The sequence below is a fragment of the Camelus dromedarius genome, chromosome X, assembly GCF_036321535.1.
Source record: "Camelus dromedarius isolate mCamDro1 chromosome X, mCamDro1.pat, whole genome shotgun sequence".
In the NCBI taxonomy this organism is placed as follows: Eukaryota; Metazoa; Chordata; class Mammalia; order Artiodactyla; family Camelidae; genus Camelus; species Camelus dromedarius.
In genome coordinates this window covers 75060833-75349190 of record NC_087472.1, presented here as the reverse complement: position 1 = coordinate 75349190, position 288358 = coordinate 75060833, and the positions used below count along the sequence as shown (strand labels likewise).

The window sequence follows — 288358 nt, the reverse complement described above, 5'->3', positions numbered from 1 at the left end:
TAAGAACCCCAGTTCAGCTTCACTTCAGATAGTTTACTGGTCTTAAGGTGATGCACATTAGCTGGACAAAGCCTTTAACTTGTATTTGAATCACAGTAGGTGTATTTTTTCCTAACAAATTCTACCAGTAATTTGACCCAAATTTTCTAGCAGCTTTGGTTATAGGATTACTTGCATGAACTACAGTCACCATTGGATCAAAACAAACCATTTTCTCAAGGGATGTACCGGTGTTCCTGGTAATGAGATTCAAGGGAAATCTGTCCCTACAACTGTCATAGGGTTAATATATAGACATCCTTAGCAGTGATCTCTCTAAGCAGCAGTGTTCTTTCTCATCTGTTAAATGCAGATAATTAGAGTAATCTACCTGATAAGGTTTCTGTCATAAATGAGACTCCAGTACATACAAAGGACTTAGCACAGTGCCTGACACATAGTATATACTCAATAAATCTTGGCCACATGATTTTGTAACAGATCAGAGCACAAGCTCTGGAATCATCATTTTAGGAGGAATAAAGAATTTCCCTACATCCTTACAATGCAAAGGTTGTCTGTGCCAAAACAATACAACCTAATATGTTATTAGGACACAAATATAGGAAAAACTATGACTTGCTGTTTGGAAATAGATATCTGATGGAAAATGGATTAATTGGGGGAAAAAAGGCTCAAATTTATATAGATTTTGGTTTTCAGTGTTGTAGCAGTCCGTGCACTTATTTAACTAGTTAGCACACAGTCTATTTAATAAGTGAGCAAAAATACATTAGCTTTAAAAAAGATAAAAGTTTCTCTTTCAAATAATCTTTTCCTTAAGACCAGGGCCGGTATAATAGCTTGACAGTGCTGGGGACATAAGCTTAGAGATTACATCCTCCCTTTCATGTCTGGGAGACTGAGCACACAAGAAATCTTAGAGATCATGTAGGCCAGTGAATTCCAAAATCTTTGGTAAAATAAAATAAGCCTTTCCTGGAAAAAAAATTCCAATTCCATGAAAGAAAAAAGAGGCATTACTGTACTGGGAACATGGGCTCTCTCACCACACCTTTCCTGGATGCCCATCCATGTTTAAATTAACCACTAACTTAGCCAGACACCTTTTCTTAAAAATAAGGAAACACCAAACCTAAAGAAGCAAAGGGATTCAGAAAGTAAAGTAAGTAAGCCTAGTAGAGGTGGAACTGGAAGCAAAGTTCTCTTGAACCCTGGCCCAAGGCCTTCCAGGAAGAAAAAAATTAGTGAAGAAACTTCATGTCCAAACAAATGACAACATTATGGTAAAGAAGTTGTTAGCATAAATTAATTCTCATAATTTGTGTGTAATACTCTTTAAAATGAAACTTTTTTTGGTAAGAAATATGTGACTTCATTTCAGTGAGGGATGACAAATCAGCATCAGAAGTATTAGCCAGACTTGGGACGAGAAGGACCACCACAATCAGATCAGGCTTACTTCCGACATACTGCTTACTGTCCAATGACTAGGTTCCTAATTCAACCCATGTTGGCAATTCAGCCCCTAAATTCATATTTAGGGTACATTACATGACCCAAATCAATAATCCAAAGCACCATGCTTTTAACCGCTGCCCCAAATAACCTTAGGACACATTCCAAAGTCTGGTTGGAGACAGGGTCCTTCTGGAAAAACACCCAGTATATTGACAACTGATGAAAACACAGAGTAACAATAAAGAAACACCATCTCTACCAAGGCAATTCTGTACTACAGATTATTCACCTAAACCTCACTAGTAAGTATGGAATGAAGCTAACAGCCTTGAAACTGTAAAGACCTGGGCTGTGTCCCAACTCTGTCACCAAGATAAGTGTCTTTCAGTAAGTCAACTGACCTGGCTGAGGTCAGAAAAAACTGACTTTTAAAAAATGTTAATGATATAGCCAAATTCTCACTGGAAAAGGACAAATGAAAAATCAGGTAGAAAACTAATGCTATATTATAACTGAGGGTAGATAAACATTGATTTTATTTTTTTTTAATGACCAGAACAGTAACATTTAAAAAAATCTAACAATATTTATTGAGCACCCACTAAGTGCAAGGTACCGAGATGAAAAACAAAAGACCACAATCCCTGACTTCATAAACCTGTAGTGTAGTGGTTGCCTGCAAATCATAGGTAACTTATATTGTGAACTCAAGATTTGCAAAAACTCAACATTTTAGAGTATGTCTTTATTATTTCTCAGTAAAACAACTAAGAATATGAAAATGTTTTTAAAATATACAACTGACTTTAAGACGGAGGTTGAAGTAATGATGCAAAAAGGAAGCCCGGTATACTTGAAATACACATTTTGAAGACAAACCTCTCAGGAAATTTATCACAAAGTACTAATAATGATCATCAGTTGCAACTGGGAGTCTTATTTACTATATTGTATCTGTCCTCCAAATTTTCTGCACTGAGGATGAGTGACTGGCCTAACTGAAGAATACAGTAATAAAGGTCCATAAACTGAAAGCAACTTGGGGAAAACCAACGACAAGGCCTTTCAGAAAAGCAAAACTACAACTTGCTAAGGAACCTAGTCAGCCCCTTAAAAGAAAGAAAAGCCAAACTGAAAAGAAAAAGGCTTTAGTCTCCAGGCAGACAGTTTTCAGAAGGGTCCCCACTGAGGGGCACAGATCCAGTCTTAACCGGCCGGCCGGCACAGGCGCAGAAGGAAGTCGCCAACTCTTCTGGAAAAGGTTCCCTGGAGTTTTTTCAAGCGCGAAGGGCGGGGGAGAAAAGAGCGGAGGAGTTACACGGCGCAACACTGCCACCTGCAGGCGCGAGAAACAGCGCTACAAGCCAGAGGAAAACAAATCCACCTTTTCCGCTCCCTTTCCAGGCAGAGTGCTGGAGAGCGTGGATGCGGAAGGTAGGAGGCATGCCTACGAGGACCACAGGATGAAAGGGAACCGGCCGAACCGTCCCCATCACCGCAGCCTCACCTAGCCCCGCCCCGGAACCATAGCAACAGCAGCCGGAAGTCCGGGCGCACAGGACTTCCCGGAGGCTACGCTCCGATTGACGGGCTCTGGGCCTGCGCACAGGAGCGCAGTGAGGTCCGTGCCAGGCTCCCTGCCCGGGTCCGCTAGAGGTTTCCTCGGAACCGTGCTGTGAACTGTGGGCTGAGAGAGCAGATCGGTGATGTCCTGTCGCCGACTGTCCCAGCCGCCCGGACCAATCCCCTGGTCATTCTTCTCCGACCGGCCCCGGGCCTGTGAAGGCGCTCGCCGGGGGAACGCCGTGCTCCTCTCAGCCCTCACTCTTCGGATCCGTCCTGGCGGTCCCGGTGCCCACTCACAGGGTCAACCAGGGGCCTCTCTGTCCTCAGCGGTGTTCTCCTCCCCAGCCGAGCATCCCCCTGCCCACCGTCACCCCCTGGGCATCAGGAAAGCCCCGCCCCTCCATGATGTCCTTTTTCTAGCAGTGCAGTCTCCTCACCCGCAACACCAAGTCCTGCTCATCCAGCTACCTCCCTCTAATGCCCCTGCGTCGACAGCCTCACCCTCCTGGAAACGTCCAGTCCACGGACCCCACAGCCTTCCACCAGGCCCCTTTTTACTCAGCTTACCCAGGGCTGTAAGCTCTCTCCCACAAACACACGTCTTGTGCTCCTTGCTCCCTCCTCCCTAATCGTTCCCTGCCTGTCTGAGCACCTAAGCATTGATGACAAAACGTTAAAAGCTCACGGAATTGTTTTTTATCTTACATCCATGACCAGGAGGGAATCGCCTTTCACCTACCTGACCTACTACACCTACCTAAATACTCTCACATACCTAAACTCACCTACCTAAACTATCACCCACTAGTAACCCTCCTCCATTCTACTGACCCCACCCCCCAGTAACTCCTGGAGAAGACAGAAGCAGTCCCGTGGGACTTTCTCAGAGCTTTTCTGCCCTGGCACTCTGCCGCCCCTCTGCACACATGCTCCTGACTGCACCCAGCCCCTCACCTCTGCCCAGGATCCCATGCCTTTCACCTCCTCGGGGACTTTGCTCCTGCAAAGGTCACTCCTCTCTCCTGAACCATCACCTGCTCCTTCACACGGGAGCACTGCACAACAAAGGGGAAAACGCATCCCCTTCACCAGGCCATTCTGCGGCTACTGGCACATTATCTGCTGCCCTCCAGAGCACAACTGCTTCAACTTATGCTGACACCATTCTCTCCTCGACCCCCTTCAGTGGAACTTTTGTCGCTATCACTCCATCGAAACTGGTCTTGTCAAGGCCGTCATTAGTAGCCATATTTCCTGATCCCAAAGACACTCTTCACTGCTCGTCTTACCCAGCATCTCAGGCACCTTTGGCACTGTGACCCTTCTGTTATTTATCCCTTTGTTTCTTTGTATATTGGGGGGGTGGAGGCTTGTGTGACTACATATTTTAAAACGTGCCCCTCCTGAACTGCATAGTATGGGAAGTCCCAGGTCAAATGAATGACAAGCCAAAGAAAAGAACGTCCGTCCCAGTCACAGTGAGGAACGGCCCAGAGAGGCAGTGAATGGCAGGCAGAGGGGAGATCGCTCAGACAAGGAAGGTGTGCCAGGAAATAAAGGGGAGCACCAAGGACAGGAGGATTCACCCCATCACACGTGGGGCTCATGGGAGCACACTCTGCACCAACAGCCTCTTCAGGGAGAGGGATGGCTGGAGTTCAGGAACAGAGTTTTCTGGAGCTGCTTGTGGTTCCTGCTGTGGCGGAGGTGAGATCCCAGGGGTCTCGCTCCCGGAGGGAGGAATGTGCACGGTGGCTGGGTCTTGAGGAAGCTGGAGCAGGCAGGGGGCTAGGTGACCCTGCAGCTGAGACTGTGGGGTGGACAGCCTTGCCCAGGGTGGGATGGACGATGAGACCCAGATGCAGAGAGGGTCAGCAGATGCCAGCAGAGTGGCTGAGGCTGAGTCAGCCAGGGAGCACGGGCTCCCCACCAAGAGCAGAGAGACAGGAGTGCAACTTTGCCCAGCCTCCCCCATGGGCGGTGCAGGTCAGCATCACCATCTGGACCCAGGAGACGAGAGTCATCCTTCCCTCAGGGACCCCCGAGGCCACTGTGAGCAACATAGGTATCCCCCTTGCACGTCACTGCCAGACTTATGACACATACCCCTTGCCCATCATGGAAAGAAGTGGTGTGGAGGTGGGTTGGAAACGGGAGACCGAGTTATTCACCCAAACAGACTGAGCATTTGTGTTATGTGGACCATTCACGTGACTGCATCCGACCACACTTACCAGATTAGGAGTAAATTCTAACCTAGGGTTTTCTTTGCCCTTACTAACCAGTTTGGAGGGTGGGCATTCGTGATGAAGCTCAGGTCAGTCAGGGAGAATAAATAAACCAGAGCGCCCGTGTGGTCTGAGTAACATGAGTGAGCCTGTGCTGCCAGCATCCCATCCCGACCGGCTCCTGCTCTGACCATGGGTCACAGAGTCTGGAGTGGGGCCCAGAGGGAGATGATGGCAATCTGCCTGCAACTCCACTGCTGCTTTGAAACCACTCCCCACCCCCATCCCACCCCCCGCCACCCTCAACTTGAAGAAACACCTGTGAGGCTCATCCCAACTCTCCACTCTCATCTATTCAACAGTCCTCAGAGTTGTGAGGAATTTCTGGAACCTGCATCCTGGTTTTCCCCCTCTTTGGGGGGACAGACTATTACAAACCCCGAAAGCACTTCTGCTTCTACTACCCTCTGCTTCTTTTGTTCCTCTCAAGCCAAGCCTCTTGGAAGTGTAGACGCCAGTAGCATCCTTGCTTGGTTACCTCTTGTTTCCTGCTCAGTGTCCTCCCATCCGTGGACATCCCCTGCCTAACGTCTCCAAAGAGCTCCATTTGTCAAGCCGTCGTATCCAGTGCCGTCTTGGCCACAGTGACATTCCTTTTTCAAAATTCTTCCCTTTGTCAGAATCTGTGACAGGAGTCCATCCTGGTTTCCTCCTACCTCTCAGTCCACGACTTCTAAGTCTCCTTGTTGGTCCATTTGCTTTGATCTCCTCCTACATCTGGGTTGTTTCCCCCTGGCTTCCAACCCCTGCCCTCCTCTTCTCCTCTACACGATCCCTGGGTGGCCAGTTCCCCCCGCCCCCGAGCTTTTACCCACCTGGCTTGTTTTCATCTCTATCCCCTTGTATGCTTTTCATCTCTATCCCCTTTCCCATTATCAGGTCTACCAAAGTAGGTTTAACTGGGCCCCAGAGTCCCCGGAGGCAGAGACTTAAGGGGTATCTGCACTCGGATCTGCCACAAGCCCTGCGAATCTGCTGGTGGCCCCAAACCAGTGTTTCTCCTCTCATGGATGGACACGGTCACCCACCCAGATCCCTAAACCAAACTCCCGGGATGCTGCTGGGTGTGATCGGCATCAGGCCACGACTGCCGTGGGCCGGCTCTGGAAAAGGCTAAACCACGATCTTCACGTTGCCACGGATGGGGGTGAGTTTCCTTGTGAGGCCTTGTTCTTGGAAGACACACTGAATGAGCCCTGAGCACCGGCCCAGGCCCTGCTTTGGGTGCGCGCCTCAACAGGCTCTCTGAGGAGGGGAACCTGGGCTTGTAACATGCCCGAGAGAGTGAAAGCCTTGCGCTTTGCAAGAACTCGACACACAATGTGTAACCCCGGTGAGTCAGGACGCAGCAGTGTAAGCCCACCATCTGGGAACGTGCAGATGAGGATGCGGAAGAGACCCCTGAGAGAGAGAGTTTGGGCAGGTGGGTGTCCGTGGGTGTGCACGAAACAAGGGATTGCGCGATTTTATTTTTCACAAGAAATATGCTGGTGCTGTTTGGCCTTATCTGAGCACGGGAGTTAATTCGATGACATAAATTATACCAAAAAGTAAAGAAATGCAACTCAGCACATTCAGCAGATGAGCCGACAGCTGATCCTTCTACAGCAACGGTAAGATTCTTGCTCATCTTTCATTTTAAAGGAACCAGTCTGCTCTGTCCCGTGCTGTTACCTCTACCACGTTTTACGAATGTTTTGAAGTAACGAAGCATAAGGGATCCTGACAAGAACTCAAAGTACTAAGTTTGATGAGCAAATGCAGGGCTTTAAGTGCAAAATTTTGCTTTCAGGAACATGGAGAAGAGTAAGTCCAGGGTCAGGTGTAAGGTACCCATTTACTGGACATGTTCTCCCTTTCCTCAGCCCAAGATATCTGCCAAGCATAGCGGATCATGATGAAAACTTGCTTCCCTTATAAACAGGAGCCTCGAAGTCTGATTTCAGAATTCCTCCTATAAGGATGGTTCTGTTTCCACAGCCGCAATCCCGGCTTTCATCAGGGAAGTTTTCAAATCATGCTCACGTCTGGGCCACATTCCAGACCTGCTCCTTCAGACTCCCTGGGGATGGTGCGCCAGCCCCTGTTCTTCTAAGGTGTCCCCAGGGGAGATCTGAGGCCCAGCTGAGGTGGAGAAGCATCATCACATGCTGCTTCGTCGTCCTGCCTTTAAAGAGAATCTTGGACTTCCAAGCCATAGTTGTTAGTCATGAAAATTTTTGAAATTTCATTGTGTCTTCTCATTCCAGAGCCGTTTTTGACATATTTAGACAATTTCAGGGACTCAGGAGGGTGTCAATGCCCCCGAGTCTCCTTTTTTTTACCACACAGCCAGGCAGGTGAAGGGGAGGGAACGGGCCTCGGTCCTGGGGGAAGAAGGAGGCTGGAGTTCCGTTGTCTTGGTTACCGCTCTGCTGAGCATCCTCCCTGGTCGCTGAGCTCACGCAGGGGGCCGTGTGTGTGGACGGGGGCGAGGGGGAACAAGCCTCTCCCCGCGCTACAAGTATTTCTGCAACCAGGTACTGGAGCTGACGGCTGAGATCGGTTACCAGGGAAACAGAAGCCTGGTCCCTGGGATCTGAGAAGAATGGAAAATCACCTCAGTATACGATGTCAAACGCAGGGTGGATTACAGGAGGCTGTCCGGAGCCACTGAATTGTGCTCGCACAGAGGGCACCTGTGCGTGAAGACACACAGACACACAATTCTGTCCTACGTGCACAGTGACCCTGTCTGGCGGGAGCATCTTGGACCCATGGAGGACGCAGGACCCCAGGACATGGAAATAGAGGGGCGGGGTCCTTATGTTACAACAGCAACAGCATATCCTTCCCTGCATGACTTACCAGGGCGTTTGCATTATCTTTTCTAAACTGCTTCACTGAGGTATAATTTATACACCAGAAGATTCGCCCATATAATGGGGCCAATGCAGTGACTTTTAGTAAATTTACACAGCTGTGCAACCGTCACCACAATCCAGTTCTGGAACGCTGCCAGCACCCCAGTAAGGTTCCTTGTTCCCACCGGCTGTCTATCCCCATTAGTACCCACAGGCCCAGGCGTCCTCTAATCTCATGTCTGTGTCTGTAGATCTGCCCTTTCTGGGCATTTCATATAAACTGACTCAGGTACTAAGGGGCATTCTGCCTGGGTCCTGTTACTCATCAGAATGCTTCCGAGGCTCGCCCATGTCTTAGCAGAAATCAGAAGTCCGTCCCGTTCCATCCATCACTGGCATTCTACCGTATGAGTATTGCACCTTCTGTTTATCCGTCACCAGCTGACAGACTTTTAGACCGTTCCCACTTTTCTGAGATTACGAATAATGCTGCCGTGAACACCAAAGTACGGGTCCTTGCGTGGACACAGGTTTCATTTCCAGTGTCTCCATATTTCATTTCTTGCCCTGCATGATGCACAGACTAGGACCTTCAGTCCGTGCTGGACACCCGTGGCTGGAGCAGGCATCCCTGTCTTGGTCTGGAGCCCCAGGGGACAGCCTTCATTCTCACCCTCTGAAATATGACGTGACGGGAGCTGGATATTTCCCGGGAGAGATTTTCATCAGAATGAGGCTGCTCCCTCCTATCTCGAGTTGGCTGAGCATCTTTATCATCAGCAGCTCTTGAATTTTGTCCAGTGCTTCTTCGTTGTCTTTCTAGATGACAGGTGGTTTCCGTCCTTTCTTACATCAAGGTGGTGGTTACCTTAACGGAAGTTGAACGTTAAACCAATATTGCAATCCTGGGATAGAGCTCGACTGATTATGTTGCATAGCCCTTTGTAAATGTTGCTGGATTTGGTTTGCTAACCTTTCGTTGAGGATTTATCTCTCGCTATCCATGACCAAGACTGGTCTGTTCTTTCTTTGTGATGTCACGTCTGGCATTGGCAGCAGGGTAATGTTGTTCTAGGACGAGTTAGGAAACGGTCCCTCCTCTAGTCTGGAAGAGTCTGTGGAGGATGCGTATTGTTTCTTCCTTAACCATTTGACAGAGCTCACCAACGAAGCCAGGGCTTCCTTTTGTGGGGAGGTTCTGAGTTGAACGATTGGATCTCTTTTCTTGCTACAGGTACATTCAGATTTGCTATTTGGCCCTTGTACTTTACGCTGACTCCATACCAATATTTCTTGTCTCTCGGTGCCTGTGGCTCGGTCTCTGGCCTAGAATTTGACATGGGGCACGTCTCTGGACCTCACTGGATTCCGGCTCCTACTCTGTAAATTGGGATAGTGTGCTGCCTCAGACGTGACCCTCAGATCTCCTACACCTCACACACGGGCATGGGGACAAAGACCTTGAGGTGGGGATGGGGTGGTACCGCTGAGTCCCTCAGACACCTGCCCACGCATTCTCCCTGCGCCCTCCTGTAGGCCGTGGGGAATCCTGCAGTTAGGACCGGCCTCCGCAAATAACCCCCCTACCCTGGTGTTGTCCACTTCCTCCCACCCTGATCCTCTCACTCGTCTCGTCTGCTGGCAACCCAGCCTCACAGGGACTCGATGACATGCTCTCCACCACATCTACGGGTGTCACATCTCTCTCTGATTAAAGACTCGACTCCCGAGGGCAGGGACTGGTTCTGCAACTCCTCCTCACGTTCCCACCTCAACGGCCAGCCTAGCACAGAGTACGGGGTGTCAAGGATACAGTGGAACCTTCACGACTGGCTGAAGGGTTAGCTGTGGTTGGCAGGATTGCCCCGGGTTGGCTGTTGGAGGGAGCCCACCACGTCACCACCCGGGAGAACCCGTGCCAGGCGGGGAGGGTCATCCCTGCCCCAGTGCACTGTGGGCAGGGCTGATGATGTATCTCACCCAGACTTGGTGCCACCAGCTCTGAACACACAGCGATGTCACCGGCTCGTTGCATGTCACCCCAGCCTGTACGGAGGTTACAGTTGGTGGCGGCTAACGCTGTGGGCTCTGACAAATCAGTCTGCACTTATGTGGTCAACTGATCTACAACAAAGGAGCCGAGAATATACAGTAGGGAAAAGACAGTCTCTTCAAACAATGGTGCAGAGATAACTCTGAAAACAGTATGGGGTTTCCTCAAAAACTTAAAACTAGAACTATCACATGAAGCAGCAATTCCAGTCCTGGGCTTTTGTCTGAAGGAAAGCAGCACACAAATCAGGAAAGATGCATGCCCCCCAATGCTCAGTGCAGCGTTATTTACCATAACCAAGGTACAGAAGCAACCTAGGTCCCCATCGACAGATGAATGCATAAAGGAGTGGTGTAGACATACAATGGAACACTACTCAGCCTTAGAGAAGAATGAAATCTTGTCATTTGCGACAAGATTGAGGGATCAAGAGGGCGTTACGCTAACTGAAATACGTCAAAGACAAATGCAGTATGATTTCACTTATACGCGGAACCTAGAAAGAAAAGAAGCGCACACAGAAACAGACCCAGAGATACAGCGAGCAGCCTGGTCGTCGGCAGAGGGGAAGAGGGTGGGAGGAGGAGAGAAATAAATAGGTGAAAGGGATTAAGAGGTACAAACTTCCAGTTTTACGACAAATAAGCCCCGGGGGTGTAACGTACACACACGGAAAATAGTCAGTAATACTGCAAGAAGTCTGCATGGCGACAAGATGGTAACCAAACTTATCGTGGTATTCATTTCCTAACGTGTAAACATATCACATCACTTTGTTGTGCAACTGAAACGAATATACTATCGTAGGTCAATTTTAATTTAAAAAAAAAGAAAGCGTGTAGGTCTGAGTCCAGGATGCCTAGGTCGTGTGTCACTCCTCCACTCATGGCCCGTGTGACCTTGAGCAAGTCTCCTTACATCTCTGTTCTCTGCTTTCCCACGTCATCAGGTGGGATTGAAATCTTGCTAAGTGATGGGCCGGCAGGAGGGGATTAAAGAAGGTGATATGTACAAATGACAGAATATTGCCTGATACCTACTATGATCAGGATCGATGAAAGGGAAATGCCACGTTACCCCTGCTAAACACACCCCAAATGACCGTCTGAATTCAGGCCTCGGAGGTTCTGGAAGAAAAGCCCTACTTGCCTTACCTTCTCCCCTCGAGCTGGGAGGAAAGCCTGGCCGGTCGCTTGAGCTCCCAAGCTCTCTGATGAGATCACAAGTTCAGAGTCCAATACTGGTACCTGTCTTCCGCCACTTCAGTCAGGGAAAGTCTCCTAGGTTTCAGCAGTAATACAGCTCTGGGGATACCTAGAAGCACAGTGACGGAGAGTAGAACTTATTTTCAGGTCAGAAGAATTGCATGGGCACTTGCCAGGTACACATCCTTGGCCTCTGAGTGTGGGAAGCAAGTCGACTTCATTATTCCTGCCTCCTGAAATGAAGGGGCACATGTCTAACTCCCAAGACGACCCTTGAATCACTCAGTGACGAGCTCTCTGGTTCTCACACAGCAGGCAGGAAACGGCTACGCACACGCTCTGACTCAGGGTCGCCAGGCCCAGGCGCCGAGGACTGTCCCGTGGAGCCCCTAAGCCACGGCCCCCAGCAGCTCCTGCAGGACCACCTGCTGTGGACAGCGGGCCCTGCTTCCAAGACTCCGCGGGCCGGAGGACTCCCTCCGTCCTCTCCATCTGGATGATGTGAAGGCTGGTCCTGCTGCAGGGCCACAAACTGACTGGATTGTGTTCTCTGGAGCCCCCTGCCCTCCCGTTCCATATCTGCACAGTGAGAGCGCCTCATGATTAACTCAGATCTGATGCTCTGGGATTTACAGGTACTGATCTCAGAGCTGACAGAGAACAAAACAATCTGGATGAACAAACCTGAATTCTGAAGCTAGTTTCCTTCTATACGCATATTTACTTGCTGTGGACAATGATGCAACCCGTCAGAACTTCTTTCAAGGGGCAATACTCAATGTTTGGGAGCAGGAGAGCATTTACCTACATGTAGCTCATCAGGTCACAGTAGCCGACACAAAAATTACAATACAATCATGATTCCCAGAGTTCCAGGTCTGCATCACTTCTCCACACTGTGTGTGGCCTCAGATCCTCAAAGCAGGGCCTCAGTTTAGCACGCATGCATTCCACCAGACCCGGTGCTCTTCCCGGGGGCAGCCAGCCAATAACATGGCACAGAAGCACATGGACACCAACAAGGCATTCACGCTACAGAGACACTGCATATCTCACCAATAACAAGGTAGGGAGAAGAGACAGACATCAGGGTGTGAGAGTAACCACATGCATCACGGGAGCCGTTACACAGGAGATAAGGACAGCGATCCACCGTCTCCCTGGCCATGGAATGCCCAGGAACGATGCAGAGATTCCAGGCAGGAAAGATTAGGAGAGAAGTCCCGATGTCCCTCACCTCTGTTCTTGAAGGAACAGAAATTTAAGCAGAGGCTTTTCGGTGTCTGCTCACTGACAATATATGTTTTCCGTTGAGAAACAGCTGCTATAACAGCCGTGTGCTCTGCTAAGGGGGACCAGGGGCTGTTGCACTGGTACGAGAAGCTTCTTCACAGTGTGGAGACAAAGGAAACCACCCGCCTGGATCAACAGAAATTGAAGCCGAGAGATGTGTTCTAGCCACTCATTTCCAATATTTCGTTTCCAACAAACATATTGGTGGCATCACGGCAGATACGCTACTCTGTGCGAGCACCTCGCCCCATCATCACTCACAGGATTTATCGGGTTCTGAGCGCCTGCGGGGCACCAGGCTCCAGGACCTGGGCTTTGGCAGACTTTGTGCACACAGGAATGTTCCCTGCAGGAAAACGGTCCTCAGAGAGCTCGCAGTCCAGTGGGCAGGGAGCCCTCCTGAAGACAGTGGTGACACAAGCGTGAGGAGAGTTGTGGCGGGCGTGAGCCAGGGGATGCTGGGACACAGAGCAGAGCCCGGAGCGCAGCTGGTCAGGAACAGCTTCGCCTGGGGCTGGAATATTATCTAGTATTATTGTCCCCATTAGCAGATGAGATAACTGAGGATCAGAGAGGGTAAGCAAGTCACTCAAGGTGACACAGCCAGGTGGTGGTGGTGACCATTTTTTACATACGTCTGCTAAAACACAAAGTTCTCTGCACTATTCATTACGCCAATCTCCCCCTCTTAATGTTGTCACACTTTAAAAAGAATTGTTTCATCTATTGTCCTGGGGGAGGGGGAGGTATTTAAGTTTGCATATTTGGTTTTCGAGGGGATACTGTGGATTGAACCCAGGACCTTGTACATGCTAAGCAGGCGCTCTAGCTCTTGAGCTACTCCCTCCCTCCTTGTTGTCACCCCTTTTTATCTGCATTCATCACCTTATACATGACCTTGGCTTGCCTTCCTCCTTAAATTCATAAATAATCTGCTGACCAAAGGATAGATTACCTTTTAGCACATCAGACCTCTCCGCTGTATAAACAGAGCTTTTCCTTGCCATGCACATGGGCCCCGCCCAAACTGAACATTTACCTTGAGTTAGTATTGCACCCACGTGCTGGGTACAGGAAATGGATCTCTCCAGTCTCCAGTTTTACTTATGTACTTCACGCAATCTCAAGTACAGTTTTAAGTGCAGCCAATATCCAACTAAAAACAGTAGAACCGTTGCTTCCCTAAAACAACCATTCATAAAACACGTCACTGAGTGACAAGACCTTCTAGGTAGGAGACACGGCCCCTTTGGTAGGGAGTTGTTGACGCCGTGCTCCTTAAATTGTGGAAATCCTTTCTTTTAATCCTTTTTCTCTATTGCTGGTGCCCTAAGAGACTCAGGCAAGCAAAGCCCTTCCTTCTCTATTTTTGAAAAAAAAAAAAAATTAGCAACACATCCACCCCCAAAACACGTATCTAATACATCCAATAGGGGTATGTCCATATAAGCAAGTCTTATTGGAAATGCAAATGGAAACCCCTAACTAACTAATCACGAACCCAAATTTCTGATCACAGCAGATGTCTGCTTTCTAGGGCCGGCTGTACTCCTGCAAACTGGACAGGCAAACATGCCTTCCTTTTCTAATTATTCTTCACTGCTGCTGTTCGGCTATGTGATACAAGTTGTCAAAATAATTGCACACCAGAGCAGGAACCACGGAGCCTCTTACAAGCAAGTCTATTCCTACGACACAGCAAGACCTCTCCCTCACACGTTCTCTAGAAAGAATTTCTCGTGCGATTTCAATACAGGAAACAGTTTTCCTTGAAAACACTTCAATTATGTCGTCTAATGTCCTGAGGTGGGAGATGAGGTGGGGAGGGAGGGGGTGCCAAGGTAACAGACTATTTTTGAACCCGCTGAACACTGATTCTAGTCCAGTTATCTTGGGGGTCGACCAAGGTCCACAGGAAGTTTCAATATCATCACTCTCGGCTTAAAAATGGGAACCCCTAACCGAGAGATAACACTGTACACAGACTGTCAGAGAACAATTCTGATGCTGAAGAGAATAACAGTGGCTCTCAGCTAGAGTGCAGGACGGATCACCCCTGACCGGAGGATTTTGGTCCTGTGACACTAAGGCGCACTTGCCCTGTCCTAGGGAGACCTCTCTCTCTCGGTGTGTGCGTTGGTGTCTCTCTCTGTCCCTGGAACGTTCTTTCTCAGGTTCAGGTTCCTGACATCCCTCCGCCAGTTCATGGCCTCCCATCCTTAGCGTTGGCAGTAAAGTGTAGTTTCCGGGAATAGAAGGGCTAAGACCACTGAGAGGAGTGTCCTCCGGGGTCCTAGAGAGGTTACCCACCCCCTCACCCCCACCCCCCCCATCCCCTCCAGGCCTCAGGGTAGGAGGAGTCTGCGGGCCTGCACCCCTTGTCACAGGAATAGACACCTCCTATAGAGGCAGGTTCTTCTCTGGCAGCCCCTGGGCTGCAGTGGACAGCAAGGAAGCCTGGAGGGGCCTGACGGGGAGTGGCTTACTCCCCAGGGGCAGGGGTAGCTGGGTTGCAGGTGCTGGGTTGGAATCCTCTCCAAGAAGCCTTCCCCTCAAGGCCTTGCACCAGGGCGCGGCTCCCAGAACCTCAGGACTGGAAGACAGGATCCCTTCTGGAGTCACAGGGAGTTTCTGGGTGGCCGAAGTGACCGTCAAAGAAGGTGCACATGGGCGCGGGGTACAGGGATGGAAAAGAGAGGCTCCTCCCTGACTGCCTGACCATTTGCGTGTTACTGCCTGCCCACGTGAGCAGCAGGTACTTTACTGGACTTTTTCCTGACAGGTCCAGGTACTTTACTGGACTTTTTCCTGACATCACAGTCGGAAAGACAAAAGACAAGAAACAAACCAATAAAGAGGCTGACTATAGTTCCTGGTGCAATCCAGAGAGCACCCCAGATCTGAACAGCGGACGGTGGCAGCAGGGCGGTTTTGCCTTGTACTGCACCGGGAACAGCAGACAAGGTACACCGGGGGCATCTGTAGGTGGGGACGCGTCAGGGGAAGTCTCAGTCAGCTGAACAGGACACGTTTATCTTTGTGTCTGGCTAGTTTCAGGAGGACTGACTTTTCCTGTCACTTACCGTTCATGAGACAAAAAACAGGGAGCTGCAGGGTCTGTGTCCAACCTTTCAGGAAAAGGAGAAAGTCCTTGCCCCACAGCTGGTAAGCTCAGGAGTCACCCGCCTGACTGTTGGGAAGCCTTATCTAAATCATGAGGAGAAGGGTGGTCCTTTGCGGTAAGCCATTTCGGGAACACATCAACAGACGTTTCTTTACTGTGGCTTTTTTAGGGCTCAGGTGAAGTTCAACCTTGTTAGCGTTGTAAAAATGAGCCAGGCATCATTCATGCCTGTCCAAGCAGGGGAGTCTATGAGCAGAGATTCCCTTCTGGACCTGGATGACTATGTGGAGCTGGCTGGAGCTCTCTAAAGTCACACTGAAGACCATAAAACACCCTCACTCCTGGGCTCTCTGAATGCCTGGAGCTGACTGGCATCCTTAACCCCCACTCCCCACTTCAGGACCCTCTGCGTACCTGCACTTGCATAAGATAAAAACATCTTCCTTGATGCGTGTTTGCCCTAACTAAACTAACGGCTGCCAGGAAATGGCTAATCTCCCAGTACCTTAGCTGGACAGGCCTCACTGCAGAGTCCTAAATCCCGTTATTCAGATTTGCCCATGGCAAGTCTCACCTCACTGACAACCAGTCGGGTACCTGTGCATGAACTGATCGTACAGCCCTCTACCCTTTGTGTTCACAGCCCCTTGCCCCCAGTAAAAGATCCTGCACGTTCACCCTGGGCGCTCCCCAAGGCACCTCTCATCTGTGTGGCCCACTGTTGTTACAGCAGCGAATCTACTCAACTTTCCTTGTCTTGGAAACTTTTCTTTGTCTTTGGTGAATTCTTTTGCCACCTGCCACACTGGCCCGCCTTTCCCCCCAACCTGCTGACACTTGAGCAGCACTTCCTAGGTATAAAAAGGCAATATTTTCATGATCTAAATGAAGGAGGCAAAAATGAGTCATTCACCCAGAATAGGATCATCATTCGCATCTTACAGTTGAGGAAACTGAGCTGCAGAGAGGTTAAGTAACCTGCCCAGAGTCACAGATGGAATGAGCGGTGGGGCCTTGATGCAAATCTAGGAATCTGTGCCCTCATCCCCTCCCTGCTAGGCAGCTACACTGATGGTTTCCAGAAACACATATCCACCCCAATCCCCTCCTGAAATACAGCCTTCCCCAGTCGCATGACAGGCCCGCAGGGAGACTGCACTCATCAAGTGCTGGACAACCTCTGGGACACCAGAGATGACTTCACAAGGAAGACAAGTGTTAGAAAACCTTGCTCCCCAGGGCCCGATGCCTACACCCTGCAGGGAGTGAGGGGCTACAGGAGAGAGCCTGGGGGGTCTGAAGGGGGCTGTTTCTCTGGTAGCCACGCTGATGGATTGCCATACTGCATGCACGTGATAATAAACACTTGCTATTTGAATTTATTTATGGTTCCTTTAGTGCTGGCGATACACGCAGCAAGGTGAAAAGACACAAAGCAGATACGTAAAACCAGGCAGTCATGTGGAGAAGTGGAGAAGTCTGCTTTTGCCGAGGGAGTGCCTGACAGTAAAACGGCACTCTGCTGTGGGAAAGGAGAACATTCTCCTAGACTAAAGAAATGAAACAGAAAGTAGTCATTTTCCTTAATGATCGGTATCATTCCCCCATCACTGAGGAGGTGTTTTGGGCACAGAGAGGATAGGTCAGGTCCTCTAGGTCATTCAGCTAATACGCGTTTCAGTCCCACAGAAAGAAATTCTCACCATGTCCAAAGTAACTCATTCCCCCCAATTGCTCCCTCCCCCCATCTGCACCTCCTCTACTGTTGCCTAAGTCAGTGAAAGGCAGCCTTGTCCCCAGCTGCTTAGGCTAGAGATCCTGAAAGCCATCCTTGATCACTGCCTCTGTCTCACCAGCTGCTCAATCACGGAGCCCCTCCTTTCCGCCTCCTAGGTCTTCCTATGGAAGATCTTGACACTTCTCTCTGTCACAACAGTGAATGCCCTGGTCCAGCTGACCCTCCTCTCCCTCCTAGGGGAGCACCAGCAATCCGGGTCCTTTGTCGCCCATTCTCTAGCCCACAGCGTGAGGAACGTTTCTTAAGTCCCAACCTGGGGAGGCCACCCCTGCTCAAAACTCGGTGGGGGCTGCCTGCTGCTCTTAGGAAGACTTGCAGCCTCCCAGACTGGGCACAGCAAGCCTTGCCTGTCCCCAAAGGCCTGATCTTCACCAGACTCCCTCCTTCTGCTCCAACTCCTACCTGATACTCCCGCCACCCAGAATCTCTGTGCTCATCATGTGGCCGGGGTGTTCACACTCGCCCTCCCTCCCCCAGCCACCCCACGCCCAGCTGCAGATTTCACAACCTCGCACGTGGTCTTCCCTCCATCTGGCATGCCCCTCCTCCCTCCTCATCTGCGTGGTTCCTTCTTGGGTTCCACTGTCCGGTTAGGTAGAGAATTTCCGTTTTACCTGGGGAGGCCGTGGAGGAAAAGCCACAGTTAACAGATTTATACTTTTACCGAGTGGAACGTGATGGAGATTTCATTATTCATTTCCCAGACGGACACTCGTTTTACTCCGGTTCACAATGAGCTGGTTTGAAATGCAATCTGATGGCCGAGTGTTTCTGGGAAAGGCTTCCTTGCTAAGAACAGGCAGATACAGACAGCAAAGCTCTCCCCTCATTTTAGATGGGCCCACCGTTGCATTTGAATATGGAGTTTGGAACTGGGCTGCAGTTTTCAAAAAAAAAACTGCATAAAGGGATCCAGGGAGACCACCTGCTTCACAGTGAGGAGGGAATCAGCCCAAAGCTGGGGAAAAGTCTGTAACTTTATGGTGTCTGTGACTCTGTAAATGGAACAGGCCTTCAACTGCCCTACCCATGGGACTGTCATTATTCTCCACTATAGTTGATAGCCTGAGTATTCTGTTAGGACAATATATTAAATGCTTGTCCCTTTGCAAGGGTTTTTTGTTTTTCTGTTTTTGGACAGGGAGAGGTAATTAGGTTTATTTATTTTTAGAGGAGGCACTGGGGATTGAACTCAGGACCTCGTGCAACGCTAAGCACATGCTCTTACCATTTGAGCTGTACCCTCCTCCCCCGCAAGGGGTCTGATGTCCTGGTCCCTGTGGTCATCAAAGAGACAAGGCTCAGCTGCCTCTTCAGTATGGGGGACCCTCTAAGGGAATGGGACAGTGCCTTCGGGCTACTCCTTAGATGTCCCCGCCAGGGGCCGTCAACCCCTGGAGGAAACAGCCCGCTCCTATCAGATCCGGTGGAGAGAGTGCACCCACAGCTGGCTGTACCCGCTACAGACTCAACAGTGATGATTCACTTCGTTCACTACGACTCCTCTGAGCAGAGCACATCCAAGTATGAAATGAAGTCTGTGCCTTTGGGCTGTAAAGACAACAAAAAGGATGGGAACGGCACCAGCTCCACCAGCACTACCCCACCGCCTACCCCAGGCAGAGGGCGGAGTAGACTCCCAGGGCCCCTGGCATGCTTCCCTCCCTCCACACTACTATGTCCCTAACACGGGTCACAGGGTCAACGGCTCTGCCTGGAGCCTAGGTATTGAGCTCATGTCAGCTGGGCATATATGGCTTCATTTCCCCAAATCCCAGACAGGTAAGTGTCAGCGCCCAGTTTCTGTGGACAAGGGAAGAAGCTGAAAGAGGTTAGGTCGCTGGTGCAGTAAAGGGTGGATCTGGGAGTCACGCCTCGGTTCTGCCTGACTCCAAAGCCAGGCTTCTTTGCTGTCACAACACACTTGGCTTGTGTTTCAGTTGCCGAGATGCTGATACTGTTCCAGGACGGGAGGGTCATCGCTGTCCCAATACCACATCCACCTGTGAAATGCAGGCACCCAGCAGGGTAAAGCCACCCTGAAAGGTTCTAAGACCATCTGTATCTGCCTTCAGAGGAGCTGCCCTGAAGCCAAAAACCGGAGACCACTGGCAGGAAAGCCTTGCCTCAGAGCCAACAGCCAGGCAGGACTTGAACTTCCCCTGCGGGAGGCACTTTGCCATATGGGATAGGCTTTTGCAATCACCCCCGACCCCTGGGTATGTCGCCCCCAGTCTCGGCCTGTTTCCCAGATATTAGGGGTCCAGAGGCGAGCAGGAGCAGAGGAAGTGCTTTGGGGCGGCAATGAGAACTCTGGACATGACCCAGCTGCCGGGTGGTCTGCAGCCCCACAGACTGGGAACAGAAGTCTGCCTCTACCCGTCTTCGTGTCTGCGTCCTGCAGCTTGTGTGCCTGTAAAATGCGGACAAACGTCCTACCTCAAGAACCTCCCCATCCCTGAGAAGGGTGTCCTGACCAAACCTCCACACTTCCTCCCCCGCGAGTCCCCATCACACTTTGGGAGGAGTCACCTGCGCTCTGCTGTGCTCCTAGGGTCTATGACTTAAATCCTGCCATAGCTCTCCTCACACAGCAGGTGGCGTCCCGCTGCTTGCGGGTTCCAGCCCACATCATCCCTGCATCCCCAGGCTGGCCACAGTACCTGAGTACGTGTAGTGTCCGGGTGGAGCTTAAAACATGTTTCTTCAATGATCTGAGGACCTTGACCCTAGGTATTTGGTCAATAAACGGTTGCTCTTCTTGGAACAGTTATCTCTGTGTTAAAGACGACAGAGGACAGCGGCATAAATAAGACATCTGGGGAGTAAGATTCTCTACCCTCAGAGGGGTGGAGGGCTGCATCTTTCATACCGTCCCTAATTCCGGAAAGTCCTAATAAAAGAGGCGGCAACGTTCATCACACACACGTGGGTCACTCCGTTGCCCCATCAGCCGCAGTTCTGGCCTCACAGTGCACCTTGGGCCCAGACACCTGGAGCACCAGTCAGTACACCGAACATTTACCAAGTACCAAGTGGCCGGAGTCCAATCGATGGACTGTTGAATGAACTCAGCCTGCTACTGAGGTGTGTGATGCTGTGCCCAGGGCACAGGTGTCCATGGAGACGGGGCCGTGAATGCACGTAGGGAGGGCATGTGGCGTCCAGGTGAGGCCGTCAGCCTCACTCGTAGCTGCCCCTCTGCTGCCCTCCGAGCTCCTCGCTTACCCTGCCTCAACGCCGCCTGCTCTTCCCCGTGTCCCTCCTCTGCCTCCCTCCGCAGCCTGGCACAGGCCTGTCCTTCAGCATCTGTGACCCCTGGTGGTCCTTTCCGGTCAGCCGACCAAGCAGATGCAGGATCTCATCCCCGCATTCCGTTTGCCTCTCACTCCCTGTCTTCAGCTGCCCGGCCTCCTGGTGGAGTCTGCACTGTCTGGCAGCCTCTGCCTGTGGCACTTTCCCCAACTGTCCCCTCTGTCTGCAACGTCCTGACCTCAGCCGTCTGCTTTGCTCACTCCTTTCCCCTTCACGTCTTTGTCAAAATGTCACCTCCTCCATGAAGCCTACCCTGGTGGCTCTGGTCAGCGGTCTAACCTGCAGCTCTCCCGCTAGCTCCTCACATTACCAGGCCCCGTCCCAGGGTTTACATTGTTTTCTGGTCACAGCAGCATCACCTTCTAAGGCACTGTACAACTTCCTCAGTTGTTACGATGAGGGTTTACGCCTGCCGCCTACCCCTTCCCCTTCAGGGACCGTAAAGTCCGGGGCGGGGATTTCTGTTGTTTGGGTCCCACGTGGGGAGCAGTGCTTGGCACGCAGAAAGCCCTCGATGAATATTTGCTGCCTGCAGCAACAGGGGTGCCTCCCCCACTAGGCTGTGAGTCCCGTGCGGGTCGGGTCGTGTCTCCTCTCCCTTGGGACAGGGCCTCACACTGGGCCCGCGTCCATCTCCACCACGCCTCCTGCCCGGCAGCTCCGTGATCTGGGACTCAGGAGTCACCTGGCTTTATTTCAACTTTCAAACACCGAACTTGAAAGGAAGTTAGACATTTTCAACGTTGAGGCTTTACTTTAGACCTGAATTTGATTCTCGACATGCTAATGAAAAATAAATCATTGCTGTTTATGAAACACTTACAAGTTCACAATTTTCGATTAATTTGGGTGTGCTAGTGTGAAAGGCTTCGGTTTCAGCAGCTGCAGTACTTCTTTCTCCTCTTACTTTCACTTGTCAGGCTTTTCTTTATGTTTGCAAAGCAAGGGGAAGTTTTACATCCCTTCCCCCAACATTCAGGTGACTTGCCCCAGGTGTGTTCCATGTCCTCCTGATGGGAGTGGCAGTGGACGAGTCCACAGTCAACTCAACTCAGATCAATCAACCTCTCCCTTTCCTTCTGGGAAACTGTCGCACTGAAACATCAGGAAGAGGTCGCAACACCTCACGTCGGAACTCTGGCAAATGACAGTCTCTCAATCGGCATAAAACACCCCAGGGACTCAGAGGTTTCAACCTCTGGAACATAGAACCAAAGACAGAGCAGACCTCACTCTGGGACCCCAGTCTCCCGCCAGCTCTGCAGCATCATACTCTGAATACAGACTCACAAATACCCCAGGGGCTGCACACACTGAGTCACAAAACCCCAAAGACATCAATGACATGCTAAACTCAGTTACAGACCCACAGAACAGCAGCGAGGGGACCTCACTCCATTGGACACACACCACCAAACAATCCAGTGAACTGAAACTCCTACGGGCTCGATCGATGAGGCCAGAGACACAAAATCAGCTCAGACATGACAGGTCTACATGCATTTTAGCAACTTCATAACCTGCAATGCAGAAACCCAATAGCTCCCAGGCCTCACAGCCTGGACACAGAAGCCACACAATCACAGAGCTCACACCCCCGGGCACAGACACACACAAACAGCTCAGAGCACTGGTGCCGTGGAGGTGGAGAGCTCGCTCACAACGTTACGTGCAGCCAGCATCGAAGAGACCTCAGACTGTGGTACCCCAAATCCCACCAAGCCCAGCGTTCACAGCCTGAGACACCATAAACTCCCAAAGTTCCAGCAGCCTCAATCCCTGGCACACAGACTTACAGCCAGGTCAGAGATGACACACTCAGTAGGCAGAGCCACCAAAGGGTCAGACACCTGCCATCCTGTGTCAAATAAACTTTGTCATCTCACAACTGAGGGTGTGAGATGCCGCCGAGAAGCTCACTTCCTCGCATGCCCATCATTCCAGCTGCAGACCTGAAGCTCTTTAGAGTCCAGCCACCTGCCTAGAGCCGTCACCACACGAATGGCACTGGGTGCCAGCAAAGGGACATTCATTCCCCTGCCCCACTGAGGCAAGTGTGAGTTCGGAAAGCACCTTTGCACGGCTCTGTGGCAGCATCCATCAAAATTTAAACTCCATCCTGCACCCACCCTCAGCTTCATGAAGAGGGACACGTGTCAGTCGTATTCTGCAATGTCCCTCCACATTTAGAATAGTGTGAGGCACACAGTCGGGACTCGAGAGATGTCTGTTTAGCCAAAGGATTTTTTGGACCAGCAGTTCCACTGCTATAGTGTCTTAAAGAAATATTCACACCTGCAGAGAGCTGTGTGTACAGTGACAGCAGCAAATTTCTGGGGGTGGGGGGAGTGCTAAATGTCCAGTAATAGGCACTGACCAGTGGAAGGGTAAGTGAGAGATGATGTGTTCGTATTATACCACGGAGCACCACTAGCTGTGAAAGACAACGAGGGGAACCACTCTGACTGGCCAGAGAAGTTTTTAAATGAGGAGCGAGAAGTACTCCTACTCACCAGCGTCTGGGTGCGTGAGTCTACGTGATGTTTTTCCATGCAGAAAACACAGAATAGAGGGAAACACCTAAACTGACTCCAGTGGTCGCATCTGGTGATCAAACTGATGGAGGCAAGATCTGGAGTGCTTACTGCTCCTTCTGGTGTGGCTGACTCTATTTCCCACAATGGCCCAAAGCATATCCCAAGGTACATCCCTTTCTTTAAAAAAAATTTTTATTCAACTGTCATGCAAGTAGCATACTCACCCTCTGAATGGTTTTTACCATATTGACCATGCTGTGCAACCAACCCCAATACATAATCGCAGAACGTGAGCAGTCTCTCCGCAACGTCCCCTCCCACCGGCCCCTGGCACTCACTAACCTGCTTTCGTCTTTATGGAGATGCCTACTGTGGACATGTCATAAAAACAGAATCTTGCACTAGGCGGCCTTGTGTGTCTGCCTTCTTTCACTTTGCTTCATGTGTTCAAGATTCATCCATGTTGTAGCATGTATCAGTCCTCTGTTCTTTTTGATGGCTGAATAATATTCTATTATACGGATATACCACTGTATTTCAAACTGTATTCATTAGTTGGTTGGCGTTTGGGCTGCTTGCACTCTTTGATTGTTGATTGATGCTGCCAGGAACATCTGTATGCAAAAGTTTTTATGTGAATTTATGTTTTCACACAATTTGGGACATACTTAGGCATAGAATGGCTGAGTCACATGGCAACTCTGTGTGTAACTTTGAGGAACTGTCAACCTGTTTTCCACAGCAGCTGCAACATTCTGCATTTCCACCAGCAGTGTCTAAGAATTAAAAAAATTTTTATGGCACTTCTGGTAATTGAATCCAGAACCTCGTCCATGCTAAGTAAGCATGCACTCTACCACTGAGCTATACACCCTGCCACTGAGGATTTAAACTTTCCCACATCTTCCCAGACACTTGTTACTTACATTCTAAAAATTATATCCTTACTAGCGGGTATCATGTTGTAATTCATTGTTTTCCATCTTGGCTTCCCTATGACTAATATTTTCAAGCATCTTTTCATGTCCTTACTGAACATCTGTGTATGTTTTATAGAAACGTCTATTCAGCTGCTGAGTGCATTGTTAATTGGGTTCTTGGTCTTTTATTATTAGCTTCTAAGAGTCCTTTATACTTTCTGGGTCGTGGTTCCTACCAGAAATATGAATTACGAATATTTTCCCGCATTCTCTGAGTTGTGTTTTCACTTTAGGATGGTACCCTGTAAAGCACATTTCTTGCTGAAGTCTCTTTTACCTAAGTTTTCCTTTATTACCTGTGCTTTTAGTGTCACATCAAAATCCACTGCCTAAACCAAAGTCATAAAGATTGACTCCTATACTCTCTTCCAGGAGCTTTATTGTGTTAGCACTTCCATTTGGATTCTGATCCACTTTGACTAATTGTGTCTGCAGTATGAGGCTGGAAGGCAAATTCAGTCTCTTGCATGTGGATATCCAGTTGTCCTGGTACCATTTGCTAAAAAGACTGTTTTATTTTTTTAAGTTGAGTTATAGTCAGTTTACACTGTTGTGTCAATTTCCAGTATAGACTGCAAGTTTTCAGTTATACATGTACATACATATATTCATTGTCGCATTCTTTTTCGCCATGAGCTACCACAAGATCTTGTATACATTTCCCTGTGCTATACAGTACAGTCTTGTTTATCTATTCTACATGTGCCTGTCAGTATCTACAAATTTCAAACTCCCAGTCTATCCCTTCCCACGCCACTCCGACATGGCAACCACAAGTTTGTATTCTATGTGCATGAGTCTGTTTCTGGTTTGTATTTATGTTCTTTTTTTTTTTTTTTTTTTAAGATTCCAGATATGAGCGATCTCATATGGTATTTTTCTTTCTCTTTCTGGCTTACTAAAGACTGTTCTTTCCCATTCAGTTCTTTTGGCACTGTTGTCAAAAAGTCACTCATCACAGATACATGGATTGAGTCCTTGACTCTCGATTCTATTCCACTGATCTACATGTCTACCTTCACGCCAGTACCACACTGTCTTGTTAAGCAGAGCTTTGCTATACGTTTTGAGATTGGACTGTATGAGTCCTGCAACTTTGGTTTTCATTTGTAAGATTGTTTAAGCTATTCTGGGTCCCTGGAATTTCTATATGAACTTCAGGATCAGCCTCTCAACGTCTAAAAAAAGGCAGGTAGAATATTAATAGGGATTGTGCTGAATGTCTGGATCAGTTTGGGGAACACTGCCATCTTAACAGTTCATGAACACAGAATGTCTTCTCATTTACTTCTGCTTTAATTTCTACTAACTGTGTTTTGTAATTTTCAGTGTACAACTCCTACACCTCTTTGGTTCAATTAACTCCTAAGTATATGTTCTTTCGATCATATTACAACTGGAATTGTTTTCTTCATCACTGATTTGGAGTGTTCACTGCTAGCGTACAGAAATACAACGCAGTTTCGTCTATTAATGGTGGTGACGATTTCACAGGTGTATACATATTCCCAAACTCATGGAGAAGTACCTATGCAATATGTACGGCTTTTTACGTGTCAAGCATACCACAAGTAAGTGGTTTAAAGGAACAGAAATGAAAGCAAAATAAAGGCATTCCCAGAAAAACAAAAAGTGAGGAATTATGTTCCTAGCAGAACTGGCTCACAAGGAGAACTCAAGAAGTTCCTCAGGCTGCAGTAAGTGACTCCAGATGTTAATTCGCATCCCCATGAAAAACCAAAGAGCACAGGTGAAGGTAATTATACAAGTGCAAATGACTTTATGAATACACATTTTTACTCTTTTCGTCCCGTATGTAAAAAGCAGTTGTACATCACCAATTGTCAGGGAAATGCAAATCAAAACTACAGTGAGATACTACCTCACACCAGTCAGAATGGCCATTATTAAAATGTCCACAAGTGATAAATGCTGGAGAGGCTGTGGAGAAAAGGGAACCCTCCTACACTGTTGGTGGGAATGCAGTCTGGTGCAGCCATTGTGGAAAACAGTGTGGAGATTTCCTTTAAAAACTAAAATTAGACTTACCGCATGATCCAGCAATCCCACTCCTGGGCATATATCCAGAAGAAAACATAATTTGAAAAGACACATGCATCCTGATATTCACAGCACCACGATTTACAATAGCCAAGACATGGAAATAACCTAAAACTCCATGGACAGATGACTGGATAAAGAAGTTGTGGTGTATTTATACAATGGAATACTACTCAGCCATGAAAAAGAATAAAATAATGCCATTTGCAGCAACATGGATGGACCTGGAGAATGTCATACTAAGTGAAGACAGAAAGAGAAATAAGAATACCATGTAATATGGCTTATATGTGGAATCTAAAAAAAAAAAAAAAGGACACAAATGAACTTACCTACAAAACCGAAACAGACTCACAAACATAGAGAACAAACTTATGGTCACCAGAGGGTAAAGGGTGTGGGAAGTGATAAATGGAGAATTTGAAATTTTCACTTGTTGGGGAGTGATGGCAGTGTTCGCTATCTTGGCTGTGATGGTGGGTTCTTTGGTTTATACATCTATCAAACTTCATCACATTGTATATCTGAAGTATGTGTACTTTACTCTACAGGAACCATACCACAAGAACGGCGTTAAAAAGTGAAATAAAAAGTAAATAATAAAATAAGGAAAATAAAAAGCACTTGTATAAAACAACATCATATAATTGACTGTTGTCACAATACCATATATAATGTAATATATTTGCCAATAACGGCACAGAGGCGGTGGTTGGGAGCAAAACTGTATGAGGTAAGGAAACAAATCTGGATGGTGACTCAAATCCACAAGAACAAATGAAAAGAAGCTGAAATAGTGACAAAGAAGGTTAATATAACAGAAGTTAGAAATATACTTGATATTCTGTCTTATACCAGCTTTCTAAAGATGTAACATTCGGTATAATGTAATAATGATAAGAATATTAATGGGATGTACCCGTTATAGATGTACTATATGTAACAATACGAGGAAAAGAGGGAAATGGGAAGAGACCAACATAGGAGTAATGTTTCTCTATCTCATTAGAATTCGTATACATCTGAAGCTGACTGTGATCAATTAAAATGCTTATGGTAGCCCTGGAACAGCTAAGGCAATAACCTAAAAAACAGTGAAAAAATCAGTAAAGAAGTTAAAATGCTACATTAGAAACTATCCATCTAATGCAAAAGAAAGCAGTAAATGAACCAGAGAACAAAAACACACGAGACACACGGGGAAAAATGTGTAACAGCAGGCTTCAGCCTGCATCAACATGAAACGTGAACAGATAAAAGAACCCAATCACAAGGCAGACGTTGACATCCTGGATGAAAGAAAAAAAAAAAGATCCAACTGTCTGTTGTCTCCAGAGGACACAGTTTAGATTCAAAGATACGTAAATTTACCATACAACCTAGGAATTCTATTCCTAGACAATTCTACCCAAGAGGGATGAAAGCAAGTCAAAATACCCATACTCAAACACTCCGCACTTTTATTCATATGAAGCAAACCTAGACACAACCCAAATACTCAACAACTGGTAAATGGATGAAACAAAAACAGGGACACCCACACACAGCAATACTACACGGTAATAAAAAAGGAAGTACTGATGCATGCAGCAGCATGGATGCATGCCGAGCATGCCAAGCCAGAACAGCCGGTTTAGAAGCCTACCGCATTATATGACTTCACGTGAATGGAATTCTAGAAAAGACAGAACTTCAGGCACAGAAATCTATCAGTGGTTTCCAGGCTATGGGAGTGGAGGAAGGAGTCTGATGGCACATGGCACAAGGGAATATTTTTCTGTATTTTTATTGTGGAGGTGGTTACACAACTGTATATGCTTGTCAAAACTCTACAAACTGTGTCCTTTAAAAGGTTCACTTTTATTGTATGAAATTTTATCTCAATACCTCTGACTTTTTTTTAAAAAGGAAAAGGAACTTTTAGGTAAAATATTTAAATATTGGTTACCGTATCCACCTACACCGTGATTTCATAAATACATCTTATTTCGGAATTCTTTACAGACTGGGCCGTCTGCTAGTATTCCCCATGTCAATGGACAACTCCATCGTACTCCTATGAGTAAACACAGAAACTTAGTCATAACCATTTTTGCAACTCCCTCTCCTTCACCTCAAGTCCAAATCCTTGCTGAGTTCTGCCCATTTTACTTCCCAAATACTTGATGTTTCCACTTTTTCCTGTGCCCACCCCATCAGCTCTAGTCCAAAGCCTCCCTCCTTCTGACTGTGAAACCTCCCTTCTAAGTCGCCTCTCACATCCGCTCAGTGTGTCGGTCTCTGTCGCCCTCTCCCCTCCCTCTCTTCCTGTTGCAGAGCTGTCCCTGACTTTACATAAAGACTACACTCCTACACAAGGACGCCGAGGCGTGGTCTAGCCCCTGCCCACCTCTTTAGCCATATGGAAAGCAGAGCTTCCTCTTGTCTCTCTTATTGGGCTTCTTTCACACCCTCCAATTTTCCAAACTTCACTTAGACTGTCCCCTCTTCCTGAAGCCTCTTGATTAGTTAACTCCTGGGCATCATTCACATTTCAACACAAGTCATGTCTCTTCAGGGAAGACTTCCCTAAAGATCTGGCTAAGGGCATTTCCTCCGAAGCCCTGGGGTGTGCCTGTCTGCTCTCACCAATCACAGCAGCAGTTTTCACGTTTATTTGCGTGATTGTTAGATTCACTATTGTCTCATGATTTCACATAAACTCCATGAAGGCACTGATGTGTCTTTTTCTTTTTTTTGTATCCCCCAGACACCCAGCATAGTGCCCTGACCACAGCTGGAGCTTGGTGAACCATTAAATAAACAGATCATATTCATTACACACACACACACACACACACACACACACACCCGCTACCACCAGGCACATCCAGATCAGTATGTAGTGTCTGGGCAGCCTCCCTGAGCTGGTTCAGGAGGCTGAGGAAGCACTGGTGGTTTTGCTACAGGGCACCTTTGAGCTTCCCTGAGGTGCCACAGCAGTACCTTCAGCAGGCCTAAGAAGCTCTCTGTGTCTGTCGGTGGTAAAGGCTGACTCCTTCCTGGCTTCACATGCTCAGCACCCCCTAGTTAGGGCTGATGGCGGGTCCTCAGAATGCTCATCACCAAGTGCAGTGAGGCCCTGCCAGCGCTCAGAGCAGGGAGCCCTCTCCCAACAATAATGGAGCACCCTATCCTCGTACTAGAAATGGGAACTGTAGCTGTTCACCCCTCTTAATGTGTTTTCCCCCCTTTGCATTCACTTCCACGTTTCCTCCTTGAGTCACCCAATCCAGCTCTGCTCCTTCCCAACTGATGACTGCACCTGCATCTCACTCTCTGCGTATGGATTTACTGGGGGAGGGCTGGACCTACCTACCGCACTATGAATCTTCTTCCTCTCTTCCCTTCTGAATCTGCAGGCTCCCAGACATCAAGAAAAGTGCTCCGGATGGCCCACAAATGGGGCGGTGCTGCAGGGGAGGGTGCGACCCTCACCCACAGCCTGGCTCAAAGCAGGACTTCCTTGTAAGTATTGCGTGTTGCCCCACCGAGCCACGGGAGCCAAAAAAGAGCGAAGGCCTAAGAAGTCCTAATACGGATACTTATGCGGATAGAACACCACTCTCTCTGTAGGGAAGTGCCAGGTGTGATTTGGGTTTGGCCTCTATCCTGTGTGGCCTCGTTTACACTTGCAGACTTACCTAACCTTCTATCAGGACCTCTCTGCTCCCCTCCCCGCCGCTCCCCACCTACTGTACAAAAGATCATTCTCCCGCTTTCAATGCGCTGTCTGGTTTTTCACCTGGCAAAGATATAAAAACATTTTTTTTTAATTAAATCCTGAAACGTCAAGATACCTAAGAGAATGGGTCTTCAGAAGGACTACTTTTAAATTAGAATAGAAAAATTGGCTATGGAATAATGAAGTACAGAAAATAAAAAGTGAATAATAAATGTTATTTGGAAATTTCCTAGAACTTCACATTTAAGAGAAAAACACTTAATATGTGGTCTCTTGTCTTCCAGGTTTCTTTCTATGCATTTTTAAAAACGATGAGGTGGGTGGGGAGGTAATGCCTTCATAATGTTGTATCTACTGCTCCGTTTATCATTATACTATGGATACGCTACTTTCCATAAGGATGAGGATGATGACTGACATCAGCAGGAGCAAAGATAAGGATAGACCTTCACACCTACGGGGAACCGTCCTCTGTGACGTGTGCATATGGAGATGACACCCCAGTCTTTCATGCACTGAACAGACGTCACCTTCAATCCATACAGAGACCCAGCGTGATCTGATTCATGCTGCTGGACACAGTCACCTGCCTTTTGATCCAGGGGACACCGGACGCTGCAGTGTGTTCCAGAGTTTGGTGCCGACACCACGTCTCTGTTTCTCTCTGGCCTGGGTACCAATGTGACTCAGCCCTTGCTGGCTGGGTGACTCTGGGTAAGTTCCTTCACCTGTAAACCTCTACGTGTCTCAGCCTCGTCATCTGTAAAAAGGGACGATAACATGGAAAACGCTTACCTCACAGTGTTGCTGTGGGTAACCGATGACCCTCATATTACACATGTGCATAAAGACATGGCTAAACACAGTCCAGGAGCCCGAGCTTTTCCTCTTGTGTCTCTTCACTTCTGTTTCTGCTTCTACCGTATCCTTCCCCAGCCCCACACTCTCACCTTCCCCACCCCCACTCCACCCTCTCTCCCTTCTGCCCCTTTCCTCAGACTCTCCATCTGAAAACACTATTGGCCATCTCCTCACGATTCGGCTCAGAAAAAATTACTACCGTCAGCCTTTTGTTAGGTCAATCACAGACATTAGCGGTAGAAACACTGAACACAATAAAACTGGCAGTGTGAAAACTACACGAGAAATAAAGTGTTACTAGGAAAGCTGGACTATTAACACTTCTCGCATCTTCATCAGATTCAGATCTTCAGAATTTAATGAAGGAGAATTACTTCACCTGACAAAACTAATAGCAGAAAGAAAAAAAGCCATATGATGAGGTTCTTAGGCATTTAAATTTCACCTGAAATGTTTTTAAACATTTATATACTCATCACCTCACACCAGTCAGAATAGCCATCATACAAAAGTTCACAGATGATAAATGCTGGAGAGGGTGTGGAGAAAAGGGAACCCTCCTACACTGTTGGTGGCAATGCAGTTTGGTGCAGCCATTGTGGAAAACAGTATGGAGATTCCTCAAAAGACTAGGAATAGACTTACCATAGGACCCAGTAATCCTACTCCTGGGCATACATCCAGAGGGAACCCTAATTCAAAAAGACACCTGCACCCCAATGTTCACAGCAGCACTATTTACAACAGACAAGACATGGAAACAGCCTAAATGTCCATCGACAGATGACTGGATAAAGAAGTGGTGGTATATTTATACCGTGGAATACTATTCAGCCATAAAAATGACAACATAATGCCATTTGCAGCAACATGGATGTCCCTGGAGAAGTGAAGTAAGAGAAAGAGAGAGAAAAATACCATATGATATCACTTATAGGCGGAATCTAAAAAAAAGAAAGAGCAATGAACCTAAATATAAAACAGAAACCGACTCACAGACAAAGAATACAAACTTGTGGTTGCCAGCGGGGAGGTGGGTGGGAAGGGACAGACTGGGAGTTTGAGATTGGTAGATACTGACAGGCATATATAGAATAGATAAACAAGTTTAGACTGTATAACACAGGGAAATAGATAGAAGATCTTGCGGTACCTCACGGGGAACAAGAATATGAAAATGAAGACATGTATATTCATGTATGACTGAAAAATAGTGCTGTATGCCAGAAACTGACACAGCCTTGTAAAGCGACTATCACTCAATAAAAAATTATATACTCATGTTCTATAATCATCCAGTGACAACTTAATTTCCCATCATTATACAAATCCTACGAAGAGGTCATTAGAGCTCTAATTTCCCAGAGAAATCTGCACCAAGTCAGACAGAGCTGAAAGAGCTGAAACAAGTCTACAAACAGTAGCTGGACTCTCTCAGTAATATACTGAACATAGCAATATACTGAACATATACTGAAAACAGAAAGCAAATTCGAATGCATAAATGAACTGAATGACCATGAACTAACTGGATGTTCTGACAAGCACAGAACCCTCCACATAACAAGGCAGACTATACTACATTCTTTTCAATGCCATGTGGAAGTTTACCCAAAGTACACTATATCCTGGGTCATAAAACAAATCTTATCAAATGCAAAATAGTTGAAATCATATAAAGAATGTTGTCTGACCAAAAGAGAAAAACTACCAATAAGTAAGAAAAAATTAAGAGGAAAATCTCCAAACACAAGAAAAATTAAACCGTACACTTCTGAATAGTCCATGGACCAAAGGGCAAGTATCAAGGGAAGTTAGAAACGATCTTGAACAAAATGAAAATGAGAAAACAACCTACCAAAATCTGCAGGATGCAGCTGCAGCAGTGCCAGCATTAAATGTACAGCAGCAAATGCTTGTAGTAGAAAGACTACAGAACCCAAATCAGTAATGAAAGCTTCTACTTGAGAAACTAGAAAAAAAAAAACAAAAAACTCAAAATCAATTGAAACCAAGGAGAATAAGAGAAATAGAGGTTGGAACAGAAATGAGAAAAAGAATAGAGATAATGAAACCCAAAGCTGATTGTTTGAAAAGGTCGATAACATTACATCAACTTCTACACAGACAGACCAAAAAAAAAAAAAAAAAAAAAAAGACAAGTAAAGACACAGCTTACCAACATCAGGCATGAAACAGGCTACATACAGACCCCACAGAAATGACAAGAATCCTATGAATGACTCTATATACCTACATTTGGCAATTTAGGTGAAATGGAACAAATTATCAAAGCTCATTCAAAACTAAACAGATCATTTGAATAGACGTGAATCTATCTAAAAATCAAATTTGTAGTTGAAAAACTTACAGGAAAGAAATCTCCAGGCCCAGATGGTATCCCTGGAAAATCCTACCAAACGTGTAAGAAGAAACACCAGCAACCCTACACGGTCTCTTCAAGGAAGTAGAAGAGAAGGAACACTTGTTGAATCAGTTTATCAGATTAGCATTACCTTGATACCAGAATCAAACAGAGACAGTAATAGCAAATCAAATTCAATATATTAAAAGAATAATACATCATGATCTACTGGGGTTTATCCCAGAAATGCAAAGCTGGTGCAGCATTCAAAAATCCATCAATCAATCCACCATATCAGCATACCAAAGAAAAAGAACTCCATGATCATATCAACTGATGCAGAGAAAGCATCCGACAAAATTCAACAGCCATTCATGAAGAAAACACTCAGCCAACCAGGAGTAGAAGGGAGCTTTTAAAACCTGATATAGAGCACCTACAACAATACCTGCACCTTCCGTCCTACTTCATGGAGAAAGACTAAATGTTTTCTCCCTAAGATCAGGAACAAGGCCAGGAGGATAGCCACTCTTACCTCGGCTAGAATTCAACATTGTACTAGAAGTCTTAGCCACTCTAGTAAGGAAAGAAAGGAAAGGAAGTGGTTTAGACTGGGAAGGAGGACATCAAACTGCTGCAATTCACAGATGACAAGATTCCCTACATAGAAAATCCCATGAAATCTATTAACAAAAACTCCTGTAACTAATAAGCAACTTTAACAATGTTGCAGGATACAAGCTCAACACACACACACAAAAAATCAGGTGTATTTCTCTGTACCAGCAATAAACAATTACAAAACAAAACTTCTTAAAAAGACTCACACGTACCATTTATAATAGCTTCTTCCCCCCTCCCGAAACCTAGAGAAACAGAAGCAAGACCTCCATGTTCAAAATTACAAAATGCTGAAGAAATATAAGACTTATCAAAATGGAGACACATACTGTGTTCATGGGTTGATAAATTCAATATAATTAGGATGTCACTACACCCCAAATAGATCCATCAATTTCATACAATTCCAATAAAAATCCCAGCAGGATTTTTTGGTACATACAGACTAACTTATTATAAAATTGCTGTGGAAAGGCAAAGGAACTACAATAGCCAAGTAATTCTGAAAAACAAAACTGGAGGAGTAACAGCAACTTTTAAGATTTACTATGCAGCTTCAACCAACATATATAAACAATCTAAGTGTCCCCAGAGGGATGAATGGATAAAGAAAATGTGGTGACATATACAATGGAATATTATTCAGCCATAAGACAGAAATTCTGCCTTTTGCAACAACATGAATGGACCTTGAGGGCTTTATGCTAAGTGAAATAAGCCAGAGAGAGAAAGACAAATATTCTATGTTCTCCCCTATAAGTGAAATCTAAAAAAGTCAAACTCACAGGAATAGTTTAGAAGGGTGGTTGCCAGGGGCTGGGGGAAATGCTGGTCAAAGGGTACAAACTTCCAGCTACAAGATGCATAAGATATGAGGATCCAGTGTACAGCATGGTGACTGTAATTACTAATACTGTGTTACCTATTGAGAGGTAAGAGGGTAGATCTGAAATGCTATCAAAATAAAAAAATTTTTTTCAGGTAATGATGTGAGGGGATAATGTTAACAAACCTTAATCTGGTAATCATTTTGCAACATATACGTGTATCAAATCATCACAGTTGTATACCTTAAACTTACATGTAACATGTCAATAATAGCTCAATAAAGCTAGAGATATAAAAGAGTCCCCAGTTTTTCCACTGGGAGTGCCTTCAAGCTGGATCTGTGTCCCTCTGACACCTTCCCATCATTCCTTGAACTTTCCCTTATTACTACATGACAAGTTGAGGCAGGCTCATCTATCCTTACCCTCCTCCAGCTTGGGAACCCATCATTTTGTGGAGAATGGTATTTAGAAGCTAGGGGGAGGTATACTTATTGCCACTGGGATGTTGCTGTTTCCAGAAATTTAGGGATATATGTGTGTACACATACACGCATACATCTGTATCTACCAATCGACCCACATATGCACACATCTTGATTGAAACCCAAGAATTCTCATGGAGAACTTTAATTTCAGTACCGTAACAGCTCGGGATTTGTTCTTGTTTACTTCCTTTCCGTATTTGAAATTCCCTTTTCCAAAAGTGACAGGCGTGGCCCCCACCATCCTTATACATTTACCGAGTTGATGAATCCCGATGCATACAAGCCATCCCTCCTCCACATAGAGGCCCTCCTCACACGCTGGGCTGAACCATCCCCCGCCCTTGACTTCCACACTCCGCTCCAGCTTGAGTCCCTGGGCCAGTCAGCCCTTTCCCCACCCAACCTCCAGGGATATCCTCCTTCCGCTCTGACTCCCCAAGCTGGGAGGCCTCCACATGCATACACTTGCCTTGCCTTGCCTTGCAGCACCTAGTCGCTTTAGGACTGAACTGCTCAAGCAGAAACCAAAAGGGAAAAGGTGAATATATCTTAATATAATCAGTTTATGAAGGTGAAGTGGGCCAAATCCAAGCAATATGATGAAGCCAGAGTGTTTTTGCTCACAGTCCTACAGATCCGCAAACAGCTCAGATACTTTACACCTTAACACAAACATCCCCCTGCACCCCGCCCAAAAGAAGCTGAGAGACATCACAACTTGGGATCCAGAATCACAAACAGCTCAGAGACCTCATACTCTGGACTGCAGATACCTAGAGATCTCACAACCAGGGACTCAAATTTCCAAAAGCTCAGAAGATGCACACCCAGGCATACAGGCACACAATGCCTAAGAGGCTTTCTACCGTGGCTCACAAAATCCACACAGATAAAATATCCCATTCACCCACAATCTCTGCAAAGGCTGAGAGATCAGAGAGCTGAAAGGCACCCAAACAGCATCTGTGATGTCATACCTAGCGGTACACACCCCCAAATGGCATGACATACTTTACTTCCCCGGGAGAGACACTAAGAAAGCTCAGAGACCTCGACCCCGACATTAACCGCACGCATCTGTCCGACTGACAGTGCGCTGCCACACGCGCCCAGGGAGACTCGTGACTGAGCCAGGGCTCAACAAGGCTGAGAGAGCTCACAGGAAGACAGCGCCGTCACCCTGCACGGCAGCCACTGCGCCCAGCCTCGCCACTGACCCGGACAGCCATTCAGCCCCCACGGAAGGGTTAGCTGTGGAGTCGTCGAACTCCGAATAATCTACACTCCCAAAAGGCCCGCGCGCGGTCGCACGCACGCACACGCACACGCACACGCACGCGACCTCTCACCCTAAGCTCCCGCTTGACGACCACAGCGTCCATCCCAGAGGCGGCCAATGGGAACTGGGCAAGCGAGGAGAGAGGGCGGGAGTAGCGGGACTTCCGGCGCCGCTAGAACGTCCGAAAGAGCTTATTCCGGCAATCTCGCCGTGACCAATCACCGCCCTGAACAGTCCTTGACTGCGTCCCCCGCACCCGGCAGCCAATCTCTCGCCTCGTTTCCACCCCGAGCTGGATGTGACCATGTGAAAACGTAGGGATGGAGTTGGAGAAGTAACAAAGAAGGCTGCCACCTCAGACCCGGGATCCGCCCGGGCTCGAATGCGCCGGGAAGATGGAGTGGTGCCAATGGAGATGGACCCGGCGGTGCCATGAGTGCCTCCTCTGGGAAATGTGGTTGATGCGTGACGCGGTGAACGGGGACCCTCAATGTTGTCACACACGCGATGGATTATTCCAGTACCGATGCCCCCTTCCCAGTGGTACCTTCCCGAGTGGACGGTGCTCCCTCTGCGCCCCGCAGTGGTACGTCCCAGAACAGAACTATGCCATCTCGTGCGCCCCTTGGTGGTAGGCTTGGGGAACGGCAGATGGAGATGCCAGGGTTGTTCCCCAAAGGGAGGGGAGGGCAAAGGCAGGATGAAAACCCCACAGATCGCTGCAGTCTTGGATTCGGGAAAAAGTCTTCGTATACTGAAGACTACTTCCCTGTCGTGGCCACCACTATAACAAGGAGCATTACAAAGCGTTGTCTCTGTGCTGGGCATTGTGCTTGCTCGTGCCTCCTTGCGTAATACAGAAGAGGTCTAGTGGGAGAAGGGAGCCAAAGTCCCCCAGGAGGCCAGGAGGGTTAAAACTCCCAACTGGGGCCAGAAAGCCTAATGTGGGGCAGGTCTCTGTCACTGACTGTGAGTAATAGGTGGAAAGGACAGCAGGGCCTTCGGTTGTTTTAGGAAAGGGGCCATCTCCCAGGAGCCCCAAGGACACTGAGTCGGTGAGATAGAGACCACGGGCTTCATCACTATCCTGTCATCTCTGTACATGTTCCCTAGCAGAATCCTCGGCCTGTCTGGCTATGCCTCTCTCCACAACTTTGCACTTGCTTATTCATTCTGTCATTCACTCATTCATTCATTCATTCTCTCCAAAGCATGTGTCAGGCACAATTATGGGTGTTAGGAAAGAGAAAAAAAAAAAAAAACCCTTACCCTGATGGAGCTTACCTTCTGTTGGGATCATACAGCCTCCAAAATGTAAGTAATTTGTCACGTGTTGGTAACTTCTATGATTAAAATAAAATTGCAATAAAGAAATAGAGGGGGAGCATATCCACAAAGAGTGGTCAGGGAAGGCCTTTCTAAGATTGTGACATGTGAGCAGAAACGAGAGGAGAAGAATATCTGCGAGAAAAGCATCCCAGAGAGAGTTAAGGGCCAGTGCAAAAGTGCAGGAATGGAACTCAGTCCGGCGTGCATGGGCACAGTGTGGAGGCCAATGTGTGGCTGGCACAGCAGATGACAGGAGAGGTAGGGGATCCCCTGAGAGAGGTAATGAGGACCAGGTCATGCAGGGCCTTCTGGGCCATGGTGAGGACTTCAACTTGAACTATGGGAGGGTTTTTGGCAGGAAGCCCCCATGCCTCTTTCAGAGGCCATAAGCCCAGGTCACCCAGTATATGCGGAGGAGCTCCCAGTTTGCTCCCAGGGAGTACCCCTCCCCCACCCCTCTGCAGCTAATTTACCTTTCCTGAACAATCTCTTAGATCACGGGGAGTCCCCCCAGCTGCTCCCCATGAACGTCATGTCCCCGTGTCAAAGGATGATACCTTCAGAAGAGGCTGAGCAAGGGCCCTCATGGTGTGAGTGAGGTCACACCCAGTCCCGTACAGGGCACATGAGGGACAGTGTCAGAGGCACAGAGAAGACAGAGAGAAAGAGCATTAGAGAGACAGGGGCAGAGAGACCATTTCTGGCAACACAGTGTCCCCACTTGATTAGCACCCACCTATGGGCCCCGATTTCTGCTGTGCACGACGTGCCTGTCTCTGCAGGGGCCAAGAAGCCCTCCCCAGGGACGGTCTCTAGGTAATGACTCAGCTGCCCGAGGCCTGGGCCGCAGTCACACTGCCTTGACACCCATCGGGGCCCTCTGCCCATCAGGACGAGGGCACATTCCCGTTATGGGGAGGCTCCTGCTGTACAGTGTCCCCCACAGCCCCTCCAGCCCTTGTCAGCCCTCCTGCTGACCTCAGTGCCAAAAAAAATGCTTTAGGCAGGGGAGGGGAAGCCGGTATCTCTATATTTGTGGTGGGGGTTTGTGCAAATTGATCAACTGAGGCATTTCCTCTGCCGCTTGGAGGCTCACCTCTGTACCTGCCACCAGCACCTGCAGAGGGAATGTGGGCATTACATCCCGTACATCGAGTACCAAGCAGGTGTGTGATGGAGGGACACGGAGACAAATCCTGACGATGAGTCAGTCACAGGGTCCTTATGGCCCTGGGCAAAACGTGCCCTCCCCGCAACCTGGCCTGAATGGTGCTTGAGGAGGCTTCCTTGCCTCCCCCAAGGAGCCCAAATTTACATCTACTTCCTCCCCTCCTCCTGAGCCTAGAAGTCCCATCCACACTGCATCTCAGCCGCCCCCCCCCCCATCTGCAAAAGGTGCCCTTCTCGTTGGGAGTTGGTCAGATAGCTGAGTGAATATGTATACGTGGGTTTTATCACAGGACACCTAGCAAGGTTAGTGGTGATGTCAGGAAACATTGTTCGTGTCCATATTATTGCCATGGGCTTCCATAACCTGTACACGACACAGGACTTATCCTCCCTGAGAATGGGGACCCTAAGCTTTCATCTCCATGGTACCAGGGCAGGCATGGGAGAAATCACAGCAAAAGTGAAATCACACGCCTACTTCTAAGGCCTGTGAGAGTAAGGTCCAGCCTGCCTTCCTGTCAGGAACATTCTCACATGCAGATACGTGAACAGCTCAGAGACCCAACCCTCTGGACAAACACCATCCCCCAAATACTTTGGAGACCTCGTGCCCTGGGGCAGAGACCTACAAACAGTTCAGAGACCTCTCATCCTAAACATTAACCACAAACAGCTCAAACATGTCACACCTGAGACACAGACCCCAGCCAGCTCAGATAATTCCTACTGGAGATGCAGAAAATTTCGGATCATTATTGCTGGCCACCCAGTTCTACAAAAGTTGAGTGGTTACCACCGAGGTTGCTGACCGCCAGTGCACTCTGAAGGAATTCAGGGTGAAAAACACGATGAGACCTTCTGTGCTTTGGACAAACAGGCCCTTATTTAGTTAGATGCATACCTCATGAAGAAGTTCAATGACCCGAGCTCCTTGCATCTTTCCGTACACAGAAAAGCATGGAAATCATTAACTTGAGCTATCTGATCTTTGTGGTTAACACTAATCTTGTACCAATATGTATGCTTGACCGCATGGATGTCCTAGGCAAAAATCTCTAAGCTGGCTTCTCCCCTGCCTCTTCAGGGCCGTTTCCTCAGAGCTGAGTGGCTATCTCCCCGGCTACAGTCCTCAGCAAGACCCTGAATAAAAGCTAAACTCACAATTCTTAAGTTGTGTGCTTTTCTTTAAGTTGACACTACTCAGGCCACAGCTGCCCTTCAGCTCAGAGGCCTCACACACCTCCCAATAGAGCCTAGAGTGTGCACCCTGGAACACAGAGCCACACATCTTCAGCTCTGGGCTGCTGTGTGGGCAGTGACGGTGACTCTCTGGTCCAGCAACCCCCAGGGCGAGAGGCCTCAGGTGTGCCGATCCTTGTTGTGTGCAGTCACCACCATGTCATCGTGAGGAAGGCAGGTTCACTCCAGGGATGGGGAGCACCCTGGAGCAGAGGGGTCCTGAGAGTGACCTCTCATGTGTGGGTCCTGGGAATGGCCACCATCTGGCCAACCCTGGTCACCTCTGTACATGGTGACTTTTGCATCCTGCCCCACGGGGAGTTTAGGGTGAATCCCACATCCCCCGGAGGAGGAATGTGGACCCGGTCATCTCTGGGGTCTCTCAGGACCCACTGTGGGGTACTGGATCCTGGAGCTATGAGAGGTCTTCACAGTGCCCTTGGCAACTATGTTAAATCCATCTGATCGCCCCTGTCATTTCCCAAACTCCCTCTCCTAGTGACAGCTGCCACCACTCCTCTCTCTCCCCCGTCTGCCCCCTTAGCCCACTACCAGGCCTCCCCTTCCACCCCTGGGGCCTCTTTAGCCCCTCCCCCAGCCCTAGTCACAGGGCCTCAGTTACACCCCCATCCCAGTTCCCTTCCTCTCACCCAGCACCCAGCGCTGCCTCAGAGCATCCCCTCAGGACCCTCCCTGCTCCCTGCAAGGACAGAACATTCTGCAGGACACCTGTCTCCTGCCCACACACAGGGGTCGCGCATAAGGTCCCCGTTGGGGCACATCTGGAAATCTCTACAGGATCCAGATGAAACTCCAGACCCAGACCAGGAGTCCAGGGCAGTTCCCCCAGGGCTGCGGGGATGGGAGATGGCTTCTGAGGGGAGGAGCTGCGGTGAGTGTCCCCCAAGAGTTGGGATGACGGTGCAGGGCTGGGTCTGTGAGGACAGGGAGCGGACCCTGAGGGGCCTGGGGCTGTGTGAACGCCAGGACTGCCCCAGCTCCTGTCCTTACGTTCGACCCAGCCAGTTGCCTGCCTTCTCTGGGCCCGAGTGTCCATACCGGTGACAGGGGCAATAGGGTTTTCTCCCAAGGGGTCTAGTGAGATTTAAGTGAGAAGGCACCGAACCAGTGCTAAGGACACTGCAGATCAGATCAGGGGTTCCCTAAAACGCAGAGCCCCGCAGGAGAGCGCCAGCGGACTCCCTCAGTGACCTCACTCAACTGGCCACTGACCAGGTAAGTGTCTCCAGCCTATCAAGAGGACAGGGGCCCCTCCTGGAGGCTGGGTTCTCCAGGTCCTCCAGCGCTTAGGGCCGAGCCCACCATTTGCGAATCCCAGTCGCAACCTCAGGGCCCGTGTGTGCAAGTGCGAGTGTGGGGACGGACTTTGGGGGTCGGCCCTTGTCCCGCAGAGAAGCCAGAGCCGACGGCCTCTGGGTGGGCGGCTAAGAGAGGTCCTGGTTCCTTGCCTCCAACGCCCCACAACCAATCAGGGGCCCCAACGCTGGCTCCTGGTTTCTTCGAAACTGCTGGAGATGGTCGTGGTCAAAATGGGGCTGGAGCAGCCTCCCGGACTGAGAAAGGGGGTCCCTCCAAGCCAGATTGGGGTTTGGGTGCCAAGACAGCATCCTCGCCTTCTCTATCCAAAGCTGGGGCTTTCTCCCTGGGGTGCGGCGGACTTTTTATCTTCCCTGCATACATGGAATTTGCATTGTTATCCTGTAGACCCCCCTCCCATGTGGTACCTCCTGTAGTGGTGCCTCCCATCTCTGCACCCACAATGGTACGTTCCAGTAGCAGAAGGTTCCATCCTCATACCTCCTCCCCAGACACCTCCAGGACGTGAGACCCCAGTGGGGGCTGCTTCTGACTTCAGTCCTGTGAGTTATTCTGGTGGATCTAACGCGAGTGTGAAACTTAGTGTGCATCCGAGTCACCTGGAGGGCTTGTTAAAATGCTGATTGCTGCCCCTCGCTGTTTCTGATTCGATGGGGCCCAGGTGGGGCCCGAGAATTTGCATTTCTGACCAGGCTCAGCCTCTCTCCCACACAACGAAGTGGACTCTTTGATTCCTACCTCCCTCCACCAGGTTGCTAGTGAGCGGTTCCTTCTCTTTCTCCCTCCCTGCTCGCCCCCCAACACACCCAAATGAACAGTCTTGTCACCAGACCCTGAAGATCTTGAAGGGAACAAAAGTCTAAGCTCCCTGTTCACTGCAGCAAACCGTCTGCCCCAAAAATGGTGTGAGGGTGTCAGCAAAAGTGATTTTTCTCTCTTGCATCACTGATGGACAGCATTGTGGTAGCATCTATCAAAGTGAAAAATCCTTCCACTGCTAGGTCGGTGAGGGCAGGGATGCGGTGTTTAGGTCCAGTGTGGTCACTGTCTCCAGTGCCCAGTACATAGTAAGTGCTCACTGGATGATCGGTGAATGACTGCGTTTGACCCAGCAATTCCGCTTTAAATATGTATAATAAGCACACACATTCACAGCGCTGTGTGTACAGGGAAGGTAGCAGCCAACGACCATGAACCACCTCTAGATGTCCGTTAATAGTCAATGATCATTAGATGGTAAATGAACGGTGATGGGTTCGTATGACACCAGGGAGCACACACTGGCCATGGAACAGAATGAGGGGACCAGTCTGTACTGATCCGAGAGAACTTCTTCAGGACATGCTGTTTATGTGGGGGCGGGGAAGCAAATGGGAGATGCTCATAGTTGGATCTGGTGTGTGTGCGTGTTGTTTAAATACAGAGAAATATGTTTGAAAGGAACAAGGAAACACTCATAACTAACCCCACCGGTAGGCCCAGAGTAGAGAACGTGGAGGAATGATCTGACCTGTGTGGTCCGTGTACTGATGTAGTAATGGAATCTTTTACACCAGCCCCATGTTCACGGATTATTTGAGTAACCGTTTATAAACAAAGTCATGGAATGAAAACAATACCTGCAGCCCAGAGCATTTGTAAGTGAGAGCGTCTGGAGGGTGTCCAGGAACAGAGTTCTGAAACGTACATGCCCCAGGGCCAGGCAGTTAACATGCATAAGTGAACCAGCTCCTGTGAGGGTAAGGAAGAGAAGCAGATGGCTGTGTAAACGTTGCCCGCCTGTACCCACCTCCCAGGGTGTGTACAGTAGAGGTGATGGGGCTGGTGCAGACCCCAGACCCACCCAACTTCCTCATCATCACACAGAGTGGTAATTGTCAGCATAGCAACAGCCGTTACATCTTCACACTGACAGAAACTCGGGAGTTTCCCTCAACGTCTTCATTACAGGACACACACACACACACACACACACCTGTCATATGAGAAGGCTAACCGATCCTCTTAACCCAGCATACAGGGACTAATTCAGACTGACTTAGGAATAGGTTCTGCCTGTGATGAATTAACAGTTATCCTCCCACTTTAAATAACTAAAAAAATTGGAAATGACCTTTTGGGTATGGTACAACAGGCATGCAGGAAGTTGATACCTGAGAGAAGGGGGAAAATGAGGCAAGCACTACAGTTTCTCTCAGGTTACTTCCTGGAGAGGGTTTGCAGGCTTCAGTGCAGGTAGAGGGAACCCAAACAGAGGCCAGCATTCTCCCAGAGTTGAGGAAACAGCATTCAGCATGCAGGGAGACCATGGCATCCAGAATTCCTAGAGCCGAGAAATAGAGAAAAAGGTGTTTCCTGGAGTTGGGAAGGAGAGAGAGAGAGAGAGAGAGGGAGAGAGAGAGAGAGAAAGAGTGTGAGAGATTTGAAGAGGGCTCCCTGGAGTCTCCTGCTGAATTCTAATCAGAGCATGTGTGTGAGGAAACTACCCAAGGCCAGTAAAAGAACCACCAAAGAGGAGTGGGTGGAGCAACTTCAGAGCTCTCAGAAGGATGGAAATATTTCATCTTCTCACCTGCCATGGGTTAGAAAACCTCAAAATATTCAGGGTACTGGATAGATTTCTCACCTTTTTTAACCCCAGTAGTCAGGAAAATTCACCCTAAAGACTGTTCTGGTCCCATCTTTATAATGCTTGAAAGCAAGCCTCAAAAGGATGAAACTGTTTCAAAGTAACTCAACTGCATCCCACGATGGAGCTCAAAATCACTTAAAGGAATTATTACTATTGTTATTATAAAATTCAGAAGCCAACAAAATAAAATATTCACAATGTCTGGCATCAATAAAAATTTATTAGACATTCACAAAAGCAGAAAATGTAACCAGTAATGAGGAGAAAAATCAATCAACGAAAACACCCAGAAATAACACAGGTGATAAAGTTAACTGACAAAGACATTAAACAGCTATTACAAAAGTATTCTACATGTTGAAGTAGATAGAGGAAAAATTAAGTATGTTTATAGGAGACATGAAGTTACTTTAAGAAGACCCAAATTAAACTTAAAGAGATGAATAACACATGGTCTGAGATAAAAAAAAATACACTGGATGAGATTAAGTGCAAATTAGACATCTCAGAAGAAAAGACTAGTGAACTTGAAACATAATGAGACTTTAAAACATCCCAAATGAAGCACAAGAGGAAAAATAAAGCTTTGTAAAAAAAATGAGTAGAGCAGCAGAGAAATGCAGGACAACTTCAAGTAGTGTATATATTAGAAGTTACTGAAAGAAGGTGGATACAAAAATACTTACAGAAATAATAGCTGAAAATTTTCCAAGTGTAATGCAAACCATAAACCCACATCCAAGAAGCTCAATGAATCCCAATCACATGAAAAATAAAGAAAACTACACCAAGGCACATTATAATAAAAAAATTTTTTAAGCTACAAAAAAGCTTAAAAGCATCCAGGGAGGAAAAAGGTGGAACAAGGATACAACAGCACATTTCTCCTCAGAAACTATGGGAACCAGAAAATAGTGAAGTAACATCATTAATGTAATGAAAGAAAAGAACTGTCAAACTGAAATTGAAAACCAAGATGATTTTCAATTATGAAGACAAAATAATGACTTTTTAAGAGATATAAATGCTCAAAGAACTCATCAGCAAACTGCACAATAAAAAAAAAAGTTTAAAAAGTTCTTCAAGTAGAATGAAGATGATATCAGATGGAAATTAGGACCTTGCACAAAGAAAGAAAAAGCACCAGAAGTGATAATTATGTGTGTAAATATAAACTGCCTGATTTCTTATTTTTAAAACTTTTTAAAAATTGATGGTTTAAGGCAGAAAAATAATATATTGTGGGGTTTATAACATAAGCAAAAGTAAAATGTATTCCAACAAAAAGGCTGGAAGAAGTGAAATGGAATTATACAGTTGTAAAATTCTTATACTATAATGATCCAAATTGGAAGAGAAGAGGAAAAATTGTCATTATATGTGGATGACATGATACTGTATATAGAAAACCCTAAAGACTCCACACAAAAACTCCTAGAGCTAATAAAAGAACTCCACAAGGTAGCAAGGTACAAGATTAACATATAGAAATCAGTGGCATTTCTTTACCCTAACAATGAAATATCAGAAAAGAAACAATCCCTTTTAAAATTGCATCCAAAAAAATAAAATACTTAGGAATAAATCTGACCAAGGAAGTGAAAGACTTATATGAGGAGAACTACAAAATATTGACTAAGGAAATTAAAGATGACTTAAAGAAATGGAAAGATATCCCATGTTCTTGGATTGGAAGAATCAATATTGGTAAAATGGCCATACTACCCAAAGCAATCTACAGATTTAATGTGATCCCTATCAAATTACCCAGGACATTATTCATAGAATTAGAAATCCAAAAGACAGATAACAACAAATGTTAGTAAGGATATGGAGGATTGGAAGGTTCATATACTGCTGAAAATGTAAAATAGTGCAGCTGCTTTAGGAAACAATCTGACAATTCCTTAAAGATTATATATACAGTTACCATATGATCCAGCAATTTCACTCCTGAGTATATACCCAAGAGAATCAAAAACATATGTCCACACAAAAACTGGTACACAAATGTTCAAAGCACCATTAGGCATAATAGCAAAAATGTGGAACAACAGTAATGTCTATCAACTGATGAATGGATGAATAATATGTAGCCCATCCATGCAATGGAATATTATTCAGCAATAAAAAATGAAGTACTGAGACATGCCACAACGTGGATGAACCTGAAAACATTATCCTAAATGAAAGAAGCCAGTCACAAAAGATCACATATTGTACAATTCCATTATATGAAACTCCAGAATAGGCAAATAGATAGAGACGGAAAGTAGATTAGTGATTGCTTAGGGCTGGAGCGGAGGGGGAAGGGGTGCGAGTGCTAATGTGCATAGGGTTTTTGGGGGGGGTAGGTAATTAGGTTTTTTTTTTTTTTTAATGGAGGTACTGGGAATTGAACCCATGACCTTGTGCATGCTAAGCACACACTCTACCACTGTGCATGCACTCTACCACCTTCCCCCAACCAACAGGGTTTTTTTTTCCTTTGGAGAGGTGATGAAAATGTTCAAAAATTGTAGTGATTGCTGCATAATTCTGTGAATATAATGAAAGAATTTAATTGTATCTTTAAAAGGGTAAAATGTGAATTAAATCTCAATAAAGCTGTTACATAAGAAAGGAAATGATAGGACTTTGGGGGGTGATAGAAATGTTTTCTATCTTGTGATGGTTGTTACATGAGTATATATGTTTGTTGGTCAAAACTCATTAAATGTACATCTAAAATGAGTGCATTTTATGGAATGTAAATTGTACCTCAATAAAGTTGTTTCTAAAGAAAAAAAGTTTAAAAATGGAGAAAGATGTTCCATGAAAATACTAATATAAAGAAAGCTGGAGTTGCTATGTTAATGTCAGAAAACAGTAAAAAAGTATTTCAGAGTAAAGGATGTTACCAGGGATGAAAAGGGCCATTTTATAATAATAAAGGGGTCATCAGGAGGATATAACAATTCTGAACATCTATGCACCTAATAATAGAGCTTCAATATACATGTAGCAAATACTGATAGAACTGAAAGTTGAATTGAAAATTTCATAATTATAGTTGAAGAATTCAACACATCTCTCTCCATAATCTTTAGACCAAGTAGATAAAAAATTAATTAGAATATAAGAGTTGAACAACATGATCAACCAAATTTGCCTAACTGACATTTATAGAACACACTATCCAACAACAGAATAGACATTCTTTTCAAGTACACATAGGACAGTTACCAAGATAGGCCATTGTACTGGGTTTAATAATGGCCTTCAAATAGTTATGTCTAAGTCCTAATCTCCAGAACCTGTGAATGTAACCTTATTTGAAAAGAGAGTTTTTGAAGATGTAATTAAGTTAAAGATCTCAAGATGAGATCATGCTGAATTTAGGGTGGACCCTATATCCAATGACAGTCATCCTTATAAAAGAAAGGCAAAGGGAGACTTGAGACACAGAGAGGAAGGCAATGTGAAGACAGAGGAAGAGATTGGAGTGATGTATCTACACTTCAAGTTATGCCAAGGATTGCAGGCAGCCACCAGAAGCTGGTAAGGAGAGGCATGGAACTGATTCTCCCCGAGTCTCCAGAAAGAACCAACCTTGCCTACATCTTGATTTTAGACTTCTGCCCTACATTATGTGAGAGAATACACTTCTGTTGTTTTAAGCCATCAAGTTGGTGGTAATTTGTTACGGCAGCCTCAGGAAACTAATACAACCATATTCTGGACCATAAAATAAATCTCCATAAGCTTAAACAATTCAAATCAAACAAAGTATTTTCTCTCAACACAATGGAATTAAATTAGAGATAAATTTTCAAAATATATTTGAAAAACATGCAAATATTTTGAAGCAAAATAATACTTCTAAATGTTGTGTCAAAGAAGAAATTGAAAGGTGGAATAGAAAACTTTTCAGCTTTATTGAGGTATAATTGACAAATGAAATTGTAATATATTTAAAGTGTACAACATGATAATTTGATATGTGTACATTATGAAAGCATTCCCACCATCACATCCATCACCTCACATATTAACTTTTTTTGTTATTTGGGTTTTTTGTTTTTGGTGAGAACATTTAGGTTCTACTCTTAGCAAATTTCAATTATACAGTACAGTATTATCAACTATAGTCACCATATTACACATTAGAACCTCAGACTTTGTCTTATAACTGAAAGTTTGTACCCTTTTACCAGCCTTTCTCTATTTTCCCCACCCCTGAGCCCCTGGCTATCACCATTCTACTCACTGTCTCTGAGTTCAGATTTTTTTAGATTCCACATATAAGTGATACCATGCATAATGCCTTCCATGTTCATCCCTGACGTCACAAACGGCAGGATTTCCTTCTTTTTTAGGCTGAATAATATTCCATTTTATATGGGTGTGTGTGTGTGTGTGTGTGTGTGTGTGTGTGTATGCACCACATTTTCTTTATCCATTCACCTCTTGACAGACACTTAGGTTGTTTCTATAACTTGGCTATTGTGAATAATACTGCAATGAACATGGTCATACAGATTACCTCTTTGAGATAGTGATTTAATTTCCTTTGGATACATATCCAAAAGCAGGATCATATAGTTCTATTTTTAATTTCTTGAGGAACCTCCATAGTGTTTTCCATAGTGGCAACACTAGTTTACATTCCCATCAACAGTGTACAAATGTTCCCCTTTTGCCACATCATTGCCAGCATGTGTTACATCTTTCCTTTTTTATAATAGACATCCTAGCAGGTGTCAGGTGATATCTCTTTGTAGTTTTGATTTGCATTTTCCTGATGATTTGCAATGTTGAGCATCTTTGAAAAACCTACAGCTAACATCATACTCTATGGAGGAAAAACTGCATGCTTTCTCTTTAAGACCAGCAACAAAGCAAGAATGTCTGATTCCACTTCTATTCAATATTGTAGTGGAGGTTCTAGCCCTTGCAGCATGGTAAGAAAAAGAAATAAAAGCTATGCAGATTATAAAAAATAGAAGTAAATCTGTCTTTTTTGCATATAGCATTATTGTCTATAGAAAACAAACATGGTTACCAGGGAAAAAGAGGTGGGGAGAATAAATTGGGAGTTCTGAATTTGTAGATACACACTACTATATATAAAATAGATAAACAACAATACCTCCTGTATAGCACAGGGAACTATATTCAATACCTTGTAATGGCCTATAATGAAAAAGAATATGAAAAGGAATATATATATGTTTAAATGACACACTATGCTGCATAGCACTGTAAATCGACTATACTTCAATATAAATAAATAAATAACATTATTGTCTATAGAAAATCCTAAGAAATATACCAAAAAGCTGCTAAAGGAGTTTAGCAAGGTTGCAGGATAAGATGTTAATATTCAAAACCAGCTGTATTTCTATATACTAGCAATTAACAATTGGAATTTGAAATAAAAATACCATTTATAATAGCAACACAAAATATAAAATACTTAGGGATAAATGTGACAAAAGATGTACAAGCCCTGTACACTGAAAATTACAAAATATTACTAAGAGCAATAAAAGATCTAAATAAATGGAAAGATATCCTATGTTCACAGACTGGAAGATTCAATATTAATATGCATAAATTGACAAGCCAATTTCATGATTTATATGGAATTGCAAAGGACTTAGAATAGCCAGAATAATTTTTTAAAAAGAATAAAGAGGATTTACACTACCTGATTTCAAGCTACCATAATCAAGACGATGTGGTATTAAAGATCAGTGAAAAAGAAGAGAGTCAAGAAATAGGCCCATACATATACGGTTAATTGATTTTCAACAAAGGTGTAAGTGAAATTCAGTGAGGGAAAGGATAATGTTTTCAGTAAGTGGTGCTGGAACAACTAAATAGCCATATGAAAAAAATTTTGAACTTTGATCATTACCTCAAAACACGTACAAAAATTTATGCAAAATGGATCATTGATATAAATGTAAAAATGAAAACTATGAAAATTTATTAAAGACAACTTGGAAGGAAATCTTAGTCATCTTTGGGTTGGTGAATATTTCCTACTTAGGACTCAGAAGGGATATAAAAGAAGCATTGATAACTTGGACTTTATCAAAATTAGAAATTTTTTTCTTTTTCTTTTCTTTTTTTCAAAAAGAGATTTGTGAAGATAGAAAGGCAAGCCACAGACTGGGAGGAAAATTTTTGCAAAGAATACATCTAATAAAGAAATTGTATCTGGAAAATGTAAAGAACTCTGAAAACTCAGTAATAAGAAATCAAGCAACCCAATTTTTTAAATGGGCAAAAGATCTGAACAGACACTTCACTAAATAAAATATAAAGTTGACAAAAAAGCAAATGAAAACATGCTCAATATCTTTGGTCGTTAGGGAAATGTAAACTAAAACCATGATTAGGCACTATTGTACACTTATTAAATGGCTAAAATTTTAAAAACTGACCATATCACGTTTTGGCAAGGAAATGAAGACACTGGAACTCTCATCCCACTGCTGGTGGGAATGAAATGGTACAACTACTTTGGAAAACAGGTTAGCAGTTTCTACAAAGTTAAATGTACACCTGCTATACTATCCAGACTTCCCATGTCTGTGTATTTACCCAAAAGAAATGAAAGCATATGTCCATACAAAGATGTGTGCGCAAATGTTCATAGCAGCTTTATTTATAACAGGCAAAAACTGAAAACAAATCAAATATACATCAACAAGTGAATGGATAAAGAAATTGTGGTATATAAATAAAATGGAATACTACTCAGAACTAAAAACAATGAATCATATGTTACCATATGATCCAGTAATCCCACTCCTGGGCAGATACATATACAGAGAAAACTCTAATTTGAAAAAACACCTGCATCCCAATGTTCACAGCAGCACTATTTACAATAGCCAAGATGTGGACACAACTTAAATGTCCATCAACAGATGAATGGATAAAGAAGATATGGTGTATTTATACAATGGAATATTACTCAGCCATAAAAAGAATGAAATAATGCCATTTGCAGCAAGATGGATGCGCCTAGAGATTATCATATTAAGTGAAGTAAGTCAGACAGAGAAAGACAAATATCATATGATGTCGCTTATATGTGGAATCTTAAAAAAAAAGACACAAATTTTATTTACAAACCAGAAATAGACTCACAGACATAGAAAACAAACTCTGCTTACCAGGGGGGAAAGAGGGGTAGGAGGGATACATTAGGAGTTTGGGATTAACAGATATACATTACTATATATAAAATAGATAAACAAGGACCTACTTATAGCACAGGGAACTATATTCAATATCTTATAATGAGCTATGATGGAAAATAATCTGAATGTATATATATATACAACTGGATCCCTTTGCTGCACACCTGAAACTAATATTGTAAATCGACTACGCTTCAATGAAAATTAAGAATTAAGAAAAAAGAAGTTATGGTATATAAATAAAATGGACTACTACTCAGGACTAAAAGGAATGAACTATTGACACACAACTGCAAGGATGAATCTCAAACTAATTATGCTGAGTGAAAGAAGCCAGACAAAAAAAGAAAACATACTATATGATTCCATTTATATGAAATCTAGGAAGTGCAAATGAATAGAGTGGTAGACATCAGGATGTGGGGTATGAAAGAGAGGGAGGCTTGAAGAATAACTCTAAGAATGTGGCCTGAGCAACCAGAAGGATGGAATTGCCAACATAAGAGAAAGACTGCTGAAGGAGTTGGTTTGAGGGGTAAGGTCAGGAATTCAGTTTTGGTTGTGTTGAGTCTGAGAATGCCTATTAGACATTCAAGTGGGGATGTTGAGTAGGAAGTTGGATATGAGAGTCTGGAGTTCAGAAAAGACAGCTAGGCTGAAGAAAATTTGGAAGCCTGACTCCAGGAATTTCAGGTACACCAACCAATATGTATCATTTCTTGAATGCTGCTGTAGCTTCCTCACAGGTCTCCCTGCCTCCTGCTCTTACCCATCCAGTCTGTCTTCCCTGCCCACTGCTAGAAGAATCCTTCTAAACTGCAAAATAGGCCATATGATGCCCCTGCTTAAAAAATAGAGGAGAAAAAATGGAGAAAGAGGAGAAGGAAAAGAGAAAAAATTTCGGTAGTATCCCAATCTCCTAAAGGATAAAGTCTCATTTTCTTAACCCAGCACCCTAGGACTTCTGTGGCATGTTCTTTGCCTCATCAACCTACCCTACAACCTCATTTCTCCCCTCCACCTCTAAACGCAGCTCTCTCTGACCCAGCCTTCCCAAAATCGTAGCAATTCCTAGATTCTCATCATGTTCTTTCCCTGCCCTGAATCTCTCTCTGTCTCTCTCTTTCCTTGTCTGTCTCTCTCTTCCCTTCTCTCTCCCGCTCCCACAACCTACATCCTCTTAGAGAGATCCTGTCTTTTCATCCTTCAAAACTTACCTCAAACATCTTTGGGAGGGTATAGCTCAGTGGTAGAGTGTGTGCCTAGGATGCACGAAGTCCTAGGTTCAATCCCGGACCTCCACTAATGATAAGTTAATGATTAATTAATTAATTAAACCTAGTTCCCCCCTAAAAAAACTTATCTCAACCATCTCAAAATCCATCTATCCATAACTCCATATGTATAACTCTCATGGAGAGCTTATACTGTGACTCCCTCACCTGTCTGTCTCACCTGCGGGGCTGTGATCTTCAGGGTATTTTTCTTTTACAAGCTATGTGTATACAACTCAAGTTCCCAACAATGCCAGTGAAACAGATTTTTGAAATTGTGGCATATTCATACAATGGGATGCCATTCAGCAATAAAAATGAATTACTTGCTCAGTCAACAGAGTGGCTAAATCTCACAAGCATAATTAAGTAAAAGAAGCAGTTACTCTATTAGTTTTCCATTTATATAAAGTGCAAAACTAAATTATGCCCTTAGAAATCAAAATAGTGGTTACCTTGAGGTAGAAAATGACTATAAGGGGGCACAGGTGGGGCTTCTGGTGTGTTGGTCATAATCTGTTTCTTGACTTGGGTATGTTTGCTTTGTAAAAACTCATCAAGTTTTCCATAATTTTTTTGCACTTTTGTGTATGTGTTAAACTTGAGTAAAGGCAAAACTAAAGTGATTAACCATAAAGAAAAGCAAGGAAGCACATACCATAAAATTCAGGATGAGAGAGAGGGAGCTATGATTGATAAAAGTCACCTAGAGGACGTCTAGGGTGTTGGCAATGTTCTATTTCTTAATCTATGTGGTGTTTATGCAGATGTTTGAATTATAATTATTCTTTAAAAATGAATATATGTTTTATGAACTTTTCTGTATGTATATTATATTTTACCATTAAAAAGGTTTTTATAAGTACATACATTTTCAGACTATATTTTGTAAACCAAATAGTGCAAAAGAAAAGCAAAGTGCAATAGAGTATCTATAGTATGCTATCTTTTATGCAAGAGAAAAGTAGAAATGAAAAAATATATTGTTAATTTGTGCAAAAGAAACACAGTTTTAAGTGTAAACCAGAAACTAGTGGGATTTATTACCCACAAGGGATGAGTGGGAATAGGGTGAAAAGGATGGGAGAATAGGAATGGAGTACAGGGGAGGTGGGGAGTGACACTTTTCTGAGTATAATTTTTGTATGGTTTTGACTTTTAAAATCATGCTATTGTTTTATGTAATCATAAAATCATTTTTCTTCCCAAAGATGGGAAGAAAACAAACAGAAACAAATGAGTCTATTTCAAATTAATAACATTACATTGAAGGGAAGAAAAAAAACCTGTAAGCAAATATTAAACCCTAGTTAGTAGCTTTATTTTTCACAATGGTGGGTTAGCAGTTCTGAAGCTACTATATGTATATCCTAGGATTGAACAAATAAGTACACACATTGTGGGTAATGAGAACCAGATTTCTCACTGTCAGAGAGGGGAGATAGAAATATGGAAAAGGGGAAAGGCTAAAATGAATCTTGTGTTTTGAGATTAGAATTGGAGTACCAGTATGAATTCATGATTTTAAGATGATATAGAGATTACATAGATAGATAGAAAGATAGATAGATAGATAGATAGATAGATAGATAGATAGATAGATAGATAGATACATAGATAGATACATAGATACATAGATAGATACATAGATAGATACATAGATAGATAGATAGATAGATAGATAGATAGATAGATAGATAGATAGATAGATAGATAGATAATGTGTGTGTGTGTTTATGAATATATACATACACACCAGCTCTGTCCAATGAGATGAATTAGAAGCAGTAATCCCTAGTTACAGCAAGGAGCGCACTTAATACACAAATCTTGGTGTCTCTACCAAAAGGAACCAAGGCTGGATTCTTGGAGAAATGGCTGATTCCAGAGGTGGGGCATGAAAAATACAAGATGAGCCTGGGACACCTGATGTTCCAGAAAGTAAGGACGTGCTTAAAGAATGATGGGCATATCAAAAGGACACAAAAGAAAGCTTGTATAGTCTTCCTTTGTCAAATCCCGGGACAATTTGGGCAGCACACAAAAAATGAATGTAGCAGTTTATGATGCATTGAATAAAATAGGAATCCACAAATGCATATAACTAAAGGAAGGAAGGAAGAGAGGGAGGAAGGAAGGAGAGAGAAGGAGTTCATCCTTATTGTAGAATGTGAACTCTAAATGTAGAAGGAATAATAGAGTTAGAAAAATCACCATTTGGCAACCACCATAGGAATAATTGTTTCAGCCAAGTGCAGTGGCATTGGGTGAGAGTGATGGCAAACCATGGCTTGTTATTCCATACACTTCTGTGTTGTTTGAGCTTCTCACAGTGTGCATGTTCTCATGCATCACTTGTGTAATTAAAAATGTGTTTATTCTTTTGACATGCTGAGGGACAACTGTTTGTCACTGTCAGTGCTTGCTGCAAGATAATGGGAGATAAATAAGTCACACTGAGGTGGCACCCAGGAGCACTGTCTTCTGAGAGACAGAGATAAGAGCAGCAGCTCTAATTAACTGTAATACCGAAAAATACACTAGAACATGGTGATAAGTGGGATCTCTCTTGCCTGAGTACCTCAGCAAGGTGCTGGGAATATAATGAGCACTCAATACATGCTTGCAGAAGGTGTAAAACAGTATATTCAGTCACTACCTTTGTGTTAGAAAGGGGAGAATGCAATGTATAATTATGATATGAGTCTATATAGTTAGACATATATAAGCATATAGGTAGATACTTGTATTTTCAAAGAGAAACATGGGAAGGATAACCCCAAAACAAATTTTTAGAAAGTAAAGGAGAGGGTGACACAGGGTGTAGGGACAGGATGGAAGTTATGTAGTTTAATTAAATTCTTCTTTTGGGGGGAAATAATTAGGTATATTTATTTACTTATTTAATGGAGGCACTGGGGATTGAACCCAGGACCGCGGGCATGCTAAGCACACACTCTACCACTGAGCTATACCCTCCCCGCCTGAAGTTATACAGTTTAGAATATACATTGGAAATATAAAAATGTTTTACATATTCAAAAATTGAAATTCGATTAAAAATTTAAAAACCAATCCCTAAAAATTGAAAACAAATTGGAATGTAAAACCCAATTATATCACATTTATGACATAGCTTCCAAAGATAATATTACTCCCAGCAACTTTAGAACACTGTGTTTTGAATGCATACCCTTAATGGAATATATTCCACGGACAAATAGAGCTGCTAAGAAATCTTAGATTTCTTTCAGGAGTCTAATTGTTGGTAGAAATATTGGTTTTGTTGCTTTATTGCAAAGAAGCCATTATATAAATGTTATTAGGAACCAAGATTTTCAGTGTAAAAGTGCCACTTTTGAAGTATAAAATTTTAAAATTGCACAAACACCTTAGAATATTAATTTTGAATTGGAAATATCATGTGATCCAATGACTTTTTTGTTTCTCTCAAAGAAAAAACATTCTTGCTCTGTTCATTGAAAATACCTAGAAGCAGTAACACCCACTATCAGTGCACACCTTTAGCACCCTTATCTTGTTATCCAAATACATCTCAGCTAAAAAGAACCAGGACTCCTTGGAGAAATGGCTGATTTCAGATCTGGAGCAGGAAATGTCTCATATGAGCCTGGAACATCTTTTCATACTTGAAATCATGAAAACTTTCAAAGTTTTACTAGTGTCATGTCAAAAAAGTACAGGAGAAAACTTGAAAGGGTTCCCACTGGCCAAATGAGGGACAATTGAATCATCAAATAGAATAATAACTACAATGGATCAAAACACACTAAATATTTTTTAAATTTTTTATTGAAGTATAGTTGGTTTACAATGTTGTGTTAATTTCTGGTGTACAGCATAGTGATTCAGATAGATAGACAGACAGACAGATCTTTTCATAGTCTTTTCCATTATAGGCCACCACAAGATATTGAATATAGTTCCCTGAACTATACAGCAGGACCTAAAAATATGGAACACTTTACGAATTTGTGTGTCATCCTTGCACAGGGGCCATGATAATCTTATCTGTGTTGTTCCAATTTTAGTGTATGTGCTGCCAAAGCAAGCACACTAAATGTATTTTTTTAAAGAAGACAAAAACCATGAGTTCATAATGACACTAAAAACAAGAAGCAAAAGAAAAAGTTTAAACAAAAACCTCATTTGAACCATTGGAACCATAGGGCATCAATTCCTTACTCTAATGTTGGCATTTGTAATGACAGAATTATATCTTTATCTTGTCTTTTCTGTATTAACTGCATCTTGAGTTGATGAAGGAAAGTTTTTACTTACATAAAAATGCCAGTTAATAAATGTACAAAAGTGATAGAATTTTTTAAAAATTACCACTCTGCAAGTTACTGATTCAGGCAACACTCATCAGTAGATGAAATCATGAAATGAAAGGTTGATGGGAAATTTTCCATGGAGGGATCAGGCTATTACCACCTTAACCCACTGATGAATTTTAACATCATTAAAGCAGGACCACCAGATATTATATGCCTCCTGGTATGAAATAGGAATCTCATAGCACCATCTATGGAGTATTCTTGCAAATAATGATAATGATGATGATGATGATGATAATAATAATAATAATAATAATAATAATAATAATAATAATAATAATAATTACCTGAATGCAACAGAATCCTTAGAGCTAACTTCCATCTCCAGGAAAAGTGGGGAGTAAAGAACGTGTTAAATGACACCACAAGGGAGCAAACAGAAATTCAGATGTCCTTCTACAGCACAACTGCTGTCAAGGGCATGACACAAAAAGTGGGAAGAGAAGACTTGCTCTAAATTAAGGGACCCTCAAGAGACGTATCAAACAATGCAAGATGTTCTAATTAGAACAAGCCCACTGTAAAAAGACATTTGATTATGAAGATAATTGAGTAATTGTGGACTTTACAAGGAACTATTTCTATAAGTGGAATAGTGGAATTGTGGTTTTATAAAATTATGTCCTTTCTTAGAAATGCATACTGAAGTATATAGGGATATGATTCAATACCTGTGATTTGCTTTTAAATATGTTGACAAAAGAAAAAAATGGAAGAGATGAAAGAAATATGGCAGAATCTTATTCATTGTCCAGTCTTGGTGGGGTGTCTGTGTGTGTTCATGCTACTACTCTCTGCTCATATGTTTGAAATGTTCATAATAAAAAAGTTAAAGTTTGTTGAGAGAATGAAAGGGGGCCCAGACTAAGGAAAATTCCAGCAGGGAGGGTATAGCTCAAGTGGTAGAGTGTGTGCTTAGCATGCATGAGGTCTTGGGTTCAACCCCCAGTAACTCCATTTGAAAAAAAAGAAAGAAAAATTTCAAAATAAGTTGGAAAGAAGCATTTTTATTCAAGCCTGGGGTAAAAGCCTTGTTTAGATTCAATAACTAGGACAGTGAAACACGAGTGAGAAATGTACCAAACCATTCCCAACTGTATAGACACCAAGTGGACCATTCCTATGATAAGAATGTGGGGTTTTTTTAAACAAAAGAATCATTAATGCTAGGGGCTTCTGGATACCATTAATATTCTATTTCTTGAGCTGAGCAGTGGTTACATGGGTTTTCACCTTACAGCTACTTGTTAATCTGTATGTATAACACTTATGCACATTTCTGTCTCTTGCATTTCACATTTTAAGGTGTTAAATTTTTAAAAGCATAATTGAATGGTAAAACATGGCACTCTTTCTCCCAATTCACTGCAGCCTGAACTTGTTAAGCAGACCACAGCAACTCCACTAAGGTGCTTTTGCCCACCTGGTAGTGGAGTACTGTTATTTTAGAGAAAAGAATAGGAGGAAATGAAGAACTTTTGACATTTTCTAAAATGTGCTTATCTCCCCACCTGCTTGGGGCGGGGTGGGTGGTAAACAGAAGAGCACAGGCAGAAGGGAACCAGGGCTCTCCCATCAGTAGAATGTTGGAGTTGATTAAAAATGAAGCACTGTGGCTATAAGCGTATGACTCGGTTTCCCCTATTCCCCACCCCCTACAGCTCTGCCTGTTGGATCTTAAGTGCTTATCTCATAGAGACATGCCTTTTTGGAGAACTCTTTCTTCCCCTTGCAAAGGGAGGAAGGCTGCTTCAGGGTGGATCGTAGGGTGGGGAGCTTGAGTCCAGCTGGCCTCTCCCACCCTCATTTGCAAGTTCTTCTTTCCTCATTGCTGTTCCTTGCCATATCCAATGACCTCACCAGAACAATCATTTCTCCTGAGGGCCTAAGAAGAACATGGGTTGGAAGCTAAACTGAGGGCAAATCAAGATGGCAGGAGTCCAGGTCAATATCTCTGTGTTCAAGAGAAAGTCTTAGGTTAGCCTGGCATTCAGGTCTGGCCCATGCCAGAGGAGCATCCCTCACCCAGGCCACAACAGATTGCCCCCACCGTGCTCCAAATGCACCTTGCCCTCTGGGACCCCCAAGCCTTTCAACAGGCTGTTTCACTCCCCTAGGCACCATTTTTTATTTAATTAAGACATGCATGGTCCTAATTATATGTCTTGACTTTATTATGAACACTTTACAATTATTACCTCATTTATCTTCACAACCCTATGCTGTAAGCACTATTATTACCTCATTTAACAGATAAGGAACTTGAGGTATGAGAAAAGTAAGAGGCATGGATTTAAACCCAAACAGCCTTGGAGCCAGAGTCAGTGCTCTTAGCCACTATATTATATATTAGCCACTACACTACATGTGTATGTGTATATACATATATACACACACTATATATATTAGCCACTACACTATGTTGCCTCTTAAACATCTTCCAACTCACTTCCACTTCTTCCACACTTATCTTGGGTATCAACACCTCTTCCCACACCACCCCTGACATCTTCCAGCTGCCACAGCAACCAATTCCCACCTTTGCTTCCCATGATGATGAAACATTCTGACGGCTTGTTTTACTTTTTTCATTTTTTAAAACTTTTAATTGAAATATAGTCAGTTTACAATGTTGTGTCAATTTATGGGTTACAGCATGTTTCGCTCATCCATATACATACATATACTCCTTTTCATATTCTTTTTCATTATAAGCTACTACAAGATATTGAATATAGTTCCCTGTGCTATACAGTAAAAAATTGTTGTTTATCTATTTTATACATATTAGTTAGTATCAGCAAATCTTGAACTCCCAATTTATCCCTTCCCACCCCTTTTCCCTGCTGATAACATTAAGTTTGTTTTCTATGTCTGTGAATCTGTTTCTGTCTTACAAAAAAGTTCATTTGTGTCTTTTTTTTTAGAGTCTAGTTATAAGTGATACAATATGGTAGGTTTTTTTTCTCTTTCTGGCTTATTTCACTTGGAATGACGATCTCCAAGTCCATCCCTGTTGCTGAAAATGGCATTATTTTATTCTTTTTTATAGCTGAGCAGTATTCCATTGTACATATATATATACACACACATATATATACACACACACACATATATATATACATACCGCAACTTCTTTTTTAACATTTTTTATTGAGTTATAGTCATTTTACAATGTTGTGTCCAGTGTAGAGCACAATTTTTCAGTTATACATGAACCTACATATGTTCATTGTCACATTCTTTTTCACTGTGAGCTACCACAAGATCCTGTATACAGTTCCCGTGCTATACAGTATACTCTTGTTTACCTATTCTGCATATGCCTGTCAGTATCTACAAATTTTGAAATCCCAGTCTCTCCCTTCCCAACCCCACCACCTTGGCAACCACAAGTTTGTATTCTATGTCTATGAGTCTGTTTCTGTTTTGTATTTATGCTTTGTTTGTTTTTTTAGATTCCACATATGAGCGATTTCATATGGTATTTTTCTTTCTCTTTCTGGCTTACTTCACTTAGAATGACATTCTCCAGGGACATCCATGTTGCTGCAAATGGCCTTATGTTGTCATTTTTATGGCTGAATAGTATTCCATTGTATAAATATACCACAGCTTCTTTATCCAGTCGTTTGTCGATGGACATTTAGGCTGCTTCCATGTCTTGGCTATTGTAAATAGTGCCGCTATGAACATTGGGGTGCAGGTGTCTTTTTGAAGTAGGGTTCCTTCTGGATATATGCCCATGAGTGGGATTATTGGATCATATGGTAAGTCTATTCCTAGTCTTTTAAGAATCTCCATACTGTTTTCCACTGTGGCTGCACCAAACTGCATTCCCACCATCAGTGCAGGAGGGTCATATCACAACTTCTTTATCAGTTGATGGACATTTAGATTGTTTCCATGTCTTGGCTATTGTAAATAGTTTAAAACCCTTTTATTGAAATATAACACATATTAAGAAATGTACAAGAGGCATAAAATGTACAGCTCTCAATGGATTATTACTAAGTAACCACCCAAGTAATCAGCACGAATATCAAGAAACAGAACATTCCCAGCGCTCCGGAAAGTCTCCTGGGGCTTCCTACTCAGACTCCAAAGGCAATCAAGATTCTGACTTCTATCACCATAGATTAGCTTCACTTGTATTAGACCTTTAAATAAATGAAACCATATAGTATGTGCTCTTCTATGTCTGGTTTATTCTCCTCAGCATAATGTTTGCGGAATCCATCCATATTGTTGAACATGGTTGTGGGGCATTTATTCTCACCAATGTGTAGTATCAAATTGTGTGAATAGGCTACAATTTATTTTTCATTCTCCTGTTAATGGCATTTGAATTGTTTCCAGTTCAGACGATTACAAATAGTGCTTTTATGAAATGAACATTATTGTATATGCCTTTTGGTAAGCATATATAAGCATTTCTGTTGGGCATATATCTAGGAGTAGAATTGCTGGGTTATGGGGTGTGCATATAGTCACCCTTAGTAGATATTGCTAAGCAATTTCCAAAGTGATTATATTAATTTATTCTCTCATCAGCATTGTTTGAGAATTTGTCACTTCAGTTCTCATATTCAGCATTGTCTTATTCTTTTTAGTCATTCTAGTGAGTGCGGTTTTATTTCATATTTTCTTGACTACTAATGAAGTTGTATGTTTATATCTTCCTTTCTAATCCTTATGTCTTTTATTTTTCTTGCTTTAGTGCACTAGCCAGGACCTCTAGTACAATTTGAATAGAAGTGGTTATAGTGAGCATTCTTGTTTCATTCCCAATGTTAGAGGGAAGGCATTCAACATTTCCCAAAGAGGTGTGATGTTTACTATAGGTTTTCTGCAGATAATGTATATTAAGTTAAGGAATTTCCCTTATATTCTTAGCAAACTAAGTTTGCTAAGTTTTTTTGTTATGATGATTTTTTTCATCTATGGAATTGATCATATAATTTTTCTTCAATACTTCGGAAAATTTTGTGTAAAATTAGAAAATTGGGGAGTTTGCCTTAAATATTTTGTAGAACTCCCCATTGACAGTTTCTAGGTCTGGAGGCTTCTTTGTGGAAAGCTTTTTAATTATAAATTCAATGATATAATAGTTATAGGATTATTCAGATTAAAATTTTTTGTCAAAGTTTTAATAAATTGTATTTTTCCAGGAAAGTCCCCATTTTATTAAAATTTTCAAATGTATTGGTGTAAAGTTCCTTATAATACTGCCTCATTATATTTTAATGTACCTCTGACCCATATTGTAGTGCCCCCTTTTGCTCCTGATACTAGTTATGTGCCTTCTATATATTTTTCTGGATTTATGATTTTTCTAGTTTTTTTTTCCAAAGAGCCAGCTTTTAGCTTTCTTGATTCTCTCTGTTTTAGTTCTCGTTTTTTATTTCATTCATTTCTGCTCTTATCTCTGTTATTTCTTTCCTACTTTCTTTAAGTTTAACTTGCTTTTTCTAACTTCTTGAGATGGAGGTTTTTTTTAAAAACAGGTTTAAGGCTATAAATTTCTCTCTAAGCAAACATAGCCTTAGCAGCATCCCACAGGATTTCAGATATAATATTTTCATTATCAGTCGGTTCAAAATATTTTCTAATTTCTATTGTGAGTTTATCTTTGACTCATGAGTTTTTCTCCCTCTCCAAAGCATGGTGCCCAAACTTCAGTGGGCATAACAATAACCACTTCAGGGTCTCGTCAAAATACAGTTTCATCTCAAACCTCCTAAAATAGTATTTCTGGGAGGTTGGCCTGGGGATCCACGTTTCACAAACTCTGCCAGGATTCAGAGGCAGGTGGCTTGCAGGACCACAGTTTGGTAGTAGAGCAAGGGTTTCCTAAGGGCAGAGAGCAAGTCCAATTCACCTGTATTGCCAGTGTTAGCATGCAGCCATGTTTAAGAAATGAGCGAACCAATGGATGAGGGAAGAAAGGAAATTTTTTAAATTGCTTATATCAAGAGAATTGAAATTATTGAATGCTATAAATTAGGGGAACCACTATGACACCATTTGGTCCCAATTTAATCTAGTCAGGACAGAAATATTTTTTCTTTGCCTCCGGAACCTCTGCCTGCAAGGCTTTCTCCTCACCTGTCCCATTCTGCTGTCCTGGAACACAGCCTTAAGTCTGGATGCGTTCTTATCTACTGGCCCAGAGAAAGTAGGGGTGGCACGCGAGGTGATGTCCTGTGAAGGGCTGTTCAGAGATGGGCAGCGCTCCCTGTCCCGTCCCACCTCACTCCCACCCCTGCCTTGCTCCAGGCATTGCTGTGGAAATGCCCAGAGAGCCCATTCTAAATAAGGCTGTCCAGTCTACCTCTCAGAGGCTTAAGCATCCGTCCCATGCCAAAGCTTTTGAGAAACTTTTACAGGACCTTTCTGCCCTGACCCCGACCACAGATCCCCCTACCCCTGCTTCTTCTGCACTTTTAGCCCACGTGAACTGCTCTGTCAGCAGCCTCTTGGCCACTTCTCCCCACCTCCACGCAAGCCTCTCTCCAGCATCTCAGAAAGGCCAGAGTCTGAATTCCCCAGCCAGCTATTGTCCTGGCAGCACAGCCGCCACGCCAGCATCCCCACCCAGTCGGCCAGCCAGCCAGCCGGCTGCTCCCCAGCCTCGCCAGCACCCCCCCCTCCCCATCCCTGCCCCGCCCCAGGGAGGACCAGGCTGGCAGCTGGGAGTCTCCCTGCCTGCTCAGCCTCCCTCTTTCCCTCCCTCTCCCTCTCTGCCTCCCTCCCACCTCCACCCGCCCCTGAGGCAGGGACTGTGCAAATCGAGGAGAGGGGGGACGGACAGGCCGGATGGGGTCCAGCTTAGCGCCCTGGGCTCCTCGCTGATGTCTTATCCAAGCTGGGTGTCCCCGGATTCTTGGGACCTAAATTTGTGTGAGCTGGGGTGGTTCCCAGGCCTAGAGGGTCCCTCCGGCAGGCCCACGGTGCCCCGGTTTTGCATCAGGACCCCCCCCCCCGGATGCTCTGAGCCACCCTCCTCAACCCGGATCTAAAACCCGGGACACAGCTATCAGGCCAGCCTCTCTCTCCACCCCACCCCCTCTTTCTGGCGTCCATCCCCTCCCCAACTCCACCTCTGCTGCTGCCTCTGGCTGTGGACCTGCACCTCTTCCTCATCTCCGCCAGGCCTGGGGAGCAGTGTGAGCCTGGATGAGAGCTCCCCCAACCTGGGGCTCTCCCAGGCCATGGCCCGTGTGCTCCCAGGGAGGAGCCCCGGACCCTGAGCATCTGCTAGAGGCTTGGCAGAGGCCCCGCGGGGACCGTGTCTTCTGAGGACAAAAGGCGGCGGCCAGCAGGCAGACAGGGAGGGGGGAGGGGGGGACCGGCAGCCAGGCGGGCAGACGGGTAGCAGGGGCCAGTGCTGGCCCCCCTCCCAGCTTGGCGGTGGCATGAAGATGGGGGTGGTAGTGTGTAGTTGGGGAAGCACCTGCCGGGACCCCCACCTGCCAGCTAGCTGGGCACCCCAAAGCTGTGTGCTGCCCACCTGGGGTTCCCCAACGCCCCCAGCCCTGTCCAGTGCACCCCTCTGGTGCCTATATCCCCTGATGTCTGCGATGTAGACCAGCCCGGCTGTATCCACGGCAACAGAAGCAGGAGTGTCACTGGCTGCCAGATCACTGAGGGTCCCACAATGTGGCCTGGGCTGTCATTTATCCTGGGTGAGACAGCTTGAGCCCCTCCCTGGATTCCAAGACAGCCCGGCTGAGAGAGCCCAGGTAAGTAGTCAGCATCCCTCCACCGAGGATGAGGGGCTGGTACTTCTGTCTCCCCACACATATCTCACAGTCTCCATCACTGCCATGCTCTCTGTCTCTCTCTGACTCTGTTAAACAGTCTCTCTCTCTCTCGTTCTGCTCCATCACAAGGGCTACTTGGGCACCCAAGCCTAGAGAGTCCTCTAGCCATCTCCATCTTCCCCAATCCCAAATGTCCCAGGAAAAAGGGAACCACCACCTGTTTCCCCCGCACAGGGTCTGTTTTTATCACTATGGTCGCGTTTGAGCACGAGGCTGGGGTAATATTTCCTTGTGTGCTATCTGTGGAAGGCATGCCCGGCCGTGCTCCCCTCATGATGTCTGCACCCTGGGCAGGCTCAGCCTCCTGCAGCTGCCTCCTCTCCCTCCTCCTCCACTCTCCTCCAGGTTCCTTGGCTGGCATGCATGGTGCGTGTGTCTGTCTGCCCGTGTGTGTGAGCAGGCAGGTGGGTAGACATTACAGAGAAGCTGCTCCCAGCCCAGACTACCCCCTATTCCTTTTTTCCTTTCCTTCCTTCCTTCCTTCCTTCCTTCCTTCCTTCCTTCCTTCCTTCCTTCCTTCTTTCCTTCTTTCTTTCTTTCCTTCCTTCCCCGTCTCTCCCCACAGGTAGCACAGACTTTTGCTCACTCACCACGGAAGATGTTGCTGTGATTCCCAGCTAGGGGGAGGAAGCCACTGTAGGGCTAAAGGGAAGGTGAGGTGGGGGTGGATAGCATTTTCAGGCCTTTAGACTGCCTGATGCCTCTGTCCGGGCAAGGACCACGCCACCCAGCAACCTGCAGGGACCAGACACAACATGGCTGTCCCCACAGTGTGAGCCCCAGCCTCTATTCAAGGTTCTCCATCTCTGTTTCAGACACCCATGTTGTGTCTGGGACCCCTCCGCCCCACATATTATGGCCTTGTGCACAGTGGCCAGTGGTCCCTATGTCTGGAGGGGCAGGAAAGCCTAGTACATGGAGAACATGGATTCTCCAGGGACACTTCCCTCAAAAACTAGGTCTGCAACTTTTGTGAAAGTGTGCTGCTTATTGAACCTCGGTTTTCTTGTCTGTCGAAGAGACTGGTAACCCTTCCTTCACAGGTATGTGTAGTGACTAAATGAGTTGGTGCATGTAAGTAAAGGATGTGCATAGAAGTGGTCCCGGAGCAATGTTGCCAAAGCTCATGATCAATATTGTTGCTGATTATTCATGATTAATATTATTATTCTTACTGTTGGTGATTGATTATTTGGTGGGGGGACTGGCCCCTCTTCTCCAAGGTCTTGGCGTAGATCTGTGGAGGGCAGCAGGTAGGTAAATGGGAGAGGAGGAGTGGAGGGGAGGCAGGAGCAACTCTATGGTGTTACTCTTTGTTTGTAAGGAGGAATAAATGTTGGCTGTGGGTAGAGCCTCTCACCCCCACCCTACTCCAAGCTCCTTCCCTGCACTTGCCCCTGTCTGTACACACACACACATGCGCACGCACACATACACACACACACACACACACACAGAAGCTTGAGGCCCTGTGAGTTAACAGAGACCTGGCTTACAGCCTACAGCATTCCTGGCCCTGGTAACGTATGCGTCTCCTTGTTGAGGGGAGACTTGGCAAGAGTTTGGCTTGTGGTCAGTGGTTGGCAGGGCCTGGAGACAAGGCTGAAGCTCCTGAGATCACAGGGCTTCAGCTAGAGCTGGGGTGTGGCCCATGCAGCAGCCAGACCTGTGGGGGACGGGTCCCAGGGAGTTACTAACAGAGCTTGGGCTGGAGGGAGAGTTGGATCTGCTGACTGACTTCTGGGTGTGGAGCTGTGGTGGAACACTGAGTGAGGGGTCAGTGGCTAGAGAGGAGTCCTCAAGGCCTGGAGAGGAGTTGGAGGAGGGGAAAGATTGAGGCCCAGAAGACCTCCTCTGTCGGAGGCAGGGATGGGTGGGGTTTGGAAGTATAGAGTAGACTTTTATGCAGAAGTGTTTGGTACAGAAAGGTGAACCCAGCCTGTGGTCTGGAGGCATCTGGGCCTGAGTGTGGGTGTATATGTGCAACTGACAATGTATGGCTGTGTTCATTGTGTGTGTGTGTGTGTCTGTCTATCTGTCTGTTCGTGGGCACTATGGCTGTGGATGAGTCTCTGTGTGTGTGTGCAAGTCACATGATGGAGTGCAAGTCTGTGGGTGTCTGGGTAGAATTGTGTATGTTCAAGGGAGTGAGTATGACTTTGCATGTCTGTCTGGGTGAGCAAATGGACATGTCTGATCCTGAGCCTGAGTGAGGGTGTGTTTCTTTGATCCAATAGGCCTGTTGAATGTCTGGCTGTATATGTGTGTGGCATCAATTTGGTTTTGGGTGTATATGTCAGATTGTATGTGTCTGTGTGTGAGGGTTTCAGAATGCCTGGGTATGCATGTCCAACTAGGTGATTGCCTAGGTGTATCTTATTGTATATATTTGTGTGTGTGCATATAAGTACATCTAAGTAGTATGTTTGTAAGTGTAAGGGTGTGAGTGTATGTATGGGATGTATGTGTATGTGAACATGCTTCTGTGTGGGTGTGTCTGTCATGCAGATGTATGAGTACGCCTGTGTGTGAATGTCTCTGTGAATTCTCTTGACTGAATTATATACATGCCTGTGTATGCACATTTGAGTACATGCTGTCTGTAGACAGACCTGTGGGTCCACATCTGATTGGGGAAGTGTTAGTGTAGATGGTCACAATAGTATAAAGAGAACTAGTTGTGTGGGTAGGGGAGTGTGTGAATACATGTTTTGTGCATGGAAGTGTATCTTGTGGGTTTGCCTATGCGTGCACGTTTGATTATCTATATAGGTATGGCTCTGGGTGTGTATCCCTTTAAATATATGCACAAAAGGCTGTGTGCATAGGTAAATGGATGCATTTGTGTATATGTCTTATTGTGTTTGTGGGTACACTGTTGTGCGTGAGTGCATGTCTGAGTGTAACTACAGCTCTTCATACTTGGATGCACACGTCTCATTGTGTATTTTGTTTGAATTTCTGAATGTGAGGGTGGAAATGCCTGTGAGTGGCTGAGTGTGTGTGTGTGTGTGTGTGTGTGTGCTAGTATGTGTGAACATCTGGCTGTGTGTGCATTTGAGTGAACAGGTCCGTATATTTGCCTGTGTGTTCACACACATCTGAGGTGACGTGTGTGACTACATCTGTGGGTGCGCCTGTCTGAATGTACAGGTGTCTGAACTGTACCAGTTTGTACAGTTCGAATTATTTGCATATGTGTGTTTGTGTTTATCTACCATTGTTTGTTCTGGAGCATATGTTGTAGAACAGTGTGAGTGAGTGTATATGCATGCTGCTCTTGGCCTGTAAGTGCATTGAGTGTGTGTGTGTGAGGATGTCTTTGCATGTGTGTGTCTGTGATTAGTATTATTAGTCCTACTTGTGCAGATGCACAAGGACGTGAGAATACATGACTATTCTCCCATGTGTGCATGAGTCTTCTTTTGTTTGCATAGTTTCTCATGTGGATGTATGTATGAACGTGTATCAGCATACATGGTGTGCCTAACTGTGTGAGTGTGTTTTGTAAGTATGTTTGTGTCTCCATGTCTGATGTTGTGCACGCATGAATGAATGATGTACAAGTCTATGTATCTGTGAATATGTTTATATATACACGTGCCCAGTTGTGTGTATAAGTCTCTTTGTGTTAGAATGTCTGTATATGAGTACACCATCTGATTGACGAGCACATCTGGGTGTTTGTGTGTGTGAGTACACCTGTGTGTGAGTGTGTGTGAATCTGCTTATGTGGCCATGTCTAGGGATGCATGTGTATATATTTAGGAGCTCACCTCTGTGTGTCATGTTTCTTTACTGTCTCGTTGGGTGTGATACAGATTCTGCCTATCAGTGGACATATGTAAGTATGCCTGTATGTACACTTGTGTTTGTGAGTGAACATATTCCTTCGTGGGCACTATGTCATGTGAATGCATGCTCTGCATATATGTCTGTGTTTGAGAATAAATGGATGCACGTACATGGGGCCAAGTGCAGTGAGAGTGTGCACTGCTGTGAGTGTGCCTGTGTGTGGGGATGAGTGTCGGTATTTGTGCATTGGCTGTGTCTCATGGTATGCATGTGAGAGAGAGAGAGATTTCGCCTTGGGCCTGTGTAGATGGGCCTTATCACTGAGGAGGTGATAAGGAAGGGTGCTTGTGAGTCTGTGTGATGCTATGTGTACCCCAGCATGTATTTATGTGCAGGCCTGAGAGTCATTGGTACCCTGCTAGACCATGTCTGGTTCTGTGTGGACATCCTACAGGATGGCAAGCCATAACTCGTGAGCCATCTATGACCCCCTTCTGGGGTTTCTCTAGCCTTGACCATGTGCTGGGCTTTTGTGAGGATCTCAGGATAATTCCTGTCATCACTCACACTCAAGAAGTGAGAACCAACTCAGCCATAAAAAGAATGAATTAATGCCATTTGCAGCAACATGGATGGATCCAGAGATTATCATATGAAGCAAAGTAAGTCAGACAGAGGAAGACAACTGTCATAGAATATCACTTATATGTGGAATCTAAAAAAATGATACAAATTATATTTACAAACCAAAACAGACATAGAAAACAAACTGTGGTTACCAAAGGGGAAAGGGCAGGGAGGGATAAATTAGGGGTTGGGGATTAACAAACACAGATTACTATATATAAAACAGGTAAACAACAAGGTCCTACTGTATAGCTCAGGGAACTATATTCAATTTCTTGTAATAACATATAATGGAAAAGAATCTGAAAAGAAAAAATATATATGTATGTATATGTATAACTGAATCATTCTGCTATATACTTGAAATTAACACTGTAAATCAACTACACTTCGATAAAAAATTTTTAAGAAAGAAATAAGAACCAATCATGACTGATAGCCTACTAGGGAAGGGGGCCTGTGACCTCTTTAGAAAAACATTTCTCGAAACACAGAGACTTCTTTCCCATCCTATCCCGCACCATCAGAGGACCAGTACAGACTGGCATTGTATGGTATCTGGGGTCAGTAAGTGGTTTTCACACACAGCACTCAAATTATGCCATCCAGGCAGAAATCTTTCACTTATACATCCAGGTATAAGTGAAAAGTGAAGGTATATCCAGGTAGAGTGGCATATGGGTGTGTGTGGAGGGGGTGCTATATTTAGTAAGAGAGAGAGATTGAGAGAGAGAAGGGGGCTGGGTTGTCTGTTTGTAAGAGAGAGCCTGAGTGTTTCTGGGTAGGGTGTGTATGTGAGACATGTGGGTGTATTTGGGAGGGATGAGTGTGAATGTGGGTGTATGTAAATGGTGCAATATGAGACCATTGGCCTATTTGGGTGGAGGATGGTATGAGTGACACTTTGGGTGTGGCTGTGTGGGAATATGTGTGAGGATGTGTATATTTGAGGAGTATGTGGGTATAAGTATATCAAGATGGTGCAAGAGAGAGTGGTGAGTTATCTGGATGATGTATTTCACAGTGTGGATGTATCTGTGTTGTGTGTATAAGAGAGATTGTGGGTATTTCTGAGTAGAGGGAGTGTATGAAGGAGTATGGATATGATGTGTTGGGATGGGGGGGTTCAAGTGTGGGTATATCTGGATGATGTGTAGGTGGGTGAGTGCACAAGTGTATGTAGGTGATGGAAGTGTGTGATGAAATATATCTAGATGATGTGTGTGTGTGTGTGTGTGTGTGTAAAAGAGAATTTGAGGACATGTAAGTGAGGGTGGGGGTGTATGTGAATATGTATATAATTGGAAGTATCTATGGATAGTGTAGGGGGTGTATGTGGGTGAGATGTGTGTGTGGTGTGTGTGAGAGAGTATGGGTGTATCTGCATGGTGTGTGTGGAGTGTGGGTATTCTGGATGATAGTGATTTAAGAGGAGGGAGCTGGACTGTATGTGTGTGTAAGAGAGTGTGTAGGTGTTTCTGAGTGTGGTAGGGATGTGGGAGCATGAATGTATCCAGCAGGAGGAGTATGTAGGTGTATCTGGATGGGGTATAAGTGTTTAGGTTTAATTGGATCAGGGAGTGAATGTGGGCGTATTGGGGGCGTGAGTGGGTGTATCTGGATGATGTGTATGTGAGGTGTGGCTGTATCTGGATGGTGTATGAGAGAGTGTGTGGGTGTATTGGAGGTGAAATGTGTTTGAATGTGAGTGTATCTGGATGGTGAGTGGATGAGAGCACAGGTCTATTTGGGTGGTGGAGTATGTATTAGGGTATATCTGGATGGTGTGTTGTTAGAGCATTAGTTGTGTACTTGGGTATGTGTGAGTGTGTGTGTATAACTAAATGGGGTGTATGAAAGAGAGAGTTTGGGGGGCATTCTGGGTGAGAAGTGTGAGTTTGGAATGTGGGTGCATCTGGGTGGTGTGGAGAGGATGAGGCCATTGGATGTATCTGATCAGTGGAGTTTGGAGAGGTGCACCTGGATAGCACTGGAAAGTGTGGGATCTGTGTGTGAATGCAAATATATCTAGGTGGTAGTGGAGTGTATCTAGATGATGTATGTGGGTGTGAGTGTATCTTAGTGGTCCACATGGGATGAAACTGGATGTTGTGTGTATGTATGAAAGGGTGGATGTATCTGGCTGAGGTTGTGTGAGTGGGCCTGTGTTTGTGTTCATGAGAGAGAGAGAGAGACACAGAGATAGACAGAAAGAGACTGAGAAAGAACACGAGAAAGTGTGGGTGTGTGTGGATAGGATTTGTGTGTGAGTGGGTATCTCTGGATTATGTATAAGTGGGTATCTGTGCATGTGGATGCATTTGAGTTGGGTGAGTGTATCTGGGTGGGGTGTATGTAAGTGTAGTGTCTTTGAATAGAGTGTGGTTCATTGTGGTTGTGTCTTGATACCATGTGTGAGAGAGACTGTAGGTGTGTCTGGGTTGGGTATGAGGGTTCTGGGCTGGGAGTGTGTGTGAATTTCAGTGGATCTGAATGTTGTATTTGAGAGTGTGGGTGTACTGAGTTGGGAGTTTACATAAGTGTGGCTGTATCTAGGTGGAGCACCTGTGAGTGTAGGCGTCTTTGAGGTATGTTTGTATGAGGATGGGTGTGTTTAGATGGGATGTGTGTGAGAGAGTGTGGCTGTATCAGTATTGGGGGTGTGTGAGAGTGGGTGGATCTGAATAATGTGTGTGAGAAAGAGAATGTGCACCTACCTGGATTGGGGTGTGTGAGAGTGGGTATATCTAAGCAGGATGTGTGGGATTCTCTCTGGATGGTGTGAGAGAAAAGGTATATCCGGGTGGTGTGTGTGAGGTAAGTATATGTGGATGGTGTGTGTGAGCATTTTGGTACATCTGGGTGGGGAGTGTATCTGAGAATGTGGGTGCATCTGTATTGGAGTGTGGATTTACCTAGATGGTGTGTAGATGTTATATCTGGGTATTTTGTGTGTTTGATAGTGTGGGTGTATGATTCTGGGCATGTTTATGAATGTGTACATCTTTCCTGGGGCAAGATATACCTTAGCTGGAGTGTCTGTAAATGTGAGCGTGTCCATGTTTGTGTATGTGTGACTGTTTCACCCCAGCGTGTCAGGAAATGGTTTGTGTGTGCACATGCTTGTGCTAGAGTAGTGTGTATCTGTATATGTGTATGAAGTGAGTGTGTTGCTACATGTCAGTAAGTTGGATCTGCAAGCTCTCCAGCCAGACTCTGGGTTTGCATCTCAGTTCTGCCTTATTAGCTCAACTAAGCCCTCGTTTCTTATTGGTAAAGTAGGGGTAATAATACTCCCTATTCCATAGGGAGAGGATTGGATGAGTTAATATTTGAAAAGTGCTTCGGACAGTGCCAGGCACATAATGAGTCATCTGTGCCATGTAAGGTGTTACCCAGTATTATAATTACCATGTGTGCCCATGCGTAGGTGACAGTCTGTGTCTATCTGCAGGTGTGAACAGGGTCGTTTCTATGTGCATATTTGCCACGTTATCAGCATCTGCACGTATGTGTGAGAGAATGAGCAGATTCTGTGTGTAAGAGTGTGTCTGTACATACAAGTGGGTTTGTAGTATATGCCCATTGTCCCAGTGTGTATGTAAAACCATGGGTGCATGAGAATGGAAGTGTGTGTCTAGGAGGTTGATGGAGAAGGTTTGGCCCTGTGTGTGCGTTTCCCAGCATACACACAACTGGGTATATGAGTACATATACCTATATCTGGGTAATGTGCAGTGTGTTTTTATCTGAATATGTAAACAGGTTGTAGTGGTCAGGCTGGGAGTGTCTGTAAATATAAGAAGGTTGGTATTCAGGTTTATATGTGATGCTGTGAGTAGATGTGTGTGTGTGTGTGTAAAGGCTTTATGCCTGCATGGCCATGGACTAGGATGTGTGTATCTGTGTCACGTGACTGTATGTGTAGATATGAATGAGTGTGTGCACCTGAGGGTTTGTGTCCATCTGTGTTTATAAGCAGCAATAGCTATGTGGGTGTGTATGCGTGAGTCTGCATCACTTCACATGCCTGCCTACCTCTGGGTGGGTAGCAATGAGCCTGAGCCCTGTACCTGTATTGCTAGCATGTCTGTACTGCGTGTACATGTATGTGTGCCAAGGCAGGGCTTGTGTAAGACAGTAGGTTTTAATCTCTTAATGTAAGAGCCTCGGGTGGAGAAGGGCCTGGATCTGTAGGATGTGAGAAGGACTTGCCCTGTGTCTGAATGTCAGTTCTTACATCTGTGCATGCATGACTGTGTCTGAAAGCATACAGGTACATACGATTTGGTTTGTAGGTGTATGTGTCTGCATGTGCCCATATGAATGGCGATTGTGTCGGTACTTAGGCCTGCATTTCTATAGATGGGTGTGTGTGTGTTGTATAAATCTTTGCATGATTTGCTGGTAGCTGGGCACCTACACACATACCTAACTGTGTAGAAGAGGAGGTGTGTGTGTGTGTGTGTGTGTGTGTGTGTGTGATCAGCTGGGATAAGTCTGGATGTGAGTGCAAATTTGAATCTCCATATACACACGTGCCTGTGTGCAGGTATCTGTTCGTGTGTGCAGGTGTGTCTATGCAATATGACTAGATGTGAATGTGGTCAGCACACAGAGAAGGTGAAATATTAAGAAGAGTTAAGGATACTGGGGCTTGGTGGAAAGAAATTCCTTACATTTTCTTTATATTATAAAAATTGTGCTAAGAAAAACAAAAATGCCAAGTTTTAGGAGAATTCTTAAATACTGAATTTGTACACAGCTTTCAAATGAAATCTCTGCATTTTTCATAGCACACTTGAGCTCACGTCTGTAAACATAACTTTTTAATTCACTCGTGCAAATTTGTAGCGGTCAACATTCGTGCCCACTTCTTCTGAGCCTTTGGTCATGACTGTTGAGTTATTTTATGGTCACTTTCATCATGATTTGGTAGATCACTTGGTGCTCTTGGTAAAAAGCCAAACAAAGCAAATGAAGAAACCATTGATACTTTATTTATTTGTTTTTTTGGGGGGGCTAATTAGGCTTACTTGTTTATTTATTTAAGGGGAGGTGCTGGGAATTGAACCCAGGACCTCTTGCATGCTAGGCGTGCACTCTACCACTGAGCTAAACCCTCCCACCCAACCATTGGTACTTTTGACACTAATATAAACTTCCATCGGTGCCTGCCACTTCTTGACCTTGGAAGGCATGTTATTGAAGGTAAGACCCATTCCATAGAGGTTGTTTAGGCACAGTTTGCCCCAATGTTCTCATAATTAGCTTGAATGTGTGGAATGTAGGGGCACAGTTCTGCAGGTCAGCAGAGCTCACCTCAAAAGCACAAGCTTTGGGGTCATCAGGTACCATCTTGGTGTCTCTGAAGCATCAGGTGCAGTTTTTAGTGTTGCATATGGCTGGTGCTTTCACACCATGCCAACCTTAAGAAATGGAGTGACTGCTCGTTCATGCCTCCCTTTTTCACTTCCCTTTTATAACTTGTTCTTGCCATGACGAGGCAGAGATCCAGGTTTTATGTTCGAAACAGCTACATGATCTCTTCTATCTCTTGGTGTTCACCATCAACAGAAAACCCCTTGCATAAGTAAGTGGCAGCAAATGGTCGAAGGGTATTTTCTCGCTGATTAAAACTCCTTTCTCATCAATAATCAGAACTTGGATGATTCTTAGTCTTGAGTTTTGTGCTTCAAAGGTGGGAGCCTTCTTTCAGTCTAACTCCTCTTTTTCTTTCAATCAAATGTGATGTCGAAATTTCTTGTGACAAATGCTCACGAATTTTGAATCCAACAGAAAATCTTTATTTTGAGTATTTTTTAAAGTGCTCTTTTCTCCTAAGTAGACCTTGTTCTACTCATCCTAGTAAGTCTTCTTTAGTATTCAACTAACTAAACATCACTCAGGGAACCATACTTGACCTGACTTCTTCTAAGCTCAAGTTTGGCTTCAAATCCATAAACCTTGTCAGTATACTTTCATATATATCTTTGAGTATGAAATTTTTGATGTCATTTTATTCATGTGCTCAAAGAGCCATTTGTTGAAGCCAGTAAGCATCAAATCTGCAAAGTGAGAATCCTTCACAAAGGAATGCTGAAAATTTTCCTTTAGCGCATAAATCCTTTACAAAATCCTTACACACTTAGGCTTAAAACAATAGAGAAGGGTGTACTGATTCCAGTGCTGCACAGAGAGCTGACAAGTGCCTTGAATCTAATTATATTCATCTGGCACCATTTACTGTGGCAATTAGAACTTCAGGCAAACTTTTATAGGTGAGGGCTCCTCACTGAATGATTCCTGGCATTTTCAGAACAAATTCCAGCTGTAAACTTCCTACTGTCACAACAGCAGCAGCAGTCCAACATAAAATGAAAACCCTTGTGATCCAACGATCTTGTGGGTTAGTGTCATCTCAGTGTCCTTTGACCTGTCATCAATGTGTCTCCTAACAGCAATAATTGAAAGTGATCCCTTCCCCATTTCTTTTACTTCATTGGCCTCAAATATAGTGTGGACAATTTGCCAGCAGACTACTAACATATGAGATTCTACTGAGCAAGCATCTTAGTTACTTTTTTTTTTACTGGGCAGGCATACAACTTACAATTGCTTGTTAATTGTATTACCCCATCGCTAGCTGGTTGAACGCCATCTAAGAATGTTCTAACTCATCTCATGAAAGAGCCCAGTTTCTTAATTTGCTCTTCCAGATGCTTCAAAAAAATCCAAATCTTTCTCTGCATGATAGAGTGTGTTGTGGTCATTGACCAACCTAGCCTACTGGGAAACGAAGATTCTTTTGGTAACTTTTCCACACAGATCAGACATTTAGTCTGAGGAAAAGAAGGCTAATTGGGCAGCTGAATCCAAATTTGAGACAATCCTTATTAAATTGCTTAAATTAGGGACATCCTAGATTTTTTTTTGGAGGGGCGACTACTGTGTTTGTCTTGTGAGACTCCTGAGGTTCTAGCTTTAATCAAAAAGTCCAATTTGATGGGAAAAGAAATATCTTAAACATTCAATCTACTTGAATATAAAGTATTGAAGGACGTAACATTGTAAACTGACTATAATTCAATAAAAAATAAATAAAGTATTGAAGGGGTCAGCAGACCTTTGTTCCTTCTGAAAACTGATTTTTTTCTAAAAACACAGTTTAGATCTTCTGCATTTTCAAGCAGCACTCTGAGACAAAGCCAGAAAGCCCTAGAATTCCCTTTAATGAATCAATTCAATTCAAATGTAGGCAGGCTCCACTCCTTTATTGACAAATATTTTTATCTAAAAACAAAACAAGAGATAATAATTAATTATGAAATCCCACCAAGGATCAAATTTGCCTAATTTTAAATACTAGAAGCCAGTAGCAAGTAAATCAATAAATAAGCAAGGAAATAATAAAAATGATATCGTTGTATTTAAAAGAGTCCTTATCTTTTAGGAATACTTACTGAAATACAGCTGAAATGGTATAATAGCTATGCTTCAGAATACTTTGAAAGTAGGGGAAGTGGGTGAGGTTGCAGGCGAAACAAGACCCTATGAGTTGATCATTGGTGAATCTGGATGATGGTTGCACTGAAGTTCATTACAGGATTCTTCCAACTTTTTTATGTTTGAAATGTTCTAGAAGAAAAAGAGTTGTGTTTTTTTTTTTTAAATAAAGAAGTAACCATCAAGGAAATTAACAAAATAGTTATAGTCTCTTTAGGAACACCTAATATTGTGTAACAGTAGTAGCAGCAACAATGATACAACCCTTCTATTTTTGTAGGAAAAAAGAAGTTGTGGAAAAATAGTCATGAGAGCAAATTAAAAGAAAACAAAACATTGTGCACAGATGGGCAAACCCAAAAAACCTCACTGATGAACGGTGGCAAAGTAATAATCTGATAGTCTGAAATGTTTCAACAGGAAGCAATCCAAACATTTACAACCTCGCTTCTCAACACGGCTCGAGCCCCCTCTTGCTCCAGCCCCCTGCTGTGGCAGGCACCCACCAGCTGGGCAGCTCTGCTAATGTTTCCACCTGTGTGTTCAGAAGTTGGCTGCTTTGTACACTTGCATGGGTTTAATCTCTGGGTGTATACCTGCTGCAGGATGTATATGTCAAGTAAATGTATCTATGAGTTGTGAACAAGTTTGTGTGTATAAACACTGTGTGCAAGAGTGTATCTGTATACATGAGTGGCCTTTCTCTTTGGGTTTGCTTGTGCTTGTATGTTGCTAAAGGGTGTGTGTGTGTGTGTTGGAGCTGGTCTACTTTTCTGTATGTCCGTGTATGTCCTAGCACTTGTCCCATGTGTAAATATGCTAGGGTGTACATATCCATGTTGGTGAGTGTGCCTAATCTATGTGAGAGGTTTTGGATCAGTTAGTCTCTGTGTATTAAAGTGGGTTAGAATATGCACATGTGTATGTATGTGAGCAGTTGTTCGCTTGTCTATTTTTTTCTGCATGCCAACAAATCTGTGGGTATCTGAGGGGCATTCTGTGTATACATAGGTGTGTGCGTATGCATGTGGTGGGATTCAAGTGCTTGTGAGCATGCTGGCGTACGTAACTGACTGAATCCAAGTGTTAAGTGTGTATGTTTGTATATGTGATGATCTAGGTATGTTACTGTTTACATACCTCTATGGCAAGAGATTGTTTGAATTTGTGAGAGCATTTGAATAATCAGGTATATTGGGACAAAGGGTATGTATGAGTCTATGTGTGATTTGACAGTGAGTAGTTTTGTGTGTGTGTATCTGTCAGGATTTGAGAGTTTGTATGTGTTTTTTAGGGGAGTTATAAATGTAGGTTTATAGGCCATAGCACATGTATGTGTGTGTGTCTGGGTGTATCTGTGCACATGAGCGATTCTCAGTCTTCTCATACCCAACACCCTCTTTTATGTAACATATTTTATAACACCCCTTTACTATCTGGATATGAAGTTCTTAGAGGATATAATCTCTGCATATATAATTCAAAAGACAATCCATGTAGCATTTTATACAGTATCCATATTGTATTAATTCTAATATAAATAAATAAGAAATAAAAGTGATTTATAAGAAAATAATCTGTATTTAAACGTGGAAATGTTTGGGCATGACACTCCCTGGGAGATTCAGTGAATCAGAGGCTTGTAACATAATGAGTAAACATGTATTTAAGAGAAGGGGAAAAATTAGAAGTTGCCCCTTGTACAAAGTGCAGGAAAATGACAGGCAAAGGCCTAGGAGTGAGGTTTTCCGAAACAGTGAACAACTAAAAGGAAAGTGCTCCACAAAACAAAGTACAGTCTCCTCTAGATTTACGTGACAGCCACATTCCTGGATAATTCAGAGTCTATCCAATCAAGGTAACAACTGTGTTTATCTGTGAAACAGAGTCAGATTCTAGGTTAAGTACATTACAAGTCCAAATCCTACGAGATGCCAGACATATGTTAGCTGTGTGGGACTGCCCTGCCAATCACTGGATGGCGGGCATCCTCTCCCAGGACCCTTAAATGTTAGAAGGACGCACCCAGCATGGTGGCAACCAAAAATGCTCCTATAAATTTCCAAAATGTCCCCTAGGGGGCAGTAACACCTGTGCTGAGGACCAAGCACTGGTATTTAGGCCTGGTACCCTGTGCCTGTGTGAACGAGGCGATATACCTTCTGTGTGTGTGTGTGTGTGTGTGTGTGTGTGTATGTGTACATGTACGTGCACCACCCGTGCACGCCCTGTGTGTGAGCTGGTTGCTGTCCATGGGTCTGCATTGGAATAACCCATGTGTTTGTGTGAGTGTGTATGTAGATAGATGTCTGTATCTCTGTTTAAGGGCATCTGGGCACGAGCAGGTATGTATGTGTGTGTATGCACACACATCCTTAGCCTCGGATGGTCCCAGGCTGCGGCTGCCAGTCTGTGCTCAGAAGAACCCTCTCCTCACTTTTTATACAATCGCCCCAGCTTTCCAGGCAACACCAGAGTTTTGTTTGTTTGCTGCTATTGTTTTATGGTTTTTGTTTTGTTTTATTTGTTTTGTTTTTGTTTGTTTTGGTTTTCACTGAGACTCTGGGCTACACATTATCCACCTTCTCAGTCTTAGTGTGTCTGCGTCTCCCTCTCTCTATTTTCATCTTTATTCCTGCCTCTTTCTCTGTCTCTGCCTGTCTCCATCCCATCTCTATATACGTCTCTCACTCCCCGCCCCCATCTATTTCTCTACATCTTTCTGTCTTTCTTTCCTGGCATTCTCTCTCTCCCTCTATCTCTCTGTCTCTCCCTCCCTCCTTCTTTCTCTCCCTCTGTCTATTTTTTTCTATCTCTCTCTATCTCTGTCTCTCTCGCTCCCTCTCACTTTTTTCTATTTCTTTCCTTTCTCTGTCTCACGCTGTCTCTGTTTCTGTGTGTGTGCATGTCTGTCCCTTTCTTCTCACTTTCTCTCTTCTTCCTCTTTCTGTCTCTATTTCTATCTCCTCCTCTCTGTGTGTAAAGCTCGCTCTCTTTTCTGTTTATCTCCCCCACCGCCTCCCTCCCTCACTCCTCTGTCTCCATCTGTCTCTCTCTCTCTGCTCCTCTCTCCTTCTCGGTCACTCGTGTGTCTCTCTGACTCTCTCTTACATTCAGCCTCTGTCTCTGTCTCTGTCACCTCTCCTCAAGGCTAAGGAGTGTGTGTGTGTGTGTGTGTGTGTGTATGTGTGTGTGTGTGTGTGTGCGTGCGCGCGTGCATATTTACACACACCCAGCTTGCACCAGGTCCACAGTTCTGTGGGAGCTCACCCCGCTTCTCCTAAGCCCCTGTCCCGGCACCTTCTCGTGGCCCACTGGCACTGGCTCTGAGACTTTGGGGTGCCATAAAAAAAAAGCCTGGCCCCAGGTGGCCGTGGCAGGCCAGGCTGGATTGAGCTGGGAGACAGTGCAGAGGACAGATGTTTTCCTGGGAGGGAGGGATAGAAAGACATCCACCCAAGCCCCACCTCCTCCAACCTCAAGCCCAGCCCAGCCCCAATGGGAATTCTGAGCTTCTCCAGCTTCTGCCTTGTAGCCACTCCTTGGGGACCTGCCCTACTACCTTATCACACCCCACACCTCCTACCCTCAGCCCGCACACACCAGCACTCCTGCCTCTCCCCCAGCTTTGTCTGTGCCCTCCCATTCATGCACTGCCCAGACTGCTCTCTCAGCGAATCCTACCTGGACACCTCCAGGCAGCCCTCCCTGAGCCCCCAGCCCATCCAGTCCCTCAACCAATTAATTTGACAGCTTTTGACCGAGGGCGTCCTGTGGGCTGTGCTCTCCTCTTCAAGAGGAGAGGGTGTGAGTCGATTATCCCTACCCTTTTGGAGCTTTCCTTCTAATAGGGAGAGGCAGGCAATAAACCAAAATGTAAAAGTCAATATTTTATAATAACTGTAAATGGAATATAACCTTTAAAAATTGTGTATCACTATTTAAATCAACTATACTTCAATAAAAACACTTGTTTAAATTGGGAATCATGATAGTGTACACATGTAACTTATATAATACTGTACATCAGCTATACGACAATGAAAATAAATAAATCAACAAAAACAACTCTAAAAACGGGAAATTATACAGTGCATTCGAAGAGAGAGATTCTAGGAAGAGAAATAAAGCAGGGCAAGGGGCACGGGGGTACTGTTACTTCTCCACTGGATTACTTCAGGGGCCTCCTAAATTGTCCCTCTCCTTCCACCTTTGTCTCACTTGGTCCCTCTCCTCCTTACACTCAATCTTGAGTTGTATCACATCTCGCTTCAGTTCAAAACCCTCCTGTGGCTCCCATCTCGCTCAGAGTGAAAGTCACAGTCTTCACCATGGCCTATGTGATCTGGCCTCGCCACCTTTCTGACCTCACCTCCAACCGCTCTCCCCTCACTCACTCTGTTCCACCCACAGTGGCCTCCTTGTTCTCCCTGAAATGCCCGACGTGCCATTCCACCTCAGGGCCTTTGCACTGGCTGTTCCCTCAGCCTGGACTTCTCTTCCTGCAGATAGCCACCTGGCTCACTCGCTCACCTCCTTCACGTCTTTGCTCGAATAACACCTCCTCCATGAAGCCTTTCCTGTCCACCTCATATAAAACTGTACTTCCCCCACCCCTCACACTTCCTATCCCCCTTCCCTCCTTTATTTTTATTTTTAGGAACTTACCATCATTTGACCTACTATACTTTACCTATGTATCTTCTTTATTATCTAGAATGTCAGCTTCACAAGGGCAAGATCTTTGTCTATCTGCTTCACAGCTGTATCCCCAGTGCCTGGCACGTACTAGATGCTCAATAAATAGTTTTTCAATGAGTGAATACAAATAAAATTTTTTAATCAAAAAATATAATGAAGAGAAAAAATTTCTTTTAATTTTTAAAAGGTGGGGAGGGTATAGCTCAGTGGTAGAGTGCATGCCTAGCATGCACAAGGTCCTGGGCTCAATCTCCAGTACCTCCATTAAAAAAAATAAACCTAATTACCTCCTCCCCACAAATAATTTTTTTTAATTTTAAATAAAAATATTATATTTCTCTTCATTATGAAGAGGGAAAAAAATGAATGAATACACACAAACATACCTACATCTTTATAGTCACACATACTCCCTACCTCACTTAAAATAAAAACCCAAGTCTTTGTCACAACCCTACATGATCCGGCCCCAGACACCTCTGTCAATTCCCCTTCCACTGTCTCCCTCGCCCACTCTGTTCCAACCACATTGGTCTTCCCACTGTTCCTCGAGCGTGCTAAGCACATTCTTGATTATAATTAAATTTATTTAATGAGTGGCTACCAGCATTAACAACAACAACAACAAAAACCCATGAAATAGAATAGAAACGAATGAGGTACATTACACATAGGATCGGTACTGTTTTGTGCAACTTTTGGCTCAGCTATATGTGCACATGCATGTATGTGTACCAGGCTGTGATGGAAAGTGTATTTCTTATTATGGGCGGCAGTCAAAAAAAGTGTGAAGCACGCAACCTTTGGGCTTTGCAAAGGGAGAGAAGAGCTGCACCAACATCCCCACCCCACAGACCCACCAATGGAGGAAACAGGTAACTCAGGACATCCAGAGAGATGAAGCACCCTCACCCAGCAAGGAGCGGGTAGGAGCAGCAGTGGGCCAGGGGCAGGGCCTGACACCAGCCAGGGAGTAAGTGGGGAAGCCGCATAGACACACTAACACTGCCCTTTCTGTTTCTTCCTCACCTTTCCTTTCCACCTGTCTCTCACTGTCTCTTTTTCTTGTGTTTCTCTCTGTCTCTTTCTCTCTCTTTCTCTCTCCCTCCCTCCCCCTCTCTCCCCCTCTCTTCTTGTCTCTCTCGTTCTGTCTCTCTATCTCCTCTCACTCCTTCTCATCCCCTACATTTCTGTCTCAATCTGTATCCATTTTCTTTTTGTTCCGTCCTTTCTCACTACGTCTCTGTGCCTCTATGTGTTTTTCTCTGTCTCTCTCCTGCCCTCATATCTCTGTCTCTCTGTGTCTGTGCCTCCCCCATTATCCTCATTTGCAGGTGCAGCCCAGAAGGACAACTGATGGAGTCCCCCAGGGCCCATCGAGGACCGGACTGGCTGACCCCATAGGGTTGGGAGCAGCCCCTGCCCCTCAGTATGGCCAACACCACTGGAGAGCCCGAGGAGGTGAGCGGCGCACTGTCTCCACCATCGGCATCGGCTTACGTTAAGCTGGTGCTGCTGGGACTGATCATGTGCGTGAGCCTGGCGGGCAATGCCATCTTGTCCCTGCTGGTGCTCAAGGAGCGTGCCCTGCACAAGGCTCCTTACTACTTTCTGCTGGACCTGTGCCTGGCTGACGGCATACGCTCTGCCGTCTGCTTCCCCTTTGTGCTGGCTTCTGTGCGCCACGGCTCCTCCTGGACCTTCAGTGCGCTCAGCTGCAAGATTGTGGCCTTTATGGCCGTGCTCTTTTGCTTCCATGCGGCCTTCATGCTGTTCTGCATCAGCGTCACCCGCTACATGGCCATCGCCCACCACCGCTTCTACGCCAAGCGCATGACACTCTGGACATGCGCAGCTGTCATCTGCATGGCCTGGACCCTGTCTGTGGCCATGGCCTTCCCACCTGTCTTCGATGTGGGCACCTACAAGTTTATCCGTGAGGAGGACCAGTGCATCTTTGAGCATCGCTACTTCAAGGCCAATGACACGCTGGGCTTCATGCTTATGTTGGCTGTGCTCATGGCAGCCACACACGCTGTCTATGGAAAGCTGCTCCTCTTCGAGTATCGTCACCGCAAGATGAAGCCTGTGCAGATGGTGCCAGCCATCAGCCAGAACTGGACATTCCATGGCCCTGGGGCCACCGGCCAGGCTGCTGCCAACTGGATCGCCGGCTTTGGCCGTGGGCCCATGCCACCAACCCTGCTGGGTATCCGGCAGAATGGGCATGCAGCCAGCCGGCGGCTGCTGGGCATGGACGAGGTCAAGGGTGAAAAGCAGCTGGGCCGTATGTTCTACGCGATCACACTGCTCTTCCTGCTCCTCTGGTCACCTTACATTGTGGCCTGCTACTGGCGAGTGTTTGTGAAAGCCTGCACCGTGCCCCACCGTTACCTGGCCACCGCTGTTTGGATGAGCTTCGCCCAGGCTGCCGTCAACCCGATCGTCTGCTTCCTGCTCAACAAGGACCTCAAGAAGTGCCTGAGGACTCACGCCCCCTGCTGGAGCACAGGAGGTGCCCCGGCTCCTAGAGAACCCTACTGTGTCATGTGAAGCAGGCTGGTAGGCAGACAGGCAGGGAGGAGGTCATAGCCACCAGGCTGGGGCCAACAGAGGGGAGAGGTGGGGCCTCATACTGGAGCCTTTCTTTCTGAGCTCCAGCCCCAACTCCTCGAACCACCTGGAATCTAGGCACCATTGCCAATACCTCCCCAGGGTTGGGGACTGGGTGGGGGACTGGGAAAGAGGCATTTCTAGTCCTGTGGGGCCTGTCTCCGCCACCTCCTTCTCCACTTCTACAATCTCTCTCTCTCCTCTCTCTCTCTCTCTCTCTCACTCTCCCCCTCTCAGATGTGACAATTCAGAAAAAGAAAACAAAACTGAAAATGCAGGTTTTTTTCTACTAACAGCTGAGGAGACAGGCTTTCTTGCTTTAATGTCTCTCCTGACATTGTCCAGAAGGGGGAAATTTGTCCTGTAAAATAGATTTCCAGAGCTCTTATTGTTCCCTCTGCTCCCACACACCTTCCCCTTCCAAGTCCTTTAGCAAGGACTGGATGTTTAGGGAGAAACTGATCTGCTGACAAAAGGGACCGAAGAAGGTGCTGGGTCCCCAGGGAGCAAGGGCTGTTTAGTTGCTATGTTGTGTGCAATGTTGTTTTAAGCAAACTCTGGTCCCAAGCCCTGTCTCCTCTCCCTCCCCACACTGTCCTGACCTCCCAAGTGTTTCCTGAACATATGTTTGAGAAGCCAGGAGGGGAGGGAGAAGGGCCTCTGTGATGGGCCCAGGTTAGGTGAAGAGCAGGATGTGAGCTACACACCTTGAGCTGAAGAGACCCCAGCTTGGCTGCACTCTCTTGAGCTGCCTCCTGGATCTCCATCCCCCAACTCTTCTTCCTGAGGATGGAAATCCACCCCAACCCCACCGGGGTCGATGTGGGTGCCATAGGGGCAGGAGCAACCCCCACATAAACACATGAGGAAGTGTAGGGAGAATGTCAAACTTTCCAGAGTGGCTGAAACCCAAAGCCTGGGGTCAGAGTGAAATTCAACCCCAGAATTGCCTCCTGGGTTCATGCTACTTTCCTGAAGATGAAAATTCTTTGAGGGCCTTGGTAAGTCATAGTGGTATAAGCTCCAAGGCACTGTGGACTTGAGTCCATTCCTCTCTGACGTTTTTTTTTTGTTGTTGTTGTTTTGTTGGTTTTTTTTTTTTTTTTGTCCCCTTCAAGTCTCAGGGGTCTCAAGACTCTCTGTGGTAGCCCTTGGCCTTCTGGGCCCTCAGCCCCCAACTTCCTTGTCCTGCACAGCCCTTCCCCTCTTTCCTCCCTCCACCATTCCTCCCACCCAAAGTGCAGCAGACTGCAGCCAGTTTCCCCAGATAGAAGATGCCAAATCTTCTTCCCAGGGCAGAGTCCACTCTGGGCTCACATCAAGGCCAGTTCTTAAGAACTGGTAAGCCAAGCTGGCACTCCTTTGCCTGGTCTTGCCCAAGTTCTCGGTCCCCCTCTCATTTTCTGGGGGAGGGCGAGATCTGTATTTATCCACCCCCTTTCCCTTCCCTGTAGAAGCCCTTGTTCTAAGCTCCCTCCCTATCCCAAGACAGCCCAGAACTGGGCAAGCCTTGACCCGAGAGGAATGGGGAAGGCACTCTAGGCAGGAGAGACATTAATGAGCCTGGTGTGGAGTGACCCTGGAAAGGCAGACCAGAGTGGCTGAGAGGCTGGGGGTTGGGGGGTACCTGTTCTCTCAGTGATAGTGATGGGGGTGCCTTTTCCCAGGGGGTGGGGTGGGAGGACCACAGGGGTGGGCGTAGATAGGGTACATTCAGGAGGGCTTTCCTCCATTTCTTTTTTCTAACTGCCTGGATTCACCATTGGATTTTGTAAATGGAAAACTGAAATGAACAATGCTATATTGGATGTTTTCTCTTTCTCTCTCTCTGTGTGTGTGTGTGTGTGTGTGTGTGTGTGTGTGTGTGTGTGTCCGTCCTGTCTGCCTGACCACATGTGGGGAGGTATGGTCAAGTGAGATAGTATGTGTCTGTGTGACTTTGTTGGAGGGGCACCCCTGCTTGGTGCACAAATGTGAACAAATGCCTGTATGTGGAGACATATTCGGTGCATGCGCGCACATGCACACATATGCACCTAATTGAGAGGAGACAAAATAAGAGTATGTGCCTGCAGCAGGAAGTAGAATGGTTGGAGAGATGGAACTTGAAAATGGTATGTATGTATTTAGCAAGAGAATAGTCTCCCATCTCATAAAATCTTCCTCCCTTGGCCTAGGCTATGAGCATGGGGCACAGGACACTTGAGAACTCCATCTATTCCCAAAGCCTGGAGCCCCCAGGTACCACTCCCAACTCCTGTACCAATCTGCTCTCTAAAACCCAGATAAGGTGTTCCTGAAACTGGACCACCATGGAGAATGGGGACTGGGAGTTGGGGGTCAAATTTTGGGGGGGCTGTTGGGGTTAGGAAATGCCCCCCCATGCACAAAGTAATGGCTCCTGGAGGAGCTCAGTCTGGGCTAGGAGCCCTTCTGAAAGGTCTATTGTACATAGCTGGGATTTTGGTAAGCTTTGACTAAATTCAGAGGGAGGGATGTCACAGGGGAGAAAAAAAAAAAAGCCTGGGAGTCTACCCAGTCAGCCAGTTCCCTGGGGGCTCAATTACTTTACTATTTATTTACTTAATCTCTCAGGTGCACAGAATTGAGTGGACCATACTCCTCAGTTCTTGGCACATTATATCATCATTGGTCCACGTGAGGCCCTTCTATTCTTTGTTTTGTTTTGCCCCCTTCATCACCCATCCCTGATCCCATCCCCCCTCCCACATAGGCACCCACTCTCGTGTATTTATCGTACATCCTTCCAGTCCACCGTTCATGTGTTTATTTACATATATGTGTATCTGTGAAAAATGTATGGTATTGTTATGTGTTTTAATTTGCATAAACAGTATTGTACTATAAATCTTGTTCTGTTTCTTTTTTCACTCAACATTCTGTTTTTGAGAGATCCAGCCATGTTGCCGTATGTAAATCGAATTCATCCTAGTGGTCCATCGTATACATATACCACATTTTTCTTATCCATTCCTCTGGGTGATGGGTCTCTGGGTTGCCTCCAATTCCCTGCTACACCAACAGGGCTACAGTGGGCAGTTTCCTACCAGTCTCTTTAGGGGCGCCTAATTTAGAGGAGAGGAAACAAGCTTGGAGAGAGGCAGTGATTTGGTTAGGGTTAAGGGTTAAAAAGTGAGGAACAGTCCCGTGACGCAAATCCCAGAGTCAAACCAGAACCCCATCACCATGCCTCACGAGAGACCATCCAGCTGGCTCCCCTAAATCATTAAAACACAAGTATAAACAGCATACATTGAAGAGAGGGAGAGGAAAGGATAGGAAGAAGTAGTGCGTCGATGAGGAGATAGAAAGTCCTAGAAAGATCTAGCAGATGAACTGAATCACAATCATTTTAATGACGCAGAGGAAGTTACTTTTTTGGTGCGATTATTATTTCTATAGCCATTTTGCAGAAATGGGAAACGCCACGTCAAAACCTGTCCCCAAGCCAAAGACCCTAGGTCTCTAAACCCCTGGCTCGGTGAGGGTCCCCCCAGCCCCGAGGGGCCACCTCTGAATTCGCCGCCGCAGGGGCGAAAGCTGGGGCGCGGCGAAGGGGCAGATTTAAGAAGTGCGTAGTCGCTAAGGGGAGGGGAGAGGAGGGGGAAGACGACAGCGAGGCTCCCCGCGTCTATCTGAGCACCTCCTGCTCACTGCCTGCGTTTGTTTTTTGTTTTTGCGTTTGGGTCTTCAGAACCACTGGTACTTTTCCCATTGGATAAAGCATTGGAAGGGTGAGGGCGAGGGGCTTCTTCGTCTCAGCTCTCCTGGCGGCCAATCGCCCTGCCCAGTCCCTCCAGTCGCTGAGGGAGCCGGGCCGCTGATTGGCGGGCCCGGGGTGGGGAGCCAATGGGAAAGTGATGAGGTGCGGTGTTGGCAAGCAGATTGCGGGCGAGCGGGCGGGGGTCCGGGGGAGTGCGAGCGCCGCCGCGGCGGCTGGCAGCCAGTGGCTAGGCAGGACAGCCCCTGGCGTCGGCAGGGGGCGGTGCCAGGCGCTTGGCGCGGAGGGAGTAGGGCAGGCGCTGTGGAAGGGAGGGCCAGAGCGAGGCAGCGCCAGAGCGAGGCTGAGAGCGGAGCTGGTCGCGTGAGGCGCGGCGGCTCCGCTTCAGGTGTGACGGGCAGCGGCGGCCGGGCTGAGAGCGAAGGGGCAAGCGCAAGACCCGAGCTGTGCGAACGCGGTCACCATGGACCGCCCGGATGAGGGGCCCCCGGCCAAGGCCCGCCGCCTCAGTAGCTCCGAGCCCCCTCTGGACGAGCTGCCGCCACCGCCGCCGCCGCCGCCGCCGCCGCCTCCGCCGCCTCTCCTGCGCCTGCCCCTGCCTCCACCTCAGCAGCGCCCGAGGCTCCGGGAGGAAACCGAGGCGGCACAGGTGCTGGCTGACATGAGGGGGGTGGGACTGGGCCCCGCTCTGCCCCCGCCGCCGCCCTATGTCATTCTGGAGGAGGGGGGTATCCGCGCGTACTTCACCCTGGGGGCTGGGGGTCCCGGCTGGGAGCCCGCGATCGAGTCAGGATACGGGGGGGCGCCCCCTCCCACGGAGAGCCTGGAAACTCTCTCTCCCTCGGAGGTTTCGGGGGGAAGCCTGGAGATTGACTTCCAGGTGACGGAGCCCAGCAGCTTTGCAGGAGAGAAGGCCCTAGAAACCTGTGGCGCAGGGGGGCGGGGGTACCAGAGGTTAACCGGTCTGAGAGTGAGGGAAGAGACCGTCATCATCGTGGAAGACGACGACGAAGATGAAAAGGAAAGTGTGAGGAAGAGGAGGAGGAGGAGGAGGAGGAAGCCCAGGAAGGTGAAGAAGGAAAGCAGAGAGAAGAATGCCGAGAAGATAGAGTGCATCCTGCAGGCGCTGGAAAACATTCAGCTGGACCTGGAGGCGGTGAATATCAAGGCGGGCAAGGCCTTCCTCCGTCTCAAGCGCAAGTTCATCCAGATGCGAAGACCCTTCTTGGAGCGCAGAGATCTCATCATCCAGCATATCCCGGGCTTCTGGGTCAAAGCAGTATCCTTGTCATCTATACTCATGGGCCAGGAGCCCATGACAGAAATGGGGGGCGGTGAGGGAGGGACAGGGTGGGTGAAAGGGTGTGGGGGCGGGCCCCCACTGGAAGAATGACGAGGTCTGGTGGAGGAGGGATGGAAGGAGTGTGGCAAAACATCAGAGAAGCTGGATTGGAGATGGTGAAGGGGGGAGGGGGACACGCAACATAAAAACTGGACCACAGATGGGGAAGTGGGGGAGAGGAGGGGCATAACATAAAAAAATGGATCACAGACGGTGAAAGGGGGAGGATAGTAGAGGGGCACACAACAGAAAAATTGGACTAGAGATGGTGAAAGGAGGAAAGGAGGGGCACACAGAGGATAAACTGAGTCAGAGACAGTGAGGAGGGAGGGTGAGGAAGGGCACACAGCAGAGAAATGGCCCAGAAAGGGTGCCTAAGTCACACGTGGTTGTGCAAGCCTAGCTCCTCTGCTTAGAGACTAGGGAGACCCCAATGCCTTGGTGGCAGGGGAGCTAGAAAGGGGCTGGAGCCCTTGAAGGATCAGGAGGAGTACCTGGGAATGGAGATCAAAGAGTTAAATGAAGGAAATGGAAGAATTAAAAAAATCCCATTCACTATTGGTGATAAGCTTATCTCTGGGGGACATGCATACACGCATCAGGTTAGGAACACATGGGTTTAACATCCTCAGAATTACATGGATACAGAGGGGAGGGTATAGCTCAGTGGTAGAGTGCATGCTTAGCATGCACGAGGTCCTGGGTTCAATCCCCAGTACCTCCATTAAAAAATAAATAAAATAAATAAATAAAATAAGAATTACATGGCTACAGGCCCTTGGCACTCTCATACAAAGTATCACATGATCACAGGCCCTCAGCACCCAGGCACAGTATTAGGTGGCCATAGGTTCTCAGAACACAGCATCACCTGGACACAGATTCAGACATACAACATCATGTTGACACAGACCCATAACACCCAAATATATAACATCATATGATGACAGGCCCTCAGTAACCAGATACCACATCATTTGGACACAAGCCTTCAGCCCCCAGACACACAATGTCTTGTGAACACAAGACCTCAGCACCCAGAGACACAACATCATCACATGGACATAGACTCTCAGCACCCAAACACACGACAAATGTGAAGCATGGCAAGGCCACCTAATCCAGAGGTTTGACATTCTATAAACATAGGCTCTCAGCACATAGACAGTATTGTGGTAGTAAAATTATGGGCCATGTCCCATGACCCACTTGCTTCACACACATCACATTAACACGGAAGGAATTCTCCTGCCCCAGCCTCTCTTTTGTTCTGCCCTGCCTGGCCCTTTCTGGCCTTCCTTCCCTCCTTCTCATTGAACAGTCACTCCTTGACCTAAACTGCTCCCTCCATCAGTTCCTCAACCACCCCAAAATTTCAATCTTGATCAACCAACGTGATGAAGACATTTTCCGCTACTTGACCAATCTGCAGGTCAGGCCAAAGAGATATCTTTTCTACTAGGACCAGGCAAGGAGTCTGGTCCTTGGAGGTGAGGGGGGGTTGGGTGGGAGGGGTCTCGGTGTGGTGGGGATTCCACCATTACCCCCACCCTGAGCAGGTACAGGATCTCAGACATATCTCCATGGGCTACAAAATGAAGCTGTACTTCCAGACAAACCCTTACTTCACAAATATGGTGATTGTCAAGGAGTTCCAGCGCAACCACTCTGGTAAGAGGCTGTCCCAGGGCAAATTCATGCCCCCCCACCACCACTATCTATCCTTGTCTGGTGCCCTCTCCATAGCTTCCTTTTCCCCCAGGCCGGCTAGTGTCTCACTCCACCCCAATTCGCTGGCACCGGGGCCAGGAACCCCAGGTCCACAGGCACAGGAACCGGGACGCCAGCCACAGCTTCTTCAGCTGGTTCTCAAACCATAGCCTCCCAGAGGCCGACAGGATTGCTGAGGTGAGGCTCCTCCTGGCATTTCCAGGGGAGGCCTTGCTAGGTTTGCTCCTGGGTGCCTGGGGGATCAGGAGTAGGCTCTAGGGCTTGTACTCATATTCATATCTCTGTTCTCCCTTCCCCTGTTTATTTCAACAGATTATCAAGAATGACCTGTGGGTTAACCCTGTGCGTTACTACATGATGGGAGAAGGGGGCTACAGGGCAAGCAGAAAGAAGCAAGAAAAGGAAGAAAGGTGATGGGGGTGGGTGGCTGAGAGGTGGTTTGTTAGGGATGGGGCAAAGACTAGGCTAGTGTCACACAGGATTTGTAGAGCCAAGAGGGACTTTTGAGATAATCCAGTCCAGTATGTTTTACAAGTGGGGAATGATGCCCAGAAATGGGGTGTGATTGGCCTGAGATTATGCAGTCAGGGGCAGAAATGGGATTCTCCTTACCTAGCCTTGTCCCTGAGAACCCTTGTAGCCTACTGCCTCCCCAGTTACTTACCACCTTTCAGTATCTGCCCTGTGTACACCACTTCCCACCCACCCTATACTCAACCCCAGGCTTCCCTACAGTAAAAACATGGATGAATGTGAGGTGGTGATCGTGGAAGACTCCGATGACTGTCACATCATGGAAGACATCATTGGCGACACCTCAGACAGTGATGGTATCACCGACAATGAGACTATTCATGACATCAAGATCTCTGACTTCATGGAGACCACTGACTGCTTCGAGACCACTGACAACGAGATAACTGACATCAGCGAGAGCCTCTGTGACAGTGAGTGCCCTGACCACAATGAGAGCCTTGACAATGAGACCACCGACAACAATGAGAGCCCTGATGACAATGAAACCACTGATAACAATGAGAGCGCTGATGACAATGAGACCACTGACAACAATGAGAGTACTGATGACAACCATGAGAATCCTGATGACAACGAGAACCCTTATGACAACAGTGAGAACCCTGAAGACAACACCGATGACAATGAAGAGAACCCTGAAGACAACGAAGAGAACATTGATGACAATGAGGAGAGCGCTGATGGTGATGAGAATCCCAACGGTGATGATGAGAACCCCAAAGGGGGCAACCACAGCAGCAACAGCAACAACCAGGACAGCAGCGACAGTGATAATGAAGGGGACAATGAGGGCAGTGATATTGAAGACAACGATGGCAACGAAGGTGACAATGAAGGTAGTGATGATGACGGCAACGAAGGTGACAATGAAGGCAGTGATGATGATGACAGAGACATTGAATACTACGAAAATGACATTGAAGACTTTGGCAGGGATCACCGTAACAGCACCAACCTGGATGACTATGAAGACGAGGTAGAGAACATCTCCGAATCAGAATCATCAGTGGAGGAAGAAGAAGAGGAGGGCAGTGAGGAAGGTGAGCTAGACCCACCTCTTGTCTTACCTCTTTTCTCTCCTCTTAGAGAAAAGCTGCCCAGGGTAAGAGTGTCAGGGCATGAATACAATCTGCTCTTGTGGAGAAAAGGAAAAAGAATTATGTGTAAGTTTTTAAACAAAGCAAGGCCAGAGAACATTTAACTTGCAAATGTAACAAAACCAAAGAAACAAATCTCAGTTCTTGGTGATGGGTGGATAGGTTGTAACAGAGCAAAAGACAAATGAAGCAGAGAGAAGAGATAGAAGATAGTGGGTGGAAAACAAGACAGGTTCACACAGAGAGAGGGGGAAAGTGGCAAATATGTTGCGATTCAGCACACTCTGTACCCAGCCCTGGCCTTCTGGGAACTCCCAGTCTTGTTTGAGGAGCTGGGCGTGAAGTGTGCTCGGTGAGCCCAGAGGAGGGAGGAGCTAATTCTGTCTCCAGAATCAGGAAGAGGAGAACTAGAGAAAGAAAGTGACATTTGAATTGGAGGCTGCCTTCATATTAAGGAGAATTATGGGCCATTCTTAGTGGAAAGGATTGCATGGGAAAGGACCTGGAAGGGTGAAAATGCACCGTATGTTGGGCAGGGTTTCCCAAATTTTCTTCGGAGGATCCTTTACCAGTTCCAAAAGCTGCTCACAAAAAGGATGTTAGGGAAATACTGCATACAATAATATCCTCATGTAGAATCACATGTACATTGGCACCTTAAAGGCTCTGATAAGTCCTGCTCTAAGAAATCTATTTAAACATTGTGGAAGCCAGCATTTCCCAAACATCTTGATCACAGAAGCCATTGTTCCCTGCCCACCAAAGAATGCATTTTTGGGAAATGCTAAGGAAGGGTTGCACGTGAGGGGTAGAGGGAGAAGGTAGTATTTAAGGTGACTGCTGGTTTTGGTTCTGGCCTGGATGACGAGCCAAAGGAGGCTACATTTCCTGGGATGAGAAAGGGTGTGGTGGTGGGATTGATGGGCTGCAGGGAGGAACATGGAGTTGGAAGGGCTTGTTGGACACAAGGTACAGATGGCCCAGAGGCAGGTGGTTGGTGATATGTCTGGGAAGTCGAACTTGTAAAGAAAGGGGATAATAAGCCAGAGCAAAATCCTAGCTCTGGATTCTGGGGTCAGTTAGCATTAATGAAATATTTACTATGTGCCAGGCACTATTCTAAGTGATTTTCTTGCTTTAACTCATTTAATCCTCACAGCAACTCTTATGAGGTCGTTACTATTATTCTCCTTTTATAGATGAGGAAACTGAGGCTCTGAGAGTGTAGAGTTAGGAAGAGAACCAGGTCGTGGAACGTTCTAAGAAGGAGGGTATTGTCAGCAGTGTCCAGTGCTGCTTGAAAGGTCAAGTAAAATGGGGACTGGGATGTGTCCATTGGATTGGGAACTGAATAGATCATCTGTGACCCTAGGAAGAGTAGTTTTAAAGAATTGGTGTGGGCAGATCCAGACCACAGTAGGGAAGGGGTGGGAATGAGCAGGGAATGAGGTAATAGAGTCAAACCTTGGCTAGGAAGGGGATGGCAGAGGGAGGGCAAGGGATATGTTTGAGCCTGGCTGCAGGCATGCAGAGGAAGAAGAAGCAACCCCCTGGGGGCTTTGGCCATAGGATCCCTGGCAAACTTCTATTGAGGGCCCCAAGGAAGGAGGAATTGAATGAGTGAGTAGACTCAAACTAGACATATTTTTCAGATAGGGAAACTAAGGGAATTGCCAGCCTCATCCCCTCCTACCAGTGGCATCTCTTCTTTCAGAGAAGGGGAGTCAGAGTTATCTGCTCAACTCTTGGGTCGGAGTGGGGGTGGGGAATTGGGCTGAAGAAGACAGACTGAGGCCTATTTGGATCAGACTGGGGAGAAGGAGTGAGGGAGCTGTCTCTGCATGAATAAAAGGTTTATTCAGTTGAGGTCGGAGCTCAGGAAGAGAAACAAATTGCATACAGGGCGAGAAAAAGCTACTTTTAGGACAGAGGCAGCCGACCCTGCCTTACACACACACCCACACCCACCCACACACACACCCTACACCTGCTTGTTCCAAGGTGGTCTCAGGTCCCTGTTAAGAGTGACATCTATTTGCCCACCTAACCACCCTTCTCCATTTTCCCCTCTTTGCTTCTCTCCGCTTCTCTTTGTGCAGGCAGCGAGCAAGAAGGTGAGTACAGCGAGGACGAGGAAGGAATCGAGGAGGAGGAAGGAATAGAAGACTCAGAAGGAGGGGAAGACTCGGAAGATTCGGACATGGAGGAGGTGCTTCAGGTCCAAAACCCTTGGGCCAACCTGGGGAAGAGGGGCAAAACAGGATAAATGTCTTACCCTTACGGGGGCTGCTTCTCTCTATCCCGCTACCCCTGCCCCACTTGCCCTCCCTATCAGCTAGGGCCAAGCGGCCCCACATTGCACTTCTGGGGGGTGACTGACTTCGTACACGGGTTTAAAGTTTATTTTTATGGTTTAGTAATTGCAGAGTTCTTATTTTGGGGGGGAGGGAAAGGGGGATTCCTCCTTCCCTTTGGCCCTCTTCCCCTGCAGGCTTCTGTGTGCTGCTAAACGTATTTATTGTGATGCCTTGGTCAGGGCCCCTCTATCCCCCTCCTCGTGCTGTGTGGAGTGGACACCCTTGATCCCAAAGCGGGGAGGGCCGCTGTGGCCTTGCGGGGGCTCTGCTGCCACCCTGTTCTCCAAGTCTCTCTTCCTCCATCCCTCGACTTTCTCCCGCTGTGCCCGCTAGCCCGCCTCGGTGTCTATGCAAGGCCGCTTTGCCATTGCGGTATTCCTGTCCCCTTCCCCCAGAAGTCCCGCCTTGTTCCCTGTGAACCCTGGTAATCCTAATAAAATTCTGAGCAAATTCAAAATGCTGCTTCGAGTCTTTTGTCCGGCCCAGTGCGCGGTCCCCAGCAGCCAGTGTCCGTTCCCAAAGGCCCCTAAGTAGCCACCCCATCTATGCAGTGGCCTGCAAGATCGTAGTTGCTGGGGGTTGGGGTAGCTGGCTGGGGGCGGGGGTGGCTGGCTGGGGGCGGGGGTGGCTGGCTGGGGGCGAGCTGCGCGGGCCGCAGAGGTGTTGCGTCAGGCCAATGCGGACCATCCTGGCCAATGGCAGGGCGAGGCTAGGGAAGCCCCTCCCTCTCCCGGCGGCCGCAGTAGACCTAGGCAGGTAGCAAACAGCTTCCCACGCCATCCCCTCTCGCGCACGCGCACAGAATCGCCCTGCGCCCTAGAACATCCATTAATTCGGTGATTCATCTTTTTATTTATCGTGCGTCAAACCTTTCCTCGGGCCTAGTGTGAGCTGGGCGTGGGGGTGCCAGAGGAATCCATTTTTCTTGATCGCATGTAGTAAAATAAAAATGATATCGGTCGGGACTTCACAACCCAATAATGCAGGAGTGCTCTTTCGTCTTAGGAAGAGGGTGCAGGATTACTGGAACTGGGCATGGGAAAGAAGGCAAGACAGCCCGGGCCAAGTAGTTTTCACGAGTAGTTTGCACAGAGATAAGGGAAAAGCAAAGGAAAATTACTCTGCAGCTATATGACGGGGGTGGTCAGGAGCTGAGTGTCTGAAAGGCAGGCTTTACCTGGGAGATCTTGGAAAGGCTGAGTTGCTTTAAATTTTGGATACAGTAATTTTATTTCCACGGATATCAGAAAAACCTCCCAGATTCTTTCGGAATCATAACGATAACATACAGATATCCGGGTCTGTCTTCTGCAGTATACCTCCCGAAATTTCCATCCAACGCCCTTATTTTGCTGGAAGGCTTCAGATACGGTCAGATTTGCGTTTTAGAGAATGCCCTCTGCTGGCTGCCAGGAGAATGGATTGCAGGGAGGGAGAGCCATGAGGAAGTTGACGCTATACCTAAAGTGAGAGTGGAGTGATGGGGGCGGATATGGGAGGTTTTTTGAAATAATTTTTTTTCTTTTAGAAGTTTTAGGTTTACAGAATTATTGAGAAGATGATACAGGAGGTCCCATATACCCCACTGCCAGTTTCCCCTATTGTTAACATCTTACATTACTGTGGTACATCTGTCATAGTTAATGAACAAATATCAATACATTATTATTAACTGAAGTCCATATTTTGTTCAGATTTCCTTCGTTTTTACCTAATGTCTTTTTTTCTGTTCCAGGATACCATCCAGAACACATTACATTTAGTCATCACGTCTCCATAGATGACTCTTGGCTTTGACAGTTTCTTGGACTTCCCTTGTTTTTGATGACGTAGAGTAATCAACATTTGAGGAATACTGGTCAGGTATTTTCCAGAATTTCCCTCAGTTGAGATTTGTCTGATATTTTCCTCATGATTAGACTGAGGTTATGGGTTTGGGAAAGGAAGACCACAGAAATAAAGTACCATTCTCTTTAAATAATATCAAGGGTACACGCTATCAATATGCCTTATCACTATTGGTGTTAACTTGATCACCTGGCTGAGGTAGTATATGTCAGGTTTCTCCACTGTAAAATTACTCCATCACCACCACCACCCTACCCCTCCATGCATACCGTACTTTTTAGGAAGCCACTAAGTGTAGCTCATGCTTAGGGAGTGGGGAGTTATGCTCCAACTCCTTGAGGAGGAAGTATCTACATAAATTAATTGGGATTCTCCAGCACAAGAAATGTGTCTATTCTATGAGTACTTTTAAGATGGTGGAATCAACAGGCTTTAGGTATGGGAAAAGAGGGGTTGAGAGAAGTCTGGGATGACTGACTGCCAGGTTGTTGTGGGACCTTCTCTGTGAAATGGTTGGAATACCAGATCTTGGACATACTCCACATCCTGATAAATGTTTTGGGGAGAGCATGGAAGCTTGGATGCCTCTGGTTCTGACCTGGGACCACACTATCAGAAGTGGGTAGAGGAGACTGGCCCAGAAAGGGGAACATCTTGCCCCAGGGCCAGAGCTGAGCATACAGGATGCTGAGTCAAGGCATCTCGTGCAGAGGGAAGAGATACCTATGGGCAGGATCTGGAGCCAGTCCCAATGAGCATGTGGTGAAGTGGAGGGGAGAGGAGAGCCAGCAGGGGCAAAGGGCCTGGAATAAGTCAGAAAGAGGTCAGCCTGGCAAGAGGATCCCAGGCAGTCTGAGAGCTAGGTAGCCTTCCCTCAGTCTGCTCTGGCTCACGACATGACTCCCTCACCCTCCCTAGAGGGTCTCAGTTTTCTCTATCTGCAGACTTAGGCTAATCATTGCTGGGGGATCAGCCCAGGAGAAGCAATCCACCTCATCCCAAGATGGAATCTAGCCTTGAAGCAGACCTCTGAAGCCTGGCCTTAATCATGCTCTGTCCCTCTAATCAAATCCCTAGCCCCTCATCCTGGCATTTGAGGCTCCTCTTCACCTACCCTATCAGAGAGAGCCCCTGACTTCAGGGACACTGTTAGAAGCCAGTTATGGGATTCTAATATAGTTGGGTAGAGTGCTCACGTCTTGGACTGAGGCATGGTAGGAGACAATGTTCTTTGCCTAGGGTGGCATCTTGTTCCCTGTGCCCTAACTCCTCAGTGTGTGGTGTGGATTCAGGTCCTGCCCAGTCTGGTCCTCCAAAAGGGAAGACTGTTCTAGAATGTCCTTAAGGTCACATCCAACTCCAAATTATAGTCTTTGCTGAAGACCAGTGAAGTCAAGCCCATTTGCTGGGACTCCAAACAGAAACCAGGAGGAGGATGAGGAGTCATGAACCCAATGCGCCCCAGGGCCTGTTCCCATGCTGAAGCTACTTGTCTTTGTGTCCTTCACAACTCACCCCACTCTCCTGCAGTAGAGGGCCCTGCTCCTGAGGATGAGGTTCACAGGATCTCCTGGGGCCAGACCTTTAAAGTACCACCCACTTCTGTGAACAAAAGCAGATTGGCAGGGACAAAACTAGATTCTGGAGACTAGATTCCTCCTTCTTTGGTGAACAAAAAGGCCAGCACTGGCTCCCTCAGTTGGGGCTGTGGAGGATGGTTAGGGAGGCATCCTATTTTTCATTCAGTAAACATTTATTGAGCACCTGCTGTGTGCCTGATAGAAACTTGGTGATAGGGATAAAACAAGGAAACATGTTAGAACAAGTCTTTGTCCTCTTAGAGCCCAGGGTTGAAGACAAGTGTTCTCAACATGCTTTGGTGCCATGGACCTGTTCAGTGATCTGGTGGAGCCTATGGACCTTTTCTCAGGAAACAATATCTTTAAATGCATGAAATAAAATACTTAGAGCTACAAACTGTTGACTATATTGAAATATAGTTCTAAAATATGGAAAGGCAAATATGTGCCATAGTAATATATGTGCTTCTTGTTAATTCATTAAATCACAAGATCTAATGGAGGGTCCAATGATGATCATGATTTTAAGATAGAGATGATATTACATGATATTTCAAGAAATGTACAACATGTGGTATGAAAATCTCTGTGATTTCTACTAGTGATAGAGTCACAGGTGTTACTACTACCATTGTTAGGTACACTTTTTACTGAAAAGATGCTCAATTTCAATTAGAGGAGAGTGAAAACAATGATGTAATTTTTTCCCCATCCAGATACATGGACCCCTTCAAGCCCTGTCCCTGTACTGGATTGGAGGTCTGTAATCCCAAATTAAGAACCTCTAGTAATAGGGAGGTCCTTCCTGCCTCTCCTTCCTTCTTACACAGCTTTCGTTTGGAGGACAGAAGCCTGGGTTTTGTGCTGAGTCTTATTGCTGTGTGACATCAAGCCAATTAGTTTGACTCTCTGGGCCATAGTTCCCTCAGACTGAAATAATGACAAAGACAAGAATCAGGCAGTGGGGAGAGAGGAGAGACCATAATTATTTATTCTCCAAGCAATTATTTTATGTTCTATCATTGATTCCACCGAGTGAGTGGCATTGTCAGGAAAGATTGTTTTAAGTCATCTTCCTATCTCACAGATGGTTAAACTGAGGCTCTGAGCGAGGATGTCACTTGACCAATGTCTTAATCAGTAAGGAGCAGGAGCTGGTGGGTGACTGGCCAGACCCCTATAACCACCTTATCCTCCAGGGAAGAAATTACGAGCTAGGCTCACTTTGAGCGAGAGAAACTTGGCTCAGAAATCCCTGCAGGTGGGGGTAAGCTATGGGAAACTGGGGGCAGAGTCGTGTCTCTTAGCGGAGCGGTGGCTTGCAGAAAATGAGACGTCAAGAAGCAGCGGTCTCCAATTGTCAAGTGAGTCGCGCCAGGCCTCACTTTGGGCTTCGCGCTTGCGTGCTCCTAACTAATCTCCCAAAGCCCTGTCGAATGGACTGGCAAACAGCGATGACGAGTCGATCTCCTGGCCAATCCTAGTAAAGGATGGGCTTGGCTCATAAGCCAATCAAGACCACCAAAGGGGCGGGTTTTCTTCGGCCTGGATCCGGGCTTGGAGGGTAAAAATAAAGTGTTTCCCTCTGCAGCCAATCCCAGGGAAGGCAGGAGGGCGCTTCTCCAGTGGGAGCCTGGAGCCGTCCGTAGCGGTGGCTGCCTGCGACCCCCCTCGCGCTCCGGCAGACGGGAGGGACGCGTCCAGTGCATTTCGCGACATCCAGCTGTTGGCGCTTGGAATCTGCTTGCGCGCGGCAGCGGCAGCGCCGACGGCCAGAGGTGCCCGGTGAGGCGCTGTAAAGACCGGGGTGGGGGGCGCGGGGGGAAAGACGCCGGGCCGGAGCGCGTGAGGGGTGGGACCTGGGCGAGTTTTTACCTGGGCGGCCTCTCAACCCTAGGTCAGCGGGTTGCGGAGGATCGTGCGGGTAGCAAAGGGAGGGCGAGTGCTCCAGGAGCCCCAGAAGACAACCAGGTGAGTACCTTGCGGAGCTCGGCGCCCATGCCCGCTCTACGCGCCCCCCCTTCCTTGTCTCTTGGGAAACGGTGCTGTGCAGGTCTGCAGCTCACGTAATCGTCTGCTTGCGTGCCTCTTAAGTCTCCATCTCTCCCTCCCTCCCCCCCCCCCCCTTTCCTCTGTCTCTATCTCCATCTTTCTGTCTATTTGTCTCTGTTTTCCTGTCTGGCTCCCTCTCTGAGACACAGTAGACAGCCCAGACCTAGAAGGGTGAATCCTGACCCTACCACTTAAAACGAGCCGTGAGACCTTGAGTCTCACCCAGCTGGGCCTCAGTTTCTTCATCTGTCAATTGGGAATCTAATCTCCACCTGAGACAATACGTCTGCGTCACTTTGCCCAGCACCTGGCCCCTAGAAAACTTTAAGTAAATAATGACTGTCATGATTGAAAAGAATATAATCTCTCTTGGCCTTTGGTTTTATTTTCTCCCTGTCTGTCTCTGATCCTCTCCCCCTACCCCAATTGATTCTGCTTTGTGAATGTTTCTGTCTTTCTCTGTTATTGTTTTTCCTCTTTCTGTCTCTCTTTCCCATCCCTAAACAGGTTAGAGGTTCATTGTTTATAGCAATGAGCTTGGCTTGAGAGTACTTCTGAGCTTAGCCTGGGGCTCTGGACTGTTCTGTGGGTAAAAAAAAAAAAAAAAAAAAAAAAATGGAGCCTGGCCTTAGGCTCCTTCTGGCTTCTTTGAGGAGAGAACCCTCTTTGTTCCCCACCCTACTGCAATAAACAGGTAAGACCCCCTCAGGGTGGGGAACAACTTAGCTGCAAAAGTGGATCAGGCCCTTATCCTGTAACATGTTAGTCACACATTAGGAAGACCAGGGGTCTCCTAGTTACATTCCAATACAGCCCAGGATGCCCTCTCTTCTGTCCCTATCCTGAAAACCTTTGACCAGGCCTCTGGAACTCACCTTCAGTCATCAGCAAAATCCCCTTTATTCTCACCCCGGTTTCTGAATAGTCCTGTTGTTTTCTTGCCATACCTTAGTGGTTCTCATACCTTTTGGACGCAGCACCCCATTTTCATAATGTATATTTGAAGCAGCCCCTTCACTGTTCTGCAATGAAGTGCATAGATAATAGAATCTTTCTACACACATAATTTCCCCCAAGCCAATATAGTGCCCTAATTGAATATAAGGGAGAAATGAAGGAAGAATAATTTATAATAAAACAAGATGTATTTCAGTAGGTAAAGGCTGGGATATAATTCCACCATAAGACATAGTGAAATGGTCTTGCACATAATAATACTTGTACCTGGGAGTGTGACAGCTCCACTGTGACTCAGAAACCATGGATAGGGTGATGCAGTTTTCCTAGATAATAAACAATTCTTCATAAAGTTCCAAACAAAACAAAGTGCAGTTTTCCCTCGATTTATAAGGTTGTTGAATTTCTGGAAAGGTCATTATATATTAAACTTCTTTCTGACCTTATCTCCTACCTCTCTCCCTGCTTGCTCCCTCTATTCCACCCATCCTGGCCTCCTCTAGGCTACTTGAACATATTAGGCACACATCCACCTCAGGGCTTGGTACTGGGCTATCCCTTGTACCTGGAATGCTTTACCCACAAATATCCACAAGGCTCGTGCCCTCACTTCCTTCAGGTATCTACTCAGATGTCACTTTCTCAGTGAGGCCTACCTTGACCATCCTATTTAAAATCGCACCTATCCCCTAGCACACGCCCTGCTCCACTTTTCCCATAGTGCTCCTCACCTCTTACATAATATATAATTACATCCTTATTATTTTTATTGTTTATTGTCTGACTCTCCCACTCAGTTGTAAGCTCTAGAAGAGCAGAGATTTTTGGCTTTTTCATGCCCTGATGTAGCCCTATTACCTAAACCAGTGCTTGTACATAGTAGGCTCGCTCCATAAGTGTTTGTTGAATGAATGAATGAGCGAATGAATAGGTTTTCCACCTGCATGATGGTCTGGTGGAGCATTCTAAAGTTGTATGGGATGCAGTACAATTCTTTGCAGTGTGCAGCTGTCCCGTGCACTGCAGGATGCTGAGCAACCACGGTCCATGCCCACTAAATGTCACTAGTAATCTCGAATTATTGTGACAATGAAAAATGCCCCCAAACACTGCCTTGACTGTCCATCCCCCTACACTGAGAACCACTGCTTGAATAGAAATCTGACTTTCCCCTGAGCATTCTGCTCCCCCAGCAGCCTCCTTACACCCCTCTTACCAGGTGGCCAGGACACAGAGGTAGGTGTCCTCACTGTACTAAATGTCCTTCCCAGACATTTTCTCTCCCTCCTCCTTAAACACTCTTTGTTTTTTTTTTTTTTACAATTAAATTAAAAAAATAATTTCAGGCTTTTAACAAAGTTAGAAAAATAGTACAAAGAATTCCCATATAGCCTTCGCTCAGATTCCCCAAATGTTATACAACTACATATAGTTCAATGATCAAAAGTAGGAAATTAAGAAAAAGTAGGAAATTAACATTAGTACAATACTCTTAATGAAAATACAGAACCTACTGGAGTTTCATCAGTTTTTCCACTAATAAGATTTTTCTCTTCCAGGATCTAATTCAGGATCCCACATTGCATTTAGTTGTCATATCTCTTTCAGCTCTTCCAGTCTGGGACAGTTCTTTAGTTTTTCTTTGTCTTTCATGACTTTGATACTTTTGAAGAGTCCTGGCCAGCTGTTTTCTAGAATTTGGGTTTGTCTGATGTTTCCTTACGATTGTAGTTAAGTTACATAATTTTGGCCAGAATACCATGGGAGAGATGTGTCTTCAGTGCTTTGTATTAGGAGGCACATGATGTCAGTATCCCAATACTGGTTTTGTTCACTTTGACTGTTTGTTTAAGGTGGTGTCTCCCGGTTTCTCCATTATAGTTACTCGTTTTTTCTTTGTAATTCATAAGTGATTTGTGGAGAGATACAGTAAGATTATGTAAACTTCAGCTACCTTGTTTTAAATCTCAAAATCATCAGACTAAATATACCGTCACCTACCTGGCCCCCTCATGCCTCATTCCTAGAGTTTAGCTACTAGCTCACTGTCACTCTCTGTAACACTAACCCAGTCCTACTTCTTGGTGACTTTAATATCCTCAGAGATGCCCTTCCAATGTTCTTGTCTCTCAGTTCTGTGGTCTGCTCTTCTGCAGGGTGCTTGCCTTTCAGCCCCACCCACCCCGATAGTCTTCCCCTTCTTCCCCTTCTTACCAGTACCTGTGATTGTATCACCTCCATAATCTCAGTTTCAGGCATCCTGCTATCCAACCAGTACCTGTCCTTCTAGTTCCCTCCCTCTAGCACCTCAATTCCAACAGTCCTTCAACGCCACTGGACTGAACGTTTTCACTACCCTTTACTTCCTCCATGTTCCCATGTCCTTCCTTTACTCAGCTTAGATTCCACAGTCCATCCTAATAATCATTCCCTTGCACACATCCTTACTTCCCTTGCCCCCTGTCCCTTCAGCATACTTATCAGGCAAGACCGCAGCCCTGCTTAAATCCAACTCTGCCAGCTCCACAGTCCTTCCCTAGGCCACTCACTGTCTTACGCTCCCAGGTGATGATAATTTCATACCTTCTCTCACCTCAAATCCCCAACACCTCCTCTCCCATCCTAGACTCAGGCTGCCTACTTGACTGAAAATTTTAAACCAGCAGAAGAAAACCTCCACAGATTCCTGCTACCACATCCAACCACCAGACAGCATCTGTACTCACTCTGCCCTCTTTTCTGTTATTATGGATAAACTGTCCCCACTGTCATCAAAATCCTGTCCCTCCACTTTGACACTATATCCCATCCTCACTTACCTACTTGAGTACATTCCTCCAGCAATTTTTATTCTCTCTCCTGCCTCAGTTTCCCCCTCCACAAGATCATTCCCATCAGCACACAGACATTTCTGTTATTGCTTCCATCTTTTTGTTACAGGTTTCTTGAGATATATGTCACATACCATAAAATTCACCCTTTTTTTTTTTTTTTTTTACTGTTTTTTTCCCCCTTGACAGAGGCATTGGGGATTGAACCCAGGCCCTTGTGCATGCCAAGCACATGCTCTGCCACTGAGCTATACCCCTCACCTTTTTTTTTTACATGGAGGTACTGGGGGTTGAGCCCAGGACCCTTTGCATGCCAAGCATGCACTCTACCACTCTGAGCTATACCCTCCCCCACAAATTCACCTTTTTCCCCTCCTTATGTGTGTGCATGTGTGTGCATATATATATATATATATTTTATTGAAGTATAGTCAGTTTACAATGTTGTATCAATTTCTGGTGTACAGCATAATGCTTCAGTCAATAAAGTCACCCTTTTAAAGGGTACTAGTCAGTGGTCTTTAGTATGTTCACAGACTTGTGCAACCATCACCACAATCAATTTTAGAATATTTTTAATCCTCCCCCCAAAAGAAGCTTCATACCCGTTAGCAGTTATTCCCCATGACCCCCAGCCCTAGGCAATCAGCTAATCCACTTTCTGTCTCTATTGATTTGTCTTATTTAGACATCTCATATAAATGGGATTATACAATATATTGACTTTCATGAGTGGCTTTTTCAGTTAGCATAATGGTTTTGAGGTTCATCCGTGTTGCATGTAGCATTCCCTTTTATTGCCAAATGATATTCTATTGTATGGATATACTACATTTTGTTTATTCACTTGCCAGTTGATAGATAATTTCAGTTTTCTCATGTTTGGCTATGACAAATAATGTTGCTCTGAACATTTGTGTACAAGTTTTTTTTGTGGATGTGTGTGTTTTTTTTTTCTCTTGGGTGGATACCTAGGAGTGGGATTGCTCAGTCATATGGCAACTCTATGTTTAACTTTTTGAGGAACTACCAAACTGCGAAAGTGGCTGCACTGATTTACATTCTCAGCCATGTATGAGGGTTCCAATTTCTCCATGTCCTCATCTACCCTTTTTATTGTCTGTCTTTTTTATTACAGACATCCTAATGAGTACGAAGTGGCATCTCATTGTGGGTTTTATTTGCATTTCCCTAAAAACTAATGATGTTGAACATCTTTTCATGTGTTTATTGGCTGTTTATATTTTTTTTCAGAGAAATGTCTGTTCAAATCCTTAGCCCTTTTAAAATTAATTACTTGTCTTTTTCTTGTTGAGTTGTAAGAATTCTTTATATATTTTAAATACAAGCCTCTTGTCAGATACATGAATTGCAAATTTTTTCTCCCATCCTGTAGGTTGTTTTTTCACTTTCTTGATGGTGTCCTTTGATGCACAAAAGTTTTTAATTTTGATGAAGTTCAATTTATCTGTTTCTCTTGTAACTTGAACTTTTTGTGTCGTATCCAAGAATCCATTCCATAATCCAAAGTCACAAACATTTTTCCCTTTGTTTTCTTCCAGGAATTGTATGATTTTAGCTCTTATATTTAGGTTGAGGCTCCATTTTGAGTTAATTTTTGTACATGGTATGAGGTAGGGGTCCAAATGTCATTCTTCCTTGTGGATATCTTGTTGTCCCAACACCTTTTGTTGAAGAGTATTCCTTCTCTCATTGAATTGTCTTGACGACCTAGTGAAAAGTAAGTTGACTGTAAATCATAAATGTAAAGATTAATTTTTGGACTCTCAATTCTATTCCATTGATCTATATGTTTGTCACTGTGCCAGACCACACTGTCTTGATTACATTAGCTGTGTAGTAAATTTTGAAATCAGGAAATGTGAGTCCTCCAACTTTGTTCTTCTTTTTCAAGATTGCTTTGGCTATTCTAAGTCCTTTGCATTTCCATATGAATTTTAGGCTCATCTTGTCAACTTCTGCAGAAAATCAGCTGAAATTTTTATAAGGGATTGTGTTGAATCTATGTATCAATTTGGGAAGTATTGCCGTTTAACAATATTAAGCCATGTGATCCATGGACATGAGAAGTTTTTCCACTTAGACCTTATTTGAATTTTTTCAGAAGTGTTTTGTAGTTTTCAGCATACAAGTCTTGCACTTCTTTTGTTAAATTTATTCCCAAGTATTTTATTCTTTATGCTGCTATTACAGATGGGATTGTTTTCTTAATTTCACTTGCTGACTGTCAATGCTAGTGCATAGAAATACAACTGATTTCTGTTCATTGAACTCCTATCCTGTCACATTGCTGAACTTGTTTTTTAGTTCAAATAGTTTTTAGTGGATCCCTTAGGATTTGCTATATATAAGATCATATCATCTACAAATAGAGATAGTTTTACTTTTGTTTTTCAACCTGGATGCCTTTTATTTGTTTTTCTTGACCAATTGCTCTGGCTAGACCTACAATGTTGACTGGAAGCAACAAGAGCAGACATCCTTGTCTTTTTCCTGATCTTAGGGGGAATGTATTGAGTTTTTCTCCATTAAGTGTGGTGTTAGCTGTGGGTTTTAGATAGATAGCCTTTATCAAGTTAAGGAAGTTTACTTCTAGTTCTCTGAGGGTTTTTGTGATGAATGGGTGTTGGATTTTGTCAAATGCTTTGTCTGCATCTGAGATGATCATGTAGAGTTTATATTCGTTCTATTAATATGGTATATTACACTGATTAATTTTCATAAACCTTGCATTCCTGAAATAAATCCTAATTGGTCATGTTATATAATACTTTTTATATGTTGCTGGACTTGGTTTGCTAGTATTTTGTTGAGGATTTTTACATCTATATTCATAAGGGTCTGTAGTTTTCTTGTGATATCTCTGTCTGATTTTGGTATCAGGGTAATACTGGCTGCATAAAATGAATGGGGAAATGTTTCCTCTAGTTTTTGGAAAGGCTTTGTGAGAGATTGGTATTTTCTTTGTGTATGTCTTATGTCTTTACTGTCCCTTAGTTCTTCATTTCCTCTCTTTTTACGTATCAAGTTGATGCTTTCTACTATAATTTTTTAATTTCCTTGTTAATTATATATTTTTGAGTTAAGTTCTTAGTGGTTGCCCTGGGGATGACAACTAACATCTTAACTTGAAACAATCTACTTTGGATTAATTCTAACTTAATTTCAATAGTATATAAAAACTTTGATCTAGAATGCCTCTGTTCCCTCTCCCCCCTTCATAATATTATTATCATACAAATTACCTCTTTATACATTATAAGCCTGCCAACACAGTTTTATTATTATTGCTTTATGTAGTTGTCTTTTAAGACAGATAGGAGAATAAACAAACAAAAATACTTTCATAATATGTATGTAGTTACCTTCAAGTTACCATTTAGTATTCTTTAATTTCAGCTTAAAATTAGGGTTCTTGTAGGATAGGTCTAATAACAACAGATTTTTTCAGTTTTTATTTATTTTAACTTCTCTTTCATGTCTGAAGGACAATTTAGCTAGATGAAGAATTCTCCATCTTTTACTTTCAACATTTTGGGAGATGTCATCACATTGTCTTCTGGCCTCTGTGGTTTCTGATAATAAATCAGCTGTTAGTCTTATTGAGGATCCCTTATATGCAATAAATCATTTTTCTCTTGCTGCAGTCAAGATATTGTCTTTGGCTTTCATCAGTTTCACTATGTGTCTGGGTGTGGATCTCTTCAAGTTTATTCTACTTGAGCTTCTTGAATGTATAGATTAATGGTTTTCATCAAATTTGTGATGTTTTGGTCCCTTTCTCATCCTCTTGTCCTTCTGAGACTCCTGTTATGTATGTGTTGCTACACTTGATGGTGTCCCGCAGGGCTGTAGGCTGTTTTTTTTTTTTTTTCACTCCTTTTTTCTTCCTGCTTTTTAGAATGGATAATCTCTATTTGACCTATCATCAAATTTACCCTTTCTCTCTTCTGCCAGCTCAGATGTATTGTTGAGCCCCTCTAAGTGAATTTTTCATTTCAGTTATTATACCTTTCAACTCTAGATTTTCTTTTTTTTTTTATTTGTATCTTTTGCTATTTATTTATTTATTTTTACTTATTGAAGTATAGTCAGTTATAATGTGTCAATTTCTGGTGTACAGCACAATGTCCCAGTCATGCTTACATATACATATATTTGTTTTCATATTCTTTTTCATTAAAGTTATTACAAGATATTGAATATAGTTCCCTGTGCTATACAGAAGAAATTTGTTTTTTTATCTATTTTTGTATATAGTGGTTAACATTTGCAAATCTCAAACTCCCAGATTTATCCCTTCCCACCCCCTTTCCCCAGGAACCATAAGATAGTTTACTATGTCTGAGAGTCTGTTTCTGTTTTGTAGATGAGTTCATTTAGATTTTCTATTTGATTTTTCTTTAAATGATTTGTAGCTCTTTATTGATATTCTCTATTTGGCGAGACATTGTTCTCATAACTTTCCTTTAATTCTTTAGATGTGGTTTCCTTTAGTTCTTTGAAAATATTTATAATAGCTAATTTAAAGCCTTTATCTTTTAAGTCTCAAACGTTGGCCCTTTCAGAGAAATGGTCTTTCGGCTAATTTTTTCCCCTGTATATGTAGCATACTTTACTGTTACTTTCTATGTTTCATAACTTTCTGTCAAAAATTGGACATTTTAGATACTCTTAACAACTCTAGTATCAAACTCTTCCACTCTCAAGATTTGTTGTTCTGGTTGTGTGTGTGTGTGTGTGTGTGTGTGTGTGTTGTGTGGTTGTTGTTACTGTTATTTTTCTTGTCATTTATTTGTTTAGTAACTTTTCTTGACTAATTCTGTCGATTCTATATTCCCTGCATTATGTGGCCTCTGAGTTCTCTGCTAGCTTTCTTTCAAAAAAAGAAAAGATCTTATTTTTATTTTAAGCCTGGATTTCTAAGGGTCACACCTGGTAAGTATAATTTGGTGGTCAGCCAGTGATTGGTCAGATTGCCTTAAATTCCTTGTCTGTATGTCTTCCACTCTCTGCCAAGAGGATCTGTGTGAGAAGGCATGCCTTCAGACTTCAGCCAGTTTGCAAGGCAGCCTTAGCTTTCCCTTTTGGCTTGCACAGGGCCTCACAGTCAGCCAGGAATAGTGACCTGGGCCGTCTCCTTTTCCAGCTCTTTCTTGGGCACGCACATAACCCTGTGCACAGCCCTTTAGGTTCCCAGGGATATGTCAGAGCTTTTCAAGGTTCCCTATAGTTGTCTCATTCTCCAGGATTTCCTTTTAATTTCCCAGCCAAAGCATCTCTCTGTTTTCTGGAATTTAGTCAGCTTTTGGCTACTAAACCACTAAGCTGGAGAGGGAAGGAGAATGAGAATAGCCACAAGTTAAAATGCCACACACAAAAAAGTCAGAGAACCCGCTGCCTTGCCAAGACTTGATGTTTTCTCTTGGATCAATGATTTTCACTTCACTCTATGCCTGTGTTAATTGCCAGAGTTTTGAACTGGGTTGATTTTAGTTGGTTTGCCCACATTTTCATTGTTTTAAAGGGATAGCTGGTTCACCAAAGTCCTCACTTGGCCATCCCATCTATTTCCTGTTGCTCCCACCTTTAAAAATTTGAAACTCTCTTCATCCCACATCCCCTTGCAAATATGACTTTATTTATTCCCCTGACAACAAAACTCTTCAAAACTGTTGTCATTCCTCACTTCTTCCTACTCTTCTCCCATTCCCTGTTTGTTCATATAAAATATATTAGATATATAATAAAATAATATATACTTTATGTGCATGAATTATAAAGATAATAATGATAATGAAACCCAAGAACTCACAACCTTACCCAAGAACAACATTAACGATGGCATCTATCCCTGTGTCATTTTCTGTCCCACTCCTCACCTCCCTGCCAGAAATGACCACTCTCCTAAGTCTTGTGTTATTCCATTGCTCCTTTTAATATCTTTTTTTCATATTTGTGGAGATGTTTAACCAATACATCGTGTGTTTGGCTTGGCTGTAAAAAATAGTATCATACAGTATGTGGTCTTCTGTGGCTTATTTTTTTTTCACTTAATGTTGTGTTTCCAAGATTCACCTATGTTTCGCATGTACCTGTAGCTTGTTCATTCTCAGTGCTGTATAATATTTTGTTGGCCAACCATAAAACAAATTATTCATCCATTTACCTGTTGAGGGACATTTCGGTCATTTCCAGCTTTTTGCTCTTATAAAAAGTGCTGTTAGGAACATTCTTGTACATGTCTCCTGGGACACGTGCACACCCATTTTTCTAAGGTATACACCTAGGAATGGAATTGCTGGTTGATAGGACACGTAAACATTCAGGTTGACGGGATTATGCCAAAATGTATTTTAAACTGTTGGTACTGATTTGCATACCTTTCAGCAGTTGATGAGGGGTCCCATAGATTCCTACCCTGTCAATACTTGGTATTGTCCCGCTCTTTAACTTTTGTCATTATACTGAGTCATTGTGGACTTAATTAGCATTTTTCAAATTACTGATGTGGTTGAGCATCTTTTCTTGTTTATGAGCCACACGTGTCTCTTCTGTGCAATGACTATTAATATCTTTTGCCCATTTTAAAATCGGTATTTTAATCATTTTTAATTGATTTGCAGAAGTTATTTTATTAGTTGGATACTCATCATTTGTCAGTCACATGTGTTGAATATCTTCTCTCAGTTTGTGGATTTTTTTTTTCTTTATGGTGTCTTTGCATGAGTGGAAATTACTAATTTTAATTGAGTTGGTCAATTGATTCATTTTTTTCTCTCTAGCCAGCACTTTTTGTGTGTTGTCTTCCCTAACCTATGGTCATAAAGATAGTCTTTATTTTTTTCTAATAAAAGTTTAAAGGTTTACCTTTCACTTTTAAGTCCTTACTCCAACTGGAATTGATTTTTGTGTGGTATAAGTTATAAAGTAGTGAGCCAGGTGTGTTATTTTCCACATGGATAGCCTACTGATCTGACCAGTTCTGTCATACATCAAAGTTTCATATCTGTATAGGTCTGTTTCTGGGATCTCTGCTATTGGCCGACTTTTGCCACTGAACCAGTACCGCACTATCTTAATTACTTTAGCTTCATAAAGAATCTTGATATTTGATAAATCAAAATCTTCCCATCTTATTTTTCTTCAAGAGTAGCATATATTCTTGGCCCCTTGTTATTTCAAACACATTTCAGAATTAGCTTGTCATTTTCTACAAAAATATTGGAATTGCAATAAATCTATAGAAGAGTTTGAAGAGAATTGATATGTTTATGATGTTGAGTCTTCCCAGCTATAAACATGATATATCCTTTCATTTAAAATAAATTCTCGAATGTCTTTTGGTAGAGCTTTATAATTTTCTGTATAAGGTCTTGCATATCTTGTGTTAGATTTATTCTTTGGTACTTACAGCTTTTATTGCTATTATGAATGAGATCTTGTTATTTAATGTGTTTTATCTCTTTTGCAGGTATATAGAAATGAAGTTGATTTTTATGTTGGTATTATAGCCATTCACCTTGCTGAACTTTTATTATCTTTAAGCAAACTTTTAATTTTAGAGTAATTTTAGTTATAGAAAAATAAAGAGGTAGTGGGGAAAGTTCCCATATACACTTCACTGTGGTATTTTTGTCAAAACCAAGAAAACAACATTGGTATATTACTATTAACTAAACTTCAGACTTTATATGGATTTATCCATTTTCCCACAAATGTACTTTTTCTGTTCTAGGATCCAATTCCAAATACCACACTGCATTTGAGTTGTCATGTCTCTTTAGTGTCCTCTGGTCTATGACAGTTTCTCAGTCTTTCCTTGTTTTTTTTTAATAACCCTAACAGTTTTGAGATGTCCTATAGAACGTCCATCAATTTGAATTTGTCTGAAGTTTTCCTCCAAATTAGACTGGGGTTGTTTTTGGAAAGAATGCCACAGAGTTGAAGTGCCCTTTTCATCACATCGTATCGGGGTATGTGATATCCCTATGACACCCCTAGTGATGTTGACCTTCCCCGCTTAGTTAAGGTGGTGTTTGTCAGGTTTCTCCACTGTAAAGTTGCTGTGTTTCCCTTTTCATTCTCTGTTCTTTGGAAGAATCCAGCCCACCCTCAAGGAGGAGAGGAATTAAGCTCTACCTCTGGAAGGGGGTATATTTACATATGTTATTTGGGATTCTTCTGTTAAAAAAAAGATTTGTTTCTTCTCTATTTTTTTACTTATTTATTCAGTTACTTGTTTATATCAGTATGAACTCATGCATATTTATTTAATAATTTGAGTTATAAATCCAATACTGTTATTTGTCTTGTGGCTCAGATTGTTCCAGCTTTGGCCACTGGGGGCTCTTTTAGGTTGGCTTCTGTCACCCTTTGACCTGGCCCCATCCTTTTGTGTTTTGAGTACGTCCTTACTTGCTAGCAGGACAAGATGCTTCTTACTCATCTTTTATCTTCCTGCCCCAACCCCAGAATCAACCATTTCTCAAGGAGCCCCGGTTCCTTTTAAGTTGTCTGTATATTCTTTGTTTTCTTTGTTGACATCTATATCAGATTTAAATAATGACAGTTTCATTTTTTTTCTTTCCAATCATTATACTTTTAATTTATTTTTCTTGTGTTACTGTGATGGCCAGGACCTCCAATACAATGTTGAATAGAAAAGGTGGCAGTGGACACCCTTGTGTTGTTGGATATCTTCAAGGAAATGCCACTAACATTTCCCTAAGAATGATATTTGCTGTAGATTTCTATAGGTTTTATCAGATTAAGCAAGTTCCATCCTGTTCCTCTATGCTAAGAAGTTTTTGTTACTGTTTTTTAATGCCGAGAAGTTTTTATCATTGTTTTTAAATCATGAAAGGATGTTAAATTTTACAAATACATTTTCTGTTTCTTAGGATGATTATGGTTTTTTCCTCCAGTAATCTGATAATGTGGTAAATGATTAGAGATTTTCCTCATGTTAGACCACCTTTGCATTTCTGGCACAAACACAAATTGATCATGATCTTTCCCTTTTTATACAGTACTAGAATCAGTTTGTTAATATTTTGTCTAGGATTTCTGTGTCTTTGTCCATGAGTAAAATTGGCCTTTAATTTTCCTTCCTCATACTGTCCTTATTTGCTTTTGGCATGAAGTTCTGGTATCATAGAATGTCAGTGTTACCTCATTTATAATGTTTTAGAAGATGCTCTATAACTTTGGAATGATCTGTTTGGTAGAATTCTCCTGTAAAACCACTTTGGCCTGATATTTTCCTTTTTAATATTAAATTAATATTAAACTTCTAAATAAAATATTTTCAGAATTTTAAATGAGAAACTTGAAATCTGCTTCCATAACATGTTTTATATCAAGTTTTATGCTTGAAATGGCTACATGCAAATCCTGATCAAGACTTTCTAATGATGTGTTCTTCAAATTCTTAACAGTCACCATCAGTAAAAAAAAAAAAAAAAAAACTTTCTTTGTACAATTAGGTGATAAAGTATTTAAAAACCAATTTATAAATTGTTCAAAAATGTTTAACACATGAAATTACATCTAACAGCTTTTCTTTGTGTTTCACCGACAAATATATGTTAAAATTTCTTGTGATAATGTGATTAGATTTCAAATCCAATTGAACTCGTTCATATTAACTATTTCAAAATAATGATGAAGCTCTTATTTGCAGAACATGCATCATTGTTAGAACCATCACCCTGCAGCTAGCTTGGACACCATTAAAAGGGCTCATCAGCTGCAAACGGATAGAAGTATCTGATATTCGTGAAGACAGAATTTCAGGGCTTCTACCTGGAGCTACGCTCTCCAGAAGCCCCTGCTTGGCCTCCCTGCACCCAATCCTACCCCAGCCAGTTACAGCTTGGGTCGTATGTGGTGTTTCTTGGCAACTGGAACACAGACTCTCCAGCAGCTCCACAGGCCCCTTGTCCTCAGTGAGCAGAAGACTACAGAAGCTGGCTACTGAAGAGGCTGTCCAAATGATAGAGCTCCTCCTTGGCCCTGCTTAGCACTTTTACTGCAGAGCAGTAACTGAGTGCTGGATGTTACTCATTCATGCTCACCGCCTGCAGGGACTGCAGAGAGATTTGTCAGATCCCATCTCATTAAGAGTCACCCTCTAAGGATCTCCACGGGAGGCTGCCCATAGAGAGAGGTGGCCTGCCTAGGGTCTCTACTGCCTTAGGTCCTGCGTGGACACTTCCAGGGCTAAGGGGATTACTATCTCTTCACCTACCTGTAATCCGCGTATCGACTGTAAACTTCTGCCTCCTGCTGTTTTTTGTTCTTTTGTTTGTTTTTTGGTAGGAAGAATTTTAAGTACTGCTTCAATTCCTTTAGTAGAGGACAAGTCAGGATTTCATTTTCTTCTTGAGTCAGTTTTGGTAATAGAGTTTTCTAGGAATTGATAGGTCCATTTTGTCTGCCTTCTCAAATTTTTTGGCATAAAGTTCCCGTATTTTTTTATTCTCTGCTGTATACAGTCTGCAGTTATGTCTCCTTTTTCATTGCTGATATTGGTTATTTGTGCCTTCTCACTTTTTTTCTTGATCAATCTCAGCAGAGGTTTGTCTATTTTATTAGTTTTTTCAAAGAACCAACTTCTGGCTCTGTTGCTCCTCTCTATTGTGTCTTTGTTTTCTATTTCTTTAATTTCTGCTCTTATCTTTTTTGATCTCCTTCCTTCCACATTTTTTGGATTTATTCTGTTGTTCTTTTTCTAATTTCTTAAATTGGACACAGAGCTCATTAATTTTCGGTCTTTCTTGTTTTCTAATTTGTGCATTTAAGGACATAACTTTCCCTCTAACTACTGCTTTTCTTCAAGTTCACACATATCATATTTCATTATTGTTCTGTTCAAGTACTTAAGCATTTCCATCATGGTTACTTCTTTGACCTGCGAGTTATATAGAAGTGTGTTTCTAAATGTTTGGAGACTTTAAAATTTATCTCTCTGTTATTGAAATCTATCTTAATTGCATTATGGTCAGAGGATGTGATCTGTGTGATAAAAACTCTGAAATTTATTGAGACTTGTTTTATGGCTTAGTACGTGATCAATATTTTTGAATGTTTCCTATGTGCTTTATAAGAATGTATGTTCTCTGATTGTTGAATATAGAGTTCCACATATGTCTATTATCAAGTTTGTTAATTGTATTGTTCACATTTTCTATATCTATACTGATTTTGGGGGAGTTATAATATGCCAACAATTGTAAGGTGTGTTACTATTCAATTATGATGGTGGATTTGTCTATTTCTCCTTGTAGTTTTTTTCTTTACATATTTCAAGGGTATTTTATTAGGAATATTCAAATTAAGAATTGTTATATATTCCTGGTGAACATGTAATGACCCTTTGTAGTCCCCATAATGCATTTTTCCTTGACATCTATTTTATCTTGCATTAATATAGCAACACAAACTTTTCTTCTTGTTAGGATTTGTGTGGTGTATAATTTTCCATCCTTTTATTTTTCAACATTTTCATGCCTTTGTGCTTTAATTATATCTCTTGGGAATGGCATATAGCTGGACCTTTAAAAAAATCTAATCTAATGATCTTTGTCTTTCAATGGGCAAGGTTAGTCTGTTTACACTTATTGTGATATACTTGGACTTGTTTCTACCATCATACGTTTTTGTTTTTATTTCCTACTACCACCTTTTTGATGCTTCTTTTCTCTCTGTTTTTGCCTGCATTTTTAGTTTTGAAGTTTGTTTGTTTGCTTTCTTACTCAATTTTTTTCCTCCCTATTGTTTGGAATTTATCTATTCTTTTCCCATTCTTTCTGTTGCTATCCTTGAGTTTTAAACAGTATTTTAACCTTCCTCTTGAAGAATGCAAGAACCTTAGAAACCTTCAACTTTAGTCATTCCCCTCTTGACCACGTTTTTTTTTTTTTTTGGCATTTTAGTTTGTTCCTTTTTTCCCCTCTAACCTCACAAATTATATACCATCATTAGTATTATTTTATATAGATGGTGTGTGTTTGGATTTACATTCATACATTTTTGCATCTCAGACTATCATTTTGGGGTCATTTTCCTTCATTATGAATACAACGTTTGGATACTCTTTTAGAACATATCTTTTGGTGTTAAATTCCCCCAGTCTTTGTTATATGTAATGTCTTTAATTTTTCTTCAATCTTTACAGATAGATTGTCATAGGTGATATTAGAAGTCCACTGTCAATCTTACTGCTGTTTCTGTAGGTGTTTTTGTTTTATATTCTGGCTAATTTTAAGGTCTTTTTTTTCCTCTCTTTTTTTTGTTGAGAGGGAGGGGAATGTTCAGGAGGTTCTGCAGTTTCATTCTATCAATGTTTAGGTATGTATTTCTTTTTTATTCTATTTTGGAAATGTGCTTCATGCCTCCAGATTCATGTTTTTCATAATTTCTGGGAAATTCTCAGCCATTATCTCTTCAAATATTGCCTTTCTTCCATTCTTTCTATATTTTCTCTCTTGGAATTCAATTAGTCATATTTTGGACCTCCTCATTCTATCTTCCATATCTTATAATATCTTACTGATATTTTCTGTCTTCTCTTCCTGCACTTCATTCTAGGTAGTTTCTTCAGATATATCTTTCAGCTTATTGATTCTCTCTTCAGCTGTATCTGATCTGTTTTATCTGTCCAATGAGTTTTTATTTCAAGAACTGCATTTTTCATTTGTACAAGCTTCATATATTCACTTTCTAATCTGCCTCATCATCCCTAGTAGTCTCTTGTTGCTTGCTCGTCTTTGTGGTTGCATCTATTATTTCTTTAAACATTTTGTACAGTTTCGTTCAACCAGTAATCACTGTTTGCCTGAGTATGGCCTTGTAAACATTGTTCATATCCAAACCACATAGTACAGTCCAATTACATATCCTTTGTTGTATGCCTTTTTGTTTTCCTAGTAGTTGTCTGTTTTTTGTTTTCTTTTGCCTAGTATTCTAATACCATTACTAGTTCTTCTCTGAAATTCTTTTTAAAATCTTTATCAGATTTTATGTTCCTCCTCTGCTCAAAATTTCCCCATGGCTCCCAGCTTCTTCAGAGTAAAAGCCAAAGCCTGCACCATGACCCGAAAGTCTGTACACAATCAGGTCCCAGCCACCTCTCTGACCTTGCCTCCTATCTCTCTCCCCATCACTCACTCTTCTTCAGCTCTATTAACCTCCTTGCTGTTCCATAAACATGTCAGGTATCCCCCCGCTTTTCAGAGCCTTTGTACTTGCTATTCTCACTGTCTGGAACACTATTCTTCCCAGATACTCTGATGACTTGCCCACCCACTTCCAGTATGTTCAGATGTCACCTCCCTGGAGAAGCATTCCCTGGCCAACATATCTAAAATAGCCCCATTCACCAGCACTTTCTATCCCCTTATCCTAATTTATCGCCTGTGTTTTTCTGCAAAGCACTGATCACCTGATATATTACATTTATTTATTGTGATTAGTGTTTGTCTCTCCCCAGTAGACTGTAAGCTCCACAAAGCAGGGACTCTTGTTTTGTTCACTACTGTATTCCCAGTGCCAAGAACAGTACGTAGTGCTATTATTTAGTAGACACTCAATAAATATTTGTGGAATAAACTGAATGAATGAATGAATTAATATGGAAGATAGAGGGAGAGATGCATTGAGAACTAGGCTAGGCATGAAACCTTTTCATGCCATGCAATGGAGCTTGGGTGTCATTGTTCAGAAGGGTGGGGGGCTGTAAAGAAGCAGTGAATATAGCTTCTGGGTTCTTTTGAGAAGCAAATTCACAGTTGGTGGGGTGGTGACAAAGCCCCATGTTTGTGACTGGTTCTATACCCTGGGCTTCTGAAGGTGGACCTGTCTCTTTCTCAAGCAGCCCTCAACAGGCCTGTGTTGTCCGGCCTGCCTGTGACGTGGTGAAAACCAAAGCTCCAGCTCTCATTAGGCCTTCTGATCCTATCTGGGATCCCCCTTTCTCCTGCCTTGTGAGAAATTATGTCCTGGTCCCCAGACCAAGCAGATTACCCCCATTAGACTTTCTCTGTAGTATCTGGATGGGGTTGAGGGAATGGTACAGAAGCTGGTACAAAGCCTGGCACATAGTAAGTGCTGTCATAATGGTGGACACCACAGTGGGGTAAGTTTCAGCTCAGAAAAAAAGTTTTTCCATTGTCAAGGCTGGAGCAGTATATGCTAATCCTGACTTTTCCCCTAATCTCCCCTTGGGGGCCAGTGTGACTCCAGTGTTTCTGTCTGCCCATGACTATTTGTATACTAGTTTGTTGTCTAAGGTGTGGCCTACTCCCCTGGTTTTATGTTACCTGCCAATTTCCTCAGAATGCCATCAATACACACAGATCCCTGTGGCACGCCCCTAGAGACCTCCTCTCCAGGCCAACATCAGTCCATTAATCATTATCACCCTAGGTTTAACCAACCAACTAGTTATAAGTTCAGTTGAGCAAAGTTGACTTGACCACCTACTATGTGTCAGGCCTCCTGTTCTGCACTAAGGACGCAGAGATGAACAAGATGTGTTTTCAGACCCAGAACCAGAATTTCAGAGCAGTGTGGGCAATGCAGTAACAGTGATGGGTACTAGGGACTGTGAGAGCCCCTGAAGAACACACAGTCCAGCTCAGGGGACAGGGAGGTTTCTTAGAAGAGATGGTATGTGAACTGAATCTGAAAAGATGAGTAGGAATCTTCTAGATGGCTAACAAGGGGAGAGGAGAGCAGTCCAGGCAAATGGGACAGCATGGGCAAAGTCCCAAAAATGGGAAGCAGTATGGTGTGCACCAACCTGACTGTGTTCACCGTTCACCTGTCTTTCTACAAGATCATTCTAGGAGACTCTGGCACATACCGAAACGCTGACATGAGGAGTTTGTGACCTCCCTGGACAGGCTAATCTGTTAACTCTTCGGAAGGATAATGAAAAGTTGGTTGGGCATTGGACAGCACTGTCCATGAGCTTGTCCATACCTGCTTCCAGTGTCTCTGGCTTCCTTATCTAGACGACGGGGCTTATGTTACCTGCTTCCTTTATACCTCCCCTGGGGTTGGGGTCATTCCCACTGTCCTGGAGGTTATGGAGTTTCCCTCAGTGCCACGTGTGGAGATCTCACTGTGGAGAGGGATTTTTCTGACTCCTGACACCAGCCATGGCATAAAAGACCATCATCTTTTAGGGAATGGACTGGGCCTACCTGTCTTGTCCTCAGACGTGAGGGTTCAGCTCCTCTGGGATTCATTCCTACCTGTAATTAACAAGGACAGTTTGGTTGTGGAGTCTGGTAAGCCCAGTTTCAAAGTATGGAGCTCCCATGTCTTGGTTGTGTGACCTTAGCCATGTCACCTGTCCTCTCTAAGTGTCAGTTTCTTCATCAGTCAAATGGCCACCTTGGACAGCGGTTGTGGGTATCAGAGCACATGTAAGGTACCTGGCACCTGGCTACCATTTATTGAATACCTACTACTATCAGTATTAAAGGGAGAATAGCATGGTGGTTAAGAACATGGGCTATAGGTCCAGGCCAACCTGGATTTGAATTGCAGCTCAACTGCTTACTAGCGTTGGGACCTTGGTCAAGTTTCCCAACCTTTTTTAGCCTTAGTTTTAACACTTGTGAAATGAATCTACTGTACCAATCGCAGAGTTATTGTGTGTGTTATTCTAGCAGGGTGTATATGCGAGGTGGGGACCTTCACAGACCTGCCTTCTCAAGAGACCCCACCTCCCCGAGGGACTTAACCTCCCCCCTCTAAGGCTAACAAAGAGGACTGAGCTGCCACCTTAGAGTCACAGGGCCACCTTGTTATGGGAGCTTTCTAATGTTAAAGCATTCTTGCCTTTCTGGAATAAACCCAACATTTTCATCTTCTGTGAAATCTTTTTTTACTTTTTTTTTTTTTTTTTTTTTTTTTTACTGGATTTGGTTTGCTAATAAATGGTTCAGGAGTTTTGCACCTTTGGTCCTGTATTTGTCTGGTCGAGGTTATTAGTGGGCTCATCCAATAAATAAATTAGTTGGTCCAGATCGTCTAAGTTTTCAGATTAATGATATCCTCTTATAATTGCTGCTTTGTCTTTTATGTTGTTCATATTATTTATTTGTGCCTTTTCTCTTTGTTTCTTGATTAGTTCCCTACAGAGATTTTTTTTAGTGGTTAGTCTTGAAAACTTACCTTACTTATTTAACCTGAAGTCTAGTGTTAAACATTATCATAATCCCCCACCCAAACAATATAAGGACATTATAAAATATGAATGTCTCCCAATTTGTATGTTATGGTTGTCTAATATTTTGGTTCTTTCTTTTCTAAGGAAGATATTAACATATATACTAAATGGACATTGACATATTATTTCATGCAGACAGCATTTGTTTAAATATTTGTTTACTGTTTTATTTGCTCCCCTTGTATATACCTCAGACCTACTTTTTGGGGATGATTTTCTTTCTTGAAATATATACTTTTGAAGATCCTTTAGTGCCAATCTCTTAACAGGAAACTGTCTGAATCTGTATTTATCTGTAAATGCCCTTATTTTGCTTTATTCTTCTTGAAAGATAGGTTTGCTAGGTACCCAATTCTGAATTACCTTTTTTTCTCTTAACACTTAGACAATATTATGGCAGTGTCTTCTGGTTTCCACTGTTGCCCTTGGGGAGTCTGCTGTCAGTCTAATTGTTTTCTTCAAGTGTTCTTTTTCTCTGGCTGCTTTGAAGGTCCGTCTTTCATTGTTGCTTGACTCTAAGGGCTTTTTGTTGTTGTTGTTGTTGTTGTTGTTGTTGTTGTTCTCTGAATGTTCCTCTGTATAGCTTCCTGATCTTGCTTCATGAGTGCAATTTTTTTTTGTCACTCTAAGGACATTAAATAATAGTGTAAGTGTTCTTTTCCTGGCATAGTTTTTGTTTCCAAATATGTATATTTTGGTGGCAGTGGCAGTGAGAAACTCTCACTGATACCAAATTTGGCCAAAGGCATCCCAGATACCAAAGACATACATATTCTGAAGCCCTAGAGAGAGTTTCTATAGATGGGCCAGGGTGGGGAAGGGGCCCTACTAGGGTGCAGGCATGAGTCAGTGCCACAGTTGTCACTTGACAGCATGGCAGTGCAGTGGACTCTGGAGCCAAGCTGCCTGGGGTCAAATACTAGGTGTACCATGTCATAACTGGGCAAGTCATTTCACCTCTATATTCTTTAGTTTCATCTTCTGTAAAAATGGGGGTGGTAATAGTACTTACTTCATAGGGTTATTGAAGGTATTAAATGAGTAAATATATCTATTTACTATTTACTATTTAGAAATAGTGTCTGGCAGATAGTAAGCACTCTGTATGCATTTGCTGTTGTTACCGTTACTACTTTTGTGCTGAGGGGCTCAAAGGGAGAAGAGCTTTATGGTGCAATGAGGAAAGCACAGAGTATATCTTGCCCTGTGTGTTCCCCCAGTATCTTAGAAACAGAAGCCATTCACAGGAAACACGAAGTCAGGAATTTGGGGGAGTTATCTGGGTATTTTAGGGTGTGTGACATCAAGTGCATTACGTAGTCAGAATGGGATAGGATTCTTCAGTGGGAAAACAGGAAGCAGTGTTGAAAGGTAGGCCCTCCTTGAGAGGTGACCATGTTGGCTGTTTCCTTGTTGGAGCAGAACAATACCAAATGGAGGAGCAGCAACAGCAAGGGTTAGTCTAGGGGAAGGGATTCCCTAAGCACGTAATGATGCTTTTCTCTTTGGAACTAACCTGTCAGGTAGCGAGAGGCTTTAAAGGGTGTGATGGCTCCTCAGGTTGGGGACATGAGTCTGTTGAAGGCAAGTTGGCTGCCAGTTGATTCACACTCTCAGAGGTAGGACTGTCCACCTCAAAAATGCTTTCAGTCTTTGTTCTAAATTCTCCTGGGCCTTCTCTGAGTCTGAGAAAATTCCCAGCCTTGGTAACCATCCCTTGCAATTCCGCAAGAATTTGAGGACTGACTGGCATTTCCACATTTCTGCAAAAAGGCTGTTAGAATTTTGAGAGGAACTGTCCTGAATCATTAGGATTGCTTTGGGTAGTGCTGACATCTTAATGTAAAATCTTCCAATCCATGAACACAGGATGTCTTCCCATTTACTTAGGTCCCCCTTAATTTCTTTCAGCTGTGGTTTATAATTGTCACTACATGTCTCACCTCCTTGGTTAACTTTATTCCTAGGTATTTTAGATACTATTAGATACTGTTTATATACTATTGGTCTCTTAATTTCCTTTTAAAACATAACTGATTTTTATGTGTTGATCTTGTACCTTGCAAGCTAGCATACTGAATTTATTAGTTCTGTGCCTTTCCTGCATCTGAAATCCCTTTCCTGTATAAATTGAGATGATCACGTAGGTTTCTTTTTTCCTTTGTTCTCTTAATATGATGTATAACCTTGATTAATTCTCTGATATTGAACTGTGCTCGCATCCCTGGGATAAAGCCCACTTGATCATGGTGTATAATCCTTTTAATATGCTGTTGGATTTGGTTTGCTAGTACTTTGTTGAGGATTTTTACGTCTGTATTCGTAAGGGATATTGATCTGTAATTTTCTTGTGACGTCTTTATCTGGTTTTGGTAGGGCCAAACTTTTCAGTGTGGGTGCACTGATCAGCATTCCTGGATGTGCTGTGTTAGCTGAAGCATCTAGGAGTAGTTCTAAGATTTGTCCTATTGATTGATTGAAACCTGGACTCAACTGTAGCCTATGTTAATGAAGTTAAGATGCCAGATGTATAATGTAGAGGGAGGAACCCAAATGTTAATGGTATTGGTGGTATAGTGGTGAGCATAGCTGCCTTCCAAATATTATGGCAATAAGAATGTTGGAATCAATTCAACATGTGTAACCCGTTTAACTCACCCTCTATTTATATGGACCCTCCTTTCACAAAGGCTTTGAGAAATACATTATGAGATGTGACAGAGACTAGGTAGGTGGTCATTAAGCCTGTTTCCTCTTCCTCTTTGGGACAAATTCAGACTACATTCTCCAGCATCCCTTGCAGTTGAATATGACCACTGTCTGAGTTCTAGCTAATGGAATATAAGCAGAAGTGATGTACACTACATCTAGGCCTAGCTCATTAAAACCTCCTACGTGGTCTTTTCCTCTTCTAGTTGGCTGGGATGGAGATGGCAGTATGGTGACCATGTTTTGAAGATGGCAGACCGTCTAGACAGAAGGTGCCTAGGACCCTGAATCACCATTTAGAAGAGGGCAGCCCAGCTATTAACACCTGTTTTGGAAGTTTACAGGACCAAGAAGTCAACTTTTATTGTCTTAAATTTCACGGAGATTTTTTTTTTCTGTCTTCCCAAAGCTAACTTTACATTAACTAATACCTGAGTGAGCACCAGCCTCCTTAAAAAACATTGCAGTTTTTTTTTCTGTAATTTGGGGTCATGGTGAGAGATGGGCCCCCTGATTTCAATGGGGATGATAGGTCACCTTCAGAGACAAGTTGGGTCTGATTCCTATAATGGACAGCAGAGCCATGGCAGTAATCAGAATGATTTGACCTGCGGGGATTTGTAGTGGTGGCTAACTAAACATAGTTGCCCTAAGACCAAAATAGATGGACTTGATTTATATAACCAAGATATATAAACTTTGATTTGGTTATATAAGTCAAGTAAGACCATTAAGTTAATTTTAATTAAAATATAGTTTGCAAGAAATAAAAGATCCTACTTAATTTATATAACCAAAGAAAATCTAGTCTAGCAAATGGAGGCTTGATCTAATGCCCAAAATGTAGAGTCCCAGCCTCTCCCCAAGTTCATGGACCGGAGCCCCTTGAATGAAAGGAAGGGTCTACTTGAAGAAGGACCTTGCTACATTTTTCACAGGTGTGTATGGTAAACTCTCCCTCCTTGCTTTTCCCACAGGAACCTGCAGCCAATGTAATTATGTGATTGTGCCTTGGGGACAGGGAAATACCCAGACCTTTTTGGAATAGAGTGGATACTGGTTCTAAGTTAATCCCCGGTGACCTAGACTGTCACCATTGTCCATCGGTCAGAGTGGGATCAGGTCATACATGAAGAGTTGGCCTGAGTCCTTTTCATACTGGGCCCAGGAGATCACAAATCCCATTCTGTGATTTGCCTGGTTCCTGGACACATTATTGGAATACACATGGTGTAGATAGCACAAAGGGTAAGGGGGTGCTACGGATGAATAACAAATTAGTGAGTGGGAAGATCAGATTGAGGACCTCTTCTAGAAATCAATAGGAAAAAATAAAGAGATATAAATGTTTTTTTTTTAACTAAAGAAATGGAAGTTAAAACTAGAAGTAGCTACATTGTGATAATAGGAGTCCCAGATGCAGAGAAAGATTACAATGGAAAAACAGATCTATTTTGTGAATGAATGCCTGAGCATAGGACACCATGCGACCTGTATAAGCTGAGCCACCATGGTGAGCATGCATTAAATGTCCCACCGAGCCATGAGGTTGTCTATGTGCAGCAGCACTCCACCACCAAATTGAGTAAGTAAGCCACCTGAGCAGGTGGCTCATACTCCCACTGGCTGCACCGCCATTCCTTTCTCACTCACACCTGAGGTCCCATGGGGCATTCCCTGTGACCAGGTAACTAAGAGACACAATAGTCAAGCTTGGTTTACAGGTGGCTTTGCATAATATGCTGGCACCAGCTGGAAGTGGTGAGCTGCAGTGTTATACCTCCACTTAGGGTTGATTCTGAAGGACGATGAGAATTTTCACTGCCTGGTCACATTGATGGTCAGAGGTATAGATACACACTGATCCATGAGTAGTTAGTAATGATTTGGTTAGATGATCGATGACTTGGAAAGACCAGGATGGAAATACTGTTCAAGTATGGAGTCTAGGGAAGAGGCATATGGATGTCTCGTTTGGGATGGGCACAGGTGTGAAGATATTCACATCCCACATAAATGAGCACCAGAGAGAATTCACTGTGGAGGAAGATCTCAACCACATGGACAAGATGTCCTGTCTCGTGGATGTCAGCCAACCTCAATTCCTTACCCAGTGGACTCTTGAACAAAATGTCCCTGGTGGTAGGCATGGAGTTTATGCATGGGCTCCCCAGTATAGACTGTCACCAAGGCCAGTCTGGCTATAGCCACAGCTGAGTGCCTCAGCCTGCCAACAGCAGAGGCACACCAAGCCCTGCTTTTGGAATCATTTCCCAGTGGCAGCTGATTACAGAGAAAATGAAAGAAAAGAAACCATTGGACCCCCCAAATTTTACTGCCAGGAAGCAGACTGAGGAAACTGCTCAGCTGCGAATATGTGCTACCTTTCATGAAAAAGGAAGAAAGACACAGCGGCTGGGACCAAGAGCTCGAAAACAGAGCCAAGAGCCTTGGAGAATTACTCCCAGACCTTGAAACCTAATCTAGGAATTTTCGTTTGCCCAGTTGGATTTCACAATGTCTCCCATTTGTCCCATTTTTGAAATGAAATGTCTGTAGCAGTATCCGGTGCGTGTTCCACCATTGTATGTGGGTGTGTTGGGGACAGGTAACTTGTGTAATTTTCACAGATCTGCAGGTGGAATAATGTAGTACTTAAAAGAATACACTGAAGGAGCTTCCTTCACACCTGGACCTGATTTAGATGAGATTCTGGACTTTGAGGCAACGTTGTAATAGAATGAGACCTTTACAGGCCTTGGGAAGGGGTGAATGAATGTATTTTGCATGTGGAAGGGACGTGCATCACTGGGGAGCAGAGGGCAAACTATAGTAGTCAGTCTCCAAGATAGCTTCCAATGATCTCCACCTCCTGGTATTCATATCCTTGTGTAATCCCCTCCCCGTGAGTGTGGCCTGGACCTAGTGACTTACTTCTAATGAGCTATAAAGACTGTGACTCCTGTTTCACATGTGCACAATTTTTGCCCCTTGCCCCATACTACCCCCCCCCCCCCGTCTCATTTCACTTGATCACTCTGATGAAACAAGAAGCCATGTTGTGTGTTGCTCTATGGAATGGTCCACATGCTAAGGAACCTGAGGATGGCCTCCAGCCAAAAGGCGTTAAGAAACTGAGGCCCTCAGTCCAACAGCTCTCAAGGAACTAAATCCTGCCAATAGCCACGTGAGTGAGCTTGGAAGCAGATCCTTCCCCAGTCGAGCCTTGAGATGACTGCAGCCCCGGCTGACACCTTGGTTGCAGCCTGTGAGAGACCTTGAAATAGAAACCCAGCTAAGTTGCACTCAGATTCCTGACCTACAGGAACTGTGAGATAAATGTTGTTTTAAGCCATTAAGTTTTTGTAGTAATTTTTACACAGTAATACATATCCAACACAGGCAGGCGTGGAGGTTATGTACAAGTTCAGCATATGGACTTCTACCTACCAAGGCCAATCTGGCTATAGCACAGCTGAGGTCCCACCTGCCAACAGCAGAGAGCAACACTCAGCCCTGGCTGTGACCTATTTCCTGGGGGCAGGCTAATTGCTTTGGACCCCTTCTCTTATGCAGCACACGCTGTAGGTTCACAGAGACTTGGTGGGAATCCCAGCTCTAAGGCTGATGTTGCCTGAGCTAGACCTGTTCTTCGTGGGGTCTGTTTCCTGTGTTTATGACATGGACTTTGTGAAATATCTCACAATGGAGGCTTGGCACCCAGGAGGGGGTTCACAAGAGGCTGTTGCCTTCCCTTTCCTGGGATGTGAGTGCCCCAGGGGCAGGGAACCTTGTCTTTCTGCCACCCAGTCTCTCTTCTCCCATCATGTCAATTTCAGGACTTCTGGGAAGCATGGTCAGTGTCTACCACTTCACGACCCCAGTAACTATGGACCTCAGACCCCAGACCCCACTCCCGCATGATAGCACCCTTACCAATGAGCTTTGTGCAATGCGAAGGGAACAGAGCGGGACTCCAACTGCTGTTCCTATCTCCCTCCTGAGCCCAGACTGTGCAGGCCCCTGACTGGAAGCAGGGACAGAGGACTCGGGCCTGGGCCTTGCCTTCCCTCCAGGAGCTCCTGGTATGCAGTGTGGGGGTGGGAGAGCCAGACTCATTAATCCTAAAGTGTTTTAGGTACCACCTAAGAAACAGTGGGAGTAACAAGGGGGAAGGGGTGGGGAAAGTCCTAGTAGAAGTGATGTCTTTTCCCATCACCGTGTCATCTGCAGACTCAGCAGCTATTCTGAGGGATATGGCAACCTTTGGGAGGATGTAGCAGCAAGGTGGTGTCTCCACAGTAGAAAATGACTCTGAGGTGAAAAGGTATGTGTTTCCCCAATCCTCTTTCCATTTCCCCTTATCTGGGACTCCTACTCACTCCTCCCTTTTTGGGGGAGTGTCTGGGAAAGGGGGACAGATCTGCAACCAGAGGAGGCTCTCTGGGAGAGGTCACGTTTGATCTGGGTCTTAACAGAATGGGGGCTAGCACCATCCCTGCAGGCCTCATAGGATGCACATCACGTGAGGAATGGGGCAGGAGGGTACCAAGATGGGAAAGGCTGTCTGGAAACTGGGGAGTCCCTTACCCTGGAGGACCTTGGCCTAGGCCTAGTTCTCTAGACTGGGAGCTGCTACAGGTCATAGGCAATCTCTTCCTCGCTTCTCAGGCCACTTCTTGAGGCCGACTGCCTCGGGGTGGGAGTGGTAGTGAAGTGCTGACACTGAGTCCTTCCTGCCCCTGTCCCAGGTCTCATGTCCCAGTCGTCTCCTCTGAGGTGGTCTTTTCCAGCTGTCTTTTCATGCTCAGTCCCATAGAGGTGGGCAAACAAAAGACCAGCCTTTCCCCCTGGGCTGTGTTCCAACTGGCCTCTGCCTCCCTTACACACACAACCCAGCACCTCCTGACTGGAAGACTGGAGGAGGCAGGACTGAGTCAGAAATCAAATCTAAGCTCCCATCAAAGCTGCCAGAAGTGGATGGGCTTTCTCACTCATCACTAGGTTCCCATCAACAGGGAATCTTGGAAGGGGGGAGAAGGGGAGCAAAATGAACCCACTGAGCTTTCAGATGAGAAAGGGCAGAGTGGCAGTGTGCTAGGCTCCCAGGCAAGGCATCAGGGCCTGGCCATTAGCCTTTAAACCCTCTGTGCAGCACCTTGAGAGAAGAGAAATCCCTTGCAGAGCCAGGCATGATGGGAAGCTGGCAAAGCTGGCTTACCAGGTTTCAGTGCTCTTGCTTCCTTCTGTATCCTATCATGGGCAGACTGAACACACAACATTCAGTACTACAGAGCGGTTCTTAGCCTTTCAAGGGACAAGGATCCCTTTATGAATCCGATGCAAACTGGATATTCTTCTTGCCAGTAAAACACACGAATGCACTCATAAAAACGTGAACAAACTCTAGTTAGGGACCCTAGTCACCCTCATTTTTAAGACTTTGGGGCCCAGGGGGTGGGGGTGGGAAATCTGTCCAATACAAGGGCACCATCAGTATCTACATTTAAAAGTGAACCCAGCTTGAAACCATTATGCTAAGCGAAAGAGCAGTCACAAAGAATCACGTATTATGACTCCTTTTATATAAAATGTCCAAAATAGGCAAATACATACATAGATTAGTGATGGCCTGGATATAGGGAACCAGGGGAGAGGGGAATGATGAAATTTTGTTCTCAAACCTTTTGTAGTGATGGTTACACAATTAGGATATCCTAAACGCCACTGAATTGTATACTTTAAGTAGGTGAACTATACAGTATGTAAATTATATTGCAATAACGCTGTTAACAAGTGAACTCAGGGATTGCAAATGACCGTACAGCTGAGCTTTAGTCCCCATTCACAGGGCCAGAAAGGACCCTTTAGAGTAGAGCAATACCAGGGAAGGGGGTCCCTGAATGTGGCATATGGGTCCAACAGGAAAGCATTCCAGGATGAAATTAAGTCAAAAAACGCAGGGCTGGGGTGGTTAGGGACACCGCCCCCCCACCCCCCACCACAGTTGAAAATCTGCGTATAACTTTACAACCAGTCTTCCGAATTCCCAGCTCCACATCTGGGGATTTGACCATGGAAAATAAAATACAGTAGTACATATTTACTGAAAAAAACCTGCATTTAAGTGGAGTCACATAGTTCAAACTCATGTTGTTTAAGGGTCAACTGTGTGTATATCTCTCTTAAGGGCAATGAAGCATCGTTAAGAGTTTTAAGCAGGATAGAAACATCCCTCTGAATCACTGAATTGTACATTTAAAGTGGGTATATTTTATGGTGTGTAAATTATACCTCAGTAAAGCCCAAAAAAATCCCTTTGGGGACTTGAAGAGGATAGACTAGAGGGCATAAACCATAAAGCTGGAGGAGGCTGTGGTGAGAGATACCAAGGCCTATCCACTGAGAGATGGGGAAAATTGGTTCGGGGGTGGAGTGAGGGGAGACTGAGGCATAGATGTCTTGCTCACAGTTAAGGAGAACCTGGCAGAACTCGCTTTCAGAACCCAGAGCTCCCTGGCCTAGTGCTCCCGTCGGCACTGCAGCTGCTCCACCGACAGGTGATAGAGACACTGTTCTCCCCTTCGGAAGAGAAATGCACTTCAGAAACATGTTTCCAAAAAATGTTGCTAAGGGTTTTATTTCTAACAAGAGGAAAATAATAAAATAAAATTAAAATAGGTTTCAGTTGGAACCAAGTTTCTTGTTTTGTTTTCTTTTGAACAAATTAATTACACACCAACAATCTTCTTTTATTACAACATGAACCCAGGAGGAGGAAAGGAGACCGGGCAGGGCAGGGAGGGAAGGTCAAGGTGGTAGTGAGGACAAGCACCAAAAGCTTTCTTCAGATCAGAGGAAGCCCTGTTCAGCTCCCCAACCAAATTCATTTAAAATAAAAAACTGTGAGCACAGCTATGTGAAGTTTCCTCCTCCTGGGTGGAACAGTCAGGGGAAGGGAGAAGGAGACGAAGGGGAGAGGGAGGAAGGGGAAGAAGGAGAAAGAGTGAGAGGGGGAGGTGAGGTTAGTGTAGCATGGCCTGGCCAGGGCCACAACCGGGGAGAGAAGGGAGAGGAGATTCCCCCAGTTTGCATATGCACTGGCCTTGTCTCTGGAATGGTGCTGGCCCAGCCCCAGCCACCCCCCTGCCCACCTGCCCACCTATCTGCCTCAGGTGTCTGGGAATGCTGGTTAGAGGCTACCAGGGAGGGGAAACTCCAGGGGCCGGCCCCCAGGAGCTGAGGTCTGAACAATACCTTGGAGTCAGAATATAAAAGTCAAGGGACTCAGGGGTGGGCTAGGGTGGGGGGGGTGGCCATCCCCCCTACTCGCCCACCTCCCAAGAAGCAGGCTTGATGGTCAGAAAGAGGATCCTTGAGGCCAAGGGGTCTCTGTTGGGGTCTGTGCTAGGCTCAGCCACTGTCACAACTGCTGCTGAGGCGGCTGCTGTGGGCAGGGCACGTGCAGCCGGGGAGTCAAAGTGGAGAAAGGGGCCGAGGAGCCTGAACTGGCCCCTAGTGCTGGCTCCAAGCCATTCTGGTTCTCCTGGGTGCTGGGGCTGCCGGCGGTGGGCAGGGGTGGGGGGGGGCCCTCACCCCCAGTCTCCTCCTCCAGCTCCTCCTCCTCCTGGGCCTCCTCGGCCTCTGGCCCTGAGCTCCGTACCCTCTTTGGCTCTAGCTCCTCTCGGGCTGGGTCATCGACCTCCCCACCCCGGTCCACCTTCCGCCGCCGCCGCCTCTCCAGTGCCCGGCCCCGTGCTCGGCTCCCATGGCGCTCTGCCTTCTCCAGCTGTGATTACAAATAGGCGAAAAAGAGGTGCGGGACAGTAGTCAGGCCTGGGTTCCCTGCCTGTTTAGCCTGACCTCCCGGCCCTGCCCTGCCAGTGATCTCTCTCCTCACCTCCAGAAGTGTGCGAATCCGCTCCAGGTCTGGAGGCTGTCCAGCCTGCAGCAGCTGCCAGATGCTGTGGTTCTCATCCAGGGTCACCTCAAGCAGATCCCCCTCCAACATGAGCTCCTCCAGGGGAGCTCGGGTTGCCTCAGGCAGCTCCAATACAGGGCCAGTCAACTGTGGCAACAGTGAGGACAGCAGCTCCAGGTCTGGGGGGGGTCGCAGGGACAGGCTGGGTTAGAGGCTGCTCCTGGTCGTATCCCCAACCCCACGACAGGGCCAAGGACCACATGGGTCACTCTGGTGAGCCAACAAACAGCCTCCCCACACCTAGACCTACCTCTCTTACCTGAGCCCTCCCCCGGGGCTACCTTCTCAGGACTGATCACGCTGTCTCCGTTCTCCAGCAACTCCTGCACCTGCCAAGGAGAGCAAGTACAGGTAGTGGTAACTGAACTGAAGAACCAAGCCTTATTGTTCCCCTCTACCCCAGGCTTGGGACCATCCGCCTCCTAGAGGAGGGCAGACACAGGCTGCCGGCATGGAGCATTCCAGGGATCTGGACAGGATGCAAAGTGGGGCAGGGAGGCCAGGCCAAAGGAGACCGAAAGTCAGAGAGCAGGGGCAGGGCTGGAGCCTAAGTAAGGGCAAGGGTTAGGAGACAGGAATTTGAAGGCGAAAAGAGCTGGGCTGCGCAGCTCACCTTAGGCATATCCTTGCCACTGCCTTCTCTGAGAGGGTCAGAGGCAGGGGCTGAAGGGTAGGTAGGGGGCTCCTCGGGCCTGGGTTCAGCCTGCAGCCGCTGGCGAAGCTCGGCCAGCCGTCCCAACAGAGCAGTCACATCCTCAGAGGCTAGAGCCTGCCTGGCACGGCCTTGCCAGCTGATGGCTCTCTCTGTGAGGCACTGTAGGGCCTCGCCCTCAGGCAGCCGCACAGGCAGTCTCTGCAGCGCTACCAGCAGTGCCAGGATGGTCTCCAGGCGCGGGCGCCGTGAGCGCATGCACAGCGGACACAAGAATTTAGTGTCCCACTCCCACCAGGCCAGCAGTGGGGATGAGGTGGGACCAGGCCTTGGGGAACTGAGGAGGCGGGGTACCGACACACATCGCCCATGGAACCAGTCCTGACACAGGTCACACTGCAGAGCTCCCACCCCGGCCGGCACCTGCCCACACACACAGATGGAGGTTGCAGAGGAAGCTGTGGTCGACGATGCCAGTGGACTGGGCTTGGCGGAGTTGGTGCGACGCAGCTGCAGGATTCCCTCCTTCTCCTTCTGTTCCCCCTCCTTAAAGGCCACGATCTGCCAAGCCCAGGACAGGGGAGAAAAGGTCAGCAGCCCATCCCTCCTTTTCTGGCACCATGAATACCCCACTCCCAAACCAGGAGAACTGAGGCCCAGGAAGCAAGCGGTCTGCCCATGGTCACCCGGCTCAGACACTATCGTCGCCAGGCTCTTCTCCCCATCTGAGCCCAAGCTCCTTACCACAGAGCCTGGGTCCCTGAGGTCCTGCGCAGACAGCCCCAGCAGCTCTGTGTCAGATTTGTACAACCCCAGCTCCTTCTCCATCCACCGGCTGCGCTTGGTGCTGTCTGAGCCGGCGTCTGCACACGGGCAGAGCACCTGAGGCAGGCAGACAGAGGGGGAATGTCCGGGCTTCCCCTACCTCCCACCCCTCCCCTCCCAGTACCCCTAAGCCCTCATGTTCTCATATTAGCTGTCTCACAACAGCTGGGCCAGAGGCAGAAGAGGTTATGGGTCAGGGTCCCAGGCCTCACCTCCAGCAGAGTGTAGCAAGAATTCTTCTTGAGGAAGGTCTTGGAGGCCTTCTCCCTCCAGGAGTGCGCTGTCAGTACCTGCAGCTCTAGCTGTCTCAGCTCCTCTAACCCCACAGGTAGGTCCCGGCCCACAGCCACCAGGCCCTCCAAGTCATCCAGGCAGGGGTAGTGATCACCATTCTGGGACAGGGGCAAGAGAATGCTCAATTCAACTTGCTAGCATCTACCGATGTAACTCTGTGCCTGGCCCCGAGCTGGGGAGATGAACTGGACTCACAGTCTTGAGGCAGAAAAACAGGGATCATCCTAAGGAAGGCACACCCACCTGGCTCCCAAAACTCCTACATCCACTGGCTCAGCCCCCAAGACCACCAGACTGGTTACCTTCTTGTAGTTTGCCTCTTCTATTCTCCCTGCCCCACCACTCTCACCCTAACAGTATCCTATCTTTCCTCAGGCCAGCCTCGCAACCCTTCCACACGCTGCTCACCAAGCAACGTTTTGATTCCTCATGATGAATTGTGCCCTCTTCCTCTCTCTAGCCAACCCAACTCAACCCAGCGCAGCCCAATGTATGCCATCTCTCCCAGCTGGACTGAAGGTCTGGGGTGGAGGGTAGGGGGCAACAGGGTCCTCACTTGGATCTCGTCCACATCAGCAATCCAGGCCCGGGCCTTAGCAAGAGCCTCCTTTAGAGCCTGGATGTTGGGCAGGTGAACAGGGATGTTTTCTGCCTCATGAATTATGGCCTCAAGCGTGGCTGGTGGATGCTTCTGCCTAAAGGTAGGGAAAAAAAGAGGCCTCAGTCTGGGGTGGTCTGCCTGACCAGAAGCCCAGCGTGACCACCAGATATAGCAACATGAGCCCCTGGGGCTGCCACTTGGGCCTACTTTCTTGTATTCTGCCTATGGGTGGCTGTCAGTCTGTGCTTGCTCCAAACTGCATGCCTCCAACTTCTTCCATAGCCCCCAAGCCTCTGCTCATCTGCCAGTCTGTCAGCTGCTGGCAGTGCCTACACACACAACCAGCAGTATTAACCTGGTGCTGCAGTTTGTCAGATTGCTCCAATGCACGGTGTCTTTCTACTGACACCTGTCCATCTGTCTGTTGGTACTTGTGCTCCTGAGTGTGTGTAGATGTCTGCCTGTGGAGCTAGTCCTCTATACAGCTCTGTATCTCTCCATCTCTGCTTCCCCATAAGACCACCTCTGCCTCTATATATAATACGGAGTTAAAAACGGGGGGGGCGGGGGGTGAGGAGAGTCAATACACCAACACAGGAGTCTGGTGCCCAAGGCCACCCAGGAGAATCACCTTCAGCTTCTCCACTGAACTTTGAAGGTTGCTGTAGAGCAGAGAGGGGAAGAGGCTAGACCTACCTGGCCTCCAGGCAAAGGTGGGCCTTTTCCTCCCAGCGTTCAGCAATGGTCAGCAGCTCCTGCAGTTCGGCTCGGGCCTTGTCCACAGCAGGGCTAGGGGCTACACTGGCACCCGCGACCAACAGTCCCCGCATGACAGCCAGGGTACCCCTTCGGGCTGAGGGGGCCAGTGTGCGTTTCACCTCATCCAGCCATCGCGCCTGTTCCACCTGCCGCTGGAGCTGCTGGGCCTCAGGTACCTCCACCCCCAGCTGCCGCCCCCTCTCCAACAGGGACTGCAAGAGCCCTGGACTGGAGGGCAGTGAGGCCAGGGCCTCACGGGCCTCAGCCTGGTAGGCCTCCACCTGTTCCAGAATACCCTACCAAGATACAGATGAAGAACAAACTCCTCAGCAGGGCCCACACAGAGGTCCCACCACCAGACACCCACGCCCTGCCTATCTTCTTACCCTCCAGTATTTGGGAAGAGCCTAGCATGGGCTGGGCTCTCCTCCTTTGGCAGGCCCTAATTAGTGCTTCCTAACACTCACTGCCCACTAGAATACCTTGTGGCATTTGTTAAAATGCAGATCCCAAGGCCCCACCCCTTGAGAATCTTAATAGGGTTTAAGTCCCTGGAGGATTTTGATGTATAGCACCAGGAGACCCTCTGCCCTAAAAATGCTCTGCTATGGCCTTCTCAGAACTCCTGTGCTCACACTGGTGTCCACTGCCCTCTCCATCCCACTTCTCTACCTTCCTGAATTTGACTCAGCTTTCCAGACCCACACACACCCTTGTTACTTCCTTTCTCCTCTTCTACCGCCACCAGGAAACCTTCCCTGGACTCTGCATCCTCTATTTGTACCCTTACCACCTAAACCTCAAATCCTACCTCTAAGAGGCAGTTTGTTAGACCCTTTGCCTCCTAGCTCCCATTATTCTCACATGTGCATCCTGTCTCACCCAAATACTTGACACTTGTGAAAGGAAGCAAGACTGGACTGCTGTTCACGTCCGCCAACCCCCGATCCCTCAGCAGCACTCCAAGTCTACCCCTCCTCACCTGGACATCCCCAATCTGGTGCATGGCACAAGGCAGGTTGTTCATCTGGTCCAGAAAGGCCCGGAGCTCAGCCAGGGTCATCTGTAGACCAGCTACCCTGTGGGGGCTATGGAGTTCCACATGTGGGGTTTCAAGTCCAAACCCAGTCCCCTCCCTCCATCTCTATACTAGGATCCAACACCTTTCCTCAAACGTGCCCACCTTGACCTCTCATACTTCACAGTTCCCCTCAAATGCCCAGGTTAGACAGAGGGTTTTAAGATACATGTGCATTCATATGAGGGGAAAGAATTAGAAGAGAAGAATATAGGATATATTGGGGGGGGGGCCTTAGAAATTGATGGTAACAGAAGCTAGACTTTTCAATCCATCTTCTACTGTTAACTCTATGATCAGGTTTATGTTTGTGTCCTTCTCTTGTCCCTAAACCTTCCACAACACCTACCTGCCCACAAAATCCCTCAGCCTCTATGAAATCTCCTTCAGGTACTGATAAAAAGAAACATTTCTAGCTTTCTTAGCACTCTTCTAGCTGCCTGGCCTTCTTGCCCTCCCCAACACCTCCCACTGTAGTGCTCATCAGCCTCCTGCTGATGTTGATTGCCTAATGGTACTCAGAGTCCACCCCCATTGTCCTTTTCCTAGGTGCTGGCTCCTCAGCAGGTTATCTGTGCTCAACGCCTCACGCTGCCATACCCAGCTTCCTGGCCGCTGACCAGCCCCAGAGCCCGGGACACACAAGCCTCTGCCTCACTCAGGCAGTTCTTGAGTCGCTGCAGCAGCTCACTGTTAGGAAACCTCCGCTCACGGGCCTCAGACTCCAGTGCTCTCAGCTCTTCAAGGCCTGGAGAGAGAATGAGAGCGGCAAGGAGTAGGCAGTATTGAGTAAAGGCAGAGGAAGGGGGTGGAGGGTACAGGAGAAAAGGGAATAGAACTTGCCTGTGGAGTCCCTCCGTCCCCCCATCACTCACTGCGCTTCCGCCCATCCTCCACCTCCAGGGCCACTCGCACTTTGTTGGCCCAGGTGTCAAAGGACTCAGCCCGGACCTTCAGCTTATGGAGCATGGCAGGGAGCTCATCCAAGGTGTACCGATACCTGGAGGAAGAGGGCAAGAAAGAGCACATTTGGCCCAGCTCTGTATCCCCCTCCTTGGCCCACTTCCTCCAGGTAGGCCCCCTGCTCACCGCAGGTACTGCCGGCTACTGGAGCACTTGCAGAGGTCATTGATGTGGGAAAGGCAGACAAGGCCGTCTGGGCAGTCATAGCAGGCCAGGGCTGATAGAAAGCACGTGGTCTTGCACTTGATGCACTGGCGCTCATCATCCGGGAGCAGCTCAAAAGCCTCTCGCTCAGCTTCCGTGATGCCCTGGGGGTATCCGTTATATAGAACCAGAACAGGGCCAGAGAAACCCCTAACTCAGCCACCACTGAGCCCCCTAATAGACTCAAATCTGTGCTAAGAGCTGTTGGGGGGACAGAACTCCACAGGAGCACACTGCCTCTGTGAAGTCCAGATTCTCAAAGGTGGGGGAATCATACGAAGCAGAGCAAGATCAGTGTGGGCTGACAGGAAGAAAAGTCAGGTAAGATTCAGATTGGCATAAAGGGCCTTTAGGGTGAGAGAAGGTGAGGAACATGGTGAACCAAGGTACCAGAGAGGTGGCAAAGTGTGGAAGTGGCCAAGAGAAATGCCGTGTACTGGGGAATAATGCTGGCTTCCAGGCACTCAGCACCCACTGTGTTCCAGGCACTGTGCTGGCTGCTTAGCAGGCAAGGACACACTGCATACACATCTATAACTTAGAGAAATAAAACTCTATGTGCTTGTGTCCAGTGTTTAATGATACAATTTTTTTCCCCAAAAAAACACGGCCTCCAAACCTAAGTTAATGACTTCATCTGTTGATCAGATGAAGAAAAATCAATCCATTCCAAAAATGGAGAAGTCAGCTATCTTGGAGTAATTGAAAGACAATAGGACATTATATATTAGGGGCGATTTTAGGGATTTTAGAGAGAAATTTGGATTCTAACAGTTTTTGTCTTCTATACTGGAAAATCACATGCAGAAGAATGAAACTGGACCCTTATTTTACATCACTCATGAAAATTAAGTTGAAATGAATTAAAGACTTAAACATAAGACCTGAAACCATACAACTCCAAGAAGGAAACAGGGAAAATGCTCCTTGACATTGGTCTTGGCAATGATTTCTTACTTCCTGTACATGATACCTACCTAAAGCATAAGCAACAAAAGTAAAAATAAATAAGTGGGACTACATCAAACTAAAAAGCATCTGCACAGCAAAAGAAACCATCAACAAAATGAAAAGGCAACTCAAGGAATGGCAGAAAATATTTGCAAACCATGTATCTCATAAAGGGTTAATATCCAAAATATATAAAGGACTCATATAACTCAATAGTAAAAAACCAAACAGGACAATTAAAAATTGGGAAGAGGACTTGAATAGAGATTTTTCCAAGAAGACATATAAATGGCCAATATGTGTACATGAAAAGATGTGCAAGATCACTAATCACCAGGGAAATGCAAATCAAAACCACAATATCACCTCACATCTGTCAGAATGGCTTATTATCAAAAAGATAAGAGATAACAAATGTTGGAGAGGATGTGGAGACAAGGGAACCTTTGCACATTGTGGTGGGAATGTAAATTGGTGCAGTCACTTTGGAAACCAGTATGGAGGTTCCTCAAAAAATCAAAAACAAAATAACAAGGTCCTACTGTATAGCACAGGGAACCATATTCAATACCTTGTAATGGTCTATAACGAAAAATAATATAAAAAGAAATGTACATATATAAATGAACCACTATGCTGTACGCCAGAAATTAACACATTATAAATTGACCATATGTCAATTTTAATTAATTAATTAAAAATAGAACTGCCCTATGATCCAGCAATCCCTCTTCTGGGTATATATCCAAAGGAAATGAAACCAGGATCTCAAAGAGATATCTGCATTCCCATGTTCACTGCAGCATTATTCACAATAGTCAAGATACGGAAACAACCTAAGAGTCCATCAACGGAGGAATGGATAAAGAAGATGTGGTATATATACACATATGATGGAATACTATTCAGCCGTAAGACAGAAATTCTACCATTTGTGACAACATGGATGGACCCTGAGGGCATTATATTAAGTCAAACAATTCAGATAAAAACAAATATTACAGGATATCACCTATCTATGAAATCTAAAGAAGCCAAATTCATGGCAACAGAGTAGAATGGTGGTGGCCAAAGCTAGGGGGTAGGGGAAATAGGGAGATGCTGGTCAAAGGGTACAAATGTCCAGTTAGATGAGCAAGTCTAGGGGATCTAAAGTACAGCATGGTGAATACAGGGGGGAAAAAGAATAGGCATTCAACAAATATTTATTGTTATTAGCTCTAATTTTCAGATAAGGATATCCATTTCACAGGCCTATCTCATTTTACTAAGGAGGAAACTGAATCTCAGAGTCAGTTAACTTACCCAAAGTGAGAACCTGACTGTAGCCTGTTTTGACTCTGAAGCCAGAGAATGCTGTTTTAAGGATGAAGACCCTAGGTATTCTCAGATCACAGACTCCTCTGAGAACTAGATGCAAGCTATGAGCCCCCTCCCCAGAACAGTAAACACACAAACACACAATCTTTTACAGAATTTTAAGAAAAGGAGTTCCAAAACCCTTCTCTGAGGTAAGGGCCAAGTGTAGAGAATTTTGAATGTCAGGGATGAGAGCATCTACTCTTCCCACCTTGCTTTGGCTCCTTCCTGTAGTCTAGCACAGGTCCAGGGTCATCACTGAATTACAGCACTGAACAGAGAGAAAAAATGATGCCCAAAAAGCTGAGGGGCTCACCAATTGATACCACAGACTGACAGGTCCCAGACTTCCAACACTTACCATAGCTGCAATTCTCCTTACAACCCAAGCTCATAGGAAAGTTATAAATGAGCTTTAAAAGAAGAAAGTATTACCCTAAACGGACAGCAAGGGATCCCTCAGAAGCAGCATTCCTTTGTAATCCTATGGACAACTCTCGCTAAGTCAATTCTCTAATTGGGCAAGTTTGGAGCTTCAGGAAGGCAGCCGAACTACATGAGTAGCGGTCCCACTGATCTATGCACTCAACTGACACAGTTATGAGAAATCTATTAAAGGAAGACCGCCTTCTACTTGGTAACATTACCCTCGGTTAAGCTACTGAACTGTACGAATGTAATAAAATGGCATTTCCTAAGAAATGTTTCATATTTCAATCATTTTCTTCAATGTATTACCAATGATAGCATCTGCTACAGTTCAAGTGCAGTAATGATGCTTTGACATAAATCACCTTACTCAAGCTTTACAACCACCTTGTAAGTTAGGTATTTATTCCCATTTTACAGAGTGGGAAAGTAGGACTATGTCACTTGGAAAGGTTATCCAGCTAATCAGCAAGTAGGGTTTCCATTTGCCAGTCGGTCTTGTTGGGTTATTTACATAATGATAAATAGCAGTTATACCAGCACCCACTATGGGTCAGTTACTTAACAAACATCTTAAACCCACTCAACTATCCCAAAAGATAATCACTACTATGATCCCCATTTTTTTCAGACAGGGATACTGATGTTCAGTGTCATAAATTAACTTGCAAACAATCATTCGTAAATGGTAGACACTGGAATGTGGTTTCCAGTCCAGGTGTGTCTAGTTCTTTTCACTACTCCCCAAGAGTAGAGGCAACATCTTCTACTTCTTCGTCCCCCAGCCTCTGCCAGTCTAGGGTACACAATCCAGGGCACTCTTCTCACCACCCACCTTCTCTAGCAGGGCCTTTCGTAGACGCCGCTCCTCCTGCACCATGATGAACATTTCCTTGTGCACAGCTGCTGCAAGGTTCAGGTCCAGCTTCTCTGGACAGGCAGCCATCTTGCAGATGAGCTCCTCATGGGAGAAGACGCAGTATCTTCGGAGCCGGCGGTAGTGCTCAATGCACTGGCGCCCAGCCGGCAGCTGTGGACAGGTTGAAGGTTGAGTATGGCCAAGTCTGGAGGCCATGGTGCCTCACCTTCCCCACAACCCTCCTCCTTCTCCCTGCCAGCCCGTCATTCTCCAGACTCACCCAGTCAGCAGTGCAAAAGTTGACGGCCTCAGCAAAGTTGTAGCCTTGGTTGAAGCCACTGTGGTAAGCACGAGGGAAGGTAATGACGAATTCTCCTGCACACTGGTTTGTGCGAACAACCTGAGGAAGAAAGGCCAAGGTCATTGAGACAGAGGTTTTTCAGTCTGCAGAAACCTGATCTAAGTGCAGGGTCCTTAAAGAGGCGAAGGAAAGCCTCAGGAAACACAATCTGACAACGGATTTGCAGACTCTCCAACTCTGAAAGAAAGGACCATTGGCCTCTGCTCTCAAGGTTTTGATCTGTGGTAACAAGAAGATTTGAATCAAAAGCAGGAAAGGTACATACCAAAATATTCCAACTTCTCTAGTAATTTTTATAAAAATTCAAAGTATCACTTTTCGTTAATAATTATTGTTACCAGTCATATATGCAGTCTCAAGAGCCAAGTGGTTCAAGATTTGTTATGAAATCAGCAGGCCCTGCCATTCTCTATTCCCCAGAGTCAATCACTTTCACCTACTCTGATTATTTTGGTATTTACCTCAACAACCCTAAATGATAAGCCTCTAGACTGTCTTAAAAACAGACTCCTCTGTATAGCACAGGGAACTATATTCAATTTCTTGTAATAACATATAATGGAAAAGAATCTGAAAAGAAAATAAATACATGTATGTAAAAACAAAAAATAGCCTACTTCTCAATTTGCTTATTATTTTCTATGCATGTATTAGTAATTTAATTCCAATCTTTTGGTCAAGCGTCCAACTCTCCTCTCTCCCAACCCTTTTCAGCTTTCTGTAGCAGTCTCTCATGGAGCCTTATGGTCAGTTTCAATTGGGACCAGCTGCCCTCCCTGGTTCATCACTCTCCCATGACAGATCTCCTGTTTCCTAGATCCCGTTTCTTTGTTCTTGGTTTGTTCCTTTGCTGTGCTTGAGCACATCCTCCAACAGGTTCTGAGAAGTGGTGGGAAGAACTTTTTTTTTAATGTTTCTATTCTGCTCTCACATTTGATAATGTGACTGCCCACAGAATTCTAAGTTGAAAATCATTTTGAAGGCATGGATGGCTCTAGTCTTCTAGATTCCAATGTTGCTTCTGAAGTCTGAAGCCATTCTAATTTTTAATGCTTTAAATGAAACCTGTTTTCTCTCTCAGGAAGCTTGTAGGATTTTTCTGGTCCCACTGTTTGATACGAAAATTCACCAGATACACCCTGGTGTAGATCTATTTTCATTCATGTACTGGGTAGGCCCTTTGATTCTGGAAACTGTCTTTCAGTTCAGGGAAATTTTTTTGAACAAGTTCATTAATGAACGATTTGATCCTTTCAGTTTTCACATATTCTCTCTTTTCCAAACTCCTATTATTTGAATATTGAACCCCTGAACAAATTCTCTAATTTTCTCTACCTTTTTCCACCTTCATCTTTTTATTCTATTTTCTGGGAGATTTCCTTAACTATTTACCTTCTAAACTTTTTTTTTTAGTTTTTCACTGTTGCCATCATAATTTTAATTTCCAAGAGCTCTTTTTGTTCTTTAGTGTGTTATTTTTAAATAGTATCCTGTTCTTATTTCATGTTTGCAAAACATGCTCATCTCTGAAGGTATTAATGAGGTTTATTTTCCTTTTCTTTCTGAAGTTTATTTCTCTCTGCTTAGCCTGTTTCTCTAAGTTGCTTTTTTAATATTTGGTTCTACTTTGTCTCCTAGAGTTTTCTCGGTTGTCTGTTGATCTCTGGCTATCCACTTATATTTAAGAGCAAGAAATGAAGTGGCTAAATGGAAGTTCTAAGTACATAGGTGAAGTTTAACTGTGAGCATCACTGTGGAGTGAACCCATTTACTCTGAGAAACTCTAGGTCTTTCCTTTTGGGCCAGATTCCCCAAAGAAAACTCTCCCCCTTTTTGCCTGAAGGAAAAAGGTCTGGCTGCCAGAGTCGCGAAAGCCAAGTGGAGGAAGATGGCTGGGAACCTCAGCATTCAGTATGTATACAATGATGAATCCTATTAGTTTCACTATACCTCCACCCTCAACTAAAAGACCTCAATCCAGAGATTTTCTATTTTAACCTCTTAAAAAGTAAATCTTCAATCTAAAATAAACAAAAAGCTATTTTCCGATGAAGCATCACTTTAAAAAAAAAAAAAAAGTAAATCTTCAGTCTTTAGCTAGAGCTGAGGGAGGGTCCAGCTGCCCAGCATGGGAGGGGATCCCACAGCTTCTTCTCATATATAGATATGAACCAACCTTTATTTTTAATCCATGCCTGGTGCCACTGACTACTGAATCTTTGGGGGATTCTGGGATATAAATCAAGTTGGTTCTCAGATGTTCAGTACTGGCTTAAGATTCAGTTTCTTATCTGTTTTCTAGTTTCAAGAATTTTGTTTACCATTGTCTCTTTTATTGTTTTCATCATCTCTGTGATTTTTTACCTTAAAAAAAAAATCCCTTTGTGCCATTTTAGTAGAGTTTCAGTAAAGAATGGAAATACACGTGTATGTTTAATTTGCCATCTTTACCGAAAGTCTTACAAAGTTTTAAAAGATGAACATACTATACTGATGTTCACAGCTAAATAAGTACAGTGCTGGTATGGGGACCAATAACTTCTACTCTCTGGAAAGTAAAATTGCTGATATATACCAAGAACCTAAAATGTTTATACCCTTCAACCCAACAATTCCTCTGCTAGGATTCTAGGCTAATGTGGAGAGAATTAACATCCTAACAATACTGAATCTTCCTATTTGTGAATACATCTCCACAGTTATTCGGGTCATGAATCAGTTCCCACTTCCAATACATTTTCTTCTTAAATCTGTCCCTGCTTAGAGGCAACATCAGTATTTCCTGCTTGTATTATTGCACTGGCCCCCATTACCAACCACCAGAACTGTCTTCCAGAAAATGCAAATCTGATCATGTAATGTCCCTGTTGAGAACCCCTCACTTGAATCTCCATGTCCACATGATAAAGCCACAGAACCAACAGGCAAACTCTTAATCTTCCTTCAAGTGTCACCACTTCTACAAATGCTCTCCTGACACCCTCTTTCTAATGACCCAGTCTGTTCTCATAGAAACTCTAACATTTTATTCCCCTTGTTTACTCACCTCTGTCCTCTACTCAACTGCACATGACAAAAGGCAGGGATTGGTTTATTTGCTTTCAGGGTGTTGACCAGAGGCCTTGCACACAGAGGGAGTTCTGTAGCAGTGGTCTGGTCCCAGTCTTAATTTTTATGGATGTGAAAACTGAGTCCCAGAGAAGCCTCAAGTAGCAGAGCCAGAAATAGAACCTAATGCTCTTGCACCCTCATTTTGGCAATGTCACTGAACTATTTCCTATGCAGTTTTTTTTTTTAAAGCTCTCCTCACATTCTGCAGCTATTAAAAAATGACCCAAAGTCCATCAACTGGTGAATGGATAAACAAAATACAGTATTATCCATACAATGTAATATTATTTCACCATAAAAAGGAATGAAGTTCTAAAACATGCTATAACATGGATGAACCTCAAAAACACTATGCTAAGTGAAAAGTCAGACACAAAGGACCACATATTATTCCATTTATATGAACTATATAGAAAATGCAAATCTTCTGAGTCAGCAGATTAGTGGGTGCCTGGGACTAGGGGTTGGAATGGAGAGTGGCTGCAAAAGGGCATAGGGGATCTTTCTGGAGTGATAGAAATGTTCTAACATTGGATTGTGGTAATGGTAGCACAACACTGTAAATTCACTAAACTGTGCACTTAAAATGGATGACTTTTATGGTATGCAAATTATACTGCAATAAAGCCGTTTTTTCAAAAAAGATGATTATATATAGTTCATGGTAAGAAATCAAAAATCACTCTAGATCAGCAATGTCCAATAGAAACAAAATGCTAGCCACATTATGTACTTTCCAATTCTCTAGTAGCCACATTAAAAAAGTAAAAAGAAACAGATGAAATTAACATCAACATATTTTGTTTAACTTAATATATTCACAATATTATCATTTCGAAGTGTAATTGGTATACAAAAGTATTAGTGAGATATTTCACATTCTCTGTTTCATACTACTTCTTGAAATCCAACATGTATATTTCAGTTGGGACTAGCCATGTTTCAAGTGCTCAACGGCCACATGTGGCTAGTGGCTACCAAATTGGACAATGCCATTCTAGATCATTAAACTTAACAAAAGAGACTATAAAATCCATACACTGATAACTGCTATGTCAAAATTTACATTAAAAAACAGACAGAAACAAAATGTGGAGGAAATAGAGATGACCCCTTTATTTCCATTTTTTGGAAAGCAGGGATGTTTGTTTTATAATGAAAATAATACTTACACTATATATCTATATCTATAAAAAGAAATGGCCTTCTCTCACCAAAGAGGAAGGTGGGTGAGGTGGGGGGTAGGCAACCAAAGATAGCTTTGAGGGAGCTCCAGCTGGCTAAATTGCAGCCTGCAGACATGAGAATATGAAAATAAGATGCCTTGGATTCAGGAGATACTGCCAAGCCCACGAGCCTGGAGATGCTAGGAACTACCTATAGGAATGGGCAGGGCAAACAAGAGGGTGTGTTGGTGAAGCAGCAGCTGCCAGAGAAGCTGGTGAGCCACGAGCAGGAGAAATGCTATGGAGGTAGAAGCAAAGAACATATGTTTAAAAGTCTGTGATAAAGTTTTTTTTTTTAAAGAGGTTAAGGATTGAACAGCTATATATTCATATACATACATACATATATATATATATACACATACATATATATATACATATATATACATATATATATACATATATATATATATATATATATATATATATACACATATATATACACATCTTAGTTGTCTGAATCCTTAAGGAGAATCCTCTTCTACTCTTTCAATTCTCCTTGACATTGTGGGAAAGGACTGATGCTGTCCTGTAGGTCAGGAAGAAAGGAGTCTAAGGAAAGGTCAGACTTAATGTCTACTTCTGAAGAGCATAACTTGAAAAGTCCTTGATCATTTCCACATCTTGAGCCCAGTAATTCTCAAATGTGGTGAGGCAGAGAGGAAAAAGATACCTCCCACTTCTGCTGAGTGGAGGAAGGTTGCTTCAACTGTTGTAGAATGCGCTTCCTCTAATTCCCTAGGTACCTCAATCCTTGGTCAAGTATCACTAAAATATGTAATAAAAAACATTACTCACAGGTTACGCAGTATAGCAAAATAAGCTGAATGCAAGAAGAAATTCAGGTGAGAATCACTGACCTAGTCGAAAGCCCCACTGTACAGATGACCAGGGATTTCAAGGAGATACCAATTCAATATATACTGACTGCCTACCATGTCCCATGCATTAGACCAAGAGGCAAGGCAGCAAAGGCTGGTGGAGGGGCCTGGGAGGGGGTGATGAAGGGAGTGGGGAGGAACAGCAGCACACAGTAAGACTCAAAGCAGAGGTGGAGGATGTACTCATTCCTATAGGGCTGCTGATCAGCAACCTTTAAGATCCACACCAGAAAACTGGTGGATGCTAATCAATACTAGAAATTCCCAGGAATATAAAGCCTCTTATAGGTAAGCCAGGTTGTATATCCAGGGTGGGAGAGAAGTCCACAGAAGACAATAGGACAACCCAGGACTCTGGGTTCAGCTTTTTTTCCCTTAATGTTGAAAGATATTGGCACTTTTTTTTTAAGGTTACTTCCCCCCCAGCTTTACTGAGATGTAACTGACATATAACATTGTGTAAGTTAAGGTGGAATGTCAACATGTTGATTTGATATATGTTGCAAAATAATTACCACTGTAGAACTCCGACCTGTTATGTAAGTAAAAAAGACCTACCCACTGCTATGAGAAGGGTTACAACATGGAATGTACAGCAGAGACTGTTAGGTTGCCCCCTGTATTCATTCTCACCCTCTTTCGTAGTAACATGACCTCCAATTTGTAGCTGGTACATGTAGACCATCCTTAATAAGAATCAGATTTTCCAGTTTTCCTTACAGCTAGATATGGCCATGTAACTAAGCTGTGACTAACAGGAGATGAATGGAAATTATGTGTGCCTTTAAGAGCAAGGAGACTTGTCTTGTCCTGTCCTTCCTCCATTTCCCTCTTCCACTGGCTGGAATGTAGATGTGATAAGAAGCCACCCCTGAGGTGTTGCCTTCAAACTCATGGCCCAGAGGGCTCACGATCACACTGTATATCTAACCATTATTATTTTGGGTCTCTATTAGAAACATCAAATCTATAGCCCAATTAAGATAGAACAGGAATGAGAAAGGGGCAGGGGTAGATTCCAAACAACACCCACCACCACCACAAAGGACATCACTAACTCATTCCCACTCTTTGACTGTTTCCCGGGCACTCACCGGCACGCCATGGGACATGAGGGTATTGGGATTCATGAGAGTGACAAGTTGGTGCAGAAGGTCAGGCTGGCTATCAAAGAGCTCAGGTGTCAGCTTCTTCATCACCTCTTCCAAATGTTCTGCTGCAAGCGAGGGTACCCCATACCAGGTCTTCGGCTCACCCCTGGCCAAGGAGAAAGGGGACACATAGAGTGGGCATACCCAGGGTGGACTGAAGGAACCCACCCTGACTCCTTCCCTGGTTCCCCAGGGCCCCACTCACCAGTGGAGGTAGTTAATGGAGTAACTCCAGTGATCCTCAATATGCCAGCAAAAGGCTGAGAAGACCATGCCCACGTAGAGCCAGGGCACCTTCATGCCAGAGATATCTGCATTAATGTGGCACAGTACGGACTGCTCCAACACCGGCATCACATTCAGGTTCCAACCACTGGTAGCATACTCCTGTCAAGTCAGGTGTTTGTGGAAAAGGGATGAGGGTTTATGCTAAGGAACTGAGATCTTTAGCCCAGGGAACCTTAGTTTTGAGGTCTTAAACCTTTTTGAAACATCTAAGAAATATTATAGGTATCCCCACCCCTGCCCCCTCAAATGCATTCACACAATACAAACAAAATTTCACTTCACTTCACTTCAATTTTAAGGAGGGTTACAGATATACCCACCCACCAAAATACCTGCAAGTTAAAAGCCCCTGCTCTAGACCAAAATGCACCCTTCCCTTGAGACAGGCCTAGGTTCTCATTTTCTCCTGCACTTTCAACCCAGTCCCTGACCACTTCTTATGAATGAGCCAGGTACCCTGCCAGGTACTTCATATACTTTCTCATTTAACTCTTATTAGGCTGTGTTCTTTACACACATCATCTCATCTAAATCTCACAGCAACCACGTAAGGCAGGCATAACTGCCCCCATCCTATAGAGATACTGAGTCTTTCAGATACTAAATGCCTTGCCTAAGCTCACAAAGCTGACGTATGAATCATCTACTCACCTCCTCCTCAGGTGTTAAGTGCCGCTTACTGTCACTGACAGGGAAACCGCTACCAAATTCTTTGGAATGGATGTCAGCCCCATACTCAACAGTCACGTCTTCCTCAATGCTATTCACCAGCCGCCAGAATTCCTTCTCCACGAGTTCTGTGGGCACCATCTAGGGAACAGAGGTAGCAGATGATCGTAGCCCACTGTATTCTGGCCCCAATGACCCAGGAGAGCCAAGACCATGAGGCACCGAACACCTACGACCCTAGCCCTGACACTACCCCAGCCCTCCATCACCTACGTGTACGGGCATGTTGAAGTAATCGGCTTTAAAGGAGTCAGCCATCTCGCCAAAGCTCTGCAGAGTGTATTCCCGGGTAGCCTGCTCAAAGCCAAAGGCTTCAGGGGGGCGTTTACACTCCTGAAACCCAAAGGAGAACATGTCACCAAGGCAGAGGCAAAGAGGTGGAGAATCCTCAAAAGCGGAGCTGGAATATAGGGTAGGAGTAGGGAGGGAGAACAGCCCTAGGTCTGTACTGAAGGCCCCCGAAGTAGGCCTCACTTCATAGCTCCACCTTCTTCTCCTAGCACTCCGGCTCAGTCTTTTCACTCCCCACATGCACTTCTATACTGCTTCTGCTCTTCTCCTCCTTTAGAACTTTACTATGTAAACCAAGGGTTCTGACTTAACCATGCTACCCCATGTTCTTTCACCACTATTTTTTCTCTTGAGATAAAATGTGAGTTTATACAGGGTGCTCAGAAAAGCCTTTTTATGCCCAGACTTTTTATTTCCCAGTGCCTGGGAAAACGGCACTGAATACTCTAGTAGCTCGGAGGATGGGAAATGAAGGCACCAGCTTCTAGTGCCAAACCCTACAGTATTCCTGTACTTTAGACTGTCTCAGAAGACAGAATATGGGTCTAACTCACTTTGTACCCATGTTCATGGTTTTAGATGAGAGCTATATGTAACCCAGAGCTCATGTCTGAAAACTAAATGTCAATCTGGTCCACTGGCCCACAACCACTTAGAGAGCCAAGTAGAGCTAACAGTCTTTGTTGTCTATGATACTGCTGGTATTCAAACTCCTCCCTAAAGGAATCCCCACCACTAAGGGTACTGCCTGGTCTCTTTCCTCATCTCTGTGTGTGCGCACGCGCACCTGATCCCTATGACTACAGCTGAGTCTCTAAGGCAAGAGACTACCAACATCTACTCTCCAATAACCCAGAGAGAGATATGTAGATGAGCACCTAGAATCTGGATGAAGGTAGGAAGTAGGAAGCTCATGAAACGGACCTGGCAGGGTTCCTCGGCCTCTTAGCCCTTACTGCTGCTTTGGCTGCTCTCCTTACTACCTCTCTTGCACTAGGTACATTCTCCCCATATACCTTTGCTCCTGCACTCCTCCACCCCTCAGTCTAGAAAGCCTGCCCACCTCTTGTAGTTAAAGTCTACAATACTGCAAACCAATCTAATTATCACAACAGAAGGGAAACAACTAAATAAGTACTATACCCATATGACGGATCCCCTACAAGAAAAAAATCATACCCATGAATAAATTTAATAACACAGGAAAATGACTATTTGTTTCATTATAACAAATGAAAATACACAGTAAGATCCCAAACCTGTTAAAGATAGTTATATATGTATGGAACAACAAAAAGATGAGAAGAAAATATACCAGACTATTAACAATGGTTGTCTCTAGGTGGTGAGATAGGTAATTTATTTTCCAAGCTTTCTAAAAGAAACAAAGAATAAAAAACTTGGAAATCAAAAGAACATTTTTTTCTTCATCTTCCTGTCGTCCAAATCTCATTGCTGACACATTCCCTGATTATTACTCTTAGTCACTTTTCTCTCCTCTGAACTTCTACACCTGAGTTTCTAACACACAATTTAACATTTGATTATACGTCATCATGTACAATCTGTCTAATCATGAGTCTTACCACCCCAGGTGGTCTGACAGCTCCCAGAGAACACAGGCTGAGAGGCCCCCTCTTTTTTCTCCCAAAGCTCTGTCCAGCCCAGCCCAACCCCAGGGACCTAAAACATAAGACCGTGGCTGCACTGGGAGGTTGCTCTCAATAAGGCCAAATGAAGGAAGACAAGGACACCCTATGAGGCAGACACAGACTGGGACTGGGAAGTCCTTACCGCCATGACACATTTTGGGCAACGCCAGACACCCTTGGGAATCTCAGGCAAAGGAGGCAACAAGCAGAAGATGTGGTAGTTGTCATCACAGCCATCACACAGCAGGAGCTTGTCATCCTCATCCCCTCGGGAACACATCCGGCATACATATGACTCAATCTGCCAGGGGAGGGAGACAACGGTTCAGCAACCTAATCCCTGTCTAGCCTTTCAAACATCAGACTCCTCCAGACAGTACCCTAATCCACAGAGCTCTCCATTAGAAACCCACCATGCCTGCTGGCTGGATCATTCACGGCCCTGTACAAGTTAGTCATCCTAGGTCTGGAGTTTAACTGCAAGCATGTACCATCTCCCCAAATAAACGGGTAGAGCTGTGAGAGCAGAGTCTGTATTACCCAACCCTGAATCCCTCATTTTTATTCATTTAATAAACACTGAACACTTATGTGTTCAATGTTATGCAGGACTCTGTAGTACAGTGATAAATAAGGTGTGGCATCTGCCTTCTAAAGGCATATGGCACTCCAGAGGCACACACTCAAAAATTAAAGGTCAGTGTGGAAACTGCCAATAGCAGCCCTCAACAGGGAACTGTGGGAACCTAGAGAAGGAAGCACTCAAATCAGCTGGAGATAAGGAGGGACAGCCCTGAGGAAGAACTTCACTGAAAAGGTGACACTTGAAACAGACGGAAACCTGAAGGCAAACTGAAATTTGGCAATGGGGCAGAGCACAGGGGGAAACTCTTCCAGGCAAAATAAACAGTGTGTGCAAAGGATAGGGAAAGAATGCATGGCATGTCTCAGGGGAAAAAAACAAACATACCTACTAGTAGTTCAGTGTGGCTATAGCAGAGGAGTGAGGTGGGTAGTGCTGGGGAATGAGGCTAGAGGTCAGCAGGGACTGGAACATGCATGGTAATGAGCTTAGCCTTTATCCTGAAGCAATGGAGAGGGAGTCTCCTTCTCTGTACCCTTCCAGCACTTCATGTTGACAGCACTCGATCACCCTTTCTTGTCCTTTGTTCCATGTGAGTTGGCCTTGTTTCCCCAATTAAGTGAGCTACCTGAGGCAGGGCCCACCAGGCTCACTTTTCTGCTTAGTGCAACCTGGTCCAGTGCCATGCTGGGGAAATGCTTGTTGAAGGGACGAGAAGCAGAGCATTAGGAAGTCAGGGCTGGGTCCTTACAAACTGGGCATTGCTGTGGTTCCTCCGCAGCCTCATGGTCATCTTGGTGCAGGGCTCTGGGCTGTGACTCAGCTCCTCCTTGCTTTCCAGGAAGGTCTTGGGTGAGGTTGACTCCACTTTCACATCCCCACCTGACTCCTCCTTCACCACTACTGTAGGGGGGCACTCAGGCCCTTCCTTATCTGGGAGAGAGAAGAAGAGCTCTAAAGTACAGGTCTGAACAGTCAGGGCCATGCCTCCTCTCCCCACGTGAGGCCATTCTTCACAATGCCCCAGCCTGTCAGGTCTCACCTTTCTTCCGCAGAGTCTTATCCTTGGCCATGAGGCCCAGGCCCATCATCTTGGGGCCTGCCCCATAGATCTGAAGCTTCTTCAGCTCAGGATTCTTTTCAATGTCTTCCTCTGTGGGTTCCGGCTGGGAGACAAGAAGGAAATGAATCAAGACTGCTATCTGGGGCAGGCTGCCTCATCCTAAAAGAACAATAGTGTGGATTATGTATCACCTGAGCTCATGCCAGGGCTGAGGCATAGGTGGGCCAGGGCAAGAAATCAGATGGCTTTTTGGAGACTAGGAGTAAGTGAACTTCCTCATCATTCCTCTAATGGAAAGGAATTAAGATGGAATCTCAGTTTTTCCCACTGTAAAATGAGAATATTAACTACTTCCTTACGGTTGCAAGGGGGCTTGAGGGTAACTTATACAAAGAAATCAAAGCATTTGACACTACCAATAAATGGCAGTGACTATTTAGATCTGCTAACTTACATGCTTCAGTGAGCCCAGGGACAGTGTCTATCATGTTCTCTGTTGTATCCCCAGTGCCTAGAAGAATGCCTGGCACATAAGCTTCTGCCTGAAGCCAGGATACAGGTATAAGGAGAAAGAAGAATTCTACCCTGATGAACAGATGAGTCAAGAAGGAACAAGACAGGCAAGATCGCTCAGAATTCAGAGAACCAAGAGAAGAGAGAGTGACACAGAACAGAGCCTTGGCCAGAGGGAGGGAGAGGACTCTCTCTATTCCCAAAGCTCTAAGTTAGAAGGGTTGTACTCACATCAGGCTGCAGTCTCTTAGCCCGCCGGCCATAGCTGTTGAACTTAGAAGGCTGCACAGACTGCCGAAGGGGGATACTGTGGGGTTTGTATTCCTTGTCCTTCTCCTCATTATCAAATGGACGTGTGTTGCACTGCTGGGGACAGGTGAGGGGTAAGGGTCAGGGCATGGGATTCCAGCCCCCAGCAGCAAGGACTTCCCTTTACCTTCACCCAATGGCAACCAAAGCTGTGGTTTCACCCCCCCCCCCCGACCAATATCAATAGGTCCTGCTCAATTGGTCTTTACCACTGACACAAGCACACATTTTGGGAATTCTTCTTATGCCTTTGCTTATGCCATTCCTCCTTCCAACCACCTCCCCACAACCATCTCCCCAATTAAATCAGACTTCATCTTTTCCCAGACCTCTCCAGCCCAAAAGACCTCTCCCTCCTGTGAATTCCTCTATCAGTTAAAACCTTATCACGTAATAGACAGAAGGCTGGCCCTGCAAGTAACTCCAGGACCTCTGTTGGAGGGCAGTGTGGGGAGAGAATAAGCATGACTAGAAAAGGGTAGAGCCAAGCTCTCAGGTCTCCAGTCCACTGAACCAGTTCCATTAAGAGCAAGGGTGGAAATCTGCACCTGGCAGGAGAAAAAGCCTTCTCCCACCCCGGCCTAGAATCCTTACCACCAGGTTGGCTCCAGACTGGTACATCTCATATGGGTAAACGATGCGTTCATAGTGGGAGCGCAGCAAGGAGCCAATGTTTTTGCCCGGTGGGTAGTTGAGGCGCTGGGCCACCCGGGCCCACCGACGATCCTTGCAGATGGCTTCATAGCCACCTTCCTCCACAACGATCTGTAAGGACAAAGCAGGAAGGGATGTGGATGTGCTATGTGTATGTACACGAGGGAGCAGGCCTGCAGAAAGGACAATGAGGACAACTCCAGCCCCTCACTGGGGGCTACCCCCTCCTACCTCCACCACTCAGACTCAAATTGCAGCAAGAGATGTCAAGAAGTTCTGATGATAGCTTGTGTGCTACTAGGCTGTACCCCTTCCATTGCAGCCTAGAGATCCAATATCCAAACCAAAGGGGCCCCCAGAGTACCAAGGGTATTAAGGTGTGGGGTGGGAAGGGGTTTGAGAAAAACCTGTTCTTACTTTGCTGAGGCTGTAGAGGTCCAAGATCCGCCGTTCTACATTGGGAATCTTTAAGGAGGAGCCCTGGATTTCCCAGAATTTGGCAATCTGATCCAAGTAGTTCAGTTTCACTCTCGTCTGGGCCTGGAGAAGAAATGGCTCAGAGAGGCTGGCCTCCCCCTCTACCTGACCCCTGTCTTCTGGCCTAATCTTAGGGGAGGAGAAAGAATACAGAACAGCCCACTACCCAGGGCCTCTCCCAGTGAACTGGATCCCAAACTCAAGGCAGTGTTTAGCCCTCTCTGCCACCTTCTAGTCAATAGGATAAGCCCAAGGTCCCAAAACAGTAGGTCGGGTCACAAGAGCCGAAGCTTTACAAATACTCTCTCAATCTCCCTGACAGGGCTGTGTAAGTATCATCATCTCTTTTACAGAAAGTCTCTGTTTCCTCAAGTCACACAACAGGTACCAAGAGATGTGAGTGTCAGGTAACTTAAGTTTTTGCTTTTCCTCAGCTAATGATTTGCTGTATAGTCTTGAGCAAATCAGTTCTACTCTCTGGATTCCCATTTTTTTTATTATAAGGGACATAAAATAACTGCTTGTCTACTTACTCCAGAAGAGTAGACTTATGAAAGGAACAGTGAAGGCTCTTTGGAAACTCCAGAATTGTACCTAAGCTCTAGACATGTTTCAGAGAATGAAGGCTCCAAAAGAGAACATTCACCTCTTCATATGCACCATGAACTTGTTCCATGGTGGCTGAAGGGTAAGAGTGCATGCTAAAGAAAGAATGGCCTAAAGAACTAAGAGATGGTATACCAAAGCAGCATTGGTACCTGGCCTAACCAGGACCCAACGTGGGCCAAAGATCCTAGGCACAAGGCATGTACCATGCTTTCCTGAAATCTCAGCGACCCAAGAAGGGCTCTCCAAGGCCCCCAGGTCTATAACCACCTCACCCTAGTCAGAGGGCCTAGCTCTAGGGAGAACTAGGTAAGTCATTACCATTCATTACCTCACTCTGATCCCATTAAGGGGAAAAGGGTCAGTTCTTTCATAGATGAAGAAATCAAGGTCTATTTGTGAAAAGAAACATCCTATGGCTCTGAGAACCCTTAAGGGGCCAGGAACCCTACTCCCTCCAACTCAACCTCTTAGCTTTCCAACCTTGGCCTCATCCCTGCCTCTACCCCTCATAAGCCAGCACAATCCCTCTAGAAAATCTGCCCCTGTCCCATGGTAGGCGACACCTTGCCCTAGCTATACCCTCAAAAGACCTGGTCAGATCCACTTCTCCAAGGAACTTATAACTCCTGTAAGAGATGATTTTTGTCCCAACCAAAATAGCACCGAAAGTGACTCTAGAACAGTGACTCTCAGTAAGGGGCGATTTTGCCCTCCAGGGGACATTTAGCAATGCCTGGAGACATTTTTGGTTGCCATAACTGGGAGAAGGTACTACTGGTATTTAATGGGTAGAGGCCAGGGATGCTGACAAACATCCTACAATGCATATGACAGCCCTCCATGACAGAAAATTATCTGACCCAAAATGTCAATAGTCCCAAGGTGGAGGAACTATGGTCTAGAAGACAGGTAAGGTTTTAGGTTACGGGTACTCAGTTGGACATAACAGTCACCCCTGTAACCCCCAGACATCTAGTAAGGTTTGTGGATACATAATAATGAGGCAGAGGCATACTTCTTACCTACATCTTCCATGGAAAACTCCAGGACTTTACCTGGAACCAGCTTAAGGGCATCTACTCTCATTACCCTGGGGCATTCTTAAGCCCTTAGTGGAGAACCTTACCTTAACCATGCAAAAGGCCTGGACTTCCTGAACAGAACATAAGGGAGAGGGAAAACCCTACCTGCCTGACCCCCTCGTCGAAGTTTGTAACCATTCCAGCTTCCCACAGACCAGTTCTTGTGTTGTTCCCACCCATCCACCTCACCTCCCACCTTACGAAGCACCATGAAAGGAAGGCAGGAAGCACAGGGCTGTAGATGAATTGGATAGATGAGGCCACATTCAGCTGACCAAGCAAGAAAGGGTCTCAGCCAGCCCCATATTTCTTTTTTGCTGACCCAAGTAGGGTAGGTTAGTTGACAGGGGAGCTTCAGAAGTAGCAAAACTTTGTGGAAAAGGGACATCCCCAACCTTGGACTATCATATCAGGGATGCTAAATGCCCTTGCTCTTGGTTATATTCAGAGCTCTAAAGCTTCCTCCATGTCCTCCAGGCAATTTCACAGAAGAGAGAATAAAGGCCTAGTTAGGTAAAGTACCTTCACTAGAGAAGGTATGAGGGAAATGGGATCAGAGCTCAGGTACCCATTCTCCCAACCCCGCCACCAGCTGCTAGCCTTCTCACCTCTAGTTCATTCAGCCTCTGGATTCGAGGAGTAAACCTGAAGTTGTCCACTTCTACAGCAAAGGGTGGCTGCCAGTCCTGAGTGGGTACAAAGGGGAAAGGGAGTTGGGTTATTCCAGCATAGTGCAAGACTAGAGGGCACCAAAAGTAGCTCAGCACCCACTCACGCCTTCCCAGACCTCTAGCCACCCCAGACCTTTTACTCTGGCAAACACACAACTCACAACAGGACTTTAGCAGCCCCTCAAGTCCACACCCAACACCCCATGCACATACCCTGGGAAATGTCTCCTGAGTCCCTCCCAACAGTACAGTGCTAGAATTTTCAGAAATAGAGATGGGGCCCAAAACAGTTGATCCCAAACTCTCCCTACGCCCATATTAACCCCTCGTCCCCAAGGCATGTGATGTGCTGTAGATCACGTGTCTGGAAGTACTGGAAAGCACACAGGATCTGGAATCAGAAGACCTGGATTCATGTTTTAGCTCCACTACTAACTAGCTATGGGATTTTACCTTCCTGAACTTGTTTTCTCATCTGTAAGGTGGGAATATAAACTACTGCCCTGACTTCCTCATAAGACTAATATGGAAAATCAAACTGGTTTTCAAATGAAAATGTTATTCAAAGGAATCATCATTAAGACTTGACATCTAAGGCTGACCCCACTACCTAATACACATGCAGGGTAGCTCAGCTCCAATTCTGGCAGGATTTAAAGGTTTGGGCCTTTAATGTCCTCACAGTTTTTTAAAGCTTGAGATAGACACTGCAGGGAAGAGCAACGAACAAGGAGCAAGAATCTGCACCACTCACCTGGTCAGAAAGGCTTCCTGTGGGTCCTCTTTCAAACACCTGCCCAGTACAGGAAGAGGCAGGGGAGGAAGCAGGGGGACAGGGTCCTAAGTGCTGGGATGCCCCACTGACTGTGGTAGCAAAGATTAGGAGGATTTGGGGAGGAGGAGGGAAGTCAGGGAAAGATAATAAAAGTAGGGGAGACTCTGCCCTGCCAAGTTGGACACTATTGTGTCCTGCCCAAAGGGCAGCTGTGAAGAGCCTCCTCCCCAATTTCCCCCACCCTCAACCTCCCATGCAGTCCTCTCCTCCCCAGAGCCCTGGCTCTTGCTGGGGTGGTGAAAAGAACCTTGGGCAACCTAGACCAGTGCCCTCATTTACCTAATGAGGAAAGTGAGGCCCAGAGAAGAAATGTGATTTCTCCAAAATCACATGCTGAGTTAGTGGCAGAGCCAAGACCAGAACCCCTGTCTCCTAACCTCCAGTCCAAGGCTCTCTACACTACACAGGGATACCAGTGTTCACACACACAGCACACATGCATACATATGGAAGAGGGGGAGGGAGACAGTAAAAGAGAAGAAAGAGCCGTTGAACTCTTATGCTCACATACTTTTAGAAAATGGGCCAGAGAATTTACACTTGCATGTATACACACCTCCCACCCCCATACCCCCAAAGAAGGTAGCAAACACATGGGACTCAGTGAAGCAAGGGAAAAAAAAAAAAAAAAAAGACTAAAATAATATGGCTCAAGCCCAGACAAGTTCCCCATGCCCTCTTGCCTCCCATCAGTAGGGAACTCCCCTCAGCACAGGTAACCCAGGTAGAAAGGTGCTCAAACCCCAAACTCCAGGCACCTATTTCCTGATGAATCAAGTTCTAGATAAGAGTAAGTGCAACATCAAGCAACCAGACAGAAAATGGCAAAACTCGAATCCTCAAGCAGGAGCTGTGGATGCAACAGATAGCTGGAGAAGGTCCAACAAACCTCCCTACCTGGCTCTCCCTGGGACCTACAAGCTCCCTCATCCTGTCTTTAGCCCATCAGTATTGTCAGGATGGTGATAAAAAGGTTGGTTACCTGATGCAAGAACCAAGGCCCTACCAAGCTCCCCAGAGTCTACTCCAGGATACCAACACTCTCCTACCTCTCATCTTCCCCAAGAGTAGCAGTTACCTGTCTAACAATTCAGAACCCAAATCGCCCTTCCCCTGTCGTTCCCCAGGCAAACCTTCAATTTCCAAGTTCCCACCCTGGGAACCCAAGCACCACTCAGCTGAGTGCTTTAAAATCCAGCCAGAAGTCCTGGCTGCCTAAAAGTGGCTTGGGAGCAACCCTACAGGAGGGAAAAACAGAACAAAACCAGAGAGAGCCAGGTCTTGGATCGGAGGAAAGCATGCTGTTGGGGTAGAAAAGCATAACAAAGGACAGCCCCCTGCAGGTCACGCACACGCACACGCACACGCACACACACACACCAGGGACATGTCATATTTCCCACTCTTGGTCCCCCAAGGAAGGGTAACAATACCTGGACAAAGCCAGCCTGCCTAGAGAAGTCCAAGATAGAAAAATGGAACAGATAGAAAATTCAAGCCTTAACTACCCCCCTATGTCAGATATGCCTCTTTCCCACAGGCCTGCAGGTTCACTTCAGGGAGTGCCTCCTCGAGGTCACCCAGGACTCCAGCCTCTCCTCTCTACTAGCCCTCCTGATCTCTCACTACTCACTGCCACTCCCTCACCATGGACAAGGATACCTCAGAGATCTGTGGCCAAGCTCCAACAAGGAAGAAATTAGCTTACCCAACACCTCCCAGAGGATCCATTTGAAACCAGCCTAGATCTATGGCTGGGCACCAGAAAGCACCAAGTTGAATAAGGAGGCCTGTGGTGCCCTCCTCAGGTGGCAGAGAGGTTTCCCATCCGGTTTCAGCCAAAGACACCCACTCAAAAATACCCGGTTCCAGACAAAGTCATTTCCTGCGAAATCCCAAGTGGTGACTGAAGAATACATACCATCATTTCTCCTCCATGCTAGCAAGGTGGCAGCCTATCCTAGACTTTGGGGGACTTCTGGCCTGAAACCAGGCCTAGGAGCAAAGATATGTCCTTTTATCGCTGACCTCTGGGAATCAAGGGTTCCAAAGGAGGCGGACTTCCACTGGTCCATTCTGTTTCTGGGAGTCCAAGAATATCCTATCCTCTGGGACCTCCTACATCCCAGGACAGATGAGAGTACAAACCTTCTAAGAAGAACTAATGCCCCACCTCAAGCTGGCTGGTCAGACTCTCCACAAAAGTCAAACCTGGGGACTGATGTGCAGGAAAGGTCCAGATATTGCCTTCAACAGGAAAAGAAGGGACAATCCCTGAACCCATCTCAGGGGAGCCAAATGGAGAGCATTCCCTGTGAGACTGATTTCCTTACTGGTCTACCAGCCTAGAATATTATCATAAATGGATTGGCCTGGCAGGGTGTGAGTAAATATGAGTCAACCCACATAGGAGCAAACCAATGGCCACATCAACCTTCACAGTCACAATAATTACCATTTATCTAGTGCCTATTACACACTGACGCTACCTATTTTAATTCTTGAAATAACCACACATGGGACCCATTTCACAGGCTCAGAGAGATTACGTTACTTGTCCAAGGTCATGCAGCTGGTAAGCCGCAGAATGGAGTTTTGAACTCAGGTCTGTCTCCCTGTGAGAACTGTGATCTTTCCACTACACCACACTGCCTGCCTTAAGAAAAGAGATACCAGTAAATGGGAGAAAAGCCTCATTTAGTGCAGCCTTAACCTAGGTGGTGCGGGGTAACCAAGAGATGTGCGGGTTGCCTCCCTGTGAACTCTCCCCGGGCCACTAGGCATCCCTGTATTGAATCTTAGTAGGAGTGATTCTGAAGGGCGGGGTGGGAGTGGGGGGTGGGTCTCCGACCTGGGGCCCTCACAGCACGAAAGGACCCCTGGCCCCAGCACCCTTTCTCCGACCCACGTCGCATCCACAACGGTCCCAGCCACCCCCATTTCTCCACACACCTCAAGCTGCCCTCCGCCCCAGACTTCTCCGCCGGCTATCCCAGTTATTCATCCCCGGCCTGGTCGCCAGAGACCACCGGCCCAGGGCCTTACCGCGGGTGGGCGGATCTTGCAAATGCCTGACTTCTCGGCGATGGGCCTGATTTTCGCGATGTAGCCAAGAGGGTCTCGGAACTCAGCCCAGCTAGGCTCGAACACCGGGCACTCCGGCGGCGGTAGAAAGTCGTCGGACCCTGGCTCCATGGTGGGCCCTATGACTGGAGGGCTCGGACCGCCCTTAAGGACTCATGGCGGACGCCGCTGTGTGAAGCCGAGGCACTGCTCGGAGACTAGGCCCTAAGCGGGGCGGCCGCCGCCCGCCGGGGGCCCAGGGGGCGTGTAGCTGCCGCGCTCCGAGAGGCTCAGGCTGACGCTACTGCTTCCGCCTCTTCGTCCCGCTCCGTTCCTTCCAAACTCTGCCGCTGCCTCCCAACTACCGCAGCGTTCACCACCAGAGTTACCTCCCAGCCGCCGCGGCCTTCATCGCCGCCGCCGCCATCTTGGTTTGTCAGCGTCTCCCCCTCCCCTCACCACAACAAACCGGATCCCTCCGCGGGGTGTCCCTCCGAGCCTCGTATACCTTGCGTGAGGCCAGGCCCTAGGAAACCTTCATCCCGTGGGGACTGAGCTGAATCCGCAGGCGTGGGTTCCCTATCAGGAAGCAAGAACTCAAAAGTGCCTCCCAGACGGAGAGCAAATAGTCCGCCTCAGCGGCGGAGGAAGAAAGTTGTAAATAAATATCGGATCCTCTTTCCGGATGGAGCGGCGGTGCACGTTTAAAGGCCAGTGGTGCGCATGCGCGGTATGAGACAGACCGGAAGAGGAGCTGGCGTCGGTGGGTGGTGGGCCCGAACTGGCACCCCCTGGATGACCTCAGCGCTAGCGCGAGCCCCGCCCCAACATGCTCTCGGTCTCCCGAGTCTTTCCGGTGTGGGCCACAGCAGGCAGCTTCGGGTGCCTGATTGCAAGGAACCCTTTCTGCCGGCCCGCAGGTTGGGAGAGGCTGTGTTCAGAGTTCCCAGCGCTAGGCGCAGACACTTCTGAGGCTTTGAAAGAAGGAAGCTGGGAGGCTGCTCCCTCCCCGGTGATTGTGGATATTTAAAATCCTGGGTCCTGAGAAGAGGAAGGAAATACTTATTTTGTCCAAGGTGTCGCATAGAAGCCTCTCAGAGTTGGGGCTTACCCGCAAAGAGTCATCTTGTTAGCATTTTAATGAACACTTCTAACTGTTCTCTATGCACTTTTATCGTGTCTATATTTGTGGCATGTACCCCTACAAAATAAGCCCGAGTGTGTTTGTGTATTTTTTTTAACTATCGGATTTTAGCAACAGCATATTTATCGCTACCAGTGCGCACCGCATGAGTCACCTACTGTTTGCCCATTTGTGAACCTCCAGTGTTTCAAATATTTGTGTACGTGGATTGTATTTATTGTGTACAGCCTCTGTCATGCATTTGAGTACCTCTATGTGTACATCTGCTCCTGTTGTATGCATGCTTGTGAGCAGTTTCTGAACAAGTTTATTGCAACTATGAGTATCAAATCTGTACTTTTAACCATACAGCAGGCATCTTCTGCATTTGAGGATCATCTAAGTTATTCATCATTGTGGGCCCACTGCATACAGTTTGAACACCTACTGTGCACATATTAAAGTACTTATGTACATGCTGATTAAGTACTTATTTTGTGTTCCCTCATCAGACTGATTTCCTTAAGGACAGGGACCATGTGGCCATATACATCCTTAGCACTTGGCATGGTAAGCAGTAAATTAATATTGAGTAAACAAATGAAAAATGAATGTATATTTTTGAGCAGCCTTAGTATATATTGACTGAAAATAATATATACTCTTTGCAAACATTTCCCATGCATATTAACCATCTGCGGTAAGCTTGACTATGTTTGAAAGGTGGAGAGTGTCGTTCCTTCATTCAGTTAACTATTCCTAATCACATACCAGTGATTAGGTGGCCCAGTGGTATCCCAATTAGGTATATCATTCTACCTACTTCAGGATTGAGCTAAGGACAACCTCTCTGAGGGAGCAGGCAACACCAGTAGGAGCTCACACCCTGGGGTCAGACAAGCCTGACTTCTAGTCCCCCAGCTCTGCCATTTTCTAGTTATGTGACCTTGGGTAAGTCCCAACTTCTGAAACTGAATAATGTTGTATGGGAATGGTAATACCTACCTTGCAGGATTGTTGTACAGTACCTGGCACATAGAAGGCCCTCAGTATCTGTTAACTGTTATTTTTGAGAGTAAATAAACAAAATGTCCACAGGGAACTATATTCAGTATCTTGTAATAACCTTTAATGAAAAAGAATATGAAAACGAATATATGTACATATATGCATGACTGGGACATCATGCTGTACTCCAGCAACTGACACATTGTAACTGACTATACTTCAAATAAACAAACAAAATGTCAAAACTCATTAAGAATCACAATGATCAGTACATATATGTAAACTAAAAAAATGTGCAGTATACTGTATATATGTATTTACATGCAATTTAAGGTATATGTGTAGTCAAGCTGTAATAATTCTACCTAATAAAACTGGGAAAGGTTAAAAAAAAAACTCATTAAGAATCTCCTGTGTGCCAGGCTTTGTGCCTAGTGATTTCAGAATTTTTTTATCACCTGAATCCTTAGGTTGCCTTGAATGTTTGGAATCTTTGTCCCTACTTGGCTTGTGAGGAAACCTGTCCCAAGCAATACAAATAGTAAGTGACATCTCCTTTCTAGTTTTCTGGGTGTCAGAGGAAACCTCAGCCCCTCTCCACCAGAAACACAGGCCCATGACCCAACTGAACAACTGTCTGGACGGGAAGCAGAAAGCTAGGCAAGGTGATGCTGATAATAGGAAAATCACCACCCTCTCACATGTATAAGCATCTAACAGCCCACATAGCTCTTTCATACCAATTATTTCCCTTAATCTTTGCAACAGTCTTGGGAAAGATGTAGGTCAATTTACCCATTCTGTAGATGCGGAACCAAATTCCAGAAAGATTAAACATGGGAAGTTGCTAACTCCTGGTCAAGTGCTCTTCCTATTATCTGCTCCCACCAGTAATAGAATTAGGCAGGAGAAGGGTGAGGAGCCTAAAGAAGATAAGAGAATATGCCAAATCTCAGGCTGAAGGAAGTTTGGCCTTTTCATCTGGATGCAGCTCAGTGAAGAGCAAAGAGTATGAATTAGGAGTCAGGAGACCAGGTTTGGGATCTTGGCTTAGCCTAGCCTTCCCATAGCCTTCTCTGAGGTCTAGCCCAGACACCACCCCCACCACCCTGGAAGGGCAAATGGAAATTGCATAGAATCTTTAAAGCCAGTCAAATCCAATTCATTCATTCATATACATTAATTAAATTCTTACTATGCACCAGGTAATTTTCTGGGCCCTGGGACTATAATGGTGACAGACATGGTCCCTGCTTTCCTGCAGCTGACATTCACTCCCTGAGATCTACCAAGTACCTTCATAAGCCTTGATTTTCTCATTTATCCAATGAGGCCATATAATCCCTTCCTCACAGAGCAGTTATAAAAATTACAGATAATGGTGACCACCATTCATCAAAGGCCAGGTGCTACAAAATAGGTATTGTTATCCCTGTTTTACAGATGAGACCGAAGCTCAGAGAAGTATAAACTTACTCAAGTCACATGGCTAGTAAGTGGCAGAACCAGAGTTCAAACCCAGGTCTGTCTGACTGTTGTACAATTCTGCCTGTAGAAGTATCAGATGGTGTCCCCCACACCTCCAACCACAGTAAGGTGCTTAGGAAGTGGGTTCCTTTCTCAACCCTTGGCTCTTGCTGGGAACCAGCCAGAGTCTGAGCACTGCAGGGTTAAGAATTGGGAAGCAGCAGAGAGCTCACCCTGGACTAGGGGCTGAGTTGGCCTCACCCACCCACCTGGGAGAGAGGATTTGGCAAGAAACTTTACAGAGCAGTGACTGGAAGACTCAGCTGGGCTCACAACCACACTCACCCTATCCATGTTTTCTGAATGAACTGGATGAGAGTGCCTTTTTTGATTTGTAAAATAGGGTCCTTTCCAGTTCTGAAGTAGGTATGAGCTGTGAGTTCTAATTCGTAAATAGCTCTGGAATTTAGCCCCTCCTCCATATGCCTTTTTCTAATCTGTTCATCATGAGAACCATTTACTATCTCTAGCCTGGATTATTAAAAGAGCCTCCTCAAGAGATCAAGGTGTCTGTGTGAATTCATATATATATATATATATATATATATATATATATATATATGCATATTATGTGCTTAATACATAGACATAACAATAAAATAGTATGTTCAAAATAATGATAATTCCAAATGAATTATAATAGGAGTGGATTATAACTCATTGAGTAAAATAAAAATCCATGACTCCACACTGATATAAATAAAATGAGGAAAACGGGAAAGCTCTTCCTTGAAAGAATGATGGAGTTAGAAAATCATCAATAGATGCTCAAACTTTTTCCAAATAAAAAAGCTAACCCTTAAAACATAGCTATAACACCTAGTGCCCAAATCTTGGTTCCTAAATGCCATTTTCAACCAAAAAGAACCAGAGCTCCTTGGAAAAAGTGGCTGATTCCAGGGCTGGGGCAGGGAAAGTACAAGTGAGGCCTGGCTCATCTTGTAGTGCCAGAAAACAAGAGAGCACTCAAGGAAGGACGGAGACCTGCCAAAAGGACACAGGAGCCAGCTTGGAGGGCCTCTTGCTGGCCAAATCTGGGGCATTTTGAACATCAAAATAAAGAAGGATATTAATGTGTTATAACCCTCTGAATACAGAAGACACCACAGGTCAATGAGAATATAAATAAATAAACCTAGGAGAAGGGAAAGCTCTCCCTTGCCCTGGAAAGCCAACTAATCCATGTTAAAAGAATGATGGCATTTGACAATCAGCATTTGACAACCTCCAGAATACTCAAGTGAATGCTAAAACTGGTGGGTGAAAGTTTGAGGAGTAACAGGATAGTTACATAATTTCAAGGCATCTCTCAAGGTACTTATTAATTACGAATGGAAAAATAATAACTTTACAGTGGACACACTACGTAGCCCAATGTGTCACCTGGTGTTTCTTTAGCTCCTACCGAGGCCAGCCGGCCGGGCTGAGAAAATCTGTTGGCAACAGAGGAATGAGGCTCTGTGGATGGCCCTCCTCTGCTTTGGGATGTGCCGTGCCCACCACCTGGGCTGCCCTCTCCCACTCCTTTCTCATTATTCCACTAACATGACATACTCGCACCCCTTTGCATATGCTGCTCCCTCTGCCAAATGCCCTTCTTTACCGGGCTAATTCTTTCTCACCCTTCAAGACTCAGTGAAAGGAGCAGTTCCAGAAGTGCTTCCCTGACCCCCACCCCTACCCCTGCCCGAAGTTGGAGTTTCTGTTTCTTTGTGCCCCCTCACATGCTGTGCTTCCTTCTGGGCATGTGCTTATTATGTTGTATTGACATTATCCCCTCCAGGCTGTCCTACTTCTGAAAGTCTTGTCCTGCACTGTCCAAAATGGTTATCACTGTCCACATGTGGCTAGTGAAACTGAAATGGAAAAATTCAGTTCCTCTGTTGCAACCAGCGACATTTCAAATGCTCCATAGCCACATGTGGCTAGGCATCACCGTACTGAACAGCACAGGTAGACGACATTTCCATCATCCCAGACAGACGAACAGGACAACACCGGTCTAGGATAAGAACTCTGTGAGATTCTAGGAACTTTGTCTTTTGTTATGCATTGTCCCTCCTCATCCATATCCCCAAAGAGATTGGCAATAGAACCTTTGAGGACAGCCAAAGAGCTTCTTGTCTTCAGGTGTCCAGAGAAATGGGGAGGTGAGGAGCCAAACACCCCTCCACAGTCCGGACGGTGAGCCTCCAGGGAGGAGGAGGGGGTAGAGCAGGAGGGGGTCCTTGAAGCCCATCTCACAAGAGTGAGAAAACCTGCGTCAGCAATGGTGGGGGAAGCACATCTGTCAGAGGGGAAGACATGGGTAAAATGCTGAATTTGGAAATTATGCACAGGTCTTTTCAGGGAATGATGAGTGGAGAGCCAAAGCGTGGGAGAGAAACGAGAGTTCAGAGTATCCAGATCAGCTGGGGCAAAACGGTTGAGGACTTCCAACATCAAGACAAGGAGTTTGCACTTGTTTCTGCAGGTGACCGAGAACAGCTGACTGTGTGTCTGGCAGGGGGTAGGCATTTCACGCGCATTTCTTAACAACTGCCCTGCAAGATGATTATTCCTATTTTATAGGTGAAAGACCAGGCTCTGAGAGACAAGGTGACTTGCCAAAGGCAACCTGGTCAAGTCTGACTGAGCCAGGATTTGAGTGCTAAAAAGCTGAGCTCTGGGAAGACAAAACCCAGCAGCAAGCTGAAGGTGGGAGAAGTGGGAACAACCAAAGGCAGTCCAGCTTGGTGGATCAGGGGAGAAACAAAAAAAATGCTGATTGGACTTGACTCCAGACCAAATACTTAGATGGCCCCAGCTGCTGCTTTTGCCTAAATGTGGGTATGAGAAAGAAAACAAAGATGTTGATCCAAGCTACTAGAGTGGGGCCATCCAAACCGCTCCTTCTTAGAAGCCATTCCAGACTCTAAGAAGATCCCCCCAAATATTTCCTGACTGCTGCTCCTGGGGACCCTGATGACCCTAACCGAGAGCCAATGACCCCCATTCCTCCTAGGCTCTGCTGAGACCCAGGTCCTGATCAGTGGTGCTGGAAACATGTCCATTTCATAGGGATGCAGTTTGGGGGACAGGAAAAGGGCCTGGCCTAGAAGTTAGGACCTCCCCCTGTCCCACCCTGACTTATTGCATGACCTTGGGAAAGACATTTCCCCTCTCTGGGCCTAACTCATCCTCTGGAAACTTTAGGGAATGCACCTATTTGTTATCTAACACCCCAAGATACACACAGAACTCTTATAACACACGTTTTCCAGCCCCTGGCTTCCTGGCCCAGATCGCCCCTCACCACACACACACACACACACACACACACCCTTAAGGACAAAAATGTGGCCAGCCATGGGGAGAGACGGGAGGGCTCCAGGGCAAAGCCAGGCCAGCGATAGGAAGGGTGAGACTAGATCCCACAAGAGTAGACAAAGTATCCAACCTGTGAAGGGAAGAGAAGGGTACCAACTTGCTGAGCACCTATTCCACACTGGCTGCTAGATATCTGTCACCTCACACCATCATCACAACCCCATGTGGCAATGGCTTATCACCCCAAGTTTTAAACTCAGGAAACGGAGACTCAGAGCGGGTGCCTTTTCCGAGGGCAACTAGGAAGGGAAAAGCCCAGAATATGAACTGGATCTCCCAAGCCCAGACCCTTGCCACTGTCACGCAGATTGTTAACAAAACGAGACAGGAAAACCTCCCTCACCCACACCTCCCACCCAACCAAAGCCTCTCACCCACCCAGGTGCCTGAGTTTCCACCATCAGTGACTCACCTCCCTGAGCTAAGGCCTCTCTCTCCCCTCCCTCCCCGGGGCTCCACTGTGAGGAAGGGGGCGCAAGGAGGAGGCAGAGGCGGGAGGTGAGCACAAGGTCTTTTATGAGGCATCAAATATACATTCTTATATACAAGGAGGAAAAAAGACAATGCCTAAACCCCAGCTCCTCTCCATACAGCCCCTCCCGCTGCTGCCCTCCCCCGCCCCCAAGCCCCGGGGTCCCTGGGCCTTCAGACAGCCAGGGTCTATCTGTCTGTCTGTCTGTACTGCAGCTCATGGTGGAGAAGGGAGAGGGTGGCAGGAGCTGAGAAAGGAGCTGGCTATGTGGGGCAAGAAGAGGAGCTGGGGCTTGTAAAAAATATATTTATAATAAATAAACAGGGCTGTAAAGGGGCTGGGGAGGCAGCGGAGAGTTTGACAGACAGAAGGACTCAGGCATCCTGGCTCCCAGCCCCCGCTCTGATGGCTTCAATCTCTGTCTCAGGAAGGACATCCTGGGCTCATGGCGGCCCTCTGGGAGCCCCTCTCCCCAGGGCCGATGCTGGGTGCCCTGCCCCAGCGAGGTGTGTGTGGGCGATATCTGTAAAGTGCATCGTCTTCAGCTGTAGGTGGGGTAGGTGTGAGGGCATGGGGAGGGGCATGCAATATGGGTGAGTGAGGACAGTGCCCTTCTCATCCCAGACCTGAGCCCCCTGCCCCAAACCTGTCTGGATTTTGATCAGGATAAACACGTTGCAAGGAGAGGCAAGGTCATGAAGCTGAAGAGGTCTGGGCTTGGGGCCCACTGGAGAGAGGGCAGCAATTGGTTCCAAAGAGGAAGGACTGCCTCACCTGGGGACCAGCATCAGTGGGGGCCCACCCACTGAGGGTGCTGACAACTCCACGTCCTCCAGCAGGCAGAGAGACACCTGGAGGTGTGTTGCCAGGCCCTGAGGTCAGAGAGAGGGCCCAGCCAGCTGAGGTTTGGCCACAACACTACAGAGCTCCCTCCTAGCCTCATGAGGCCTGAGGCTCCCTGGGGAAGCCTTCGCCCTCTTGGCTCCTGACACCTGCCCTTCCCTACCAGCCCAAGCTGACAGGAGCTCACACTGGCCTGGAGGTCTGAGGACACCCAACTAGACCTCCAGGGAGAGGCGTAGGGGAGAGGATGAAGAGGGGGAAAAAAGAGGCCGAGGATCTCTGAAGGGTCCTCACCACTCCGCAGAGCTCAAGAGCCCTGCATACAGGCTTCATGTGGCAAGGAGCTTTGCTCAAATCTGGAAGGAAACCCCATGGAGACGGCTGGGGCTTTAGAGGAGGGGTCCCGAGGCAGGGAGGAAGTGGGGAGGAGGACATTTCTATGTGTATATATATTTTGGAAAAACTGAGGAGGCAGAGAGGGTGTGAGGCCCCTCTCCTGTGGCTTCCCCAGACCTCCCTAGTCCCCAGCTCGCTCGCTCCATTCATCAGACCACGGTGCTGATCCGGCTTGGCTTGGCCTTGGGGTTTGCAGTGGGGGGATTGGCCGTGCCAGGGGGCCCAGAGGCGTGCAGTGGGCCGTGGGGGGAAGTGGGCGGCAGGGGCGAGTGCGGGGTGTGGGGTGAGGGTGGGGGTAGGGGTGGGTAGGAGGGGTGGGGTGGGATGGGTGAGTGCGGTGACAATGGTGACTGGGGGTGGTGGGGGTGGGAGTAGGAGCTCCCTGGTGGCCGGGATCCAGGGCCCCCAGCGGCCCCCGCTGCTGGCATCATCTGTGGGTGGTGGCTGAAGATGAAGTGCTTGGGGCCCTGTTTGTGGGCTGGAGGGTGCTGGGGGGCAGGACTGTACAGGGGCAATGGGGAAGTGGGCTGGTGCAGAGGGTGGCGGCCATGGGGAGCAAACTGGGGGTGTCCTCCAGCCCCCCGTCTGGGAGCTCTGCCTGGCCGGCCCAAGGTATAGTGCTGGGGGCCCGGGACTGGGCCGTGGGCATGGAAGTGGCGATGTGGCCCCACAGGAGGAGCCGAGGCGGGAGGCGGGGGGATGGAGCCCAGCTGTGGCAGGGGCGGGGGCTGCTGAGGTGGTGGGGGGAGAGGGGGTTGCTGGGGCGGGAGGTAGGGTGGTGGGGCAGGGCCTGGTCCTTGGCAATACTGGGCATGCAGGGCCTGGAGCTTGGACTGCCCATCAGGTAGCACCCCCAGGCCACCGTGGCTGTGACCATGGTGGTGGTGGTGGTGGTGGTGGTGGGTGGAAGAAGCAGAAGAAGAGGAGGCAGAGGCCTGGCCTGTTGGCGGTGGTGGCATCTGGAAGGGCCCCTTGCCCCGCTTGCTTCCAAATAGGGAGCCCAGGAAGGATGAGGAGTTGGAGACGGGCCTCTGGCTCTTGTACTCCTCTGGCGGCGGGGGTGGGGGCGGAGGTGGCATCCTCTGATGAGGGCGTGGACTGCTAATAACAGACCCCTGGAAGGGGGGGAGGGGGGGAAGTCAGGCCGGTCTCCAGGTCCTAAACCCCCAACCCTCAACTCCACCCGGTCCCTGAGGGCTGGAGCTGGGGAGACAGGACCCCCCATGGCATAATGAAAACCAAGTCACAGTCCTGTACTTGTACATGGAGCACCCCAGCTTGCAGAGCTCTGCGGTCACATCCACTATCTCATCTGAGCCTCAGCTGGGTGAGGAAGAATTAGCAGTACCTCCTCCTCATCCCCATTTGGCAGGCAGGGAGTATGTTAGGCCCAGAGGGACAGAGTGACTTGCTCCGGCTCAAAGAGCAGCCCTGGGAGGTAAGAGCTTCTCTTGGCCCAACTCCAAGGGCACCACTACTTGGAGTCGGCCCTGGGGTTGAGAGGGGGCTTGGGAGAGTGGAAGACAGACTGAGAGACAGGCAGAGTGAGGACAGACAGAGTTGAGGACAGATGGAGAGAGTGGTTGGCTGGGAGAGGCAGCCGCAGGGTTCCCGGCAGGGAAGAGGGGGAAGCAACAGGTCCCCTCCTCCTCTGGGGCTCCACGGGAGGCGGGGCAGGGCTCATGCAGAGGATGAGTGGGGCAGGAGCCGGCACTTACTTCGATGGTGCTGTCCAGCGATCCCACGCTGTTACGCCGCCCCCGCTTCCCTGCACCCACAAGCAAGGAGCCCAGCGTCAGAGCAGCAACCCCCCCTCCCCACCCTGCTGGGCTCCAGAGCTGGGCACCAGGTCTGGGCCCCTCCCGGGGACAGACACCCCTATTCCCTTTCCCCCGTCGAAGAGGGGGAGGTGGGGAGGAGGAGAGGTGGAAAAGGAGGAGCGAGAGGAGGAAAAGATGGAGAAGGAGGAGAGGTGGTACCAGAGAGACAGAAGAGGAAAGAGAGGAGAGGTGGAGCTGCAAGAGAGAGGGGGGCTAAGGCTGTGGCCCGACTTCACACTCCCTGGCCCAAACCCTGGGCTCCGCCTGTTCTGACCCGGCTCCCAGGCCCCAGGGCTCTGGATGAAGGCAGGGTGCGTGCACGTGTGGCGGGTGCGAGGAAGGCTGGCAGTCAGTGATAGGAGGCAAAGAGGACACCCAGTCCCACGGCTCCCCAGCCAGGGCAGGGGTCCCGGAAGACTTGCCTGCATCTGAGAGGTCTCTCAGGGAACTGCTGAGGGCGCCCCGTTTGAGCCCATCGCCTGCCCCATACGTGTCCTCCAGGCTGCTTCGGGCCAGCGTGCCGTTCACTGAGTCCTTGGCCCCTCCAGGCTGCGAGGCATTCGGCCGCATCATACCCTTCTGCTTCTCCAGCTCCGCTGGGTGGCAGTGAAGGAGACGGGGAGAGACGGTCAGGAACAGGCGTGAGGCCCCCCAACTGACTCCAGCCCTCCGTGGGCCCCCCCTCTTCTCGCCCACTCTGTCCTCAGGCCTCCTGCTTCACCCCCTGGATAGCTAGCACGTTTCCCCCAAACCTCTGCTCCGTCTCCTAAGCCCTGCAGTGCCCAGCCCTTCTTAAGCCACCTCCTCAGGCTCAGGCTTCTCTGGTCTTCTCTCTGTCCCTCTCCGAGCCTGCTCCTCCTGCTCCTCTCCCCTTGCTTCTCCCCTCCCCTGCCTGGTCTCCCAAGCCACCCCTCCCTGCCTTTGAAAACAGAGCTTTACAGCGGCTGCTTTGTTCCCAGAAGGGGCAGGGAGACCCTTTGAGCCTGTGGCGAAGGGCACTCATTGCAGAGCCCGCTCAGTTCTCAGATACCTTGCTCCAGAGCAGAGGGCTCCTGGAAGGACAGGAGCAGGAAACCAACGGGAATCGAGTCCTCTATTAGAGGCCAGTAGTATGCTGGCTGCTATGCGTACTTGGTCTCTCTCAGTCCTCACACCAGTTCACAGTATTAGCAGCCACAGTTTTCAGAGGAAGAAACTGAGAATCCAAGAAGTCATAGAGCTCACCCTGGGTCATAGAGCTGGAAATGGGGGAGCCGACATTCTGGAAGCAGGTCTGCCTGAGTCCAGAGTCTGTGCTCTCTGGCCTTCCACCCCCACCTCCCTGTGGAGGTCACGGAGACTTCTGGTCATCGCCCTCCCTTCATCCTGGCATGCACACCCCTCTCTCTGAATGTCCCCAGGGTCTCAAGGATCTGGTGAACTGAATGAGCGACCCTGCCTTGCTGAGGAGTTAGCATACACCCTGGAACTCTGAAGGTCTCACCAAGGAGCCGTCCGCCGCCTCTGTCTGTCTGTCTGTCTCTCTGTCTGCCTGTCTCTTTCTCCTTAACACCATGTTACTTAACTGTGACTGCTTAGCCTGGAGAACAGAAAGCTTGGGGGGTGTTGAGAGGAATGAGAGGTAATCACTCTTTTTCATTATATAGGATCAAAATGACTTGATGTGGCCCCAGGGGGCTGGGAGGAAGGGTCCCCAGGACTTAGCTCAGGAACTGGAACATGGGGAGGGGAGAGGAGAGACGGGGAAGGGGAGTAACTTTTTTGGATGCCTTGGGTGTTCAACAGTGATGTCCTATGAACATGGGGGACACATCTTCACCTTATCTCATTGAATCTCCAACTCTGTGAAGGAGATTTCACCATCCCAATTTCACGTATGAAGAAACTGGGGCTCAGAGAGTCAGGCAACTCACCCCAGTTTACCCAGATAATAAGTAGCAGAGTTGGGATCTGAAACTAGAGTCCTCCAATACCCTGATTCTTCTCCCTGCTGCCTTTCAATAAAAGGAAGAGTTGGCTCATAATTAGGGCTTGGAATAATAATCTGAGGTTAAGAGGTAATGAGCCTCTTGTCACTGAAGGTATCCAAGCAGAGGCTGAAGGGTTCCTGGAATGAAGGTAGGAAGTTTGGACATGCTAACCCTCAACTCTGAGCTCCTCAGAGGACAGGATTCTTAGTGTCCACAAGGCACTGTATCAGATGTGGCTGGGCTACTCACACTCCACGCGGTATTTCTCCATCTCCTGCACCTCAGCGATGGACTCGCGCAGGTCGGATGTGAAGCGCAGCCGGTCCTGGAGGCTGGGGGCGTTGAAGATGATGAGGACTTTGCGCTCCCCACCAGGGACTGCAGATAGCAACTTGATCCCAAATTGGTAATCTGTGGGGAAAGGGGAGATCGGGCACCTCTGTCAGGACTGAAGCAAGGTGGCCCACATGTGAAATAATTTTTCTGATGTCCAACTCTGATCCAGCCTCTTCTCTGCACGAGCATCACTGGTGGCTCCCCTTTGCTCCAAAGCCCCCAGACTCCTGGTAGTCTTGGCCCTGGTACTCCCTATACTGTCCTCTGGGACATCGAGGACATCGAGGCAAACTGAACTCTGGCTGCTCTCTAGAACCCTTTCCTTCATGCCTCTGCCTCTACTCACATTGCTTCTGCCACCCAGAAGGCCACCCATCAAAGCTCCTCTGGCTCAGTCCTTCAACGTGCAGTGTGATCACCATCTCTTTGGACCACCAGAAAACATACACGCCACAGTTCTCTGTGAGACCATGAGCTCCCCAGGGCACAGACCCAAGTCACACTCCACCCTGGCCTGCCTTGTATCCCAGGACCAAGTAGGTGCTTCGGAGACCTTAGCCCAGTTGTAAAGGAGTCCCAAAACTGGAGGTTGGTGTGGACGAAGGATGAGCATGGGGGCCATGGAAAAGACTCTTGGGATGCTGGGATCGAAGAAGGGACTCACATGAATTCTGGAAGAGCTGCATGTGCATTTCCACGAGGGGAAAGGACTGACGGAAGCTGTACGTCACCAAGATCTTCTTCTTCTGGAAAATTTTGGTGACCTTTGGCAGGGGTAGGAAAAAGACAAGAGGCAGGGTTTGGGGTGGGGAATTTCCATATGGCAATTTCTTGTCGCTGCCCTCCCCACCCACTGCCACTAACAGACATATACACACAAACACAAATACCCACAAGTTGGGGAGAACTGAAGCTTTCGGAGCAGAACAAGAGAGACAGGAGAAAATGTAAGTTCCTGATATAATGACGAGGCACAACAGGCACTGATGAGTTTTTTTTGTTTTGTTTTGTTTTGTTTACAGGAAGTAACTGAATGCTGCTCCCTCCAGGAAGCCTGTTCTAACACCTCACACGGATTCCCCCGCCCCCCATTTTCCGAGCTTCCAGAGTGCAGGATCAATGCCTTTCACCAATAGGCTTTAGGAGGGCACTCTGAGTGTGTGGTTGCCCTGCCAGACTGGGAGCGCCGTGAGGAGTCTGGTTTTCCATCTTGCCCACTTCTACCAGACCCAGCACACTTTAGCACACTTTAGCAATCTCCAAGAAACCGATGTAGACCTTGGACAACCCAAGGTCTTTATCAAGTATGTGGGTGCTCTGGACTCAGCTAACATCGGTTGCAAACACCTCAGACAATCTGCAAGTGGCATTTGAAAGCACATTATTTGAGTTCAGGATGGTTACAGGACATAGTTGTGTGAAGCATTTTTTTAGCCCTTCGGACTATGAACTCCCCAAGACCGAGGACTGAGTTTCCCTCATCTCTGTGGACCTAGTACCTAGCATTTGGGCTGGACACTCACAGGTGTAGGTGCATGATGGGCAGTGAAATGTTTACTCAGCACCTGTGTGGGCCAGACCCTTCTCTGGGTTAGGCTAGTCCACATCTGATTTCTTATCCCCATGACAACCCTGAGATGGGGATTAGCTCCACTTCACAGAGGAGGAAATGAAGGCTCAGAGAGGGCATTGGAGGGGTTTTATCTCAAGCAGCAGTTCTCAACCAGGGGTGACTCTGTGTGCCCCCCCTAGCAGAGGGGGGCATTTAGCAATGTCTGGAGACATTTTGAGTTGAAGGAGTGATACTGGTATCTAGTAGGTAGAGACCAAGGATGCTGCTAAACATGCCACAATGCACAAGACAGCTCCCACGACAAAGTCTTTTCTGCCCCAAATGTCAATAACACCGAGGTTGAGAGACCTGCTCTAAAGGAGAGAAGACCAAGGGAGGACAGGTCACTGTCCTCAAATCCCTGAGAAGCTATCTCAGAGCAGAAGGAGAACACTTATCCTCTGTGATCCCAAGTGTTGAGTGGAGACTGTTGGAGGAAACTCATTGAGAGACAGATTCTATTAATCAGAGCTGCCCGACCAGGAAACTGGCTGCCTTGGAGGAAGGCAGCCGTCTGTGCCTGCACTCCTGCAAGCAAAGGGCCATGCAGGAAGCTGGCTCTTTCCCTGGATAACAGGCTGGACAGGAGACCCCGAACTTCCCTTCCCACCTGCTGAGTCCTAATAAGAGTCCCACTTGAAAAGACACATGTCTACATGGGTGATGAGCTCAGTTTTAAGAATCACTTCAAGCATCCCAACCACCAGAAGGCTGCAGACCGACCCCAGGGTCACAGGTTCACCTTCCTCCAGCCAACCCTCTGAGCTATTGAGGTGGCCAGGGCCATTTCTACCACTTCCTAGATTGTAAATCTGGCATCTGACCCCACCGTCTGTACATTTTCTGCACCCGTGTGGCTGCCACTACCTTCAGATGGATACTCCAAATGGTGAAGGAGGGCAGAGGTGCCCAGATGACATGGCAGAGCTCCTCATCTGCCACGCCTCCACCCACCAATGTTAACTTGGTTCACACCAGACCCAGGGTCCCAGTGCACCACCACCCCTCAGTCTCCCTGCCATAGTGCTCATACCACAAGGAGATCATTGAAGAGGAAGACCTCCCGCTGATGTAACCCTAGCCTCTGAGGGCGGTTTGGATCTGGCACCTCATAGAGCTGGCAGCAGCAAACCAGTCGACGGTGAGGAAGAGACAGGACCTAGATAGGCATGAAGAAATAGGTGTCAGCCAGGCCAGCCCACCAGCTTCAGGCATCTTAATACTAACAGCAAGAGGAAGTTTACCTCTGGTACATATCACTGTCACTCTGACACAAGAAGTCTAAGCAACTAAGGTCGAGGCTTATCTTTGTCCCTGCGGCTCCCTCTGTCTGGAATGCCTTCTCTGTATGGCCACATGCCACCCCTCCTCCAAATTCCAGTTCCAGCGATCTCTCTTCTAAGAAGCCATTCCTGATCCCCCTGGGCTGAAAATGACCTCTCCCTCCCATGTCCTCCTCTGAATAAACCTAACTATAAGGCAGAATATTGTGTCTTTGTCTGACCACCCCACTCCCCCATCTGTGAGTGCTCCCAAGGACAGAGACCACATCTAATTCATATCTGTGTCCCTGGTACCCATGGAAATGCAGAGTTCAGTGGAAAGGCATCCACAAACATCTGTTGACTAAAAGACTAGAATGTGTTCTTGGCTCCGGTCATCAGCTAACTATTATCTTGGCTGCTTACTTGGGATGGAAAGACCAAACCAGAGGTGGGAAGGATGCTAATATTTATTCAGCACCCACAATGTGCTTTGCCATGAGCCAGATGCATTCCCATAGAGCGTCTCACTCAACCTGTACCACAACCCCTGAGCAACGCAGCACACCCACTCCATTTGGCAGTTGAGGGGAGCCCAGGGCTCAGAGAGGGGGCATGGACTCACCACCCAAATCCTGCCCCTCTGCAGCCTCCTGAGACACTTACTGGTTTCTTGCCCACAATCATGCGCTCCACGGCCTGCACCTGGGACACATGGTCATCGTTGGTCCGCAGTTCACGCCCTTGGATGCGCTGGTAAATGCCCACCAGGAGGTCTCGGGGGATGTCTTCACCATTGTCAACCCCTGGATGGAGGGAATAAACAGGGATATATAGCATAAATGTGGGGAGTGGGTGGTAGGGATTCTCCACAACACCTCACACCCAGGTGTGGGCTCTAACAATGGCCAGGAATGGAGGGAGTGGGCACCCTTGGTCCCTTGGTCAGGATCAGACTAGGAAAGGTGCCTTCAACAAGACAGCCAGTTGCTTTCTTCCCCAGTGTGGGGATTTTGTCTAAACAACTCAGAGCATACTGCGATTTAAAAAATCAGGTACTTTTCTTTTGTTTTTGCCTTTTCTAATTAGCAAAAATAATGTTAAGTGATAATATCCAGTGTTAGTAAGAGTTCAGGGAAGCAGCCATATCTACAAACACAACTGTAGTTTGGCAAGCCTAAATATTCAGTGATTCCTCTTCTAGGAATCTGCCCTAAAGAATTACTCAGAAATATGTGCAAAGATCTATGTATGAGTGCTGCTTATGAGAAAAATTGGAAACAACCTAAGTTCTAATAGAGGATTAGTTGAGCAAAGCTGCGTACATCCATGTAATAAAGTAGTTTACAGCTACGGACACCTAGACGTTTACCAAATAATCGTGAGAAAATTCCTGTAGCAAGTTAAGCGAAAAGAGCAGGATGATAAATTGCATGTACAGCATGATTTTTAACTGTATAAAAAGTTACATATACCTAGGAAAAGAGACTAGAATACACCAACATATCAACCATGGTTGCCTCTAGGGGGCAGAATTTGGGCTGGTTAAAAATTTTTTAATAATATTCTATCTTTCCAAAATTTCTGGAATGAGCAGGTATTGGCTTCATTTGTTTGCTTATTTATTTAATAATTGGAAGGGGAAAAGATATACACAAATACATACATGGATATAAAATACATATATGTATACGGGTGCATATCTTTATGTATCTGTATACACAGAGAGAGACAGAGAGGGAGGGGGTGAGATGGGGAGAGAAGAAGGAAGAATGTATGAAATGAATGAATGAACGAATGAATGACTAATGGCAGGATTCTGAGAGACAGCTCCAGATGGCCTCTGATCTGTCGAACTCCCTCCTCCCAAGTCTATCATCCTTCTCCATTCCTGTCTACTAAGTGAAACCCACTCACTCTTCTCCAAACCTTCTGCTAGAGAAAATGTTTTCTCCTTTGGAAATGTCGTGCCTCCTCCTTAGACACCAGGTGCTAAAGGAACAGCCTTCATCACACTGCCTTTTCGCCTCAGCTGCCAGAGAGCTTAAAGCCCAGTCGTGCACACCCCGACAGTCAGCAAATTTGTCTTGTCTGTTTGTTTTTCCTCAATTATAGTTCCCTCTTTCATTTCTATTTAAATAATCCTAACATCTGTGCCATTTTTAGCAGGCTGCTCTTTGGTGAGAGGCAGGGCTTGACATCAGTACAATAAGCTGAGAAAAAAGGTCAAGGTGAAATCTTTCATCTAGCACTCAAGACCCTCCTAGACTGGTTTCAACTGACCTTACCCACTGGATGGTCCACCGCCTCTCCACTGTTCTCCAAACAACTTTATGTTTTCTTATCTCTGTGCCTCTGTTATTCCTACTGCTAGGTAAGCCTCCTCTATTACCATTCCGTCACATTCTCTGTGTCAAGACCTACCTTAAAATGAAAATACTGCTTTCTTCAGGCAGCACATTGGAAGTGGGTTCTCCCTCCCCTGAGCTCTGACCGTACCTTTGGCCCTGCTGGTATTGCAGTTCGCTTCCTGTCTTGTGCTGGGTGTCTGATACTACAAGTCAGTCTCTCCCATAAACCAGGGGTCCTCTTGGGTCAGGGATTGTGGCAGACACCACCCCCCACCACGGTCCTTAGTGCCCATCACAGGGCCTGGCACATGGGAGGCACTCAGTGTCCACTGCCTGGCTGGCTGGTTGGGGGAGTGAATAAAGGGATGCATGAGTGGAGGAAAAGGTACCTAAAATAATTAAATGAGCCTTTATGGGCACAAATGAAAAAGGAAGGGAAAGAGGGAGTGATGAGTGAACGGACGCATGAGTGACTTAATTAGTATAAGTCCTGTAAGAGCCAGGGCTTTTATCTTCTGTTCAGGACCTGCTCAGTCAATATTCAGCGTGGGAATGAGCGAATGGACAAATGACTGACTATTTGAGTGAATTAACAAGTGAATGCCCCGGGAATACCCATCCTTGGAAGAAAGTGAGGTTAACTTCCAGGGAGCAGATACGATCTCCCTCACCCTTCCCCACTCCCAGTACCCAGGCCATTTTCCCTTCCCAGGTGAAAGACAGGAAAAGCCATGGGAGGGAGGTCTGGGGTCACCTCTCAGGTTCTTGATGAAGTCATCTAGTTTCATCTTGCGTTCAGCCTTGACGCTGGGACTGTACATGTCGGTATTGAGGAGGATGATGGCAAAAGCAAGGATGAAGATGGTGTCTGGGTTCCGGAACTGGCGCACGAGGGCTGGGTTACACACACAGTACCGCTGGCTGTGGGGCAGGAGGGGTCAGGACCAGGGTCAGGCACCAGGAATCTCCACCTACCCACCATCCTCCCATCTGGCTCCACCAACTCTCTCTTCCAAGACATACTCCCGAACCCTTTGGGTCTGTCCTCTTTCTTCAGAGTTGCCTCAAGACTAGCATGTAAAAATCATAACCACTACCCTGTATGGAGCTTTTCCAGGGGATTTATGTACACTGTCTCACATAAGCCTATCACAGTCCTGCAAAGTAGCTGTTAACAGCCCCATTTTACAGATGAAGTGACTGAGGCCCAAACTGGTAAGGTAACTTGCCCAAGGTAATAGAGCTGGTAAATGGTGAAACCAGGATGAAAAATCCAGATCTTTCTGACTGCAAAGCAAATCCTCCTCCCATGACGGGAAACAAGTTCTCTGTAACTCTTCTGTTTCTCCTCTAAATACCCGCAAAGTGGTGGAGCCAGGATTTATACCCAGGTCTTCCTGATCCCTGAAGCATTCACAGAGGAGAATAATAGTTAAGGGCATGGGTCATGGAGTCAGATACCCTTGAGTTCAGATCCTGGTTCCACTCTTCAGTCACTGTATGACTCTGGGCAAGTTATTTAACCTCTCTAAAGTTGCCATTTCTCATCTGCAAAATGGGAATAATAACAGAAGCTCCTACCTCACCAGGTTGTTGTGAGTATTCAGTGAAATGATATGTCAAGTGTCAAACTCAATACCCGATACCTGGCGAGTACTCAATGAACATTAGCTGTTGTTGCTAATGCTGTTGTCACTTTTTGGGTGCCCAGGTCCCAGCTACTGAGCTGGATACTTTAGGCACATTACCTCGGATCCTCACAACTGCCTTGCAAGAAAGGATTGATCATTTCCATTTTCCGGTGAGGACAGTATGAGGCTCAGAGAGGTGCCTCGTAGGCACATCCTACACTGCCTGCCAAAGTAGGAAAGGGAAGTTTCTGGAGTGGGAAAGGGGCCCACCTGAAGGCTTCGATGAGTCGTTCCACTTTTTGGGCCTCACCCTGAACTCGGATATGGGATTGGAATTTCCGGAGTGCGTCATCCAAATCCATGGAGGAGAAGTCCATCTCATCTACCACACAGCTGAAGAGCGGAGAAGTGGGTGTAGCACTCAGTTCCCCTGAAGAAAACCTCTGATCCACCCTGACCTGCTCCAATGGACAAACCTCCCCACTAACAGACTTCCAAAATCTGGACCTATAGCCCAAGCAAGTCCTTGCAAGGATGGAACACTGGATATTGAATTCATCCCAGAACATCAAAGCCAGACACATGGTTCCTAAGGGTCCTTTCCATCAACCCACTCATTTCAGGGATGGGAAGACTGAGGCTCCAAGCAGGCCATAGGACAAGCATGCCTTGCCTGGGGCCATCTAGATGACTTTAGGACTAGAGCCAAGAGAGATCAGATCTCTTTAGGGCAGAAGGGTAGGGGAGCAGGAAGGTCCAGTCATCCTGTTTTGCATAGTTTATCTGAGCAAAAAGGACAGGCTGCCCCTTCCCTCCCTCCTGCCCTCCTTTTCCAGGAACCCCTGGCCCAGCCTGCCCCAGCCTGGGGTCCTCACTCCAACACGTCTCTGTTGAACTGCTTCTGCCGGTTCCCGAGGAATTCCCCTATCATCTGCCGACTGAGGCCTTTCCGTTCCAGGATGAAGTGAGCCACTCCCACCGGCGTGTCTGACAGGAAGCCCCGCTCAATCAGATACTGGATACCCTTCTCTGGCTTCCTGCAGAAAGAGGGGAGGTAGATGAGATGACTGTCCCCCTGGACGTCTGCTCTCTGTCTCATTTCTTGAACTAATTTTGGGCCCAACCCTGGCCTCAGAGAACCAAGGAAGTCGAATATATAATTTGGTCCACTCCCTTCATGGTATAGAGGAGAAAACTGAGGCCCAAGGAGTCACTTTCCCATTTCACAGAGCTTCAAAATTTCAAGTTATCCTCAACCCAACTTCCTCCTTCACTGGAGTCATGCTACAATTGAAAGAAAAATGAAGATCTAATAGAGCCTGCTCTGGACCAGGCACTTTGATATTCCCTGCAGGCACGGAGGAGTCCTGGGAGAAGGCCTGAGCTCCAGGCTAAGCCCTTCTCTCCAGGGCACAGACCCTCATAGTACAAAAGAAATGAAATGATTACTTTGTCCCCCTCCCATATCCCACCCAAACAAGTTACCACCCAGCCTCTGTGAGTGTTTCTGTAGATAAGCTGCTTTCTAGTTTTCACTCGGCCAAATCTGGGTCTGAGCTAGCCTACATTCAAAACCCCAGAGCCTTAGGACCCCCACAAGGCTAGAATTTGGAAGATTCTGGGGCCACAGGAGTCTCAGATCCATCACTTACCATGCATGACTTGGGACAATTCCCTCTACTTTGCCAAGCCTCAGTTCCTTCTCTACAAAATAGGGACACTACTATCCACCTTGCTGAGTTATTGTGAGAACTCAATAGAGGTGGCCGTGTCTAATAGGCTATAAAGATGTAAGGCCTTTGTTTTCTAATTAGCTTCTAATCAAATGTCGCATTCCCATTCCACTGCTAAGTACCTGGTATAAGACCAGGTACCTAGAAAGAGCTCGGTCGGAGTCACTGAGTCTTCCAGCACAGCACCCTGCCCCCTACACCTCAAATATCCACACCCTGCTAGTTAACAGATAGAAACACTGAAGCCTAGGGAAGGAACACACCTTGCCCAGGGCTACACAGTGAGTCTGACCGAAGTCTCCTGTTTCTCCGAGCAGGATTCTTTCTATGCCATATGGCCTCCCAACCAAAAAGGGAAGGTGGGCGACCCAAGGTTCAGAATCTATCCTATAGAGAATGAACTAGGGCCGAGAGGAGGAGCATCTCACCCAGGATGACACAGCCAGGCAGAAGCAGTACCAGGGCTAGAACTGCCTCTCCCCGGTATGGGGACAGCTGTCTACTCCTGTCGCCCTGTTGCCAACCCTTTTCCCTGAACCACTGCCGGAGAGAAATACCACCCACCCAATGAGAGGATGGAGGAAGCAGGGGTCAAAGGGGTCAAAGCGCCCCCGGCAGGGTAGGAAGGGGTGAGGAGGTGGGCAGGGGAGCCCGTACTTATTGAAGAGGTTGAGGCCGATTCTGTAGTGCCGCCTCTGCACCACGTCGTTGTTGAAGGCTGGTGAGTCCCAGCTGTGCCTGGTCTCCCGCTGGTATGTCTGCTTGCACAGGCCGGTGGCTGGAGGTTCCCTCAGGCTGTCCCGCGAAGAGGAGCCAGAGCTGCAGTTGATGGTCTCGTTGGAATTGCTGGAGCTCTCAAGGCTCTCGTTGTCTCCACCATCAGAGTTCTCGCCTGCCGCCTCGCATTTCCCCAACCTCCGACCCCCAGCCACACCACTGGGCCCAGTGCCACTGTTGGGGGCTGGTGGCAGGGGCCCTGGCGGGGCTGGGGCTGGGCCCTCTGGGGCTGGGTAGTGGCGGTGTGGGATCGGGGCCCTGCCTGGTGGCCCCTTGTGCTTCAGGGTCCCATGGGGGCTGCAGCCATCGGCCTCATACACCAGCTGACGGTGGACAGAGCCGCGATCTGAGCGGTCACTCAGGTCCACGGAGCTGTCACTAGGAGGCTCAATGGTAAGCAGGGGAAGGTGGGCAGCCCGCAGCCGGAAATCCCGGCATTCCAAGCACCCGGGACCCCGGCGAGTGCCTTCCTCACGGCTACCATCTTCCCGGGTCCCTGGTGGCACTGGTGGAGGAACTGGTGGGAGAGGGGCCGGCGCCCAGAACTCGGGCCGGCCCTGGGGTGGGGGCTCTGTGCTGGGTAGTCGCTCAGGGGATGGTGGGGGAACTGGGTCATCCAAGTAGAGGGGAAGGTCACTGAAGGATGTGGCTGAGCTGTCCTCTTGCTGTTCCTTTGACTCTCGCTTCTCCAGTTGGGCTGCCCCTGGCTCCTCAGACATGGGCCCTGATGGGTGGCAGTTCAGGGCCTCGTCAATGGATTCAGCCAGAGACTTTACCTGTGTGGGAGAAAAGGGGAGGAGGGAAAGGGAGAAAAAGGAAGGAAAGAGGAAGGATGGTGGGATGGTGGAAGGGTGGGAACGAGGGAGGTAAATAAAAAGGGGGACTCTTCTTGGTGGGGCAGCCAAGAAGAGGGCTTCCCCTCCCCCACATCCACAGATTCTCTGCAGTTTATAAAATAACTCCCAGGGAGCCATTGTGAGCTCACAGGAGCTGAAACTAATGCCCACAAGTTCTCTTCTCAGATATCTCAGTACCTCCCTTTAGGTCCGTATAGACCCAAGCCAAATGCCACCTCCCCCCAGTTCAAGCCACATTCCTACCTCTGCCATTCCCTAGGGTATACCAAAATCCCAGCTTCCTCTGGGCACCCAGAGCCCTCTGTCTGGTTATCTCCTAGAAAATCCATACTATTTAGCCTTGAGAATCTGGACCACAGCTAGTAACTCTGCCTCCCTGTGGTATCCAGCCTCCAAACTGGCTCCTAATGATTCCTGCCTCCTGGTAATCACACCCTGTGTACCACACTGTCCCAGGGTTGGTCTAGGGGATCAATAGCATCCGGGAGAAGTGATGGGATAACACTTCCGAGCTGAGGTTATGAAAGACTGTAGTTTCCATCTTGAGCACTCTCGCTCACTTGTGCTCCCTCTCTCAGACCCCTTGCTCTGAGGAAAGGCATACCATGAGCAGTCCTGTAGAGATGCTCATGTGGTAAAAACCTGAATCCTCCTGCCAACAGCTGAGTGAGCTTGGAAGCAGACCTGTCAGACCCAGTCAAGTGTTCTGAGACTACAGTCCCACCCTACAGCTTGATTGTAGCCTCATCAGAGACCCTGAGCCAGAACCACCAGGCAAGCCATGCTGGGATTCCTGGCCCTCAGAAACTGTATGATGATAAATATTTGTTGTTCAAGCTCAGTCTTTACATTCATTTTTAAGCTACTAAGTTTTGGGGTCATTTTTTATGCAAAAATAGATAATCAATACACTTCCCCATCAGACTTGGGTCAGCACTGAGAACTGGGTCCAGGCCTGGTTCCTCGATCTCTCCACCAGACTGTGAGCCCCATCCCCCTTGAGAGTCCCAGGCCAGGTTTCTCTCTTTTTAGCTCAGGTCAACACATTGCTTGACACAGAAGAGATGTTCAATTAAATGCCTGTTATATGAATGAATAGATGAATGATTTATTTCCCTTTAACACTTCTTTCCTTCCCTCTACCTGTGCCTGACCCCCCACCTCCAACACACACACACACACACACACACACACACACACACACACTCTTTCACTAACTCAGGGAAGTATGCCCAGGCTGATGGCAGGGCCAGATCACAGAGGTTAGAGCACAATGATTTCTTCTCTTATAAAGTTTCATTCATTCATTCATTCATTTATTCAACAATTTCTGCCAAATATCTCTTCGCTTTTAGGAAGGAAACTAACATGTACTTAGCAGCTACCATGCTTTCAGATATATTACTTAGCTGAACAGAACCTTCCAAACAGCTCTAAAAAGAAGGTTCTATCTCCATTTTATTGATGTTTCAGTGAGGTTAAGCAGTTTGCCCAAGGTCACACAGCTGGGAAATAGCAGAACTGGGATTTGCACCAGCTATGCTGACACACCCCAAGCCTAGAATGATCTCCCACCACTATTACCCCCTGTTACATTTCCACACTGCCCTGCTTTTGCTGATGCAATGCCTATGCAAGCAGCACCCTCCCGACTATCTCTAACTTGCTAACTCTTAACTGCCTGCTAAGGCCCAGCCCCACTGTTGTTTTCTCAAAGAAGCCTGCTCTCATCCTCCCAGAAGAAAGTTTCCTCTCCCTCCTCTGCATTCCCACGGTACTATATGTGATTCCTTTCTCACGGTTCTGCGCACACTCTATTTCAGGAGACAGTCATGTGCGCATGTGTCTGCTATTTCCTACTGACCGGCCTGGGAGGTCCTTGAGAACAAGGACCCTGGTCAATTCATCTGTCTCCCCCCACAGCACCCAGCACAGAGCTGGACCATGGTAGTGTGGTATAAGGGGAAGGTCATGGGTTTTAGAACCAGACAGAGCTGAGTTCCGATCCAGTTTGGAAAAGTTACTTCATGTCTCAGGGCTGCTGAGCCTTAATTTCCTCCTCTGTAAAACCCGGATAACAACCCCCATCTTGCAGGTCATTATGAGGCATATACAGCACCTGGCACAGAATAGGCGCTCATCACCTGTTAGTTCGGCGTTGATCTGACAGTGGATCACGTTCCAAAAAGTGAGAACCTTAATTTTCTGATGTGTTCTATACACCCAGATTTTGAACTTGCTTGCTTAAACTATATGATTTTTTTTTTCTCTTGCCAATTCTTCCTCACCATTCCCACAGTCCCTACTCAGATAGTAGCTATTCGTTGTTAGCAAATGCTTGTTGGGCAACTTCTTTCAGTTTGCAGGATAGGTAAAAAGTCGTAGGGGTAGTCAGAGCACGGGGATGGGGAGGAAAGACCCCTTTCAGGGCTGCTGACCTGTTTGGAGAAGGAGTCCTCGAGCTCTGTGATGTCATTAGAAAACTCTCCAGATGTGGTGACGGAGCTTCCCCCGCCATCGATGCCCCCTCCACAGGAGCCTCCATACGGGAGCCCCCGTTCAAGCCGGTGGCTCCGGGCACCAGCCATGGCACCCTCGTCCAGCGAGGCAGGCTTGCCCTCGAAGTACGCGGGGTTCTGTGCCTTTTCGTATTCCTCAAACGAGAACTGCATCCGCATGTTGGAAAGGATGATACGGCGGGACATGCGACTCTCTGAAGCGGAGCTGCGGAGCCGCTCAAAGTTCTTGTTCATGCGGTACTGGCGGAAGGCTGTCTGGATGGTCCTGGCAGCCCTGCGGCTCAAGAAGGAGCCCCCATATTTCCTCTCCAGCATTTCCACCTGGTAGGGGAGGGTGGAGGGGAACAAGGTCAGAAATTCACTCCAGCCTCCTCATCTCCCTTGGCCTCAACCACACCACCGCCCAAGTCACAGCTAACTGCTTACAGCTGCCTGGATGCACCAGGCTGGGCTCTCAGTGTCATGTTCTCTCTTTAATCTCAGACAGCACATGCCACGTGGGACTGGACTGTGGTTTTCTTTTTTTATTGACAAGATGTAGATGCTCAGTATTTTTTTTAAAAGAGAAAACAGAAGGCAAAAAAAGGAAAGAAAAAAATAGAGAGCAAGAAGGACAAAGAGAGAAGAGAGAGGAAGAGAGGGAGAGAGGGAAAGAAGGAAGGAAGGAAAGAAGGAAGGAAAATTGGTTCTCTTAAAGTCCCAATAACTGAGCATAAACACAATTAACATGTTGGGATATGTCCTTCTAGTTTTTCTCTTCTATACATAGTATTTTGTGTGTCCCCCCCTTTTAGCTAAACAATATCTTGTGTGATATATGTCATATATTGTAACACACTGTTCCGAAACTGTCAATTTCTGTGTGTGCTTCTCCTACGAAACTGAAATTTTTAAGGACGGGGTCCAGGTCTTATTCATCTTTCCATCTCCAATACCTGGCATGGCACTCACTCAAAGTTTGCTGAGTGAACACGAGACTCAGTGGCTGCATGGTGAATGGGTGATGCGGCCCCAGCGGGGTGAAGGGTCCTGGAGCCAGTCTTCTCCCGTTGCAGTCTCACTATCCCTCCCTGGACACCACCTTCGAGTGCCACGTCCCAATCCCTCCCTTGGTCCCCCCACCCCCACACCCCCACCCCCACCCCGACTCCTGGCCAGAGCCAGCTCCTCTGCACCTTCTTGTCCTGCAGGTCCGTGGAGAGTTCATAGCTGTCCGATAGGGCCTTGGAGCGTTTTATCTCCTCCTCCTCCTGCTTCCTCAGGGCCACACTGGCTGGCTGGAGGCGAGCCCGCTGAGCCCAGGGAAGGCCCACCCCAGCAGGGGGGCCCCCCATGTGGCTGCTGGTGGGGGGCAGCTGGCTCAGCCGGTAGGGGGGTTGGCTCCCAGGACTATCAACCGCTGTGCTCAGGTCACTGCCTGGGGCATCACCCTCCACACTGTGGGGATGAGATAAGATGAGCCAGGATGTGGGAAGAAGAGACAGGCCTGCTGGGCCAGACTGAGTGAGGGTGGGTGGACCAGATCCCTTCCCACTCCCCCATCCTCCCCAGCTTCCTCACAGATACAGGGACCCCAATACTTAAAGTCTGGAGGGAAGTCCTACCCCGCAAGCTGTCACCTCACTGTCCTCACAGCCCCTTCCCTTCAGGTCCCATCTTCTCCCCTTCAGCCCTGTCCCCTCACAGCTCCTCCCTCAAACGTCCTCTCCCCACTCACACACCCCATCCCCTCAAAGCTCCATCCTCTTAGATGCCTTTCCCTCAAGCTGGGTCTTCTCACAGGCTTGTCCCCAGTCCTACTCACAGCCCAGTCCCTTCATGGTCATGTCCCCTCCCAGCCTTATCCTCAGACCAGTTTCCTCCCAGTCCTGTCCCCTCAAGCCCCTTTTTCTAATCGTCCCAGCCCCTACCACCTGCGTTCTCCACACCCCCCCCCCTTGATGGACCAGTTCCCTGACATCTCCACCCCTCCCCCCAGGCCTTTCCCTCACAGCTCTGTCCCCCACATGTGCCTTCCTCCCAGCCCAATCCCCAGCACCATCCCAGATCAGCCCTGTCCCTGGGCCTGAAGCCCACTCCTGCATCCTGCAGTCCAGGCTCTCCTCTGCCTGTTCAGCCCAGCCCCCCTCCAGCCCCACCCCTGCCCTCAGCAGCCTGGACTCTGCCCGGCCAGTTCCCAGGGTTCCCTTGGCTGCCAAGGCACGGGCTCAGTGACAGTGGGAGGCACCTCCCATCCAGCATCCTCACAGGTAAAGAGCTGCCCTGCGGGGCAACTTCCTTTTTCTCCTCATGGCCTCCTCTGCTCAGCTGGGGGAGGGGGGGAAAGGGTCTTGAGGCCGAAGAGTAGCAGGAGCTGGGCACTGGGTCTTGCCCGCCCTGGTTACCCCGAGCTGTTTTTCTGCCAGACCTGCTCTCATGGTGCCATGGCAACCAGGCTGCCAGGGAACTCAGGTGGCGACAGAGCCCAGGCGCCCTGAACCAGCAGGCGGGCATGGTGAGGAGCCACTGAGACGGGAACCAGGAACTGTGGAGGGGGGTTGTGGGGGGGACAGGCGAGGGAGGCATGGAGGGGGTTGTGGGGGGAATGGGTATGGCTGGGGCCTAGAGAATGATCTGGTGTAGGGGTAAAGGGGCTCTTGGCTGGTGAAAGGGTTAAAGGGCCCCTCCCCAGCCCCTACTTGGCAGAGGCCAGGGCACAGAACAAGGGGCAAGCTGGAGTGGGTGTAGAGGGGCTCCCAACCAATGTAGGAGCTGGAGCTGCAACAGGCCTGCCAGCCTGGCGGAAGAGCACTTTGGGCTGGGGTCTGGCTGCAATGGAGAGGCTGCACCCATGATGCTGGGTCCCAGTGGGCTGCAGCACTGGCACTGGCTCCACCCTGGTGGGAGCTACCCCCATGGCTCCCCCTCCACCCTCCCAAGTATTAATCTGCAACACTGTCGGGAACAGGGCGGAAACAGACTGAAGGGCTGCCTCGCAGCCCAAATTCTCTCTACTGGGCCTCTGGGGCCTGTGACGTCCCTCTTTGGGGGTCAGACCCAACCCAGCGCCCCCCAGGCATCTAAGATGCTCTTTTTCTCCCCCTCAGGACTGCAGGATTGCACCCACCAACCTCTCAAACCTCTCCCCACCCAGCACGCAGCTCCCAGTTTTGATAAACTGTCTCCTTTGTTCATGAACCATTCATGGCTCCCACCGCCCACAAAAGACAGCGCAAGTTCCTTATTGGGGCATTAGAGGTTCCTCCAAGAGACAGCAGCTAACGCTTACAGAGTACTGTTCTAGCATGTCCAGGCCCTGTTCTTACCACTTCACATTTAATAACTTGTTTACTCTTCTCAACAACCCTAAGAGGTAGGTATTGTTACTTAGTTTCATTTTATACATGAGAGAAACTGAGACCCAGAGAGGTGAGTAACATATCTATAGTCACACAGCTATTCGTGATGGAGCCAGGATTCAAATCCAAGCAGTCTGACCCCAGAGCTCACATTCTGAAACATTAAGCCATACTGCAGGCTTGGCTACCAGCCCCTCCACCCCATCCACCCTTCTCCCCACCCCAAGCTGGTCCAAATCCTGTTTCTCCCCAATACTCCTGTAACGCTCCACCTTCAAACCTATCCTCACTGGACTTCCCACCCAGAATTCCATCCCTATCAGCTTCTGCCATCTGCAATCTGAGAACCACCTCTGCCCCCCTGCCCCACCGCAATCCCTAGTTCCATTCAGATTCAGGTCATATGCCACCACTAAGAAGCCCTCCTGAAGCCTGCCTCCAGCCAACACTGATTGCTGATTCCATTCGGGGCTCCCACACACAGCACATGTCTGTCCTTCTTTTTATGGAGAAGGTTAGCTTTGGCAAAGCGTGACAGCTATTTGTGTTCAAGAGTCCCAGCATCCCAGAACAGGAAGAGAATTTGATAATCTCCTCGTGAGCACAGAGCACAGGGCCTGGAACAGAGTAGATGCTCAGTAAAAGCCTGGAGGGAGCAAGTCAGCGAATGAGCTCTGGCAGCTGTGCTCAGAAAGCCTCTCACCTGAACTTTGACCCTCAGCCTCCAGTCTCCTCTTCCCAGTCCGTTCTCCGTCTGATGGCCAGAGAGAGAGCTTTCCAGAGTGCAAATCTGCCCATTTTGCTCTCCCACTAAAACCCTTCCACAGCTCCTCCTAACTCATTCAACAAACAGCAAATGAGCATTGTCTACGTGCCTGGCACGGTGCTAGGTGCTGGAAATAGAGTCATGAACATGACGTGTAAGAGGTGACATTCTAGTGGGAGAAGGAGACTATAACTATATACTATCATTTCAGGTAGAGACAAGTGCTAGGAAGGAAAATACAGCAGGGTGATAAAAGGTGCTGTTTTAGAGGTGGTGTTCAGGGAAGGGCTTTTGGAATAAATGGCACAGAACCAGAGCCCCAATGGAAATGAGTGAGTGAGCTGTGTCGTCATCTGGGGCAAGAGCAGTCCAGACAGGGGGGAGAGCCTGTGCAAAGGCCCTGGGGTACAACCGTGCCTGGCATATTTGAGGACCAGCCAGGCGGCCAGTGTAGCTGGAACAGAGATTACGAAGGAAGAGTGATAGGTAAGATCAGAGAGGTCATGGGGGCCAAATTGTGAGGGACACTGAGCCCACAATAAATACTCTGGCTTTTGCTCTGATTGAGATGAGCAGAGGAGTCATTTAACTTAGGTTTTACAGGCATCAGTATCCAGAGGATAACCTCCAACTTCCCCACCATAGCCATGGATGGTTCTCTTGACCTGACCCCTGCCTCATATACCCTCTGCCCCTTTACCCCAACCTGGCTACCTCCTGCTCACCCTTCAACGTTTAGCTCAGGTGTGCCTTTCCATGCCTGCCTGACCCCTCCACATAGGATGGCATACAGGTCCCTCCTCTGTGCTGCCATAGGGCCCTACAGTCACCTCTATCCCTAGGGCAAGGGCATTAGTTAGCTCACTGAAGCCTTGCAACTTCTCGAGGCAGGCGCCATTAGGCCCATTATATAGATGAGGACACTGAGGCTGAAAGGTGATGTAAACTTGCTCAAGGTCACACAGCTGTTCAGTGAGAAAGTCAGGATGCGAACCCAGGGCCCAGGCCATCTTCTCATGACATCTCATTGTCTCTCCCCACTTCTGGCCCCGGACTGCCCCTGGCTCTCTACTCTTTGCCCATTCCCTCCTCGAGAGCTCGCCCTCATTTTGGTTACAAAGGGAATAGTGGCAGGGAGGTCAGGCTGTCAACACAGCCTCCCAAAAAGGACAGAGCTTGAGGGCATTGCTCCTGACATCATACAAGTGGCTGAAGAAGAGCGACCTGGGGACACGGAATCCCTTAACTCAGAGCCCCCAGGACACTCAGGAACATGCTGACCACATGGAAAATCCCTCTTCTCTCTTACATACACTCATATTCATTCTGTCTCTCTGTCTCTCTCTCTGTCTCTCTCTCTCTCACACACACACACAGAGAACATGTTGTGCAGTAACAAACTGGGCAGACCTAAATTCAGGTCCTGACTGCCATTTACCAGGTGTGTGAGCCTGGGCGTGTCCCTTTACCTCCACGCACCTCAGTTTCTCATCTGCGCAGAGCTCAAAATAGAATTCCCTCTTTGGATTCATGGACTTCAGAAAGGGCCTGGGAGACCTACCTCTCCCTGGACTCCTCCTAGCCAGGAGCAAGAGCAAAGAAAACACATATGCACACCTGTGCACCCATGTGCACGGTCTGCTGGGCTATTCTGTGAGGGAAACTGGAGAGCATCCTCTACAGCGGTGGGAATAACCACGTACCATATATAACCACAGTATGAAACTGAAAGTTCTCAGGGCTGGGGAACAGAGGAAGTGCTGGGGGGAGCTCAGGAGAGAGACTCCTCCTGCTACGGAGGGGCAGGGGGCGGGGCTGGGGGCAGAGGGGCTGTGCAGAATAAAAATAAACTTGCACTTCCAGTGCACCTTCCCTGTGTCAGGCATTTTCCGCACATTATTTTAACTGCTTGATAAACGTGAAGGAAAAATTAGGATTTCAATTTTGCAGGTGAGGAGAAGGCTCGGCGGGGGAAAGGAATGCCAAAAGTCTCAGGGCTAGCAAGTGGCAGAGCGGGGATTCAAAGCCCAGAGCCTGCGCTGTTTCCCCTGCTGTCTTGAAGGCTTTCTGCGGGGAGGAAGCTATTGAACGGGTCCTTGCCTAGGAGGAGTTGGTAGAGATGAGGAATGAGGGACCTTGTGAGCCAAGGCACTATGATGGGGAGAAGCAGGGCAGGAGGGGCTGTAGGGATTCAGGTTGACCTGCCCCTGGTGGAGGCACTGACCCACCCCAGCTGCTGCTCCTAATGGGAGGTCTCTCTCCCTCCTTCCCTTTATTGGCATTGCTAGGAGCCAGGCAGCCAGCAGGGGATGGGATCAGGATGCAGTTGCCATGGAAATGAATGGGGGCTGTTGCTATGGATACCATAAGATGAGGGCAAGAGGAAGCTAGGGATGCTGAGGACTATCCCCATGACAACTTGGGCTGAAAGGAGGGGACCAGAAGTGAGAGACAAGAAAACAAGACAAGGAGGTCAGCACACCTAGATGAGGCCAAGGGCACTGGGCTCTGGAGGAAGACTGGGCAAGAAGACCGGACCCAGCGAGGGGTGGGGGCAGAGGGGCGGAGGAACTCCAGTCACCTCCCTCTCCTCCGACAGCTCTTCTGCAAGCTGTTTCTGCTGCCCAATCCCAGCACCACAGAGATTCCAAACCTGAGGACAGCCCAGCTTGGCACAGGGGCTGGCAGGGGAGGAGGAAGCCATCGGAGGGGCTAATTGGGTACTGAGTGGGCAAGCATAGGCTTGGGAGTGCCCAGATCTGGGTTTGAATGCCAGCTTTGCTTCTTTGCAGCCCTAAAAGTAATAGTTGTCAGTTACTGAGGACCTACTTTTAGCTAGGCCCAGCAGCTTTGCAAGGTCTGGGTGGTTCTCCCTGAAGGGGATAACACAGATGAGGAAACTGAGGTGCAGAGAGATAAAGAAATTTGCCTAAAGTCTCATAGCTCAGCAGTGGTGGAGCCACGAGGCAAATCACCAGTGGCTCATGCTCGTACCCACCATCCCTGCACTGGGCAGCCCCTCCAAGGTCAAGTCCTTGCATCCTCCAGCTCCCCGTGCCTTCCCACAGTGGCACACAGAAGGTCAGATGCTGGGTGAATATTTGTGGGGTGTGTGAGTGAGGAAGCAACCCAAGAGGAAGCGGGAAAGACTGAGATTAGATTGAAGAAGTGCCTGGCTTTGAGAGCAATGACTCATGGCTTTGGCTGGCCAACGGTAGATCTGCAGAACCGGGATGAACCTTACGAACCATCTAATCCCACAGATCCAAATTAAGGCTCAAAAAGTCCATGTGACTTGCTCAGGGCCACACAGGATGAGAACCCGAATTTCCTATCTTCCAGGCCAGTGGCCCACTTGTAGCTTTTTGGCTGAATCTGTCCAGCCTGCCACCCCTGCACCCCATTCCCCGGCACCTTTAAGCCCCTAGATGTTGGTGGAAGTGGGTTCCTTGCACATTTCAGGCCATGGCGAGTTGATCCACATTGCCTCACCTGTACCCAGGCTCTTCCTCAGTTTCTTCTGCCCAGGATGTCCTCCCTCTCCCCTCCCCTCACACCCTTTATTGGTCTCGATGAGCTCGTCTGCATCTTGCAGTGCCCTGAGCAGGCCAGCCCTCCTGGGACATTGGTTCTGACTCGCTCCCACCCTCTACAGAACTTGAAAGGGTCAGCTACCCACCCCCTTGTGTTTTGTGCACACTCACATCACAGACCTTCCTTCTCACCAGCTAATAATGTGATTCTCTCTTGAAGTGTCTGTTCCCAACCCTGCTCTTGTGTCCCCTGGGCAGTGGCCTGGTAATGATTCACCTCTCTGGACCCTCTCTATGCCCAGGCCAGGACCCAGCAGCCACCTTGGTCCCCTAAGACCACAGGTGGCAGTCATGTGTGTCTGTGTGGCCATCCTGTCTGACAAGCATCATCAGAAAAGCCACAGCTTCTGGTGCTCAAAAGCCACTCACACCCAGACTTGTGATTATCTCCACTGGGCACAAGCAGAGAGACAGCCAGGCACAGGAAGTCGCTACCTCACACAATCAAACTTACACACTCGGTATCCCTCAACAGCCAGCCTTACACAATCACATTCCCTCAGATCCACAACAGTGCATAGGCTCTCACCCTTGTGAGAACTGCTGGCCTCATGCAGACACACACATGTATGCATAGGCACACACGCTTCCCACACAACTGATAGAAACCGTCCCCTTCTCACAGCACAGGCTCTCAGCCAGTTCAGTTGCCGACACAGAATTCTACACCCCACGGCTCCCACGATGGTCATCTGACCTTTACTTGTACCCCTGTGCACCCACCTCCTTCTCTCTCCAATCAGATGAAGGGCAGAATGGTCTCTCCCTCCTTGGTCACAGATCACCTAGACTCACACCCCCAGCTTGAACACAGCGCTGCACATACCATTTCCCTGCATGTGACCCTGGAGCTCTCTGCCAAGTTGGGGTCCATGCTGTCCCTGACCCCTGTAATGCCTCCTCCCTTCTCAAATCATCTATTCAAAGCCTTCCCAGCCTTCCACTCCTGCCTCTCTTCCTCCAGGAAGCCCTCCTGGACACCACTAGGCCCAGCCCATTTTGATATCTCTCTCCTTTTGGGGCCAGGAACATATTTTGCTCATCACTGAAACCATAACTGCTCATCATTTCTGCCCTTTACACCCTACCCACTTGCCCCAAGGAATTCTTATCTCTGCTGGGAGATGGAGAACGTATGGAGAACACAGCCACTGTCTTACTTTTGGTCCCTCACCGTATTTAGCTTGAAGACTTGCACATAGTAGGTGCAAAAGCAATGCCTTCTGGAAGAGGAAGTAAAGGAGAGAGGAACAGAGAGGGAAGGAGGGAGAGAGGGGAGACATAAATGAGAATTTGAATGAATGAGTGAGTCGCTGAGTTTAAGTAATGAGTGGAGAATGAGGCAAGCCTCCGGAAAACTTCCGGAGTGATGGGGATGCTGAAGGGTTGGGGAAACAAAGAGAGGAGGGACTCTCACCTGGGCCTTAATCAAAACAAGAACCACCAATCACTGCACACTTGCCAGCCGAACACTAGACCCTATGCTGGGCTCCTTGTGGTTTTTTTTTCCTTGCTAATCTTCATGACAACCCCTAGAGGTAGATATGTTCTCACTGTACTCAGGAAGAAAATGAAGCTCAAGGAGGAAATACTTGCTCAAGGTTATACAGAGAGTAAGCAACAGAACCCAAAGAAGGTAAACTCAGATGTGTCTAATGCCAAAGGCTCACAGGAGGAAAGCAGGGGTATGAGCCCACCTGGGAGTCTCCTGGCTTTGCTGCTAACAGACACAACATGGAACATCACGGAAGGTGTGGGTCCTATGGCCTATTAGAGGACACCTTCCACCTTCCTGCCGACAGCCTCTGGGAAATCTTACAACCCGTTTCTGGCAGGTGCAGGAAATACTTAGGGTCATTGCATCTGGGGAGGATGGCTTTCCCTCAGATTCAGAGATCCCTAAAGTTGTAGAATTAGAACCTTGAAAATACAGAATCTAGGACTCTTAACAGCACAGAATGTTAAAAATCACACCATCGGATTTTTTTTTAAATGGTAGAATCATGAGATCTTAAAAACCACAGTATCAGAGAATCCCCAAATCACAGCATTTCTATAGAGACAGAAACCACAGAATTGGATGGAACATGTCACTGAATTATTGTATCTTAAATTCGTGGAATCACAGTTTCTGAAAATTGTACCATGTCAGAGTCAGAGAATGTCAGAGCTGGGGGAGCCCCTGGAGAGCCTCTGGTCCAACCCCCCTTCTCGTTTTATACTCAGGGAAACTGGGGAGCAGAGAGGCCAAGCGGCGTGTTCAAGTTGGCCAGCTCGCACCATCTCAGGCTGAAGAAGGTGACAGGCTTGCCCGTGGTGAGAATGACATGCCATTCATTCAGTGATTGAGTGCCTCCTGGGTGTTGACAATACCAGGAACCAAGCCCTACTCTGTTCCCAGCCCCAGCTAGGAAAGAGGGGGAGGCCCTGGTGGGAATGGGGAGAGGGAAGTGGGGTGGGGTGGAACATACATCAGACAGAGAGAAGAGATCAGCTTTTATTGATGGAAATTCTTTTGTACACAGCGACTTGCACTCTGAAAGGCCTTTTCCTCCTGAGCATATTTACAGAGCGCTATGGGAGTGGCAGGGGGCATGGGACGAGGCCTTCAAGCAGTGGGAGAGATGGTAGCAGTGGCCACAGTGAGGGGAATGAGCAGGCTGGGTCCCGCCCCCGTCTGGTCCTCTAAGCCCTAGGCACCCTGCATCTCTGTTTGTGCTCACAGAGGACAGAGGTAGGTCCTTGGGATGTCATTTGGAGACCTCTCCAGGAGTGGCAGGCTCCAGGGTGCCTGGGAAGTGGGGTGCGGGTACGGGAGGGTCCAGGTTCCAAGCTCCAAGCTCCAAGCTCTGCTGCTCCCACGTTTTAGTCAGACCTAGGGCTCCAGCCTTAAAAATTCAGGGGCTGGAGTCCAGGGGAGACAGCAGTGGGGATGGGAATTCCAAGAAAGAGGTGGGGGAGGAAGGGGCACGATGCTTCCCAATTGATTCCTGAAGCAGGGAAGGGGTCCCATGGGGGATCGCGGGGGCAGGGGAGGGGGGCGGGGGCTGGTTAAGGCTTTTGCTTCTGCATAGAAAATGACCCTGGTCCTCTCAGTTACCGAGAGGAGGGACTACTGCACTCGGAGGCCGGACAGCAGAACTGATGAGCGTCTTCCTCTTCCTCTTCCTCAGTCTCCTCCTCCTCCTCCTCTTCCCTGGGGCCAGGAAGGGCAGGGTAGAGGCCACAGGCGGCGGGTGACAGAGAGAGGCAGAGGCATTAGTTTGCAGAGCAGGGGAGATACATGAAGGGCTGGAACCAGGGAGGTGGGGCTAGGATGGGGGTAGGACTGGGGAGGCCAGTGCGGATGGATTCTCTGCGGCCACACCCATGTCAGTCTCCGAAGAGGCTGTTGCTAGTTCCCTCCTGGAGTGGCCCTCCCCCACACTCAAGCTAGGCTCAGTCTGAAGGTTACGCCCAGAGTATGTAAACTCCATTTCTGACCTGACAGATGCCCAACCTTCATTTTAATATAAATAGTAGCAACCAGCTCTGTGCCAGCAATTTGCAGGCATCATCTCATTGAACCCCTGCAACGACTCTACAGTATTTTAGAGATGAGGGAATCGGAGCCCGAAGAGGTCAGATACCTGCCCAAGGTCACATGGCTGGGTGAGCAGCAGAGTCAGGATCTAAATCCAGAGTTCCTGGAGCTCCAAGTCTCAGGCTCATGCCAGCAGGTCCTTTGGGTGAACTTGGCACTATCTCTAGAAATCCACCTTGGCCTTGAAGGACAAAGATTTCTATTTCCTAAAGGCTTCAGCGTGGGGAAAATAGGAGATGCTTAGAAATGGAGTCTGGAAAGCCCACAGCTTTGGAAGCAAACAGACCTAGGTTCCAACGCCAGCTCTGCAAGTGCCCCAGGCAGGCGAATGCCCTTCTTGGAGCCTGGGTTTCTTCATCTATAAAAATGGGGCTCATGATGCCAGCCCCACAGAATTGTTGCAAGGACTGGAACACATGTCAAGTGCCTGGCAAACAAGAGCGGTGGGAACATGGTGGTGGTTGTTAACTGCTCAGGAACTGAATCGAATTACCAAGGTGACCACTGGCACCCACACAGAAGCTCCACGAGCAGCAGGGAGGAGTCACTGCAGGAACAAGCACCTATTCCTAGGGTCCTGTGGCGCAGTACCAGGGGCTGGTCTGCACATGGCAGTCACGAGCTGGACTACAGTTTCATGGGGTGGATGGACAGGCAGGAGGGCTGGGGCGGGACCAGGTGTCTTGGGAGTGAGAAGGCTGATCTTCTGGGGATAGCCAATGAAACAGTATTACCCCACTCCCAGACCCCTGGGTTCAGGGGAGGCAGTAAGTATGGAATCCAGGATACTTGGAGGATTGGGAAGACATGGGAAGGAAAGAAGACAGGCAGGGAAGGCACTGCTGTCCATCTGACACCCAGACAAGCGCACACACGCAAGCACGCACGTGCACGCACATGCACACCCTCCTCATACTCAGAGCTCCCTCTGACACATTGTTCCACAGAGTCACTGAGTCAGCAAAACCACGTGAGCCAGGGGTCAACTCCTGGGCAAGGAGCTCCTCCTTCCTGAGTCTCCCATTCCTCATCTATAAAAGGAGAAGGAAACTCCATACCTCTCAAGGCTGTCTTGAGAAATAAATGATCTTCCAGTGCCCTTGCTCACTCCCCTCATATCCAGGCCAGGCCTCTGCTACCCCTCACTCTGACACTGCAGTCACCTCCTGACTTCTCCCTACCCTCCTGGACCACATTAGCCTTCCTAAAGCCCACTTTTGAGTGTGACTCTCTTCTGCTCAGACACCCACCTTGGCTCCCCATTGCTTCCTGGATAAAGTTCACATTCCTCAACTTGGCATTCAAGGCTCCCCCACCATACGTCCTCACCTGGCCTTTCCTGTCAGGTGGAAAAAGCATGGGCTTTAGAGTCAGATGGACTTGGGCTGAAATACCCCACTATCTACTAGCTGGGGGATCTTGGGTCCGTTTCTTCACCTCTCAAGGATTTATTTTTCTTATCTGCAAAATGAGGAAATACCTATTCTGCAGGGTGTGGTGGGATTAAATAGATTCAGGTATGTAAAGCACCTGCCACAAGGTAGGTCTGGTGCTTCATACATGGTAACTATGATTGTTCCTGTCAGTATCAGTGGCATCAATATCATCTCACTCACTCCTGTCCAGCCTTCATCAAACTCACTTGTTCATTACTCCATTGGCACATCCAGCCTGTTCATGCCTCTATGTCTTTGCTGACTCTGTTTCTGTCTTCTGCACAGATCTCTGCCTGTTGAAATCCTGCCTGAATTTCATGACCCAGCTAAAATGCTGCTTCCTGCAGGAAGTCCTCCCTGACTTCCAACTGGTAGTATTCTTTGCTTCCTCCTAGCTCCAACATCCATGCCCTTGGTCAGGGATCTCCATTTGTTGCTTGGAACTTTCCCGAAGCCTTTCTTTCACCAACCCTTTCAGCGCCCTTGTGCTCCCCCTGCCACCACTACCTTTGCTTTCCCTCCCTGTGAGAAAGAGAGGGCCCCTGTACTATTTAAGGCCAGTCCCTCCACCCAGGCTGTGGAGCCCACCCCTGCTACCTCCTCCATAACAATCATCCCCTCTCCCTCCAGTATTTCAACCTCTCCCTCTTGGTTGCCTGCTTCCCACCAACATTTATAGAAGCTCAAGTCTCTCCCATCTGGGAATAAAAACCCTCTCTCTGCCCCCACATCTCCCTCTAGCAATCACTGTCCCTCTCTCCTCTTCACAACTAAGCTTCTTGAGAAATTCGTCTACACTGGCCATCTCCACTTCAGTACCTCCCACGGGCTCTGCAACCCACTGCAATCTGCCTCAGGCGCCCACCGTGTCACAGAAAACTGTTCTTAGTGAGGTCGCCCAGGACCTCCCACTGGTTAAAGCCGATCGACTTTCTTCCACCCTCATCTTACTTCCCCCAGCTGTAACATTTTGCCACTCTTAACAAGCCCCCCCTGTGCACAGCCGGCTCTTTCCTGCCTCTGCTTCCGTGAGCCCACTCCCTGCTGGTTTTCCTCCTACATCTCGGACCACCCCCAGCTCCTCTTCCTCTCTCCATTCCTTATGTGTTGGTTCCTCTTCCCCAGTTCTGCTCTGGTCCTCTTCTCTTTCATGCCACACTCTGTCAGTGATCTCATTCCATTTCATAACTTCAAGGATGGCTGAGGACCCCCATATCTCTCTCTCTCTAGCATGGATCTCCCTCCTGGTCCCAGACCCATCAAGACTAATGCTTGCCGGATGCTCCACTAAGATGGCCCTGAGGGGCCTCAGAGCTCATAGGGACCTCTAACTCAGCATCTTACCACTGCAAGCCTGTCCTGCATTTCCCACCTTGGTGAAAGGCATCCTCACCCAGTGGCCCAAGCCCAAAACACACCTGGGAGGCACCCTACATTCTTCCTGCTCCCTTAGCAAGTCAGTCACCAAATCCTGCTGATTCTCTTCCCTAACGAGCTCTAAAAGGCTACACATGATCTGGCCTCGCTAACTCATCATCTACTCTTCTCACCCATTGCTCGCTCTTTCTCCAGTCATGCTGGTCTCCCTGCCTGTCCCTCAAACGTAACAAGCACATGCTTGCCTCAGGGCCTTTGCACTAGCTGGAACTCATCCCCCAGATAGGTGTGGCACCAGACACATTCTATATATTTAGTTGTTTATTTATCTGTCTCACCCACCATAAGCTCCATCAGGACAGGCATCTGTTTTGTTCAGTGTTATATCCCTAATGCTCAGCACAGTGTCTAGCACTCAGTAAATATTTGTTGAATGAATGAATCCATTGCCAGGCCTGAACATGTGAACTCCCCACATCGGTCATCTCCACCTGCCCCTCACCCCAACCTCCATTATCTATTCAGTCTCTGACTCCAGTCCTCTCTTGCTCCCCCAATCACCTCTCAAATCCACCTCCTCTGCTCTATCCCCATGGCCAGTACCTTAGCTTACCTCTCCTGGACCACTGCAACAGCCTCCTCCCTCATCTCCCTTTCTTCTAAAATGCTAATTTGATCATGTCACTTTCCCTCCTCAAGAACTGCTCCTGGCTCTCCAGCTGCCTACCACAAAAAAGAAGTTGCCTGCCACAAAAAGCAGCAGCAGCAGCAGCCCGGGCTCCCCAGACAGCTGTTTGAGGCATGTCTAACTTCTGCACCCTCCAGGTAAGTTTAGTCTCACCATCTCTCAGCTCCAGGCCTTCGTGTACACTCTCAGAGCCTCTCTCCCATCTCCACCTCTCAAAATCTTTATGGACCTCAGACGACTGGCTCGAACACTACTTTCTTCAGAAAAGTACCTGACTCACAAACCAGAAGTAATTCCTTTCCAAAATCTGTAGAGAAGTGTCTCCCGTGTCACTCAGGATCTCCGAGAACCAGGAGTAGGATGGAAGTTAGTGATTGCACCTGAGACCAAGGACTTTGGGTGTGAGGTGAATATTCACAGAGGTTCCCTTTTCCTCCTGCACTGTTACTCAGGATCGTGTCCCCCTGGCCTTCTGCTGACACCAACTCATCCTTGCCTCCACCCTTTCTCTCACCTTCTTTTGGGTCTAGCTCATTAATAACTCTCAAAGGATTTCAATTCTATAATCTGAAATTAAAATGTTTCTTTGTGAGTGGGGCCCACTGGAGTAATGCAACACAGGAGCCCTGCTCAAATCCATTTCTCCCATGCCAATACTCCAGTTTGGGCCTTCCAGCTAGCCTCCATGCAGACAATCCATTTTTCATACTGACTGCTAATGTGATATTTATGAAACATACATTTTTACCAAATTTCTCTCCTATTTAGAATCCATTCACGGGATACTTCGTCACCAGCAACGTTGGTCCTTAACCATTTTTAGAGGAACACAAGACTGCTTACACATTTAATGCAAGCCATGGACGATCTCCCCAACAGAAAATGCACACAGGTATACTCACACAACATTTTGCATTAAATTTCGGGAGGTTCATGGACCACCTGAAGCCATCTGGGACCCATGCAACCCAGGCTCTTAACTTCTGGCCCTACCCACTGATATCCAGATTCTTTTGCATATGCTGTTCCTTCTGCCTGAAACGTTCTTCCACATTTTGCCCTTCTGTCCCTGGCTACCCATTACTCATCCTCTAAGATTCAGCTCTTAGGTTGAGTTGACCTGCACCAGCCCTAGGTGAGACAAGATCCCTTCCATTGGGCTTCAAAAGTTCCCTGTGCTCTCCTCTGTCATAGCCCTCATCGGTCTCCCCTACTGACTGGGAACTTGTGGAAAGCAAGAATCATTACCCAACATAGGCCCTGGCCACAGCACAACTCAATCAGTGTCTCCTGAAATGAAAACTAATTATAGCTACCCTTTTCAGAGTACTCATTATGGGCCAGGCACTCAACAAGGTGAATTCTATTTATGATCTCTCCTACTCCTCAATAAAGAAACCCCATGATGTTGGTGATATTGTGTTCTTTTTAGGAACTAGGTTCAGAGATGCAAAGTGAGTTATTTAAGGTCACCCAGTTAGTGGGTGACAGAGGTGGGATTGAAACTGAGACATGTTGGCCCCAACACAAGTATTGGTCCACCACGCTTCCCTGCCCTGGACTGTGAGTTTGGGAGGTGGCATCAGTAGCAGAAAAGGACCAAGAACCAGGGCCAGAATGCCCTGCCTGGGCTCCATTTCCCAGGGCCACCTACTTTTATTTTCTCTCCTATGTCACCTTCATGCCAAGACCAAGAATCTGGTTCTCTCTACTTATGGTTCAATCCCCTCTACCCCATATACTATTCTCAGCTTCCTCATCCCAAAGCCCCACCATCCTTTGTTGCAGAACCAGCCTGACACGTACAGCTTTCAGATCCAATCCAATCCAGTGCTACACACTAGCTATGAGGAAAACAAGACATGGGTAGTCCCTACTTTCAAGACTTGATAGTCACCCAGGAGTTTTACATGTATCACCTCCAATCCTAAAATCAGCCCTGAGAGGTAAACAGGTGTTATCCTCATTACACAGATGAGGAAGTAGAGGCTCAGAGGCTTGCTGAAAGTCAAGAGCTGGTGAGTAGCCAGACTTGGACTTGAATAAAGGGGCTGACTCAAGTCGTCTTCCCCTAATAGGTCATCCTGCTTGGAAGAGCCAAAAGTGGGTAACTATTCCCGGCAGGGTTCGGGGATAAAGGAAAGCTCTTACTATCTCAAGACTCAGGGTACATGTTCCCCCCTGTAGGGGACAGATGGGGTTAGGTACTCCTCCTCTGGCAGCCCTCTGAACCTACTTCTGTTCCATCCCAAACCACACCATGCTGTCATTGTCTATGTGTCTCTCTCCCTTCCAGACTTGAGCTCCCTGACTGTAGGACCAGATATGGTTCATTCCATATCCCACCAATATTCAGCACAACGTCTAACTGGGAGCAGGCAGGACAAATGCTTACTAAATAAATGAGGTGGTATTTGAGCTAGTTATTAAAAGGAAAAGCAACATCTGAACAGGTGGATATTGGAAAAAAGGTATAGTGGAGGAGGGAAACGAGTTATTAAAAGCAAGGAAACGGGACCAAGAAAAAAGGCCAGTAATCTTAAAATTGTGACAGAGTACATACAATATGTTTTCCTTGTTGTAATGGGGGTTTTTCTTTTCATTACAAAAATGGGAACATACTATAAACCCTGTTCTAAAATTTGTTTTTTTAATATGACAATAAGTCTTGGAGATCTTTTCATGTCAGTATATAGAAATACATCTTTTTCTTTTGATCTGCTACAGAGTAATCCATAGTATGGGCAGATCATGAAGGAAAAGCTGTTCCCTACTGATGGACGTGGAGGTTGTTTTAATTGTTCATTATTATAAACAATGCTGCAGTGAACATCTCTGCACATGTCTGAAAGTAGTTCTGAAGGAAAGATTCCTAAAAGTGGAATTGCTGGGCAAAGGAATGCACATTTTGTTTAAAATACAGGTAAACGTTCTTTCCCCAGCTGTGTAACATTTTAACAGATTGGCTAAAAAGCAAGATTATTCCTTCTCATATAATCCTGTCTTTATTAGAGAAGCATACACCATGCAAGCTTTCCATTAAGAGTTGGTGGAGAATGCTATCCTACAAGGGCATGTGATAAAGAGTTGCACAATCTAGCTTATGTTTGCAGTTGAGATGTTTTAGAACAGGCCTCTGGCTGGCCAAATTGGGGTCTATCTAGTAGTAAAAACTCTAGAGAAACCTAGCTCCAAGACATAGTTCTCAGCTTGGAAGTATACACACATTGAAGATTCTGGCGGCAGCTAACAAATTGGTCCCACAAGAAAATGGGACCAATTTGCACTCTAATCAAGGGATATGAGAGGTTCCATTTTGCTTACAATCCTTTCAATCTTTTAAATTTGGGTACTTTAAAATTAGTACTTCATTGTTGTTTTAGTTACATTGCTTTAGCTATTTGTAAGCTTCACCATCCTTTCTCATTCATTAGCTACGTGTCTACTTCTCTGAATTGTCAAATCATGTTATTTCTTCATTTTAAGTGGGGTGTGCACCTTTTTCTTACTGATTTCTAGGAGATGCTATAGATATAGAAAGAGATATTAACCTTTGCCTGATGTCTATATAGCAAATACTTTCCCCTTGTCTGTTTTAACTTTGTATACAGTCGCTTTCTCTACACAGTTCCTCACTTTAATATAGTTGAAATGATTGCTCTTTATGGCTCCTGAGTTTTTAAGTCGTGCTCAGAAAGGCTTCTCCACCCAGTTATAAAAATATTCTAGATTTTCCTCTGGTACTTTTATAGCTTTATTTTTTAAACTTCGTTTTTGTATGAGGCAGAGATTTAACTTAATTTTTTCCCAAATGGTAGCTAATAGTCCCATCCTATATACTGATACTCCACTGATTTGAAATGTATTCCTTGTCATAAATTAAATTTCTATATGAATATATGGGTTTGTTTCTAAATTCTCTATTATGTTCCATTTATGTATTCCTCTATTTCTGCGATGATATATTATTTGTAATTTCTGCAGCTTTATGGTAAGTTTTTGTATCTAATAAGGCAAGTCCTCCTTCATTGTTCCTTGTTTTCAAAATTTTCTTAGTAATTTATGGGCATTTACTTTTCCAAATGAACTTTAAAATCCAATTGCCCAATTCCCAAAGAAAATACCACTGAAATTTTAATGAGAAATACGTTGAACCTTTTGATCAAACTGGGGGAAAAAATGTCATTCTAAATCATACTGAATTCTTCCCATCCAAGAATAGGATATGACTCTGGATTTATTCAGTCTTCTTATAGCCTTTGAGGGTATTTTATAGTTTTCTACAGAAAAGTATTTTAGATTTCTTGTAAATTAGAATTGTATTTTATTTTTTGCTATTGTGAATGGAATCTTTTTTTTTATTATGTCTTCTAATTAATTCTTTATGGTATTCAAAGAAGCTAATGGTTTGGGTGTATATCTTGTATCTACCCATCTCACTGAATTTTCTTATTAGTTCTAATAATTCTTCCATTTACTCTCTTTGTAAATGAGAGTAGACAACCATATCATTTTCAAATAATGCTAATTCTGACTCTTTCTCATGTTTATACCATTTATTTCTTTTTTGAATCCCATTGGTTAAAACTTCCAGAAAGATGTTGGTTAGTGACAGTGATAGCAGACATCCTTGTTTTGTTCCTGAATTTAATGGAAATTTATCTAGCACTTCATTGTTGTCTTTGGTTTCTGATAAAAACTCTTTACCAAGTTAAGGAAGTTTTCCTTTCTAGCTTACTGTACTAGTTACCTGTTGCTGTTTAACAAGTTACTCCAATGCAGCAAGAGCTAACTAAGGCACTTACTAAGGGTATTTAAATCAAGAAAGGATGTGTGATTTTATAAAATTATTTTTCAGCATTTATAGAGATAGATTAAAAAGAAAAGATCGTATAACTATTAGTGTAATCAATTAGTCACAGCTTTCCTAAGCTTGAACAATCCCTGCACTCCTGGGACAAACCTTCATTTGTCATGATACAGACTTCTTTTAAGATACTGATGGGTTCAGACAGAGAATCTGTAATTTAAAATATGTGTTGCTCTATTAATATGTGAGATTAGGCTATACCTTTCTTTTTTTTCAGCCTAAACCTGTCCAATTATACCAGCCTTCTGAAATGAACCAGAAAGCTTTCCTTCTTTCCCTATTATCTGATCTTTCAAGATTGGCTTCCATAATACCAACTGGGCCTGGTATCATTTCTGAGGAGAAAATTTTGACCATCTTTTACATTTTTTCTACATTGTTCTATTCTATTGAGGTTTTCTGCTACTCCTTAAGTGATTTGGGTAATTTATATTTTCCTAGAAAACTACTCATTTCACCTAGATTTTCACATTTATTGGTATAAAATTATACAAAGCATTTTCTTAGGATTTTTTTCATATCCTCAGAATCTGTGGTTAAACCCTCTTCATCATGCCTTATTTTATTTATGTTTTCTTGTTTTTTTTCTCAGTCATATCTGCCAGAGGATGTCCTGTCTAGTTTACTGGTCTTTTCAAAAACCACCTCTTAGTTTATCAAACCTTTTGCTTTGTATCTCATTTTGCTCTGGGTTTGTCTATAGTAATTCCTTGATTCTGCTTTCTTGTGGTTGTTCTTTTTCTAGATCCTTGAGTGGAATAAGTAGGTCATTTAATTTCAACTGTCTTGTTCTCTAATAAAAACATTTAGACTACACGCTTTCCTCTGGGAACCCCCATGGTCACAACCTATAGGTTTTGATCCATAATATTCTCATTGACATTAATTCTAGATAGTCCATAAATTCCATTCTTATCTCCTCCTTAACACAAGCATTTTTATATTCTCAAATGGGCCTAGCCTTTTTGCTGTGGCTGTTAATATTATTTCATTTTATTGCATTATAATCAGAAAACGTAAAATGTGTTTTCAAATTAACTTGGAAAGAATCTTGTTCTCCAAAAGTGCAGGCAGATTGTTCCCTCGGCCTGAACACCCTTCCCTATCCTCTCCAACTGGTAAACTCTTACTCATCCCTCAAAACAGCTCAAATGTTACATATTCTAGGACCAACCACTCCCGCATGGTGGGGAGGGTATCTCGAGGAGAATTTTTAAGGAAGGACAGATTACACACAGACTGTGAACATCCTCTTTGATCTCCTGGCCTGGTCCTCCAGTCACTCTCCTCACCCGCTCAGACACCCATTCCACAATCACTCCAGGGGCTTGAAGGGAGATGGGGGAGGGGCTGGCAATGATAGTCATATTTGTCTGGAGGGGGGAGGGATGGGGAGAGGGGTGGGTCTAGCTCTTACCTGCTCTCTGCCAGCCTGCCTGAGGGGGTAAGCTTCATGGAGTCAAGGACCTGAGTAGGACAGCAATACTGGTGTAGAGTATGAGACGCTGTGGACCTGAGAGACAGCGAGAGACAGAGAGAGAAAGAGAGACAGAGAGAGAGAGAGAGACCGGGAGGGAGGGGAGAGGCAGGGTGGGGAATGGGGACAAGGAGGTGAAAGTGAGTCGGGGTAGGGGAAAGGGGAAGACTGGGAGGAATGGGTGGTAGAGGAGAGGGGATGGAAGAGGAGGGGTGGGAGGCAGGAGGGAAGGAAGAAGGGTAGGAGGAAGAGAAGGAAGGAAGGAAGGAAGGAAGGAAGGAAGAAAAAAAGAAAAAACCACAAAGTCAAGAAAGAGAGGACGGCACTCGAACCACAAACAGAACACAACGACAACAGGGGGCAGCAGAGACGAAAGAGCTGGGCTGGGCCTCCTGTGCTCCAGGTGACTCCGTGGGGACCTTGGCCACGGAGACACTGGGACACCACAGTAAGGAAGGGGGAAGGGAGCCCTCCTCACACCAGACGCCACACGGGTAGGGAAAATGGGAGGGGAAAGGACAGATGAAAGAGAAAGGGAAAAGGTGGATGGGGAGGGGGGCCCCCTTAGTGAAGACCCCTCATAAGAAGGGAGGGGAGGATGGGGAAGAGAGAGGCTCCGGGTCCAAAGGTGGGAAAGAACCCAGGCTGGAGTGGGGGTTGCAGGAGACACTGCGGGGACGAGAGGGAGGGAGACAGAGAGAAACCGAAAGAGACAAGGAAAGGGTGCGACAGAAAAGGAGAAAGACAGAGAAAGAGGAAGACAGAGAAAGGGCAAGACAAAAGACACAGAGAGAAGACAGGGAGAGGCAGAGAGTGCCAGAGCCGAGGAGAGGAGAGGCGAGGGCGGAGGAGAGCTGACAAGGTCTCAGTGGTCTTGGTGACAGGATGGGACTCGGGGCTGAGTGGCCGGGTGGGGCCCAGCGAGCCCTAGGAAGGGGTGGTTCTTGGCTTCCAAGACCGGTGCTGCGCCCCCAGCCTGGGGCCGGGCCCAGGCTCCGCCCCCCAGCGCTGTGCCCCCATCCCTAGTGCAGGGTCCAAAGGCCCCTCTGCCTCCTGCTTCCCGTGATTAAAGTCCAGAGAGTGGGAAGGGGGAGGAGAGATGGCAGGGTAGCCGAGGCTGAGGGCCCAGTCCCTGCTTTACCCAGCGCAGGGCAGATGCTGGGAGTGAGTGCCAGGTCAGCCAGCCCCTGTCCCCCACGAGCCCCTGAAGGCAGGTTGTGGTCAGGGCCTGGCCACTCAAGAGCCCGAGTAAAGGGCAGGAGAGGTGGCTGCAGGCCAGGCCAGCTGCCCACTATCTCCCTCACTGCCAATTGGAGGATGCCTGCATCTTAAGAACCTTACAGAGACTCCTGGACTCTGATACTCTTCCTTATCAGAGACTCCGGAATAACCGTCATCATCAGAACGACTGTTTCTCAAGTGCCATCTAGGTGCCAGTCACAGGCTCAAGTCATTGACTCATTACACCTGAGACTCTGGAGACCCTCAGACTGCTGGGATGTTGGTATCAAAGAATCTCAGCTGCTGCAGGCAGCCCTGCAGTGCCAGGCTAGCATGCCAGGGCAGCCACCAATCACGCCCCTGGTGGGCCCCGGACTGCAATGCTCAGGGCTCCAGGGTCCTCGCAGAGCTGGGCACCCAGATGCCCGTGGGCTCACCCACTCGAGCTGGTTCCGTCCTCCCAGCCAAAGGCCTCCAAGAGTCCAAGAGGGGAGCCAGGAACCAGGAAGCCAGGAGGCTGCTGAATCAGCAGCCCAGGGACCAGGTCCAGGCCTGGGCAGGAAGGGAGGGGGATCAGGCTGCAGGGTTGGGGGTGGGGGGCCAGGTTCCTACCTGCTGCTCCTCCCGGGGGGCTCCATGGGTCTGGACCTGTCCCGAGGGCAGGCCCCCTGGCCAGGGCGGTGCCTCCACCGTGTCACCACCCCCTCCTCCCCAGCCCTTCCCTAGAAGGAGGAACCAAGGAGGCGGGGCCAGGCCTGCTGGGCTATAGGCCAGGCTGCAACTGGAAACTTTGCTCCTTCCCTGCTCCCTCAAGAGGGCTGGGAACTCCTAGTAAGAGGAAGCAGCTTTGAGAGCTCAAAGTGAGGCCTCTGGGCCAAACCTCAGGCTGGGCTCATTCCGTGCACCTCTGTGGGATTCTCCCCCAAGCATCCTGTCAAGTGTGTGTCACTAGCCCTATTCTCCCGAAGAGAAAATTGAGACAGAGAAACATTAAGTAACTTGGCACAGGTAATAGAGCTAGTTAAGTGGCAGAACTCCAACATCAGGACTTGGTTTGGCCATTCCCAAATCTGGAATCTGTCCCCTTGGTCATACTTTGCCTCTGAATACAGAAACCTTTCCATAGATGCTTTGCACAAACATTCTCATCTTCCACACAGTCAAAGAGACTGTGTTGGGTGGTTATGCTGGCATGTTCCGGACCAAGTCAAATGCAAATCACCCATTTGGGGAAATCAAGATGATGCCCCAGCCAATATTCTTGACCATCACAATAAGCTCTCGATCTCTCCTGCACTGTTTTCGGGACTGGCTAAGAGAAATACTCCCTGAAGAGAAAAGCACAAATCAGAAGAAATGCCATCCACAATCAAGAGGCTGTTCTTCTAAGGAAATTGCCTCATCTGATTTTACACAGGGGGAAACTGAGGCCTGGAGAGGGAAAAAGTCTTACTAAAGTTCATACAGCTGGTCGGACTAGAATCCAGGTGTCCTGACTCCCCACTGACCTACCACAGTAATCTCTCTCTCCTCCTTATGTGGGGGGTTGGAGAAAAGAGAGGATGTGGAGGATGGGAAGGATGCAGGGTTCCTGAAGAGTACCCCAGATCCAGCACAGAGTGCTCCTGTCCTTTCACGGCCCTAGAGCCCAGGCTCCTGGCTGTTCTGAGCAGAAGGCAGCCCTGGGAGGGGCCAGGGGGCCAGTGATCTAGAAGGAATTGGAGCTGACAGGCAACAGGCCAGCCTTCCTGCCTTCCTGCCTCCCTGCCGGGGCAGCTGGTTCCTCTCAAGAAAGCCAAAGCTGCTGGGAGAGATAGGCCCTCCGGACCACCGCAAAGTTGGCCCACAGCCTGGTAGGAGCTGAGAGACAGAAATTCAAGTCCTGGTTCTAAGGTGGATGCTGTGTGACCTTGGGCAAGCCCCTTCCCCTCTCTGTTGAGACAAAGAGCTAATAACATTTTGGTGTCTGGCAGAGCTGGGTACAAGTCAGAGCTCTACCACTTTTCAGTTGGGTGACGCCTCGGAGGCCCAGCTTGTTCTTCGGCAAAAGATGAGCGGCAACATCCTACTTCACAGATTCTTGTGAGGTTTCAGTGAGAGAGGAATTATGCACATGCTGGAGAGTCTCAGCTTGAGCCTGAGAAGGTATGAGCCTTCTCCCGGGGAGGCAAGGGAGGCTCCTTGGAAGCCTGTTTGTTTCAGGCAGGGGAAGATTTCTAGGAAGATATCTCTTCATCTGAGCCACTCTTGGAATTCATACATATCTGAACCTGTTAGGTAGACTCATGCGATAACCCCCGAGGGGTTGAAAGGAAGAAGGAGTTAGGGGTGAGGAGCTTAACCCAGCCACAGGGCAGGACTTTGTTCACATATTCAACAGATCCTGTGAACCAGGCCCTGAGCTGGGGGCCAGATACAGCAGTGACTAAGGGGAGTCAGTGTCCTGATCTCATGGAGCTCATATCCAAGAGAGAGGAGACAGACATTATTTAATTGCTAATGGAATCAAGCTGGGCAAAAAGTAGAAGGAGCAGGGGGAGAGTGTTCCAAGCAGAGGGAACAACTCGGGCAAAGGACCTGAGGTGGTATTTCCAGGAACTGCAAGGAGGCCAACGTGGCTGAGTGGAAAAAGCAAAGGGGAGACAAGGGAGACGGGGGATGTAGGCGGGGGCCCAATCACGCAGAGCCTCAGAGGCCCTGATAAGGTTTCAGGTATTTATCTTAAGAGGAATTTGGAAGCCTGTGGTTCATGGATGGGCCTGGGGTGGGAAGTGTCTCTGAAGCCCCTGAAGTTGTATGAAAAATATTAGTAAGAGAGCATTTCCAGGGAGAACACTGCTTTCATCAGATGCTCAGCTGGGTTTGTGATCCCGAAAGGAGCAGGGACGCTCATTATATGATTCCAGTCAGCAAATGGCTACCATGAGCTAGTGTCAGGCATCCTAGGATCTTCTGTGCACTGCCCCTTGCCTCACCTCGAACTGGTCTCAGCCTTCCTCCCCATCTTCAATCTGTGCTCCCCCGAGATGGAAGTGCCTGCAATTCTGTGTCACACTCCGCTTTCTGCCCTCAAATTTGCCTCTGCTCAAAAGGCCCTTTTCCACCACCCTGCCCCACTGCCACCTCCCCACCTCACTAGCTCCTCCTTGTTGCTCACAAGTCTGCTCAGAGGTTGTGCCCTCTGGGAACCTGCCCGATTCCTCCCCTGTGCCCTTTCCCCAAGCCCTAAAGCTTCTCTCAGCACTGTCTGTTCGCATGCTGTTGCCTCTTCTGGGCTAGGGGCTCGGTAGGGACAGGGGCTGTGCCTTAGTCATCCCAGTGTCCCCAGAATTCTGGCAAAGGGCACGTAGTCACACAAGTCAGCAGGTGTTGGGAGACAGACAATCCACAGAGGTGGAGGCTGCAAGATGGACTGATGGACACTAGAGGGCACTGTGACCACTGGAATCCCAGCCCACCACTGGCCAGGCTGACCCAGGCTGGCTCTGGAATCAGGCAGGTGTAGAAGCATGGAAACTCTGTTCCTGGGTCCTGCAGTGCCTCAGTTCTGGGCCTAACTGACCAGGGTCCTGGTCCTAGCCTCCCAATTTACCTTCTGCCCCCTTTCCAGATTATTCCTCATGATAGCCCATCCCACTGCAGATACAGCTATAGTTGTTCATGAATGCAGGTACCAAACACTGCTCCCACAGCCCCAGCACACATTTTCTTGCTCTGCCCACAACATTCTCCACTTCACCTCACCCTACCCCCACCCCTTACCAGGCTAACTTCTATTCATCCTCCAAGTCTCAGCTTAGACGTCAGCTTGGAGAAGACTCCCTGACCCTCAGGCTGGACTGGGTACATTTCTGAGATGCTCCCACAGCAGCCTAGACTTCCCGTGTAATTGTCTGTTTCCTTATCTGTTTTCCTAACTGACGGTGAGTTTCCTCGGAGCAGGAAACTCATTCATCATTGTATCAACCACATTTCATTTAGCCCAGTGTCTGGCACATAGTAGGTGCTCAAGAAATCACCCTGCAGTGAACAAATGTCTCAATGGACGGATGGATGGGTGGGTGGATGGATGGATGACCTCAGGCAAGTCACTTTACCTCTCTAGGTTTCTGTTTCCTCATCTGTAAAGTGGATACAATCACCCCTACCTGGCAGAGCCACCAGGAGGATTCAAGATAATGTGTGTCCAATGCTCCCTAACAGTGCCTGAGACATAGCACACATTTTTTGAATCAAAGCCATTATTACTTGAAGGAGTTGAAGGAGGTTCTGCCTTGAGCCTGGCAGGATCTCTCCTACTCAGGCTTACCATCTATATGTGGAAGATGACTTGAACAATAATATGAAAACAATCATTTTATTAAAAAAATCACAACAGCACCTGTTATGTGCCAGGCCAGAAGTTGGAGGTCCCCAAGGAGATGGGGGGCAGCTTCCAGTCTCAGCCAGAGGATGTGAGGCCAGGGCCAAGGTCAGAGCCATGGGCCTTGCCCCTGCATCTGGAGAACAGTCATTACACGTACAGCTGGTTCCAAACTCTTTACTCATAGGTGAAAACTTGTCTAAGCGGTCATTAATTCCCTCTTTAATTAATGTAAAAACTGCAGGGTTTGTATTAATGGAAAAGTAAGCTCAAGCGTCAAGCTGATCATATTGATAATGTGTGTTTGTAATTATATACTGCAGATAACTATAAATTCAGTCATGACACTCATAAAATGTGAAAGTTCCTGAAACAACCAAGAACTTGGGTAGCAGCTGTACCATGAGGAGCATTATGCCTGTGGTTCTGAGGCTCTGAAAATCACTGCACACTGGGAGCAATGGTAATATTCACTGCGCACTTAAAAGCTGTTTTGGCACAAAATAAGGGGAAATTTTTAGATACAACAGGGCGTTTTGATGCAAGAGCATGGAACCTGAAAGCACAGTGAGCAAAGGTCGATGTGCATTCGAGTAGGAACCAAAACCTTGATAGACGAGTAAGCTTACAAATCGTGGGCCTCTGAGCGGACTGCTCCCCAGGCTCTGACCTCACTTGTGAACACATAAAAGCTATGGTCACTGCAGAAGAAATACCAAGTACCAAGAATTTTCCCCTGTACCCTCACCCACTTCTAGGAGAATCAACTCCCACATACAGCCCCTTGCCACCTTGTGTTACCAAAGGATGGACAGAAACGCTGCAGTCGTATGGGGTGGACCCCAAAGCTGGAAGGTCACTTAGCTTCCAGGTTGGTGACCACATCAGGCTGCCTGAGAGCAGAGGGAGGCAGTCCAGAGAGCAGAGTCAGTGGCAAAGAGATGACAGGGATCAAGCAAGCCATGAAAGATGGCGAGAGACAAGGCACGGGCCCAGGAGATGCAGAGAGCAAGAGCGAGAGTGAGCGAGCGAGCAAGAGACAGAAAGAGAGAGAAGGAGGGAGAAAGCAATCTTGAGAAGGCGATCTTGGTCCTTAACTTCTTGATCCCACCTTCAGTTGGTGTGAGGCCTGGCTATACATCATTCACCACTCTTAGATTCTGTGATATGTAGCCTCACAATATTCCAACCCCCCACCCTTTATTCTTCCACGCATTTGAGTGGGTTTCTGTTCCCTGCAACAAAATGTACCCAGACTAAGACAAGGGAAAATTGGGGACATAAGTGCAGGGCTGGCATAAGCAGAAACGCCTAAAGAACTCTTATGTAGGGAAGGGTGAATGCAATTATACAGTGTTTGTGTTTGTTCACCCAGATGCTCCCTAGTTTCCTGATGCTTGCGACCACAGATATGTGCTACAGCCACATACGCTCTCACACACACACACACTGACATTCAGTGGACACCAAAACAAATGAGCGGCAACCAGAGATGCTGCTCTGCAGACACCCTGCCGCGCAGGGACACCTGCCAGCAGTCAGCAATGGCCCTGCGCTCTTCGCTCTTCGCACCCACACAGACGCGGCGCGACCAGGCTGCAGGAGCGCATCCACATTGAGAACGCAGTGGTGCTGCCCGCGAGGCTCGGGCCAGGAGTCGAGGCTCGACTGGGCGCTGAGCAGCCTCCCTCCCCAGCTGCCAAGTGACTCATCCCCAGGGCTGCTAATTAAAGCCAGGACAGAGGGGACAGAGAGGAGGGGAAGGGAAGAGAGAGAAGGCAAGTTTATTTTGGTGCCAACCAGGCACACAGCCAGCATAGGGGTCACCCACTTCCTGGGGCTGGGCCAGGCAGGGGCAGGGGAATGCAAACAGGAAGGGGAGGGAAGACCCCTTATCCCTTCTTGCCCCTGGTGAGCTTCCTGGAAAGGTACCTCAATTGGGAAAATTATCCAACTCCCCCGACCCCACATCTCCCTCCTCCTCCATCCCACTATCAAGATTCCAGTTCTCTCCGCTCCAGCCTCTTGTCCTTACAACTGGCTTCTCCTCATCAACACACTCCCAATTGGGCTTGCCAGAGCTGGCTCATCTGTGTCTGTAAGCCCGCTTCCATCCCCCCATGGATCACCCAACACAGGCCGGGTACAGAGGGAATGCTCTGTACGTGCTTCTGGAATACAACCAGGTATAGCTTGGTGGTCTGAATTCCTATCCTAGTTCTATTGGGAGGTAAATTACCTTAACTCTCTAAGCCTCACTTTCCTCCCCTGTAAAGTGACTAGAATATATACCCTATAGGATTATTGTGAAGATGAAATGAGAGAATACATGGTGGCCGGCATATACGGGCTTTAGCTCTCACCAAGTAAGCGCTGATAAATCATACCTCACCTCAGGCCCGGGGTAGCGGCAGTTACACAGAGCTGAGTTCCAAGCCTAGCTCTACCACACAGGACCTGGGGGAGCCCAGACAAGCCACATAAAATCTCAGAGCACTGGCATATGTGTAAAATGGAGATTCACAATATGACACCTTAGATTTATTGTAAAGATCTGTGCCCGTCAAGGGTCCTGTGTGAAGTCCAGGTCTCAGAAGCAACTTGATGCGTTGCAGAAGTGGTTACCGAGGCTAGCAGGAGGGGCTCCAACTGATGGGGCCAGGAAGGAAGAAGCAGTCTGGGAGGACTAGGGCAGACAGGGAAGGCTTCCCAGAGTGGGCAGGACTGGAGTTGGCCCCCCTCAACCCAGACCCAGGGAGCATTCAGCAGGCAGTAAGTGACAAGGCTCCAGGCAAAGAAAGTGGTGGGAACTGGGCTGGGCAGGTTGGGGAACCAGGGCTGCACTGAACAGGAGGCAGGGAGAGGAGTCAGACGCAGCTAGGGCAGCTCTGGGGACTGGCGGTGTCTTGGACATGCAGACAGGGGAGCCACAGAAGGTCTGTGAGATCTCAGCCACCCCAGATTGCCAGGAGGTCAAAACAAGGAAGATGCTCAGAGATTATCTAACCCAAACTCCCGTTGGACAGATGGGGGCACTGAGGCCCGGAGTGGGAGGCCTCCTCTGGGAACAGAGCCAGTGCTGGCTCCTCCTCCCACTTCTCCCGACAGCAGCGGCTCCCGTTGCCATGGGGACATCCCTGGCTCTGCGGGTGTCAGCAGCCTCCCCCACCCCCTCCCTCCTTCCTTAGCAACAGGCCACCTCCTCCGGCTCTTATCCTTGCGTGCCTAGCAACCTCAGCCTGGTACCCAGCCCCGCCCCCCCCCCCCCCCCCCCGAGTTCCACCCTGACCCTCACTGCAGCGACTGCCTCTGGGCCTGGGCTCCCTCCTCATCTGCTGGCAGAGGTATCAGCCCCTCCAGCCCCTCTGGTTTCAAGTTCTACGCCTCTCTACATTTCTTGAGCTTGACTCTCATGTATATGACGATGGATTGGGTTAGGGGAGGGCAGAGGGCACTATAATATGTTGAGCCACTATTTTACACTGAGCATTGCTTTAAGTTCTCTCACCAACCTGGAGAAGTCAGAATTCTTGTCCCCATTTCACCGAGGAGGAAACTAAGGATCAGAGAAGCTAAGTGACTCGGCAAAGAACACACAGCTAGGAAGCAGGCTCTGCTGAGAGCTAGCTTTGTGACATTGAGCCATCGCTAGTCTGTTTCTGGACCTGGCTTTAAGGTGCCTGTAGGTCTGACAACTTCTCATGGACCTACAGGAAGTCCTGGCACCTTCCTCTGCCCACAACCCTCTCCCAACACCAGCTGTTCAGCTCTAATTAGACTCCACAGTTCTTCTGGCACCCGTACCTGGAAGCCCTCACGCCTGGGCCCTGCCACGGGTGGTTTTCAATCCACCAATCCTGCTCACTCCTCCCTGTTTCCACAACAGCCGAGGCCTAGCTCCCCTCCTTGGTGTTTCTTCCATCTTCCTAATCTTTCTTCTCCACACATACAATGTTTATTAGATGAGGACCCTGGGGCCCCAGGGAGCAAACAGATCTGTTCACAGTCAAAGCCACTTAGCCATAAGTGGAATTCTTTGCCCAGATCCAGTTGCTGCCCCTTCTATGCTGCCAAGCCCACCCTCTCTCCTCCAGCCTCCCCAGGCACCCACTGATGACAGGTGTCTGTGACTCAGCCCCCACAAGACCAGTGTTCTGAACTTTGACATTTGCTCCTTTCCTGGCCAGATCTGTTTTAGCCCAATTAATTGCCCCCCCCCAGCCCCTCCTCACTTCCAGTGCCTGCTGGTTCTATTTCCAGGGATGCCCTCCTTATGCAAAGTCTGCGTGTCAGTCCTCCACAGTCCAGCTCAGACACAGCCTTTACCAGGAACCGCTTCCTGACCCCTCACTGAAGTCAGCTCAAGAATTTACATGTGGGTCTGAGAGCATCCTCAGATGACCCCACCCAGCCCTGGTTCCAAGTTAAAGGATCTTCTTCCTGTGTTTGCAAGATCTTTCCCCACAAGTGCTGTTTTAGGTCCCTTGTGCAGCCCAAGGGTGACCCTTGCTTCCCCAACTGCTGAGTCCTTAAGGCCACTGTTGTCTCCTTGACTGTGGGTCCAGGATGAATGTCGGGAAGTACATCTTTGTAAAACAAATGCCACCTTTGGAAGCAGACAGCCCAGGGTATGAGTCAGAGTGATGCCACCCTGCCCCCATTGCTTTTCTTTCCCTGGGCAAGGGACTGACCCTCTGGGGAGCCTCATCTTCCTTATCTGTAAATCAGGGATCCCAATCCATGTCTAACTGAGCTGTTGTGAGCATTAAAGAAGATCACGTTCAGAGTTCTTAATGTGTGAGGAGCAAATGATAACTGCTATGATTACTAATATTAGGATGAGGTTGAGGGGGACTATTATTAACTGCAAGGCTGTCAAGGGCTTCTGCAGGGATGGCGTGGGCAGGGCTCTGGGCTTGGTGCCAGGCAGACCTGGATTTGAATCCTGGCTCCACCATAAATTAGGGGTGGGGCTATAGGCAAATGCATAACCAGCCCGAGCCTCAGTTTCCTCAACTGTAAAATGATGATGATAAGGCCAGGCCAGGTTCCGCCTACCGTGTCATTGGGAGGATCAAACAAAAGAAAGGCCCTGACAACTTCTGTGAGTTGTAAAGGCCCAACGTATGTCATCATGTGATTTATGTTTATGATCATTATGAAACACTCTGAGCTATATGTCCTAGGCACTCACCTGCTGGGAAGAGCTAGAGACGCCTTCAGCTGGGTTCCTTGACAAGAAGCAGGCAAATTCACAGGGGGTGCCTGGGGGCCTGTGCTCTGGAGTCAACCCAAGTTACCTCTCTCCAAACTCACAGTGGGGAATCAGGATTGGTGTCCTTTGCTAGACTAGTGCCTTCCCAAATGCTAGAACAGGCTATGCCCAGACCATACTCCTTGGCTGCCCACTGGGACATCGGGCTCATCCCATACCCCCTGCCTGGGATGCTAGGACACAGCATGTCTCATGACGCACCTCCGTCTGTGTGCTGGGATCCTCTGCCCTCCTCCCATATCTACGGCCTGGATGCCAGGACTTGGGCTGCTGCATATGGCCAGGCAAGCTGTGCCTTGCACAAGGGTTCACAGCCAAAAGGGCATGAGTCGGGGCTGAAATTCAACCTGTGCTCTGTTCACTGAGCTGGGAACCCTGGGGAGGGCCTGCCAGAGCCCCATAGAAAGGAATCATTCCTCCAACTGGTCCACTCAGTGGATTCTACTGTTCGTGCATGTGTCATATGTGTCAGTCGCAGCCCTGTCTGGGACCGAGTGTGCCCATCTCATCACCCTGCTGCCTGGACCCATCTCATTTCAGAGGCCCAGCCCATCACCCCTGGCCTGGATGCTGGCTGACTGGACCCTACCCTGAGCCCCACCATCATTCTCATATATAGTCCCTATCCTTGACACTTGTGTTTTCATGAAGCTTCTGATGGGTTAAGGCCTGAGAAATGCACTAATAGTCCTTGTGTCTACCTCAGTTTTACCCTCACTTCCTCAAATGACAGATTGATCACACCCTGAAAACTTACTGAGGCTTGTAAGCCTTTTTCACCAAGCATGCAAAAAAAAGTTGCACTTGTTATCATCATGTATATTTCTAATGTCTAGAATGTGTCACATTGAAAGTCCATCCAAATCCCACTACTCAGGGCTACCGTAGTTCAGGGAAGAGCACAAACACCAGACAAGGGAAGCCCCACTTCTATCATGTCCTCTTCTCTTGGGAGATGAGGTCGGGTCCAGAGCCAATCTTTCTGCAAGTTGGCTTTAACCTGTGGGCAGCTCCCATGAGCCCCTCCAGCGTTCAGCCAGTTGGGCAGAAAAGACTAAGGAACGGTTTTCAACCCCCTCCCCACACTTGGAACATTCACCCTGGCCCTCCCAATCTACTCCATCCCCACCCCTAACACCAATGGGACAAAACCCCTGGAGCTGGCCCCCACCCCTCCCATGGATCCCGAAGTAACAAACCAGAGGCCCCACCCTAGTCCCTGCCCCCTCTCCCAACTACTACTAAAGAAAGGAGGTACTGACCTGACTGTTCTGGAATTCTCACCATCAGATCTGAAAGAGAAAGAGAGAGAAAAAAAAAAAACAGCCATCAGCATATGCTCTCTACTTTTCTTCTCTCTATGCCCTATGCAGTGGCCCTGAGACCTAATAGACATCATGAAAATGGGGGGTAGGGTATTTCATGCGGAGGGAAGAGCCAGTGCAAAGGACATGCGATGGTGGAGGGCCTAGCCCATTGCTGGGACAGGGAGAAGGACAGGGTGGCTGGGGTGGCATGAGCAGTGGGGAAGAGTAGTTGGAGGTGAGGTTGAACAGATGCCAGGAACCCACCATGTGGGGCCTAGCAGGTCATGGTGAGGAGTGAAGCATTTCTCCGAGTGGCTGAGAGTCAGCCAGCAGCTGTGGGCAGGGTCTGTCAAACCCAGACAGACCAAGCCCCAGATACTGGCTCTGCCACTTACCAGCCCCGTGACCCGGGCAAGTCACCTCCCCGCTTGGAATCTGAGCCTCAGTCTCCCTACTTGTCACACAAGGCCAATCCTCCCAGGGCTGTTGGGATGATTAAGCCCTTTGGAACCCAGCAGACAAATGCCAGGTATTATTAACAACATAGAAAAGGCTTTGCCAATTGCCTGGTCCAACCTGCTTATTTTCCAGATGAAGAGAATGAGGCTGAGAGAGTGAGTCAGCTGCTGGGCTCCTTTCTACTACATCGGTCTGCCTTCTCCATTGTGAGGCCCCCACGGAGCCAAAGGAAGGACAAGAGAAGAGAATGGAATAGGGACAGCTTTGGGGGGACCAAGCAAAGGAGTGAAATCGGAACCACGCCCCTCCAGCTGCTCCTCCCTAAGAAGTCTGTGTGTGTGTGTGTGTGTGTGTGTGTGTGTGTGTGTGTGTGTGTGTGTGTGTGTGTGGTGTGTTGGGGGTGGGGAAGGGGAGAAAGAAGGACCAGGGAACTTGGAAGAATCCAACAAGTGTGCGAAGCAGCCTTCCTGTCCCCTTTTGTCTTCTTCCTTCTTGGCCCTCCCTCCCCCACCCCCACTCCCGTGGTGGACTGCGGAGGAGACATAGATGAACACATCACAGGCTCTGTCCTCAGGTGGCAGAACCAAGAAGCGACCTGAGTGAGGGGAGGATCCTCTAGGCTGAGTGCAAAGCCAGAGGGACACGTGGGAAGGGGAGTCAGGGCTCAGGGTGAGCATTTGCTGGAAGATTGAACGGAGGGCCCACCCACCAGGTGGGGCAGGCAAGCATCTGGGTGCAAGAGCTCAGACAGTGGGTGAGGCCAGTGCTTCCAGTTCTGCTACTTACTAGCCATATAATCTCAGGGCAGGTACTCCCTGATGTCCAGCCTCAGCTTCTTCACTTGTAAAATGACGCAGAGGGAAGGGAGGGGGCTGGAGGGTGGGGTGGCTGTGAGGCTCTGACTGGGCACAGTGCCTGCTCAGCCAATGACAGTGGGACCAACCTTTAGCCTTTGGAGTGCCCTAAAGGGACAGGGGACCAGGACCACAGAGCACTTTTTCACATGTATTAAAACTTTCCATCTCACTCTGCAGCAACAAGATTGCCTCTGAGGCCTGGCTCAATTACTCACAGGTACCAGATCCCAGACTGGAGGTGCCTAATTCAATGACTCCCCAACTGCCAACAGAATTGAGGCCAAGCCCTTCAGCCTTTCTCCCTAACACAAACCCTCTGCTCCAGCCAGGCTGACCTCCTCACCACCCCAGCCCACCCCAGACCCCAGTGCACATTCAATCTACTATATAACAGGCCCTGACCCAAGAATACAAACCCTCAAGGAGCTCACAGATTGGCACCCCCTACCCAAATCTACTGTAGAGCATAGATCACGTATATAATCATCTCCACTGGCATGTGAACAATCACTGGGCATCTACTCTGTACCAGGCATGGTGGCGGGCTCTTTTCATATGTCACCTCCTTGGATCCTGCAAAAGTGGGAATTACTTGGGGGGAGGGTATAGCTCAGTGGTAGAGTGCGTGCTTAGCATGCACGAGGTCCTGGGTTCAATCCCCAGTACCTCCAATAAGTAAATAAACCTAATTTCCTCCCCCACAAAAAAAATTTAAAAAAATTTTTTTTAAGTGGGAATTACTCATCCAATTTTAAGATGATGAAACTGACACAGAGAAGTTGAAATGATTTGCCCCCACGGCACACAAGGAGAGGAGCTTGGCTTGAACCGCAAAGCTCATGTTCTTACTCCCACGCTCCCCTGTACCAGCAGCTCAGTGCTGGGCATATACTCACTGTTAAGGTGAGCTCCCTTATCCTAGCTCCCCAGGGTCAAGCCAGACTCTTTCTCCCAGGCTCTTTCTCAGGCGAGATAACCAGATACATACCTCTGCTCCAAAAGCACTTCTATGGGATGTTACAGTCCTCAAGATGGCAGCTAATGGGAGTACGAGAGCTCCAAGCCAGGAGGCAGAGTGAATTAGTCAGTTCTCCTCACTGCAGACTGGCTCTTACTCTAGTTTGAGAGTATCTAGCATCATAGGACCATCCATGTCTGATGCATGCCACATCAGGGGTTTGCAGGTCTGTATGTATTTAGTATACATATTTTTAATTTTTTTTTTAATTTGAGGGAGTTTCTTTTGGGCCTTGGTGGGAAATTAATTAGGTTAATTTATTTTTATTTATTCATTTATTTTTAATGGAGGTACTGAGGATTGAACCCAGGATCTCCTGCATGCTAAGCTTGCACTCTACCACTGAGCTATACCCCCACCCAGTATACATATTCTTAAACATCTAGAGAACAATCATCATTAACACTGTGCTATCCTACATCGCTTCAGGACTAATGCACTGCCCAGTGGTCAATCCACCTCTTACTCCGTGAAGCTGGGCTGCCATTCTTTTGGGAGGTAGCACAGGCTGGCAGAAAGAATGCTGGGCTCTATTATGGTTCATTCTCCAACTGGCAGTGTAGACTTGGACAAGTCACTGCTCTCTGGACCTTGGTTCCATCTATAACACAAGAGAGCTATGCTAGTTGAGTTCCAATCTTCAGGCCCTACAATATTTAGTTTCTTCAGAATCCCAAAGTCTCTCTCTTTTATCAACTGGGTTCAGCTGTCTACAGGAAGAAGCAAAGACCCAGGGCACCAGGCCACCCTTTGTCAATCCATGTCAGGAGAAGAGATCAATTCCTCTTGCTACTCCCATAGCCATCCCCTAATCGAAGGCCACTTAGGACCCGAGGGCTCTGAAATGGCTTGGTTACGCCAATTCCCATCCTCAAGAGTAATGTTCAATAAACAGTAACTAATTGACTGAAGCCTATGAGTAAAGAGACCATAATTTCTGGACCAAAACCTCAGGCATGTAATCCAACCACGGATTTCAATGTTGCTGCTTCCAGGTGCAAGGAGCAATCTCGCAGATGAAAGAATAAATGGCAAAACACCAACAGTTTTTTAATCTTTGGGGGACTTGTGGGGACAACAGGGTGGAATAATTGAAAAGAATGGCGGCCTTTGAGTTGCCATATTGGGGTTTCTGCTCTCACCTCCTGACTGGATTTCCTGCCTCTCTTTGTGATCCTCCAAGCCAGCTATAAACAGTACCTGGGGAAACAAGATGCCTCTCCCCCAAGAACCTGGAATTAGATAAACAAGGTTGTCCTCTGAGAGCTAAACTAATAAACAAAAGATGCATTAGGAACGAGATATGCAAAGCTACCTGAAAAAGAGAGACTGGCCCTCAAGCCAGGATTTGAGCAACAGGTCTACAAAATCAGGTGTCCAACAGAAAGGAGACAGGACACGAATGGAAGTATATTTTATTTTCAGGGAGACCTGAAGAGCAACTGTGCACAGGGCTCCTCCCAGAAGTGTCCTGAGGAGAAGGAGGTGGGCACCCTGGCCCAGGGGTCATCAAGTCTCTACAAAAGCTGAGAACCAGCCCTGGGGCAGCCAGGCACCTCATCTCCCAAACATCAACTTGTCTAACTCCAAGTCTCTTCAATGGCCAACCCCCTTCCACAGTGGCTGCTAAAGGAACATCCCTCAGGTGTAAATCAGTTGATGTGGTTCTGCTGCTTTCAAACACTTGGTAACTTCCCCACCAACCTCTGTGCCAGTCAAACCCAACTCTCTGAAGCTTGAAATCTCAATCCACCCTCTCATCTACTTTCTTGGCACATCTGATATTTGCTACCTGGAACATGCTTGCTCCTCTTCATGTTTTTTACAATTATTTAAAATTTTATTAAAGTGATATGTGAAATAGTTTAACAAGTCAAATTGTGAAAGGATCTTAAAAATAAAACTTTCCTGGGGGGAGAGATAGTTCAGTGGTAGAGCACATGCTTAGTATGCACAAGGTCCTGGGTTCAATCCCCAGTACTTCCTCTAAAAATAAATAAACCTAACTACCTCCCTTCCTGCCAAAATAAAAATAATACAATGACAAATTTAAAAAACTTTCCTTTTCAGCACTTTTTTTTTTGCAGTCATTTTCATATTTCTAAGGCATAGGCTCATATTTGCTAATCCAGTTTTGAAATTTTTTTCTTGTGTGTCCTTTTTAAAAATATTTTTAAATGTATATATTTTTTAATTTAAGCAACTATTTTATTTTATTTTTTGTGGGGTTTTTTTTGGAGGGATTGGTAATTAGGTTTACTTATTTATTTTTAATGGAGGTACTGGGGATTGAACCCAGGACCTCATGCATGTTAAGCCCACACTCTACCACAGATCTATATCCTCCCACCCTGTGCATTCTTAAATTTTTTTCTTTTACCAACGTAATACACATATACAGGTTTTCAAGTCACACAGCACCGCAAGGATTAAAACCAAAAATACAAATTGCTCACTCTCCCCTCCTCACCTCTCACTCTCAGAGACAAACTGTTTCCAAGTCTTTTAATTGCTTTTTGGGGTATTTACCTCCTCATTTTAAAAGAACACCTGCATACTTCTATTTCTTGATTTCTTTTTTCAGTTCTGGATATCATGCACTGAATTCCTACCATGCAGGGAGAGGACAGGGCTCTCCTACACACACTACTACCTCCGGCCCCAGCTCTTATGCAGCTGCACACATCCCTTCCTCTTGTTCTACCACTATAGTTACAGCACAAACTTTTGGTTAAATCAGTATTGGTGGCTTACATTATTAAGATTGCACCAATATTAATAATGAATAAATCACATCATATGCTATAATTGCATTTCCCTCCCCATACGACTGTTTCTTTTCCCTGGTGTTGATGACTTTTTTTTTTTTTTTTTTTTTGCTTGCTTGCTTGCTTAGTTTTCTTCATATAAATGATCGATTCTCCCCAAACTCTGTGAGAAGTACAATTCTCCTCTCAATATGTTCTGACACATCAGGTAATCCATCAGATTTTTCTCTTCCTTCGAGACTTGGTCCTTGCTGCCATCCAGACTGGTTGCTCTCCATCCCTGCACAAGGTTGCCCTAAGATCTGCTTCCTTCTCCATCACTCTGGGATTCCCTTCATCTCTCTTTTGTGTTAGATTTCCTATTTCCTAGATTCCTCAGTCTTTTTTCTTTTTCTTTTTATTGAAGTATAGTTGATTTACAATGTTGTGTTAGTTTCTGGTGTACAGCATAGTGATTCAGTTATACATCTATATATATTCTTTTTCATATTCTTTTCCATTATGGTTTATTACAGGATATTGAGTATAGTTCCCTGTGCTATACACTAGGACCTTGTTGTTTATCTATTTTATATATAGTATCTAGTGTCTGCCAATTCCAAACTTCCAATTTATCTCTCCCCTCCTTGCCCCCCTGGTAACCATAAGTTTGTTTTTTATGTCTATGAGCCTGTTTCTATTTTGGAAATAAGTTCATTTGTGTCATTTTTTTAGATTTCACATATAAGTGATATCATATGATATTTATCTTTTTCTGTCTGACTTCCCTTAGCATGATCATCTCTAGGTCCATCCATGTTGCAGCAAATGGCATTATTTTATTCTTTTATATGGTTGAGCAGTATTCCACTGTGTGTGTGTGTGTGTGTGTGTGTGTGTGTGTGTGTGTACCACATCTTCTTTATCCATTCATCTGTCGACAGACATTTAGGTTGCTTCCATGTCTTCACTATTGTAAATAGTCTCAGCCTTTTTTCTGAGTTTATGTCCACATTTTGCTGGAGCATTCTCCAGTGCTTCCTGAGAAAGGAGGCATAGGACATAAAATCTTCAGATAGCCTGTGTATAAAAATGTCTTTATTACACTCTCACCTTTGATTCACCATTCAACTGAGTAGAGGCTTCTAGGTTGGAAATTATGTTCCCTCAGAATTTTGAGAACACTTCTCCATTGTCTCCTAGCTTCCGGTGTTGCTGTTGAGAAGTTCAAATGCCCTTCTTTTTCTTGAGCCTTTGTATATTACGTTTTTTCTCTGCAAGTGTTTAGGATCCTCTCTTTCTCCCTGGTATCCTGTTATTGCACAGTGGCATATGTTGGTGGGGGTCTTTTTATCAATTATTTTGCTGGCTACCCGGTGGGATTTTCATTCCTTCAGTTCTGGGACACATTCTTATTTTTCGTCTTTGATCCTTTCCATCCTACTGTTTCTTCCATTCTCTATTTCTGGAACTCCCATTTGTTGGATGTTGGAGTCCCTCAACTGATCCCCCAACATTCTCAACTTTTCTCTTCGGTTGTCCATCTCTTCATCTTGTCATTCTGCTTGCTAGGGTATTTCCTCGCCTTCTCTTTTCTAATCCTTCTGCTGAAATCTTTATTTTGGCTCTATCTTTAATTTCCCAGGTTTTTTTCTTCTCCCTCCATTACCTCTGTTCCTTCCAAGTTTTTTTTTTTTAATGTTTGTTTGTTTGCTTTTGGGGTCATTCTTACAGGTTGATAGTCTTCCTCAAATAGCCTTGTACTATCTGATGATCTCTGGCTACCTAAGGCTTTTTTTTTTTAAAGTTAGTCATATCGAGGTTTAATTTATAAAAATGAAATACACCTATCTTAAGGGTCTTTGGCTGGTGATCCCTGGTGATCAGTTGCCATGATACTAACAAGCTGATGGGAAGCTCTGTGTGTAGATGGTGCTTGCCAGGTGTTGGGCTTCACTACAGAGTTACTGGGCTGAAAGCCTGTTCTTTTGTTGGAAGACTCCCAAATGCCATCTTTTGGAGGCCTTTTGCTGGGGCCTTTCAGTTTTCCCAGAGAAGAATCCTTTGCTCTCTCGTGTGCTCCTGACTTTGGTGTCCTGGAAGTAGCAAAGTGGAAGGAGGTTGCGGTTCTCATGGGTTTAGGATGCAAATCCCTTTGCCTGCAGCCCTGTTTCATCCCCATCCTCCACTGTGCCTGGTGTCCCCAACCCTGGAGCCTCTTAACTTCAATTTCTCCAAAACATCAACCTCCATCTGCAGATGGAGCCGGCAGGGGCGGGGCAGGGGGGTGTCACTGACTGAATGGGGTTGGGGAGGGACTAAGAGGATCTCTTCATAGACTTTTTTTTTTAATGGAGGTAATGGGGATTGAACCCAGGACCTCATGCATGCTAAGCATGTGCTCTACCACTGAGCTATATCCTTCCCTCCTTTTCACAGACTTTCAATATTCTCCCTGTTTTCAGTTCCACGCCTCATCCTACCTTCTCTGCTTCAGATTCCTCTCCCTTCAGGTACCTCTCATTCCTAAGCATCTCTGGCTGGAATCATTTACTTCTGGTCGGCATCCCAGACCTTGAGTTTCTACCTTTTTTATTCCTCTACTTATATTTCAGTGGGACTGGGGAAGCAGCAGAGATAAATAAGTTTATTCAGTTCATTGTGTTTAACAGGAAGTTCCCCCTTCTTATTCCAGCCAACTCTTATTCATCCTCCATGACTCATTTAGGCAAGACCTCCTCCAGGAAGCTTATCTTAATGTCCCTAAGCTGGATGAGGGGCCCCTCCTCTGTTCTCCGACAGGATCCTTTTCTCGCTCCATCCCAGCCCTGATCAAACTGTTTCAAAAGTGTCCATCTCCATGCCCGATTCTCCCTACAGACAGGACCTCCTGGCGGTCTGAAGCCACGTCTTAATCATGCCTGTGCCCCAGTTCCCAGGATCAGGTCCGCAGAGGTACAGAGTAAATATGTGGTGATGGAATGAATGAATAAATGAACGACTATAAGTATGAATCAGACCCAGCCAGAGGGACCATCTAGAAAGGGAAACAAGCTGAATACAATTGTTCCTATACAAAGCCAGTTCCCTAAAAGCTGTAAGTTCCCTAAAAGCTATATGTACAAAGATGCCTGCTGCAGCATGATTAAAACCAGTGGGAAAAAATGGGCCCAGCGTCTAAGCCCTACATCAAAAGGATGGTTAAGTACATTATGGTATATCAGCTGCTATTCAAAATACGGCTTCTGAATAATATGCAATTACATGGGGGAATGCTCAAACGAACAAAGCAAGAAAAATCGTATGTGCTGGATCATTTCAACTGTATGAAAAGAATTCAGAGAACGAGGGAAATACAGCCAATGTTCAGGGTAGCTGCCTTTGTGTGTTGTACTTATGGGTAATGTTTTTCTCTTCTACTTTTCCAAGTTTTTCTAAATTTTCGAATGGAAGAATATATTAAGTGTATAATCGTTTTAAAGTTCCTCAGAAATGAAAATAAATATCCTGAGATACTTAAGAAGAAAATACTGTGAAGGGGCCCCTAAGGGGCTGTTTGCACTTCCAGCAGCACTTGCTGGGAAGGCTCTGTTCTTCACTGGCCAGAGACCCTGAAGGCCCAGGCCCCCGGAACACCAGCCCCGCCCAGCCTTCACCCCTACTGCAAAACAGGACGGAGCACAGGAAACCAAAATAGGAGCATGGAGCCCAGCTTAAGACAAACTGCAATAGCATAGGCTGTACTGGGAAACATAGGCCCCTACACAGGCCACCACACTTTAGAGGCCCCTCTCTGTGAAGTCTGTGGGGCCAAGGGGATATGCCCATCAGGATCTCTGGCCCCCTCCCTTCTAGGCTGCACTCCAGGTACCCAGGACCCAGAATTCCCTGTCCATATTTCTTGAGCTTATTTGGATGAATTGTGAGGTCTTCTTATCCAGGACCATCTGCTAGGCCCAACAGGTGGCCAAAGGGAAGGGAAAGCAGACAGGGCTCAGATGTGGGCTGGGGCATCCATACACATCTCAAGGTTCCATATATGAACTATAGGTGGGATGAGAAGGGGGAAGGCCAACCTCGACTGGTACTTTGCCTGGCCTGGGCCGCACATATATAGAAGCAGGCAAGTCCATAGGTCCCCAGGCCTCAGGGTTGGTTGGTCTTGAGTGTTGGAAAGATCTGGGTGCAAATCCATTTCTTTGCTGTGCAACCATGGATGAGTCCCTTCCCCTCTCTGAACCTCAGTTTCCTCAACTATAAAATAGGTATAATCATTCTCACCTCAGAGAGTTGTTGTGAGGCTTGCTGAGGGCACAACGGCTTAGTGGTTATGAGCACAGGCTTTGGGGCAGATGGGCCTAGGTCTGAATCCTAGCTCTGCCCTTCCTAGTAGGTGATTTACATCTCTAAGGCACACTTTGCTCACCAATACAATAAAGATAGTAATGGCACTAACCTAATAAAGTTGTTGGAAGGATCAGGGTTGCAAAGAATACGTAATAACATTAGAAAATACTAAAATGGGAAAAGGCTTCTTAATAATGAGTGTGCAAACACTGGCTACGGTGGGGTTGACTGGGTCTTCTGCACCCACTTCCTGTCCAGCTTTATTTTTCCCCATAGCACTTACTACTATTTGACATATGTTGTATCTTCTTATTTAATTTGTTTCTTCTCTGTCCTGGCCCCCTACGTTCACACATTAGAATGTTAGCTCCACAGGGCAGAGGTTTTGTCTGTTTTGTTCACTGTTTTCAAGTGCCTAGAACAGACATGCAGGGTAAAAAGGTACTCCTGCCCAAGAGAATAGCCAGAATATAGGCATGGAACCAAAAAGAAGTCCACTTTGCCAACGGTACCCTAGACAGTTCAGAATAACTGGAATGCAGGGTCAGGAAGGGAATAGAGTGGCTAGAAAGATGAGTGGGGCTGTGGCGTGATCCAAAGGAGCACACAAGAGCTTTCCTAGACCACAAGTGGTGTGAAAACCTACTCATGACAGCCAGGAAGTTGAAAAGCACTAGGGGAGAGGCAAAGATGCCTTCCAAGTTCAATTGCCACCTAAATCATGATGATGTGAAAGGCAAAAGTAAAGACCTTTTGAAAGATAATTCAGGTGGAGAGGAAGACTCCTTTCTAAGGGGCCGAGCTGAGCCAAGAATCAGATCTAGAAATGACAAATAGGTGGGTATAGCAGTCAGGTGGAGGAGGTAATGGTGACATGCAAGAAAATCTTATAAAGGTTAATTAAAGAGATGAACCACTAGATGAACCACAGGACAAATCAGAAACCTTGTTGGATAAAGTAACCATTGTCAGGAATGGATCCACATGACATCGAAGGTCAAGATGGTGGCGAGGATACAAAATGAAGGCCATGGTGGTTTCGGTTGTCAGTTATCTTTTTGCTGATGATTCCTTTTCCTATAGTCTTTTATTACCACTACTCCTTGAAAAGTTCTGGGATGATGATGACGACGATGATGATGACGATAAACATTGCTGCACACTTCAAAGGAAGTATTCATCTATCGTTTTCAAAATTTCTTTTTCAGAAAATAGGCAACCATCACTTCACATTTTTATTTTAAAGAGAAGAAAGGCAGGCAGAGACTACAACAAAGACTCCGGGCAAGAGTGTGTACTTCATCATATAATTGCGGGGGAGCCCCTGGCGGGGGGGCTTGGCCCAAGGAGTGACAACGTCAGATGCTGACTTCCTAACCTCCCGCTCCTTTCAGTCACAAAAGCGGGCTTTGTTTGGTCCTTAGCACTTTCACCTTCTAATATCCCAAAAGAATAATGTGGTTATTTATTAAGTACCTACAATGCTCCACGACCTGTTATCTTCCGAACAGCAGCGCAAGGCAGTTATTCTTCTCATTGTATAGATGGGAAAACAGAGGCTCCAAGTAGCAACGTGATTTACCTAGAGTCACACGGCTAATAAATGGTGGCGCTGAGATGTGAGGCTAGGGTTTTTCTGACTCCAAAATCAATGCTTTTAAGGGCTACAGCTGTGGCTTCCTTCTGTCATGCCAGAGCTAGATGGCACTTCGTCTTCCACAGCAGCCCGTGAGCTTGGTCTCTCTCCTTCACCTGGCTCCGATCTGCCCCCCTGCCCCCACCACACAGTGCGGCCCCAGGCCCCCCTCCCTGACCATGAGCATTCAGGGGGTGCTTCTGGAAGAGATGATCACTCAAGGATGGAAGGGGGAGCACCAAAAAGGGGTTAGGCAGAGGTACTGCAGCCCAAAGCACCTCAGCACTATGACAAAGAGAGAGAAAAGGAAAATGGAACCGGCTCTCCAGCCCTCCCTTCTTGCTTCCCTCTGCTGGAGGCAGAAGGATGGAGGTTCAGCCATGATGGGAAAGAGAGTGGGCGGAAGGGGGAGCAGTGAGAGCAGCCTGCTGTTGCAGAAGCTTCAGCTCAGCCTCAAAGCCCCCTCCTGTGCGCTGGGGCCCATCTCTGGCCCACCTGCTCCCACTGCCTAAACACAGGAGGCTGGGCGGTTCTCCAAGCGCCCACCCAATCCTGCCAAAGCCCAGCTCACAGCAGACCCAAACCCTCTCATGTCACAGAGAAGGCACCCTGAGAGGTGGAGGGGCTGGCCCCCACGGGGGATGGGGGGAGGTGCTGAGGGAGGCCATGGCAGGACGGGGGCGGGGGCAGGGTTCTGACCCCCACCTAGTTCCTCAGCTGAGGGTTCTCTTGACGGCAGAGGTTGAGGAAAAGGGGTGCTTGTGAGGCTGCCACACGAATGCTCACGACAGGGCTGGAGCCAGAGGCAACACGTGCCAAAATGAGGCCATACAGGGTAGGGTATTTGGGGGGTTTACAAGTAATTTCCATTCTCCATCTGGATTGAGACAGCAAAACAACCATTTTGAAAAGCAGATTTAGCCTGAGTTTGGACCTCACAAGCATAAATGTTTCTCACCCCTTCCCCCTCCATCCTACTCTCAGGACCCCACTTAAAACGAACGTGAAGGAATACAATTAGGTATGAAATCCCAACAGTGAAGTGGATGGGAGAGGGTGATATCAGTGAGTGAGAGATTTCAACAAATTTCTGGGAGCAAAAAAACAAAGAGAAGAGTGTTCACAGTTGAAGGAAAGCCAGCAACACCACTCAGGGGGTTGCAGCCGGAGAGGGAGCCGGGCGGGCCAGCACAGGCCTAGAGAGTCCAGACTTGGATATGGTAGGTATAAGGGAGGGCAGGAGTGATCAGGGGCTGAAAACAGGGTGGGGGGTTGGATAAACTGTAGATAAGTACATGATATCCTCCCCTGTGCCCCCTCCCACCGCCCAGATTTAAAACACAAGCTGCTGGCATTCACTCCTAGGGAAAATGTAAGAGGACTCCTAGCTAAAGGAATTAAACTCTCTGGGATCAATTAGGGCACATAATGGAATTTTGGTGCTCCCAGAATAAAGTGCTTTTCATTCTGGCATTTTCGGGCACCCTTTATAACAACCAGCTCCCTGGTGCCTCACCTAAAATAAAGCCAGAGAGTGGACAAGCCAGCCCAGATATATAGACATCTCACTCAGTCTTTCTATTAACTTATCCACATACCATAAAACTGAAGATACGACAGAAAAGGTAAGCAGCCTACAGGATCAATCCAGGAAGTTCAATCTCCAACTAACAGACATTCCAGAAAGAAAACAGAAAATGAAGGGGAGGAAACTACCAAAGAAATTATGTAAGAAAAGACAAGGTGCATCAGATTGAAAGGGCTCACTGAGTACCAGGTAGGCTGAGTGAAAAACAGACCTTGAGCTAAGTGATGGTTACATAGGTATGTTTGGCTTGTAAAAATTGACCAAGCCACTTGTTTGTGATATGAGCGTTTTTCTGTATGCATATTATATTTCAGTATGAAGGGGTGGGTTTTTTTTTTTGCAGTTGTTAAAAGGAAGATTTATTTGACAAGTTTCACTTAGTACAATACACCTAAAAGGAAATCACAATACAATGAAGATTTAAATCAAGGCCTCAGAATTTCATATAAACACCAAGATCAAAATCCTAAAGTACTGATGAAGTTTAAAAAAAAAAACCCTCTCCTAAAAAATCTTCAATAAACTGTCCCCCAAAGATGTGCTATGATTATCCTGTGGTTTCAAGGAACCCCACACAACAGTAAGTTTGAATAAATAAATAAATACAGATAGAAGGAAAGTTCTGGTCCAAATATGAAACAAAGTAAAAAGCAGCATGATTTTGAGCAACTCATAGACCATAAGAAAGGAAAACTCATTTGATCTTGATGCTAGGAAGATTTTCCTGGGAGTACAGAGGTTGGGACAGTGAACCTGTGGGAAGTGAGGGGTAATTATAGTACAGTATTTGGCCCTGCAATGAATAATATGACCTAGTTATAATCACATAAACAGTGTATTGGTGGTCAACTTTTAAAATCAATTTGTCCAGATAAAGCACTGAAGACCTAAATATTGTTACAGAACAGAATGCAAATGTAATCAACCTTGCTGGATACAAAAGAACAGAATACAGAAGAAAGTGGAAGATGGAAAGATGGAGGAGAAATGGAGGGAAGGATAGGACGCTAATAACTATGTCTTACAAACTGAGTGCTCAAGAGATACTGTGGAAAGCTGATGGAATAAGAAATTACAATATAAATAGTATTTAATAAAGTTACAAAGGTAATAGAGGAACCAAAATAGTAATATAACTATTAAAGTTTGGGAAGGGGAGAAAAAGAGTCAGGTGTTGTAAATAAGCTAAATTCTCACTTGTCATAGAAGGAGGAAGTCAGCTGATGATGTTTAAAGTTGATAAATGAAGAAATAACCATTGAAGCATATTTATTTAGAGAGATGAAGTTACCATCAGAAACCCTAAATGGAAAAAGTGGTCACCTCTGGGGGCTGGGAAGTGGGAGGGCAGGGAGACATTAGCTTTTTATATATATATATATATATCCTTCTGTAATATTTGCTTTTTTAAAATTATGTATATGTACTGCTTTGATTCAATTTTTAAAAATAAGTCTCTCCTCTTTCTTTGGATCTTAGTCTCCCACATAGTCCATACAAAACGGGGAGGATGATGACTCTAGGTGATGTGAGGTCTTGTTCCCCAATCCATGCTGATTTTTCAAGCAGGAGCAACTCCGGCTAGTAAAGGACCAACTTCCTCCTAACCAGCCCTTTGACTCCTTATCATAGAGTAACAGTCATCTGTTACAGATGCCTTCTCAGCTGCCCCAGCCTGCACCACCCTCTGGTCCTCTTCAAACCCCATCAGCAGCAGCCCAGCCTCGCTAGCCTTCCATTCATTCAACTATTTACCCCCATTAGTTATTTATACCTGCCTGAGTCACAAAGGATTTGAGGTGCCTTACTCCAATAACACAGATAAGGAAAGAATAAAAATTGAACTAGAAAATAAGAACTCAGAAAAAGAGATCAATGATGCTAGAGCTGTACTTCAAATTAACTGGTAGCTGAGGCAGAAAGCAAGATACAATGAGCCATGACAGCCTCATATGAGGAAGGAGGAAATATATCAGTTTTCAGAGGAAGAGAACCTTTGCTGGGCACTGAATTCTTCAAGTCACTGTCTATGGGAGATTTCATGAAGGAAAAGGAAATGACTGTTTTTGATTTGTTTTGGTTTTTGTTTTGTTAACCTTTAAGTTGGCTTATTGTAATCATATGTTATCCAGCTATGTGGATGAGTTATCTCCTATAAAATCTAAAGAATCCCAGGTAATATCATGATTATGAAATGAGGTATGAGAGCATATGCCTTGGTATGATCATGAATTATGCCATCAGTTTTCTTCCCCCGGAAATAACTGTTTATTGAGTACCTACAAGTTGTCAGGGAATGCCACGCAAATAAGCCTAGTCAATCCTGAGAGATGGGCATTGTCATCCCATTTTATGGATGAGGAAACTAAAGCTCAGAGAAGGGGAAATGACTGAGCTGAGGTCATCTAGGGGATTGGGGCAGAGCCTAGATTCAAACTTAACATCTGTCCATCTCCAAAGCTCATTCTTCACGTATCATACCACAGGGCCTCAAAACAAAGGCACTCAGGCTGGAGACACCCTGCCCAAGGCTATGGGGACACAGTGATGACAGACACAGGCCTGCCCTCTGCAATGAAAACAGAAAAAAGGCAATGACAGGCCTGGCTGTCAGGCCAGAAACTGCCACTGAGCTGCCTTAGTTACATTAAATGAGGACCTCTAGGGCAGAAAGAAGGCTGGGCCCAGGTGGAGAAAAGGAAACCATAAGCCCCAGCTCTGAATCTAGCCAATCAGATTTCTGAGGGGCTAAACCAAAGCAGAGGGTCTGTCTGCCACTGAAGCAAGAGAGCCTTTATTTGGGCGATGCCTCCTCTTTATCGCTTCCTCCCCAACAAATCACCCAGCCTCCTCGAGGTCTCGTTTTCTCATCTGTGGGACAAAGATAATGATCCCTGCAATCTTCACAGGATTTCAAGGCATAAAATAGCACATTTAAGGAATGATGCTATTAACACTGGCATTAATACTAGAGCAACCTGTCTAGTCACAGCGCTTCTGCTCACACGCTGAGTGGCCTTGTACAAGTCCTTTCTCTCTCTGGGCCTCAGTCTTCTCATCTATAAAATGAAGAGTTTGCACAGGATGATTTTTAAGGGTCTCTGTGGATGGAAGTTTCTTGACTTTTAAGCTGGTATTATTAAAACCCCATTGGTTGCTGTACACCAGAAATTGACACATTGTTCAGTAATAATTAAAAAAAAACCCTATTGGTCAGAAATGGCTACACTCTCCTCTGTCACAGCACTTGTCAGTATGTTGTCACTGTCTTTCTCCCCCAGTAGATCATGTCTACTCCCACCACCCAAGTTCAGGCCTTATCATCTCTCATCTAGACTGTCGCATTGGCCTCATCACTGGATGCCCTGTAGTCTGTCTTCCAAACTGCCCTCTAGCAGGCTCTCTCAAAAACATGGCTCTTGACACGTCACCCGATTCTCTACAATACACACCTCTTCCTTTGACTTAAACCTCTATGTTGGTTCTGAATTCCCAACAGAATAAAGCTCTTTATCCTGCTACTCGAGTGTCCTTGGGATCTGGGCTGGCCAAGTCTTCAGACTCTTCTCCAGACCCTCCCTGCCCACCCTGTTTGTGCTCTAGTTTGTACTGACCTGGTAGAAGTGTTCCCCTTCCCCCCTCCACATACCCTGCTGGCTCCATGCCTCTGTACACTTGCTCATGCTGTCTCCTCTGTCTTCACCTCCCTTTTGCTCCCAATTTCCACCAATCCACACGCCATCCTTTGTCACCTAGCTAACTCCTATGCATCCTCCAAGCCTCAGGCATCACCTCCTCCAGGAAGCCTTCCCTAACAATCTGGGTAGCCGTGCCTTCTTTGGCCACCCACGGCCCCCCATGCTCCCATTTAGCATAGCACACAGGACACCACATTACATTTGCCTTCTGCATCTGACTGTGAGCACCCTGAAGCCAGGAAGTGTTTAATATTAAGCACAGAATCCTTGCCTCATGCAGGTGCACAATATTCACTGTAGTGATCTCTCTGTCTCAGTATGTGGAGAACTCCCATATGGCCTCTCCCTCCTACCCTTCAATGGCACAGAATTTTGCAAAGTTATCAATAATAAAAATACCTATCCCTGAGTAAACATACATTCTCTGTTGAACACTTCATATATGTCATTTTTCCAATGTTCTATTTATTTTTATTGAAGTATAATTGATGTACAATATCATACAAGTTTTTGTCTTCTTATTTAGTTCTCATAAGATGAGTTATTTATGAATTGTCTAGAGTATCAGATGGACATTGTGTGAGATGCCTCCCAGTTGTATAATGAAATTTGGGGAAAGAAAGAAATTAGATACCTTTTAATCACAGATATAATGAGAATAATTCTAAAACGGTTCTGTAGAGGAAAATACTGGTTTTATTCAGGTGAATGCAGTATACTGCATCCTGGAATCCAGCAGGAATCACAAGGCCCTGATATGCAATCTTATTTTTCCAAGAATTTAAAAAGGTATAAAAATCCGTAGCTACAAAGAAACGCATTTGATATTAGTGAAGTGGTACACATCAGGTGACAACTATGATCAATTTCCTTCTAAAACATTAGAGGAATCAACCTGATCTGTCATGTAGCCCTGGCTTGTCATCTTTGTTTTGAAATGCGATGCGACGATCTTGGCTGGGTTGTTTTGTTTGCTACGCTCCACCTCTAGAGGGCAGGGCAGACTCACATATTATTTTCCATCCTTAATCCCTTAGCTTTCCACGCTTATCAGGACCTTGATGGGTGTGCTAGGCAGCCAGGAAACTTTCTGGTACATTTTTTTGGGACGGGGGAATGGCCAATAGGAACCGTACATATCAGAAAAAACAGTTCTGTCCCTCTTTACTACTTGAGACAAGTGAGGCTCTGAAAGTTAAGTGACTTGCCTAGGGTTACACCAAGTCCTCATTCAAGGCATCACGCTTTCTCCAAATGCGAAGGGCCCAGAGAGCTTCAGCACCTAAGTACTGGAGAACAGGCGTCCTTGTGTCAGTGCTTTCAACGTGGATGCTTGGAGAGAGACCCAACATCACAAGGAAGTGAGAATAACTAGCAAATGGTCTTGCCCTAAATGACTTACCTGATTCCGAGACACCGTGCCCAGCCCAGGATCAGAACCCAATCAAGATTTGACGGGTAAATAAGTAACTTCCCACTGGATGGCACAGATAGAACACAGGTTCAGAACAGAAGCTCTTGCATTGAGGGGGAAGACCATGGTATGACATGGCCCTGGCACAAGAGGGACAGGTTAACGAGGAGCAGCTTGAACTAAATGTCTCTAAAGTCTCGTCTGACTCTGCTACCCTGACATCCCTATAAACTGGGAGCCTTGTGAGTGGGAGGAACACAGACAGCAGAAGCCAAACAGCTCCAGGGAGCATGAGGAAAAAGCCATATAGAAGCCAAGAGAATTCTGGAGTTGGGTCATCTCTCACCACAGGCATCCTGGAAGGAAGAAGACCTTAGGCACCCCAGGCCCTTAGTGCACCAGGACTTAATCTGACTACTCGATATTTATTGAGCAGCTACTATGTGTTGTGCTGTGTGTTTCCAAGCTTCGAGCTCCTTCCTTCACTCATGCCCACGGCCCCTAGCACAGGGACTGACACCACATGCGCTTGATATATGCCCATGAACTCTCAATTCGAAGGAGCCCTCAAGCTACGAGAGAGGACATGAGATGTAAACGAACAAAGGTATAAAAAGGGCCAAAGTGCTCATTTCAAGGGTCAGGGATAGACCAGCACACAAACACAGGAGAGGTGACCACAGTGGAGCTCAGCCTGGGCACTGGATGGAGCAGCCCAGGAGAAGGGCACAGCATGAGCAAAGACCCAGAGGCTCTCAGGAGGCTGAGTGGGCTGACAACGGGGCACACAGGCTGATCTGGCAGGAACTCGGACTGTGTGAGGGAGACTGGATCAAGATGAGAGGAGAAAGGTGACATTCCAAGAGGCCCATGTGTGGCCAGCAGAATAGTCTGAGCCTTCTCTTGCAGGCCGAGACAGAGGGAAACCACTGGAGCCCCACAGAAAGCTTGGCCTGACTGTACCTCATCAGGGGACTGGAGGAACCAGAGCAGGAGGGCATCAATTAGGGGACTATGGTCAAAATCCAGGAGGTGATCAGGAGAGGGAGCCTGACTAAGCAGTGGTCCCAGGAGCTCTGCTGGGGGAAGCCTGGAGCCACACCCAGAGTATCTTTATCTTCTCACCCCACCTGCCTGCAATGGTGGACCATAGGCTCAGGAGCCAGATAGTTCTGGGACCCATGCAGCTATGTAACCACGGCCAGGTCACTGCACCTTTCTGATCCTTATTTCCTTGTCCGAAAAATGAGGATAATATGGACACCCACCTGGCAAGGACTCTTGTACAAATAAGAGGCAGTACTGGGTCGTGGGTGAGAAAGTTGCGGACAGACTCTGGAGCCTGGCCACCCGGGCTCCTTCCTGTTCCTTCTCAGTTAATGCTACTTATTCACTGAGTAACCTTGGGTAAGTTCTCCAACCTTTCTGGGCCTCAGCTTCCTCATCTGTAAAATGGACTTAATATCTGTATCACAGGATTCATGTGGAGAGTGAATGAATTAATCCATGGAAAGCACTTAGAACTGTGCTTGGCACGCAGTAAATGCAATAAAAAAAATGTTGGCGATTGTTACATAAAGCCACATAGGATGGTGCCTGGCACACAGAAGGCTGAGGCTCAGCACGTGCGTGGCCACTTTTTCACGCTCCAAGCCTTTCCAATTCTCCTAGCAAATTCAGAGGCCACAGAAGGCAGAGGCAGGACAGATGAAAGAGTAGCAGACAGCAATCCTGGGTGCAGTCTTCTGTCTACCTCCCTCTCCATCGGACACCAGGAGATATCCACTCCCTTTAAACCCCCATCCAGGTCCTCAACCAGTGGCCTGGTCCACCCTGAGAACCGCCCCCCCCACCTCACTGGCTCAGGCCTGGCCCCCTGGGGCTCTGGCCAGGGGAGGAGGTGGGGGGCTCTCAAGCGCAGAGAGAGAGCGTGATATTGGCTCAGACTGGTGGCCCCTCCTGCTCTGTGCACACAGCCAAGAAATGTTTGTGGATGACAACAGCCCCATTCTCGCCCCAGATCTAGACAGAGAAGCAAGAATCCTCTAATTCTCATTCAATTCGATCATTGCCTCCCACACGAGTATAATGCTCCCGACACAGTTGGGGGGAACAGAAATGGTATTCCCTCCTGGGAAGAAGGAGAACCCTCCCCGCTGCCACCCCAGAAAAGTGCCCAAGACCCCAAAGGAGACAGACTTCCCCAGCGCCCCTACCTGGGCTCCCTCCCCCTCCCCCCTTCCTCCCAGCGCCCTCAGTCGCTGCGGAGCCCACTAACAACCCCACTGCACACCACACCGCACATCAGAGGAGCTAGCCCAGCAGCCCTGCTGGAGACCACGCATTGCTCTGTTTGTTGAGAACACCCAGCTGGCCCCTCTGGTTGCTGTCCCCCAGAGTCAGCCAGCTTGCTGGGTGGGCGGGGGGGGGGCAGTGGGGGCAGAGGATGGAGAGTTACCACCAAACCAGCTTCAGCCCACCACCGCCTACGGCAGAGCCGGAGCTGGGCCCAGGCAGAAAGCGTGGGAAATGCAGCTCTCTTCAGCGTGGAGCGACTCAGCAGTGGCCCCCAGCATGCCTGTAAATCATTCCAGGCGCCAGAACTGCAAGGGGGGCCAGGCCAAGATCAACAACGAAAAACTGAGCTCTTCTCTAATCATCTGGAGGGAGCGGGTTGGGGAGGGGGGCGACAATTCCAGGGAAAAAGACCTGAGCACTGCTGGAGACCAGCCGCTGCTAACAAACAAGCAAGCAAGCAAAGACCTCACATACAGAGGCCCAGCGGCCAGAAGGAGGTCGGCCCATTGCGCTCTATGCTGCACTAGAAAGACCACACCCAGAGCACAGCAGAAGGCATACTGGCATCCGGGAACCTGTCCAGAAGAGACAGTAAGGGAGGATGTGGGAATCCTGGGGGGATGACAGGGCTGGGGGTGGACATGACAGCTGCTATCAACTGCGGTAGAGGGAAAGTTCACAGGCTTGGGAGTCTGTCTCACGGGTAGCGTGACCTCTGGTGTGTTGCCTCACTCCTCCGAGCCCTCGGTTTCTTTGGCTGTAAAATGGGGATTGTGGTGACGCACAGGGTAGCCAGGAGGACTGAATCAGTCCTTGGGCAGAGGGGCCCCTCAACAAGCAGCAGCTGGGCCCCAGCCCCTCTCTCCCCTCTTCCTCCAGCAGAGGGAGCCTGGGGACCAGGAGCGCCCAGCCTCTACCAGCTCTTCCTATCCTCCCCCAATAATGCTGCAGCCTCTGCTGCTCAACTCCCACCCTGCCTGCCCTGGCTTCCAGAGGCAGCCTCCTCACCCACTCCTTACAGCCCAGAACAGGCCTGGCAGGGGAGTCTCTTGCAGCAGCTGTGGTGACAACAATGGTTATTGCATCAACAGGCCCTCCTGATGCCTGGCCGAGAGAGAGGGAGAGGAGAGTGGAAAGGAGGGAGACAAGGCCTTCTGCCCTCCCCACCGTCAGCTCCCCCTCTCATCACTCCCTCCCTCCTAAGCCCTCTTCTCCTGCTCAAATCCTCTAGATATCAAAGGTGATCCTGGCCTCTCCCAGTTTGTGACCTGGCCAGGTCCTGAGGCTGAGAGACTCCCTAGGGGCTGGAAAGCTTGAGTGGAGAAATAACAGGCCTGGAGGACAGGTGGACTTGGGTCCTAGTCCCAGCTCCATTACGAACTGGCAGGGTAACCTTGAGCAAGGTCCCTTCCTTTTTTTTGGAGCCTCAGTTTCCCCATCTCTAAAATGGAGTTGCTGGTGCTCACTGCACAGGGCCTGATGTGAGGACCAAAAGAAGTAATAATGGATGTGCAAATATTTAATATATGGCCAGGAGAAACTCCAAGGACTATCTAAATCCCCTTATAAATCCAGTAGGAACTGGGAAGCAAGAAAATCCAATAAACAGCCTGGAGGTTGTACAAAAAGCAGGAAGGATTGAGAGGCAGGCCTGCCTGGATGGCAGAAGCACAGAGCTCAAGAGCAAACAGGCTTCTAGGCAGCCAAGAGATTCAGATCCACGTCTGCAGGATGGAGAATCTGAGGGGAATGAAATCCTGAACTCAGGGGAGACCTGGGCCATTTCATTAGGCTTTATGCTAATTCAGGAACTATCATGCTTTCTCCAGCCCTCCCTAACCCCCTTGAGGCAGCTCACTGCATCCATCACCAGACAGCCAGGTTGGAAATTTCTTCCTAATTTATCCCAAATTTTCCCCATTGCTCCTGGTTCTGCTCCCTGGAGCCACATATAATGAGGCTGCTTCCTCTGTCACTGGCTTGACCACTGTAGAAAAGTCTTTGGCAGCCAGGTTCCAGGACCACCATGCCCATCCCAGTCTCCCTCTGCCCCCCACCCAACCCTGGCCCTCTCCTGAGAGGGCCTTTCTTGGGTGATCTGGACCCTCCCTCCAGCGGGGGACCCCAAGCTGCACAGTCAGTCCTCCAGGAATGTGCTCCCAGCAGCCCCACCTGGGCAGAAGAGCCCAGCTCCCTCTGGGGCAGCCCACACCAAACCTCAGCTGAGGGTGCACTGCAGTGGAGCCCAGCCGAGACCTTGAGCTGCAGCTGCTGCTCCTGGGGCCCAGCCATCTCAACCCAGCACCCCAGCCTGCTGCCTCACCACGGGGGAGTTGCAGAGAGCTGGCTCCCGGCAGATTTCCTGAGGCAGAAGGCTTCCCCACCCCCAGCCCAGCCTCCAAGAGACACTCCACTGGTTGTGGCACATGGTAGGACCAGCTGAGCAGTGAGAGGAGGGGGAAAGCTGTCCATTCGCTAGAGGACTTCAGACTTGCTCTGTAGTGTAGCTGGATCAATCACAGAACCATCAAATCTAAGCTGGAGGGGCCTTCCAAGAGCAGTCAAGGCAGACCTTGCCTTTTAAAAAGATACGGGGAAACTGATGGTCTGAGAGAGGAAGGGATTCAGTCAAGGTCACAAAGCCAATCTGCAGTAGAGCTGGAAGGGGAACCTGGGTTTCCTAACTCCCACTTCAGTATTCTTTCCAATACAGCAGAAAAGAAATCCAGGAGCCTTTAGGGCAGCCCTGTGAGCCTGCGTGCCCTTGACTCTTTCAGCCTGACATTTATCCTGACCAGCTCACCATGGTATCTGCACAGAAAAAGTGGACCCAGCCCATGCCCCACCAACCCAAGCTAGATTGCCAAGCTGTCCCAAATAGGCAGACACACAGACCCCAGCACAGAAACTGGCACTGATCCAACAAGAGGGAAGATCTGTAGACTTCCCTTCCTGGTACGCTCTTTAATTGGGTGGTGTTTTTCTGGAGGGTGGAGAGGGGGTGGTCTTTGAGGAACTAGCCAAGGGCCAGGCCTCCATCTTTGCTCCCCTGGCCAGGATGTACTGCAGTTCCCCTCAGAGGGATGTCTCAGCCTCCAGCAGCCATTCTGGTTCCCACCTGCCTCTCTGGGAAAGGATGGAACTGAGGCCGCCAGAGGAGATAAGATCAGGCCTGCACTCAGGACCTGCAGAGGAGACCGGTGGCGGCGGGGGGGGGGGGGGTAGGAAGGAGGGGGGCTTTCTTTCCCTTGGGGCTCTAAGCTGACACCACCGCAGACAATAAAAATCCCAACCAACACATCCAAAATAAATAAATAAATAAATGAGAAGTCATCCTCTGGCAAAGATACAGCGAGGGGGTAAAGAGTGGAGGGGGTGATGACTGCTCCAGGCCCTCACTGGCTACGGTTTTGAGAAAGAAGAGACGCCTGCACGCCTGCACGCCTGCACGCCTGCACTCCTCCGGCCAACCCACTCTGGGGTAGCTAGAGAAGGGGTGTCGGCTGCATGAGGGGGACTCGGCTTCTCCTGACAGGTTGGGATGGGAGAGGAGGACGTGGAATCAGGCACCGGCTTCTTACTTTACCAGCCATACAAGTTGGAGAAGGAACTAGCAGGGAAGAGCCGGGAGAGACAAACACGCGTTTCTTACTTTCTCTGCAGGGTTGTGGCCGGACTGGTGCTGGTACTGGTGCTGTGGCCGCCGCCGGCCCCGGGGCTGGAGCTCCTGGATGCGCCACGGCTCAGCTGGCCCCGCTCCCGCGGTGGCCGGGGCCCCACGCCCACCGCCGCTGAATAGCCGGCTTCCTTCTCGCGGCCCGGGTGCGCTGGCCCGGCCTCCCGCCCGCCACGTTCACGACCCAGGGCCGGGTTCTCGTGGTGCAGGTGGCACTGGGCCACGTCGCGCTCGCGGGCAGAGTAACCGGCAGTGTCCTGGAGTGGGTAGGAGGCGTCCCGCTCCTTGTCCCGATACACAGCCTCCCGGTTCTGGTAGGCGCCGTCCCGGTTCCCGTAGCCCACGTCCCGGGCCGCCTGGTGGAACTGGCTCTCCCGCAGCTCACGGTGGTGGAACTGGGTCTCGCGCAGGTTCTGGTACTGGCTCTCGCGGCTCGGGCTATCCCGCGCGCCGTGGGGGTCCCGGTGCAGCTCCCCGCGGTGCAGCTGGCTCTCCTCCCTTAGGTCGCGGTTCTCCTGGGTGAGCTGGTCCAGCTGGCCCTCCAGCTCTTCGATGCGCCGCCGCTGGGTCTCCAGCAGCTGCTGCTGGCTCTCGATGATGTTGTTCAGCTCCAGCAGGTACTCCACCGCTCTGTTGGGGCTCTCGGATCCCGGGCCGCCCGGGGGACCCGACCCCGCCTCCATCCTGGCGGCCCAGGGGCAGGGGAAGGGGCAAGAGAGCCCGGTCCCCGCTCGCTCACGGCGCCACCCTCCCCCGGGCCCAGCCGGGGGAGGGGGCCGGCGGGACGCGAGGGCGCGCACCGGGCTCGAGGGCCCGGGGGCCCGGGGGGGCCCGGGAGACAGCGCTGGGGCCGGCGGTACGGGGAGCAGGAGCTGAGGCTGCCGCCGCCGCCGCCGCCGCCACCGCCACGGCTCCCGAGGACGCGGCCCACGGCGCTCCGCCCGCTGCGGAGTCACTGCGCAGCGCGGCCGCGCGGGACCGCCCCGGCCGCCGGCCCGCCCCCCGCCCCTGCCCCCACCCCGCGCGCCCGGCCCGCCCCCGCGCGTCCCACCTGCCGCCGCCGCCAGCTCCCGAAGCCGGACCCGCCCCAAGGCACCGCGGCCAGGCCAGGGCCAGCACCGTCGCAGGCTGCCGGAGATCTCTCCGTTCTACCGGTCCCGGGGTCCTCACTTAACGCAGCCTAATGAAGCCCTCCATCCCAGTCCATTCCAATGTCCCTTGGGTCTACCAGGCCCAAGATCCTCATCTAAGACATCCCAGGAACACTCCCCCAATCCCAGGCAGCCCCCCAGGTCCAGTCATCCCACGAACTCCCCATCCCCTGAGTCTGCCAATCCCAAGTGTCAGATTCCCCATCCCATTCAACCCCTGGACGTCCTATCTCAGCCCCCTGTCCCTCCAGCCTAGCCAGTCTGCAGCTCCCCCGTCCCAGGCAGCCCCTGGAACCTCACCCCCAACTTCACTGGCATCCCCTACTCCAGCTGGTCCCCAAACTCTCCATCCAAGCCTGTGTCCCATAGCCCCTATGCCAGCCAACCCCAGGATCCTCCAGGTTAGCCAGATCCTTGGGTCCTCCAGCCAAGGCAGTCCCAGGATCTCCCATCCTAACAAGCCCTATGACTCCTCATCGCAGCCAGCCTTAGGATCAAAGTTCCTTTCATTCTTTCAGTCCTCATCTTCCACTCTCCTTTGCAAATGCTCACCTCCATTTACTCCATCACCTCCATCCAATGAGACTGTACCCATTCTTCAAGACTTAAATGCCACCTCACTGAAGCTGCCCTGACTTCCCCAGCCAGAAGTGCTCACTTCCTCTACACTTCTCTTGTGACACTTGTGGGACAAGTGGAACTCTCCTTTATAGTGCATTCGTTTTTGTTATTGTTTCATGTCCTCAGCCAGACCAAGCTCCTTAAAGCCAGGAACACGTCTTTCTGAGCAGATTGGGGTAGAGGAGAATGCATGAGGTTAACAGTCAGACAGAACTGGATTTCAATTCTCTCTTCTCTCTGAACTTCCATTTCCCTATTAATAACATCTACCTCACAGGAGTGGTCTTGGGGAAAAGCATGCAAAAACATTGGCACAGGAAAGACAACCTAAAGAATTGAAGAAAATATCTGCAAATGATACATCTGATAAGGGCTTTGTATCCAGACTATGTAAAGAACTCTTACAACTTTGCAACAAAAAGATAACTCATTTTTTTAATAGGCAAAGGATTTGAATGGATATTTCCCCAAAGATGTACCGGTAATGCACATGAAAAGATGCTCAGCATCACTATTCATCAGGGAAATGCAGATCAAAACCACAATGAGCTTTCTGTCATAACTTAAAGGGAAACTTTCACAATGTCCAGAGCCCATGATGTCCTGCGCATGAAGGACGAGGATGTCCTTAAATTCCTTGCAGCAGGAACCCACTTAGGTGGCACCAGCCTTGACTTCCAAATGGAACTGTATGTCTGTGAAAGGAAAGTGGGCATCTACATCATAAATCTGAAGAGGACTTGGGAGAAGCTTCTGCTGGTGACTGGTGCCATTGAAAACCCAGCTGATGTCAGTGTCATATCCTCCAGGAATACTGGCCATCAAGCTGTGCAGAAGTTTGCTGCTGCCACCAGGGCCACTCCTCTTGCTGGCCACTTCACTCCTGGAATCTTCGTTTACCAGATCCAGGCAGCCTTCAGAGAGCCACAACTTCCAGTGGTCGCTGATCCCACAGATGACCAGCAGCTTCTCACAGAGGCATCTCATGTTAACCTGCCTTCCGTTGCTCTGTGTAACACGGATTTCTCCTCTGTGCCATGTGGACCTTGCTACCCCATTCAACAACAAGGGAGCCCACTCAGTGGGTCTGAGGTGGTGGGTGCTGGCCCAGGAAGTTCTGCTCATGCATCTCTCATGAGCACTCATGGGAGGTCATGCCTGATCTGTGCTTCTACAGAGATCCTTAAGAGATCAAAAAAGATAAACTGGTCACTGCTGGAAGGGCTGTGACCAAAGGGGAATTTTAGGGTGAATGGACTGCTCCAGCTCCTGAGTTTACTGCTACTCAACCCAAGATTGCAGGCTGCTCTGAAAGCATGTAGGTGCCCTCTGTGCCTATCCAGCAGTTCCTCCTGAAGAATGGAGTGCCCAGCCCACCACTGAAGACTGCTCTCACTGCTCAGGCCACTGAACAGGTAGGAATGACCACTGGGTAGTCTTAAGCTGTTCTTCCACAGGATCTTAAACAGAAAATGCAAATAAAGTTATTGAAAAATAAACATCAGTTTCTTAAAACACACACACACAGATACCACGTCACACCCACTATGGCAGCTAAAATAAAAAGGATAGACAAAGAGAAGTAAGGCAAGCATGTGGAGAAATTGGAACCCTCAATCATTGCTGGCGGGAATGTAAAATGGTGCAGTTGCTTTGGAAAACAGTTTGGAAGTTTCTCAAAATGTTAAACATAGGGTTACCATGTGACCCAGGAATTCCACTCCTAGAAATACATCCAAGAGAAATGAAAATGTAGGTCCACACAAAAATTTTTACATGAATGCTCATAGCAGCATTACTCCCAATAGCCAAAAAGTGGAAGCCAAAGGTTCATCTGTGGATGAATGGGTAAACAAAATGTGGTATATCCACACAATGGAATATTATTCAGCTATAAACAAGAATAAAGTTCCAAAATATATAAACAGCTCATCCAACTCAATATCAAAAAAAAACCAACCTGATTTAAAAATAGGCAGAAGAGACCTGAATAGACATTTTTCCAAGGAAGACATACAGATGGCCAACAGGCACATGAAAAGATGCGCAACATCGCTAATCATCAGGGAAATACAAATCAAAACCACAATGAGATATCACCTCACACCTGTCAGAATGGCTATCATCAGAAAGTCTACAAATAACAAATGCTGTAGAGAAGAGGGAACCTTTGTACACTGTTGGTGGAAATGTAAATTGGTGCAGACACTGTGGAAAACAGTATGGAGTTTCCTCAAAAAACTAAAAATGGAACTACCACGTGATCCAGCAATTCCACTCCTAAGTATAAATCTGAAAAAAATGAAAACATTCATTCGAAAAGATATATGCACCCCAATGTTCCTAGCAGCATTGTTTATGATAGCCAAGATACGGAAATAACCTAAGTGTCCGTAAACAGATGAATGGATTAAGAAGATGTGGTATTTATATATGCAGCCACAAAGAAGAATGGGATATTACCATTTGCAACAACATGGATGAACTTTGAAGGTATTATGCTTAGTGAAATAAGTCAGAGAAAGATAAATACTGTATGATATAACTTATATATGGATTCTAAAAAATAAACTAGTGAATATAACAACAAAGAAATGGACTCACAGATATTGAGAACAAACTAGTGGTTACTAGCGGGGAGATGGAAGGGGGAGGGGCAAGATATCGGTAGGGGATTGAGAGGTACAGACTACTATGTATAAAATAAATAAGCTACAAGGACATATTGTACAGCACAGGGAAATATAGCCAATATTTTATAATAACTCTAAATGAAGTATAACCTTTAAAATTGTGAATCACTATGTTGTACACCTGAAACTTATGTAAGATTGTAAACCATCTATACCTCAATTAAAAAAAGGAATGAAGTACTGATACATGCTAAAACATGGATGAACCTTGGAAACATTATGCTAAATTATGCTAAAAGAGACACAAAGTCCACATATTGCACGATTCCATTTATATAAAATTTCAGAATAGGCAAATCCATAGAGACACCAAGTAGAGTAGTGGTTGGCGAAAGAGGAGTGACTGCTATGGGATTTGGGGGGAGAGAGAATGAAATTTTTCTAAAATTAGATGGTGGTGATGGTTGCACAAGCCTGTTAATTAAAAACCACTGAATTGTACATTTTAAAAGGGAGAATTTTCTGGCATGTGAATTTTATCTCGACAAAGCTGATATAAAAAAACACCTTGAAGAGTCTACCATGTAACAGCAACTGCAGTAATAATAACACATCTCTGGTGCTTACCATGTACCAGGCACATGCTAAGCACTTTCCATGCATGAAGATCTTTATGACAATCCTATGAGGTAGGTAATGTTATTACCTCCATCTTACGGATGAGGAAAGTGAAACCCAGAGGTTGAATGACTTGCTCAGGGTTACCCAGAGGCATAGCCAGGATGCTCAGATGTTTCCTTCTCATTTCTTTGTATCTTTCCTCAATACCTTGTACAAATTAAGTATTAAATTAATACATCAATCAAATACTTCTGTTCATCCAGCAAAACATTTACAGAGCATTTATTATGTTCTAGGCAATAGCTGCATTCCCGTCCACATCCCTGCTTCTCTCATTTAGATTCCCTGCGGGGTAGGGGGCAGATGGATACAAAGTTTCAGTCACAACATTTTTTTAATATGTATTTTTATTGAAGTATAGTCAGCTTACAATATTATGTCAATTTCTGGTATACAACACAATAACTTCAGTCATATAGGAACACACATATATTCATTTTCATAATCTCCTTCACCATAAGTTACTATAAGATATTGAATATAGTTCCCTGTGCTATTCAATTTAAACTTGTTGTTTATCTATTTTTTATATATTAATTAGTATCTGCAAATCTCAAACTCCCAATTTATCCCTTCCCAACCCCTTCCCCTCCCAATAACTGTAGGTTTATTTTCTATGTCTGTGAGTCTGTTTCTGTTTTGTAAATAAATTCGTTTGTCTTTTTTTTTTAGATTCCACATATAAGTGATATCATATGGTATTTTTATTTCTCTTTCTGGCTTACTTCACTTAGAATGACATTCTCCAGGTCCATCCATGTGGCTGCAAATACAAAATGTTGACTGTCTACTATGTATCAAGCAGTATTCTCAACACTGAGGATATAGCAATGGACGAAATAGACAGTTACTAACCTCGTAGAGCTGACATTCTAGTTGGAGAGAGACAATAAACAAATAGACTAGAGGGAGGGTACAGCTCAGTGGTAGAGTGCATGCCTAGTATGCACGAGGTCCTAGGTTCAATCTCCTCCTTCAAAAAAAGGTAAATAAATAAGTAAATAAATAATTACATCCTCCCCCAAAATTTTAAAAAATAAGTTAAAAAAAGAACCAAATAGACTGTATACAACATGTTGGATGGTTTACTGGGTTGAATAGTATTCCCCAAACCTTGATGTTCACCCTGTGAATGTGACCTTATTCGGAAATACGGGTCTTCACAGATGTAATCAAGTTAAGGTGAAATAACTCTATTGGCATGGGTCCTCATCTAGTGACTGGTGTCCTTAAAAGAAAAGGGAAATTTGGACAGAGAGAGAGAGAGAGAGAGAGACAGAACACCATGTGAAAATGGAGGCAGAGATTAAAGTCTCCAAGCTAAGGAGGCAGAGATTGGAGCCTCCATGCTGGCAACCACGGGAAGTTAGGAAAGGGTAAGGAAGGCTTCTTCCCTACCGCCTTCAGATAGAGCATGGCCCTGCTGACACCTTGATTTCAGGCTTCTAGCCCCCAGAACTATAAGAGAATAAATGTCTGTTTTTTCCCTAATTTTTTGTTTTGCTTTTTTCGGAGGGGGAAGTAATTAGGTTTCCTTATTTATTTATTTTTAATGGAGATACTGGGGATTGAACCCAGGCCTTAATGCATGCTAAACATATACTCTACCACTGAGCTATACCCTCCCCACCAAATGTCTATTGTTTGGAGCCCCATGGTTTGTTGTACTTTGTTACTGCAGCCCTAGGAAACTTACACAGATGGTGGTAGGTGCTCTGGAGAGAGACAAAGCAGGGAAGGATGACAGAGAGCTCTGGGTGAATCAAACGTAGCCTGTACCCTAAGGGAGCTCCCAGTCTAGTCAGAGAACTATAACCATAAGTCACAAACAGGACTCATAAGACAGAACGCACAGAGTACTAGAGTGGAGACACAGGGACTGAGGCGCTGGGAGGTCTTCATGGATGTGATGGTGTATGAGCTGAGCTGAGGATTTCAACAGGTGGAAGTGGTCGGGCTGAGAAACACCTGTTGCAGGGAGCCACGTGCAGTGGAAGGAAAGGAGCAGAGTCGGGAAAACTGTGTTTAGGGAAACACACGTAGTCTGGTTGAAGAGAGAGGGAGAAGCACACGTGTGGGTGCGTGCAGGCGGGCACGTGTGTCGTAAGAGCTAGGAGAAGATGGGAAGACATGGCTCGATTCCGCTTGGAGAAGACTCCAAAGCCAAACTAGAGCATCTGGACCTTCTGTTCTAGGCAATGAAAAGTTGTGGAAGTGGGGGTGGGTATAGCTCAGTGGTAGAATGTCTGCTTAGCATGCAAGAGATCCTGGGTTCAATCCCCAGTACTTCCACCAAGAAGGGAAAAAAAAAAAGAAAAGAAAAGAAAAGAAAAGTCGTGGAAGGTTTTTGAGCAGGAGAGTAACACACTAGGAGGGGAGAGGTTCCATGTGGATATTGTATGTACTGACTGATCCACCGTACAAGGTGAGTTTTGTATCAGTTCTTTGTTGTTTTTGAGTGGAGACAGTGGCACCAACTTCTTTTCCTGCCTGCTGCCTCTCAGTCATTTCCCAGAAGCCTCAGTCCCTGGTGCGATTGCTCCAATTCCCCCTACCCCAGGGCCAGCTTTGCCAAGGAACGCAGAGCTAAAGCAGGAAAGAACCCTGAAAACCACATCTCACCGCTGCCAGCATCCAGTCAACAAGAACTCATCATGATGATGAGAGCCATGAAATATTTTCCTCAGATTCGAAGGTGGCATCTGTTCAAATTGGTTTTTCCTATTGGATTCTCACAGCTCTGTCTACAAGCAGACCTTCTCCCATACTATTATCTGCCAGACACAAGATGGGAAACTAAAAAAAAAAAAATTGTTTAAAAATCATTAATCTTTCCCTCAAATAATTTACAGTCCAGAATATCAAAGCTGGAATGACCTTAGAGATGAATTTGTTTTTTTCACATGAGGACCCTGACGACCAGAGAGACATGATTTGCACATAATTGCTGTGTGACCACTAGGCTCCAAGCCCTCACTGGGGCTATTTCCTGGGGTCTGGTATTCTGAAGAGTCTGAAGATTGAAGACTGTAAAAAGCAGAACGTAGGAAAGGGACCATCTGTGAGGAACATAGAAGGAAAAAGGAATGAAAAAGGAAGACTCTCATTCCTCTGGGGATCCCTCAAGAGATAGCAGTGCTTAAAACTGAGACAGCATTTGGCTAATTAATTAATTATCCTTCCAGTCCCCTTCGCCCTAGTGGGGGAAGGGGCAAGATATACGGAAAGTACCTGTCAGTCCGGAACAGTCTCACAAAAAGCAATCCTAATAGGCTAGTCTGGGTTTCATTTTAGGAAAAATTTTCTCTCTGGAGCTGATTCGTAAGCTTGACTCTGTCAGAACAGAAAACCACATAACCCAATGTGTTTCCAATTTTGTCCTAGCTGCCATAAAACTTTGAGCCAAATTCAGAGTCCAATTATAATCCAGTTCATTTTAGGTACCTGGCAACATCCAATTGTGCTTCCTTTACATGGTCTCTGGGCTGTTTTCTTCCACATTTTTTAATCCCTAATTGTCTTTCTTTCATGTGGTAACTGATGAGTCGCCTAATACCCTCTTTAAAGTAGGCGGGATATAAACCTTACATAAATGAAACTGTATTTACAGATGCCAAGGGGATTTGAACCAGTGAAGAACATTCGAAGGAACAACTGATACTTGGCCTAGAGGAGAGCAGGCTTAAGAAGAGGTGATTCCTGGCTTCAAACAACCAATAGGCTGTCGGAGGAGGTGAGGGATGTAGTGAAATTATTCTGCTTAGCTCCAAAGGGCACAGCTAGAAGCAACGGGTGAAAATTACAGGAAGACAGTGTCCCTGAGGGAAGAAACATCTCACAGGCGAAGCCTAGTTAAGATGGTCAATTCACCATCAAGAAAGGTCTTTCTTCAAATAGTGGCTGGACAACCTTATTTAGAGGGTCTGTTGCATAGGGGATGTAAACATGGGATGGAGGGACTGGATAAGATGATATTAAAGGCCCTTTCCAGCCCTGATATGTGCAAAACACAGCTCTAGATGTAGAAAAGAAGACTGGGGAGGGGGAGGTGGGGGAAGGGAGGTGGGGAGAGGAGACAGAAAAGAAACAAAGGTTCATGAAATTCTGAAACATTCTTACCCAAAGCAATGAACTCTTACCTGCTCTTGAGACCCCTGGAAAGGGGAGAATTGTCCAGAAAAAGAACCCAAGTCTGAATTTCTTCATTCCCATTCTCTGTGATGCCTATATGGTGGGAGAAATGGAACCATCAGCTCCACTGGTTCCCATGGCCAGCTAACCAGCTGGTATTCAAGGAAGAGCAGGTCAAATAAGAGCTCAAAGGGGTCTTCCAGATCCCATAACCCCAATCCTTCATTTTAGAATGGAAGCGAAGGAGGTCCAAGGAGCGGAAGGAGCCTGTATACCTGTCAGCCACGTCCCCCAACCATGGGCTGAGGAAGGGTAGGCACCATATTGTTTACCTTTCAGTCCCCCAGCCTGGCCTGGCCCCAGGTCCCTGTACCCAGTGCGTACACAGGAAGCAGTTAGGAAATTGAATTGCCCAGAAGGGCCGGAACTAGAAGTTAGCTCTTTTGACCCCCAACCTATGATGATTTCCATGATGCAGTTTCATCCAATTCAATGGTACAGACATTTATTTGGCATTTCTGGATGCCAGGCCTGGAGCTCTAACAAGAGATGAACAAGAGACAGGCTTTGCCCTCACAGAGCAAGCAGCTCCTGGGAGCTGGGTTCTTCCCCTCTCAGGCCCTGCACACCTGCAGTTCTTTTGGCAGAGAAAGCTCTTTTCTGCTGCCTTTGCCTACTTACCGCCTATTCATTCTTCAGATCTCAGTTCAAACGTCAGTTCATCAGCGGCACCTTCTCTCACTCTCCGATAAGGCAGAGCCCACGGATACATGCTCTCGTTGAGTCCTTCTCCTTCCTTGAACTTCGCGAGTATGTAATTACATATTGATTTGTGTGGTTCTTTGTTTGCTTCCCTCCCGCCTCCCTTGCTAGACTGTCAGCTGTACAAGGGCAAATATTCCGTCTGTTTTGCCCCCCGCCACTGTACCACGAGTCTGGCAAAAAGCCTAGGACATGGTAGGTATGCAATAAGCAATCCATGTTTGTTAAATGCCTGAATCAACAGTCTAATGGGGTATATAGATAGATAAATTATAGCTACAATTCAATGTGATGAGGGCTATAAGGTAATACAGAAATCAATTTTTTAGGAAGGAGAAAAACCAGCTCTTGCACCAATGGAGCTGGCCTTGTAGAACGTGTACACCACTAGAAAGTGAAAGCATGGGCCAAACAGTGTAGACTTGTGAGAGTGCCTGTTGTGTTCAGACAAACCAAAACTAGGTGTTAGCATCTCTGTTTGTCCCCAGTCCCCTGAGAAGCAGGGCAGGTCTGCCATAATGGGATGGACTAGGCATCTGAGTGCTGATCTGGGTTTGGGCTCAATGGGTAAAATCAGACCACCCAGGGCTGGCAAGACCGAAAGGAAGCTGCTGGGATTCGAGGTCCACAGATCTCCCTGTTCCTCACTGTCCTCCTCTAAAGGACAAAGACAAAGAGGATTGTTTGGTCTTGGAATGAAGGGACAGTTCTGTACCTTGTTGGGGGCGGTGGGGGGGTGGTAAGACCTACTCCCAGGCGTAAGAGAGTGTTGCCCTCTAGTGGTAATAATCGTGATCGTGATAATAATAATAAGTAGTTGATGTAGGCAACCACAGGCTAGGGTGACCAATTATCCTGGTTTGCCTGAGATTGTTTCAGCACTGAATTTCTGCTTCCCAGGGAACCTCTGAGTCCCAGGCAAACTGAGACAGTTGGCCATCTAACCCCATGAACATCTAACCCATGATGTTCTAACACACGCTGGATACACGTGATCTCAGATGGTTCATCACCCTCAAGGCCAGAAATCAGGATTTAGGCTCCACAAATCCGTAGAGCTTTAGAGATCCAGCCTGTTTTCCAGATGAGAAAAGAAGGCCCCGAGAGAAGGGAAGTAAGGTCCTTTTTCAACATCACATTGCAAATTAACGGCAGAACTGGGATCAGCATCTAGGTGTCCAGACCCACAGCCCCGTGCTCTTTGCCTCTCTGCCTGGCACGCTCTTACCTACTTTTGTCAGTTTGTCTCAGTCCCACGCCCTCCAGGAAGCCTTCCCTAAGCTACCCACCCCTTCATTCTTTCAGAAACCTTCCCCCTCTGAAAGCCTGAAACATTCATTTGGCACTTAACATGTGCTATAAGTACTGGATTTTTTTAATCCTTTAGATGTAAAACTGGGGGGAAAAAAGGAAAGCTTCTCAGCATCCCCCTAATCCCCAGCCATACTGGAGAGGAGAGCAACCTCTGGGTAGAGGAGTCTCAGGTGTGCCCATAGTTTGTCCGGGGCCCTGAGGAGAGGGCATTTGGCATCACAGAGCAAGGAAAGAAGCAGGGAGAGCCTTTTGAAATCACCAGGTGGAATGGATTTGAGAGCCAAGAAAGGAACAGAGGTGAGAAGGCATCCATGAAGCCTCAAGAGGAAAGGAGAGAGAGTGAGAGCCTTCCTCGCCCCAGTGATACCATCAGGGAATGGGTCCTAGTTTTCTTGCCACCAGGCATGCAGTGTCCTTCTCCGCTCCTCTGGTCCCTGACAAGGACCCCCCAAATCAGCTCTTGCCTCTCCCCTCCACTGAGACAAATTTGCAAACTCCCACATCTCTGTGGAAACGGCAGAGAGCAGGAGAGAAGAAAAAAGGAGAAAAATCCACCCACATGCCAACAAACTGGAAAAAAAATAACCCAGGCCTTGTCTCACTCAGCTGTTGGCTTGCTGCTCCCTCCCACTGTGGCGGCTGCTCCTGCCTCCTGGACAGGGATCTGGCTCGGTGCAGTTTCCCTTCTCATCCTGAGCTGGCTTTTGTCAATACCCCTCCCTCCACCCCAGCTATGGGGATGGAGGGTCCCAGAACCCAAGGGTAGGAGAGCTGGAAGGAAAGACCAACAGAGCCACCAAATGCTTGTGGCCAGCTACAAACTCAGTTCCCCCCAACCAGGCAGGGGACCCTCCTCTCATCCCAGGGAAAGGAGTCAAGGAACTCTCCTCCATCCAGCAATTTCTCCCTCAGCTACTGTCCCCTGGTTCCCTCCCACCTCCTCCCCAACCCATTCCCTCTGCTGTTTCGTTTCTACAGTCAGTTGTCAGTCTAACTCCCTCCACTCCCATCTTTTTGTGTCCTATCCTTTCTTCACCTTCTGCCCCAGTTCTGGGCACAATAGATAGATAGATAGATAGATAGATAGATAGATAGATAGATAGACATTTTATTAAAGTATAGTTGATTTACAATGTTATGTTACTTTGGAGCACCATAGATATATGTTAAATGGAATATGTTGATTGGAAAGGAGGGCTTGGAAAATTGCCACTATTAGGAAATGTTGAGGAAAAGAGAGAGGTTTAGCCTGTAGGAGAGATGATATGGGCTCAAAGAATTATGGAAAGATGGAACCTCAAGGAGCTTTTTGGAGAACATTGCCCAACCCTTCATTTTCTAGATAAGGTGATTAAAGATCAGAGACAGAAGACCTGGACTGTCATGAAAAGGGACAGCTTTGGTCTGTGGGCCTCCAGGAAACAGAAGGAGGACCAGTGAGTGAGAGATCTGAGAAAGTAGATTTCAATGACAGTTGTGTTTCTTCCTTCCAAATCTCTATTCCTGTTATTTCATTCCCTTGCCTTACTGCGCAGGATCTCCAATTCAGTGCTGTACAAAAGGGGTGATAATGGGTATCCTTGTCTTGCTACTTATATTAAAGGGAAAAGTTTCAATGTTTTAACCATTATATAGGTTTGCTGTAGGATTTTGGAGGATGCTTATTATCAGCTCAAGGAAGTTCCCTCTTATTCCTCATATTCTAAGAACTTCTTCTCTGTGTGTCACTAACAGGTGTTAAATTTTATCAAAGGCTTCCTTAGCATCTTTTGTAATGATCATAAGGTTTTTTTTTTTTCCTCTTTGAACCTTTTATATGGTCAAGAATGCAGTACTTAGCTTAAGAAAAAGATGAGATTTCTAGCATTACAAAACCATCCAGAGAGGCATTGGCTGCCTCATGGATCAAAGTAGTTGGCTCCAAGTCGCTGGAAATGCTCAAACAGAAGTGCAGTCTTTCAATAAATATTCAGGTGCCAGACTCTGTTCTAGGTGCTGATAATTCAGTGAAGAGTGTCCCTGCTCTCCTGGTGCTCACATTTTAGAGAAAGGATGACAGACACAAACAACCAACAAATACAGAAACAAGATCATTTCAGAAAAGTCAAAAGTGCTTTGAAAACAAATGGGAAAAAATATACAAAGGTAGTGTGACTGGGCGGGGATAGGGAATAAGATTAAATAGACTAGTCAGGGAAGGCCTCTGGACAGATTTGGGATATATTTTTACCTGAACAGCACTATCAATCAACTTGATCACATTGACATTTATAGACTACAAGATTAAACAGAGTAGTCAGGGAAGGTCTCTCCAAGGAGGTGACAGCTGAGATTGAATGACAAGAAGGCAGCTATTTCAGGAAGATCCAGAGACATGGCATCCCAGGCAGGGGGAAACACAAGGGCAAAAGCCCTAGAGTGGGAATGAGGTTGGTATATTCAAGGGATTTCAGTAAGAAGTCTGACAGGAGAAAGCAAGAGGGGAGACTGGTACTAAAGGAGGTAGGAGAGAAATTCTGGAGCAAGCCTGTGTAGGACCATGTCAACCATGGGAAGGTGTTTATTCTGGGTACAATGACAAGCCATCAGAGCAGTTTGAGCTGGGAGTGACAAGTCTGTGATCATTCTGTTTGATGTGTGGATAATGGATTCTAGTGGGGGCAAAACTGGAAACAGGGAGACCAGCTAAGAGACTAGTTATGAGACCAGTGAGGAAGTCTAGGCAAGAGGCCACAATAGCTTGGGCTAGGATAGTGATGATGAAGAAAGATGTGGACAGATTTGGGATATATTTTCACCTGAAAGCACTATCAATCAACTTGATCCCATTGGCACTTATAAACTACTCCCTCCAACAATAGCAGAATGTACATTCTTCTCAAGCTTGCAGTGAACGCTCACCAAGATAGACCATATTCTGGGTCATAAAATACATCTTAATAAATTTAAATGAGCATAAATCATATAAACTATGCTTTCAGACCACAATGGAATTAAACTAGAAATCAGTAACAGAAAAAATTTTGGAAAACCCCCAAATGTTCAGAAATTAAACAACATATTTCTAAATAGCATATGGGTCAAAGAAGAAGTCTCAAGGGATATTTTAAATATTTTGAGTTAAATGAAAATGAAACAAATACCATATGATATCACCTATATGTGGAATCTAAAAAAATGATACAAATGAGCTTATTTACAAACCAGAAATAGACTCACAAACATAGAAAACAAACTGTGGTTACCAAAGGGGAAAGGGGAGGGGAGGGGTAAATTAGGAATATGGGATTAACATATATACACTAGTATATATTAAAAAAGATAAACAACAAGTTCTTACTGTATAGCACAGGGAACTATATTCAGTATATTGTAATAACCCTTAATGGAAAAGAATCTGAAAATATATATATATATATATAACTGAATCACTTTGCTATACACCTGAAACTAACAAAACATTGTAAATCGACTATACTTCAGTAAAATTTTTTTAATTTAAAAATTGTTTGAAAAAGAAAATGAAAATACAATTTATCAAAATTTGTGGAGTTGTGGAAAATTCCAAACAATCTACAAAAAAAAAAAAAAACCTTCTGGAACTAATGAGAGTATATATAGCAAGGCTACAGAATATAAGGTCAATACACAAACATCAATTGGTTTCTTAGATGCCAGCAATAAAAATTAGAATTTGAAATTTTAAGAAACCAGAACTATTTACAATAGCTGCAAAACAATGCAATACTTAGGTATAAATATAACAAAATATGTACAATATCTGAATGTGGAAAACTACAAAACACTAATGAAAGAAATCAAAGAAGATCTAAATAAATGGAGAGATGTTCCATGTTCATGGATAGGAAGACTCAATAATGTTAAAATTTCAGTTCTTCCCAACTTGATCTATAGACTCCACATAATTTCAGTCAAAACCCCACCAGGCTATTTTGTAGATATAGACAAAGTGATTTTAAAATTCATATGGAAAAGCAAAAGACTTAGCACAACCAAAACAATACTGAAGAAGAACAAAGTCAGAGGATTCACACTCCCCAATTTCAAGATAGCTACACTATCATAAAGCTACAGTACACAAGACAGTGGTATTAAAGAAAGAATAGACACATAGATCAATGGAACAAAATGGATTACATTTTATGGTAGAGCCAACTTGTTGATGGATGTATAGGGTGAAGAAAAGAAAGGAATCAAGAAGGACAAGATTGGAGGAAGATTGGATTAGAAACCTTTTAAAATTTCTTCCAAACTTTAAGTTTTAATAAAAAGTTGCAAAGTCTATGATTCCATGACCTGATCCACATATTTCTCCTAACCCACTACAGCTACACTTGGGGCTGGGGTCTCCCTACTTGTTGACCCTGGACCTCTAAGCTCGGGCCCCCCTCCACTCTCCTTTCCTCTTCTATGGAGGGGGTGTTGGGGACCCTGCAAGTGACAGCCAGTGAGCAAAGTGAATGCTGCCTCTAGTCTTGATTTTAAGAGGCTTCAAGCTCTGTGGTCAAAGATCCAATTGCTCTATAATAAATGTGTTAATGAAGCATGAGGGAGAGGAAAGGAAAAGAAAGAGAATGAGGAAAAGAGAAAAGAAATTGAAGAAGGAGAGATGACAGGAGGAAAAGGGAAAGAATAAGTGATCTGTTGCTAGAAAGGGCGGGGGGCGGGGGGAGGAGCAGACCATGATGGCAAACAGGAGCCCCCTGAGGCAGATTGCATCCAGCTCTGCTAACCTCAGTCCATGTCCTCAGCAATTACCCCTCTTTATTTGTGGCCAAAAAAGAGCAGAGAAACTATTATATGGAGAAATAGTTCTTCGTAGTGATTCCATCTGGTCAGAGTAGGGAGAGGGGTGGATGACGAGACATGGATGGAGTTAGAGCAATGATGTTTAACTTTTTGTTGAGTCACAGACCCATCTGAGAATGTATTGAAAGCTATGGCTTGCACAGTCTCCCTAGAAAAAATGCTAATACACACAATCATACCAAGTTTTGCCTACAATTCAGCATGTTCATGGATTCTCTGAAACCCTCCAGGGTCCATGAATCCCTGATAGACTCTCTGAATAAGAGACTATTTAGGAGGTAAAAACCAGCATGATTAGTGAGTGAATGGTTTGCATGTGGTAGTTAACAGAGTGAATCAAAGAGGAAGCCTGGATTTATGACTGAGGTGGCTGGATGGACAATGGAATAATTCACTGAGTAAAGAGTAGAACCAGGAAAGTGTGGCATCACAGAAACGAAGGGCAAATCATCTTCCAAAATGGAAGGAATGGTCAGCATGCCAAATATTTCACAAAACAAAATCTGAAAACCAACCGCTAGATTTAGCAACAACATCACTGGTAGTCTTGCAGAGAACATGGAGTGGTGGGAGTGGATGGCAAATTACGATGGGTTAAGAAGGAAGGAGTGGAAGGCAAAATGCAAAGATTAAGAGGTGACCAGAGGGAAAAAAAGATAAAAAAGAAAACTGTACAGGAGGTATGGACAGGAGTGCAAGCCACGTTCTCAAGCTGTTTGCCCATGACAGAGGGGAGATATAGGGCAGAGGCTAGAGGCAGTGTTGTTGTTATCTTTTTTTGTTGTTGTTGTTAGAACATTTAAGTTCTACTCTCTTAGCTAATTCCAATTATACAGTGCAGTATTACAAACTCAGTTATCACATTATACATTAGATCCTCAGACCTTATTCATCACATAGCTGAAAGTTTCTACCTTTTTACCAAACTCTCCCCATTCCGCCCACTCCCTAGCCCTTGGCAACCACTTTTATGCTCTCTGTTTCTATGAGTTTAACCTTTTTTTTTTTTTTTAAGATTCCACATGTAAGTGATACCAGGCAATATTTGTCTTTCTCTGTATGGCTTATTTCACTTAGCATAATTCCCTCAAGTTTCATCCATGTTGTCACAAATGGCAGGATTTCCTTCTTTCTCATGTATGAATAATATTTCAGTGTGTGTGCGCGTGCGTGCGTGTGTGTGTATCACATTTTCTTTATCCATTCATCCATTGATGGACCCTTAGGTTGTTTCCATATCCTGGCTATTATAAATAATGCTGCAGTGAACATGGGAGTGCAGATATCTCTTTAGGATAGTGTTTTCATTTCCTTTGGATATATACCCAGAAGTGGAATTGCTGGATCATAGGGCAGTTCTATTTTTAATTTTTTTAACATTTTCTTATTGATTTATAATCATTTTACAATGTTGTGTCAAATTCCAGTGTAGAGCACAATTTTTCAGTCATACATGAACATATATATATTCATTGTCACGTTTTTTTCTCTGTGAGCTACCGTAAGATCTTGTGTATATTTCCCTGTGCTATACGGTATAATCTTGTTTATCTATTCTACAATTTTAAAATCCCGTCTATCCCTTCCCACCCTCCACCCCCTTAGACTATTTTTAATTTTATGAGGAAACTCCATACTGTTTTCCATGGTGGCTGCACCAATTTACACTCCCAGCAACAGCGCACAAGGGTTCCCTTTCCTCTAATCTTCGCTGACACTTATCATTGCTTATCTTTTGGATGATAGCCACTCTAACAGGTGTGAAGTTATATCTTATTGTGGCTTTGATGTGCTTTCCCTGATGATTTGTGATGCTGAGCACATTTCATGTATCCGTGGACCATTTGTATGTCTTCTTTGGGATAGTGTCTATTCAGTTCTTCTGCCCGTTTTTTAATCATATTGTTTGGGTTTTTTCACTATTGAGTTGTACAAGTTCTTTATATATTTTCACTATTAATCCTTATCAGATATATGATTTGCAAATATTTTTTCCCATTTCGTAGGCTGCCTTTTCACTCTGTTGATGGATTCCTTTGCTGTGCAGAAGTTTTTAGTTTGATATAGTTCCACTTGCTTATTTTTGCTTTTGTTGCCTTTGCTTTTGGTGTCAAATCCAAAACATCATTGTCAAGACCAACGTCAAGGAGCTTACCTTCTGTGTTTTCTTCTAGGAGTTTTATGGTTTCAGGTCTTATATTCAAGTCATTAATCCATTTTGAGTTGATTCTTGTGTATGTTGTAAGATAGAGGTGCAGTTTTATTCTTTTGCATGAGTCTGTCCTGTTTTCCCAGCACCATTTTTTGAAGAGAGTATCCTTTCCCCATTGTATATTCTTGGCTCCTTTGTGATAAATCAGTTGACCATATATACGTGGGGTTATTTCTGGGCTATTTGCTTCCATTGATCAGTGTGTGTGTTTTCAGGCCAGTAACTGTTTTTCTTCCAGTTTCATTGAGAAATAATTGACATACGGCACTGTATAAGTTTAAGGTGTATAGCATAATGAATTGATATACATGTATTGTGAAATGATTACCACAATAAGCTTAGTTAACATCCATCACCTCATATAGTTACAAAATTTTTTTCTTCCTTGTAATGAGAACTTTTAGGTTCTAATAGCATGCTGTTTTGATTACTAAAGCTTTGTAATATAGTTTGAAATCAGGAAGTGTGATGCTTCCAGCTTTATTCTTCTTTCTCAAGATTGCTTTGGCTATTTTGGGTCTTCTGCGGTCCCAACAAATTTTAGGATTGTTAGTGTTGTTTCTGTGGGAAAAAAATTCCATTGGAATTTTAATAGGGATTGCACTGAATCTGTATGTTGTTTTGAATAGTATGACCATTTTAATAATATTAATTCTTTCAATCAATCAGTATGGAATATCTTTCCGTTTTTTGTGTGTTTTCTATTTCTTTCAACAATATCTTATAGTTTTCAGTGTACATAACTTTCACTTCCTTGGTTAAATTTATTAAGTATATTATTCTTTTTGATTCAATTATAAATTGAATTGTCTTCTTAATTTCTCTTTCTGATAGTTCATTGTTAGTGTATAGAAACACAGCTGATTTCTGTGTATTGATTTTGCATCCTGCAACTTTACTGAATTTGTTGATTAGTTCTAACAGGCTTTTTGTGGTATGTCATCTGCAAATAGAGATAGTTTTACTTCTTCCTCTCCAATATGGATACGTTTTCTTTCCTTTTCTTACCTAATTGCTCTGGCTACAACATCTACTATTATGTTGAGTAAAAGTGATGAAAGTGGTCATCCTTGTCTTATTCCCAATCTTAGAGGAAAGGCTTTCAGCTTTTCATCATTGAATATAATGTTACCTGTGAGCCTGTCATATATGACCTTTATTATATTGAGGTACATTCTCTCCACACCTATTTGTTGAAAGTTTTTATTTATAAATGGATGTCAAATGCTTTTTCTGCATCTATTAGGATGATCATATGATTTATATCTTTCATTTTGTTAATGTGGTGTATCACATTGATTGGTTTGTGGATGTTGAACCATCCTTTCATCCCTGGAATAAATCCCACTTGATCATGTTGTATTATCCTTTTAATGTAGTGTTGAATTTGGGATAGTGGCCTATAATTTTCTTTTCTTGTAGTATCCTTATCTTGTTTTGGTATTGGGATAATGCTGGCCTCATAAAATGAGATTGGAAGTGATTTCTCCTAGTTTTTGGAAGAGTTTGAGAAGGATTAGCATTTATTCTTCTTTAAATGTTTGGTAAAATTCACCAGTGAAGCCATCTGGTCCTGGACTTTTCTTTGTTAGAAGGTCTTTAATTATTAATTCAAGTCCCTTATTGGTAATTAGACTGTTCAGATTTTCTATTTCTTCATGATTCAGTCTTGGTAGGTTGTATGTTTCTAGGAATTTATCCATTTCTTCTAGGTTGTCCAATTTGTTGGCATATGGTTTTTCATAGTAGTCTCTTATGATCCTGTGCAAGCCTGTGGCATCAGTAGTAATGACGACTCTTTCAATTTTAATTTTATGTATTTGGGTCTTCTCTCTTCTGTCACTAAGATTTGTCTATTTTGTTTATCTTATCAAAAAAAAAAAAACCCAGCTCTTAGTTTCACTGATCTTTTCTATTGTCTTTTTAGTTTCTCCTTCATTTATTTCCACTCTGATTTTTGTTATTTCCTTCCTTATACTAACTTTGGGCTTAGTTTGTTTTTCTTTTTCTAGTTCCTTGAGGTGTAAAGTTATGTTGTTTATTTGAGATCTTTTTTCTTTTTTTAAATTTTTTTTCGTGGAGGTACTGAGGATTGAACCTAGGACCTCATGCATGCTAAGCATACACTCTCCCACTTGAGCTATACCCCACGCCCCAAGATCTTTATTCTTAATATAGGTGTTTATCGTTATGAACTTCCTCCTTAGAACTGCTGCATCCCATAAGTTTTAGTATGTTGTATTTCCATTTTCTTTATCTCAAGCTATCTATTTATTTCTCTTTCAGTTTTTTCTTTGAGCCATTGGTTGTTCAGTAGCATGTTGTTTAATCTCCACATATTTTTGAATTTTCCAGTTTTCTTCTTGAAATTGATTTCTAGTTTCATACCAATGTGGTTGGAAAAGGTGCTTGACATGATCTTAGTCTTCTTAAATTTACTAGGACTTTTTTGTCCCTAACATATGGCCTACCTTAGAAAATGTTCCATGTGCACTTGAGAAGAATGTGTATTCCACTTCTGTTGGATGGAATGTACTTGTGTTGTTGTTATTTTAAAAAACAGCTTTATTGAGGTATAATTACATAGCACAAAACTCACCTGCTTTAATTATACAATTCAATTAATTTTAGCATATTTACAGAATTGTACTACTATCACCACACTTTTAGAACATTTCTATCCCTCCAGAAAGATCCCTTGTGCCCATTTGTACTCAGTTCCCATCCTCACCTCTAGCCTCAGGCAACCACTAATCTACTTTGTCTCTATAGATGTGCAACTTCTGGAAATGTCATATAAATGGATTCATAATATGTGGTTTTATTTGTGTGTGTGTGGCTTCTTTCATTAAGCCAAATGTATTTAAGCTTCATACATGGATCAGCAAGTATCAGTATTCCATTGCTTTTTATTGCCAAATAGTATGGCTATATCATATTTAATTCATGGATTTACCAGTTGGTGGACATTTGAGTTGTTTCCACCTCTTGGTTATTATGAATAATGCTGCTATGAACATTGTACATTTTTTTATGTAGATACATGTTTTCATTTCTCTTAGGTAGATACCTAGGAGTGGAATTTCTGGGTCATGTCGTGAATGTGTTTAACTTTTTAAGAAATGGAGACAATTATTTTTTTAATTGAGGTAAAATTCACAAAACATGAAAGTAACCATTTTAAACTACATTTCAGTGGAAGCACGTTGATAATGTGCAACTATCACTTTTTATCTAGTTACACAATTTTCATCACTCCAAAAGGAAACATTATACCCATTAACCAGTCACTCTCCATTCCCTCTCTGTGTCCAGCCCCTGGAAGCAAACAATCCGCTTTCTGTCTATAAGAATTTACCTTTTCTGGACATTTCATGTCAGTAGAATCATACAATATGTGGCCAACTGTGTCTGGCTTTTTTCACTTAGCATAATATTTTCAAGGTTCATCCACATTATAACATGTATCAGTACTTCATTCTTTTTCATGGCTGAATCATACTCCGTTATATGGATATACCACTATTTTGCTTATCCATTCATTAGTTGATGAACATTTGGGTTGTTTCCACATTTTGGCTATTGGGAATAGTATGTTATGAGCATTCATGTATAAGTATTTGTTTAAATACCTTTTTTCAATTCTTTTGAGTATGTACCTAAGAGTGGAATTGCTGGGTCATGTGACAATTCTATGCTTATCTTTTTGAATAAATGCCAAACTGATTTCCACAGTGGCTACACGATTTTACATCCCCATCAGCCACATACAAAGGTTCCAGTTTCTCTATATCCTTGCCAGAACTTATTTTCCTTTGTTTTATTATAGTCATCCTAGTGGGTGTAAAGTGGTATCTTATTGTGGTTTTGATTTGCATTCTCTCAATGCTTGATATTGAGCATTTTTTCATGTGCTTCATGATCATTTGCATATCTTCTTTGGATAAATTTCTACTCAAGTCCTTTGCCCATTTTTCAATTTTGTTGTTTGCCTTTCTGTTGCTTAGTTGTAGAAATTCTGTATACATTCTAGGTATAAGTCCCTCATCAGGTGTATGATTTGCAAATATTTTCTTCCATTCTGTGGGTTATCCTTTCACTTTCTTGATGATGTCCCTTGATGCACAAAAGTTGCTTTTTAAAATTTTGATAAAGTCCAATTTGTCTTTTTTCTTTTTTTGCTTGTGCTTTTGGTGTCATATATAAGAATCCATGGCCAAATCCAAGGTCACAAAGATTTACTCCTATGTTTTCATCTGAAAGTTTTATTGTTTTAGGTCTTACATTTAGGTATTTGGCCCATTTTCAATTGATTTTTGTATATGGTATAAGATAAAGGGTTCAACTTCATTTTTTTGCATGTGTCTATCCAGTTATCCCAGAATCATTGTGGTGAGGCTCTTCTTTCCCCCATGTAATGGTGTTGGCACCTGTGTTGAAAATCAATTGACCATAGATGTTTGGATTTATTTTGGACTCTAAGTTCCATTCCATTGATCTCTATGTCTATCTTTATGCCAGCATCACACTGTTTTGATTACTATAGTTTTGTATTAAGTTTTGAAACTGGGAAGTATGAGTCCTCCAACTTTGTTTTCCTCTTTCAAGGCTGTTTTGGTTGAACTGCAATAATTCTACCTAATAAAACTGAAAAAGGAGGGGAAAAAGACTGTTTTGGCTATGTGAGTTCCCTTGTAATTCCATACGAATATGAAGTTCAACTTTTCCTTTCCAAAAAAAAAAAAAAGATCATTAGGATTTTGATAGGAATTTCATTCAATCTGTTGATGGCTCTGGGTAGTACCACCAACTTAACAATGTTAAATCTCTCAATCCATGAATATGGGATGTCTTTCCATTTATTTAGATCTTATTTAATTTCCTTCTGTAATGTTTTATAGTTTTCAGTATGTAAGTCTTGCATCTCCTTGGTTAAACTTACTCCTAAGTATTTTATTCTTTCTGATACTATTGTAAATAAGGCAATTTTTTTTTCTGATGCAAGAGACTTGAATATGTTTAAAGGCTAAGTCAATAGAGAGGAAGCGATTGAAGATACAAGAGGGAGAGAGGAAACATATATGAAGTTTCTCCTCAGTGGGAAATGGGGCATAGAGCACCAATAGAAGGATTAGTCAGCATGAACAAGGGCACCTCTTTCACTGTGACAGGAGGGAAAGATCAAGGATAGGTCAGGTGGGGATGCTCATCAGGTAGTTGATGGCAAGAAGTTGAGAACATTGCTGCTTGGGGTTTTCTATATTAAGTGCAGTAGGAGGTGAAGTGAGGGGGAAAGGGAGAGGAACATGTAGGAAGGCTGAAGAAATGAAGATCTTGCAAAGCTGCCATGGAGACTTGGAGAATACAGCAGGAAAACAGGATTTCCAGGACCCAGTAGAGGTTGGGGACCATGACTCTTAAGTGGCTCCCATCTGAGCAATTGTATGAGCTTAGGATTGACAGATAAAGGGTGGAAAATTGTATTGATCTGGGGTTGAGGCTGTGCTGGAAGGAGAAGGCATATGATTAAGGACATTTTTAGCTAGAGAATGGCAGATAGGGGTAGATTTCCCATTTTTAGGGGAGAGAGGCAAGTTTCAGTTAAGTCAGGAGGTGAAAGTTGGTCAGTGAAGGATCTGAAGACTGGAGTGAACATTGGCATTTTGGCTGCTTAGCATTCAGATACTTTTCCTATTAGGGAGGAATTTCAAGGTAGATTTGAACCAGGGCCCTACCATGTACTACTGAAACCAGGGAAGGGGGCACATATTTCTTCTCCCTATCCCCTGGTGGCTAGTGAATGGGCATGTGACCTCAGCATGACAAATCACATGATCCTTCCTGGCATTTTCAGTGTTGAAGGAGTGATACAAGGTATGCAGGGTCAATTAATGATATTTTCAACCAGCTATGGCAGAGTTAAAAATCTGATAGTACAAGGAGGGAAGGTATAACTCAAGTGGTAGAGTGTGTGCTTAGCATGCACAAGGTCCTGGGTTCAATCCCCAGTACCTCCATCAAAAAATAATTAAATAAATATACCTAATTACCCCCCCCCCCCAAATCTGTTAGTACAGCAATAGTATCAAGGGATAGCAGGGCCCATCTGTATTGGAAAGTGCTAATTGACAATGAAAATGACATCATCATCCCATCAGACCATTCATGCAGCAAAATCTTTGCTGTGTCATGTCATGCCACCTTTGGTTCCTGACCTTGCCTGGTTCTCCTGGCCTCTCATGGATCCTGCCGATTACCTGATGCCCCATTCTGTTAGGCATCACGATAGGGTGGCTTATGCTTTGATAATAAATAAACCCCAAATCTCAATGACTTAATACATACACGTTTATTTCTTGCTCATGCAAATCCACTGCAAGTCCAGTGGATTTACAAGACAGCTCCCTTCCAAGAGGTAACTCAGGGATACAGGCTGACATCTTGTGGCTGTCTCATCGAGCACCTGAGGCCCCCCTGGTTGCCATAGCAGAAGAGAGAGCAGCAGGATTGAGCACCAGTTCTTAAATGCCTGTAGGCCAGAACTAGTCACATGGCCCCATCTAACTCTAAGAGGACTGGAAACATGGGGGAGCTCAGAGATATTCAGCAAACAGTAAATGGCTGTCACACCTTCCAGTAATTTCATTTCCTGCCACAGTTAGCCAAAGTCATTGCTGATATAACACACTGTTTGCAATTAAGAACCGTGACCAGCAAAGAATACAGGTGGTTAGAACACTAAAAATATATGTATATATTCATTTTTCCTAATTATTAAAGTGATACATGTTTTAGAAATTTGAACACTACATAAACATTTAATGTAGAAAGTGAAAAGTCCCTCATAATCTCACACCCTCAAGTTAACTATTATTAATTTGTTATATAGCCTTTCTGTATATATTTTTCTATGCTAATAGTAATGTTTTATCAAAATAGGATCATACTATAGTTACTATTTGCAAATGCCTCCTTCACTTAACACTATATATTTAACATTTACAAGTTACACAGATCTATACTTTTCTTGTTTTTTCCCCTGTTTTGTTTTTAATAATTTTTAATTACACAAATAACACCAGAGTAGGTTATCCTTTAATTTTTTTTAAAGCTTTAAGGTGAAGCTAAAGCTCTATTTGACCATCACCTAATTCTAATTTCTCCCCTACTTTTACATATGTTTTGATGACTGCTTGATATTCCATTATATGAATGCAACATAATTTGAGCAGTTCCCTTTCAAGGGACAATCAGCTTTTTCTTTTCATTGTGGGATACATGCAAATATTTTCCCAAGTTTATCCTTTGACTTTATTCATAGTGTCATTCACGAAAGTTTACATTTTTCTATAGTTAAATTTATCTAGCTTTACAGTGTTACTTGGAAAAAAATTGAAAGGCAGAAAAGTAAATACAGTATATTACTGTTTATGTAAGGAAAGAGAGAATAAAAATAAATACCGTCATTTGCTCGTACTGGCACAAAGAAACATTGATTGAATGAATGAATAAGAAGTTAATAAAAACGGTTACCTACAGGGTTCAAGGGAGAACAGGTAGGGTGGGGGGAACAGGGTGCAAGCAATGCATATCAGAGTACACATATTTATACAGTTTTGATTTTTTAACTATGTGCATTCGACTTCCTATGGCTTCTGTAACAAATTACCACAAACTGAGTGGCTTAAAACAACACAAATGTATTATCTTACAGTTCTGGTGGTCAAGTCTGAATGAGTTTTACAAGGCTAAAAATCAAAGACTGTGTTCCGTTTGGAGACTCTAGAGGACAATCTATTTCCTTGCCTTTTCCAGTTTTTAAGGCCACCTGTATTCCTTGGCTCATGGACCCTTCTCCATCTTCAAAGCCAGCACTGTAAGTGGGGGAGGGTATAGCTCAGTGGTTGAGCGCATGTACAAAGTCCTGGGTTCAATCCCCAGTACCTCCATTAAAAACAAACAAACAAACAAACGAACCTTATTGCCTCCCTCCCCCCAAAAAAGGTAAGCACTGTAACATTTTCAAATCTCTGTCTGTCTGTCTCTCTCCCTTTCCCCCTGATCTCTGCATCTGTTGTCACATCTCCTTCCCTGACAATGATTCTTTTTCCTCCCTTGTGATTACATTGATCCCACCCAAATAATCCAGGAAAATCTCTCCATGTCAAGGGTTTTTTTTTCAGTTCATTCCCCTTTTTTAGTGCTGAGTGATATTTCATTCTATGGCTGTACCACATTTTGTTTATCCATTCACCTCTTGATGGGCATTAGGGTTGTTTCCAGTTTTTTTGTGTGTGATTATGAATAAAGTCTTGGTGGTTTTTGAACACTTACATTTTTTATACATTTGGAACTTATTTTGATGTGAGGAATGAGATAGAGATCCAACTTTATTTTTGCCAAGCCACAAGCTGATTATCTCAACACCATTTACTGCATAATCCATCTTTTCACCAACGAATTGAAATATCATTTTTCAATATATTAAATTCTCCTCGGACTACTTTTTTCTGAACTTCCTATTGCATTCCATTGATCTTGTTGTCAGCTATGAACCAGTACCAGTGTATTTTCATTCCTATACCCTTATGATTTGTCTCAATAATTGGTAAGATTTGTTGGTACTCATTTTTCTTTCAGAATTTCCCTGGTTATTTCTAAACATTTATTTTTCTAAAGAGATACACTTTATTTTTTTATTGAAGTATAGTCAGTTTACAATGTTGTGTCAATTTCTGGTGTACAGCATAATATTTCAGTCATATATATACACACATATGTTTGTTTTCATATTCTTTTTCATTATAGGTTGCTACAAGGTATTGAATACAGTTCTCTGTGCAACACAGAAGAAACTTGTTGCTTATTTTTATATATAGTAGTTAATATCTGCAAATCTTGAACTCCCAATTTATCCCTTCCCATCCCGTTTCTCCCCTGGTAACCATGTTTGTTTTCTATATCTGTGAAGAGATACACTTTAGAACTTTAAGGTCAATTAAAATCATTTGGATTGCATTAAGTTTATAAATTAATTTGGGGAGAAATAAGATGATTATAAATAGTGCCTGTCCATCCAGGTACCAGGTATTTCTTTTTGTTCAAATGTTTTATATCCTATAGGGGAGCTTGTTAACTATAGAGTGAGGTTCCCAGAGGGTAAATAGAAAGGTTTTGGAGGAAAAGAGGCAGTTCAAGTTTGGCTTAAGGGAAGGAAAGCACAGAATTGTATGAAATAGGTAGGGGAAATCTGCTTTTGGAGCCATTATTTAATTTTATTCTCCTAACAACCTTATGAAGTAGTCAGGCAATGAAACTAAGTTTCAGAGAGGCTACAATGGCCACCTAGGATCTCATAATCAATGGGTGGCAGAGCTGAGACTAGAGCCCCTGTCTTCAAAGTCCTACCTGTTTACATCAGAGTGCCTTCTCCCCAAACACAAAGATACGCAGTTTTTCCTCTTCAGTGGGCTCTCCTACCATCTTCCTCCCTCTCTGGGTTCTTATTGTGGCTAAGGCATTACCAGCCAGTCAGTGAAACTTGCTGCACCTTCCAGAATTACTGTGGGGATAAGAGATAATGTTTGGAAAGCTTCCAGCCCACTGTCTGGCACACAGTAAGTTCTCACTAAATGGAAGTTATTAGCTGCTAGTATTCTTTCAATTCTTCCAGACCAGCCTCATTGCTACTCATCTTCAATTCTCCTCCTTCCCGTGAATCTCTATGGTACCACATTCTAAGGTGCAACTTGCTTTCAAAAGACACCAATACGTAGTGACTTTTACAGGCAGTCATTGCCCATCTACCAACACTTCCAACAAAGCATATTTGGTGGTCAGTGGTGTGGTTTCAGCTTTCTTTTCCCCTAAATAAAAAAGCAAACTCTTAAAATATAGCTATAACACCTATGGCCAAATCTTGGTTCCTAAACGCTGTTCTCAACCCAAATGAACCAGGACTCCTTGGAAAAAGTGGCTGGTTCCAGGGCTGGGGCAGGGAAAGTAAAGCAAGGCCTGGAGCATCTTATGGTGTCAGAAAACAAGGAAGTGCTCAAGGAAAGATGGAGACCTGCCAAAAGGACCCAGGAGTCATCTTCCTGCTGGCTAAATATGGGGCATTTTGAACAGCAAGATAATGATATTAATTATTATAACCCAGTGAATATGACAGGCAACCATGTGTCCATGAGGATACAAATGTATAAATGTAGGATAAGGGAAAGCTCTCCCTTACACTGAAAAGCCAACTAGCACAAGTCAAAAGAATGCTGGTATTAGACAGTCACCACTTGGCAACCTCACGAATCATCAGGGAATACTGAAATTGGTGGGTGAAAATTTGAGAACAGGGCATATACATAATCTCGATGTATGTCTCCACAAAATACTCATTAATTACAAAAGGGAAAATAGTAACTTTACAGTGAAGAAACACATAGTCATGATGTGCCTCCTGACATGATGCACTGTAAAGGACACAGCATCATTTCTGTGCTATTCCTACCAAAAGGCATAACATGAAATCTAATGAGGGAACATCAGAAAAACCCAAATAGAGAGACAGTCTAAAAATAACTAGCCTGCACTCTTCAAAAATGTCAGTGTCAGAACACACAAAGAAAGACTGAAGAACCCTTTCTGCAACATGGATGGACCTAGAGATTATCCTACTAAGTGAAGCAAGTCAGACAAAGAAAGACAAATATCATATGTTGTCTCTTATGTGTGGAATTTTTAAAAAATGACACAAATGAACTTCTTTACAAAACAGAAACAGACTTACAGACACAGAAAACAAACCTAAGTCTACCAAAGGGGAGAGAGGGGAAAGGATAAATTAGGAGTCTGGGATTAGCAGGTAGAAACTACTATATGCAAAATAGATTAAACTACAAGGTCCTACTGTGTAGTACAGGGAACTATATTCAATAGCTTGTAATAACCTATGATTAAAAAGAACACGAAAAGAAATATATATATATTTTTTAATTTATTTATATATGACTGAATCACTTTGCTGTATGCCAGAAACTAATACAACATTGTAAATCAACTATACCTCAATAATAAATAAATATTAAAGGGGACTAAAGAGCTATGCCAACTGAATGCACATGATTGAGAGTTTTCTTTTGCTACAAAGGACACTGCTGAGGAAACTGGCGAGTTCTGAGTAAGTTTTGTAGATTATTATATTGTATTGTATCAATGTGAGTTTCCTGATTTTGATCATTCCTCTGTGTTTAAGGAAGATAATTCCTTGTTTTATGAAATATACACTGAAGTTTTGAGGCTTAAAAGTGCATCATGTTTGCAACTATGAACTATATACATGAGACAGAGGGAGAAATAGAGGAGGATAAACACATGGAATCTGAGTGAAGCTTATACAGCAGTTGTTTGTACTATTCTTGAAACTTTTCTGTAAGTCTGAAATTGTCTAAATAAAAATTTAAAAGAAAAAATACTAACTAAAAACATAGTTGAAGAACATTTACAAAAACTGTACAATTATTATCATACTTAATGGTGAGTAACTAGGTTCTTTCCCACTAAGATCAGGAACAAGGCAAAGATGTATGCTCTCCATTATTCCTTTTCAACATCATACTGGAAGTTCTTGTTAATATAATAGGCAAAAAAGAAATAATAGGTACACAGACTGGGAAAGAAGAAATAAAACTGTTCACAGATTACATAACTGTCCACATAGAAACTTACAAAGAATCAACAAAAAGATGTCTGGAACTAATAAACAATTAGAGCAAGGTTGTAGGATACAAAGTTAATATACAAAAGTCAATCACTTTCTTATATATCAGCAATGGACAATTGGAATTTTAAATTAAAGAAACACAATACCACTTGTATTAACACCAAAAATTTGAAATACTGAGGTATAAATCTACCAAAATATGTAAAAAGTCTGTATAAGGAAAACTATAAAACTCTTAAAAATCAAAGAAGATACATGGAGACATTCCATGTACACATATAGAAAGACTCAATACTGTCAAGATGTCAGTCCATCCCAACTTCATCGATAGATTCAATGCAATCCCACTAAAAATCCCATCAACTTATTTTGTGGATATTGACATAAAGTTTATCTGTAAGTGCAAAAGACCCAGAAGAGCCAACACAATATTGAGGGAGGAAAACAAAGTCTGAGGACTGACACTACTTGACTTGGAGACATTATAAAGTGACAGTAATCCAGACAATGTGGCATTGATGAAAGAATAGAAAAATAGATGAATGGTACAGAATAGAGAGCCCAGAAATAGATCCACACAAATATATCCAACTAATCTTTGACAAAGGAGCAAAAGCAATTCAATGGATAAAGGATAGTCTTCTCAACAAATGGTGATAAAATCACTGGGCATCCACATGCAAAAACATTAGTCTAGACACAGACCTTACACTTTTTGCAAAAAAATAATTCAAAATCGATCATAGGCCGATGTGTAATATCCAAAACTATAAAATTCCTAGAAGATAACATAGGATAAAAACTATGTGACCTTGAGATAGTCAATGATTAAAAACAACACTAAAAGCACAACCTATGAAAGAAAAAATTGGTAAGTTGAGTTTCATTATCAGGGAAGACGTTGTTGACAATGAAAAGACGAGCCAGGGAATGGGTGAAAATATTTGCAAAACATATGTCTGGCTGGTATCCAGAGTATACAAAGAACTCTTAAAAGTCAAAAATATGAAGACAAACAATTCCATTTTAAAATGGGCAAAAAAACTCAATGGACACCTCACCAAAGAAGATATCCAGATGGCATATAAGCACATGAAAAGATGCTCAACATCGATGTCATTTAGGGAAATGCAATTAAAACAACAAGATACCATCACACATCTATGAGAATGGCTATAATCCAATATCAGTATCACCGACAATATCAAATGCTAGCAAGGAAGTGGAGCAAAAGTACTTTCATTCTTTCCTGGTGGGAATGCAAAATGGTACAACCACTTTAGAAGACAGTTTGGCAGTTTCTAACAATACTAAACATACTCTTACTGTACTGTCCAGTAATCATGTGCCTTAGTATTTACCAAAAGGAGTTGAAAACTTACTTTCCAAAGCTTGGAATAACCAAAATGTCCTTCAGTATGTGAGTGAGTAAACAAACTGTGGTATATCCACGCAATGAAATATGATTCAGCAATAAAATGACATGCGCTATCAAGCCATGAAAAGATGCAGAGGAAACTTAAATGCATATTACTAAGTGAAAGAAACCAATGTGAAAAGACCACACGTTGTATGATTCTAACTATATGACACTCTGGAAAAGGCAAAAGGATGGCGACAGTAAAGAGATCAGTAGTTCCCAGGGGTTCGGGGAGAAGAAAGAAGAGGTGAAAGGGTGAAAAAAAGGGATTTTTAGGGCAGTGAAAGTACTCTGTATGATACTGCAATGTTGGATACATGTCATTATACATTTGTCAAAACATATAGAATATACAACACAAAAAGTGAACCCTAATGTAAACTGTGGACTTTAGTTAGTCATAATACATCAATCATATCTCAATAAAGCTATAAAGAAAAGGAAAACTAATAATATATTATTATTGGTTCATCAATTGTAACAAATATACCACACTAATGAAAGACGTTAATAATAGGGGAGACTGGATTGGGTGAAGAGGTATATGAAAGCTCTTTGCACATTTCACCTAATTTTTAAAACTGTTAAAAGAATTAAGTCTATACATATAAAAAAGAATGAAGTATTGATACATACTACAACATGGATGAACCTTGAAAACATAATGCTAATTGAAAGACGTTAGTTGTAGAAGACCACTTACTGTATGAGTCTAATTATATGAAACATTCAGAATAGGTAAATCTATAGAGACAAAAAGTAGATTATTAATTTCTTAGGGATTGGGAGATGACTTTGGGGTGACAGCAAATGAGTAGAGGGTTTTTGGGAGGGTAATGAAAATATTCTAAAATTGTGGTGATGGTTGCACAACTCTGGACATACTAAAAACCATTAATTTAGGCACTCTAAATGGGTGAATTGTCTAGTATGTAAATTATATCTCAATAAAGCTGTTAAAAAATAAAATACATACACATTTGTGTAGGCTTAGAATATGCACACAAAGGACACACAGGAAAGTGCTAACAATGGAGATCCCCAGTGGAAAACTGGGGAACTGACGGTGGGGTGAGAAAGAGACATTTCTCACTGTACACCTTCATGTATCATTTGAAGGCTTTATCCTGTGCATGTTAAACATACTCCAAAGTTACCCTCAAATCCTGCTTCCAACAAGCCTACTCTGCTTTTCTGAACTTCACTCAAACATCCTCTCTTTATGCTACTTCTCAAAATAAGACAGAGAAAATCGAACCTAAAACCTGGCCAACCAGTTCTAAAGAAAGAATGAAAGTAATAAAAGGAATGTCAAAACCCATGCAGAAAACAATTCCATAAGTATATCCATTCAGTGGAATATGGTGCAGCCATTTAAATGATGTTTATAAAGAATTTTAGTTGGGGAAATGTTTATGTAAAAATGGTGATATATAATTGAATATACAGCATGATCTCAAATACATTTTTAATTCTTTTTTTTTACTGAAGTGTAGTCGATTTGCAATGTTAGTTTCAAGTGTACACCAAAGCTATTCAGTTATACATATACACACATACATATATATGTTTTTCAGATTCTTTTCCATTACAGCTCATTACAAGAAGTTGAATATAGTTCCTTGTGCTATACAGCAGGGCCTTTTAATCTACTTTATATATAGTAAAGTGTATCTGTTAATCCCGAACTCCTAATCTATCCCTCCCCGTGCTCCATATAGGTTTTTTTACAGCCTAGAATACAGCCTAAATGCACTGAGATGCTAAGATTGGTTTTGTTTGGGCAGTAGCATGTGTTTTTTCCCCCAAATTTTCATCAATGAACATGTATTACTGTTGGAGGGAAGGGTGTTTATTTTATTGCTTGGGGACTTCTGAGCAGAGGGTGAGAGAGAGAGAATACATATGTGTGTGTGTCTGTGTGTGTATGTATATATGTATATATATATGAGAGTATATATATTATATGATATATATTAATATATAAAAATATATTTATTTTTTAAGAGAAAGTGCCCAGTCTGGGCCCAGCATTCTATTCTGGGCCCTTCAAGGCCAAACTTCCCCCTTCCTTTCAAAGCACCGCCCTCCTATCGGTCAGGCCCCTCTCAACACCGCCACTCTCCTCCCAGCCCCTTGCTGAAGCCACAACCCACTTGGCTTCTGAACTTTGCCCATCCCCTGTCTCCTTCCCGTGCGGAGCCTGACATGCCTACGCCAGGCCTGCCCTTGCTGCTTATCAGGTGCCTAAACTTACATAAGTCACTTCTTCTCTAGGAGCCTCTAGTTCTTCCGAGATGAACCGGGATATTAATAATTTCCACATAAAGGGGCTGCTTTGAGTGGTAAGAATTTGTGTATGGAGAGACCCGAGCAAGTAATAGAAGCTCAATAAACGTTCACGCTCCACCCCCCGCCCCACCCCCAGTATGCCTTGGTGTCATCACAGCACAAGGTCACAGTAGGTGCTCAAGATGTGATTTCTTCCCTCTCTTCTGCTCTGACAATTGTTTCTCTAAGACCCAGATTCGAGGCAAGACTACCATTAACTCCCTCAAACCTGTTTCCCAATGACAATGTTGGGGAAAATGTGGAAAGTGACTTGGAGTTGATTGGAGTTGGAGTGCCACCACAGCTGTACTGAGCTGTGTGTCTTTGGCAAGTCCCCTAAGTCTCCCAGTGCCTCACTTTCCTCACCTATAAGGGGAGAGGGAAGAATAGCACCTACCTCCGTGGGCGCCCTCACTTTCCACCCACAGCGCACCCCTTCTCTCCCACCACGCCTCACCTCCCTGCTCACTTGGCTGGTTTGGCCTCACCCCGCTTCAGTGCATGAACCAAGCCAGGCTTCCTCCCACAGCAACCACGCCCAGGAGCTGAGAGGAACCTACCAGGAATCGAGTGATGTCAGGCAAGCTCTTTTAGACAGGAGTGCACAACCGCAGAGCTGAACCCAAATTTCCTTTGTCATTCAACCATTCATGCACCTGAAAGCATGCGATGACTGTGTGCTGACCCTTCTTCTAGGACCAGCCAGGTTCTGGGCTCTGCCAGACACAGAGTCAGCTGCCCTCAGGGAGCTTCCACTTTGTAGGAGAAAGAACCCCAGACGTCAATTCCATACAGGTCAGGGCAGAGGGGACCTCTGGGGGCTGTGGGAGCCCAGAGGACAGGATCCAACCCTGTTTGGGAATCCAGGTAGGCTGCTTGGATGTAGTGACCATTGAGGTGAGTTCATTAGGTTCAGGGTGTCAGTGTGAAGGGCCTTTCATGCAGAAGACTTTGCAAAGACACCTAGAGGAGAGCCTGGTACTTTGTAGGAACCAGTTGTAGTTAGTTTCATGGTCAGAGCACAGTGTGAGGCCAGGGTGTCAAGGGATGAGGCTGGAGAGGTTTGACAGGGGCCAGAACTGGGGATGGCCTCAGTGCCAAACAAGGAGCTAGAACTTTATCCTTGTGGGGGGATGGGGTGTCACAGAAGGAAGCGATATGTTGACTTGCATGCCAATGTCGTCTATGCAATGCACTGCTGGTGTGCAGAAGAACAGGTTAAAGACGGCCAGTCTGGAAGCAGGGAGCCCGGGAGTAGACTTGAGGTTGTCCATGTGAGAGATGTTGAGGCTGGAGCAGGGCAGTGGCAGAGGATGAGGAAAGAAGTTGGAGTAATCGGGAGACAGAAAGGAAAATCAGCTGGACTTGGCGAGGGATTGGCTATGAGGAGAGGAGGAGTTTGGGTTGCGCGTAAATGAGAGAACACAGAGGAAACATATTGCACAAGTGCTAATTGGGGCGGGGAGGTGATAGTTAAGGCAAAGATAATGGTGGGAGGAACTCTGAGGGCCGAGAATTCAGTGTGGGTTAGCAGGGGCAGAAACACCTTTCTGGAGGAGGTGGGATTCAGGCTAAGACTCACTGTGTGACCTAGGGCCTGCCACTTTATCTTCCTCTGGTCTGTTAGGTTTCTGCTTGCTAAATTGAGAGACAGAGAATGATAATGAGAAGTGAATGACATGAGAGAATGTCCAGGAGGTGCCCAGCACCGTGGGTGATTTGGAGGGGGAGACGTGGGGCAGGTGTCTCTGGTCCAGGTGGGGTGGGGCTGGGCTGCCATTTGTGCAACAGCAATGCCTGTGGTGGTGGGAAACACATACTTTCAGAGGAAGGAGGTGTGTGGGGATGGGATAGGTGACCTGAACACATGCATGTTGGATTTGAGGGCATCAAAGGTCAAGGCAGTCAAATCAGTCTTACCCTGGGAGGCTGTATCTTGGCAGTCAGCAGTGGGGGTTTCTCTGAACAAACGGCTACTTCCTTAGGAAATGCCTAGGCCTGGGAGGCCTGAGGCCTCTGGGTTCTGATCTCAAGCCATCACCCGAGTTGCTGTGTGACACTGAGTCAGTTCTAACCCACTTTGGGTCCTAGGTTTCCCATTTGAACAACAACAACAGTAAAAAGCATATGTTTGTTGGTGGAGAAGTGGATGAAATGTTTTCAGAGGTCCTCTCCAGGTTTGTTACACCTCAGTTCTATGACCCTGAGTCCTTTTTGAAAAAGTCTAGTCCTGTCTCCATCCCTGACTTACTGTGTGGCCTGGAGCCAGCTACTGCACCTCTCTGGGCCTATTTTCACATCTGGAATATAAGGAGATGGGGCAGGAAAGTCTCCAACATCCAATGATTCTCCCTGGAGGACGCTCACCCTCTTCTCCAGCTGATCGCCTCAGACAAATCAGAGGAAAGCGAGGTGCTGGTCACAGACGACCCCCCCCCCCTTGCAAATCTTTCGTCTTCTCCCACTGCCCTCCCCTCCCTACTGTCAGGAGCTTGCAGCACTGGCTCGCTTGCCAAACTTGTTGCTATGACAACGGTTACAAATAACTCAGATGCAGACAAAGATTTTAACCCAAGAGCTGCTGGGCCAAAGGCTTCTTCCTCCCTCCCCACATCAGACCGAGGGAACAATCAGACAAATTCTTTGAGATCAAACTACTCCCTGGCTCAAATGCCAGCTAGGGCTCCTCAGTGTCATAGGATTAAGTCCTGGTGTTGAGGCCCTCCTAAAACCTGATTCAAATCTTTTCAGTCGCATTTCTCACTTGCTCCTATTAAAAAGTGGTCACTCCTATTTTTTGAGCACCTACTGTCTGCCAAGCCCTGTGTTGGGTGCTTTGCATTCTGTAGCTAAGAAAATTTCCCCAGAACTCTGTCATATAAACCTTGTTATTCCCATTTTAAAGAGGAGAAGTTTGACGCTTATGGACATGACTTAAGTAAAGAGGTCAGAGAGTCAGAATTCAAACTCAAATCCACCAAATTTCCATACCTGGGCTTTTCCCATTGCTAATGGTTGTCAAATGTTGGCCTACACACTTAGTGCATATCCAGATGATCTGGGGCAGTTAAAAATTCAGATTCTAACTTGCATTCAAGAAGGTGGAACACATCTGTCTCCTCTAACTCCTGAGACCTCATAAAATAAGAGTAAAGGAATCAAGTGTATAAACCCACATCTCCATAGAAAACTGGAGGAAGTTCCATCAATCAGGGAGAGATTTTAACAACTTTCTGGCAAGGAGAAAGGGGCTGGAGGGGTGGTGGGTGAGAAAGCAGGGCAGGGAAAGGTAGAGGTACAGTCCACACGTGGGAGAGGATCCGCAAGGAGAGTGCTGGTCTATCCTGCAAAATTCCAGCAAAGCTCTGGTGCAGAAAGGTATCTTGTCAGTGGGAGTGAAATATAGAGCCCCCAACAAGGGGAGAATTGAAAGTCTCTGTTGACTCTCCCACCCTCCCTCTAACCTTCCTTGTGCTCGTGGGTAGAAATCACAAGAGCTAAACATCTACACTCAAGCAGAATGCAGAGAGTTCCCCAAGGAAATCAAACAGTCCCAGAGCAAATCCTCCACTTTCTGGATGTAGAGGTCCTCCAGCAGATTGTGTCGGTCCCCACCCAGTCCCCTCAAGATGAAATCTAGTACTGGACTTGGCAAACCCCTGCCCCTTCCACAGGCTCCCAACTGATCAATTTTTTTTATTGGTTTCATCTTTAATCAATGAGCTGAACATCTGTGGGGAGATATGCTAATAGCTTTATGAACAAACTGATGAAGGAAATGGTAAAACTAAGGCTGGCCATGTTTCAAGTGAAAAAAAAAAAACCCAAGCAATTATTAAATTCAGGAACACAAAAAAGGCCAAAATACTCCAGGTAATTATAGTACATTTCTTGGCTCTGTAGCAACTACTGATTTACTAGGAATTGGGATATAAACATATTGGAAGAGTGAAGGGAAGGAAAATAGGAATGTGTGTGTGGAGGGGGAAAAAATCCTCTTCTACCATAATGTAATAAGTTGTCAAGAAATAATATCTCAAATTACTAAGTTAAGAAAATGTAGCATGAGCATATTGTATAGAAACATGACGGTCCTTCAGTTCAAAATCCTTTCAGCTACAAGTAGCAAAAAACCCAACTGACAGTGGCTTAAACACATATGGCATTATTTATTCATTTATTTATTTATCTTTCAGAAAGTTAATTTATTAACAGAAGTGTGGCATGGGTTCAGCTGCTGAAGGATGACATCAAGGATCCAGCCTCTTTCTAACTTTTTCTTCCTGAACGTGGAGTCTTCATCCTCATGCTCATCCCCTCGTGGTCACAAGATTGCTGTCACAGCTCCAGGCAGCACGACTATATTCAAGGCAGAAAGAAGGAAGGGGACAGTATCGGCTCTGTGTGTTTCAGGAAAGCAAAAGTCTTTTCAGAAGGCCCCCAGGTTGGGGCATAACTGGGGCACATAGCCATCCCTAGCTGCAAGGGAGGCTAAGAACATTATCTAGTTAGTTCTTCAGCCTCTGAGGGGGAGATGGCAGGGAGAAGGGGGTTGGGAGTGGTAAATGCCAGAAGAAACAGCCATAGTGTAAAGCGGTTGGCTCTAGGGAGCAGACTTGCAGTGGGAAGGAGTGGGACAGGATATTGCTGGGGTTTATTATGAGCTCTTTGGCACTATTTTATTTTTTAACTATGTGCAAGTATTACATCGATGAAAGGTAAAAATGTAGAAATAGTGTTATGATTTCTATGAAGGAAAAACCTTTGTAAAATAAAAGCTGGTAGCAGTTTTCTGTCTTCAGAGAAAAGGACGTCAATTTACCTTAGAAGCAAAGTAACCAGAATAGGCTCTTTACTTGGACTAATGTATGTTGGGTATCCACCCCCTGATCTTAGAGAAAATTGTGCCATCACTATTAACCTGAACGTGGCTGCTGGAAACCAGTACAGCACTGTGTAGCAGTTACATAGGTTGACTGTGCTTAGACAGTCTTGGTGCAATTTCCTGTCTGCCATTTATTAGCTCTGTGACCCTGGGCAAGTGACACCTGGGAGCCTCACTCTCCATCATTATGAAATGATGGTAATTCAAGTGCCTGGTTCAGAGTAAGCACTTAGCAAATGTTACCAACTGTGATTCTAATGTTAAACGTTCTGAGTAGTGACATAATTTGGGTGTACTTTAACAGTATTATGCTTTCACTGAGTTCATTTTTTTAATCCTATACACGGGCTTGGACTGGACTATCCCTGAAAATTACTATTCGCACTTGAGAGACGTGCATGCATATTTTTGCTGAGGCCTTTGCTCACAGAAGATACTCCGTTTGGATCATCAAGAAGTGTGTAGGCTTAGATTGCTGTTGACTCTTGTCAGAGGAAAGACTGTAAAAGGACTGGATTACTGTTTCCACTCGATATACTGTTATTTCACATCAAAAACAATCCAACCAGTGAAATGTGCTGCTCACTATTGTGATTGCCTTGCGTGGGCCATGGGGACCAGGTCTGAACTGTGGGAAGCAGGTGTGAGAATGCCTCAGGAAGAAAATGGATACGGGGAGTGTTATGCTGGAGCAGGAAACACAGTTGGCCTGGGAGTGGGGAACAGAGCAATGACCTCCTCTCTCTGATGTCAAGGTGAAAGCTGGAGACCTGGACACCAGGTGGGGAACACATGGCCCCAAACCATCCAGTTGGTGGATAATAAGCATTCCCACACATGATAGCAGGCCAGGAGGCTAAAGAGAGGGACAGCCAGTAAGCAGCTTCCTTCAGAGGAGCCTGGGTGACATTCTCCTGGAGAGGTAATATCTGGTATCCATTTACAATTTTCCTTTCTGGCCTGATAATTATCATCTGTTGTCCTCAAGACTCCAGTAAAGTTCTATTAAGCACACATACAGAGAAGATATTGCATCCATTTTTAAAAAAGGATGCTATGAAAAAGGCATCTTTGGAGAATAAGAAATAGTGCTTAGAAATTTTAAATGACTGCCAAAATAAAAAAGTTCAATAGATGATGAAGTCAAGAAAATGTCCCAGAATGCAGAACAAATAAGCGAAGACATGGAAAATATGAGAGAAAGTAAAAAGACAAAGACAACTGTCCAGGAGATCCAAAATCCAACTAACAAGACGTCTAGAAAAAGAACAGAGAAAATAAAAGAGAGAAAATTAGCAAAGAAATAAAACAGTGATTTCTTAGAGAAAGGGGACATGAGTCTTCAGATTGAAAAGTTCCAACTACCAGGTGCCCAGCAAAACAGATAGGGGAAAAAAAACACACTTTTGGGCTCATCATTGTGATCTTTCAAAACACTAAGTATAAAGGGAAAAAGTGTAAGCTTCCAGAGGTAGGGAAAATAGGTCACCGACAAAAAAATGAGAATAATATTAGCACCTGACTTCTAATCAGCCAACACTACATGCTAAAACAATACCTATGAAATTCAGGGGGAAAAGATTTTTAACAGAAAATTCTAAAGACAAACTATCATTCAAATATAAAGGTAAAGTAATGCTACATTTTCAGACATTTTCAGATATGCAAAGACCCCAGAATTTACCTTTCTCAAGAAGTTACTTGAGGATGTTCCCCAATAAAGCATGAAGTGTACCAGTCAGGGTTCTTAGATGCAAGTAACAGAAACTGACTCTAGTTAACTTAAGCAGCAAAGGGATTTATTGCACGGGTATCATGTAGCTCACAGAAGTCTGGAGACTCCGGCTGGAGAAGCCACAGCTAAGGCCACACGGGGGGAACAGGTGGGTTTAATGCCGCTACTGGTACTGCTCTATCACATGCCACTAAAGGTGAACTCTAACCATCCTCCTGTCTGTTCTCATTTATTCATGCTCAACTTCAGAATTGTGTTAATCATGCTTTTTAATCCATGGCACGTTATTTTCACTAGTCCATTCAAGGCCCCTCTTTTGCTCTATTTCACTGTATTATTTTTCCCTGTCAGTCCCCATTTTCACTCCCACTCTCCTGCCCACTGTAATGAGCTACTCTGGTGTATGTCATGTATATACACTTCCAATCCATATTCCCTACATCTACTTAGATATATGCATGTCCATGAAAAGATACGGTGTTGTTTTACATTTACACAAATGTTATTATGCTGTAAACCTCATTCTCTTTTTAACTTTTTTCACTTGACACTAGGTTTGAAGACCTATCTGTGGCTATATGTGAATTTAGCTATTTTCTTTTTTTTTCATTTGGTTTTATATATTCCATCCTATGAATATATGATAGTTTGCTTATCCAGGTCCCATGGTGATGGTCACCTGGGGCGCTTCCAATTCTTCACTACCATAAGCAATGCTGCAACAAACCATCTCAACTATATTTCCTTAAGGACTCGTGTCAGAATTCTCTGGAATATATATCCAGAAGTGCAGTTGCTGGGTTGTAGGCATACGCATACTGAATTTCAGGAAGTACTGCCAAATTACTCTTTTGAATACCTGTACCAGTTTATACTCTCATGCAGTTTTCCTTTTCCTCACATCCTCATAAGCACTTGATAATATCTGACTTTCTACACGTTGCCATTCTTGTAGTGATTTCTCACTGTTATTTTAATTTTCATTTCTCTAATTATTAGCAGAGCTGAAAATCTCCTAATATATTCAAGTTTCCTCTTGTGTAAATTCAAGTTTCTCCTTCTGTTAATTCCTCTTCATATACTTTGCCCATTTTCCTATTGTGTATACTATCTTCTTTTCCTAGTTATTAATTTTAGTCAGGTTTGCCCACTGCAAATATATTCTCCTCTTCTATCATCTACCTGTTAATCTTGTATATTCCTATCTCCTTTGCATTGCTTACTCTAGATTCAAAGCCATGAACAGAGTATTCAGCCTTTGCTGAAGTCTGACCACCTTCAGTTTCCATGGAGGAAGTGGGGCCCTGTCTCCCACTGGAGATTCACACGAGGCGGGAATCCCCCCAAACAAGATGGAGATTTAGTTGCTAGGCAGCTGTTGGAGTTCATTCCTTTAGTTGTCCAACATCCACATGTACTCTTCTTCCCAGACTTACTCTAAAAAGATGCTTTCACCAATATATTGCCTCATATGACCAAAAAATGCACTCATTCCTTCTCTAAAAGAAACAGCAAAAAGTATAAGTTATAATGCTTTCAGGTTCAAGCAATATAAAACCCAACTCAAACTGGCTTAAATAATAAATGCAATTTATTGGCTCACTTAACTGACAAGTCCACAGGCAGGGAAGACTTCAGGCCTGGTATGATCAGGAATATGGTTCCATTTCTCTGTAATTCTCTTGGCTCTGCCTCCTCCACTTGTCAGCTCCATCCTCCGGTAGGCCTTCCACATGTTCACAAGATGGCTAACAGCAGTGATCAGGCTACATGCTTCTTTGTTCACATCCACGGGAAGACAGGCTACCTCTTCCCTCAAAAACTGAACAAAAGCTTCCGTGTGATTGGATCATCTCTGAACCAATCATTACTGTGGCAAAAGGGAGAGATTACTCAGATTGGTTTATACCAATAAAGTCCTATACCTAGAGTTGGCAGTGGGGTCAATCCCATTCAAATTGCATAGTTGCTATACAATGGGGGAGGAGAGGAATGGATGTTGGGGAGCAACTACAAAGTCCACTACAAAGGAGTAAACTAAGAAAGAGGAAGATTTGGGGTCCAGGAAAGATTGGGTCCAACCCAGAAGAGTAATGAAGGGACGTCCCAGGATGACAGGTGTGCCGCAGGCCTACAGAGCAATCAGTCGAAATTGGAGCAGGAAGACGGAGGGCTCCAGGAGGGAGGTATCTGGGGAAAAAGGGGATTCAAACGATTTTATATTTTCCTTAAGAATTTGGAACAACTTAAGAAGGAGATAAAGTCAGACAATGCAAGGAAAAAAGAAAGGCAATTAGAAGCTCCAGAGGGGGGAAAAGCTGTGTAAGAAAAGAAATGCAATCCTAATATACTAATTGGAGCTTTAGGGAACAACATTTATATAATCATAACAACATAAACACTTTGCTGACTTTAAACTTTTAGAATGACCTGTCAGCAAAGTATGGATGACTTAATTTGGGTTATGGAACAGAAAGTAATTATTATTAATCTTGTTAATATAAAAGTAAAAGTATAAGTGACAGAAGTTGAGCGATTGAAAGAGGGAGTAAGTCTATCTTAAAGGTACAAAAGTAAGAAACAGAGGATATATAATTAATGATATGTTTATACTGGGGGCATGGGAGGAGAGCAGTTGGGTGGTATTAATATCAGGAAGTCAACAGATAATGGCTAAAAGTAAGAAATAAGTTGACAAATAGAAAAAATTGTATATTATTCTGAGATATGAAGGTAATTATCAGAAAAAGAAAAAAAAAACAGTTATAAGTAAACTAGTAGATTTCCAGAACAAGATGGCAGACTTACCACATGTTTATCTCCACTCCCACCTGAAACCTTGCTAAAATGATAGTAAAGGAATAAAAAAAAAGATATAAAAACACAGTGATGAAGAGAATGTCCATCAGGAGCAGGTCCATCAGCAAAACAGAAATTCCAACAAATTTCTGGAAGATAGGAAGTAAATGGAGGGATGGTGACTGATGAAGCATGATGGAGGAAGCCACAGCCTGGAGTATGCATGGAGGTGATGCCACGGAGGAAGGAGTTGATCTTTCTCTGCAGAAGCCTGGAGTGTCTTGGGTCTTAACAATGCCAGGTATGATATAGAGTGCGAGTGAGATGTGGGGCTGAAAACAGATTAATTGGAAGGCTGTATATCGAACTGTTAACCCACCCCTTGTGTACAAGTCACAGCAGCCAGGTGTCTACCCATTAAGCAAAACCAGAGGTTTCTTATCTAAGGAAACTGAACCACCTTAGAGAAAATATCTTTGCATCCTGGCATTCAGGGACTGTGCAGCATAGCAGTCAGTTCTTCTCCAATCATCCTAAAGGAAAGCCACCAGTCACCTAGCCCTGTACCCCATACACAGAGCTTCCAATCAAATTTGTATTGTTACATTTATAAACATGATTAGACAACTATGGCATCTGAGAAAAGACTACAAATCGAAAGAGACCAAAATAGGCAAATGGGAAAAAACGAATCCCAAAGAAAACAAATATTTCAAAGAACACAATGAAATACAAAAATACCTGTATTATTCTCAGAGACATTCAAGATAATAGTGCATCCATTAAACAAGAATGGGACGCTATAAGAAAGGAAAAGAGAACATGAATGGGTATTTGGAAATTTTAAAATGTGATTGGCAAAATGAAAAGAAATATAACAGAAGAGTGGGAAGATAAAGTTAAATCTTCTTCCAGAAAGTAAACATAAACAAAAGGACGAGAGAACTAGGAAGGGAGGGGAGAGGGAGGGAGGGAGTAAGTGTGGCAGTGGAGAGAACAGATGAAAATACAGAAGATCAATTCAGAAGGTCTAACATCTGACTTTACCAAGTTCCAGGAGAGAATAACAACAACAAAAACAGAAAAGAGGGATGTATCAAAGAAACAATATAAAAGAATTTCCCAGAGTTAAAGAACTTCAAAATGAAGGGACCTAACCAATGACCATCACAATGAAACTCCCAAACCTAAGCACGTAATTATGAAATTTCAGACCACCAAGAATACAATTTTCAAAAACTATTTAAAGAGGGAGTGGATGGAGTACAAGTACTTTTCCCTATTCCTCTCCCCAAGTACAACTAAAATCCTGGGACATTACATATAAACATAAGAAGGCTCTGAGAGGTGGAGAGAGGGCAAACCTGCTGGAGACCTCAGTAGTGGTGGAACGACATGGTAGTGAGTTCCCTGGGTTTGGTTTTCCTCTCACATACCCCAGACCTGGTGCTGGAGAAGATGGCAATTAGATAATAACCACTCTACTCCAGGCAAACACCAAAGAAAAAACTGTGGCCCCACTAGCAAAAGCCAAGTGGGGAAACTAGACTTCCACCTTTGCTAGCTATAGAGTAACTCCTCCGCATTCCCATGGGGATGGTATCAGAGAAGGTTGAGTGGGAAGCAGAACTCCCACCTTCACCCAAGAATAATGAGGAAACCCTCCCTCTAGGGTGTGAACAGAGATTGAGTGGAGATCCTGAACTTCCATGCCTACCTGGTGGTAGCAAGGCGGTGTCCCCTCTTTCACTGCTGGAACAGCGTCTGAGGAGGCAAGCTAGAACAAGGTATTTAAATAAGATCGTCATATTTAACACAATACCCAATGTGTTCAGGTTTCAATAGAAAATCACTCATCATACCATGAACCAAGAAAATCCCAGCCTGAATGAGAAAAGACAGTCAACAGACTCCAACACCAAGATGACAGAGATGTTAAAAATTATCTGACAAGGATTTTTAAGGAGCCATCAAAAATGCCTCAATGTACAATTAAGAGTGTGCTTAAAACAAATGAAAAAAATAGAAACTGTCAGCAAAGAAATAGAAGATACAAAGAAGAACCAAATGGAAATTTTAGAACTGAAAAATACAATAACCCAAACAAAAACCTCAGCGGATGGGCTAACAGCAAAATGGAGGGGCCAGAGGAAAGAATCATTTAACTTAAAGATAGAACAAGAGAAATTACCCAATCTGGAAAACAGGGAAAATAGACTAGAAAAAAGTACTGAACAGAGCCTCAGAGACCTTAGAAACTATAATAAAAAGTCAAACATTCAAGTCTTTGAGATCCCGGAAGGAGGAAAGAAAAAGCAATGGGTGAAGTTACCTAAAAGCAATGAGACTCAGACTGATATTAGACTCCTTATCCTTAAAATTGGATGCTAGAAGAAAGTGGAGCAATATCTTAAAAGTTCTATGGGAAAATGACGTTGAATTTCAAACTTTATAGCCAAGTCTAAGGATGGAATAAAGATGTTTTCAGATATGCAAAGACCCAGGAAGTCTACCTCCTACACAACCTCTCTGAGAAAGTCACTTGAGGATGTGCACTATCAAAACAATGAAAAAAATAGACAAAACAAAAAACTTGGTAATCAGTAAATAGTAGATATAACCAAGGAAAGCAGTGAAGGAAAGTCC

The 288358-nt window shown here is 45.8% G+C and overlaps 4 protein-coding genes, 2 long non-coding RNA genes, 2 other non-coding genes and 1 pseudogene across 28 annotated transcripts; 5 read left to right on the top strand and 4 right to left on the bottom strand.

Moving 5' to 3' along the window:
- Positions 1-5643: 5643 nt before the first annotated feature.
- On the bottom strand, positions 5644-36715 carry LOC105100455 (uncharacterized). Of its 10 annotated transcripts, none has more exons than XR_010379498.1 (7): positions 36628-36715; positions 28473-31008; positions 21770-24097; positions 18034-20407; positions 11366-11525; positions 10139-10282; positions 5644-9538 (listed from the first exon to the last, which is right to left on the bottom strand). It is a non-coding gene; the product is annotated as an uncharacterized LOC105100455 (long non-coding RNA). The 10 variants fall into 10 exon arrangements; XR_010379499.1 differs by having other exon boundaries at positions 36571-36697; XR_010379497.1 differs by lacking the exon at positions 36628-36715 and having other exon boundaries at positions 28473-34283.
- Positions 36716-56839: 20124 nt separating this feature from the next.
- On the bottom strand, positions 56840-56946 carry LOC116151140 (U6 spliceosomal RNA). Its single transcript, XR_004134916.1, has one exon. It is a non-coding gene; the product is annotated as a U6 spliceosomal RNA (small nuclear RNA).
- Positions 56947-64248: 7302 nt separating this feature from the next.
- GPR173 (G protein-coupled receptor 173) lies at positions 64249-85410 on the top strand. Its single transcript, XM_031445156.2, has 2 exons — positions 64249-64976; positions 83021-85410. The coding sequence occupies exon 2, from the start codon at positions 83118-83120 to the stop codon at positions 84237-84239; it is 1122 nt and encodes a 373-aa protein (XP_031301016.1). The 5' UTR covers positions 64249-64976; positions 83021-83117; the 3' UTR covers positions 84240-85410.
- A 2918-nt stretch (positions 85411-88328) lies between these two features.
- TSPYL2 (TSPY like 2) lies at positions 88329-95562 on the top strand. 2 transcript variants are annotated; one of them, XM_011000073.3, is made up of 7 exons: positions 88329-89320; positions 90738-90815; positions 90943-91054; positions 91146-91291; positions 91427-91524; positions 91838-92691; positions 94848-95562. In XM_011000073.3, the coding sequence occupies exons 1-7, from the start codon at positions 88505-88507 to the stop codon at positions 95012-95014; spliced, it is 2271 nt and encodes a 756-aa protein (XP_010998375.2). In that variant the 5' UTR covers positions 88329-88504; the 3' UTR covers positions 95015-95562. The 2 variants fall into 2 exon arrangements, with proteins under 2 accessions (XP_010998375.2, XP_031301015.1); XM_031445155.2 differs by having other exon boundaries at positions 88330-89320; positions 91850-92691.
- Positions 95563-100128: 4566 nt separating this feature from the next.
- Positions 100129-130036, top strand: LOC105106242 (uncharacterized). Of its 2 annotated transcripts, none has more exons than XR_004134423.2 (5): positions 100129-100318; positions 100431-100504; positions 123556-123621; positions 127583-127676; positions 129822-130036. It is a non-coding gene; the product is annotated as an uncharacterized LOC105106242 (long non-coding RNA). The 2 variants fall into 2 exon arrangements; XR_010379491.1 differs by having other exon boundaries at positions 123556-124287.
- Positions 129963-160502, bottom strand: KDM5C (lysine demethylase 5C). 8 transcript variants are annotated; one of them, XM_031445145.2, is made up of 26 exons: positions 159836-160500; positions 155893-155970; positions 153534-153656; positions 153057-153227; positions 152385-152519; positions 151620-151743; positions 151329-151510; positions 150137-150295; positions 148265-148384; positions 147974-148132; positions 147240-147421; positions 146978-147140; positions 140585-140704; positions 140281-140475; positions 136629-136810; positions 136415-136539; positions 136140-136287; positions 135444-135549; positions 134399-134757; positions 133658-133796; positions 133020-133199; positions 132727-132864; positions 131944-132543; positions 131581-131659; positions 131250-131449; positions 129963-131138 (listed from the first exon to the last, which is right to left on the bottom strand). In XM_031445145.2, the coding sequence occupies exons 1-26, from the start codon at positions 159983-159985 to the stop codon at positions 130773-130775; spliced, it is 4683 nt and encodes a 1560-aa protein (XP_031301005.1). In that variant the 5' UTR covers positions 159986-160500; the 3' UTR covers positions 129963-130772. The 8 variants fall into 8 exon arrangements, with proteins under 8 accessions (XP_031301005.1, XP_031301006.1, XP_031301008.1 ...); XM_031445146.2 differs by having other exon boundaries at positions 152385-152516; XM_031445148.2 differs by having other exon boundaries at positions 131590-131659; positions 152385-152516; positions 159836-160499.
- Positions 160503-167379: 6877 nt separating this feature from the next.
- On the bottom strand, positions 167380-243259 carry IQSEC2 (IQ motif and Sec7 domain ArfGEF 2). 3 transcript variants are annotated; one of them, XM_031445144.2, is made up of 15 exons: positions 242468-243259; positions 218709-218738; positions 186635-186896; positions 185379-185780; positions 181964-182859; positions 180449-180610; positions 179844-179966; positions 178697-178863; positions 176258-176397; positions 175363-175488; positions 173382-173481; positions 172631-172792; positions 170834-171007; positions 170310-170359; positions 167380-169706 (listed from the first exon to the last, which is right to left on the bottom strand). In XM_031445144.2, the coding sequence occupies exons 1-15, from the start codon at positions 243172-243174 to the stop codon at positions 168741-168743; spliced, it is 4467 nt and encodes a 1488-aa protein (XP_031301004.2). In that variant the 5' UTR covers positions 243175-243259; the 3' UTR covers positions 167380-168740. The 3 variants fall into 3 exon arrangements, with proteins under 3 accessions (XP_031301004.2, XP_064339203.1, XP_064339204.1); XM_064483133.1 differs by lacking the exons at positions 218709-218738; positions 242468-243259 and adding an exon at positions 208421-208552; XM_064483134.1 differs by lacking the exon at positions 170310-170359 and having other exon boundaries at positions 169556-169706.
- On the top strand, positions 220668-220740 carry TRNAA-AGC (transfer RNA alanine (anticodon AGC)). The gene has a single exon. It is a non-coding gene; the product is annotated as a tRNA-Ala (tRNA).
- Positions 243260-244845: 1586 nt separating the features above from the next.
- On the top strand, positions 244846-245699 carry LOC135320263 (small ribosomal subunit protein uS2-like; annotated as a pseudogene).
- The last annotated feature ends 42659 nt before the right edge of the window (positions 245700-288358 follow it).

Excerpts from the sequence above, each read along its gene's own strand:
- GPR173 (XM_031445156.2), top strand. The coding sequence starts at position 83,118 with ATGGCCAACACCACTGGAGAGCCCGAGGAGGTGAGCGGCGCACTGTCT.
- TSPYL2 (XM_011000073.3), top strand. The coding sequence starts at position 88,505 with ATGGACCGCCCGGATGAGGGGCCCCCGGCCAAGGCCCGCCGCCTCAGT. Across the intron at positions 91,525-91,837 it reads AAGCAAGAAAAGGAAGAAAG|GCTTCCCTACAGTAAAAACA; the intron begins GTGATGGGGGTG and ends ACTCAACCCCAG. Across the intron at positions 92,692-94,847 it reads AGAGGAGGGCAGTGAGGAAG|GCAGCGAGCAAGAAGGTGAG; the intron begins GTGAGCTAGACC and ends CTCTTTGTGCAG.
- KDM5C (XM_031445145.2), bottom strand. The coding sequence starts at position 159,985 with ATGGAGCCAGGGTCCGACGACTTTCTACCGCCGCCGGAGTGCCCGGTG. Across the intron at positions 153,228-153,533 it reads ACCTCTACAGCCTCAGCAAA|ATCGTTGTGGAGGAAGGTGG; the intron begins GTAAGAACAGGT and ends TTGTCCTTACAG. Across the intron at positions 147,422-147,973 it reads ACTTAACACCTGAGGAGGAG|GAGTATGCTACCAGTGGTTG; the intron begins GTGAGTAGATGA and ends CTGACTTGACAG.
- IQSEC2 (XM_031445144.2), bottom strand. The coding sequence starts at position 243,174 with ATGGAGGCGGGGTCGGGTCCCCCGGGCGGCCCGGGATCCGAGAGCCCC. Across the intron at positions 186,897-218,708 it reads GAGAATTCCAGAACAGTCAG|TGTGGAGGGTGATGCCCCAG; the intron begins GTCAGTACCTCC and ends TCATCCCCACAG. Across the intron at positions 178,864-179,843 it reads CGACTCATCGAAGCCTTCAG|CCAGCGGTACTGTGTGTGTA; the intron begins GTGGGCCCCTTT and ends CCTGCCCCACAG.